Source organism: Homo sapiens, chromosome 6, assembly GCF_000001405.40.
Source record: "Homo sapiens chromosome 6, GRCh38.p14 Primary Assembly".
NCBI classification, from domain to species: Eukaryota; Metazoa; Chordata; class Mammalia; order Primates; family Hominidae; genus Homo; species Homo sapiens.
The window spans coordinates 53,385,261-53,642,100 of record NC_000006.12 but is presented as its reverse complement, the minus strand read 5'-3'; the positions used below and the strand labels follow the sequence as shown (position 1 = coordinate 53,642,100).

At 39.9% G+C, this 256,840-nt stretch overlaps 1 protein-coding gene, 3 long non-coding RNA genes and 2 pseudogenes across 7 annotated transcripts, besides 9 other annotated features; 4 read left to right on the top strand and 2 right to left on the bottom strand.

The window, feature by feature from the left end:
- Nucleotides 1-10,706: 10,706 nt before the first annotated feature.
- LINC01564 (long intergenic non-protein coding RNA 1564) lies at nt 10,707-13,721 on the bottom strand. Its single transcript, NR_125841.1, has 3 exons — nt 13,655-13,721; nt 13,410-13,526; nt 10,707-11,088 (listed from the first exon to the last, which is right to left on the bottom strand). It is a non-coding gene; the product is annotated as a long intergenic non-protein coding RNA 1564 (long non-coding RNA).
- Nucleotides 25,491-26,690: an enhancer, noted in NCBI's record as "P300/CBP strongly-dependent group 1 enhancer chr6:53480209-53481408 (GRCh37/hg19 assembly coordinates)". NCBI's record gives its function as "activates an origin of replication core promoter dependent on BRD2, BRD4, P300/CBP, MED14 and CDK7 cofactors, with strong dependence on P300/CBP, by STARR-seq in HCT116 cells {active_cell/tissue: HCT116}" and the evidence as "EXISTENCE:reporter gene assay evidence [ECO:0000049][PMID:35650434]".
- Nucleotides 68,567-69,067: an enhancer, noted in NCBI's record as "H3K4me1 hESC enhancer chr6:53437832-53438332 (GRCh37/hg19 assembly coordinates)". NCBI's record gives its function as "activates a minimal SCP1, AML or CMV promoter by ChIP-STARR-seq in naive H9 embryonic stem cells {active_cell/tissue: H9 hESC(naive)}" and the evidence as "EXISTENCE:reporter gene assay evidence [ECO:0000049][PMID:30033119]".
- On the top strand, nt 68,826-80,812 carry KILH (KRT19 interacting long noncoding RNA in hepatocellular carcinoma). Its single transcript, NR_110840.1, has 4 exons — nt 68,826-68,901; nt 72,496-72,678; nt 77,212-77,351; nt 77,681-80,812. It is a non-coding gene; the product is annotated as a KRT19 interacting long noncoding RNA in hepatocellular carcinoma (long non-coding RNA).
- Nucleotides 93,730-93,959: a silencer, noted in NCBI's record as "silent region_17292". NCBI's record gives its function as "represses an Ori minimal core promoter by ATAC-STARR-seq in GM12878 lymphoblastoid cells {active_cell/tissue: GM12878}" and the evidence as "EXISTENCE:reporter gene assay evidence [ECO:0000049][PMID:35858748]".
- Nucleotides 97,000-144,760, top strand: GCLC (glutamate-cysteine ligase catalytic subunit). 2 transcript variants are annotated; one of them, NM_001498.4, is made up of 16 exons: nt 97,000-97,605; nt 119,574-119,686; nt 121,141-121,323; nt 125,879-125,992; nt 127,604-127,662; nt 127,764-127,897; nt 132,851-132,925; nt 133,390-133,506; nt 134,483-134,621; nt 135,076-135,188; nt 136,206-136,298; nt 136,605-136,709; nt 141,588-141,669; nt 141,751-141,854; nt 141,936-142,056; nt 143,134-144,760. In NM_001498.4, the coding sequence occupies exons 1-16, from the start codon at nt 97,456-97,458 to the stop codon at nt 143,343-143,345; spliced, it is 1,914 nt and encodes a 637-aa protein (NP_001489.1). In that variant the 5' UTR covers nt 97,000-97,455; the 3' UTR covers nt 143,346-144,760. The 2 variants fall into 2 exon arrangements, with proteins under 2 accessions (NP_001489.1, NP_001184044.1); NM_001197115.2 differs by lacking the exon at nt 125,879-125,992.
- Nucleotides 97,027-97,456: a silencer, noted in NCBI's record as "silent region_17291". NCBI's record gives its function as "represses an Ori minimal core promoter by ATAC-STARR-seq in GM12878 lymphoblastoid cells {active_cell/tissue: GM12878}" and the evidence as "EXISTENCE:reporter gene assay evidence [ECO:0000049][PMID:35858748]".
- Nucleotides 97,575-98,316: an enhancer, noted in NCBI's record as "H3K27ac hESC enhancer chr6:53408583-53409324 (GRCh37/hg19 assembly coordinates)". NCBI's record gives its function as "activates a minimal SCP1, AML or CMV promoter by ChIP-STARR-seq in naive H9 embryonic stem cells {active_cell/tissue: H9 hESC(naive)}" and the evidence as "EXISTENCE:reporter gene assay evidence [ECO:0000049][PMID:30033119]".
- Nucleotides 97,677-97,736: an enhancer, noted in NCBI's record as "active region_24698". NCBI's record gives its function as "activates an Ori minimal core promoter by ATAC-STARR-seq in GM12878 lymphoblastoid cells {active_cell/tissue: GM12878}" and the evidence as "EXISTENCE:reporter gene assay evidence [ECO:0000049][PMID:35858748]".
- Nucleotides 99,255-99,892: an enhancer, noted in NCBI's record as "OCT4-NANOG-H3K27ac hESC enhancer chr6:53407007-53407644 (GRCh37/hg19 assembly coordinates)". NCBI's record gives its function as "activates a minimal SCP1, AML or CMV promoter by ChIP-STARR-seq in naive H9 embryonic stem cells {active_cell/tissue: H9 hESC(naive)}" and the evidence as "EXISTENCE:reporter gene assay evidence [ECO:0000049][PMID:30033119]".
- GCLC-AS1 (GCLC antisense RNA 1) lies at nt 135,190-210,607 on the bottom strand. Of its 3 annotated transcripts, NR_183318.1 has the most exons (5): nt 210,462-210,607; nt 187,051-187,140; nt 167,914-168,003; nt 135,667-135,947; nt 135,190-135,303 (listed from the first exon to the last, which is right to left on the bottom strand). It is a non-coding gene; the product is annotated as a GCLC antisense RNA 1 (long non-coding RNA). The 3 variants fall into 3 exon arrangements; NR_183319.1 differs by lacking the exons at nt 167,914-168,003; nt 187,051-187,140; nt 210,462-210,607 and adding an exon at nt 148,465-148,591; NR_183320.1 differs by lacking the exons at nt 167,914-168,003; nt 187,051-187,140; nt 210,462-210,607 and adding an exon at nt 147,414-147,496.
- On the top strand, nt 223,363-223,645 carry NANOGP3 (Nanog homeobox pseudogene 3; annotated as a pseudogene).
- On the top strand, nt 226,494-226,807 carry RN7SKP256 (RN7SK pseudogene 256; annotated as a pseudogene).
- Nucleotides 235,735-236,234: an enhancer, noted in NCBI's record as "H3K4me1 hESC enhancer chr6:53270665-53271164 (GRCh37/hg19 assembly coordinates)". NCBI's record gives its function as "activates a minimal SCP1, AML or CMV promoter by ChIP-STARR-seq in primed H9 embryonic stem cells {active_cell/tissue: H9 hESC(primed)}" and the evidence as "EXISTENCE:reporter gene assay evidence [ECO:0000049][PMID:30033119]".
- Nucleotides 236,235-236,736: an enhancer, noted in NCBI's record as "H3K4me1 hESC enhancer chr6:53270163-53270664 (GRCh37/hg19 assembly coordinates)". NCBI's record gives its function as "activates a minimal SCP1, AML or CMV promoter by ChIP-STARR-seq in naive and primed H9 embryonic stem cells {active_cell/tissue: H9 hESC(naive and primed)}" and the evidence as "EXISTENCE:reporter gene assay evidence [ECO:0000049][PMID:30033119]".

The following is a 256,840-nucleotide window of genomic DNA, read 5'->3' as shown; positions in this document are numbered from 1 at the left end:
CACTTGAACCCAGGAGGTGGAGGTTGCGGTGAGCGGAGATGGCACCATGGCACTCCAGCCTGAGTGACAGAACAAGATTCTGTCACACACACACACACACACACACACACACACACACACACACACACAGAGAATATGTCATGAAACTTGGCAGAAAATCAATTTAGGAGATAGTTTACCTCTTAGAAATAGAGAATAAACTTTTTGAAACATAGGAATACATCACCAATATAAATGGAAAACACAACTCCTACAGGAAGATGAATAAAGACTTGAAGAAAGAATTGCAAGGAACAACTTCTTTTTATCAGCTCTCTTGACTAAGAAGAAAGAAGCTCAAGGAGCTAAGAAAATAGAAAGACTAAAATTGGCTAAAGCAGAGTTTAAATCCAGGTTTCCCAAGTAGCCTCCTAGTAGGCCAATTAATGCCACCCCTTCCCCACAGGTCCAATACCCTATTCTCTGGGTCCTGTGCATATGTTATTCTACATGGCAAGAGGGACTTTTTGTAATTAAGGTTGTGGATCTCAAGGTGCAGAGATTATCCTGGATTAACCAGATGGGGCCAGTCTAATCACTTGAGCCCTTAAAAGCAGAGAAGTTTTTCCAGCTAAAGTCAGACGTGCAGCAGAAGAGGAAATCTAAGAGCTTTCAAGTGTGAGATGGATTTGATGTGCAATCACTGGCTCTGAGATACAGTTGCCCAGATACAAAGCTAAAAAGAGGCCTCTCAAAGCTAATAGAAGTTCCCAGGTGACAGCCAGCAAGGAAATGGATACCTCAGTCCTACAACTACAAGAAACTGGATTGTGCCCACAATTTGAGTGAATCTCCCTATAACCCATGCTGTCAACACAGATTATAGCCTGGTGAAACCTGAAGCAGAGAAACCAGTCAAGCCAACCCAGACTTCTGACCTACAGAGCTATGAGATAATAAACATGTGCTGCTATAATACACTAAACTGTGGTGATTTGTCTAGCAGCAGTAGAACACGCATGTCCCTGCTCTTCAACCGTACTCGGGAATTTAGGGTCACATGCAGTTTGATTCCATTTTCAAAGCAATGAACTTTTGCATATCCACCACCACAGATTTGCCTGTGTTCTCTCTCCTTAAAAGTTGTTTTATCTCTTTTTAGTTGGACTGCTATCATTTAATTGATGCTATATTTCCTCTTATTGAGGTTTGATAAAGTTATAATTTTTAAGATAGTATTTTTAAAATATAATGCTTTAAATACTATTTTTATAAATACATTACTTCTACTTCAGTGGACCCTACAGAATTAGATCACATAAATATTGTATTTTTAGCCAGGCATAGTGGCCCATGCCTATAAACCCAGCACTCTGGGAGGCTGAGGTGGAGGATCACTTGAGTCCAGGAGTTCAAGACTAGCCTGAGCAACATAGCAAAACCCTGTCTCTACAAAAAATTAGCCAGGCATGGTGGTGCATGCCTGTAGTCCCAGCTACTTGGGAGGCTGAGGTGGGTGAATCACCTGAACCTATGAAGCCAAGACTACAGTGAGTCCTGATTGCACAATTACACTCCAGCCTGGGCAACCCGTGAGACCTTGTCTCAAAAAAAAAAAAAAATTTGTATCTTTAGTGAAATAGAAAGTCCATCATTATTTAAATGATCATTGAACTTTGACATGACCAGGTGGAGACGTTTGAAAGAATCAAGACCATTTCTATATTCTATGAGCTGTTATTAGAAATCAATACGATAAATTAATATTTTCTTCAATACATTTTGATTGTTTTTAAAAACAATGCACATATATACATTTTTTAAAATCTTAAACAATAACAACACTGTCAACTAAACTTTGTAATATTTTTAGTAGGCTAGATTTAAATGCATATATTAATTTAGGGGAGTTGACATTTTGCAATCATTTGTTTTTTATTTTGTAATTTATTTTTAACCTTTGTTACTTCATTTAGTGTATTCTTTGCTGTTTAAGTGGTTTTGTTTTATGCAGTGAAATAAAATATTTTCCATATATATCATATATATGGAAAACTATTCTATAATTGTATTACCTAGATTTTAAAAACACTACCTTAGAAATTATAATACTATCAAGCCTCAACAACAACAAATGTAGCATCAATTAAATAACAGGAGTTCAACTTAAAAGAAACATAATGACTTTTAAGTAGAGATAATGCAGGCAAACTTCTGTGGCTGTGGATGTACAGGAGTCTAGATAGATAGATAGATAGATAGATAGATAGATAGATAGATAGATAGATAAATTTCTTGAACTTTTGTTATGTCTAGCAACCTGTGAGATGCTGGAGTTCCAAAGATGAATAGACCTTTTCTCACTGTCTCTGGGAGTAGGGGGAAGTGAAGAAGGAGAGGCTGGGGAAACAGACATGTAAACAAATTATTGCTCTATGATGTAATACCTGTAATTACAGGGATATGCACAGAGCCTCATGGGATTGCTGCAGAAAGATTCTCTCTGGAGGAGTTAAAGCAAGGGAAAAATTCTGAGTCGATTTTTTTTTTACAGATTTAGAAATTCGGGATTATTGCGGATTGTGTACTGTGTTCAGAAAGCAGTATAATAAAGTCTATACCCTTGCCTCTCGAATTTTGCCGAGAAATTTAGCAAGTGCTATGACCTAATTGCCTCTTCTGTGGCCTTTGGAAAGCAGTTTAAACTGGGAATTGGAAGACTGGAATTTTGTACCTAGATCCAACATATGCTAAACAAATGGTTTGGGCCTCAGTTTCCACATTTGTAAACATAACAATGAATCATAACCACCCTGCTTATTTCATAGGACAGTTGTAAAGATTAAACTAGATAATGTAGGTGAAAACACTCTGAAAACACCAGGGTATTCTACACATTCATCTAGGTCATGACATTTCTATCTTGAGTTGTCTGTGGCCAATATTAATTACTACTATGCATTAAAATAGGAAATTAATCAGAGTAATAAAACTATGTGATTCCTTAGAGTCCCATGGCACATTTCTTCTGAAGCTCTGCACATTTGTCCCCTCTTTGGCTTCCTGATTTCTTTGAAGAATAAGCTGGGGCATGCATTATTACTCCAGGATTGCAGGAGACTGAAGAGCGTGAAGTAAGAAGCCCAAGGTAGCATGGCTGAATGAGGATTTGAGCTCCAGTGCTTGTCTTCAGACTTCCTTTACACACATAGTACCCAGAGCACCATGTAGAAATGACAGTGGTGCTTTCTAACAAATTATTTTGAAAGCTGCCCAGAACAGATAAGGATATATTTATTCCAATCACAGATGCTCAACAGTAAAGTTCATCCTTTTCAGTATTCAACTGGGAGAAACAATCATGCCTCTAAAATTGAAAAGAAGAGAGCACTTCCTGACTGAGCACCTCTCCTCCTTGTGCCTGGGGCTTCCAACTTTCTTTCAATGGTCTGCACACCGTGGGAGCCTTCTGTTCTTCTGCTCTAGCCATTCTGGGCACACAATGAGATTCCACATCTCTACCTGTAGAAATTCCTCCCATCCCTAAGCTCAGTTCAAAATGCCATTCACCACTGATCCCAGCCACCAGAAATGTCTCCCTCACTTGAAAGTCACTCAGTTTAGACTGATGGGTAAGAGCCCAGGCCCCCAAGGCAGTCTGTGTGCATCCAAATCTCAGCCCTGCTACTATTAACAACCTCTCCACTTCTGATCCATTGTCTGTAAGTGGGATGCTGTGGTGATCATGCTAATAATACTTGGTCATTACAAGGTTATTAAAAAGATTAATAACAGGCAGCAAAAGCAAAAATAGACAAACACGATTATGTCAAACTAAAAAGCTTCTGCACAGCAAAGGAAACAATCAACAGAGTAAAGAGACAACATGCAGAATGGGAGAAAATATTTGCAAGCCATACATCTGATAAGGGGTTAATATCCAAAATATATAAGGAACTCAAACAGCTCAAAAGCAAGAATACAAATAACCCATTTTAAAAATGGGCAAAGGACCTGAATAGACATTTCTCAAAAGAAGACATACATGTGGCCAACAGACATATTAAAAAATGCTCAGCTTTACTAATCATCAGAGAAATTCCAATTCAAATCACAATGAGATATCACCTCATACTCGCTAGAATGACTACTATCGAAAGATGATAGACAAGTATTGGCAAGGATGCAGAGAAATAGGAATGCTTGCATACTGTTGGTGAAAATGTAAATTTTGAGCTTCCTCAAAAAATTAAAATAGAGTTACCATATGATCTAGCGATGCTTCTTCTGGGTATATATCCATAGGAAATGAAATCAGTATGTGGAAAGGATATCTGCACTCCCATGTTCATTGTGCCACTATTCACAATAGCCTAGACATGGAATCAACCTAAGAGCCCATCAATGGATGAAGAGATAAAGAAAATGTGATATGTGCACCCAACTGAATACTATTCAGCCTTTAAAAAGAAGGAAATCCTGTTGCAACAGCATGAATGAACCTGGAGGACATTATGTTCACTGAAATAAGACAGGCACAGAAAGACAAATACCACATCATCTCGCTTATATGTGGAATCTTAAAAAAAAGTCGAACTCGGTGTGTGATGTTCCCCTTCCTGTGTCCAAGTGTTTTCATTGTTCAATTCCCACCTATGAGTGAGAACATGCGATGTTTGGTGTTTTGTCCTTGCGATAGTTTGCTGAGAATGATGGTTTCCAGGGGCCTGTTGTGGGGTGGGGGGAGGGGAGAGGGCTAGCATTAGGAGATATACCTGATGTAAATGACGAGTTAATGGGTGCAGCACACCAACATGGCACATGTATACATATGTAACAAACCTGCACATTGTGCACATGTACCCTAGAACTTAAAGTATAATAAATAAATATATATATATACACACACACACATATATATACACATATATATATACACACACACATATACATATATACACATATATATATATAAAGTCGAACTCATAGAAGTAGAGAGAAGAATGGTGACTACCGGGGCTGGGGACTTGGTGGTGGCAGGGGAGTGGGATTTGTGGAAATGTTGGCCAAAACATACAAAATTTCATTGAAGGGATACAGTCAAGAAATCTATTGTACAACATGGTGACTACAGATAATAATAATGTATTGTTTACGCTTGAAAATCACTGAGAGTAGATTGTGTGTTCTTATCTCAAAAAAATGATAAATACATGAGGTAATGCATATGTTAATTAGCTTGATTTAATCATTCCACAACGTACACATATTTCAAAACATGTTTTTAAAATATATACAATAATATGTAATTTTTATCAATTTTTTAATGTTTAAAAATTAAAAAGATAATCATGTAAAGTACACTTGATGGCACATGGAAATATCTAATAAATATTAGCTATCAAATTTTCTTCTATTCCTATGCAGATTTTTCTTCCTGTACTTGGTAGCCAGTTCTCTAAGATCAGGAATTGGTTGCATTGCCCCTCTTATCTCCTGCATAAAAGTACATCTCACTTCTGCCATTATGAGCTCTGCAAGCTTGGCCTACCATTTAGTTTAAGTCTCAGTTTCACATCCATAAAATGGAGATAATATGAAAATTAAAGGCAATAATTTATACTAAAGCATATGGAACAGTGCTGACGAGATAGTAAGTAAGCAATGTATTTTAGCCATACTTGGTGCTTAAGAGTCTGTACTTAAAGTTATATTAAAGGATTAAGGCTCTGACATCACAGTGCTCAATGATCATGATATATAAACATCTATATCATGATCACATCATGAATCCCCTAGAGCGGGGATCCAGAGGCTGTCTGATTCGGTGCTTTTCCTGCAAGGATGATCCTGCCATCTTGGGCAAATACATAGATGCAAATTTTGCATTAGCCGAAAAGGACATAAAAAAACACCAGTTTTGGTGAGGAAAACATTACAACGTATGAGAGTTTATTTCCCAGGTAAAAAGCCAACAGGGTAACTATTAAAGACAAGATTTTGCAGCCAGAGCAGCAGGGCTCATATCTTGGCCCTCACCAGTCTTGTGATCTTGGCAAGTTTTACTTATCACATTAACTCGGGTTCCTTAGCTCTAAAGTGAGGATACCTATAGTATCTGCCTCATAGATTTGTTGTCAAAATGAAAGGAGTTATCCTTTAGCAAGCACCCAAAGGAGTGTTTGGTGCATAGGAATCACTCAATAAATGTTAGCTATTATAATTCTTCCGCCTGTGAAATTCCCTGCCTTTGGCTCTACAGTAGGCCCACTGGAACAGTCCAACACTGAAGAATGGTTTTTGCAGTGCCTGTGTGTGCTTCTGCTATACCAGGGACATGGTGCTCTTTACACCCATGTTGTCAAGTATAGATCAAATTAGGGGAGAACGCTCTAAAAGAAAACAAAGATGTCAGAGAATTGCCCCTTTGACAGGCACAGACTAAGACAATGGGAGTTCCATGAACATGAGCCATATATTCAGAAGAGTTTAGACAGAACAGTGCTTTGTTGTATTTCATGAGCTCATAGTACCCAAAGAAGCTAGTACAGTAGAACAACAGCTGATGTATCAGGTTTTTCGGTCATGTTATCAGTTACTGACAGCTTGCCAAACTGCCCCGGGCATTGACTCTGAATTCACATAACTAGAAGAGGAAAAGTATTAAAATGATCATTCTCCATTTGACTTTAAAACTCCCAGATTATCCAAATAAAAGATAAATCAAAGTGAAACCAAAGGGTAGCCTGTGTGTGGTATGGATTCCTGATGACAGTCAGGATCATTAACTTTGTTTCATTACTGAGATATCTAAGTAGTAAGGAGCAGGACATTTCATAAAAATGGCCTGAGGGGAACACGCTACAGAATGTCTTTGAGTTATTTCACTTCAGCCCCTGGGTGGTATGTTAGTTGGGTCTTTCATAAAAAGTTACCACAAAGTAGGTGGCTTGAAACAACAGAAATTTATTATTTCACAGTTCTGAAAGCTGGAAGTTTGATATCATCAAGGTTGGTCTCTTCTGGAGAGCTGTGAGGGAGAGTTGGTTCCCTGCCTCTATCTTAGCTTCTGCCAGTTACCAGCCATCTTTGGTGATCCTTAGCTTAGAGAGACAGTACTCCAATCTTTGCCTCTGTTGTCACATGGTCATCTTCTCCTTATTTGTCTCTGTGTCTTCACATGGCATTCTCCTCTGTGTATACATCTGTGTTTAAATTTCTCTTTTTTTATAAGGTTGGTAATTGTGGTGGCTGGGTGCAGTGGCTCAAGCCTGTAATCCCAGCACTTTGGGATGCTGAAGCGGGCAGATTACCTGAGGCCAGAAGCTCAAGACCAGCCTGGCCAACATGGTATAGAACTCCATCTCTACCAAAAAATAAATATATATATTAGCTGGGCGTGGTGGCATGTGTCTGTAGTCCCAGCTACTCGGGAGGCTGAGGCAAGAGAATCACTTGAACCTGGGAGGCAGAGGTTGCAGTGAGCTGAGATCGCACCATTGCACTCCTGTCTGAGCAACAAAAGCGAAACTCCATCTCAAAAAAAAAGAAAAAAATAATTGTGGTAATGAAAGTAGTTAGTAAGTAAGTAACTGAAAGTAATGGCAAAAACCACAATGACTTTTGCACCAACCTGATATAAGAACACTGGTCACACTGGATTTGGGCCCAAACTAATGACCTCAATTTAACTTGATTCCATCTGCAAAGATCCAATTTCCAAATAAGGTGACATTTGCAGGTATCAAGGGTTAGGATTTCAACATATCTCTTTGGGGGACACGATTCCACCAATAGCAGGTGGCAAATTTGCTAATTGCTAAAGAGAATTTAGAGTTGATGAGGTTCTTCCCATTGGTCTGTACATCTTCATTCCTTAGATAAGGAAGGCAAACATGTTTAACCTTTGGACTTGATTGTGGCTGGGATAATGATCTTCTAGTAGTTTTTCATTTAAGTTTTGTTTTGATATTTTTCAGGTTTTAAAAGAAATGGTATTTGCCTAGTCTTTAAATCTATTAACTCTTTATGTGCGTGTCACCCCCAAAAAAGTAAAATTACTAAGACTTTTTAGTTGGTCACTATTGCCTATGAAGTGAAAGACAAAAGAAGAGAGGCCACTGGGAGAAGTAACTGAATTCTTACCAGAGGCGCTGTGTACAAAGAAGTTCACTAGATGGGAGGGGAAAAGTAGCTAATTCCTCTTTCAAGGAAACCTGGAATAGGACATTCCAGCCCTCTCTGTATCTTTAAAGTAGGAACGAAGTTTTGGTTTCAGAATATTGGCTTCCAAAGTTGTAAAGGTAAGATATGAGAGGAAGGGCAGTGGCTTACAGATCCATGCAGGCAAATGGTTCCTCCTCTCCCCATTCTTTAGCAAAAGGCCATTAAGAAAAAAAAAGTTGGCCAGGCGCAATGACTCACACCTGTAATCCCAGCACTTTAGGAGGTCCAGGTAGGCAGATTGCTTGAGCCCAGAAGTTGGAGACCAGCCTTGGCAACTTGGTGAAACCCTGTCTCTACTAAAAATAGATAAAAGTCAGTTGGGCAAGGTGGCTCATGCCTGTAATCCCAGCACTTTGGGAGGCTGAGGCAGGGGGATCATTTGAGGTCAGGAGTTCGAGACCAGCACAGTCAACATGGTGAAAACCTGTCTCTACTAAAAATACAAAAAAAAGAAGAAAAAGCTGGGAGTGGTGGCCCATGTCTGTAATCCCAGCACTTTGGGAGGCTGAGGCAGGGGGATCATTTGAGGTCAGGAGTTCGAGACCAGCACAGTCAACATGGTGAAAACCTGTCTCTACTAAAAATACAAAAAAAAGAAAAAAAAGCTGGGAGTGGTGGCCCATGCCTGTAATCCCAGCTACTGGGTGAGGCTGAGGCAGGAGAATAAGAGAATCACTTGAACCAGGGAGACAGAGGTTGCAGTGAGCCAAGATCGCACCACTGCTCTCCAGCCTGGGCAACAGAGCAAGACTCTGTCTCAAAAAAAAAAAAAAAGAAAAAAAAAGAAAAAGAAAAGAAAGAAAGAAAAAATTAGTGGGGCTTGGTGACGGACACCTGTACTCCCAGCTAATCAGGAGGCTGAGATGGGAGGATCACCTGAGCCTGGGAAGTCAAGGTTGCAGTGAACCATGATTGTGCCACTGCACTCCAGCCTGGGTGATGGGAGTGAAACCCTGACTCCAAAAAGAAAATGTTTTTAATTGACTAAGTTAAAAAGAAAACAAAAACAAAAACAAAAAAGCCACATTGCTCATGGATAGTATGACATTTATTTTTCTGGTTGTTTGTTTATGTATTCATATCAAAAATCACCAGTTATGGAGCACATATTAAATCCTACTACTGCTTGTTTTGTGAACAAGATTTTATTGCACACAGCCACTCCTATTAGATGTTTTTGTCTATGACTGCTTCTCACTATCGTGGCAGAGTTGAGTGTTACCCAAAGGGCCTGAAGTATCTACTATCTGGCCCTTAATAGAAAAATAAAGGTCACACTTTTTTAGACATCTACATAAGGAATTAGAAACTAAAGAACACCACAACACACCAAACACCCTACACATGGATTACAGGTAGTAACTTGCAATGAATTTCTTGGTATCACCATTTCTTTGGCAAATCTATGAGCTTAGTGATAAAAACTTGGCATTAGTGCTCATTAGAAAAAGCCAAGTAGGGTTTAAACAACTGAAAATCCCTAGACTAAGAATCACAACCCCAGAACTGCTAGAAAAAGAGAGACTGAATCACAGTCTAGCAGAGCTTTCCAGGATTAAAGCAGGAGATGAAAACCCTCTCCTTACCCTTGTTTATAACCACATTTTGTGTTAGGATGAAATTTGGCACAACTTCTGCCTGCTATTATTCTTGTAATTTTCCCATCCTTTTTCTGGAACACTGAACTATGGGAGGGTACACCCAACATTGCTGGAGACACCATGCCCTTCACAGGGTCCTCCCAAAGCGCTCCAGACACCAGCACCCTGGATAAAGAACCTGCCACTTTGTCCCAGGGGCTGAGGCTTCTCTCCAGTCTCCTGCGTCTACCCCATTTTCAAGCCCTCTTGCTTTGGTCTCATGTGCCCACACTTTCAACCCAAACTGTGCCTTTCTGGCCAGTCTCTATGGATGAATACCTCAGCTGAACTGTCTACCTGGCTTTCCATAAGATCATCTTTGGTTCCAGGATCTACAATAAAAGCACCAGACCTGATCTATCCCAGTCTGCTCTGACCTCATCATTTTTCCCCTAAGGGCACAAATGTCCGGTCTGTAGCACTAAACCACAGGGACATCTACATAAAATGGTGGCTGTTTCCGTTTTGCTGAATCTGTCTTTTGATGACAATTTCTGGGTTAACTCATCTCAGAACATACCAGAGCCTGAAGGATCTGCTGATCCTTTATATCCTAGGAGAATAAATGAATTAGCAGATATACAGCTCTTAGAAGTGTGCCTGACTAGAATAAGCATCTTATATGTTAGCCATTATTTGATCAAGGTCTCAGCCAGTGATTGTAGTTTCTTAGTGCTACACGGTGTTCAGAGAGATTCTAGAACCTAGCATCTTCCTCTAAAAGCATGATTTATCTTTGGTTGCTGAAATGTTAGTTTTGTCTAGGATCTCTTTTGAGTATTTCTTAATTCCTGTTTTTAAGTAGAGAAGAAAGTCTTTGGAAATGTGATTTTAAGTAGAATGAGAAGGCAAGAATACCTGTAGTATTTGTTTGTATTTTATTTTTAAGCCACGGAAACAATTTTGTCAATAAATAGGTGATCCTTAAACCTTCAAAAGCTTCGTCTAAAACAGAAGCATTGTTTTCATTTTCTTAATAGATGTCTTTTACCATTTTGCATGCAGCCAAAAATATATTTCCCCAATACTAGCACAGAAAGAACTGCTAAAAGTGAGAGACATCCTGTTTATTCAGGGTTACTGCAGTCCCTTGGGGCGAGGACCATCTATTTTCATGTACTGCTAAACTGTCCAAGATTATGATGTGCTGGGTGTTTTTTGCTCATTTCTCATGCTTCATCTCTCTCTCTTGCTGATTTCTTGCCTTTTGAGCTCTTCAGCCAGCTGGCTGTGGTGGACAGGGCTGTAGGAAGGAGTGTAATAGAAATCAGGAAGTGAAGATGCTGATTCCCACACAACCGCCAGACTGGGAACGAGGCTGTCTTAAAGATCATTTGGGCAAAACACACGCTATACTGTCCCTGACATTATCTGTCAAGTGTCCGATCCAGAAGTAGCAAAGTGGGATGGATAATAATTAGTGGGACTATAGGGACCATAATGATAGCTTGGTGGCCACTGGGAAATTTCAGTCAGTGAGCATGGCTCCTGATATGAGATAATGTGTGATCTTTAGACTCAGGTCTCTTTTAGAATAGCTGAAGCTGGCATTGGGCCCATATATGCCTCCAGGTAAAGGACATCCCAGAGACATTTTGTCCAATACAAAGCCTGGAAGATTCCTCATATCTTGTACTAGATTTATTGTTGCCCTTGTTATATATCATAAATATCCATCTTCCGCATTAGATTCTGAGCTCCTTCAGGGTTAAAGTCATATAATTTTCATGTATAGTTCCCCAATGCCCAGCAAGCAATTTATTAATCAATCAACCAATTTTATGAAAAACAAAAAACAAAACAAACAAACAAACAAACAAACCACTGTACTTCATACCTGAATTAGACCAAACAGTTGAAACACTAATGGGACATTAGGACTCCTCCAGGGGGAATTAAAAATGGTATCTCCCTTTCCTCTGTCCCATTCTCTTGAGTCATTTGCGAATGAGCTGGGAATGTTAGTCCCCCTCTTGTCTTAAAATGGAAAGGTTCTGGATGTAGGGCCCTGGAATAGTAATTAGAACTAACTTTCCCCATCCACCCACCCACTACGTGACACAAACTGCCTTCAAACCTGGCTGGAGAGATTCACCCAAATGCTTATTGTCATCTATTGCATCATCTTCTAGGAAAGAAGAAAATTGCTTCCATATCTCCATGGCCCTAAATGGTCTTTATCTAATCTGACCAAAGTCATCTCTTGGCCTTTTGATGCCAACAGCATTGGCCATCCTTGCTGCACCCAGGGTCACCCTGACCAAACACTCTGGAAGTGTGCGTGATTCATCAGGTCCCACCTTATGGAAGTTACAACAGTAGTATGGGTAGGACAATAGGACAGAGTTACAGCAATAGCAGTGGCCAACCTGCATTGCAGAGAACCAAAACTGCAAGTTCTATTTCCATTCTCCATCCAAACAAATACTGTATTTTTTTAAAAAAAATAAATAAATCCAGATATGCCTTCCAGTTCCTTGACCTTAATCTCTCACTCTGGATCTGTTTAGATTCTATGCCCTTCATGTAGCTATTTACGACCCACTGGTTTACTATCTCGGTCTGATGTTCTAGACTCTGACATCTGGTCAAATATTTCATCAAATATTTGATACATGAATGAAGAGGAGACTTTAAGACTTTCAAAAGGATAAGAACCAGAGGCTAGGCATGGTGGCTCATACCTGTAATCCCGGCACTTTGGGAGGCCAAAGCAAGTGGATCACTTGAGGCCAGGAGTTCGAGACCAGCCTGGGCAACATGGTGAAACCTCACCATTATTAAAAATACAAAAATTAGCTGGGCACAATGGCAGGTGCCGGTAATCTCAGCTACTCAGGAGGCTGAGGCACGAGGATCACTTAAACTTAAGAGGCAGAGGCAGAGTCTGCAGTGAGCTGAGATTGCACCACTGCATTCCAGCCTGGGCAACAGAGCAAGAACCTGTCTCAAAAAAAAAGGATAAGAACCAGAGCAGCAAACTCAACCCTGATACATTGCCATGTATCTCAGAAATATCTACCTGGATGTTAAAAGGGTAAATAGAAAGAGTTCACGCTCCATATTCCCCTGGTTAAATTGAGACATTATAAGACGGATGTGGGAAATAGAAGAGAACGAATTATGAGGTGTGCTGGCCCAAAGCCACATGCCTTGTGGGGAAACAAATTCTTTGACCACCCTCAACAACAGTGACTCCCAACCTCCTTGGAATTTTGGCACCCTATCATTATGTACTTGATGATCCAGTCTTGATTTGACAACCTCCACTCCCGCACTTGGCATGAAAAAAGTTATGCAGCATAGATTTATTTCATTTTTTCCTAATGAATGTGAATGAACATGACTTTTATTGCAAGCATTTTATAGCCTTTCTTGAAACAACTTGCATCATCCTGGCTAAATGGAACACAATTTTTCAAAAAAATAAACTTGAGCAGTCGTGTAGCTAACACAACACTACAGTTAGTAAGACAGCATGACAGCAACAGCCCCAAGGAAATAGACAGCAATCCTGGTTTCAGTGAGGGAGACAATGTGAGAGAGGGAGAGCTCCCAGTATACCTGAATATGTTTTCTGCAAATAGATTCCCGAACATGTCCTCACATCCTTCCAGTAAGTTTTCCAGTAAGCCTTCCAGTGAGCATTCACTTGAGCCAGTTTCAGTTTGTTTTCCATCCCTGCAAACAAATGATCCTGGTCTAGATCATGCTGAATTGGCACTCAGAAAAAGATAAACAGAGACCAGTAAAAAGCCTTGGCAGACCCATAATCTACCTTCTCTCATCAGCCCCTCAGAGCACAATACCTTGCTGGAAGTGGAGGAGTGAGACAGAGGTTACTTCGGTGTCTGGGATCATGTATGTGCCGCCTGGTTTTCCTATAACCAGCTCTGACACTTCTGCCTAACAGAGCCATCTACCCATATCTGAAATCCCTAATTCTAAAGTAAAGATAACATTTTTCTTGGCTTCTTTGGCTGATATCTTTGGATAGAGCAAAGGAAAAAGAGAGCAACAACACGGAGAGGAAAGATGAAACAAAACATGGAGAACTGTGTAAATGTATCCCCACCAAAACAAGCACACTTCATTCTACAGAGCACACAAAGAAAAGATCCTGGAGTTAGAAAAAGACTCTGTTACAGCGGAGTAAATACTTGCTGGGCTTTTCAACAAAAATTTCTTTGCCCTACAGACAGGTCTGGCTGCCTAATTTCTGCTATTAAACAAGCTCCAACTTGATCTGGACTTCATGAGGAAATGTGAAATTTGAACCTTTTTATTTCCCCAGCTTTTTTCCGTGCTCCCACTTTATTTTGGTTACTGCCTTGACTTCCACCCCCAGGTGCTATAACTGCTTTATTTCCTCCTGCCCATAGCCTGTTCAACACATGGCGGTTGCTGGTCCATTTTCTCGAAGCACTGCTTTCTGCCATATAACCGTGGGTGGCACCAGTTTATACAGGCAGTGGCAGTGTAGGCAGGAGGCGTTGGTTTCAACAGGGTGACAGCACACAGCTAAGCAGCCAGTGCCTTCTCTGGGCCTCAATTTCCTCATGTATGAAATAGATATTTCCTCACTACTAGGGTTGTTGAGGGGATCAAATGAGAGAGCAAATGCAAAGCTCCTGGCTCAGGGGCAAGCACACAGCAGTACCCGCTAGGAGGATGCTGGCCTTCCCTCTGGAGGTGACAAAGTACCTGCTCCTGAGAGTTCAAGTAACTGGGTCCAAAAGTGCATGGAATTTGAGACAGGTTTATAAAACAGTGGGTAGAGGATGAAGGACTCATGCTCAGGAAGAACTTCTCTGCCCTCACATCCCACTATCCCAGTACATGAACAGAATGTGCTTTTAGAACCCCATCATGGGCTCAGAGGGAAACCTCTGAGAAGATTCAGGAAGCCATTCAGCCAGAAAGGCTGAAGGAAGGCAAACAGCAGAACTCAGCACTTTCAGCATAATGGTCAAAACAGAACTCTGCAGATAAACCTTAATTGTAAAACAAAATTGGTGAAAGAAAAATGGGTGAATTAATGGGGATTCTAATTTAATAAAGTTAGAATTAACTACTGTCAAGTTAAAAGGAAGTTTAAAGTCAGTCTTATTATAAATGATTAGTCCACTCAGTCCTCTGCGGGAACCAAAATTCTCCTTAACATGTTAGGGAAATTAAATTTGTTATTTAGAACCTGTGATAAATCTCTTACACTCTTTGTTGGAAAAAACTTTAAATGCATCATTTATTGAAATTAATCTTCTTTCATTAAATAACCTTTGATTCCAAGAAATAGCAAACCTTTTAACTTTTAACCTACAAGTGAAACAGCCAAATCCAGATAGTAAATTTGAGTTAATTTAGCTGATGATATGGCTGGAAATTTTATTCTCAGAGATATCTTAGAAGATACAAATCTATTATTGTTAATGTGAGAAGAGCAATGTATATGCATATTATTATGTCAATCTTATTTGGTTGTAGTTTTAAAATTTAGCTAGTTATTCTCACAGAATTTTTCATAAAGAATTAAGAAGCCTCCTAGGTTTTATTTAAAAACTTAATAACATAACTTAATAACATAAGCTACATAGAGGTGAAAAAGATAAATGAAAAACAAAAATAAGTAGCTAAACTACAACTAGGAATTAATCCAATAAAAAAAATTTTTAATATACAAAGCTATTTTGCGACCTTGGTAACACCTTTTTAACCAGGTAAGGAAAAAATAGTTTGACTTTTTATAAATATATAATATTTAACTTTTTGCTCTTTCCAGTTTAAACTTTGCCTGTTTGAAGGACATTCCAAAAATATTTCAGTACACTTCTTAAAAACCTTCTAATGCGTCTTCTTAGAATGTCATATGTTATTGCCAAATTAAATTACTGTTTTACTACCTGACAGCTTGAAAACAAGGACTATCATGTTATTAGAAAATCTTGCAAGAAAATAAATCTCAGCAATAATGTGAACTCATGGAAGTGACAGAATTTTTTAGAGACAGATATATAGATACATCTATATCAAATTTATATTTTTTTAGAGATGGAATCTTGCTATGTTGCCCAGGCTGGAGTGCAGTGGCTATTCACAGGTACAATCTAGGCGTATTACAGCCTTGAACTCCTGGCCTCAAGTGATCCTCCTGCCATAGCCTCCCAAGTAGCTGGGACTACAGACATGCCCTACTGTGCCCAGCTTTATCTATATTTTTTAAAGTGGAAAATTTCTGCTGGAATTTCTTGCAAGTTCCTGTTTACATGCCTCTAAGACTTCAAATATACCCTACCCTCCAACTTAATATACTATTCTTTTATTTAAATGATTTTCCCAGTACAGTTTTAGTTTTATTGGCTGTGTGGTTTTGGTCCCAACAAAAGCAGTTACCTTGTAAATTTCAGAAACATATATCTACTAGGTAAATTCGGCACTCACAATCTTAGATTTTCTAACCAAGTCCTGCTTTCAAATATTCAGTGTCATATTCTGTCCAACTGAATCATCAAAGTATCCCAGAAATTCCAGCATTTTGGCAAAAAACAGCACATTCTAATAAAATATATGTTAACTCAAATATACCTTCAAGACACAGACGGTGATGAATCACAAGCTGAAAAATACTTTAGTTAGAAGTAGACCTAGTATAACATTTTTTGAACCCGACATTGTACTAATTGATAAAATGATTTTTTTCCTCTAGTCTGTATAAAACTCTTGGTAAGATTTCCAGTATGTCAGCTAAAAATGTCAATGTCAACAATATTTGCCTTGGTATCCCCAACATAAGACAAAACAGTTGTTCAATGAATAGTGTTTTGAGTGCTTCTTTGTTGACTATGTACTGAACACTGTTAAGCACTAAGAACATAGTTATTAACAATCCCCATAGAGCTTTCAGCTTTTTTCATTTTTGTATCTAATTAGGGAAAATTTCCAACATCTACAAAAGTGGACAGAATGGTATCATAAAGTCTCACATACTAGTGCCCAGTTTTAATAATTGTCAACTCATCACCAATCACAACTCCACTCCATATTAATTTGAAAGCAAATCCCAGACATCCTAACATTTCATCTATAAATATCCAATATTTGATCATGGGTTTAGAGATAAGCCTATCAGTATTATGCCACCTAAAAACCCCAATAATTTCTAAATGTTATAAAATATTCAGTCAGTATTTAAATATCCCTGATTGTCTCATAAACTTTTTGAACAGTTTTTTTGTTTGTTTTGTTTTGTTTTGTTTTTTGCTCAGCTCCACACTTTGCAGTTGGTTGACATCTCTTAAGTTTCATTTAATCTATAGTTCCCCATCTGCCTTAGTTTGAGTTCCTCCAGAAATACATCTAAGACAGGATTCAAGTATAGGTAGTCAATTTGGAAAGTGCAGTGTACACCATAAAGGAGACAGCATGTGATACAAGAAAAAGCAACCCAAACCCATAGAGGTTGAGCTGTTAAGCAATTTACCAGTGGGTGACTGAAGCTTAATCCTTCGGGGAAGTTCTTGAAAAAGGGATAAACATACACCCACCTCAGAATTATGTCCCTGGGAGTTGAAGGAGCTTGGGTATGTAATCATCCACTTTATTTAATCATTGGTTAAGGGTTGCTTCTGGGGTTGTTAATTGCTTGGCACTTCTGGCGTTCTGCAGTTCAGGAGAAAAAAAAAAAAAAGCTCTTAGGCACCAAAAGGCAGCTACTGACAGTTGGGAGCAAGGCTGAGCACAGTGAAGGGCACAGAGGATATGGGTGGGCACCAAGAGCATCTGCCACTTCCTCCCCCTAGTCCCTCCTTGCCATGTATATGGTGAAGAAACTAGGTCAGTTTGCCCTGCAGAATTTCCAGAATTGTGGATTTTGCTAATTGCATCCATGTGGTGTCTATTGTTCATATGTTTGCTGTCTTCTGCATTACCTGTGCCCTCACTCCCTAATAGGTAATTTGATCACTTATAATTGGAATTTTTTGCAAGAAGACACCATTGGTGATAGTGACAGGACTTTTGTTAGCAGGCGCCCAGTTGTTTCTCTTAGTGTGATGTTAGACATTTAGCCTAAATCCACTATTTCATTCGAATGTGCAAATACTCGAATTCTCATTCCTTAATCATGTATTAGCAAGAATACTTCATAATAGAGAAACTTCCTTTGTCAACTATTTGGTTACTCTGTGGTACAGTTAGTACAGGAAAGGTAGGATTCACATTTGATCCTTTCCTTGTATTTACCAGTTCTCAAAATAATGAGCTCATTTCCCAGAACCCTCTATAGGTGACCAAGAGTTCTTTTATGAATGCATGGATTTAAACAAAGCTGCCATGTCTCAATCCCTGATTCAAATTGTCTCTTTTTTGGCCACTGAAGTTTGGCCAGATATTCAAATTGGATTCTGAGTCCTTTCTGACACGACTTTAGTGGTCAATGAAATGTTCTTGCTTTGTGGTGTGACAATGTGTTCCAAGACTGCTGTGGTTTCAATGTGTTCTCACAAAATTCATGTGTTGAAATTTAATCTCTATTGTGGTGATGTTGGGAGTTAAGACTTTTGGGGAAGTGATTCAGCCACGAGACATGGATTAGTACCTTGCAAAAAGGCTACAGGGAACTAGCTTAGGCCCTTTTTCCCCTTCTGACTTCTGCAATGTGAGGACACAGCATCCATCCTCTTCAGAGAATGCAGCAGAAAGGCGCCATCTTCGAAGCAAACGCTGGGTCCTTTCTAGACACTGAACTTGCTGGTGCCTTATTCTTGAACTTTTAGCCTCCAGAATTGTGAGAAATAAAGTTGTGATTTTTATAAATTGCCCAGTCTCAGGTACTTTGTTATAACAGCACAAAAGAACCAAGATAAAGGCCTTCTTGAATTTTTTGCTCCCCAGTCTTCAAATTAGCTGACTTTCCAAGAATATGGATTCCTTTTAGTGAAAAATTGTATTAGAAACTACAGTCTGGGTGTTATGGGAACTCATTGCTGCTGAGCTGGTCACTGTTTCTAGGCCTTTTTAGCAGGCAGAGTTAGGAAATAAGTTGTTATTTTGTTTTGTTAAGAGAAAACATATCATGAGCTCATACTGATGTTTTCAATTCAAGTTTAGGATTATAGGGTTTGCGCTTCTTCGCTTTTATATTTTTTTCTCATACTTACAACTTAGTTCTTAACAATATAAGTACTTATTTGCCATATCCTGTAATATATACCATAGTTTCAGAATAGCAGTGCCAGTATTATTATAAACAGCATGATAATTGAAAGTGGCATAAAGTGTATTTGCATTTTTTTTTATTCTTAGGGTATATCCCACTAGGTTTGTATGTTAAATCTCTGTTGTTTTTTTAAAGTTACTTAATATAGTTCCTCTCTGTGTAGTTAAGCAACTAGTTCAATACAGTAATTTTTATTTTCCTTTCAGTTTTTAGAAATTTTTTGTTAATTTGATTTGATAATTATGTAAAATCTTTGCACCATTCCAAAGTCAAACTTACAAAACAAGGTATAATCAGGAAGTTTTGTTTTTAATCCATGTTTTCTCTACTCCGTTCCCATATAGGTAAACAATTTTTAATTTTTGTTCAGTTTTGTTTGTTTTGTTATACCCTTGTTTTGTTGTTTTTGTTGTTTTGAGACAGGGTCTTGCTCTGTCACCCAGGCTGGAGTGTAGTGGCATGATCCCAGCTCACTGCAGCCATGACCTCCTGGGCTCAAGTGATTCTCCCACCTCAGCCTCCCAAATAGCTAGGACCACAGGTGCATGCCACCATGCCCAGCTAACTTTTTTTTTTTTTTTTTTTTTGTAGAGACAATGTCTCACTCTGTTGCTTAGCCTAGTCTCAAACTCCTGGGCTTAAATGATCCTCCACCTCCATCTCCCAAAGTGCTGGGATTTCAGGCATAAGCCACCACTCCTGGACTGTTGTGATTTTTAATATATGTATATTCATATTCTTGTTACCTGTTTTGGATAAATGGTAGCACATTGTATATTTACCTCCATTTTTGCTTTTTTCATATAACAATGCATTCTGCAGAGTATATAAAAATAGAAACATATTTGGAGACTCCTCATTTATAGTTGCACAGTTCTCCATTGATAGGTATGTTCTACCAACAAACATTTGGGTTATTTCCACCATTTTGTTGTTATAAAGTGTTGTTATGAATATTGTCTTATAGATTACATATAAACTTTAAAGTTTCAAAAACAAATACTCTGACTTCATTTTAGAAATTGTTAGATAACTCATGGATTGAAGACTTTGTTTAAACTTTTCTTAGTGTATGTTAGTTTTGATCATATGAATGTGGCTTCTACATGTTCTCATTTTTATTACATAGTAAAATTTTCTCTGTGTCCCAGTGGTATGATCAGCTACTGCAAATGATCCATGGTTGCATGAAAAGGTATATTCTCCACTTTTAAAATACAAAATTCAAGATCTGCCTACTCATTCAATCTTGTTTTACTTTTTAGTCTTTCCCAAATCTTGAGAAAAATATTTTAATGTCTTTTATAACAATTATATTTCTGTCAATTTTCCATTTAAAGATTGTAATACTATAGAAGCTCATGAATTTTACATCTATTTTATGGATTACATCTTTTATCAATATAAAATGATTCTTTTTTCTGTCAAATTATTTTTGTTTTGAGAGACACTAACATTATTTACCTTTACTAATATTATTACCTTTGTCTCTTTCTTTCTTTCCTTCTTCCTTCTTTCTGCCTCAACCCCAGCCCTGGCCATTATAATGTTTACCTTTATTAACCTTCACAGCAGAAGAACAGCTATCCACTTTTTTGGTTGGTAAAGGTCTTGTGTTCCCGGATCACGGAGTAGGCATAAACCTCTCTCAACTTCCAGCAAGATTTTTCATGTCAGGGACACAGCTTTTGACGGTTCCTGACAGGGATTTTTAGTCAAGCTCCATAAGATTTTCACTTAGCAATGCTTCCTCCCAGATTCTGACTGCCACTCAAACTTCATTTCCAGTGTCATGGTTATGTGGATTCATCACTTTTCAGTGTCTTCATGACTCTGTATAAAATTAGGAAAAGTTGCAATGGAGTACATTTCCATTTTAAACTGAAAGCCAACTTATCATGTTTTTGACATTCTCTGCTATTTGGTAATATGGTTTTAAAATTAACTTTGTATCACAAAACTGTATTTTAAAGAGAACTTACTAGCTGAGTGTAACACACAAAAGGAGATGATAAAATCTCCTTGTATTAGAGATGATAAAATTTACTTACAGATTTTTATTCTGTGAATGTGAATATTTCATACCTAATAAAAACACATGATTTTGTCTTTTCACTTCTGGGCACATTGAGAAGCAATATTGTTAGGTTAAGAACTTTGGATGAATTGGAGGTGTCAACAATGATAATTCAATTTCAATGAAGATTTGCAATGAAATTTGGGGAAAAAAATTCGTTATTGAGCAAACTGAGTTCTTCAAACAATACTAGTGGATCAATATACTGCTGACTTTAAAATTCAAGTCTTTTATTAACCAATAAAGGTAGTTTATTACATTTTTATTTCTTGTCATATATTTTAGTCTTCTTTAAAAAGTCTGTTTATTAATGTGCTTTAACTTATAATCTTTGAAAGACTTTTATCTTTAAAAAATTTAAAGAGATTCCTCAGACAAAATGTCCCAGTTTGCCACTCGGAAAATGTTAGCATCATTCTTTAAGACTATATGTGAAAACTCAACTATCTTGCAAATGGAAAAATTGAGTCTCCAAGTCACAAGAGTATTTTTTTTACTTTTTATTTTGAAATAATTTCAAATTTATAGAAAAGTTACAAAAATAGTAGATAGAAGCCTGTATACCCTTTACCCAGATTCATCAAATGTTAGTATTTTGCCCCATTCACTTTCTCAATCTCCTTTCATTGGCACAAGAAACTGAGGCACAGAGAAGTTAAGTAACTTTGCCAAAATCATACTACTAGAGTATGGCAAACCTGAACTTCAACCTGTCTGGCACGAGAGGCTTCCATCAGTTCCTTCTCCGCTCAAGTAAACTTCATCAACTCTTACAGGCATTCAGTCTGGTAAGTGAGTACCTGGTCTTTATGATAAGTTGTCACATGGTTATGATATTATGAAATATGTATTTGGGCTTGCTCCTGTTTCTTGACATACAGCTTCTAAAACCCTTGGGAATCTCCAAAGTGATGAGTGTCTTTGATATGCTGTGGAGATTACTGATGCCTAGGGACCCCTAAGTAGCTTCCGTATGGGGGCTGGTCACCAGAAAGACCAAGGCATGATTAGACGGTTGGGACTTAAAGTCCCACCAATCAACCTTCACCTCCAGGGAAGAAACAGGGGCTGACCAATGGCTCATGACTTAATCAATCATGCCTACATGATGAAGCCTTCATAAAAACTCAAAATGACCAGGTTCAGGAGCTTCTGGATAGCTGAACGTGTGGAAAGTCCTGGAGGGTGGCACATGCAGAGAGGGCATGGAAGCTCCATGCCCCTTCCCACATGCCTTGCCTATGCATCTCTTCCTCCTGGCTGTTCATCTGTATCTTTTTTAGTATCCTTTATAATAAACCAGTAAACAAAAATAGGTGTTCCTCTGAGTTGTGTAAGTCATCCTAGCAAATTAATTGAACCCAAGGAGACAGTAGTGGGAATCTTGACTTATAGCTGATCAGCAGAAGCAGAGGTGACAACCTGTAACTCGTGATCGGCCTCTGAAGTGGGGGCAGTCCTGTGGGGTAGAACCCTTATTCTGTGGGATCTGATGCTATCTCCAGATAGATAGTGTCAGAATTGAATTAAATTATAGTACACATAGCTGATATCTGCTAGGGAATTTATTGGTTGCTGGTGGGGAGAAATCCCTATATATTTTGGAGACTAGAGGTGAAATGCTCTGTGTTGGCTGTGTAAAAAATGGTTAGGTTTGGTTTTTCCTTAGTGAGTTTTTCCTTCTAACTTACTGGTATAGGTAACAAAACCCATAAGAAAATGTCCTCCTCTAACTTTGTAAGCCCCACATTCTACATCTGAACCAGGTAGGAAAAGGAGACCCAGAGGAGCAATAAGTTAGCAACAGACAACAGTGCCCTGAAAGCAGGAAATGGCAGTGTCTGGACAAATTGTCACGGTCATATTAAGCAAGTTAAGTATTTACTCAGCTGGCAGGAGTATTACATTTTTAATTGTTACCCACTTTAACCAATATTTAGCTAGTGTCCTCTGCATATGGAGGACCATATTAAGCATTTTGGAAAAAACCCAAATGCAAGAAAGGATCTCGGGGAGCAATATACACTCATGAAAAAAATAACCTTAAGCATATTCACCAAGAAGTATACATGTGTTGATAAATTAGTATTATACCAAAAAATTAAAAACCCCCACTGTTCACACAAACCCTGAGAAGCCATTACAGTAGGGAAAGTTTAAGAAGCTATGCTTCTCCTTGATGGTGTAAGGTTTTAAATGGGTTTAGAAAACTAAGGGGCTATGTGGAGTTAAGAGTGCCATGAATGGGGTAAAGATGCAGAGTGGGAGGAAACAAACGTATGTGGACTTAGAAGGGAGGAAATTCATAGGCTCACCTTGGAAGGCTGAAGGAGGCTGACACCATGTTGGATGATCAAAAATCAGCATTAACTCATTCACCAGATGGGTTGGAATAATGCAGATGAACTCAGGGTCACAGGTGTCAGGATGGGGAGACTGTCTCAAAGCAGGGGAGGCTTTAGGCTTGGGAGTTTTGTTTTACTTTTTGACAATGTTAACGCAACTAAGTAACTATGAAAGAGAAGTATGAAAACAGCCCACTGGCTCAAGGTCAGAAGGAAAGCGTGGGAGGCTTTAGAGAAAGTGATGTGTTCACAGGTGGTGAAGCTGAAGTCAGGTGGCAGCAAGTTCAGGTGGAAGTGGATGATGAGGAAATGGAGGTGGAAAGGTAGATTTCCCCCCACTCTATACATTTTTTTCATGGATAGATGTAGAAAATGAAATTATAATTAGACACTGAAGTGAGGTCAAGGAAGGAGTATTTTTTAAGTAAGGAGACAACACTACAGACTGGCCACAAATTCCCTGAGACTGTGTCTAACCAGAGCTGTAGATATTAATATAAAATCAGCTCTCGGCTGGGTACAGTGGCTCTTGCTTATAATTCTAACATTTTGGGAGGCTGAGGTGGGCAGATTGCTTGAGCCCAGAAGCTCTAGACCAGCCTTGGCAACATAGTGAAACCTCATCTCTACAAAAAATACAAAAAATAGCTGGGTGTGGTGGCAGGTGCCTGTAGTCCCGGCTACTCAGGAGGCTTCGGTGGGAGGATCACCTGAGCCCAGGAGGTCGAGGCTGCAGTGAGCCATGATCATGCCACTGCACTCCAACCTGGGTGGCAGAATGTCTCAAAACAAACAAACAAACAAACAAACAAAAAATCAACTTTTAAGGAGTGCTTCTATGACTTCTGTCATTAGGAAAATGTTCAGAAGTAATAGGAAGTATGAGAAACATGAACATTTGTGCAGAAAAGGAGGAATCATAGAAATAAAACTTCAGACTGTTGTGCAAACGGGCACATTGCATATGCTTAAAGTTAAAAGGGAGGAACCAGGGGAATGTGATCAGATTAAAATAGCAAAGCAATTAAAAATTTTACATACAAAGCTTAAAGGCAAACTTAAGAGATTGTAGTAACCACAGCAGGCATAATCAGCACTCAGTAGGTGTTTACTCTGTGTAGGATGATGTTACTGTAGAAGCAAAGGCCCTACTGACAGATCCAAAGCACAGGTGGAGACAGTGACTTTTTCATCACAGCTCAGAGTTTTGATAAAGAATAGAGATGGATTTATTTACTAACTCAATAAAACACTGCTAAACACTAGGGGTACAGAGATGAATTTAATATGGCTCCTCCCCTCAAGGAGCTCCTGATCCAATAGAACAAGCAGACACTAGAGTCCAATGAGACACTAGCTACCAAGAGCAAGGGCAAGAAACATTAGATGTAGGGCTCCACCCTGATATAGTTTGGATCTGTGTTCCTGTCCAAATTTTGTGTTGAATTGTAATATCCGGTGTTGGAGGTGGAGCCTGGTGGGAGGTGATTGGATCATGCGGGCAGATTTCTCATGAATGGTTTAGCAGCATCCCCTTTGTCCTGCCCTTGGAACAATGAGTTATCTGTCAGATCTGGTAGTTAAAGAGTGTGTGGCACCTCCCCCTCGCTCTCTTCCTCCTGCTACTGCCATGTGAGATACCTGCCCCTACTTTGCCTTCTTCCATGATTGGAAGCTTCCTGAGGCCACCCCAGAGTCAGAAGCCGCTATGCTTCCTGGACAGCTTGCAGAACCGTGAGTCAATTAAACCTTTTTTCTCTATAAATTACCCAGTATCAGGTATTTCTTGATAGCAATGTGAGAGTGGACTAATACTCACCCAGTAGACTTCCCGGAGCCTCCCGTCTTCTAGCCCTCTTTTATCAGGAGAGGATGCTGGATCCATCCTGCTGCTCTTTGGCATTCTGGGCACTGTGCTGCTGTGAAGATGCCTTTAACACCTCCCCACCCTAGTGAGATCATCATCATTGATTGCTGCAGTTGCATCCCTGCTGTCACCACCACTTCCACCACAGGTGACCAATCTTGCCAGATGGACCTTGCTGTTATTACCAACAACTTTGACGGGTCTATACCTCACCAATGTTGGAGCTCTCTTATTGGTGTCCACAGTGGTTGTCTGGCTCCTAAAGATTTTTTGTGTGTGTGTAATTCTCTCTCTAAAGCAACTTGAAATACCTCTACTGTGTTCAACTTTGAATGAGTTTTGTAATCACCTAGTAGATGGGATTAAGAAACATACAAACACATATTCTCACTCTTTACTCATTAACCTGAGTTTCACTGTTCTGATCCCTGAGCAACAATCCCCAACTCCTCCATGTCAAATCCAGTCCAGAGTTCTCAAGGCAGCCAGGCAGACTTGGCTTTCCCCAGGGACCCCAGGCCTATGTGCTTTGCTATTTTATTATGTAAGAAGGAAAAGCACCTAAAATGTGAGCGTTAGTGAATGAAAGGTGATTGTGTGACGATACCTCCAAACTTACACCAGCAAAAGAGAGGAAATAAAAGTTAAGTTCTCCACATGTCCTTTTTACTAGAGAATCCCAAATCACTGTGACTCAGCACCTGTACTTTGTGGTCATTTGTACCTGATACTAATTCTATTGTGACTCAGACGTTGCTCCAAACAAGTTTCCTTGTCACATCTCGCCACTGTTGTTAGGAAAACACGTTCAATGCAGGGGAACGTATTTGTTATGCTAGAAGCAAAGAGGGAGAGAGCGAGTGCACAGCAGAAGCAGGTAGTCATCCAGTAGAGATCAAAGTTCCCTTGCAAAGGGAATTTGTCATTGGTGCACACTCCCTTATTTAAGCTTTTGCTGATTCATCGTGCACTCATCAAAGCTGCACTGAGCTAATATTTAGAAATTCATTTGCTATAGAAGCAAACTCCAACATCAAATCCTTAAGTATGTGACTTGATCTATTCATACCTGGGTGTATACTAGTCCTGAGTTTAGGCACATATACCCACCTACACACAGCAGTGCTGAAAAAGCGTGACTGTAAAAAACTGGGGTGATAACTGGACAATGAAGTGAGGTCAATGAAGGGTTATTTTATATAGGAAATAACCCACAGATTGGCCACAAATCTCCTCTGCATTGACATTCATATGTATACATACACATTCTCACATGAAAACTCTTTTAAAAAAACTTTAAATTAGGGAAATTGTTGAAATTTGAACTAAGATGATAGTGAACAAGAAGCCCACAGAATATTAATAATTATCTTAATTTTCTTTCTTATTATTCAAAGTATATGCTCTAAAACTGTACTGAGGTACATCAAGTGCACAAATAGTAGTATGGAGTTGATGTTTTTTTTCCATATACATGTACCTATGTTACCACCATCTAATTCAAGATAGAGGATATCTCTGATCTCTTAGCTGGAGAAGACCGCCTCATGCCACTTTCCAGTAAATATCTCCCCATAGAGTTAATAGTATTCTGACCTCAATCACCGTAATTCATTTTGTCTGTTCTTGAAATGTATATAATTTAAATCATACAGTAAGATACATATATTTAATTTTTAAAAATACATTTAAAATGTACAAAAGCCATGCCTCACTCCTGGCTCTGATCCTCAGCCACCTGTTTTCTCTACCCAAAGGCAACCAATGATACTACCTTTCTTTTTTTTTTTTTAGATGGGGTTTCTCCCTGTTGCCCAGGCTGGAGTGCAGCGGTGCAATCATAGCTCACTGCAGCCTCACACTCCTGGGCTCAAGCCATCCTATTGCCTCAGCCTCCTGAGTAGCAGGGACTGCAGGTACACACTACCACAACCAGCTAATTTTTAACTTTTTTATTTGGACAGAGTCTCACTTTGCTGCCCAGGCTAGGTATCACCTTTTTGTTCATCTCTACAGAAATATTTACTCATATACACAAAAATGCATATGCATATACATAGTTTTCTTCTCTTGAGATCACTTTTGCAAAAATTATAACAATCAGGAAATTATTACAGTGAATGAGATCTGAACTAACCAACCCCCATCTAGCCTTTAACCTCCAAACTGGCCTTAATTATTCCTGGGCTTATGCCAAGATAACTTTGGGAGACATTTAGTTTAGAGTTTAAATGGTAATAGTGCTTCCCCAAAATTATACCACTTTGTAAAGCTAAGGAAAGCTAATCCATCCACCAGGTTATTAGGATGAGAGGAGCCTGAATTCTGCTAAGGTGTAGACTTAAACGATTACCAGCCATTAGTCTGGAGGTCTCAAAAATTGCAACTCCCCTAATTACTCCCGCCGATAACATCACTATTATAGAACCTAAGATTGGCCTTTTGAGATGTCTTTTCAGGTTTCTGCATTTCTGACGACCAATGAACCAACGTCTCCACCCAGGCCTGCCAAACCCCACTAGCCAGTCCTGTGGCCCTACCCAGAAGCAGACTCCCTGGCTCCCCAAACCACCCTTGAAAAACTCTAGCCTCCAAATTTTCAGGGAGATTGATTTGAGTAATAACTCCATCTCCCACGTGGCATGGCTGGCCTCGTGTCAATTAAATTTTATTGCAATGACTTGGCCTTGGTGGATTGATTTTGTCTGTGCAGTGGGCAGGAAGAAACTATTGGGTGGTTACACTCTCACACAAGTTTGGAACACTACTGAAAATTTAAAAAATTAGCTGGGTGGGTGTGGTGGCATGCTCCTGTAGTCCCAGCTACTTGGGAGGCAGAGGCAGGAGGATCCCTTGAGCCCAGCAGGTCGAGGCTACAGTGAGCTATGACTGTGCACTGCAATCTAGCCTGGGCAACAAAGTGAGACCCTGTCTATAAATAAATAAATTTAAATAAATGAGAAAAAAAAGGTAGTGACATACTATAGCATTTAGGAATATGTTTAGCTACAAATAACAGAAACTCAAAAACAGTGGCTTAAACAGTAAGTTTGCCCCACGAAACAAGAAGTCTGGGGCAGTCCAAGGAGGTTCAACAGGCTGCTGTTTCTGTTTTTTTACCTCCACCACCCTTAGAGTGAGGCTTTTGTCTTAATGCTTATTACTTCTTTGTTGCAAGATAGCTGCTGCATCTCCAGGTATTACATCTGTATTCAAGACAGGGAGAAGAAGAAAGCGGGAGTTGGGAAGGGGAGAGACCTGTGTTAGGAAACCAAAAGCTTTCACAGAAACCCTCTATTTCTATCTCATGGGATCATACTCCTGAATCATACGGCCCCTCCAGCTGCACAACACTGTGGTGAAGCAAATATTTTTAGTTTAGCCTTTATTTTTTAGAAAGAAAGGGGATGAGAATTGGCATGAGCAGATATAAGGATAGCCTCAGCCTCACATGATATTATGACTGTATTATTTGTTAAATATTGAGAAAGTTATGGAATACTGAAAAATTTTAGTTTTGGATAAATACCCATTCACATTAATTTTTGCTGTCCTTACTACTACTTTGAGAAAAAAGGTAAACTAAAGAACTTCTAAAATTTCTTCTCATATTGTTATTGTACACAGGTCCATCTTTTTAAATCCACAATTGCAAAATATAAAAACAAAATAAAGAAAACTATGAAAACAGAAAAGTTTATGTAACTGATTTTGTGACAAAAACCTGATGTGACCCAAGGAGAGGCTATTTGAAGTCTTCGTTCATATGATTTAGTGTAAATTGTTTATATGTTGCAGAAATATTCATGTTTGATTAAAGAGTACTGCCCCAGACCCTACTTGGGATATTACATAATAAATAGGATCTTCTAACTTTGAAAAGTTCTGAATTCTCAAACACCTCTAAACCCAATGGTTTAAATAGGGAATTGAAGAACTGTGGTTAGAAAGATGACTTCAATGTAAATATACAATTTGGCAGAAAGTTTAGGGGAATCATATAAACAACTAAATGAATGCAGGCAGAAATGAAAAAAGAAATCCTGAAACTTTAAGAATCGGGGATAATATCAGATAAGTATGTTGCTTAAATTTGACTAATTTAAACCATTTTTATAAATTAGTCACTCAGCATGAAGACATCAAAAATTCTTCCTAAATTCTAAACACTATGTACATTTGAATGCTGAGTTAGTCCCAGGATTCATCCCCAAAATATCACTGACCAGTATGATTTAATATTAGTATTTGCCCTCTCAGGGGCATCCTTGCTGCAGGATATCACAAGGGTAGAAGGTAAAGCAGCTGCACAAAACATCTTTGCTCTTGTTTGTTACTCTGAGATGATCCTCTGCCTGAAAATATCTAAGCAGATACTTTTCTCAGCTTTGCAATGCAAATGATATTTAACAGTTCCCTAGGAATGTTTTGTGTGCTTATCAAATTTCAGCTAAACACATTTATTTATATGATAAATATGATAACCAAAAGGTTCCATGTATTATCTTTTCAATATTCATGTTATACTGTACAAGCACTGTATTATACAAATACTGTATAATATAGTATTGTAAGGTACAAAAATACAATAAACTAACCATACTTCAACTCTGCGGGGTTGCTGTGGGAGAGCTCTGCAGGGTTGCTGTGCAAGCCCCAGGTAAGTGATTAAGTCAGACAATAACTACATCAGTGCTTCTCAAATTTTCATGTGCCTGCAGATTATCGGTTGGGGGCGGGGAGTTTTTAATATGCATTCTGACTTAGTAGGCCTGGTGTCGGGCCAGAGATTCTGCGTCTCTCCCAAGCTTTCAGGTGATACAGATGCTGACTGGTGGACCACATTTTGAGTAGCAAGATGCTAAAGCTTCTTACAACTCTAAACTTTCAAAATCCTTTATAAAAGGATAGCTATAATGTATATGTGAAATGGACTATGGAAACATAAAATAATAAAAGCTTACTATTGTCAGTCACTTGGGAAGTGTCACTTTTGGAAGTTAGTCACTTCCCAAGTGTACATCTCAGGATATACAAACTCTTAGGGGAACTCCATGTGATTTAGAAATCTAGCCAGCTTGCCAAGAGGATAATGAAGAATATAATTGAGGTGTGGGTGAAAACCTCCAAAGACTAGAAACCTTTGCTCTGACATGCACCCTGAACATGGTTGTCTCCAAGCCAAGATTTTATTAAAAGGTGATTAAGCCCAACCTTGAGAAAACATGTGTTTTCAAGAGACTCTTGAACTCTCAGCCTCAAGTGGAGTTAGGCAATTCTGGAGAAACCAGTTAACATCCTGGGCCTATTACTTGCAAGGAACATTTAGGCCCCCCAAACAAACAAGATGTTAGCTAAATAATAGGCCATAAATGTAGAGCAAATTGGAGAACTCCAAAATAACCAAGGACAAAAGAGAACTTCAGAGAGTCAACAATTTGTACAAGGGCTATTATCCTAGACTCAATTTGTGTTTCTTACATAGCCAAAGCAATCTTCTCCAAACAAAAATTTGTGTATGCTACCCTGCTATAAAATTATCTAAGGCTCACGACGGTACCTACAGAGAAATAGAAATACTGATTCTTCTTAATGTAGAATCCTATGAGGTTTTCCAAAAACATACAATTGTGTAACCACAATCACAATCAAGATATCGAACAGTTCTATCTATCTCAAAAATCCTCCCCTTCCTCTAAGTAGCCAATCCTTTCTGTACCACTCCCACAACCCCTGCCCCAGTCCCTGGTAACCAAACATCTGTATTCTGTTCCTATCATTATTCCTACTCTAGAAGGTCATTCCTATCATTATTCCTACTCTGGAAGGTCAAATGGAATCATATAGAGTGCTGCCTTTTGAGTCGGCTTCTCGTACTTCACACAATGCATTTGAGATTTATCAATGCTGTGGCATGCTTCAGGAGTTCGTTCCTTTTTATTACTGTAATCCATTGAGATGCCACGCTGAGCCATATTGGAGCCCGAAGCAGAAAAACAGAAAACAAAAATTGCACCCCTCTATATATGTTTTTTATGTATTTTGTGGATATTTAAACACTAAAATAATAAAAATATTGAAAAATTTTAAAAATACCTATTATTAAAACCCACAATACTATGTTCAGTGTAAAGATTTTATTTACAACAAAACAATTCATTATAATCTTACTTTCCTGGATTTAATGGAAGCAAACTCATCCATAATATTTTCAAAATCTACTTTTTTGCTTATCTTACATTATTTTATGGGGCACCACTGTGATTGCTGTTAAAAAAAATTCTCAAGGCCACTTCCAAATTTGGATAAGATTGCACCAAGTAAAATACTTGCGTCCGTTTCAGAAAATCTGAACCTTATACTGATTTTATATTACAAATCATTGAAATTGTACACTGCTTAAAACTATTTTGGATGAAATTTCTACAGACCTTAAGTTGTCAGAATGTTTAAGAGTCAAGTGGGTGACTGCCTTTTGTACATCAAATGTAATCATAGAAAATAACTTTTTTTTTGTTACAAATTCAAAATGTTCCAGCCTGGCCAATGTGGTGAAACCCTGTCTCTACCAAAAAATACAAAAATTAGTTAGGCATGGTGGCACAGGCCTGTAATCCCAGCTAACTAAGGAGGCTGAGGTGGGAGAATCACTTGAACCCAGGAGGCAGAGGCTGCAGTGAGCCAAAATCGTGCACTCCAGCCTGAGCAACAGAGTGAGACCCTGTCTCAAAAAAAAAAAAAAAATCAAAATATTAAGATGCTTTACCTGCTTTTTCACATTTTCATTTAAATGTGAAATTAAGATAGCTATAGTCTCCAGAATTTTGTTTGACGTGCACTTTTCCCGTAATAATATCTCCATGCAGTGATTTACAGATTGCCAATTTTTAAATTTTTTCTTTTTCATTCATTTACAAATTTTGGAGGTATATTCATCTCTTGCTAAGACCTTTTTATTAATCAAATATTTTTTCAAAGTATTTTTTCTTATTTATTATAAGCAAAGAGATAGGTCTTCTATTAAGCATATAACTTTATATAATTTTTTTTAAAAAATAGAGCTTTATTAATTTTTTCCACTAGCTTAAAACATTATTCCATACAGATGTTTCATTAAAATGTATAATCTATTGCACCAAGATACTTTCAATTATAGAATCATGTATTCTGTCATTTGATATTACATCTTTTAATATTTGATAAGTGTCTTTAATTTGCATACAAAATGTCTTGATTCCATTTAATCTTGATGCCCATCAGGTATCCACGATGTAATTCTTAGAACAGACATATAATATTACATCTGTCTATTGAATTCTCCAAAAAATGTATATATCCTCTGTACAATACTAAAAATGGTTATCATATTTCTATTCACAGAAGCAATGTTTTCATGTATTAAACTAAGACTATGAGCTGAGTACTTCACATGTTTGACATAATCATTTTTGGTGGAAATAATGGCCACACATCTTTGTATACACAAGCCATATTTGCTCTATTATCATTTCCCAGGCAATTAGCATTTTTATGTCAATATTATCTGTTTCCAATTCATTAATAATTTCACGAGGTAGATCATATCTAGTTTTTTCTTTCACATTTCAATAAAGTCAGTATAACTTTTTTCTGTTGATATAACATCATTCTTAATGTGAACATACTTAATAATGTTACATACTTGTTCACAATCGGCTACATCTGGTATATAATAAAAATCAAGGTATTTTGCTTCCTTTTTTTTAATTGAGACATTCTTGCTCTGTCGCCCAGGCTGGAGTGCAGTGGTGTGTTCTCAGCTCACTGCAACCTCCATCTCCAGGGTGCAAGTGATTCGCCCACCTCAGCCTCCCGAGTAGCTGGGACTACAGGTGTGTGCCACCACACCAGCTAATTTTTGTATTTTTAGTAGAGAGGGGTTTCACCACATTGGCCATGCTGGTCTCGAACTCCTGACGTCAAGTGACCCACCCGCCTCCGACTCCCAAAGTGCTGGGATTACAGGCATGAGCCACTGCGCCAGCTTGCTCACATACTTATTTCAAGCTTTTGAAATGTCTAACATTTCCCTTTCTTCACTTTTGTCTTCACAATTCAAAACAGATTCTTTAGTTAACTCTGAATTTGGTAATTGTTCTATTCTAATAATGTCAACATTAGACACGTAATCATGTTCAGTGGTTTAAGTACTGTGTTTTCCAGCCAAACTCGTAACTGCCCCACATAATTTTGATTCATTTCAGTATGGATGTTTTTTTCCTGAACATTGCACAACTTGGCCTTCTAGATGCCATATTTATAGGAAAAAAATTTTAGTACATATTTAAATTCTATTTATTTTTAATCAATACAAGGTTTCTTTCCAGGAATATAATATATAGTAAATTTATACTAAGTTATATAAATTAAGTTTTATATCTTGTAGTATCTAATGATCCAATAGGTGTTCATAAAAGTTTGTATCAAAAATATTTAAAAAAAGGCCAGGTATGGTGGATAACACCTGTAACCCCTACACTTTGGGAGGCTGAGGCGAGTGGATTGCTTGAGCTCAGGAGTTCAAAACCAGCCTGGGCAACATGGTGAAATCCCATCTCTACAAAAAATACAAAAACTAGCTGTGGGTGTGGTGGCATGCATCTGTAGTCCCAGCTACTCAGGACGCTGAGGCAGGAGGATCACCTGAGCCCAGGAAGTCAAGTCAAGGCTGCAGTGAGTCCGGCTGTCACCACTACACTCCAGCCAGAGTGACAGAGTGAGACTCTGTCAAAAAAAAAGTCTCAAAAAAATAAAATAAAACAAAATAATAAAAAAGTTTAAAACTCCCTTGTGTACTGTTGAAGGTAATAAAAAAAACTGTGCAATTACTATGGAAAACATTATGGTTGTTTCTCAAAAAATCACAAATAGAATTACTATATTATCCAGCAATTCTACTTCTGGATATTTACCCAAAAGAACTAAAAGCAGAGTCTCAAAGACAGATTTGTATATCCACATTCATAGCAGCATTGTTCATAATGCATCTAATAGGTATGCAGGGCTATCATGCTGTGGTTTTAATTTGTATTTCTCTAATGATTATGATTTATCTATGTTGTGTTTTATTCCATGTGCCAATTAAAATGAACATGGTATATGTACATGTGCTGAGAAAGAAATAACTTTAAAAATAAGTTGCAAACATCATATAGTATGATCTTTTTCATGTAAATAAATATATGTACACATAATTGAAAGTTTGGGGAAGACTACATAAGAAATTTTCTTCGAGAAAGTAACGTCAGAAAAACCCTTGCAGACATTGGCTTAGGCAAAGACTTCATGACCAAGAACCCAAAAGCAAATGCAACAAAAACAAAGATAAATAGATGGGACTTAATTAAACTAAAAAGCTTCTGCACAGCAAAAGAAATAATCATCAGAGTAAACGGACAACCCACAGAGTGGGAGAAAATCTTCACGAACTACACATCTGACAAAGGACTAATATACAGGACTAATATAAAGAATCTACAAGGATCTCAAACAAATCAGCAAGAAAAAAACAAACAATCCCATCAAAAGTGGGCTAAAGACACGAATAGACAATTCTCAAAAGAAGATATACAAATGGCCAAGAAACATATGAAAAAAATGCTCAACATTGCTAATTATCAGGGAAATGCAAATCAAAACCACAATGTGATACCACTTTATTCCTGCAAGAATGACCATGGTCAAAAAATAGTAGATGTTGGCGGGGATGTGGTGAAAACGAAATACTTCTGCACTGCTGGTGGGAATGTAAACTAGCACAACCACTATGGAAAACAGCATGGAGATTCCTTAAAGAACTAAAAGTAGAACTATTATTTGATCCAGCAATCCCACTACTGGGTATCTACCTGGAGGAAAAGAAGTCATTATACGAAAAACATACTGGTACATGCATGTTTATAGCGGTACAATTCGCAATTGCAAAAATATGGAACCAGCCCAAATGCCCATAAATCAATGAGTGGATAAAGAAAATATGGTATACATATATATATATATAAATACATATATATACCATGAAATACTACTCAGCCATAAAAAGGAATGAAATAATGGCATTCGCAGCAACCTGGATGGAATTGGAGACCATTATTCTGAGTGAAGTAACTCAGGAATGGAAAACCAAATATCATTTGTTCTCACTTATAAGTGGGAGCTCAAGCTATGAGGACGCAAAGGCATAAGAATGATACAATGGACTTTGGGGACTCGGGGGGAAAAGACAGAAGGAGGGTGAGGGACAAAAAACTACACATCACGTACGGTGTACGCTGCTTGGGTGATAGGTGTACCAAAATCTCGGAAATCACCACTAAAGAACTTGTCCATGTAAACAAACACCACTTGTTCCTCAAAAACCTATTGAAATAAAAAATTTTTTTAAAAAATGTATTCTAATGGAAAAAGAAAAAACAAAGAAAAATTTTCTTCTAGAGTAAAGAGACAACTTTCATTTAATAACTTTGGTACTGTTTGAATTTTTTTAAGTATGTGTTACTTTAATGTGCAAAAACTATTTTAAAAATTAATAAATAAAATCCATGCCTCTTATGGGAAAATAATATAAAAATCCATCCAGAAAGACAACTCAGCAGATTCCTCATCTCCAGGGCTCCGATCAGTCACATTCCTAACACAGAATTTTAGGCATGCAGAGGCACAGAGCAGGTAGACAATGGGATCTAAAGAAATCCCTGTGCTGACTGTAGATAGCTTAGCAGCCTAAGGGGAGAAACTCCTCCAAGATGTGTCAAAGCAACATCGCCAGTGCTAAGACAAGATGGGCAAAGGTAAAGGGCTCTGACAACTAAATCTGTCCCTTTTTATCCAGAAAAGTTGAAGCACATCTTTATGTGGGGGAGAAGGTTACGATGGAATAGGAGACAGAGAGGGAATACATAGAACCTCATGCAATTCTTAGATCTGCCTCCTCTCCTGTTACTCCCCCTTCTCTCACTCCACTCCAGCCATACTAGCCTCCTTACTGTTCTTTGACCACTCTAGCTTCCCTCCCTGCCTGAGGCCTTTGTATCAGCTGTTCCCTCTGCCTGGAATGGCTGAATTTCCTTACCTCCTTCAAATCCTTGCTTAATCCCTCCTTCTCAAAGAGACCTAAACACCCTGGCCACCTTCTTTAATATAATATTCTGACCATGCACCTAACCTCACACCCTGATCCCCTGCTCTAATCTGTCTTTTTCATAATGTTTATCAACTTCTGACTTTCTATATAGTTATTTATTGTGCATGTTGTGTGCCTCCCCTTGCTAAAATGTAAGCTCCACAAGGGCAGGCATGCTTGTTTGTTATAGTCAGTGATGTATCCTAAGCACCTAGAACAGTACTTGCCTGATGGTGAGTGCTCAATGAACATTTGCAGAAAAATGAATGAATGAATGCCAGGCATTCATAAGCCCACAAAAAAAATCGATGTGTCATTCTACACCTTCACTGTAGCCTAATGCTTCATGCTCCAAAAAGAAAGAAGAGGCATCATTTTCTCTGTTTCCTGTGCTCCACCTCTCGCACATTCCCCACTCTCCTAGCTGCTGTCTTTCCCCTGACTTTTTTGTCTAGTAACAAGAACTCCCTGCCTGGTGAAAGTCGGCATTTTCTTCTCAATTTACTTCTAAATATTAGTGCTTTTGTTTACCCTGTGAAGCAGATGGTAACAGTTAATGTAATAACCAGACTGTCTCCTCTCTCTTGTTTGACACAGTAGATGTCATGAGCCATATTTTCCCTTGGTTATATTTGTTAAATAGAAGACAGGAGATCTGCTATATGGTCAACATTAGGTCTGGTCACTGCTTTTATATTGTTAACACTGTGTTTCCTTTCATATATTTACATCATTTGGAAACATTTGCCCTAGTTCCAGCAATAAAGGCTAAGAGATAAGGATCCAAATGAAAGAAAGAGGATAAAAACCAGCCCATCTGTCAAATGGCGGAAAAAGGACAGAGCTACAGGTTAGATATTAACAGAATCTTACTCTAGAGTAAAATCACTAGTAAAAAAAAAAAGAAAGAAAGAAAGAAAGAAAAAGAAAATGCCAAAGCATTTAAATAATCCTATCACGTAAACTGACAACAAAAAATGGTATCTGGATTCATGTAGCAGCATTTAAAATTCAGTTGTGGCCAGGTGTGTGGCTCACCCCTGTAATCTGAATGCTTTGGCAGGTTGAGGCAGGAGGATTGCTTGAGCCCAGGAGTTCAAGACCAGCCTGGGCAACATAGTGAGACCCTGTCTCTATTTTTAAAAAATAAAGGCCAGGTGCGGTGGCTGACGCCTGTAATCCCAGCACATTGGGAAGCCAAGGTGGGCAGATCACGAGGCCAGGAGTTCGAGATCAGCCTGACCAACATGGTGAAACCCTGTCTCTACTAAAAACACAAAAATTAGCTGGGTGTGGTGGCACGTGCCAGCTACTCAGGAGGCCGAGGCAGGAGAATCGCTTGAACCGGGGAAGCAGAGGTTGCAGTGAGCTGAGATCGTGCCACTGTACTCCAGCCTGGGCAACAGAGCAAGACTCTGTCTCAAAAAAAAAAAAAAAAACACGAATTAAATTAAATTGAGTTGCATCCTGTTGAGTATTGTGGTGTTGACTTTAGGATTTGATTCAACTAAGAAATAAACCAATTCCATTTTCTGAAACCTAAAATCATAAGCTATTAAGTATGCAAAGAACACAAAAAACACAGCGTGGAGAATAATCCTGTTACACTCACTTTCAGGCCTAAAGATAAAATTTGATTTAGGGAGAACAGAGGCTGAGTGAGCTCCACAGGGTACCAAGAAGTTATTGGAAGAACTGTGTCAGCCAGTTAAAATGTGGGCAGATTGCCCAGCTAACGAGAAGGGATCATGCTTTGTTCTTCAAATCAGTAAACAAATCAAATAAAGGACAGAACAACTTAAAATTGTTTATTCCATTCCCGCATCCATTCATCCATCCACCTATCCCAACATTGGATACCTACTTAAAGGCCCACAAAATGAGTTTAAATTCATCAAAAAAGAAAAAAGAAAGAAACAACTCCTGGCACAGAGTTTCCAGCCAAGTAAGAAAGATTTGTCAGAGAAAGTTTCACTAAAATGCAGCCAGGGCTGAGAATCATTGGCTTGTTTGCAACCCCTGGGTCAAAGTGAAAGAAAGAGGGAACACATCAATTGACATTTCTGTGGCATTCTTAGTTAGTCATGTCTATTTATTTACAGAGCCTTCATACGTACTTTTTTATATTTTAACCAAATTACTATTTTTTGGCTAGTTTACAAATGTACCATTGGCAAAATAAAGGAGGTTATATCTTTCTTTCCTTTATATTTTCTTTACTGAAGCAATTAGGATCTTCAACCTTGGGTCTGAATTGCAACAATATTGGAAAAGTGAATAAACTATTCCATTTATTAAATGCCAGTTTAATAGGTCAGAAAACTTATGTTCAAAAGCTGATTCAATGTAACCTCCTGACAATTGTAGCAAAAAAAAAAAACATTTCTTTCTGGCTGGTCACAGTGCCTTATGCTTGTAATCCCAACAGTTTGGGAGGCCAAGGCCGGCAGATGACTTGAGGTCAGGAGTTCGAGACCAGCCTGGTCAACAAGGCAAAACCCCGTCTCTATTAAAAATACAAAAATTAGCCGGGCATGGTGGCACGTGCCTGTAATCCCAGCTACTCGGGTGGCTGAGACACGAGAATCACTTGAACCCAGGAGGCAGAGGTTGAAGTGAGCCAAGATTATACCATTGCACTCCAGCCTGGATGACAGAGGAAGACTCCATCTCAAAACAAAACCAAAAAAAACAAAACAAAACATTTCTTCTTTACATTTTTGGTCCTATTTAGTCTAGAAAAACTTATGGAAATTCCAATAAAGATGCATGATTCTGGGCATTTGTGACATATTAACCAACTAATTGTTAATTAATGAATTAATTAATCCAATTTAAATAATCAATTATGAAATAATTAACCATATGGACCATCAAAAATGACTCAGTCATTTTTATCTATAGGGAAGAGAGTGAGCTCAGCAAGATACTATGGCACATGTGAGAGAGATCAAACTGACAAGTGCAGTATTTGAAAAGTCTCAAAGACGCAAGAAAGTTAGTAGACAATATTTAGGCTGGTTAATTTATACATAAAACTGTATGAGGTGCTTTTCTGCTATAGAATCTACAAGCAAGTAAGGAAAGCGTTATTGCAGTGCTTTACCTAAGACTTCCCCTTATTTGTAGTTAAACTGCCTGGAACTTCCTGGAAAATAGGAACTTGATTGAATCTCTACATTTGAAATGGATGGATGAAAAAACTCATGGAGGATTTGCAATAAAATCCGAGGTCTCCTTATTATGATGGACTCTGTAGCCCTGCTGCATGACCAGGTCCTTCTCAGCTCCATCTCACTGACTAGCCTTCTGTCACACTGCCATTCTTCCCATTTCTGTACTGTATCCAATTCTAGCCTGCTTGGCAGGAGAGGAGAAAGGGGGCTTCCTGAATGCTGATCCTCCCAAATGCTGTTTCTCAATCTCAGCATCATTGCCATTTGGGGCCAAAAAATTATTTGCACAGGGGGCTGTCCTGTGCAATGTAAGAAGTTTAGCAACATCTCTGACCTCTATCTCTATCTTGTCTATCTACCACACTCTATTGGAAGCTCATTGAGGCCTGCAACTGTGGGTAGTTTATTTCTTGACAACCTATCTCTAACCCCAGACATCTTTGTTCTATTTGTGTAACTTTTGTCCAAATTTCCTGAATTACACTCAAGCTCCCTTTTCAGGACAAACTTTTCCCTAAGATCCACCCATTTTACTATGGCTCAAACACTCTCTTAATTATTTCTAGCTTTCTCTCTATGTTAAACATAGTCCATCCAATCACACAGACCAGCCCAAACCATAACAACAAATCTAACATCAAAACTACCTAAAAACTCCCATGCTGCCTCTTATCCAGTTATCAGACAAATGCTAGCCCCATGGGCCTGATTTGAGGTAGAATTCCCCTCTAGAGAGTAGGATATTGAGCGCTGAGGCAAAGTCCGAGCTGGGGTCAACTTGAGGAAAAGGCATGTAGAGTATTTGGAGAGAGAAGGAAGAATAGGGTGTATGGCTGGGGACAGTGGCTGACATCTGTAATCCCAGCACTTTGGGAGGCCAAGGCAGGTGGATCACTTAAATCCAGGAGTTCGAGACCAGACTGGGCAACATGGTGAAACCCCGTCTCTACAAAAAATACAAAAATTAGTCAGGTGTGGTGGCACTTGCACCTGTAATCCCAGCTACTTGGGAGGCTGAGATGGGAGAATCACTTGAGCTCAGGAGGTGGAGGTTGCAGTGAGCGAGGATTGTACCACTGCACTTGAAGCCTGAGTGACACAGTGAGACCTAGTCTCAAAAAAAAAAAAAAAAAAAGAATAGGGATATGATTAGAAATTGCTAAATCACAACCCCAAGTATCCATTCCCTGCTTTCTCCCCTTCTCCCATCTGTTCTAAAGGCCCCAGCCAGTAGATAATGACAATATCTATGGGAAAGTCTTAAAAACATACACCATAGCCATGAAAATAGTTAAATATAGCCATAACTATTCCTACGTGTCTAAAAAATCCAGTTCATATCAAAATTGAGGTCAACAACCTCAGACTGTCCTGACTTAATGGTTCTGGTACACAGTGTTTCAGCTAACTATTCCTTGTATTTAATTTCACTAGGTGGGGCTGATATAAGTTAGTAAAAATTTAAGGCCTTTTATTATTGAGCAAGATGTTAATGCCAGTCAAAAAGAACCTGTTGACACATCTGGCTTACTAGGCTAAAGAACAAAGAAAAGAAATCACTGTCTTGGCTTCCAGTTGACTTTTACTCTGTAGCTCCAGGGTTAGCAAATTTTTCTATAAGAAACAAGATAATAAGTATGTTTCAGCATTGAAGTCCACATATAGTCTCTGTTCCTTCTCTTTCTCCTTCTTTTTCTTCTTCCGTTTTTGTCTTAAACCTTTCAAAAATATAAAAACCATTATTAGCCCCTAGTCCCACAGGCCATGGTGTGATGACCTTGCCCCAAACTAACAACTTTCAAATATCTGAGTAATGGTCTTCAAACTGACAATTCAAACCAAAGCCCATTTATTTTATTTGGGATATTATGCTCATTGGTAAAATTTCAATTATTCCTGGATAAGATTTCTAGCACTTATGAAAACTATTAAGTTATTGTTTGAGCTTACACTTAAGCTCACTCAAGTGATTCATTGAGTTTATATTTAAGATTTATACATTTTGTGATATGAAAGTTTATATCAATTTTTAAAGTTTTAAAACATTATTAATATGTATTTATTCACTATCTCTGTCTACATTGCTTACCTTTTTATTTCTAGAATGATGCCCAGCACAGAGGTAGGGACTCATTCATTGTGTGTAATAGAAAGAAGAGAGAGATAGGAGGATAGGTGGTAGTGGAGAAGAGGCAAAGAAGAAATTACATGCAATAATCCAGGGCTGTAAACTAAGACTGGTCACAATTGAATAACAGGTTTCTCTTTTTTTAGACGACATTACACTCTTGTTGCCCAGGCTGAAGTGCAATGGCACGACCTCGGCTCACCACAACCTCTGCCTCCCGAGTTCAAGCAATTCTCCTGCCTCAGCCTCCCAAGTAGCTGGAATTACAGGCATGCACCACCATGCCCGGCTAATTTTGTATTTTTAGTAGAGACAGGGTTTCTCCATGTTGATCAGGCTGGTCTCGAACTCCCAACCTCAGGTGATCCACCCGCCTCAGCCTCCCAAAGTGCTGGGATTACAGGCGTGAGCCACCGCGCCTGGCTGAAAGACAGGTTTCTTGAAAGACATCTGTTACACAGACAAAATGAGGAACCTCTGGATGCCTGGTTCCAACAAACACATAAAATTTGTCCATGAGAATCACAGACTGGCTTTATCTATGGTTAGAAAACCTTGCAGGTCATCTAGTGTGGCACAAAGCAGTAATCCCTCACAGGTGTATCAGAAGTGTGACTTGGGAAGTTACGACCAACTAGTCTACAAAGCCAAGAGAGATTTCCAAAATTTCAATTTGGTCCCATTTCTATAGGCATTATAGCCCTATGGGGTACCATAAAATCTGACGCGCTTCAGAGTTGTGTAAAAGACATTTATTTACAAACCATAAGAGTCAAGGAAAGAGAGATAATCTGTGTAGAGAATTAGAAGTTTGTGGGGCTAAGTGGTTACCAGTCTCTGGAAATCACAAAGTTCATGGCAAAGTTGCAAGAATCAGGTTTTGTGTGTCCCATCAAGGTCGTCAGAATATAAATGCATAATGTTGTAATGGGTGTGAAAGTTCCTATAACCACAGAAGAGTGTGGTCGTCATAATTTTTTTCCATAAACAAACTTAAAGGACATGAATGAAAAGAGGAATAGTCCAATTAGCAAAAAAGAAAAAAACTAGATGTTAGGTAGACTTAAAGTCTTTACATCATTTCATTTATGAATATGCTTTCCCTTACTGTAATTCAAGGTTTTTAAATGACAAAATAAATGACAGCTATTTTCGGACGTTGGAAGCAAGGCAGCATAGAACTGTGCTCCTTCAGAGAAAGGAAGCCTATGAAGTGAGCAGCACATTTGTCCCAGGTTTGGGGGCAACTTTTTGAACAACAGAGGCCATGAAGTGGAGCCCAAACAGAGCACAGCAGTCTCCCTGAGCTGAAGAGGCAGAGACTGAAGTTCAGGGATGCAAAAAGTTTGGAATTTGCAGGGCATGGTACCAGTAAGGAGGGAGCTGCAAAGATGAGTTCCTAGAAGTCTAAGTGGGAGTTCCCTACAGATCCTTGGCTGAGGGCAGGGCTGCACATGTGCAGGGCAAAACTACACAAGCCCAGCAGAGAGAGGCTGCTGCAGAGTTGACTGCTGAAGGGAGGTAGCAGCGACAGCTGAGTGCTGGGAGACTTTGGATTTACAGCCTAGCTCGAGTGGGAGAGCTAACTAGGCACTTTGGGTACTTCCTGAGACTGTAGGAAAGTCATAGAATAAGAAGGATTGTACCCTCGAGTGTGGGGGTATTCTTTAGAGCAGAGGTTGGCAAAATTTTTCTTTCAAGTTCAGACAGTAAATATTTTAGGCTTGCAAGTAATATGATCACTTTCACAACCACTCAATTATCTCATTGAGTAACATGAAAACAGCCAGAGACAACACATAAATAAGTTAGCAGAGCTGTGTTCCCATGAAGCTTTATTTATGGATTCTAGGGTGACCTAAATGCTAGAATTGGCAGAGAAGGACATAAAAATTGCCATTGTAAATATGTTTAAGGACTCAACAGAAAAGATAAAGATAGTAAACAGGTGGGAAATCTCAGTATAGAAATAAAAATTATAAAAAATAACCAAATGGAAATTCTCTAACTGAAAGTTACATTTTCTGAAATAAAATATCCATTAAATGGCTTAACAGTAAACTAGAGATTACATAAGAAAACTCAGTGATCTTGAAGACAAATCAAAAGAAATCATCTGCTATGATCTAAATGTTTGTGTCCCTCTAAAATTTATGTGTTGAAATCTAATCCTCAATGTGCTGGTATTAAGAAGTGAGGCCTACAGAAGGTTATTAGGCCATGAAGGCTCTGCCTTCATCAGTGACATTTGTGCCTTCATAAAAGAGGCTTGAAGATGCAGCTGGAAGGCAATATCTATGAAGAATGGGGCCCTCGCCAGACACCAAATCTGCTGGCGCCTTGATCTTGGACTTCCCAGCTTCCAGACTGGGAGCAACAAATTTCCATTGTTTATAAATTACCTAGTCTAAGGTATTTTGTTAGAGTGTAGCAGCTGAAATAGACTAAAACTCATCCAATCTGAAGAACAAGAGAAAAAAATTGTTAATGAATAGAGTTTTGGGGACCTGCGCAACAATACCTAATGCTCTAACATATGTATACTAGGAGTGCCAGAAGGAGAAGAGAAAGAAAACAGAGCATAAAAAAAGATTTGAAGGAAAGAAGAATGACATTTTCCCAAATTTAGTTTTACAGCTCCAAGAAGCTCAGTGAAATCCATGCAATGTAACCCTATGAAAAACATACATAGACATTTCATAGCCAAAATGCAGAAAACCCAAGATGATGGTATAGTCTGGATATTTGTCCCTGCCCAAACCTCATGTTGAATTGTAATCCCCAGTGCTGGAGGTGGGGCCTGGTGAGAGGTGTTTGGGTCATGGGGGTGGATCCCTCATGGCTATGTGCTGTCTTTGCAATAGTGAATTCTAACAAGATCTAGTCATTTAAAAGTGTGTGGCACCTCCCCTCACCATCTTGCTCCTGCTCTGGCAATGTGATATGCCTGCTGTCCCTTCATCTTCTGCCATGATTGTAAGCTTCCTGAGGCATCTCCAGAAGCCAAGCAGATACCAACACCATGCTTCCTTTAAAGCCTGCAGAACTTTGAGCCAATTAAACCTCTTTTCTTTATAAATTACCCAGTCTCAGGTATTTCTTTATAGCAATACAAGAAAGACCTTACACAGTTGAAGAGAAAAATCTTAAGAGAAGCCAAAGGAAAAGATGCATTACATTCAGGGGAACTATAATACATACTCAGACTGACTTCTCAGTGAAAACAATGGTGAAAAGCAGTCAGAAAATGAAACTTTAAAGTGCCACAAGAGGCCAGCCATGGTGGCTCACACCTGTAATCCCAGCATTTTGGGAGGAGAGGTGGGCAGATCACGAGGTCAGGAGTTCAAGACCAGCCTGGCCAACACAGTGAAACTCCGTCTCTACTAAAAATACAAAAATTAGCCGGGTGTCGTGGCATGCGCCTGTAGTACCAGCTACTCAGGAGGCTGAGGCAGGGGAATCACTTGAACCCAGGAGGCAGAGGTTGCAGTGAGCTGAGACCATGCCATTGCACTCCAGCCTGGGTGACAGAGTGAGACTCTGTCATAAATAAATAAATAAATAAATAAATAAATAAAGTGCCACAAGAAAGAAAAATAACCTATCAACCCAAAATTGTACATTGAAAAAAATTACCCTTGCAAAAGGAGAACAAAATAAAGACATTTTCAAACAAATGAAAGATGAAAGAATTTGTTGTCAGCAGAACTGCACTATAAGAAATGCTAAAGAAATTCTCTAGGCTGAAAGAAAAATAAAAAATAAAATTGTAATTTCCCAAAATTCATGTTGAACACCCAACACCCCATACCTCAGAATGTGACTGCATTTGGAGACAGGGCCTTTAAAGAGGTGATTAAGTTAAAACAAGGCCATTAGGGCAGGTCCCTAATCCAGTCTGACTAGAGTCCTTATAAGAAGAGAAAACACAAAGACACTAGGATACACGCACCTAGAGAAAGGGCTGTATGAGTGAGGACACAGCAAAGAGGCGGCCATCTGCAAGCCAAGGAGAGGGGCCTCAGAAGAAACTAAACCTGCTGACACCTTGAGCTTGGATTTCCAGCCTTCAGACTGTGAGAAATAAGTTTCTGTTGTTTGCCACCCAGTCTGTGGGACTTTGTTACAGCAGCCCTAGCAAACTAATACAGAGAACCAGTGGTTGTCAGGTCAACTCACCAAATCAGACATTTTGTAAGAAAAAAAATCCGACTTCATTTATCATTTTGACCTGACTTTTTAATACATGTCCTCAAGCCGACCATCTCTGTATTCTAATCCTATGACTAACAGACACCAGCTTCTCCCCAGGGGAAGACAAGGAGCTGCCTCCCTCAACCCCTCCTCCAGCATCTGCTCTGCTCTCACTGGATGCTCCGTTAGGAAAAAGTCATTCTTTCACAGTAAAAATGGACAAAGAAGGAAGGTCATTAAATGAAAATTATCTCATACCTACTGCTCCAATGCTCTGTAGGAAATCAGAAAATTTGAATATGGGCTGAAAGACCCTATGTTTAATGGTACTCCATTAACAGACATGCGCCATGCTTATAATGCCTTTTCTAAAGGAAACTCCTCCAACATCAACTTTTCAAAGTGTCCCATTGTTGGTAACCTAGAGGTTTTTATGGCCCAGGACAAAACGCCATAGTAAGATTCAAAGTGAATTATTGGTGTGAGTTTTTAAAAAATGCAAAGGACAATTGAGAAAGAGAAAGTAAGAAAGGAGGACAGACTAATACTGATACCTTGACCCTAGTGTGTGCTGAGTTGACCCAGGTCGCAGAGGATCAAATGCAGAGAGGAGATACGTATAGAATTTTAGAGAATGTGGTGTATCTAGTTCTACAGTCACATTTTATAAAAGTGGAAGCTGGAGGCCAGAGAAATTAAGTAGCCATCCAAGGTCACACAGCCAATGGCAGAATTGGGCCTAAGCCCATGTCCCTAAATGCCCACTGTCCACTTCACAGTACCAAAAATGTGACAGTGAAATCAAGGATATGATAATCGTGTGCTATGAAAAGTAGCTAGATACAGTTTTCTGTGACACTGACTTGACTCCAGGAATGGAAATATTTAGCATCCAATGAATATGTGAAGAAATTGTAATGAATGACAATAATCTGATTGTACCATAATGCATTTTAATATAATGAAATAAAATGAAGTAATAATGCTTTAGAAAGAAAAGAGTTCTTTATTCAATGTTTTATTTCATCTGTTAATGGAAGGCTATCTTTGAGACTGAAAATAAGTTAAAAGTCCAATAGAGTAATAAATTAATTATAGATTATTTTTGATGTCACAGAGTAGTACCTGCAGAAGTATTGACAGAGAAGAGACCCCAGCTGGGGGCTGGTTAGAGGAAAGGAAGCACATCAAAGCTGCTTGCACCTGATTAGCACCTCAAGCTCTAAAAATGTTAAAGAACCATACAGAATGAATGGTGCTTAAAACCAGACATAGGCAAGCAGGCAAAACCACGCAGATCAAGGGGTCAGATTTGGCATAAACTTCTGGAAAAGTGGGGCAGTGATAAAGCACAGTGAGCCTAACAACCTTACTGCCTAGATAAAGATAAATTAGAAATGAGCTCTTTCTAGAATCAGCAGCTCAGTCTAAAACACTCGTTACCTGTTGTCATGAGTCTAGAGATCTTTATAAATTATTTCTTTTACAAAGGCATTTTTTATATTTGTTTATATGGTAGTATTTGTTTATATGGTAGTGAACGTGAGATTTGAAAGGAGAAATAATGATTTAAATTTACTTAGTGCTTTACACTTAAATACATTTTATAGAGAGGGCACTGGAGCTCAGAAATGTCAAGCAGTTATGTAACATGTAAAGCACCCAGAGACAAATGAGTCTGTTTAAGGTGGAATCTGAAGCAGGCAGGGTCAGGGATCATTGTTGGCACTACTGCATATAGTTGTATGAGTCTGTCTTATGGTGAGTACCTCCAAGGCAGAGCTTCAAACAATCAGTTTGGGACCCTTTGAACACCCTTAGGAAATGTGTCTTAGAACGCTCACAGGGGTGGGGAGTGGAGGGGACAGAGCATTTATCATTTATCTACTGGTCTCTTTCTCTCCCATTGGTCAAGGGTTCCCTCATAGAGCATTATTAACTCCACCCTCCTGCATCCTTCTCTCCCTGCACATCCTGCATTTTAATCTTGCACATGTGTGGATGCCAAGAAGGTTTCCATGGATTAGACCATGGAGGGATCACAAAAGTACCAAAACAAAAAGTGAGAGACCTAGAGCGGTAGGTGAGCTACTATTCAGGGGCACCTGTGTGAGGCTGATTGACATCAACATAGAGCTGATCACTGCAGCTGTGGCTGGAATAAGAAGTGAGGTCAAAATAATTGAAGTAATACACAGTCAGTGTCCACCCCCCAGGGCATGCAGTCAAGGTGATGAGCAGAGCTGGAATTCATTCTGTGCTCTGTTCTCCATGCCATGCCCCTGGTGCAGGCTGCATCTACCTGAAGGAAGTGGCTCACTTCTCTCATGTATTCAAAGATGCCATATGAGTTAGCAAAAGCCCTGGTTTTTCTTTACCAGGTGTTGTGTTTTCTTTACCAGGCTACAATCTTAATTCTAATGTTCAAAAATCTAAAACAACACCTAAACTCCAGATTTTTAAGGAAATAAAACAACTGATTGGAATGACTGAATGACACCTTGTGAGATTTATGCAGTAAATGAATATGTACACAAGATTCTAAAGGACATGGACTATGTTTTTATACCATCTCTGACTTCTCCTCCATAAAGTTCTTAGTGGGGTGAAGGAACTAGCTAGGTTCCAATTTGGTTCTCTACATGACTCATGACATGTACACTCCACTCAATCATTTAGATGTCTGCTTCTTGCTTCGAGATCCTTAGGAGTGATTTCAGAATGTTTGCTTTGCTTATTAGCTTGTTCACATGCATTCCTTTAAGACTAAGTTTTTAATCAGCTGATTAGGATGAAAGGCTTTGCCCATTATTGGCTGCAAAATCCTAGTCATGGATGTAAATTGCTGATCTCTGCCACTGAATCTGTGGGAGTTGGAGTCATGGTGTCCTTTTTGAAAATTATCATCTTGCATGCTGTGGTGACTAAGCATGTGTGTGGTTTTAAACCTATTTTAGTTGTTAGGAGTCACTTCCCACTTGAAATGAAAGCTGGAAATAAATTCTCATTTGACCGTGTTACTAAACATTCTTTTCCCCTTCTTACTTCCCACCCTCATGCCAAAAGTTGCTTAGGAATTGGGACTAGTCTGTTTCCTCACCCAATATTGTGTAAGTTGCCACATATTGTCCAAAGTGATAGAGATAATAATAGTTGAGACCAGAACTAGAATCAAGGTTTTTCTGATTCCACGTAAAATATTCTTTCAACTATACTTCTTGCTTATAGCGATGGTCAGTGAGGTACTTCATCATAATTCCAATTTTTCAACCGTTTTAAGTTTAAAATATTATTTTCTTGAAGTAATTTTTAAAGTCTAATAAAAAAAAATGGCCAGGCATGGTAGCTTACACCTATAATCCCAAGACTTTGGGAGGCCAAGGCAGGAGGATCATTTAAGCCCAGGAGGTCGAGACCTGCCTGGGCACGTGCGGTGGTACACACCTATAGTCCCAGCTACTTGGGAGGCTGAGATGGGAGGATCTCTTGAGCCCAGTAGGTTGAGGCTGCAGTGAGCAGTGAGCAGTGATCGCACCACTGCACTCCAGCCTGGGCAACAAAGTGAGACCCTGTCTCAAAAAAATAGAAGAAATTTTAAAAAAATTGCCGGGCTTGGTGGTGGGCAGGGGGGTAGGCACATGTAATCCCAGCTATTTGGAAGGCTGAGGTGGGAGGATTGCTTGAGCCCCCAAGCTTGAGACCAGCCTAGGCAACATAGCTAGATGCCATCTCAAAAAAATAATAATAATAAATAAATAAATAAAAATTTTAAAAAAACTAACCAAAATAGTAAAATGTAATCACAATTTTATAAATGCAGAAACTAAGAGGAAAACTAACATTTATTGAGCATCTACTATTTGACAGATCCAGTGAATACTTTATCTTATATAATCCTCACTACACTAGAGGGTATTCATTATTAGGTAAGAATTTTTTCTCTGCACTTTACAGAACAGAGACTAAGGCTGAGAGGAGACAAGTAATTACAGTACAGAGTAGAGTCAGAAATGCTATTCACATTTGTCTGACTCAGAAGATGATGTTATTTTCAATACTTGTTAACTTCTGAGGTAATATACCCAGCCATTTTTAAAGACTTAGTAATAATGGTAACACTTGATATTGTCATGTTACTTTTTCATTCACCAAACAAGATCACATGTATCAGTGCATTGCATAGTAAAGATATTAAACTTAAACACAAGCCCATTATTCTAAGTCCAAAGTGCCTTCCACTTCACCACTCAAAAAATCAGAATGACTAGAAAGACTCTATAGTCACAATCTGACTTGTAGGGGAAGAGTATGTGTGTGTGGTGGGGGAATGAAGAGAAGTTGGTTAATGGGTACAAACATACAGATAAATAGAAGGAATACTCTAATGTCTGATAGCAGAGTAGGGTGACCATAGTTAACAGCAATGTATTATATATTTCAAAAAAGCTAGAAAAGAGGACTTGAAGTGTTCCCAACACACAGAAATTATTAATACTATATTAGTCTGTTCTCATGCTGATAATAAAGACAAACCCAAGACTGGGTAATTTTATAAAGGAAAGAGGTTTAATTGATTCACAGTTCAGCATGCCTGGGGAGGCCTCAGGAAACTTCCAATCATGGCAGAAGTAGAAGCAAACATGTCCTTTCTCACATGGCGGCAGAAAAAGAAGAATGAGTGCCCAGCGAAGGGAGAAGCCCCTTAAAAAGCCATCAGATCTCATGAGAACGAACTTACTATCACAAGAACAGGATGGGAGAAACTGCACCTGTGATTCAATTATCTCCACCTGGTCCCTCCCACAACACTTAGGGATTATGGGAACTACAAATCAAGATGAGATTTGGATGGGGATACAGCCAAACCATATCAATACTCAAGGTGATGGATACCCTAAATACCTGACTTGATCATTGCAATTCTATGCATGTAACAAAATTTCACATGTACCCCATAAATATGTACAGGCATTATGTATCAATTTAAAAATCTGGCTTGTAAATATATTTCAATATGAAGAATTTTTACAAAGCCAGTTGTTGGTTGGTACCACTACAGCAAGTTACAGCCATTTCTTCATATAGCTCATACATAATTTTACTACTTAACAAATGTACAGTTGGGATATTTATTACCCAATTTTGAAAACCCTGAAAAGTAGCAGGGATTATTGGAAATCTACTCTTCTTAACACCATGCAAAATAGAACTTAAAATCAGAATTATGAATGCTTTAAATTTTGTTGTGATTGTCAGCAAGAAAATGTCACAAAGATGAAGTTGAATGATGCAGCAGTTCAGTTTCTTCTTGTCTTCCCTCTGTTGTGGAGTGTTTGGTCTTACTATTTAATGTTTTCCAATTTGGGGAAATATTGAAAGAGAATGAAATCTGTAGCTAAAATAGCCTATAAACATCTCCAGGATTTAATAAATTGGGCAGAGAGGTGAATCTATACGTAATAGCAGACACTTCTCTTTTACAACTTTCTCAATTACTTCTGGTTACAGTCATTCACTTAACCATTCAAAATATTAAAGTGCAGGTCGGCGCAGTGGCTCACGCCTGTAATCCCAGCACTTTGGGAGGCTGAGGCGGGTGGATCACCTGAGGTCAGGAGTTCGAGACCAGCCTGGCCAACATGATGAAACCCCGTCTCTAATAAAAAAAGAAAAAATTAGCCAGGCTTGGTGTAATGTGCTTGTAAATCCAGCTACTCGGGAGGTTGAGGCAGGAAAATCGCTTGAATCTGGGAAGCAGAGGTTGCAGTGAGCTGAGATCACGGCACTGCACTCCAGCCTGGGCAACAGAGCCCAGCTCTGTCTCAAAAAAAAAAAAAAAAGTGCCTATTATATGTGGGCCCCTACACTGGCTCACAGTGTGACAAACAGAAAGTTGTAAGTGCTGAGAAGCCCTCAGGAGAGGAGCAGTTGATACACGTGTGGATCTTTCAGTCTTCTCCCTTCAGTGAAGGCAGGGCAGAAAGGCTGGAAAAAGGGAGTTTCTAACCACCAAAGAGCATCAGTTATTGATAAACAAGTACTTGAAGGAAAAGATGTTAACCAGGAACCAGAGAAAAATGAAATTTTGCTTTGGTATGAGGCAGTGAGAGGTGTTCTAAATTAGGATTCTAAAATAAAAACTCCATAATGGGAAAATTTTACACGTGGCTTTGCCAGGTATAGATTAACTCCTGTAAGTAATAGAATAGTAATAGATCTAACTAACAGTAGGGATTTCATCATTCTCCTGAATGGAAATTCTATAATATTTGCTTATTTTAGACCCAGACTTCAACATAAAATATCTTTATATATTTTCTATACTAAAAAAAAAAAAACCCTCTTGACATCTTAGTCCCTTCAAGTAATTCCATATCTTTCTCATTTCACTCACATCTAAGCCACTTTAAAGAGTAGTCTACATTTGCTGCCCCGTTTCTCATTTTCCATTCACTCCTCACCCTACTGTGATCACACTTGCAGTACATAACACTCAATGTGCACTTTCTAAGGTAAAAATCACCATGTTTTACTTGACCTCTCCATGATTTTTTCACTGTTGGACATTCCCTCCTTAAACAACTATCCTTTGCCTTCTGGGATCCCAGTTGTCCAGGGTTCTCCTCCTGCTGTTTATTTTCATCCCTTTGTGGGCTCCTCTTTCTTGGTGTGATTTAATAATGCTAGTCCCCAGTGTTCTGTCCTTAGTGCTCCTCCCCTCTCATTATACACACTCTCCCAAGGTGAACTTCCCTGTAAGCAAGACTTTATCTGCCACCCATATGCAAATAACTTGTAATCTTCCCTGAGCTTGACCTCTCTCTTGAGTTACAGGGTCATAATTTTAACTGCCTATTAAATATCCATCTATTTGTCCCACAGGCCTCTCCAACTTAACAGGCATAAAATCAAACTCATCATCTCCCCACTCTCATATTCTGCTGCGACTCTTATTTCTCGATGTCTCATCTCTAAGTCCACTGACTACCAAGCTGTTTAAACCAAATCTTGGAGACACACCAGGTTCTTTCCTTTCACTCATTGCTCTGTGCCATTATATGAGCACAGGATCCCTCCAAAGGCAGAGCCTGACACAAAGGTTTGCTTGTACTCAGTTTATTTGGGGAAGGGATCCCAAGGAACAGATGAGGGAACTTGGGGAAAGAGCCAATCCCCGGATACATAATCAAGATAGTCACTGCTGCAGGCAACCAGGAGCTCTGAGGAGCTGTGTAAAATGCCACTGAGAATTATCCTTCTGAAGCATAGAGGAAGGAGATATGCATAATACACATTCATATTATACCCTGGCTCCCATCCCCCAGGTCAGATTGCCCCCTGGAGTGTTATTCTTTTGCACTTCAAGTGTGTGCATCTGTCACAATGTCTCAGTGGGTTTCTGAGGACACCCACACAGCAAGAACAGAGAAGTAACAGAACAGCGTGAGATATGCGGTGCATCTGAGGCATTACCAGGACGTATCTGCACCTGTTGATGCCAAGTGAAATGTAAAAGGTGCCCCATATACCCACCAATCACAAACACTTATTCATACAGTTCACACATGCTCTCGTTTGTAGCCCTCATGTGCCTCTCAAATTGTACCCTCATCTTCTGTGGGCCTGACTGCCACGCAGTACCTAGTAAACATTAAAAAACATTTGACTCTCGGCCGGGCACGGTGGCTCACACCTGTAATCCGAGCACTTTGGAAGCCGAGGTGGGAGGATCACCTGAGGTCAGGAGTTGGAGACCCACCTGACCAACATGGTGAAACCACATCTCTACTAAAAATACAAAAAAATTAGCCAGGCATGGTGGTGCATGCCTGTAGTCCCAGCTACTTGGGAGGCTGAGGCAGGAGAATTGTTTGAACCCGGGAGGTGAAGGTAGCAGTGAGCCGAGATGGCACCACTGCAATCCAGCCTGGGTGACAGAGTGAGACTCTGTCTCAAAAAAAAAAAAAAAAAAATTGACTATAGAGAAATGCCCTCAACCCATCTTTTTCCTGGGTCCAGAATATTAGCAATATCTACACATAGAGATTTTCACAAGTGGTCCTCCTGATTTTAATTATCTTTTTGAGATTAAAAAAGGAAAAATGCTAAAAATAAACATGTGCTTTTCAGAGTAAAAAAAAAATAAAACTGCAAACCATGAGGAGTCACCAAACAGTTGCGACTGTGATCTTTTATTTTACAAAATTATAATTTTTCAGTGCATGCTAGACAGTTTGGGGTGAAACATGCCAAGCAAATTTGGAGGTTAAAAACTCTGGCAGACTGGAAAAATATTTTCAAGACTATACAAAAATTTAGAAAACAAACATTTGATTTTCAACATAGACAATTCAAAACTAAAACTATAAAGAAAACAAATCATTTTTTGCTATTTACATGATTGCTACATGCTATAAGGTAGATATTAAGCTCTATAAAGTAAATGGAGAAATTGGGCTCTTGAAAGTAAATGGAGAAATTAAGCTCTAGAAATTACTATAGGTGTGGCTGGATAATATTTTTAAACACAGTTTCACATGCACCCACTCACATTTCCATGCTCTCCTTGCCCTTTCAGATTAAGTCATCCAGGGCATTGTTCTTTAAAGCTTCAGGGCAGGTAACACCTGGCAAAGTGAAAATAACAATGGAATCAAATGTTTGGCATTTCAGTTTTGAAAGGCTGGGCCTTAGCTTAGAGACACATGATTTGGGAGCGTGCATTTTCTGAAATGGAGAAGGAGAAAGATGGAGAAGGAGAAAGATGGAGAAGAAAACTGTGTGATTAGAATACTTGAGAATTGAGAAGAGTATAGTGCTGCCCTGTCCGATATGTCAGCCACTAGCCATGTGTGGCTAAGCACTTGAAAATGATTAGTCCAAGATGAGGTGGACTGAAAGTGTAAATTACACATCAGATTTCAAAGACTTAGTAAGAAAAAAAAGTAAAATCTCTCATTAATTTTTACATAATTATATAAAGAAATCATAATAATTTGGATATATTGGGTTAAATAAAATATACTGTTAAAACTAATTTCACCTGGCCTGTTTCTTTTTTTTCTCTTCTTTTCTTTTTTCAAGATGAGGTCTTGCTGTGTTGCCCAGGCTGGGACTTGAATTCCTGGGCTTAAGTGATCCTCCCCTCTCAGCCTCCCAAGTAGCTGGGACTCCAAGTGTGTGCCACTGCCCTGGCTCCTTTTTAATTTTTTTCTAATGTGGTCATTTAAGACAGCCATATTGACATAATCTAGATACATCAAAGAGAGAAAATATTTTAAAACAAAAAGTAATTACTTTGGAAGAATAAAAGCCAATTACAATTACCACAATAAAGAAAAATAACATTATTATCTAAAATATTGTTACAGTCTAAATATATAATTAGAGTGAAGAACACATACAATAATTTCATTAGTGAAATGTTCAGATTAATTTGCTACAAGAAATAGATAACTTGAAAACAACTCTGGCTGGGCACGGTGGCTTATGCCTGTAATCCCAGCATTTTGGGAGGCCGAGGTGGGAGGATCACTTGAGCTCAGGAGTTCAAGACCAACCTGTGCAACATGGTGAAACTGCATCTCCACAAAACATACAAAAATTAGCCAGGGGTGGTGGCACATACCTGTAGTCCCAGCTACTTGGGAGACTGAGGTGGGAGGATCATTTGAGCCTGGGAGATTTGGTCTTTGGAGGAGATTGCAATAAGCCAGGATCACACCATTGCATTCCAGCCTGGGCAACAGAATGAGATCCCTGTCTAAAAAAAAAAAAGAAAAGACAAAGAAAGAGAAATAAATAAATAAATAAATAAATAAATAAATAAAGAGAGAGAAAGGAAAAACAACCCTAACATTTAATTAAATTCAGCACAACTATGAGGGTGATGTGTGCCGGGGCCAGTGGTAGTTGCTGGAGCTTTAAAGTTGAGAAAATCCCATGTGGTCTGCCTCCCGGAGAAAAGCACACATTTCAGAAAACAGTGATGGAGGAAATCCCTGGAGGTGCTGGAGGGGGTGGGTTTCCAGACCTGAGACATCAGAGAAAGCTTCTCAGAAAATGGATCATGTAACCTGGACCCTGAAAGAATAATTAGAGTTAGTCAAGCCAAATAGGGGAGGGAGGGGAGAAGAGTATTCCAGACAAAAGGAACTACATATTCAAATGCTGAGAGGTGAAGAGAACACTGATGAACCAAAAGAAATTAGGTTGGCTAGATGACAAAGTTTGGAAGAAATTAGATTGGAGAGTTAGGCACATTATGAATCATTCCCCTAATTTAAATCGTGAACTGTATGGGTGTTTATACAAAGGGAAGTGGAAAGAAATTAAAGAGTTTTAACAGAAGGGACGTTCATAACCAGATTTGCATTCTAAGGTCTTTCTGACAGCTGTGTGGAAAATGGAGGGGAAGTGGCAAGGCCGGGGCAAGTGCTCCAGTTACAAAGCTGCTTCATAATCTAGGCAAGAGAAGAGGATGGCTCGGGGCTGGGTAACATGGTAATGTGGCTGTGCGGATGAGGAGAACTGGATTTAAACAAGAACTATTCATGGGGATAGAACTGGTGGGACATATGAATGAACTGGAGATGGAAGAACTCAAGGATGATGCCTGGGTTTCTCTCTTGGGTAACTAGGTAAACAGCCATGTCAGACACTGCAGATGGGATACAAAAAGAGCTGAGGGAGCAAAAAGCAGTGTGCGGGTGGGGGAAGCGGAGGTTTCAATCTTCAGTTTTGGACATACTGAGATTGAGGTAGGTGCCTGAGAGATATCCAAGAGATGTTTTTCAGTAGATGGCTGGATTTCTGATGGTCAGGAGAGTGACTTCAATTGGAGACATTGCTTTGGAAGAGATGAATACATACAAGATAATCAAAGCTATGCAAGGGAGGAGATTGCACAGGAAGAGTGTGTAGAGGAAGAAGAGGAAAAGGCCCAGGACCTAAGCTGAAGGAACATCAATATTTAAAGATGGGGAGATACAAAAGAGCCCTCAACAGACACTGTAGAATGGTCAGAGTAACAGGAAAAAGAGCAGAAGATAGTGGTATAGCAGAAGCAAAGGGAGTAACGTTCTTCAAGAAGGGAGTGATCAACAATGTCACATGCTGCTAAGAGGTTAAAATAGAAATTGAGAAGTATCCATTGGATTTAGCAATACCAGGTTCTTTGTGGCCTTGGTGAGAAGGTTTCATTAGCATGGGAGAGCAGAAACCAGATTACAATGGGTTGAGGAGTGGCAAGTGAGAGAGAGACAGCACAGAGACAACTGCTGCATCCAATGGATTTACAGCCAAGGACTATAATTATGGCTTCCTAGAATATATCCCTTGGAGCCGTTGCATAGCAGGAATGAGTGACTGAGAGATGAGTGGATGGTGGATAGAACTCAGAGTGGTAATTTTTATATTTAAAAAGTAGCCTGTTGTTGAACTGAAAAGCAGTAAATACCAACCACTCCTTAAGCAAATGCTGACTGATAGTGTACTAGGCAGAGCAAGACTAAAAGCTGGGAGAATCGGCTGATCTTTCATCCAGCTACTAACCGAAAATTTTACCCCTCGCCCAACTTCAACTTCACGCTGTGCACCAGAGATAATAAAAAATAAAGATCTCTGTCAACTAATTCATTTAAATCCTTAGGTAAAAATTCAATAGAACCGACAGCCAGCTGCAAGAAATGTTACATTTTAAGACTCTATTTTTACTTTCTGAAATCATCCTAATCCAGTAGTCACAGCAGGTTAAATTAAGTTTTAAAAAATTTTAAGATAACTAAAAATTCTATATAACAATAGAATATATATATTCTGTATAACAATGCACCCCAAAATGTAGTGACTTAAAGCATGTATTATTGTCCTTGGTTCTGTGGATTGGAAAGAATCCAACACCTACTTTCCAATGGGTAGTTCTTTCGGTCTGGGCCTGCACAGCTGCTGGCTGCTGGCTCACTCACACATCTGTATGGTAGCTGGTGGTTCAGCTGGAGTTGGATGGGCTAAGAGAGCCTCCGACTTAGGTTTGGTGGCTGGTGTTTGTTAGTTGGAGTAACAGGGATGGCATGACCCTGTGTCTCTCTTCATCCAGAGGCTCATTCACATGGTTATCTCAAGGCTCGAAGAGCAGCAAGACAGCAAGCCCCAACAATGCACAAGCACCTTTCAAGCCTCTACTTGCAGTGCATTTATTTGTTAATAATGTCCCATTGGCCAATCAAGTCACATGACCAAGCCCAAATTCACCAGGTGGAGAAATAGAATTCACCTCATGATGGGAAGACCACAAATTCACATTGCATAGGGTATCCATAAAGAGATGAGATAATTTGTGTCTAATTTTACAATCGATCACAACTATTTTTTGCTTAAAAATACTTATTAGGAACTTCCTCCTAATTTAAACTTAGTGGAACCATAAACGTAATGAGTCATACATTTGCCACATGTTCACGAAATAAGACTCTTACTTCTTTTTTGTCTTCAAAAGTGGCACTAAATCACAATAAAGGAAGGGTATTCTGAGGACTTTGAGCTCCTTAAGGGGCTGTCTCTTTTCTGTATCCCCAACACTATGGTAACTTTATTTGAATGAATGAATGATTTATTACCTGTATCAGTCCTTTCTTGCATTGCCATAAAGAAATACCTGAGACTGGGTAATTTATAAGAAAAGTGGTTTAATTGGCTCATGGCTCTGCAGGCTGTACAGGAAGCATGGCGGCGTCTGCTTCTGGGGAGGCCTCAAGGAACTTTTACTCATGGTGGAAGGCAAAGTAGGAGCAGGTATGGATTAGTGGAGAGAAATCATGGAGAAATAGTAAGAGTAAGGGAGAGGATAAATACTTAGTGACTTACATTTTGGTGGTGACTAAGACTAATAGGCATCCCAGTCTATATAAAAATATCTTGATAATAGCTTAACATTGAAGGCTTTAATGGAAGGTGAAACAGAAACTACATGAGTTTCTCTGAATGACGGGTGGAGATTGAGTGTAAGGAAGTGCTTCTTGAACCTAAGTATACCTTAGAATCTCCTGAAGAACTTTTATAAAATACAGGTATCCTGGCCTCATTCCCAACCAATTAAATCAGAATCAGTGGGAACAGACCTGAGCACTGGTAATTTTTGGCAGTTGTATTCTCTTTAAAATCCCCAGGTGCAGTCAGTACTGAGAAATATTGGTATATGGCAGTGATTCTCAGAGTTGATCCCTGGACTAGTAGTGTCACTATGAGTTGGGGACTTGTTAGGAAACACATTATCAAGGCTTGCCCCAGATTTACTGAATCAGAAACTCTGGAGGTGGAGCCCAGCAATCCCTGTTTTAACAAACTCTCTGGGTGATTATGATGCATGTTAAAGTTTAAGAACCACTGGTATATGGTGGGGGTGGGAGCACAGGGGGAGTAGCTACACTGTATCTATAAGTATCCTTCATGGTCAGCAGAAGTTTCCTTCCCATCAGCATTTTATGAGAATTCTTACTGCGTCTCACCAAATTCTTTTTACATATGATTTATAGCAGAATTAGAGGCATAAAAGACAGGGGGAAAAATAAACAACATTATCTTACTTAAAACTGAACATTTTTCATATGTTTGTAATTAACATAAAACTTGCGTGCTACAGTTCAAATTGATTTCCTTGATTTTAACCTGAAATGAAAATGGAGATCAGCCAGTTACCATTCTGTGGAGAGACAAACACACTGAACAATTGCAAAAAGGATAACAAATAGTTCATCCAGCCTGCTTTTAGAAAAATCACAGAATAAAGGTAGTGTTTCAGTTACCAACTTTCAACCCAGTAATAGGAACATATGCAATGATATTTGATCATAGTCTCTATTTTTATTTTTAAAAACAGGAAAGAAAACAGAAACAAAATTTAAAAAAGAAAGAGAACCACTCTAAAAAAAAAGTTGAGAAAAAGAAAACTAATAAGAGGAAATTCCTCAAACTAAGCAAGTTTAAATATTGGCAGTATGTGGAGTAAAACACACACAAAAATGTGGTGTATACTTCCTGAAAATGTCAGCTGTTAAATGAAAGGAATCATGTTTCTGTATTTTCTTAAATAGAACTTGGCATATTCGAGGTGGTCCATAAGTTTTAAATAATAACAATTTGCTCTCCAATCTGGCCTCATTTAGCTTCCTTTTTCACTGTAACATCTCGACATTCTTCCAGTGCTTAGTTTGTAGAATTCACTGCAAAAAAAAAAAAAAAGAAAGAAAAGAAAAGAAAAGGCTAAGAATAAACATATGTAAGAAAAAAAAGAGGCAAAATAAAAGAGCAGCTTCTTCAAGCTTGGGCTCAACTAACAAATAAATCATTTATACTTAAAAAAAAAATCTTCTCACTTCAACATACAAACTATTAATCCAGATCTCCATTATTGCTTACTTAAACTAGTAACAGGGTTTCCTTCCTCCTTTTATTGCACTCTGCTGAAAGATTAATCTTCTCACAGCAAAACTCAAAAACTTTCAGTAACCTATCCCCCACTGCTGGCCCCTGAAGTACAGACAAGATCAGGCACAGGCCACAGATGCCCTGGGGAATCAGCCCTAGAAAAAAACTGTGAGAAACTCCTGGAGACACTAAAGGCCATCATAAACTTTGGGTGGGGAGGAATGCAGAGTTAGAATAATAGGTAGAGTGCTGCTAGGTTCTGCTCTCCTTTTCTCTCCTCTTTCCTTTGGACCATTGCCTGTCCCATAACCACTGTGAGTCAGGAGGCAGCAGCAATCACCCACGCTAAAAAGGGGAGGCTGACCAGCTTCCCTGAGCACTCACTCCTCCAGTCCTCCTCATGTGTGGTAAATGGTGCATCACTTATGAGATGACTACCGGCTCCCTTTCAAAGGCTTTAGAGGAGAATCCCTAGCAGAGTAATGCCTAGTGGAGGGGCAACAGATGGCTTGTTGACTATCGTTCCAACACCTAAGGGACTCTCTGGGACTCAACTCCTTAATCTTAAAACCATAAGGAACACAGAAAGTAGGACCTGGTATTGGTATGTCACATTGGTACCTGATAACTCCAGGGGAACATCAGCTCACAGCTTAAAATACCTGAGGTTAGAACCACTGCAAAAAGAAAAACACACACTGAACATACACGATATCAAGCAGAAATACTGGAACAAACAAATTAAGAATTTAAAATAAGCACAACCACGCTGGGCACGATGGCTCATGCCTATAATTCCAGCACTTTGGGAGGCCGAGGTGGGCAGATCACTTGAGGTCAGGAGTTCAAGACCACTCAGGCCAACATGGTGAAACCCTGTCTCTACGAAAAATACAAAAAATAGTTGGGCATGGTGGTGGCCATCTGTAATCCCAGCTACTCGGGAGGCTGAGGCAGGAGAATCACTTGAACCTGGGAGGTGGAGTTTGCAGCGAGCTGAGATTGCACCACTGTACTCTAGCCTGGGTGACAGAGTGAGACTGTCTCAAACAACTGAAACAAAATAAGCACAATCAATATTGTCAAAAAGCTACTGGTAATAGGAAGCAGGAAAAAAGTCATAAAGACAGACAGACATTATACATAAAGTATAAAAAATTATGCTTCCAAGTAAGACTCCTAGATGGGATAAATAGCAAGCTGAATGCAGCCAAAGGAAAAATTGTAAAACTGAAAGAGCAGACTGAGGACATCTTTCAGAAGGCAGAAAAAAAGATAAAGAGAGAAATACAGAAATAAAAAGTTAAATACCATGGAGGATAAAAGTAGACATGCTGACATCCTGAAAACAGGAGTCCAAAGGAAGAGAACATAAAGGGAGGACAAATATTTAAGAGAATAACAAAAACAATTATCTCTAAATTAAAGATAAAAGAAGTCAGATGGAAAGGGTTGCATGCCAAATAGGAGAGATTAAGAACCTAGAAAGATTATTGCACATTTAAGAACAAAGAGAAAGAGAAAATACTAAAAGCTTCCAGGAAAAAAAGAGCATATGTCCTCCAAAGATACAAGAAGATTTGGCAGCAGATTTCTTAACAGCAACACTGGGGCCAAATATTTGGGGATTTTTCAGATATTATTCTGTTACTGATTTCTAATGTAATAACATTGTGGTCCGAAAACACACTTTATATGACTTAAACCCTTTTAAACTTATTGAGACATTTTATGGTGCACAATGTGGTTTATCTTGAACAGATACTCTACCAAAGAAGGTAGATGGATGGGAAATAAGCACATGAAAGACAGGCAACACCAATAGTCATTAGGGAAATGGAAATTAAAACCGTAATAAAATACCACCACACACTAACCATACCAACTGTTGCCAAAGCTTTAAAGGAGCTAGAACTCTAACATGCTGTTAGTTGGAATGTAAAATGACTCAACTACTTATATAGTTTCAAATCTCATGCTGAAATGTGACGCCAATGTTGGAGGTGGGGCCTAGTGGGAGGTATTTTGATCATGGAGCGGATACCTCATGAATGGTTTAGCACGATCCCGTTGGTGATGAGTGAGTTCTTTCTCTATTAGTTTGTGTAAGAGCTAGTTGTTTAAAGAAGCCTGGCATCTCTCTTGTTACTGCTTTCACCATGTGACACACCTGTTCCCCCTACACCTCATGAGTAACAGCTTCCTGAGGCCTCATCAAAAGCTGAGCAGATGCAAAGTGCCATGCTTGTACAGCCTGCAGAACTGTGAGTCAAATAAACCTCCCTTCTGCATAAATTACCCAGCCTCAAGCAAAGCGAACAGATTAATATGACTACTTTAGAAATAGTTTGGCAGTTTCCCAAAAAGGTAAATATACAGACCAGGGGCAATGGCTCATGTTTGTAATCCCAGCACTTTGGGAGGCCGAGGTGGGCGGATCACATGAGGACAGGAGTTTAAGACCAGCCTGGTCAACGTGGCGAAACCCCATCGCTACTAAAAACAAAAAAATTAGCTGGGCATGGTGGCATACGCCTGTAATCCCAGCTACTCAGGTGGCTGAGGCATGAGAATCACTTGAACCTGGGAGGTGAAGGTTGCAGTGAGCCGAGATCATGCCACTGCACTCCAGCCTCAGCAACGGACCAAGACCCTGTCTCTAAATAAATAAATAAATAAGTGAAATATACACCTTCCAGATGATCCAGAATTCGACTCCAAAGAATTACCTCAGGAGAAAAAAAAGCATATGTTCACAAAAGACTTGTATATAAATGTTCATAGCAAATTTATTTGTAATAGTCCAAACTGGAAATAATCCAAATGTCTATTACTAGGCGAATGGATAAACAAATTGTAGCACATTTATATAATGAAATACTATTCAGCAATAAAAAGAATAAACTATTGATCCATGCAACAACATAAGTGAACATCAAAATAATTATGCTATGTAGATAAAAGAGAGTACATACTGTTTTAACCATTTATAAAAAATTCTAGAAAATGCAACTAATCTATAGTGATAGAAAGAAGATGGGTCGTTGCCTGGGAACAGGGGAAACAGGCAGGCAGGCGTGGGTGAGCAGGGTTACAAAGCAACACAAGGAAGTTTGACGGTGGCGGGAGGGGGAAGGTAGAGATAAGTATGCTCATTATCTTGATTAGGGTGACGGTTTCAAGAGTGTATACCTACGTTAGAACTTTCCAAAACATACGTTCTAAATATTTGCAGTTTATTATATGTCAATTATACCTTAATAAAGCTGTTTTTTAACAAAAAACATAATAAATGAAAAATAGAATTTTTATCTGATAAAGACATATGAAATTCAGATGCTGTTTTTATTTTCAAAAATGAACAAAGAAAAGAGAGAGAAATAAAAATATATTTATAGCATAATAATCCAGAACTAAAATTCTAAATAATATCAACACAGTAGTGGAGAGGAGGAGACAAAAAGACATGAGTTGGTAGCATCAGGGTGAGTCCATACAGGAGGCAGAAACAGAGTTAGCCGGGTTCTAAAGAACCGAAAAATCTAAAAGGGAACCATTACCATCACACCAACCCTATTCTCCCCAGTAGTAGCAGTATTGTTCCAGTAGCAACAGTTGGTTCCAGTTTGCAGTATTTCCAATGTTCCCAGAACCAGCCTCAACATAACCGAAGAAGTCTTAGTTCCAACTCTTCAGGGCAACTCACCAAATTTATAGATTTTCTTTTTTTTTTTTTTTTTTTGAGACATGGTCTCACTCTGTTGCCTAGGCTGGAGTGCAGTAGTGCAATCACAGTTCGCTGCAGCTTCAACCTCTGGGGCTCAAGCAATCCTCCCACCTCAGCCTCCCAGGTAGCTGGAACCACAGGTGCGAGCCACTATGCCCAGCTGATTATTTGTATTTTTTGTAGAGACGGGATCTCCCTGTATTGCCCAGGCTGGCCTTGAGCTACTGAACTGAAGTGTCCACCTGCCTCAGTCTCCCAAAGTGCTAGGATTACAGGCATGAGCCACCATGCCCAGCCCAAATTTATACATTTTAATAATTTTAACATCCTCTGATATTTTGCAGAAATACTGAGGAAATGTGAACACCACTTATTTAAGAAATATTTTCAAAATTTTCACTACAATTTTTTTTTTGAGACAGGGTTTTGCTCTCTCACCCAGGCTGGAGAGCAGTGGTGCTATCTCAGCTCACTGCAGCCTTGACCTCCTGGGCTCCAGCAATCCTCCCACTTTAGCCTCCCAAGTGGCTGGGACTACGGGCCCACACCACCATGTCTAGCTAACTTCTCTGTATTTTCTGTAGAGATGAGGTTTCACCATCTCGCCCAGCCTGGTTTCAAAATCCTGGAATCAAGAGATCTTCCCACCTCGGCCTCCCAAAATGCTGGGATTACAGGAACGAGCCACTGTGCCCAGCCTTTACCACCTTTTTTAAGGAAGATAATAGCATTCAAGTTATGTTTCCTCCCCAAAAAGCCCGTATCTTTTAAAGATTTATACTAAAATATTTACAGATGAAATAATATAATATCTGTGATTTTCCTCAAAATAACCTGAGGGGAAGGAATGGGTGGATGGGGATAGAGATAAACCAAGATTTGGCAATAATTTATCATTATTACAATTGGATGGTAGATAATTGAGAGTTCATTATAATATTCTACTTTTTTGTGTTTGAGATTTTCCATTTTTTATTTTTACTTTTTATTATTCTTTTTTTTAGACGGAGTCTGTTTCTCTGTTGCCCAGGCTGGAGGGCAGTGAGGCGACCTCAGCCCACTGCAACCTCTGCCTCTTGGGTTCATGCGATTCTCCTGCCTCAGCCTCCTGAGTAGCTGGGACTCTAGGCGTGCCACCACGCCTGGCTAATTTTCGTTTTTTTTGTTGTTGTTGTTGTTGTTGTTGTTGTTGTTTTGAGATGGAGTATCACTCTGTCGCCCAGGCTGGAGTGCAGTGGCACGATCTCGGCTCACTGCAAGCTCCACCTCCCGGGTTCACGCCATTCTCCTGCCTCAGCCTCCCGAGTAGCTGGGACTACAGGCACCCGCCACCACGCCTGGCTAATTTTTTTTTTTTTAGTAGAGACGGGGTTTCACCATGTTAGCCAGGATGGTCTCGATCTCCTGACCTCATGATCCGCCCGCCTTGGCCTCCCAAAGTGCTGGGATTACAGGCGGAGCCATCGCACCTGGCCTAATTTGCATATTTTTAGTAGAGACAGGGTTTCACTGTGTTGGCCAGGCTGGTCTCAAACTCCTGACCTCAAGTGATCTGCCTGCCTCAGCCTCCCAAAGTGCTGGGCATGATCCACCGCGATTGGCAGAAAAATATTTTTAAAGCATGCATACAATAGTATTTATATAATAAAGACACATACAAAGAAAAGCATAAATATCAAGTGCCCAAGAATTGCTGCCATTGGTGGGTGATGGGGATGGAAATCAAAGGCAGAAATAAAAGAAAATAAAAATGAATGAATGATGGAGAAGGAGGAGCCTAACACAGACCATTGGCCAAAGTATGAAATAAACTAAGGAGTATAATTGGACCAATCTTCAACAAACAGGAAAACTGGAAAATGAAAACAGGAAAAACAAAACAGGCCACGTGCAGTGGCTCATGACTGTAATTCCAACACTTTGGGAGGCTAAGGTGGGCAGATCACTCGAGTCTAGGAGTTGGAGACCAGCCTGGCTAAAATAACGAAACCCTGTCTCTACTAAAAACAGAAAAATGAGCCAGGCGTGGTGGTGCACACCATGCCTGTAATCCCAGCTACTCAGGAGACTGAGGCACAAGAATCACTTGAACCTGGGAGGCGGAGGTTGCAGTGAGCCAAGATCACGGCACTACACTCCAGCCTGGGTGACAGAATGAGACTCTAAAAAAAAAAGTCCTATGTCAGTCCAAAGGCTGGCATTTAAGGATTTAAGGTCTCCTAAATTTGGTCTTGGCCTACCTTTTTAAGCTTATTTTTTCACCCACCTTGAAAAACTAACATCCCATCAAAATTAAATATCTATTGTTGACCATGTGTCTTAGTCTATTTCAGGCTGTTATAATAAAATACCATAACCTGGGTAGCTTATAAACAACAGAAATTTATTTATGACATTTCTACAGGCTAGGAAGTCCAAGATCAAGGCACAGCAGATTCCATGTCCGGTGAAGGCCCACTTTCTGGTTCATAGAGGGTGCCTTCTTGCTGTGTTCTTGCATCATGGAAGGGTTTAGCTAGCTCTCTGGGGTCCCTGTTGTAAAGGCACTGATTCCAATTACAAGTGCTTTACCTTCATGACCTAATCACATGCTAAAGCCCTCACCTCCTAATACCATCAGTTTAAGGGTTAGGATTTCAACATATGAATTTAGGGGGGATGTAAGCATTCCATTCATTTCACCATGTATAGCCTATTCTTCATTGATCCCATCATACAGTTTCTGATGGTTCTACTGCCCTAAACTCTGCCCATGCTCCATATCTGCATAACAACTTCTTACCCATCCTTCCAAATCTACCCCGTACACCATCTCCTCAAGATGCTTTCCCTAGTGCCCTGCTCTCTTCTCTCTCAGTGGAGAGTAATCTATGTACAAAACAAAAAACATCACACTTATCAGATTTGCTTAAGTATTTATCCTTTTATAATTGGTATTAGAATTTTTCTGTATTTGCCTTCTGCTCTAAAGATCCAGTTCTTTACAGTGTAATATCCTAGGACAGGTATCAGTTATATTCATCTCTGTATCCCATAATGCTTAGAACTGCTTCAAACACTGTAATGCAGGTGTCTCCTAGATGATAAATGGGGGAAAGACAGAGAGAAGGAAGGGAGGGAAAGAGAAAGGAAAAGAAAGTCTGAATGAATAAATTGCATTGCATTGGTTCTTTCAAGGGAGAAAACTGACCAAATTCACTTGAAAACATAAAACAAAATACCCAAATTCACTTGAAAACATAAAAAGGATTTCATAAAAGATGTCATCAAGCCGGGTGCGGTGGCTCATGCCTGTAATCCCAGCACTTTGGGAGGCTGAGGCGGGCAGATTACCTGAGTTCAGGAGTTTGAGACCAGCCTGGCCAACATGGTGAAACCCCGTCTCTACTAAAAATACAAAACTTAGCTGGGTGTGGTGGCAGGTGGCTGTAGTCCCAGCTACTCAGGAGGCTGAGGCAGGAGAATTGCTTGAGGCCAGGAGAGGGAGATTGCAGTGGCCCAAGACCATGCCACTGCACTCCAGCCTGGGCGACAGAGCAAGACTCTGTCTCAAAAAAAAAAAAAAAAAAAAAAAAAAAGATGTCATCAATTTTATAACGTTTCTTTCTCAGCTGTTTGGAGTTTCCTTTTTAAAGGCACTTAAGTGCATGCATCAAATGGTACAATAGAAACAAAAATATAAGCTAAAAGCTGAAAAATAAATTCAGGGGCCTTTTGGTAGGTCACGACCCCCCCCTTTATCCCTGCTGCAACAACAGCAGTAATGTGGAATAGGTGTTTCAACCCATTGCACATGGAGGAGTTTGTGCTTCCCCACACCTTACCCTACGTACCTCAGCTGATAGGCTCAGCAAGAGGTAAAAACAGCCATGGGACAGAAAAAAATCCAGTCCTTTTATGGGAGATGGCATAGGTGTGTTTGGAGAGAGGCAGTCCTTGGTTCAAATCCTGAGCATGGTTTTCTTAGGTCTGTGACCTTGAGCAACTCATTCAACCTCTCTGATTTTCTCTGTTGAGTTTCCTAACATCAAAATGGAGTGACACCTATTGTGGTTGCCATTGTTATTACTGACTGCCCTGCCTCATCCTTCTTTTAAATGACGTGATGCCTTTTGGGTAGAAGGGAGGCTGTTGCAGTTTTCCTGTTGAAAGGGGAGTTGCAACTGCCCTGTGATTCCATGGAGACTTGTGTGTGTGTGGAAGGCTGGAAAGCAAAGGTTGCAGTAAGTTTGTGACAGAAGCTTCCCTGAGACACCTGGAGACCCTTTGGCTTTGAGCAGAGCTGCTCCTGGACGAAGGAGAGCAAGCCTTGGGGACTAGACTGAAGTCGCCGAGAACCCGACTACTAAACAGTGCTGAGGGGACAGCCTCTGGGGACTGCATGCAGCCAGACCCCGGGATGTCTCATGTGATCCTCCTTCAGGCCACCGGAAGTGCAGTGGGCGTGGCCAGGAACAGAGCGGGAGAGCTAGCAGCAGGTACCTCCAGGGGAGGAGCGGGTTATAAACCTGGTGTAAGGCACGCCGTCCAGGACTCCCAGAAATACCGAACGAGAATCGTGAGAAAGTGGAGGATGAGGGAGAGTTCAAGGGATCACAGCCTGGGGAGAAGAACCATGGAAAGCTGGACATTAAAATTTAATAGTATTTCATTTTCTACTCCAGGTGGATGAAATCAAGGCTTGCTGCTGACAAAATATAAATCATGCCATATGATGCCAATTCTAAAATGCCATTAATTGTAAGTTGTGCCATCGATTTAAATAAGACTTTTTTGAAAAAAAAATTTACTCCTAACATTAATAATAAACAATGATCATAAAAGAAATCCTGAATTTAAACTCCAGTCAGCATCTGGCCGGCCATGGTGGCTCACGCCTGTAATCCCAGCACTTCGGGAGGCTGAGGTTGGAGGATCGCTTGAGACCAGGAGTTTGAGACCAGCCTGGGCAACATAGTGAGACCCCATCCCTATTTAAAAATTTTTTTAATTTTACATATTTTATTGTATTGTATTTGATTCTTTTACAAATTTCAGTAGGTTTTTGGGGAATAGGTGGTGGTTGGTTACATTAATAAGTTCTTTAGTGGTGATTTCTGAGATTTTGATGCACCCGTCATCCAAGCAGTGTGCACTGTACCCATTGTGTAGTCTTTTATCCCTCCCACCCCATCCCACCCTTTCCTCCAAGTCCCCAAAGTCCATTATATCATTCTTATGCCTTTGTGTCCTCATTGCTTAGCTCCCACTTATAAGTGAGAACATACGGTGTTTGGTTTTCCATTCCTGAGTTACTTCACTTAGAATAATAGTCTCCAATTCCATCCAGGCTGCTGCGAATGCCATTATTTCGTTCCTTTTTATGGCTGAGTAGTATTCCATTTTCTTAATCCACTTGTTGATTGATGGGCATTTGGGTTGGTTCCATATTTTTTGCAATTGCAAATTGTGCTGCTATAAACATGCATGTGCAAGTATCTTTTTCATATAATGACTTCTTTTCCCACCTACTAGTGGGATTGCTGGATCAAATGGCAGATCTACTTTTAGTTCAAAAAAATTTTTTTAGTTTAAAAAATAAAATTAAAATAATAACAATAATTTAAAAAGGGCCAGTTGGTGTGATGCATGCCGATAATACCAACTATTCAGGAGGATCACTTGAGGCCAGGAGTTGGAAACCAACCCAGGAAACATAAGGAGACCCCATCTCTATTAAAAAAAAAAAAAAAATCCTGGATTCAGATAGCATAAACTATAAACTGTAACAAACAAGTATCAAAACAGAGAAAATGTGATATTTGTACCATTTAATAAACTTCCCTTTTATTCAGTAAATAAAAAATAAATGGTACATTTAATGCTTTGATAATTGTGAAGATCCTTACAAACATTACTTTTACATTTTGAAATGTACATATACAATTTTACGTGAAGTTTTTGAACAGAGGTAAAGATGGAATATAAAATATTTTGATCAATATTCTTTCCCACTAATTATGATAACTTTATTTGTAATGTACACTATTTGAGAAGTAACTGTCAGTAGAAAACAAGTGAAAATTCATATCCAAAAGGTAGAAAGTACATATTTTATTTTTCTAAAAAAAAAGATTCTGTTTCATTTTGTCACCATTAAACGTTGCCAAAATGTCCATTTCCTCTATGAAAAATTAGATATGTTGTAAACCGAGTACATAAATAACATTTTATTGGACATAAAACACTATGTGGTTACATAAGCTTTAGAAATGAGGATTAGTCCATATTTGGTACAATATTAACCTTAAAACAGACACACTGAATGGTGAGAAGATAATTTTTATTGTATATATAGAAACAGTTAATTGGGAAATACAGAAAAATCCTTCACAAAACAAAAGATATTTTATCTGTAAAAATCAGTAATGCTCATGGCTTATTCCAGGTGATATGAAGATAATCAAATAGCAGTTCCTTAAATTTTATAACTAAAGCATATATAGAAGTATTCACTTATATCTACAATTTACTTTTAAAAATGGTAAGAAAACTGTGCATAAGTAATAAAAATAAATGTATTTCCTACTATTAACTACAAATTTCAAAGGCTAATAGTTGTATTATTTTAGAATTATCAATATACAAGTATTTCAGTATTCAAACACAGTTTATAAACATGTCATTTTAAACACGATTTCCTCAGAGAGGCCTTTTCTGAAAAACACACCCCTGTTATCTAAACTATATCTTCTTCCCCTTATTCTTTGTCATAGCCCTCTTTCACCGTCATGGAACCTCACAATTTTAAATTGTGCTGTAGCAGGCCGGGTCTCACTAACAGCTGAACAGGCAGGCCTCCATGACAACTGTTTCAGCACTGACTGAGTGTTAAGTTAAATATTAAAAAGTTGATAGAGGCCGGGTGCGGGCTCACACCTGTAATCCCAAAACATTGCGAGGCCGAGGCAGGCGGATCACGAGCTCAGAAGATCGAGACCATCCTGGCTATAAGGGTGAAACCCCGTCTCTACTAAAAAATAAAAAAAAAAAAATTAGCCAGGCATGATGGCGGGCGCCTGTAGTCCCAGCAATTCGGGAGGCTGAGGCAGGAGAATGGCGTGAACCCAGGAGGCGGAGCTTGCATTGAGCCGAGATCCCGCCCGTTGCACTCCAGCCTGGGGGACAGAGCGAGACTCTGCCTCAAAAAATAAATAAATAAATAAATAAATAAATAAGTTGATAGAAGGCCGGACGCAGCGGCTCATGCTTGTAATCCCACAACTTTGGGAGGCTGAAGCGGGTGGATCACTTCAGGTCAGGAGTTCGAGACCAGCCTGGCCAACATGGTAAAACCCCATCTCTATCAAAAATACAAAAATTAGCCGGGCATGGTGGCAGGTGCCTGTAATCCCAGCTACTCTGGAGGCCCAGGCGGGAGAATCACTTGACCCTGAAGGCGGAGGTTGCAGTGGGCAGAGATTGCAGTGAGCCAAGATCATGCCACTGCACTCCAGCCTGGGCGACAGAGCAAGACTTCCTCTCAAAAACAAACAAACAAACAAACAAACAACAACAACAACAAACGTAATAGAGCCAGTGTCCTTATACAAAGGCTGGAAGGTAACAAAAGCCCACTGAGAGTTTTGCCTAGACTTTTCCTGGGCCTTGAAGCATGACAAGATAACAAAGGAATTCTTAACAAGATCCGTTTAGTATTAAACAAGTTTTACTGGGGTCTGAAGGAACTCCCTAAACCTCCATGATTTAGCAAGGAGACAAGATAAGGGTAATTACCTTTGGCACCTGGACCCATCTAGATTAAGTAAATTTACTGAGGCTCCACAGGAAGGTCTTTAGGCCACAGACTTTAGCTATAGGTTAGAAGAAATTAATAACTTATGTCTTCCGATGAATGCACACTTACACGTAGACATGTAGCTTAGAAGGTATATAAGCTCTGCAAAACTGTAATTTTGAGTTGGTCTGCTGATATTTTCCCGGCCTTCTCTCTATACCCGGTTACAGAAGTAAACTCTCTTCTTTCCCAGTTCATCTGCATCTCGTTATTGGGCCGTGAGAATAAGCAGCCTGATCCTTGGTTCATTCCGGGAACAGTGCATTCATTTATGTGGCTCTTCATTTAACACTAGTCTCCTCCCACCCAACTAAGCTATAAGCTCCATGAGAAATATCCTGCCTTTTGCTTGTTATTTTGTCCCAGTACCTAGCACGGTACCAGATACCTAGTAGGCACTTAATAAATATTCATTAAATCTATTCATATTTCCCCAGTCCCCTTACTTTACTCCTTTTTCTGCATCTTTCCTTTTATTGAACCCCTACACTTCCCAGCTCCTCCATTAACCCCTGCAGAGTATTCACTGACTGCTGAAACTAGAGCATCACTGAGAAGCAAGAGATAGACTGACCTAACTAGAGGGAGAGCTGCCATCCAGGATGATGCCACCATCACAGGAGGTGAGAAGGAACACAGCATCTTCTGCAAATGCTACAGTAAATAGGGACGGGGTGCAGGTAAGATCACTGACCCCAGGTCACTGACCCCAGTATTCTCAGAGCCAACAGCTAACTTTGCAGGAGAGCCCTGAGCCAATTACTAGATATGTAAACTTTAAAAAAAATGCTTAAGTCATCAAAATTTATTTTTTTCAATGGCAAAATGAGGATATTATTGTTCACCTCATATGGCTGTAGTGAGAATTAAATAACAGGATGCTTATGAATTTGAACCCAATGATGAACACATACTAATGTCTCAATTAATGCCATAATTATTTGATCCAGATCTGCAAACATTCAAAAACAGCTTTGCATAAATAAGCCCTGAATTAAATGAATCAGCCTCCTTGATCTTTTCCAGATGAATCATTTGCCCAACTTCTTCCCATACAATGAGATATCATATCTTAAATATGCAAATCAGTAGTTTTTTGCACTAATCAAGAGAGATTGCTCTGCTCCAACTGTCCCCTCATACACTCAGCTGAAATATTAAGACACTCTGCTAGCTTTCTTACAAGATAAACATGTTGTTCATCTCGCACTATGAGCTACTGGGCCAGAGCCCCACTGGAGGCTGCTTGAAATACCTCAAATATGATTTCAGAAATAAGATGGTAAATGGGCATGTGCCTTTTATTAATAGCACCTGTGGAGAACTTTCTTCTCTAGAGAATTTTTCCAAAGCATTTTCATATATGTTGTTGTTTAAGCCTCACAATAACTGTGAGACATAGACAGAATTATTATCCTTTCCAGTTTTTCTTACTAAAAAAAAAAAAAAAATCTTGCTGGGCACAGTGGCTCATGCCTGTAATCCCAGCACTTTGGGAGGCTGAGGTGGGTGGATCACCCAAGGTCAGGAGTTCAAGACCAGCCTGGCCAACATGGTGAAACTCTGTCTACTAAAAATACAAAAATTAGCCAAGTGTGGTCGTGGGTGCCTGTAGTCCCAGCTACTCGGGAGGCTGAGGCAGGAGAATCATTTGAACCCTGGAGGCAGAGGTTGCAGTGACCTGAGATCGCACCACTGCAGTGCAGCCTGGGTGACAGAGGAAGACCCCGTCTCAAAAAAAAAAAAAAAAAAATTATTTTTTTCCCAGAACTTCGGCTAAGAGTTTCACTTATTTGCTTAAAGTCTTCACCAGCACACTAATATTTTGAAAGAAGAAATGAATGACTTAATGAATGAACTAGTAAGTAAGAAATCCAAACCCCTAATCCAGGCTGTTGGTCTTCCCTTCCCTTCCCCTCTCCCTTTCTTCATCTCTCACTGTCTCTGTCTTTCTCCTTTTTTGTTTCTGGTAATTTTTCACAATCTCTACTACAGCTTGTAGGTCCTTCTAAGCTCTGGACCTCTGGAATGCAGTTACTAATGCGATTACTAAAACTATAAGCCTCAAAAAAAAAACATAATAGCCATTGTTGTTTATTACTTCAACAGTATTCTTTCTAAGTACAGTTAAAGGAAACTTAGCTTTCTTTAATCATGCAACAACATGTTACCTGAATTGAGCTGTTAACAGACTTTAAAAGTTGAAGTAAATATTTGCAGACTTACGTTGGCCTTTCAAACCAATCACTTTATAATCATCTGAATACAGAACAGCCCTGAAGCTGTATAAACCAGCCATAACTTGAAAACTAAAACTTGGAAACCCCAAAACATATTACTGTAGTTAAAATGTAATGACTCTGAACCTCCTTTCTACATCTAGAAAATACAAGAATGGATAAAAGAGAAGAAACCCTTATTGGGGAGTCTATCTTTAAGCAGAATTTATGTTATTTTCTTATGAGGGAAAAAAACAGGATTTATAAGCAACTTTGAGTATAATATACTAATATGAATTATTTGTTTCTTACATATTTGACATCATCAAATGTACCAGATTTCTGAAAAACATGACTACTTGTACTTTTTCCTCTTGTTTTACATTCTCTATGTTTTCTACCATCCTGTGCCTGGAACTTTATATCAGCATGGTCTTCTAAAGATTATAGTGTAATACTATCAAAGGCATGTCACTCATTATTGTTTTTATCCCAAGTAAATTCTGAAAAAAATAAAAACCTTCACCACGTAACAACATGGTAAGTCAATTTAAAATATCAGTCGAATTTCTTTAACATTATGACACTATTTTGGCGTGCTGAGTAAATCTCATAAATCTCTCATAAACCCTTCAGGCTTTAGGCATTGGTTAAATACTGTGTTTCTAAGGAACTATAGATTCATAACAGAAACTAGGGATTCTCAAAGAGAACTAAAGCATCTGTCTTTCAATTATAATTCATGCTGATTAACCCACTCCATATTTAAGAAGGATGCTGTATGCCCTACTCGAAGGGAAATGGGGAAAAAAAATTCTCTACTATAACTCTCCGATTTTATCTTCAGCAGGAGCAAAGGAAAATTCTCTAAGAGCTGGCAGCTCTTTTAACCTGCAGAGTCACTGCACCTGTAGGTAAATTATTAGCAAAACTAACCAGAAGACAGTCTGACACATTCATAACAACAGGTGCTCTCTATTATTTCAAAATGGCACCTAAAGTGGTCCAATGTATTGTGTTTATTTTCTGTCTTCTCTTTCTAGAAGGAAAGCTTCATGACAGCAGAAATGCTGCCTTTCTCATTCACCCAATATCCCCAGCACCGAAAACAGGACCCATACAGAGTGGGTGCCTAGTATTTGTTAAATAAACAAACACAAATTTAATCTAACTGACAGATAATTGCCTTAGTTATATAACTGTGGCACTTTACGTATTATCCAAACTTTCAAACTAAGTTCCTTGCAACCCAGATCAACACTGGTACTAACTTGACAGCAGGTTTATGAACATATATATAATCCAAGCTATTAAACATTTAAAAACAACTGTAAAATATTTCTTTCTTTCTTTTCTTTTTTCTTTTTTTTTTTTTTTTTTGTGAGACGGAGTCTCTCGCTCTGTCGCCCCGGCTGGAGTGCAGTGGCACGATCTTGGCTCACTGCAACCTCCTCCTCCCGGGTTCAAGTAATTCTTCTGCCTCAGCCTCCTGAGAAGCTGGGATTACAGGCCTGCGCCACCATGCCCACATGCCCAGCTAGTTTTGTTTTGTTTTGCTTTGTTTTGTTTTGCTTTGTTTTGTTTTTGTATTTTCAGTAGACGGGGTTTGACCATATTCTTAGTTATTTGTTTTGCATAATGAAAAAAAGAAAATAGTGCCAGATGTAACCTCAATAATAATTTATCTTCAAGGACAAATTCTCACAGTCAAAGTTTCAGCTATTGCCATCACCATTGCAATCAAATTATGACTCAGAAAAACTACCAGATTTCCCCATCACAAATGCCTACAACTACAGGATTGTGCCCCTGACCTTACTGAACACAGCATAAGCAGTGATTAGTTCCCTGGACACGGAAATGGTTCATGATCGCTCACAAAAGTTACATTGGGTTTTCCTAGACAGGACAAAATGGCTTTGTTGTGTGTTTGAGAGACATCTCTAGACAGAGAATTTTCATTTTTGATACCATGAATTTTGGTGAATTATATTATGAAATGATACTGTTTTATTTCCATGGATTTATGTTAAGGATTGTATTTAGAGAAAAATTTCCTTTAAAAAGAAATCATCACTTGAGAGTCTTCTAGCCATGCTAACTCTCAAGTTACTTTAATCTCTCAAGCCTCTACTTCAAGTGATTGGTGATTCAACTCCTAACCAATCTGCCATTTGGTCTTACCCTGTATCTTCCTCCACCAGCACATGACATAGATATCCTTCTGAAACCCAAAAATTATGAACTAGGAAATCAAAAGGTATACAGAGAGAAATAGAAATGTATTAAAAAACCTAAAAACAGCATCAAATTTAAGAGTTTATTTTGTACAGTCTTGGTCCAGTAAATATGACTATTTTATGTTGAAAATCTCTTTTGAATTAATTATTCCATTGCTCTTGGGGCAAGGAGGGTCCAGAATTTGCAGTCAAAAGAAATGGGATTAAGTCCAGTTTCTATCATTAAATGTATCTCTAAGAACTGAATCAGTTATTAGAAGGAGTCAGGGACAAGAGTGGAATAATAAACACTGGGGACTATAAAAGGTGGGAGAATGGGGAGAGGGGTGAAGGTTTAAAAATTACCTATTGAATACAGTGTTCACTATTCAGGTGATGGGTATGCTAGAAGCCCATAGTGCAGCATATGCATGTAAGAAAGCAGCACTTGTACCCCCTAAATATACAAAAATAAATAAATAGGAAAAAAAAGTAGTGGGGCATAGAGAGAAAATTATGAAAGAGCAAATTAAATTTGTAAAAAATGTACCATAAGTTTATATGTTTATCTACTATAAGTTTATGCAAAACAAATTAAAACTGTTAAAAAGATAAGACTGTTAATGTAAAGCACGAGGTACATTGTAGGTATATGAGAAGTGTTTGTTCCATCACCTCTTATGTCTTCCTTTCTTCTGTCAAAGCACTTCCTAAACCAAAAAGGTCTACTCAGATTTCTGGTGTTACTGTTTTTATGGTTTTGTATTGTTTTCAGCAATGTGAGGAAAGTGGAATGAACTTGGACTTTGAAGGCAAACTAACCTGGAATCAAATACTGGCTCTGCTGTTTGCAAGTGTGATCTTTGGGTATGCTTCCTAATCTGTGAGCTTCAACTTCCTCCTCTGTAAACCAAGGTAATACCTTATAGTAGTCTTTCCCAAACTTTTTCATAATATTGTACACTTTGAAAATGAGAATATTTTACTGCAAAGGATGTTGCCACCTGCAGTGAGAGGTGACCAGATCAGGGAGCTCTGATCACCTGAATGAAGTCCTGCTTTGCTTTCACAAGGGCTGAGGGCAATTGGCATTTTGGCACTTGGTAACTATACAGGGCACATTAATGTTCTGGGCACACTTTTTGGGAAGCTCTGCTTTACTCAGTTTGTGGGGCGGAATAAATATAAGCTTTTCTGATCATAATAGATATTGAATAATGTCTTGATTCCCCTTTCTTCTCCAGATCAAAGACAAACAGGGAAACCTACTTGTCTGGTGCCCATCCCCTTGGCAGAACACTCCTCTGAAGGATGACAGTTTGGCTGTGCCAGGGCAGAGCTGCCGACACCAAATGAGCCTTCATAGCAACTATCTGATGAGGAACTCACTGGCCTACCTTTCCTTGACAGCTGGGGCCTGCCAGCCTTGAAGCATGACTCCACAACGCCCCTACCCAAGGCCATGGAGGTTGCTGCTGATGAGCAAGCTGTTTTATATTTAATCCAGGTTTCTGCTTGGAGAGGAAGAAGGTAGAGGAGCCAGCGAAGGTTTGTCTGAATGATACTTGCAGAAAAAACACTGGTAACAGTCACAAAACTTTGAAAATTAAAGTGCCAGCGAGGTGGCTTTTGGTGGCCAGATGAAAGCTGTTAACCCCAGCTTTTACAAATGCTGGGCTTTGAGTAAGAGGAGAGTGTCTTTCTGGAAAAGTTTGAGACCTCTTACTATTGTAGCAGCAAAAGCATCCACGGCTAGTGTTTTCCAAGCTCACTGCTACTTGTTGCAGTCTAGCAGTGTTGTGTCTCCTGAAATTCCTACCTTTCTTGATGGATGTAAAAGAAGTACCAATTTATTAAGCTCCTAGTATGTGCCAGATGCTCCATATATGTTACTTTTGATCTTCAGAACCACTCAGCAACTTACTGCTTCTCCTCACTCCCAATTACATAGATGATGAAATTGAAGCAGAGTAGTTTGTCTAGGATTACAGAGCTAGGAGGGACCAGAGTTGGGATTCTCCCTCAGTTCTAATACACAGTATGCTACATTTCCTGTCGAGTAGTAACAAAGCTTCTAAGAAATCTGAGTTTTCATTTGTTAAAACTGAATTTTTAAGAAATGTAGACAGGAGCACTAAGTACTCTATAGTTTAACGTTAATAATGGTACAAGTATATAACCAGTTTCTCATGCACTGGCATAACATACTTCAGAGGGTACACCAGGGCTGGATGAATATCTGAACCCAAAAATATCTGAGACAGGTCTCAGTTAACTTAGAAAGTTTATTTTTCCAATTTTGAGGACATGCACCCATGACACAGCCTCAGGTGGTCCTGACGACATGTGCCCAAGGTAGTTAGGGCAAAGCTTTTTTTTATACACTTTAGAGAGACAGGAGATATCAATCAATATATGTAAGATGTACATTGGTTATGTCCAGAAAGACAGGACAACTAAAGCAGGGAGGGGGCTTCCAGGTCTTATGTAGGTGAGAGATAAATGGTTGCATTCCTTTGAGTTTCTGACTAGCTTTTCCAAAGGAGGCAATCAAATATGCATTTATCTCAGTGAGCAGAGGGGTGACTTTGAATAGAATGGGAGGCAGGTTTGCCCTAAACAGTTCCCAGCTTGACTTTTCCGTTTAGCTTAGTGATGTTGGGGCCCTGAGATTTATTTTCCTTTCACACTTCTTCCATTTTCTTTTTAAAAATCTTTTGAAGAAAGCATTTTAGAAGAAAATGAGTCTCTGCTCTCATGGCTAGGATAGTTTATTCCTACAGGGGTAGGTCCCAAGTTATTAGGAAAGCTCATTTTTAGCAGATTGAGAAGTCTCATGTCCTGTGAAGAGACAATAGTAGGAGGAAGGGAGAAAAACAACAAACAAGAGAACAATCCTAGAAAATCTATATAGACCACATTACTTTGAAGTCCATACATCAGTAGGTAGGTATGAAAGTGGCTTATGTACCTAAATAGTTTGCTTTTATTTTCTTCTGAAGTTTAAGTTGTCTAGATTCAGTTTGCAGGACTTTAGAAAGTACAGCTTAGTTTTCAATTATTTCGAATTAGGAAAAATGGGGTGAGGGGAAGGAAAAGAAGGAAAAAAATTGAAAACATTATTTTGGAGACTTGTAGCCAGGAAAAATTAGAATTCAGTCTAAACTGTAGAAAATAATAAAAATAGAAAAACATTAGGCAAGACTAAAATCTAACAACAGGTGCACTATAGTTTTTGAAACGTATTTTTTCTCTCTCCAGTTTCCCATTTTCACTAAAAACAAATCATAGAAGAACCAATTTGCTTTATTATACTTGGCCAGATTATTTGTATGAAGTGAAGCAAGAATAATTATTTTTCACATAGGCTTTTAAAATTAGCTTTGATGGACTTCTTCCATAGAAGGAATCTCACATAAGCCTTTTTTAAAGCCAAGCCCAGCCACAGATTTGTACCATCAAATACCTATGAGTTGGGTGAATTATTCTCCTTTTGAGTTCCAACATAACTTAGGGCTCTTGGGCCTGTCAGAAAGTGACATTCTTTACTTACCACAGGTCAGGAACACCGTTCAGGGACTGTGCAGACAAGGTATGAGGCCAGTTTCCCCAAGGGGTTTTTATTGGCTCTATAAATCAAGTTTAATACCTTAAAGGAAAGCACACCATTCCAGCCAAAGACTCAGTAAAATAACCAGTTTCTCCAATTGTGTCCTGTTACAAATAAAAACAGATTCTTATTTCACTTATGCAAATAACTATATTGCCGTAAGTCACGAATACTTACAAGTAGTTTCCAAATTTTGGAGAAATCAGGTAGAGAGAAACAAATAAGCTCCAAATTTCGTTCATAGGAGTATACTTGTTAAAAGCTGTCAATAGCTCAAAAGAAAAGTTTCCTTGACTCTGAAAAACAAAACAAAGGATCAGCAACGTTTTGTGCAAAAAGTCAAAAAGACTACTTCAGTCTTCTACTGGTTCAGTCCATGCAGTTAATTTCTGTTCTGCTTGATATTCGTGAACATTTCAGCTCTCCGTAAGTCCTGAAAGTTTTTCCTCTTTTCTAATGTCACAATCTCCAAAGTTATCAGAAAACTGCATTCAAGAACACATGTTAAGAGTTTTATAGCTGATTATAAAACTACCTTCAAAAGAGGAACAAAACAAGACAACAATTGTCCATGGATGACAAAAAATTTTAGGGCAGCCATAGTCAAAGACACAGTTGACAAGAAAATTTGTTACCTCTGTGGCATACAATAATTTAACATAACAATTATAATTACTGATAACATACACTAAGTCATATCAGAATTTTAGGAGTTTCCTATTATTTTGGAACAGATACCAATAACACATTTATACAAATACAGCCCAAAGAAAACCAAATACCATTTCATATTTGACAGTGCTTCCTGTATAATTTTTATACCAAATAAGACAAATATGTCATTTTTGGACTTTAGGGAACATAATATTTTAAAGGATGAATTAGGTCAGATAAAGACATAATTTATAATTTGATTTTGGAAACTTTGTCAAATATCAAAGGTTGAAAACACTTGATATCACAAAATAAGATCACAGGTCATTGTAAAAAGTCATTTATTTAACCAAAGTGATAACTCAAGGATTTAAAAAAAAAAAAGGCAAAAACCTTCATTATTTTAGAGAGGAGACTTAATTTCCCAAACAAGCCCTAATAAAAACAGCATGAAGCCAATTAAATTTGCTTTCCAAAATTTTATACACAATCTATAAAATTTTAATCCTGACTATAAGATATAACTTCCATAAACCTTTTATAACTTTTATAACCTTTATTAAGGAGTCAGTCAATGCTTCCAGAAAACCTTGTTAATACTACACAGGGAACCATATGATGGTCTTGCATCAGTATGCCTTTGACATTAACGGTTAATTTATAGAGAAACAACTTATTTTCTCTATCATAATCAGTCCTTACAATCTTAAACACACACCTCTTCCACAGAATAGTCCCTGGGCCTTGAGGAGTTGATTAGCTTTAATTTCTGGCCTTGTGTTTTAGGAATCCAGTTTATTTTGATTGACTTCTTCTACCAGACCTGAAGATGAGGATTTAATTGCTGTCAGTGTTTAAGATTTAGCAAGACTTGGTGTCCTTTTTAGACCCAGGAGTCAAAGCCCTGTAACTCAATGTCACAAGTACTTTAAAAGCACATACAGAAAGATACACGGATGTAATACCTTTAATTTTTTAAAAATTTTCTTTTAACCTCAGTTTTTTTCTAAACAAACCAAAACTTAATAATAATGGCATAGGAATTATTTCAATAAAATGTAAAATCTGTTAGTCAGTTACCAAAAAGCAAAACAAAAGACCTTCTGCAGTGCACAAAATATTATGTTGGAAGAAAACATTTCCTTTAGACCTGTATTGTTAGCATCAGGCCACAACAAACAGAACTCGAGGGAAAAAAAACTTACATGAGCTGAAAATGAGATGAAAGTGAGCATTACTATTTTACACATTTTAAAAGGGGAGAGAAAACCAAAAATGGTGAGATGCAATAAAAGTTGAACTTTGGGTTAAAAAAATTAAAATGTCTTACAATTTATTAAGAGTAAATCCAGCCAGGCATGGTGGCTCATGCCTGTAATCCCAGCACTTTGGGAGGCTGAGGCAGGCAGATCACGAGGTCAGGAGTTCAAGACCAGCCTGGCCAATGTGGTGAAACCCCGTCTCTACTAAAATTACAAAAATTAGCCAGGCGTGGTGGCAGATGCCTGTAATCCCAGCTACTCGAGAGGCTGAGGCAGGAGAATTGCTTAAACCTGGGAGGCGGAGGTTGTAGTGAGCCGATAATGCGCCACTGCACTCCAGCCTGAGTGACAGAGCAAGAATCTGTCTCGGAAAAATAAAGAAAAAGAGTAAATCAATCCCCTAAGAAACTTTTATTGTTCTAATCAATTCTTTAATGTGTAAGTGTGTTTTTTTACATCAAACCCAATTTCTAGAAAGACCATTATAATTTCCCTTTAATCATATACAACTTGATCATATAAAAGTTTTGTTTTGTTTTGTTTTGTTTTGTTTTGAGACAGACTCTCACTCTGTCACCCAGGCTGGCATGCAGTGGCGCAATCTTGGCTCACTGCAACCTCCACCTCACGGGTTCAAGCAATTCTCCCTGCCTCAACCTTCTGCGTATCTGGGATTATAGGCACCTGACACCACACCTGGCTAATTTTTTTGTATTTTTTAGTAGAGATGAGGTTTTGCCATGTTGGCCAGGCTGGTCTTGAACTCCTGACCTCAGGTGATCCACCTGCCTCGGCCTCCCAAAGTGCTGGGATTACAGGTGTGAGCCACCGTGCCCGGCTGAAAGTTTTTTTTTTTAAATAAATCCTCTTATTGTGACTTACACAGATCATTCATGACATGCTTGGACTTTCTGGTTTGTCCTGAACATCCCTCTTTCTTAAACAACCCGTCATCTTATTCCAGAATAAATTTACCATACAAGATTCTTTCTCATATAAAATTATTTCTCTTTGAGCTTTCTTAGCAAAAAATACCTTTTATTTCTGCAACTTTCTTTACATCTGCCTCATTTCCTGGTTTCTTTTATCTTGTTTTATATATAACCTTAAAATAAGCTTTGAATTAGACAAAAATTGTTCACCTTTTAAAAAGGACACATTTTGTTTTTTAGAAAAAATATTTTCCTATAATATATTTTCATTGTAAAATACCCAAATAATGAAATATCCATTATTTAATTTAATGCAACCTTAGATTCTAAATTATGACAAGTTTATCTATAAGTATTTATCCCATTACATTTACCTAATTATTTTAATTGTTTACCTAGATTATTTATGAAAACTATGATAGTCATCATTTAAAGTTATGAAACTCACCATTGCAAAATTATAATTGACACAGTGAAAAAGATATGACCTAACTGACTCCCTCTTGCCGCTAACCTCCAAACTATCCTTGTTCATTCCTGGGCATAGGCCGAACTGACTGTGGGAGGAACTTAGTTTGGTTTAGCTTTGAAACAAAGATGATAACAGTCATTTCCCAAAAGAAACCTTATTGCCTGTGGACTAGACTCCCTAAGGCCACAAGATTAGAAGTTACAGTAATTTTACTAAATAATTCAAGATGTAGCTATTTTCATTAAACCAATATCAATGTCTTATTTATTAAAAATTAACACAAACAAAAATCATTCTGTTTTAGGCTGGGTTTATAGTTTTGTAACCCTATGCCAAACTTTGACACCTTACAGTATTTGGCAGGGATAAATATGAAATGACTTGATCCATAAATGCAAACGAAAATGTATGCTGGCAATTCTTAAGACATTTCTAATATTACTTTGCCAGTAATTTTAAAGCTAGCTTATTTATTAAAGATTTTACTTAAATCACATAAACTTGAAAAAGCATTTGGCTAGTCTTTTCTTTTCTCTGATAAAGCATTGGATTTAAGCACCTTTATTTTTCTGCAAGCCAATTAATTACAGCTCTTTTATATGTTTTTAGTAGTGAAACGTGTACATAACACATAGATACATAGATGTATTAGGCATACTGATAGAAGTACATCTTATAGATTCCTAAGACCTCCTTTTGTTTTCCCCTGTCTTAGACTTGCAAACTCATGATAACCTGTTTCATTAACCTGGCAGTTGTCAGCTAAATAGCCCTAAACCTGCATATTGAAGGAAACAACTCTTAGATGAAAAATCAGATAGCAAAATTTATATCTCAAGGTACAGACAGAAAAAGTCTAGTGGTGCTAGAGGGAGAATAAAGATGGATGCCAAATCAAACATAAAATTATAGAACTCTATCATGGGATTGTATGAGGAGACCAATTTTATTCATATAGGGATTATTTCTTTTTTGCCTAGATCTCTGAAATCTGGGCAGAGCCCACACTGAATCCTGGGTCTCCAAAAAGGGAGAATTATTATGAGGCTAGACCATGTAATGCTTTTGCAGTGCACTTAAAACAATTGTTTTTAAGCAAAGACATTTCAAAGTGTCTAAATTACACTCTTCCTTAAAAACTGAAGAGTAGCCTCTGTTGCAATACCTATTTTAGTCAATAAATCAGGTAACACAATACAAACGCAAGCAGTTTAAGAGCTGATACAAGTTGTCTGTTTACACTCTTGGAGTTCCATAATGAAAAATGGGTTTCTCCCCAATAGGGAGTCTGGTGCCTTCTCCATTTTCCTTAAGGAACCCCAGGCTACTATAAACTATTTTAGGCCCCTCATGCGGCAGAGGGTGCAAGAGAAAGGAGAGACAGCAGAAGTAAATGAAGAAAACAGAATTCAGCCAACTGAGAAGAAAAAATCTTTTGCTCAAAAAAAGAGAGGAAGTCCTAGGAGAAAAACAAACAAACCATGATGTCCTTTTAAATACAAACACCCACACACACACACACACACACAAATTGCTGCTATTGCAGAAGTACCAAGTATCAAACCAGAAAGGGCTTGATTTAGGAACCAAAATCAGGCTGTTGTGGTGAAAAAAAAAAGATGGCAGAACCCTTAGCTATGGAACTGCAGTGTAGGGCAACAGCCATTGCTCTTTCAGTTTGGCCTGGCAAGCAAAGAGGTGGCCTTGCTATGTAAAGAAAGCCCCTTAAGTAGTCAAAATCAAAAATATTTTTTTTTTCTTTTGCTGGCCATTTTTCTCCCTCCACCACTCCACCTTTTTTCTTTTCTCTTTTCTTTTGTGAGAATTTAGCCACTTCAGAGGCCTTATTCCTCATAATTTGGAACTTTCCTTCAGATTTGATCAAGTCAGATAGTTTGATCAAACCCAATGGGAAAAAGACTGAAACAACAACAAAAACAGAAACAAACAACAACAAAAAAGCAGTTAAGCCAAAAAACAATGGCACAACTTGTAAAATTACTGAGTGTTCTAATGGTAAGGAGAAATTAAGACCAGCTAGTTGTTCATATTAACTTTAGCCAAAACAAACCCCAATTCAGTTACTTACTTAGGGATGAGTCCCAAGCTGAAGACTGCTCTCTACCATCCTAGAAGCAGGAAAAATCTCAAATTTGGCTTCTCTTGGAAGCAAGCTGAAACTCTATAAAGGAGTTACCTATCTTCAATCTTCATGGAAGCCGGAAAAATTTGCCTTGTACTGGAAGCAAGTAAAACTCCAAAGGAAGTTGTACAACAAAATAAACTTTAGATCTCAACCACATTTTGGGAAATCAGGGATTCTCTGGAGGGGGTGCTTGCAGGCTTCAGCAAATTGTCCTATTGGTTTGAGCCATAAAGCTAGCTCGAGCTGGTACCAGGCACTGATAGGAGATTTGTCAAATGTCAGTGGCACAAACACTCAGAATCCCTTCATGGTTGCCAAAATGTGAACCCTGAATATCTGAGACAGGTGTCAGTTAATTTAGAAAGTTTATTTTGCCAAGGTTGAGGATGGGTACCCATGACACAGTCTCAGGAGGTCATGACAACATGTGCCCAAGGTGGTTGGGGCACAGCTTGTTTTTATGCATTTTAGGGAGACATGAGACATCAATCAATATATGTAAGATGTACACTGGTTCTGTCTGGTGAGGTGGGACAATTCAAGCAAGGAGGGGGCTTCCAGGTCACATGTAGGTGAAAGACAAATGATGGCATTCCTTTGAGTTTCTGATTAGCCTTTCCAAAGGAGGCAATCAGATACCCATTATCTCAGTGAGCAGAGGGATGACTTTGGATGGAATGGGAGGCAGGTTTGCCCTAAACAGTTCCCTGCTTGACTTTTCCCTTTAGCTTAGTGATTTTGGGGCCCCAAGATTCATTTTCCTTTCACAAGTAACTGGCCACAAGAGAAACAGAAACAGGATTAAGAAAGAGCCCTAACCCCTCCCATCACAGGCTCCATCAGCACATTAGAGAGGAGTACACTAGGTGACTATATATACATATTTGTGCCTGTGATAATTGCAAATAAAATGACACTAACCATTGTAAATGTTCAGTTCTTCTCAACTATTCTTTTTGACCATCTTGGAAACCCTTGCAAATATTTAAAGACAAGCATTCGTGTAATAGAGTTCATCGTAATACATTGTGAACCCCAAATATCTGAGACGGGTCACAGTCAATTTAGAAAGTTTATTTTGCCAAGGTTAAGGACATACCTGTGACACAGTCTCAGGAGGTCCTGATGACTTGTGCCCAGGGTAGTTGGGGTACAGCTTGCTTTTATTTGTTTTAGGGAGACAGGAGATATCAATCATTATGTGTAAGATGTACCTTGGTTCAGTCCAGTAAGGCACACAGGGTTGGGGGGAGCAGAGGGGGATTCCTTTGAGTCTTTGACCAGCCTTTCACCGAATACACAATTTAGTCTGGCTCAGTGAATCTGCATTTTTATATAAACAATATGGCAGAGGAAGCAATCAGATATGCATTTGTCTCAGATGAGCCTCAGAAGGATGACTTTGATTTCTGTCTATCCCTTGTCCACAAGGAAATTCCTTGTAGGCAAATTGTGAGGGAGGTATGTAGCCTTTTATCTTTGTAGCTATTTTATTTAGGAATAAAATGAGATGCAGGCAGGTTTGCCTGACATCGTTTCCAGCTTGATTTTTCCCTTGGCTTAGTGCTTTGGAGGTCTCGAGATTTATTATCCTTTCACAACATATAGAGGAGTGTCTCAAACTTGATACTACTGACATTTAGAGTAGGACAATTCTTGTTGTGGGATGTCCTGTGTATTGTAAGATAAGTTTTTAGGTGAGTTGAATTTTTTCCTTAAGGTACTTACTACATTAAAGTTTAAGTACTAAAATAAGTGGCAGGAGGTATTGTATGAGAAAAAATACTTTCGGGAAGTACAATATATTTTTTTTTTTTTTTTTGCTTTTAGGAACTGGTCTTATCGAAGCAAAATTGCTCAATTATTCAGTACAATTGCCTTTCTACATAGATGTAATTATGGCTAACACTTTTTCACATCTCATCATCCATGAATGATAGGTTATAGTGCGCCAAAGTTCAATTATTTGGTGTTATCTAATCTAGAATGAACTTTACATATATTTATGTGAACTAAGGTGAATGAAATGGAAGAAAAAAGGCAGAGACTAAGATCAGATATCTTTAAAAAGGTAAATACATGCCTTAGCAATCTTACTCACATTTTGACACTTGGCCTATTTTAGCAATATTAATCACCCATGCACAGCCATTGTCAAATCATTTATACTATATGCGACAAGCATGTTTTTCTGGCTTTGGGTTTTGTTTTTAAATACAAAGCCCCATAATTTGGAACAATAGCTGGATAATTTGGAGTGAAAAAACTGGATAAGATCTACCATCTCCAAATTTAGAATGACAGAAATTGGTTTCCAGTAAGATATGTCAACAAAAAGAGTCAAACTCTATAAAATAGTTGAAGACATTTATTTTGAGCCAAATATGAGTGGTCATGGGCTGTGACACAACCCCAGGTGATCCTGAGAACATGTGCCCAAGGTGGTCGGGCTACATATAGTTTGGTATCATACATTTTAGGTGGATGTAAGACATCAGTACATGAAAGATGGTGGTTCAGTCCAGAAACATGCCCTGAAAATGTGAGACAACTTGGGAAACATGAGACAACTCGGGGTGAGGGGGCTGTATTAGTCCATTTTCACGCTGCTGATAAACATATACCTGAGACTGGGAAGAAAAAGAGATTTAATTGAACTTACAGTTTCACATGGCTAGGGAGGCCTCAGAATCATGGTGGGAGGTGAAAGGCACTTCTTACATGGTGGCAGCCAAAGAAAACGAGGAGGAAGCAAAAGCAGAAACCCCTGATAAACCCATCACATCTCATGAGACTTATTCACCATCACGAGAATAGCATGGGAAAGACCAGCCAGCATGATTCAATTACTTCCCCCTGGGTCCCTCCCAAAACAGGTGTGAATTTTGGAAGATACAATTCAAGTTGAGATTTGGGTGGGGACACAGCCAAAACATGTCATTCCACCCCTAGCCCCTCCAAATCTCATGTCCTCACATTTCAAAACTAATCATGCCTTCCCAACAGTCCCCCAAAGTCTTAACTCATTTCAGAATTAACCCAAAAGTCCACAGTCCAAAGTCTCATCTGAGACGAGGCAAGTCCCTTCTGCTTATGAGCCTGTAAAACCGAAAGCAAGCTAGTTACTTCCTAGATAAAATGGGGGTACAGGTATTGGGTAAATACAGCCATTCCAAATGGGAGAAATTAGCCAAAACAAAGGGGTTACAGGGCCCATGCAAGTCCGAAATCCAGTGGAGCAGTCAAATTTTAAAGTTCCAAAATGATATCCTTTGACTCCAGGTCTCACATTCAGGTCATGCTGATGGAAGAGGTGGGTTCCCATGGTCTTGGGCAGCTCTGCCCCGGTGGCTTTGCAGGGTACAGCCTCCCTCCCAGCTGTTTTCACAGGCTGGCATTGAGTGTCTGCGGCTTTTCCAGGTGCATGGTGCAAGCTGTCAGTGGATCTACCATCCTGGGATCTGGAGGACGGTGGCCCTCTTCTCACAGCTCCACTAGGCAGTGCTCCATTAGGGACTCTGTGTGGGGGCTCTAAACTCCACATTTCCCTTCTGCTCTGCCCTAGCAGAGGTATTCCATGAAGCCCCTGCCTGTGCAGCAAACTTTTGCCTGGGCATCCAGGCGTTTTCATACATCTGAAATCTAGGTGGAGGTTACCAAACCTCAATTCTTGATTTCTGTGCACCTATAGGCTCAACACCACATGGAAGCTGCCAAGGCTTGGGGCTTCCACCCTCTGAAGCCACAGCCTGAGCTGTATGTTGGCCCCTTTCAATCATGGCTGGAGTGACTGGGACACAGGGCACCAAGTCCCTGGGCTGCACACAGCACGGAGACCCTGGGCCTGGCCCACAAAACCACTTTTTTCTCCTGGGCCTCCAGGCCTATGGTGGAAGGGGCTGCCATGAAGGTCTCTGACATGGCCTGGAGACATTTTCCCCATGGTCTCGGGGATTAACATTAGGCTCCTTGCTACTTATGCAAATTTCTGACACCAGCTTGAATTTCTCCCCAGAAGATGGTTTTTTCTTTTCTATCACATAGTCAACCTGCAAATTTTCCAAACTTTTATGATCTGCTTCCCTTATAAAACTTTAACAGTACCCAAGTCACTTATTGAATGCTTTGCTGCTTAGAAATTTCTTCCACCAGGTATCCTAAATCATCTTTCTCAAGTTCAAAGTTCCACAAATCTCTAGGGCAGGGGCACGATGCCACCAGTCTCTTTGCTAAAACGTAACAAGAGTCACTTTTACTCCAGTTCCCAACAAGTTTCTCATCTCCATCTGAGACCACCTCAGCATGGACATTATTGTCAGCTGTCATTATTGTCAACATGTCAGCATGTTGGGCAAAGCCATTCAACAAGTCTCTAGGAAGCTCCAAACTTTCCCACATTTTCCTGTCTTCTTCTGAGCCCTCCAAACTGTTCCAACCTCTGCCTGTTACCCAGTTCCAATGTTGATTCTACCTTTTCAGGTATCTTTTCAGCAACACACCACTCTACTGGTACCAATTTACTGTATTAGTCCATCTTCACACTGCTGATAAAAACATAACTGAGACTGGAAAAAAAAAAGAGGTTTAACTGGACTTACAGTTCCACATGGCTGGGAGGGCCTTAGAATCACGGTGGGAGGTGAAAGGCACTTCTTACAGCGTGGTAGCAAGAGAAAATGAGGAAGAAGCAAAAGGGGAAACCTCTGATAAACCCATCAGATCTTGTGAGACTTATTCACTATCGTGAGAATAGCACAGGAAAGACCAGCCCCCATGATTCAACTACCTCCTCGTGGGTCCCTCTCAAAACAGGTGGGAATTCTGGGAGATACAATTCAAGTTGAGATTTGGGTGGGGACGCAGCCAAACCGTATCAGAGGGTCAGTTCCAGGTCCCCGCTAATATTTGAATAGGTGGATTCAAAGGTTTTCTGAATGGCAATTGGTTGAGTTTACCTAAGGACCTAGAATCGATAGAAGGGAGTGTCTGGGTTAACTAAGGAGTTGTGGAGACCAAGGTTCTTATTATACAGATGAAGCCTCCAGGTAGCAGGCTTCAAAGAGAATAGACTGTAAATGTTTGTTGGGAGACTTAAAAAGGTGCCAGACTCCGTTAATTCTCTTCTGGATCAGGAAAAAGACCTGGAAAGGGAAGGGGATTCTCTACAGGATGTAGATTTTCCCCACAAGAAACAGCTTTGCAGGGCCATTTCAAAATATGTCAAAGAACTGTATTTTAAGATAAAATACTTGATTTCTTCAGGGCCTATTATCCATCATGTTGGTATTTTATTGTTCCAAAGAACCTGTTTAGTCAGTCTTCAGGTCTGTTTCAATGTTAATGCTGGTCAGCTGTGCCTGAAATCCAAAGGGAGGATGTTATAATTAGGCATGTCTGATCACCTATTCCATCATGGCCTGAAGTAGTGTTTCATATTTCAGGTTTACTTTTTTTTAATTTATTTTTTATTTTTTTTGAGACGGAGTCTCACTCTGTCACCCAGTCTGGAATGCAGTGGCGTGATTTTGGTTCATTGCAACCTCCGCCTCCCTGTTCAAGTGATTCTCCCACCTCAGCCTCCCAAGTAGCTGGGATTACTGGTGCATGCCACCACACCTGGCTAATTTTTGTATTTTAAGTAGAGACGGGGTTTCGCTGTGTTGGCCAGGCTGGTCTTGAACTCCTGACCCCAGGTGATCTGCCTGCCTTGGCCTCCCAAAGTGGTGGGATTACAGGTGTGAGTCACTGCGCCTGGCCTCAGGTTTACTTTAGAATGTTCTTGGCCTAGAGGAGTGGTCCATTCAGGTAGTTGGAGGGCTTAGAATTTTATTTTTGGTTTACGGATATTAGGGTATTGCTCATTATTTTCCATCTTTCTAGATCACCTCCCATATCAGCTGCTCAAACCTCATCTTCTACATTCCTCTTTCTTTCTTCAACCTTCACTTAGAGCTCAGGTCCTGAGATCAGACTTGAGTGAGATTTCCTTTAAACTAATGGGAGGAGGTAAGTAACTGTAACATACAAAGATGAATAATAAGTACATGAAGAGGTGGGCACCATGGCTCATGCCTGTAATCCCAGCACTTTGGGAGGCCAAGGCAGGCGGATCACCTGAGGTCAGGAGTTTGAGATCAACCTGGCCAATATGGCAAAACCCCATCTCTACCAAAAATACAAAAACTAGGGCCAGGCACAGTGGCTCACACATGTAATCCCAGCACTTTGGGAGGCCAAGGCTGGCAGATTACCTGACGTCAGGAGTTCAAGACCACCCTGGCTAACGGTGAAACCCCGTCTCTACTGAAAATACAAAAATTAGCCCGGCGTGGTGGCAGGCGCCTGTAGTCCCAGCTACTCGGGAGGCTGAGGCAGGAGAATTGCTTGAACCCAGGAGGTGGAGGTTGCAGTGAGCCAAGATCATGCCACTGCACTCCAGCCTGGGTGACAGAGCAAGACTCCCGTCTCAAAAAAAAAAAGAAAAAAGTACATGAAGAGCCATTATACTATGTTCTCTCAACTTTTGTGCTTTATTGGAAATGTCCATAATAAAAAGTTATCTTTAATTATTCTCCAGTGAGAAGAGTGAGTCTACAGGACTCAGATATCACTCGCCCTGTCCCAACACATTATCATGGCGTCTTTATCTTCTATAAGAAGACAATGAGATTTTTCTAGGAAAAAAAGCTCACCACTTCCCATGTGTTCTGGATCCCAACAAGTCAGGTCTCCTGAGACATTTTGCTTCTGAAAATATCCTTTCTTGTTCCCACATCTTCAATCTTGCCCCCTTTTGATGCCTACCCATCTTCTTTAGCACACTCAAACTTCTCCATGTTAAAAAAGTTCTTCACTTGAACTTCACAGACCTTTTGTAACTCTACATGAAAACAAGCACATTTATATTTTTCAAAAATCCATGTAAACTAAAAATTGGCTTGGAAAAGGTCAAAAGAGTTTCCTTGCTTTTTTGACAATGACAATAGCACACCTCAGCAGCATGTATTACAAATAGTACACGATACAAAAAGATTTGAACTCTTTCAACTAATTTTAGTAATAACATCAGAAAATGTTTAGGCTGGAAGGGAAACTTTATCTCCTCCAGACTCTCATTTGTACAGATGAGAGGAAAGGACTCTCCAATGATTATCACAACTTTGCTTAGATTGACCCAGCAGGTAGCCCTCTGAGATGGGGCCAAAGCCCCAGTCTTTTGGCTACTGCTCTTCCATCATAAAGCCCCCAGGGATCTTCTTGAATAAGATCAAGTCAAATTCCAAGTACAATTCAATTGTAGGGAGAAAATTCCTTCTGTATCTTTTGTTGTTTAACATGTACACTGAAGTTAAGAAATAACTAACTATTTGTTTTCACCAATTAAGAAATTTAACATTGGGAGGCCGAGGCGGGCGGATCACGAGGTCAGGAGATCGAGACCATCCCGGCTAAAACGGTAAAACCCCGTCTCTACTAAAAATACAAAAAATTAGCCGGGCATAGTGGCGGGCGCCTGTAGTCCCAGCTACTTGGGAGGCTGAGGCAGGAGAATGGCGTGAACCCGGGAGGCGGAGCTTGCAGTGAGCCGAGATCCCGCCACTGCACTCCAGCCTGGGCGACAGAGCGAGACTCCATCTCAAAAAAAAAAAAAAAAGAAAGAAATTTAACAGACAAAAAGCTTAAGGACTTCACAGGCAGATCCGCGGGTTTTGGGGAAAGGGTGTGTCAAGGGAGAAGAAAGGATGTAATGAAGGTTGGCATCAAGTCCCAGGAAGAATCACACTGAAGGCAGCCACCAGCTTCACCCAGGCTAAGTGGTGTAGTAGACAGCTTTGAAATATCACTGGAGTTCAAACCCCAGCTTAGCCACTACCTGTTACTTAGTATTACTGGATCTCAGTTGCCTCACTTATAAAATGTGGCAAAGATTAGTACTGTTTTACGGATACCAGCTCAAAGTGCCTGGCATAGAATGTGATATACTGGGACCCAAGCGACAGACCACCAAGGTCAAGGGATACTCAAGCCAAAGAGAGCGGTAAAGGCAGGGGCAGATAACCTAGAAGTGCCTTCCTCAGAGTCCCCTGGGCACTCTCTCTGTTTTCCTTATTTGATCTCGCGAAGCCGCTGACTCAAGGGAAACTGGGAATGGCGTGACCACAGAGAAAATGATGTATTTTTTGGTCCTTGGAGGCCCGAAACCCATCGTGTCTGAAACGACTGCGGCAATCCTAGCAGCAGCAGCAGCCCAGAGGTCAGGAGTGATGGACTGAGACTTTGCCCTAAGAAGCCTCCCCCAGATTGACCTCCGGCTCGGAGCCCGCACAAAGCGCTGAGTCACGGGGAGGCGGTGCCGCGCGCGGGGGAGGCGGGCCCGCGCAGTCACGTGGCGGGGGCTGTATCACAACAACTGCGCGGCGTGCGCCGCCCGCGGCCCACACCGCTTCCTCCCGCGACAGGCCGGCTCTCCGAGCATGCTCAGCTTGGCCTCACGACTGCACGGCGTCCCCCCATGCGGATCTCCACGGTCCAGGTTTTCCGGACGGCTCTGGGGGCGGGGCCTGTGTTGGTCCGCGGGGCTGCGAGGCGAGGTTGCGGTGCCAGGGCGCCGCTGGGCAGAGATGGGTTCCTGGAGAGCGGGTCTCGCGTTTTTCCGCGGAAGACACTACTGGGAATCGGCCTTTGGTCATGGTCTAGGGAAGAGCTGATTCTGCAAGATATGAGCTCCTTCTTTCCCCTTCAGCTATCGTTACAGCCCTGATGGAGCTGTCTGCTGAAAACTCACTTCCAGATGTCGAAACCTGGCCCTGGGTGCAGTCTACAGAATGAAATCGAGCAGTAGTGGACCTATGCAGGCAAAGCATTGTCAGAGGGGAGTAACTCTTGTTAAATATGACTTCAGTTGATCCGTGATGGGATTTTTGTTTTTTCTTTGTAACAGAAAAGGCTAAAGACACTGAGAGATCAAGGTTTAAATTGGGCATAACTGCCCTGTGGTGCAGCAGCGCCGGCGCCCTTTTTGGGATTGTCCAAAGCTCTGGGACCCCCGCTGGGGGAGCTGGTTCAGAATTCGGGGGGGTAGGATAGGGTGAGGGAGGTCCCTTATGTGAGTGTGAGCCGGGATCTAGGACAGAGTAACTCCAATTACAGTGTTAAACTCTTACTAGGTTCAGTGTCGCGTAGGGCTTTGGCTAGACTAGAATTTAGTCTATTATTGAACCGCCCAGGTCCATGATTCCTAACAGGTGCATGGGAAAAGTGTATGGTGTGCAGCAGGTGTATGGGAAAACTGCTTTGCAAAGTGTAAATCAAGGTCTACATCAGTACTGTTTCAATAAAGTGGAATGAGAGCCACATATGTAATCTTAAATTTTTCAGTAGCCTCCTTTAAAATTAAAAATAAAAGTGGGTGGGGGTGGTGGTAAATTAAATAACATACCACATCATATTTAACTCAAAATTTCCAAAATGCTATATCGCTATGTAATCAATATAAAACTTTTAATGAGATATTTACATCTTTTTATTCTACTGTCTTAGAATCTGGTGTGTGACTTACACTCACAACACATCTGGGCCACTAAGTTTTCATTGGAAATACTTGATCTGTAATTACATTTCATAAAATTTACAGTCAAAAATGGATTCACATTTCCAACTTGTTTCAAATTTACTTAAAAGTTTTCCAGTAACTGAATGGAATATCAGTTTTTAAATTTACATTTAAATTGATTAAATTAAAATGAAAATTTGGTTTCTCGGTCATGTTAGCCACATTTCAAATGTACATTGGCCAATGTGGCTGATGGCTGTCGTGTTGAACAATGCAGGTCTATGAGAATGTCAGATGACATTATGAGAATAACCCAATGATCCTTGGATGTCTTACCTACATGGGAAACACTGTTTCTCCCCCTCTCCCACTACCTGCTTTTCACGGAGAAGCTAACATTTATTAAGCACACACTCTATACCAAGCACTTTTCTAGAATTAAAGGTACAAAAGGCATAAGTCATCTGTGCCCCAGAGGAATTCACTATTTAGTGTGGAGCTATCTTTAAAATGACTCTATCATTAATGTACGAATGCAACCAAAACACAGAGAGGAATAACTGTGACTCAAGAGATGAACATGAGTGTGTCAGATGGAGAATTTCAAGCAGGAAAAACAACAGAGTGCCAGAACCATATACAGATCTGGTGAGGTTGGTGGGAGGGCAAAGGAGGTTGTTGAAAAGGCTGTGGAAAAATTAGAATGTGGTTTGATTTCTATCCCACCTGTGTGATGAGGATGGAAACATCTTCTCCTGAGCTTCAAACATCCCTACCACACACAGACACACACACACAGACACACAGACACACACACACACCATTGTGGAAATCCCAGCCAGACCTTGGGTATTCATGCCCCCAAGCCCTGTGAGGGGCACATCCAATATGAAGGCTGTGGGAGAAGAGAATCCTGCTATCATGTACTCACTCATTTAGCAATTAATAAGTGCTTACTAAATGTTAACTCTGTAGTGCGAGGGAAGAGGGTATGATAAATACACACTTTCTGGGTAGGTACATGTATGATCTAGTTGCCTTCACTTTTCCCCTGACAGGTCATTGCTCTGTCAACACATATTTATTAAACAATCACTTGGGGGCACGGTACCTCCTTCCTCTCCTTTCCCTCCGAGATAAGGCCAACTCTAGGTGTTCCCACTATCTTCAACCCCACCCCACGGTAGGCTCACAAGAACGTCATTTTGATCACTTAAGGGATGAATTTTAGGTTTAGATGGAGGATAAACTTTTGGAGATGGTTCCTCATATGGTCTGTCTGGAGACTTTTTGCAATAAATGGTGTCCGTGCCATCCAGAGAACATAGGTCACCAGTTAATCAAGACAGTAGGGAATAATGATTTACACATGTTGACAAATTGATTCCTCTTAATAACCAGGTCAATTTTTTGGCCAACACTATACACATGTACACTATGCACATAATTACGACATCTATAAAAGATAGAATTAATCTAATTTTATGCAGATATGGGAAGAACTCGTCCCAAGTCTCACAGTCAGTAAGTGATGGAGCCTAGAGTTGAACTGTTTCACTTCACTACCATGTTAATACTTTTCTCAACACATTCTGCCGCTCTCACTCTAAGTGTGAGGCCCTGTCCAACTAAAACATAATATGGTGAGTTCGTCATTGATTCAAATAATCAACTTTCTTCCCGAATCCCAAGTTTATCTCTTCTGATTAGGAAAAAAAATGCATTTTGATATGTCGCGTTTGCGTAAAGCGAGGCCGACCGCACGCCCCCTTCTCGCGAGCTGCTCCCCTCAACTGCGACCCAATCACCCTTGCACACGCCTCCTGAGCCCCCGCGGTTCCCACCGGGCTTCAGGCCACGCCTCCGCCGCTGCACCGCCTCCTCTCCCCGCCTTCGCCCGTAGTCTATAAAACCTGGAGCGCAGGATCGCGCCCAGGAGCGGCGAGCTAGCGGACGCAAAGACTGGGCATGCTCCGCGGCGGCGCAGGTTTTGGTCACAAGTAGGAAGAAGCCAGTGCACCAGACCGGCAAAGAGAAGCGGGAGCCGCCGCGGCAGCGCGGCCGTGGGGTCCGCCGCCGCCGCATCGGAGCGGGAGGAGGAGCAGCGGGGAGGGCGAGGCCGCCGGGCCGAGAGCCGTCCCGCCTGCTCTCGGTCTTCTGCCTTCGCCTCCGCGCGGTGCGTCGGACCCAGGGTCTGTCACCTGGGCGCCAGGGGCCGCCGCCGGGGAGCCGGAGCGGGCAGGACCCTCCCTCCGCCGACTGCGGCCCGAGAGCGCCCCCGCGGGGTGGAGCGGCAGCCGCCTTCTGCGGGCGGCTGAGTGTCCGTCTCGCGCCCGGAGCGGGCGACCGCCGTCAGCCCGGAGGAGGAGGAGGAGGAGGAGGGGGCGGCCATGGGGCTGCTGTCCCAGGGCTCGCCGCTGAGCTGGGAGGAAACCAAGCGCCATGCCGACCACGTGCGGCGGCACGGGATCCTCCAGTTCCTGCACATCTACCACGCCGTCAAGGACCGGCACAAGGACGTTCTCAAGTGGGGCGATGAGGTGAGCGCCCGCGGTCCCCGTCCCCGCCGGGCACCCGTGTCTGGCCGCCCGCGCTGCCTTTGTCTTGCCCTACGCCCCCGGCCCTATCGCGGTCCGCGTTCTCCACTGCGCCCGGGGGTCCTCGAGCGCCTCCCGGCCCCGGGAGCATCGTCCCTGCTTTCGCCTAGTCCGCGTCCAGGGCCATCCTCCTGACTAGACTCCTTTCTTGTTCATTCATTCTTTTGGGTTTTCCCCTTCATTCCATAAACACGGATTGGGCGCTGGGAGGGCGTGAGCATGAAAAAGTGACATTAGGTGCTGCGAGTCTTCAACCTAGTGTATCTGCAGACCGGCAACTACCATGATCCACCTTACAGGCTCAAAATTCGCTTTTGCGGTCAATATGAAAGAGATTTAAGTTTTCCTAGTAGGCCTGCTGCTTTTAGAAATCAGGTCTTCAGGATGTCCACTTCTGCCCTACCTCATGCAGGTGTCTTTTCCTTAAACCTCTCCAACTTCTCATCTTCCCTCCCCTCCAAAACACACACACTTCATAGCTATAAATTGAAACCAGTAAATTACGGCTCAGTTTCCTACATGGGGGAGGAACCTTCCCTTTCCTGTTTAATTCTAAGTGGGAATGCATTTAGAGTTTCAACATTAGGATTTGCTTGTGTCTTTCCATGGCCTAGGTCCAGCAACTAAACTTTACAAACCAGTGTTCTGCCTAGAGATGAAATGTCTCTAGATTCTCAGTAGGTTGAACCATTGTTTATTGGAATGATCTGGAATGCAGCAATGTTAAAACTGTTGATTTAGTGTCATCTGCCAAAACTTTTTGTGCCTTCCCTTTCTGTTTTTGAAAATTACGTGTGTATGCAGTACACATTAAATGACTTCTTGAGAAGTCCATCTCTGTTTTTGTTTTTAGCTTTTGCCTTAGATGGCTTGCCACCTGTGTAAATTGTTTATCTTTTGGCCAGTGTTGTTATCAATCTTGGCCTAAGTGCTGACGTGCTGTTACACCAGTGCAGAATATCTCCTTTCAAAAAGTTAGTTTTTTTTTTTTTTCTAAGATTGGGATTCTACCTCCTACAGCTGAAGAAATTGTGCTGTTTTAAATTAGGAAAGTATGATGACTAGTAATTCACATTTCTACAAAAAGTGGTTTGTCACACTTCTTTGAACAGAAAAAGCACAGCATGTGTTTTGGTGATGATTCTTCAGTTTTACTGTAAAGTTCATAGTTTCTTTACAGCATCTGCCATTTTGTATATTCATTTTTGTATTGTGTGTCACAGGAAAATGTAAGACGAAATTGGGCAGGGACATTATGCTTGTTCACCTCTGTTTTCCTAGAGCCCAGCCTTGTGCCTGGTGTAGTTGGCATCAGGTCCTTGTGGCATGAATGAGTGAATGAACTACTATTTCAAGTTCCCACTGTATGGTAACTAGTCATTGTAGAGCAGTTCAAAGTTTGACATTTTTTTGTGCTGCTCTTTTTTTTTGAGACAGAATCTTGCTCTGTCGCCCAGGCTGGAGTGCAATGGTGTGATCTCGGCTCACTGCAACCTCAGCCTCCCGGGTTCAAGCAATTCTCCTGCCTCAGCCTCCTGAGTAGCTGGGATTACAGGTGCCTGCCACCACGCCCAGCTAATTTTTGTATTTTTAGTAGAGATAGGGTTTCACCATGTTGGTCAGGGTGATCTCAAACTCCTGACTTTTCACCCGCCTCGGCTTCCCAAAGTGCTGGGATTACAGGCATGAGCCAATGTGCCGGGCCCTGTGCTGCTTTTGACATTTAACTAGGTCTCTCTACAAAGACAGGCAGTTCAAGTCTTTGGTAGTCATTGTCCCAGGTAGAACTACATCAACAGGAAATTTGCAGCACAGTTGGAGCTCAGCAACTCCTTCTGGAGACAACACCCCACCCCCCACCACCCCTTATCCATCTTTGTCCCATTTGGTGTATTCCTGCAAGACACTCCAGGAATCCTTAATCTTACCCTTTTAAAAAAGGCCTCTCCTGTTGGCAGGAAGAGCATTTAGAACTACCTATTTTAAGTAACTTTTGTAGTTGTTGGGTAAATTGAAGTGGGAAGAGCTGAAGAGTAGAGCCTTGAAGTACGTGTCTCTGCTTTAACAGGCTTTCATGGAGAGATTTGCAATAGGTTTACCTCCTTCCCACTCCAAAAGATCAAGGGGCTTGGAAAAGAGTGGCCATAATGCAAACTTGTATTATGCATCTATAAAGGAGAGAAAATTGGACCCAGCATTTCAGCCAGGTCATAACACTTCTTGAAAAAATTACGCTGAGCAGATCTGTGGAGAATTAGACTTTGGTATTGTATTAAGACTCTAATAATGGCTGGGCGTGGTGGCCCGTAATCCCAACACTTTGGAAGGCCCAGGCAGGAGGATTGCTTGAGCCCAGGAGTTGAAGGCCAGCCTGGGCAATATAGCGAGACCCCATCTCTACCAAAAATAAAAAATTAGTGGCATGTGCCTGTGGCCCCAACTACTCGGGAGGCTGAGATAGAAGGATCGCTTAAGCCTGGGAGTTTGAGGCTGCAGTGAGCCGTGATTGTTCAACTGCACTCTAGTCTGGGTGACAGTGAGACCCTAGCCCCCTACCCCAAAAAAAGATTTGATAACACTGCTCTTACCTTAAAATGTGTAAATGATGTTCACTGAAAACTTTCTTTAGTGACTGTTAAGACTATACCTTCACATTTCTTGTTCCAAATACTCTGTCATAAATTAAATACAAAGCTATAAATTGATTTTTTAAACCTCATTTGAAATGCTGCTTTTACCAGCATTTTACTGTTTTATGATCTATCCTTTCTGTTTCCCTAGACTATTTTGTTTTCCACAAGTTCCTTTGTTCCCCCACCGCCCCCCCACCCTACTAACATATTAATGTCTTTTGGAGTGGGGAGTAAACAAACTGAGGTGGAAAACTCATCTTAGAAGAAAAGCATAACCCGCTGCTCATTTTTTATTATTTTAAATTTGCTTCAGTTATGTCTCTGGGTGGAGTATAGAATTTTTGAGAAGAATAACATTCCTGCCCTGAAGTGTTGACAGTTGCCCGACACAAAGGAAAGAATTAAGATTGTGAAGACTGCCTAGGTGATTAAAGAAAAAGAAGCCCCACTCTACTTTTTCCTCCTGCCATGGCACTTCAGTGAAACCTTGGTCTCCCCCGCGCTTGTTCTACCTCCCGCCCTTGATCTGGGATGCAGATACTAATTCTCCATTGTGGTACCTCTCTACATTTCTTTTTTTCTTTTTTTTGAGACGGAGTCTCGCTCTTGTCACCCAGGCTGGAGTGCATGACGTGATCTCGGCTCACCGCAACCTCCGCCTCCCAGAGTTCAAGTGATTCTCCTGCCTCAGCCTCCTGAGTAGCTAGGATTATAAGGCACCCAACACCATGCCCGGCTAATTTTTGTATTTTTAGTAGAATCGGGGTTTCACCATGTTGGCCAGGCTGGTCTCGAACTCCTGACCTCAGGTGATCCACCTGCCTTGGCCTCCCAAAGTGCTGGGATTACAGGCATGAGCCAGTGTGCCTGGCCACCTCTCTACATCTCTTATATGCAGAGAGAAGGTGTGACTTTTTTTTGTGGGGTGAGGATGGGAGGGTCTCATCATGCCTAAGTATTTGCTGATGCCTGTAACCATTCCTCTAGCGGCATCATCATGTGAATCTAATCACCCTTTTGTAAGAGCATTATTTTTCAGACTGCAGGTCATGATTCAGTAGTGGGTTGACATACATTTAGAAGATTCCAACCAGGACTTTTGTGTGTGTGTGTGTGTGTGTGTGTGTGTGTGTGTGTGGCAAGACACTTAACATGAGCTCTACCTCCTTAACAGATTTTTAAGTGCACAAATATAGTATTGTTAACTACAGGGGCAATGTTTTACAGATCTCTAGAACTAGTTTATCTTGCATAATTGAAACCATGCTCACCGATTAGCAGTTCCTCAATTTTCCCCTCCACCTAGCTCCTGGCAACAATTCTGCTTTCTGATTCTATGAGTTTGACTACTTTAGTACTTGATATAAGTAGAATTAAGCAGTATTTGTCCTTCTGTGACCGATGTATTTCACTTAACATAATGTCCTCAAGGGTCATCTAAATTGTCCCATACTGTAGGATTTTCTTTTTTTTTTTCTTTTTTGAGGCTGAATAATATTCCATTGCTTGTATGTACCACATTTTCTTCATTCTTCTGTCAGTGAACGTTTAGTTGTCTCTACATCTTGGCTATTGTGAATAACTTCGATGAACATTGGAGTGCTAATATCTCTTTGCCAACAGGACTTTTTAAAATATTAAATGGAATAGGGTGAAGAATATTAATTTATCATACCATAGTAAGAATATTATGTAAAACTTCTGAGTTATCTTCTGAGGAGGTGTGTGAAGGGTAGGCTTGTGCATTGGATTGCATGTAAATTATTTCTTACTATGGTTCACAGTTGAAGAGTTTGAAGGCCACAGTCTCAGATTTATTTATTCAATGAGGTGAGCCTCGTGAAAAAGAACAGGTTAGCACTAATCTTTGCACATAGTAGGAGCTCACTGGTACACATTCTGAATAGAAGTGTGAAGACAGGTCAGAAGCCTAGTGGCTCAGATGCAAGAGAGCTTGTTTGTGTGCAGAAGCCTTGAGAAATAACTGAGAAACAGGCTGCGCAGATAAAAGTGTGTGTGGTAGATAAAAGTGGGTGTGGTGGATGGTGTGCCACGTGGAGATGAAGAATGGCCCGCAGGACAGAAAGTGGTGTTTTGGATGTGATATGTTGGGCTTTATGGGCATCATATCAAAATGCTGCTTTTTTTGCTTACTGTTGCACTTATAGAGCCATGGACTTGGATTAAAAAAAAGACAAAAATGAACTTAAAACGCGCCATAGGTATGGTTGGAAGGAGAGGCTGCCACTTTAGAAATGCTCAGCTCTACTTACTAGGATAGTGTTTGTCTCTTCACACCAGAAAGAACCTTGGATTTGGGGTTCAGTTTGTGTTCTCATCCAAGGCTGAAGTGGATTGTCTTACAGAGGTGCGTGTATGCTGGCTTTTTGGAACTCAGGTATTTTCCTGTGAGAAGCTCCAAGATCAGCCTACAGATGCCTGTTTCACCTTTAATATGACAGGTCCTAACTCTAGCCACCATTTACTGTGCTGCTTCTGTGGGAAACAGAAGTTCCAACTCTTAGGTTCCAGGGAGATACCTATTTTGCCCCAGGATGAGGAGAGGTAAGGGGGATATTCCTGGGTGCCCTGTTGCCTGCTGAGAATACAAACAAGTAAGCCCTTCTGCACAGTTCACATGCAGCTTTTCAGATATGGGTTTTGTTTGTAACTTAGATATGCACATTAAAAGACAGATCTGGGAAATCTATGATGTAAATGTAACAAATATGACTTGATTTTTTCTGATGACTCCAGTGTTAGCTGCCTGCCAGACCTTTTCAGCTACTTAGTGGCAGACATATCATCAGCATTGAAATCTGTCTGACTCCAGGTCCAGTCCTTAAACATTATACCAGGTTTTGGGTTATTTACAATCATAAATTTCATTGAATTTCTTTTTACAGATTTCAAACTGTATAGGTTGTAGAGGGTCAGAAAACAACATTTAAAACTAAACTTTTACTTCTAAGTTTGTAACCCAGTGCAGTGGCTCTTGAAGGCAAGAAGGTAAATTGTCCTCTAGTTAGCAGAAAAGTCCATGTGAACTTTGAGAGGAAAATGCAATGTATCTTTAATCTTTATGAGCATGTTCTTATGTGTAAAACAGAGATGAGATTTATTAAGGGCTGATATATCATCCATTGAGTTTGAACTTCCAATTTGCCTATGCTAGGTTCAGAATGCTGAAGTGACTATTTAGAAAATGCATAGCTGGGAGGCCGAGGCAGGCAGATCACAAGGTCAGGAGATCAAGACCATCTTGGCTAACATGGTGAAACCTTGTCTCTACTAAAAATACAAAAGAAAAAATTAGCCAGGTGTGGTGGCGAGCACCTGTAGTCCCAGCTACTCGGGAGGCTGAGGCAGGAGAATGGCGTGAACCCGGGAGGCGGATCTTGCAGTGAGCCTAGATCGCGCCACTGCACTCCAGCCTGGGCGGCAGAGCGAGACTGCATCTCAAAAAAAAAAAAAAGAAAATGCATAGCTTGCCAGGCATGGTGGCTTGTGCCTGTAATCCCAGCTACTTGGGAGGCTGAGGTGGAAGGATCACTGGAGCCCAGGAGTTCATGGCTGCAGTGAGCTGGGATCATGCCACTACTGCACTTTGGCCTGGATGACCAAGTGGGACCCCATCTCTTTAAAAAAAAAAAAAAAAAAAAAAAAAAAGGAAAGAAAAAAGAAAATGCCTAGCTTATTAATGAATAAGTGTATGATCCTATTTAAAAATACAGTCTTGAGTGATAAATTTAGAATGGACAAAAACACAATTATTTGAGTCAAATTGAAGGTTCTCTATAGCTTTGGGCAAGTTGCTTACTCTCCCAACTTCAATTTTGTCATCTATTAAATGAGGACAATACTACCTTCCTTGCAGGGTTATTGAGATTAAATGGGGTAATATTAGTGAGGTGGTTTGCAGGTGCCTAGCCTGTTAAGTAAAATCTCACAAATAGCCTAAACCATTTACTTAGAAAATTTAAAACATCCAGTATATCTTATTTAAATAGCTGTGGTCATTGAGGAATGAAACATTCCACATATGTAGGGTTTTTTGGTTTTTTTTTACAGTTAACTGAAACTTGCTTGTTCAGATACAATTATATTCCATTAACAGTAATTTTTTATTGTATTTCTTTTCTTTTTTTTAATATTATGTATTTATGTATTTATTTATTTATTTATTTATTTTGAGACAGGGTCTTTCTTGCTCTGTCACCCAGGCTAGAGTGCAGTGACACCATCACAGTGTGCTGCAGCCGCAGCCTCCCAGGCTCAAGCTGTTTAGATCGTATTTCTAAGTTGCGCTTCAAAAACGCATTGACACAGGCTCAGGCTAGGCTTCTTAAAATAAGATATAGAGCACAAATTAATTATTTCTTAATAGGCATTACAAAGATTCAGGTTCCTTCTATAGGTCATAGCGTATTCTGTAACACAAAAAGCAAAGTTGTCGCATCTCTCTATCTTTTTTAGCTGTCACTGGACATTGATTCAACAGCATTTATTGTCCGTTAACCCCTACCCACCCCCAGAAGTTCCCTTGTGCCCTTTGCACGTGTGTGCATGCGTGTATGCTAGAGAGAGAGGGGGAGAGCACTTCAGTTGATTCTGGTTTTCCTTCAGACACCACCTTTGAGAAACTGCCTTAAAGAGTGTGTGGTCATTAATTAGATGAAGGGGAGAAAGGAAGGCATTATGGTCAAAAGAACAGTGTAACAAAGGAGGAAAGGTGAGAAATACCATTGGATAGTATGTGAAGGTTATTGTGCAGTTTAGTGTTGTAAATGCAGTGAATAGGTTTAGCCAGCTTGTAGAAGTCTTTGTCTAGTTCTCAAAAAGTAGAGGTTATGTTGTACTTTAAAAGCATGAGAAAAGTAGAATCGAAAAAAAGTGTATTAGTCTTCTATACCTATCTCCTACAGAAAAAATCTTTTAAGACTTATCAGTTACTGTGACCTACCATATCATGGTTGAATTCCTCCATGTTAAGACCCTACTGTCTAGAAGTATGGTATTAGCAGATGTACTCATTGATTGGTACTGTCTGTAGTTTCATTTTGAAGCATAAACCTGAGTAACATTCAGTAAGACTCTGTATGTTCAGAAAAGATGTCACAATATTAATTGAGCCTCTAACATCACTATTTATGTTTCTGAACATTTTTACATACTGTCAAGGCATCTGAATATATTCTTAAAGTTAGAAAACTGTATATGAAGCATTACTGATATTGCTGGTATTACTGGAAAGACCATATCCTAACGAGCTTGCTAATTAGTACTCTGTTTCTACATTTCATGATATAATCAGGTGTTTTTAAAAAAACATTTTAACAGCTTTATTGAGTTATAATTAACATAAAGTTAACTGCACATATTTAAAATGTACAATTTGGTAAGTTTTGATATATGTATACATCATAAAATCACCTCTGATAATAAGTATATTCATTATCTCCAAAAATGTCATCATGCCCCTTTGGTAATTTCTTCCTCTGGCCATCCCATGCAGCTGATTTGCTTTCTGTAGTTTGCATTTTCTAGATTTTCATATTTAAGAAATCATAGTTTGCATTTGATATCTAGTTTCATATACCTAGGAAATCATCCAGCATATCCTCTTTTGGTCTGCCTTCTTAGAGTCTACATAAATATTTTGAGATCCATCCATGTTGTTACATGTGTCAGTAGTTCATTCCTTTTCGTCGCTGAGTAATATTTCATTCCATGGTTATACCAGTTTGTTTATACATTCACCATTTGTGTTGCATTCAGTTTTTCACTATTATAAAAAAATTATATGAACATTAACATACAAGTTTGTATGTATGGACTAATGCTTTTCTTCATCTTATTACCCTAGGAGTAGCGTGTTGTTAACTTTTTAAGGAAACTATAATACCAAACTTTTCCAGGGTGGTTATACCATTTTGCATTCTCACTAGCAGAGTATGCCAGTTCAGTTCATCCACATTCTTGTTAACACCGGTATGGGCAGTCTCTTTAATTTTAGCTACTCTAATAGGAGTGTGGTGGTACGTTGTTGTATTTTTAAATTGCATTTTCCTGAAGATCAGTGATGTTGAGTATCTTTTTATGTGCCGATTTGTCATGTGTGTATCTTTTTTGTGAAGTGTGTTAAAATCATTTGTCTGTTCTAAAACTATTGAGTTTTGAGCGTTCTCTATATTTTGGATGTAAGTATTATCAGACACATGCTTTGCAAACTTTGCAAATATTTCCTCTCAGTCTGTTTTCATTCTCTTTTTTTATTTTTTATTTTTTTTTGAGACAGAGTTCTCACTCTATGGCCCAGGCTGTAGTGCAGCGGTGCAATCTCAGCTAAGTGCAACCTCCACCTTCCAGGTTCAAGTGATTCTCCTGCTTCAGCCTCCCAAGTAGCTGGGATCACAGGCATGCGCCACCACGCCTGGCTAATTTTGTGTTTTTAGTAGAGGTGAGGTTTCGCCATGTTGGCCAGGCTGGTCTTGAACTCCTGAGCTCAGGCAGTCCGCCTGCCTTGGCCTCCCAGAGTGCTAGGATTACAGTCTTAAGCCACTGTGCTTGGCCTTATTTTTATTTTTAAGAGATGAGGTTCTGCTATGCTGCCTAGGCTGTCCTAGAACTCTTGGGCTCAAACAAACCTCTGCCCCAGCCTAACAAGTAGCTGGGACTTACAGGCATGTGCCACCTCACCTGGCTAATGGCATACTCTTTTGATTGCTGAATCTTTATAATAAGCCATGAGATCATGTAGTATTAGCTCTCTAGCTTTATTCTTTTTCAACTGGTTTGACTCTTCTGGATATTTTGAATTTCCACGTGAATTTTAGAACCAGATTGGCAATTTCTACTTAAAACAAAAAAACCCTGCTGGGGTTTTTTATTGGGATTGCATTGAATCTGTAGATCAGTTTGGGAAAAATTAACATCTCAACAATATTGAGTCTTCAAGTATATGAATATCTCTCCACTCTACTTACATCTTTCATTTCTCCCAGCAGTGTTTTGTAGTTTTTCGTGTATAGGTCTTTCACATCTTTTTTGTCATGTTATCCCTGAATGTTTCTCATGTTTCAGTTCTATTGTAAATGGTTTCCCCGGACCTTCAGCTCCATCTCTTCCACCCAGGGAGTCCACTGGGCTCTTCTTCACCTTCCTGCCCATGACCTGGAGCCTCTCCCCAGGCAGTAAGTGGGGGCAATTGTAGGGCCCACTGATTTTCCCCCGTTTCTCAGGGATCCTTTCTTATCTGATACGCAGTGTCTTGAAAATTATTCTTTCATATATTTTCTCTTCCTCTCTCTTTTTTTTTTTTGTTTTTTGGTTTTTCAGGTAGGAGGGTAAATTTAGCCCCTGTTACTCCATCTTGATTAGAAGTGGAAGTGTTTCCCACTTTTTCTATCCTTTTAGCTGTGTTCTCCTTTGTCTGTAAACTTTGTCCAAAGCTGGCTATCATTGTGGTTTATAAGATACTTGCCAGCACCCAAGATTTAGCCAAGTTTTTAAAAGGTCAGGATTTTCTTTGCTCTTAAGCCATAGTTTTCATCATTTAGTATCTCTGTTATCATCCTGTGACTGGATATTTGGTAAAAACACAATTAGTTTCAAAGTCGACATACATTTTATTAATGAGCTTTAGTCTGAAGATCAGAGTCGAAGACCTGGGGTCACCCCGGGTTGTGTGAGCTTAGAAAACAGAACTAAAGACTGGGCGTGATGGTTCACGCCTGTAATCCCGGCACTTTGGGAGGCCGAGGCAGGTGGATCACTTGAGGTCAGGAGTTCAAGACCAGCCTGACCAACATGGTGAAAACCCCCTCTCTACTAAAAATACAAAATTAGCTGAGAGTTGTGGCACATGCCTGTAATCCCAGCTACCAGGGAGGCTGGGGCAGGAGAATCACTTGAACCTGAGAGGCAGAGGTTGCAGTGACCTGAGATTGCGCCATTGCACTCCAGCCTGGGCGACAAGAGTGAAACTCCGTCTCAAAAAAAAAAAAAAGAAAAGAAAAACAGAACTTAAATTCTTTGGACCACAGTTTCCTCATTTGGTAAGACTAATTAAAAAACCCTATCATTTGGTGTTTTGAATTGCATGTTTATATATATAGATTCTTTTAGTTGTATTTTTTAACAATTTTTAATTGTTTCAGAATACCTTAATACTTAATACTCTGTAACTTATGAAAATCGGTAAATTCTACCAGAAGTGGTAGAATTCATTCCCCCTGCAACCTTTCAGGTTTCAGCATTTTCTTTGAGATTACATACTTTACCATCAACTGAAAAAGTAATCTTAATTAATTTCCTAGAAATTTGATGTGGGAGTTAGTAGTATTGCTGTGTGTAGGAAGAATGATGGCAGGCTTTCAAGAGGTGGGGAAGGACAAGAAGCCTCTGGATTTGCCAGTTGGGCAGGTACTGGGGGCGTCTGGCAACAACATATCTGAACATATTAAGGATTTGGGAGAATAGCAAAAGTTGGTGTCAGATCAAAATAAATGCCACAAAGCCCCCATGCATGTTTTTACATTTCATATGATGTTTGAAATCTTGATGATAGTTTTTAGAAGGAGACAGGCCTGCACTGGGACAGCATATGAGTTTGGGTCACTTTGGTAATATCTGTGTGGCTAAGTTATCACTGGTGTGTAGTGAAACTGAATGAGTGATGACTTAATCTCCACTTAATGGTTCTGTTTCTCAGACATGGTTTAAAAAGACAGAGAAGGATGTAATGAGCCTCAGACTTATAGCCAAAAGAGTTCATATTTGATATATCTTTATTGGCACTTGGAAAGTTTGGTTATTTAGATTGGTATGTTCTGAGCGAGTTTCTATGACTAAGGTTCTACTCTGATGGATGATCTCTAAAGAGCTTTCTGTATTAGATTTTTGTGTCTGTTTTATGGTTAGAGTTTAGTAGTTGAACTTATTTCCACACAATACTACGAAAGAGCCCCCAAAACAGATGTTCCTAGTTACATAAATGCTCTTACAGACCCCCTGTTGTCTTTGTCCCCCTCCCCCAAGATTCTGTTTTTAGGCCTTTGGATTCAGTTAACTCGTTTTTGAAGTGGATGGTGACTTAGCAGAATTCAGACTCTAAGGTGAGTGACTCCATGACGCTTTTCCAGGAAACTAGTAAAAATCTGGGTTGTAAGTCTGCCCCATTCAGATTAACTGCTGGAGGGGAACCAGAGCTTCACAGAGATAGAAAAGGTCATAGAAGCTGCTGTTTTCCAGCAGACTTTTCAGCAGTCCTGCCTGAGCTAAGCAGGGTAGTACCCTGGCCTGCCAGTGTGTTAAGTTGTGTCTAGGGGTTATGATCTGTTGGCTCCACTACTCAAATAGAGCAAGAACTGGGAAGTAAACAAAAACTTTATTCCTGGAAGCATATTTGAGGCCTATACGCAGATCGCTTTATACATAGTTCCTGCAGACTCGGTCATTTAGTATCTCAGCTCAGGATGTACTGCAAGAAATTGAGGCAGAAATGAGAGGGCGCAGTCGAGAGAGGAGCTGCCCAAAGCAGGTCCAGATGTGGCCTTCTGATATGCCCACAAGGGCCCTGCCCTGTTATAGCTGTAGTTAAAGAAGTGAAATTGCCAAAAACATCTGAAGCCCTAATAAAAAGTGAAAGTATGTGTAGTATCTTCCTATTGATAGCAGATAGTCAATTTTAGAAAGATTTCCACTCACGTATATGTAAACTTTTTAAAGAAAACATATGCTCTAAAGGGGTAAGTTTTGGGTAATAAGAAAATTAATTTCAATAAAATGAATGTTCTGTGTTTGATGAGTGAAAGAAAAATGATGGTCTTATACTAAGAGTTTCTGGAAGACTTTAATTTCAAAAACAGTAGTTTAGAACTGGAAGGGACATTGGGTTTTCTCTTATTTTCAGATGATTTAAAAGCCAAAGACTACAACACATTCTAAGTGGCTATCATTAGGGAAAATTAAGGCTGCTCTGGGCAGGATAAATACCTTGTACAACTTTAGGAGGCACCAGGGTGGGTAGCACCCCTTGAGGGTGGAAAGGGGAAGGAGTTACAGTGTTGGGGGTTCAGCAAAGGTCTCTGAAGGAGTGGCACTTGACTTGAAGCACACAAGAGCCAGCTCTTGAAATACTGAGGTAAAAATCTTCCAGGCAGAGGGAACAAAAGTGTCTTAAAGGCCTTGAAGTGATTGTTGTAGAGACAGAAAAGGCCAGTGTAGCTGCAACATCGTGTGGGGTGGGTTGAAATGAAGGAGGCTGAGAAGATTGGTCCTAATGCTCTTTAGGAGGGATGTTGGAGTTTCTGCTGAGTGTGAGCCATTTAAGAGTTTCAAGGAGAGTGACTTGACCTGCTTGCTGAAGGACCATGGTCTTCCTGACTGTAGGGTTAGACAGCATTCCATGCCAGTAGCTTTCACCTTTGACTAAAACAAGCGCTCTGTGAAACAACATTTCCACGAAACAGCAGTTCCCTTCCCATGAGTGACATATTCTGATATTTCTATTCTACCCTATTAACGATTATTTTTTGTTATGTTGATCACAACTCATCATGGCCCACAAAGGAGCTGTAACCAATGTTTGAGAAACACAAGACACTATTCTGTGTCAATCAGTGTATCACTGCCCTGGAGCTAGAAAATAGTAACCACTAACCCCTGAGTGGTACAGTGTACTTAATACTGTTTTAGCACTTTACATGCATTGTTTTATGTAATCCTCCCCAGCAGCCCTGTGAGGCAAGTATTACCTCCATTCTGCAAAAACTGAAGCATCGAGAAGTTACCAAGATTCAAACTGATTGACTCCAAAGCCTGCACTCTTAGCTGCTCCCCCACCTATTACCGCCCAAATAGGCAGGAGGAAAAGAGCTCTGTGACAGTTTTAATAGGCTCCAAACAGAGATGAGATTGAGGGTGGCGAGGAAGAGAAGAAAGAATAGAGAAAGGGATGGTGGTAATGCAGGAAGTAGGCTTTTTGTTTTTTAATGAAAATATGAATATGTCATCAGCCACAGATCCACGCTTAAGCATTTTTTGGTACCCCATAGCAGGTAATTCTCTTCTAGTGAAATGCCAGCACTCTTTCAAAACGACACCATTGAATATGCTTGGTAAAATTCTCGGTCTGCAGGACAAATGCTAACAAGTTTAGTAATGTGACTGCAGCCTTCCCAGCTAATCTGCTGGCAAGCGAGCCCTGTGAAAAGGCAGATGCAGGACGAGCCCTTTCTATGAAAATCAGGCTGACCTCATTTGATAGTTATGCAGCCTGTGTCGATCTCTTCCCAGGGCAGCAGGTAGCAGGCCAGAATCAGAACCCCAAGTCAGGAGCTTTAACTTATCTGAGATTTTCATCCTTTAGCATGAATTTCAAATATGGCAGGGAAGGAGATTGAATTCACAAAAACCTAAATCTTCCAAATCCCACAGGTTACAGTTACTCTGTTGGTGGGATCCACTATAACACCCAGGTACGATTCCTGAATGGGAACCTGATGCTGCCTTTGTGAGATGTGGTTATGACACAGTGTCTGCACTCAGATTCGTATGATGGTGGAATGGCATTAAACTTGGAGGTCTTGAAGCCCTGTCGTCCTGTCCCTGGAGGCATAGGTGACCCCCAGTGAGCACTAGCAGTCACTTTGGACTTAGAATTCCTGTATTTAGCATTGACTCTCACTTAGTCTCTTTAGAAAACTCTCTTTTTTCTCTCTGTTAGGTTGATTAGTCTAACTTCAGTTCCTAGGAACTAAAATCCTGAATTTCTCATAGGCAGTCTGAATTTAGGGCAGCCTAATTTATAACATGCCTTAGAAGGAAATCATGTGTGCATTCTTGCTTGCTCAGCCCAAGAAGTGTATCAGGCCCTGAGCGGGGCACCGCCCACTGGGGGATGTGTTCTCTGTCTTGTCCCCATGCTAAAGCCCTAAACTCTCCTGCACCTAGAGGGAACCGCTGCAGAAATTCTCCATGATTCTCACCCACTACAGTGCCCCAGCTCTGGCTACTGCAGGGCAGTTGATCCAAAGCAGCTTCTGTCTGGGGATCAGGATACTGTTTCTTGTCAACCACGTGGTGACTAGAACTCTAGCAGGGGAATACGTTCTTAGGAAAAAGCCAAGGAATTCATTTGTCTTTAGAACTCAGAACCTATTGTACTGAAGTACAGATGATTGGAGGTAAATAAGGACTATTCATACTTACAATGTTGTTTCTTTAAGAGAAAATGTGTTCTGGTTTAGGTTTCTAAATTACAGAGTACCTGAGTAATGCTGGTGGCCATAAGCAGACATCCCCATTGGCAACTTGATGTGCTGTCTTTTCTGAGGTTAATTTGTGTGAGATGACTGGTTAGGTTTTGCTAGATTTGGTTCAGAAATAAAGTAGGAATGCCTTAATGGTCTTTATAATTATCAGAAAATTAAAACTAACATATGCCTGAATTGTGGTAGCATGATGTTTTTAAAAAAATCAACCAATGTAAATTCAGAGGCCCAGAAAATGTCTCATGCATCCGTGGAGCATGAAAGAGCAGGTCTACATTCAAGGATTTCCTTTGTGCCAACAATAATGAATTAGTGTGTCCAGGTCAAATTAATTTTAGGATTGTGTTTTCTCTTGGGTTTTGGTCCAGTGCTGTCTAGTACAACCTCTGCAGTAAGAGAAATGTTCTACTCTATACTATCCATTAGGGAGTAGGAAACTGATTTTTTTATTTTATGTTAAGTAATTTTAAATCCACACAGCCACATGTGCTTAGTGACTAGCATAATGGACAACACAATTTTTTGTGTTCCTTTGGTGACAGGTGACATTTTCTCCCTGTATGAGAGTCCTCCCAGTTTACCCCGCAACTCTCACTGTCTTTCTCTATTTTATTAAAGTCTTGAAATTTTTCTCTTGGGACTCATATCACTAATCTAGGCAAGTTAAGAATGTTTTCTCTGTTTGGGCTGAGACAATATTGAGAAAGTTACTCCACCTAATCCTATAGGAAATTAATTGATTTTTGTGCAGTATTAAAATTGAGATTAATGTGTTATAAATAAAAAGCAGCCTGCTCTGTGCTACAGAAAACTAGATCAGGGAGAGGCCACATTTATTTTAATTTCTAAAAGTGTAAACCTTTCATAGTATCATGTGAAATTCTTTAGTATGAATAGACATTTCAAAGTAGGAGGAAAAAAACCTATTTTCTCAAAATATATGAAATGTTAGCAGAATTTGATACAGCTTTAGACAAAACTGCTAAAACATTTTCTTTTTGGAACATAGAACAATTTAATTATTACAGTATCCACAGTCATCAAATATATATATATTTAAATCATCAAATATATATGTTTAAAATATAGTTGTGTGTGTGATGTTATGTATGTATAATGTCATGTACACAAAAGCACATACAGTTTCTACTTTGTACTTACTGGTCCCCTAAAAGTGCTTGGAGATTACCATGTCAAACAGTGGTTTTCCTATTTGTGATGTCATCATTAGACATATCTAACATGGGAGTCCATCTTTAAAAATCTGAGCCATATGTAATTTTATTACATCTGTATTAGAATCTCATATTCAGTTTTCTACTTTTTAAAACACAGCTCCTCTTTTAGTCTTGTCAGTCAGGTTGTCCTATGTTACTGTGGGTGTTTAAAAATTAAGTAGCATCACTATGGCTAACACCTCTTTGGGTGCTCCAAGTTTGGGAAGTGAATGCCATCCAACTTGATGGTTGAGATTTCTTTTAAAAAAAAATTTGTCATTACCATTTTGCTGTGAGAGGAAACAGTCTTCTGGGCAGAAGGCATTGAGTCCCTAACTTTAAAACAGTTTATAACCTAGAGGGTGACTACTTGGCATGATCTCTGTGGGGTGGATGCAGTGATCTGCGTCTTTGACAGGCGAGAGGGTGATTGTGCTGCAGTCAGTGGTGCAGCTCCCCTGGGGGACGGGATCCTATGGGAGGTTGAATTTTATGTTGAAGGATCCCTAGACCCTCACCTTTGCCTAGCCAGTCCCCATGTAAGGAATCAACTTAAATTTAAATGGCACTTCCTCTGGGAAGCCTTCTGATCTTCTAGACCGGCTTAGACTGTGCTGTTACATATGCACAGCTCTCTTTGGTCATTTTGAGCACTCGTTCAGATAATTCAGCAATAGCGTGTTATTGGCTGTCAGTCCAGCCAGTGTAAGCCTGAGAACAGGAGCCACATCTGCCTGGCTCTTCACAGTATTCCCAGCACCTGCTTAGCAAAGAGCTTTGTTGAATGGATGAAAGGACAAAGGGGTTAGTGCTGGGGGTGGGGGGCAGGGAGCGTGTCCAGCAAGACAGTGTTTTTTGGCACTGAGTAGTCATCAACTCTAACTAGAGCCTTAGTCCTCAAAATGGTTGCAGGCTTGTTTAGGAGTTAGTGTAAGGAGAAAACTAAGTCTCTGAGAAGCAACAGTTGGTTCTAGCAAAAGGATCAAAACTATTGTTTGGGCCATTGCAAGAGAGCCAGCAGTGTGGAATGGAGGAGCTGGCCCTGAACCCCAGATGTCAGTAGGGGTCTGAAGACCCTGCCCTGCACGCATACTCTACCTGGACTAGGTCCTGGGGAGCCCTTCACTGTCTTGCCCTCCTTGGCCTGACCACCTGGATAGAGATCCTTCCCAGGGTGTAAGGAGGGGAAAGTCCTCATGCTGTCTCTGGGAGGAATGTAGGACCTCACAGCTCATAGTCCCTGAAGGGCTTGGTGTAGGTTTCTTCTCTTCAGAGGTCAAGCATATGATGGGTTAAATAGTTTGAGAGGGAAAATTCCTTCCTTCTCATTTACAGAGAAACTGACAAAAGAACTTTCTCCCTAAATGGGGAACTGCCTGTAACTGCTCTGAGTATTATAGAACTGTATTGTTTCCTAATTAAGCATTGTTTTTACCTCTAGGAGTAGATATTAAGAAATTAGTATTTCATAAAATACCCAGCCATTCCTCAAATTGTTTTTTTTTTTTTTTTTTTTGAGGCGGAGTCTTGCTCTGTCACCCAGGCCAGAGTGCAGTGCCGCGATCTCGGCTCACTGCAAGCTCTGCCTCCTGAGTTCACGCCATTCTCCTGCCTCAGCCTCCTTAGTAGCTGGGACTACAGGCGCCCGCCAGCATGCCTAGCTAATTTTTTGTATTTTTAGTAGAGATGGGGCTTCACCGTGTTAGCCAGGATGGTCTTGATCTCCTGACCTTGTGATCCGCCCGCCTCGGCCTCCCAAAGTGCTGGGATTACAGGCATGAGCCACCGTGCCCTGCCTGCCATTCCTCAAATTCTAAGCTCCCTGAAACTCTTACCCTTAAGGTAGAGTATCAAAAGTTTTTAAAAGCAAGAAAAGAAAATTTTTATCTTATGCTAGTGGTAAATGCCATTTAAAGACTTAAATCCTAAAAGCTTGTATTTACCCTTAAACTTCATTGTCACAGGTATTTCTCTGTCTGCTGTATATTCAGCATTGTACTGAGTACTTACATCGCCTCAGTTAAAATTCTTTGTTTTTGTTGGCCTAATTTCAGATTAACATAAAAGTACCTCACCCTTGTTTAAACCTGCATTAAATGACTTGGATTACTGTGTCTGGAGTTTTCCTAGCAACACTATTTCACACACAAAGCAAAGTACATACTAGCCTTTTGTATGTGTCTTTGTCCTTGGTTCAACAGCTCAGGGATAGTAGTGTATTAATGACTTTTATTCTGGTCTTTTATATGTGTCTTTGTCCTTGATTTGACAGCTGAGAATAGTGGTTTTTATTCTAGTAGGATAAAATTTAGCCTTTTAGCACTAGAAGTCTAAGAGATTTTAATTTTCATTTGTAAAAATAGTGCACATTTAAAATCTGAATGTCTTGCAGAGTGGTCAGGCATTTTTTTATTGGGTCTCTTCTCCCTCAATTAAAAGGATAACTGATGGGTGCCAAAAAACAGTATCCCAGAGTCACCTTCAGGGCATTGTGACCTGTGTATTGCAGAGAATAGAGGTCGGTGGGTATTTTTTTCCCCTACTTCCAAGATGATATGTTAATTGCACAAGTTTAAATTGGTCACTCTGCAACCCATTTATAATGCTCTTTGGGTATGTATGCTTTTGGAGTTGTATATATGTGTAAAGTACATAAATATATTTGATGTTGCTGCAATTCTGGGTTTACAGCCTAGATGCTATTCAAAGTTAGTAAGCTGATACAGTTTTATCCTTGGAATCAGTGTTGTGATACAGAAAGGCATCTGTTTTATTATTTTCTTTTGTATGTTGTTCCTCTTATCCTTTGGATTCAAAAATGAAGTTTAGAATGGGGATACAATCCAGAAATCATAAAATAATTTATTGGGGCTTTAGATGTTTTATATTGGAAAATCGTTGTCTTAATGTATCACTTTTTATTATCACCAATCATCTCGGTTATTGCGTCAAACCCCATTTCAGCTCTAGTTTGACTTTTAAATATGCAGTTACGATTCAGAATGCTCATATAGACAGGCTCTAATCGGAAATAAACATAAATGTGTTGAGGTGGTGGGGGTGTTTAACAAAAAGCTAAAAGTTTGAAGAACCTCTTTGAGGACTAGTGCAGAAAGTTCAAGGTGACTGCAGAGAAGGAGCACTTCAGAAGGCATTACATTTTAGTTTGAAAAACCGTCAGGAAATTCTTGAGGCTTCCAACTGATGATTATTCTATTGAAAAGTAAATTTGGTTTTCTTTCTCATTTGGTAAATATTCTGATGTTTTTCTGTTTCATTTGCTTAATGAGATCATGAAGTGATTATACTTTAATTGAGGAGAGTTTGGTTTGTTAACATTTTAAATGTCATCCGTTTGGCATTTAAAACTGATATTTAAAACTCAGAATGAGCTTTAACTTTTTGTTCTTTTGCCCTACCCATGTTTTAAACTTGTGGGCTAAGAGTGAATTTGAAAACTAAGGATTTCAATTTTTTTCAAAGTTAGGAAACTAACAATTAAAGTTATTGCAACTTAGTTTATATAATTGCTACAAGTTCTTGCTCATTTGGTAAAAAATAAATGATGCACTCAGTAAGCAAGGAAGTATCTCTTAGACTTTCTTTAGGAAGCATGTTTTCTAGTTAAGCAAATAACTTAATTCCAGTAGCAGATGCCAGGCAGATGAGTTGGAGTCTAAGTGAGTGAAGGAGGAAGTACTGAAGAAGGAACATTTCCTCCTAGCTGGGAGAGTTAGGAATGCTACACAGAGTAAGTGGGTTCCGTCCTGGGCCTGAGGGATGGGCCAGTTCATCTGTTAAAATCTATGACTGTAACTATTGTTACAGCCCAGCTTCCATGATATAATGTTAGGACCCCTTCCATGAAATGAAAGCATAATCAATTTGAGATAGTTTCATCCAGTATTATAACTTTTCCCTGCTTCATATAGGTTATAACAATTTTATAAAAAGCTTATCTTCACTTACCAAGATTGGCACCCTCTACAGCCCTAGCAGCAAGGTGTGCTGGGCCTTGAGGCCAGACGGGGCTGGCTTCAAATCTCTGCCTGACACTTGTGGCCTTGAGTAGCTTACCTCTCTGAGCCCCTTTGCCCACCTGTGAAATGGGTAATCAAGCCTGCTTTTGCATGCTGGGTTTGAAGATTAGGATTCATATATGAAAGCATATCCTTTCTCATTATGCTTATTTAAAGATTAACTTGTATCTTTTCACATACCCATTCTGAGACTCAACCAAGTTTTCTGTTTCCAGGTTTTAGCTGTTCCGGAGTCACAGATCTATAGATGGTATCTTGCAACCTGTAATTGTTGTTGCGAACAGTTCCAGATTCTGCAGCCTAGTTTTTAGTCAGCTGACACTGAGTGATTCTGCAGGTGGAGATCTCATGTTTCTGGTTCGTGTACCCAAATCAAGCAGACTTTTCCATTTCTTGAGCTAAAAGATTCTGATGAGAGCTAATAAACGTTAACTGAAAGTTTATTTTGTTGTTGTTTAAATCTGCTAGGCTATCTCCTACAGTTACTAACATTTTTTTCCTCTTTATAATCATATTACTTAGCCCTTAATGTTTCTGTGATGAGGACGGCTGACTCAAATGCCTTCCAAGACCAGGGAAATACACATAAATAAGGGAATAAACTGCAGACAGTGTGCACCCCTGAAAAGCAAACAGCCCAGTCACACAGTCACAGGCTTCGTGCTGGGCTTCTGGGTATTGTTTTAAGACTGAGAACCTAGATTTACATGTGAAATATCTGGGAAATAGTGGATATACGGTTGCCTGCCTTTTTATTTTTTCTAAACTACTATTGTAGGCCAAACCAAATACACTGTAGCCTGGTTTGCCTTGTGAGGAATCAGTTTCCTACCTCTGTAGTAATTGTATTGGTGCCATGTGCAAAGGGTACTTTCAAGGGCTTGCCTGAATAATTCTGTATCTTTTCACTTATATATGGATAATGGATGTTTTGTTTCCATCACACACAGTGATTCATAATCTTCACTGCTCACGCCAACTGTCATGATTGAAAGCTTGTAACTTCAGGAAAAACAAAAGTAGGTTCTAGTTGTATTCTGCCCAGAAGTCTGACTTTGTGTTTATGTCCTTTATTTTTACTAGAATTCCACGAGGTATTGTTAATAAATGTACTAGTGCACCCTGCATTGCAAATTTTATATGGTTTCAGAGTGGAGAAGTTGCCTTAAATTACTTGAGATAAACCAAAATTAAATTGTTGAAACCCCTCAAATAACTTCTCCACACGGTATATTTATGATTATGATTTAACTCTCCAAAAGTGGGACTGGTAGTGGGATTATGAAAGTGTAATCTACCTTACTTATTACTCTGCCAGTAAGTAAGTGTAATCTACCTTGACTGGAATGTCCAGATAACCTCTTTCTTAAACTTATAGTAAGCCAACTGAGGAAATAAATTTTAAAATGCAGCTTCTTTTTTACAACAGCAATTTACAGAATCTTTGCTTCAAAACACATCTTTTTTTTGAAGTACAGCTTGTCAAAATGGGTATCGACCTTTCCATAGGATATTAAGTAGGACAGAGGAAAGAAGGGATGGAAGTGGCACTACTGACTGATCCTTTCTACAGGTTTCCATATTATGCATATGAACACTTATGTGCTGTACTGTAAACAAATGTGACTGTCTGGAGTTACTGTGGATCCTTTACAGACTTCACGTTTCCCTGCCTTTTTCTTCTGGAGGCCACACTGAAAACAAGTCTGGAAGAATGTTAATTTTTCTCACCTTTATTTTCAATAGGTGGAATACATGTTGGTATCTTTTGATCATGAAAATAAAAAAGTCCGGTTGGTCCTGTCTGGGGAGAAAGTTCTTGAAACTCTGCAAGAGAAGGGGGAAAGGACAAACCCAAAGTAAGCTCTCATGTGCTGATTTAGTGTTTCTGAAACTGCTAAAACTTCTAGAATATAGAGTTTTTTCTCAATTATTGGAGGCAGGATAGCCTAACAGTTAAGAGTACAGGCTCTGGTTTCAGGTTGCCATAGTTTCAAATCATGGTTCCTTTACTCAATAGCTGAATAACCTTGGGCAAGTTACTTAACTTTTCTGTGCCTCAGTTCTCTCATCTGTAAAGTAAAGATCATAGCAATACCTACCTAAGGTGTTGGAATTAAATACATTAATATATGAAGCACTTTGTACAGTAAACTAAATATAAAGCCTGTTTTTTATTAAAACATTTTTGGGAAAAAATGTATTGCAGAAGCGTATAACTGGGATCACAAACCATGATGCAAGATATAAGTTGCAGATGGGCTTTGTTTGGCTTTGTTTGGCTGGCATGATTTTTTTTTGAGACGGAGTCTCACTCTGTCGTCCGGGCTGGAGTGCAGTGGCACGATCTCAGCTCACTGCAAGCTCCACCTCCTGGCTTCACGCCATTCTCCTGCCTCACCCTCCCGAGTAGCTGGGACTACAGGCGCCCGCCACCACGCCTGGCTAATTTTTTGTATTTTTAGTAGAGACGGGGGTTTCACCGTGTTAGCCAGGATGGTCTCCATTTCCTGACCTCATGATCTGCCCGCCTCAGCCTCCCAAAGTGCTGGGATTACAAGCATGAGCCACCGCACCCGGCCTGGTGTGTTTTTAAGGTATTCCTACATTTAAGTAGACAGAGACGGGGAGGGGAGGGGAATATATACTCCTCTGCTCATTTTCCACTCATTCGTTTTGGGGAAGCTGCATTTGAGTTTGGAGGGCAGCACTGAATTGAAAGAACCCTTAAGGCCTCATCTCCTTCTCTGCAGAGTAGGTTAGTTTGTCCTGGACAGTGAGTGCTCTGTGTGCATTTTCAGTTACTTATAAAGATTTTGGGTTGGGCATGGTGGCTCATGCCTGTAATCCCAGCACTTTGGGAGGCCGAGGCAGGCAGATCACTTAAGGCCAGGAGTTCAAGACCAGCCTGGCTAACACGGTGAAACCCCATCTCTACTAAAAATACAAAAATTAGCCAGGTGTGGTAGGGCACACCTGTGATCCCAGCTACACAGGAGGCTGAGGCACAAGAATCACTTGGACCTGGGAGGCAGAGGTTGCAGTAAGCCAAGATCGTGCCATTGCACTCCAGCCTGGGTGACAGAGCGAGACTCTGTCTCAAAAGAAAAAAAACATTTTGGACCCAATACTTGTTGACCCTTATGTAGTTGAATAGCTATGGAAAAGTAATAATCACTGAGAACTGTGAAGGACTTCTTAGCTTCATTTATACCTAATGGTTTCTACACTTTTAAAGCAACTTTAAAAACTTAAAAATTGAGCAGACTATAGCAAAAGAATAAGATGGAACTAAGTTATTTCTCCTCCGTAGCCATCCTACCCTTTGGAGACCAGAGTATGGGAGTTACATGATTGAAGGGACACCAGGACAGCCCTACGGAGGAACAATGTCCGAGTTCAATACAGTTGAGGCCAACATGCGAAAACGCCGGAAGGAGGCTACTTCTATATTAGAAGAAAATCAGGCTCTTTGCACAATAACTTCATTTCCCAGGTTAGTTCCTATATTAACATGCCCCAGCAGATCTCTCAGAGATACAGGTAATGAAAAGAGCAAGTCACGACCCGGGCATTCCACCTTACAATCCTCATACGTTACAGATGGTTTATCTTTTATAGACTGCACTTGATAGACTCTGTAACAGTAGAGCTGCAGACACAGTTGCATGCCAGCTTCTGTCAGCTGTGGTGGCTGCACCGTGGTGAGTGCACTCAGTGGGGGCTCAGTGGGAAAGACCAGGATACTGTGATGACAGACCAGCAGTGTGGCCGTGTCTGCCGCAGGCGAGGGTGGAGGGAGCAGCACGCCTGCCACACAGTTCTGACCCTGTAAGCAGTAGCCAAAGCTTCTGGAATGCTGTCCCCTGGTGACTGTGACAGTTGCGCCCTCATGCACTTTCAAAAAGCAGCATTTACCTGCTAGCATATGGTGGCATCAGTGGCAGATCAGAGGATCTGCAGTGCTCCCAAAGCACTATCGATACCGATGCTCTATGAACAACGTGAGTCATTAGGTCCTTGCATATTGTTCTGAAAAGAAGATTTAGGGTTTGTCATCAAATCTAGTTATGACCAAAAGTACATAAAAGTAAATAGTGAAATTATGTTCTTCGCTTAGAATGAGGTACATGAATATCATATGTATTATACATAGAACCTCTATGTAAAAATACATTTCTGCCAAAACATGAATGTGATTTATCTATGCTAGATGTCTGTCAGATGGTGACAGTATACTTAGCTCCTCAAAGTTCAAAGGAGCTCTGGGGGTTGGTATCAATGGTGGAGAACACTTTGAACTATTTTTATACCTTTTCTCTGATACGTGTCCGTCAGCCATTCAGGGTCATATCATTGGCCTCAGAGGGGCATTTAAATGGGAATTCTATTTTTTTTTTTATATCTCTACTGTAACATCTAAATAGTTGAAAACTTATTTAAGCCAGCCATCTAACATTTATAGAAGCATCTCTATTTCTGTGATACCTTCATTCTGTATGTACAGGTCACTTCTCTCTCCACCCCCAGAAGGAAAAACCCAGCTGGGTGAGGGTGGACAGATTTGTTTTGATTAGAGTGGGCACATTTCTTCGACCTAATGTTTGAAAGAGGAGGTGAAAAATCATTGGCCCTGCCATTCACTCAGACACTTGAGTGCCTGCTGCAGGCAGAATGGGCATGCTCTCATGAGTGAAGACGGACAGCTCTGTCTCTGTGGAGCTGGGGGGTTGAAGAACAATCAAATACCCATAGATTCATAAGCGTCAAAGTGGGGCTGTGCTAGCAGGAGGAGATGGGGAGCAAAGAGTACAACCTAGGTATCCAGTGGACTCTGGTGGGTGGAGGGGGAGGGGGTGGGATGTCCAAGGTTCCAGGAGGAGTGAAATAGGAATGAGGAGCGGAGGACAGTCTTAGGGAGGGGGAGCAGTGTGTGTAGAAGTCCTAGGATGAACCAAACAAGCGGGGACTTCCTGGGAACTAGAAGAAAGCAAGCTGGCCAGTGTGACTAGGAGGCTGAGGAGGAAGTGCAGGTATGGGGTAAAGGGAAGCTGGCAGGTAATTGGCAGGCCAGGTCAGGTTAACCATAAATTTTAGTTGTTCTCCTAAAAGCAGTTGAAGGCCTTGGAAAGGTTGGGTTGGGCAGATGGCATCCCCTTTTTGCTTTGCAGCCCTCACTTGGGCTGTAGTGTGAGAGTAGCTGTGGAGCTGGTGCCAGGGCTTACTAGGAGGTGAGTGAGGGAGCTCCCTGAGGGGAGACAAGGGCTGCCTGGATGCCCGTGGGTGCTGGTGATAGGAAAAGTGGGTGGTTTAAAAGATGACAGAGTCAGTGAACTGCTGGGGAGAGAAGACACATCAAGGCTTTTGCTATAGGTCATTGTCCTGAAAACCTTAAGAGTACTAGAGTAGAGGCCAAGGAGTAGGTTACAGATGTTAAATGACAACTTCTAGTGAACTGGAAAATTTAATACCTTATATGTTCATTTTTTTCCCCTTAACATTAAGAGGGTTGTACATTTCACTTAGCAAATTAAGAAAGTGGGAGGGGATTTGTAACACAAACCAGAACTGTTTTATATATTAAAGCTGAAGAATATATAGGATTGATGGGCAGTGGTGTTTCCTTCTGGGCCAGAAAATAAAGTTTTGGGTTAAGCCTAATGTGCCCTTTACCTTGAGAATGGTTCCATATGGGATAGTTGCCTTTTTAAAAAAGATTTAGTGTCTGGGCATGGTGTCTTACACCTGTAATCCCAGCACTTTGGGAGGCCGAGGCAGGCGGATCACCTGAAGTCAGGAGTTCGAGACCAGCCTGGCCAACATGGTGAAACCCCGTCTTTACAAAAAATACAAAAATTAGCCAGGTATGGTGGCATGCGCCTGTAATCCCAGCTACTCCGGAGGCTGAGGCAGGAGAACCGCTTGAACCTGGGAGGTGGAGGTTGCAGTGAGCTGAGATTGTGCCGCTCTGCTCCAGCCTGGGTGACAAAGCAAGCCTCCGTCTCAAAATAAATAAATAAATAAAAATAAAAAGATTCAGCATCTTAAGTCATTGTGAAGGGAAAGTTGAGACAGAGGAATAAGCTTTATTCTAAAAACCTGTAATTTAGAAAAAATTATATGTATAATTTTTTATACCCTGTCCATATAGGAAGGTATTTTGGGACTTGAAACAATAATTATTAGTTATTTAGTGGTTAGAAGCCTCCCTATACATCCACAATAAATGATAAAGTTTTGTTGTAGTATAGGATCAAGAGAGAAAGGAGTGCTCTGGTTCTTAAGTGTAAACAGGGTGACTTTATAAAGATGCAAAGATTTATAGTGTGGAACTCTAGTCCAAAACAGTAATCATGTGACTATTTAAAATTAAAATTATATAAAATGAAAATTGTAGTTCCTGATGTGACTGAGGAACTAGCCTCATTTCAAGGGCTCAGTAGCCACGTGGTTAGTGACTACCACATCGGTTTGGATAGTGGAGATATTAAACATTTCCATCACTCCAGAAAGTTCTGTGGGACAGCACTGCTCTAGAATGAAGCAGTGCCGTAGGTGTCCGAAGATGCAAGTTCTGATTCTACCTTCTCCCTTCCACACAAACACATTCTCATTCTCTCTTCATCCAATCTGATTCTGGTGAGCAAGGAATCCCCTCAGATTTAAGTTTATTACTCTCCCAAAGGACTATTCCTAAGGTTCTAGGCTCATAGTAAATAATGCACATAGCTTCAAGAATTCTCAAGAACCCTTGTAGCTGGGAACTGTTTTCTAGATAAGATCACTACCTTCAATTGTTTACAAGGTGGATTTGGGCAGGCAACAGATACTTTATTTTATATTAAGAAAAGGTAGGGGTTAAAAATAAGGCATTGATGGCCAGGTGAGGTGGCACGTGCTTGTAATCCCAGTACTTTAGGAGGCTGAGGCAGAAGGATTACTGGAGCCTAGGAGTTAAAGACCATTCTGGGTAGCATAGTGAGACCTCGTCCCTGGAAAAAAAAAAAAAAAAAAAAAAAAAAAACTTGGTACAGTGACTCATGCCTGTAATCCCAGCTACTCAGGAGCCTGAGGCAGGAGGATGACTTGAGCCCAGGAGTTCAAGGCTGCACTGAGCTATGATTGCACCACTGCACTCCAGCCTGGGAGACAGAGCAAGACCCTTTCTCAGAAAAAAAAAAAAAAAAAAAAAAATTTTTTTTTAAAAGATATGAGCTAGTCTTGATCCTCAAGCCAAAAGTTTCTTCCCACTAATTTAAAACTCCTCCCTTGTTTGGCTTTCGCTTAGTCTTTGTCCTCCCTCACAGCACATGTAATATTGACCTCAAATTCCTAACTTGGAAAAACTGGGGCCATCACTAAAAGTGATGTAGAATTTGAGCTTTACACTTAGGAATAAATATGGAGCTTCATTTTTCTGTGTTGAAATTAGAGCTCCTTAAGTCAAGTAAGAGAATAGGATTGGGTTTCAGACTTCAGAGGGTGATCTCAGGGGTAGATGGGGACACCTGCAGAGACACTCCCTAATCTTGAGGGACTCATGAGGTGACCTATAGAGGCAAAAAACAGGCTCCTTCCAGATTCAGAGCCTACCAGGAAGTGGGAGGCAGTGGTGCCATGCAGCAGGTCCAAAGATAATCTGAGAGTTTAGAGATGGAAAAGGAAGACACCTCATAGGCCATGTAGGGGACACCTGTCACCCATGACAGCTGATGTGACCAAGGGAAATGACTTCTGTGCTATCAGTCCTTCCTATTAGATGAAGAGATGGAGAGGACCCGAGTAAGTGCTGTGTGGTTTGTGAGTGAGTGGAGACTTGGATAAAGTTAGTAGTGGGCTGGAATTAAAAGAAGATCCTTGTGAGCAAGAAGTGTGGGGAGTGGTTGTAAAGGGGCACAGTATTTACACAACATCTGTTTTGTAAACACAAAGCCCTCTGAAAAGGGGATACTAGAAATGAGGTGTCTTTGGCAGGTGCAGTGATGGCAAGACTGCACACAATTAATTCTTGAAAACAAATCCCATCTATTTAGTTCTTCAATTTGTTGTAGATTAGGCTGTCCTGGGTTCACACTGCCCGAGGTCAAACCCAACCCAGTGGAAGGAGGAGCTTCCAAGTCCCTCTTCTTTCCAGATGAAGCAATAAACAAGCACCCTCGCTTCAGGTGAGTATGGCTTTGTGTTGAAATGCAGATGCCCTTCACTAGACCCCTGACTTCTGAGAGTATAGTATTTCTGTCTAGAAATCCTTTTTGAGCATTAACTGAGTTTTGGCTCTCTTCCTAAGTAACCAGAGAAGATAGCAGATGTGCACCTGTTCACATCTTCAGTACCCCCAGGCTTCTTGGTTGTTGATGCGTGCACCAGGCTTGATTTGTCAATTCTCCAAGTCGTCACAAAGTTATTCGCTGAGCCACTGCGAATAACTCTTTTAATAGGGAGATTATTTTCAGTCCTAGGTCTGTAAATGCCTACTGGGATTTTTTTTTTCTCTTAGTTATTTCTCCTTTTTTGTCCTCTCTAACCATCAGTATCTGTGATTTGCCCATCTTACTCTATATAACTTATAAAATAGGTGCAGTACCTGATATATATAATAGGCACTCTCTTCCATTAACTTCAAGTTCTGTTGGTTTGTTGTTCAATTCTGAGGTTTTAAGTTGCTTTAAGGCTCTCACTAGCCTGATCTTAGCTTTGTACAATGCATGCTCATCTGTCATCCTGAGCCTAGGCTCCTGATCCAGAGTGGGAACATGGAGACTTCTCAGCGTTCATTCCTTTAACAGGCCCTCACGTTTGCTATGTGCAGAGCCTTTTGGGGAAGACAGATATTTGTAGACGTAGTTTCTAACTTCATATGTTGTCATGTGTTTAAAGGAAAATAAAAATAATTCAGCTGCTCAAGAAGAGATAGATTATGACAGATGTCAAAAGATGCACCAGAAATCCTTCTTGGAGAAAGTAAGGTGCTTCTGACTGAGGGAATCAAAGCAGGCTTCACGGAAGAGGTGGCATTTAAGCTGAGTCTATAGCAGCACTGCCCATAGAAACATGTAATTGTAAATGTTCTCATAGCCACATTAAAGTAAAAACCAGATGAACATAATTTTATATTTTGTTTAACCCAAAACGTCCAAAAATGTTATCATTTGATCCATGTAATCCTTTACTCACAAGTAATTTTACATTTTTTTTGTACGGAGTCTTCAAAATCTGGTGTATATTTTACTCTCACAGCATGTGCATGTTTTCATTAGGACAAGCCATATTTCAAGTACTCAGTGGCCACTGTGTGCCTGGTAGCTTCTGGACTAAACAAGCATGAGTCTGGAGGATAATTATTAATCCTGCAGAGATGAGGGAGGGAGGAGCAAGGTATTGGGGCTCCAGAGATGCCTGGGCAAAGTGGGTACTAAAGTTTGACCAAAGTCTTTGGAGTTAATTTGGGACATGTTGCAAACAGTGAAAGCAGACCATGGCAGACTTTGAACACCTGAATTGATTTGGTAAGTTACAGGGAGCCTTGGGAGCAGGGGTTGAGCAGGAGACAGAACGGCATTCTCGAGCAGGAGCCAAAGAATTGATACTAATGCAAAATCTTTAATCACAAAGTTCCCTTGTAGTGTCTTGACACCACAGATACATTTTCTGTTGAGTTGTCTTAGATAACTAATTTGAGGTATGATTTCATTCCACTTACTTGTATGTAATCAAATTCTTCTTTTACACGATGACTCTTAGGTGACCAATTTATGACGTTTGGTTGTCTGTTTTAGTACCTTAACAAGAAATATCCGACATAGGAGAGGAGAAAAGGTTGTCATCAATGTACCAAGTAAGTCTACTGAGAGGTGGTGGGGTGGGAGAGAGACATGTTGTATTGTTGTTTAATCCTGGATTCTAAACCATTTTTATTTTTGTATTTTTATAATACAGTATTTAAGGACAAGAATACACCATCTCCATTTATAGAAACATTTACTGAGGATGATGAAGCTTCAAGGGCTTCTAAGCCGGATCATATTTACATGGATGCCATGGGATTTGGAATGGGCAATTGCTGTCTCCAGGTATAGTTTCAAATATACAGAGAGGCAAAGTGTTCCATCCATTTCTGTTTTTTAACTTCTTTATATATGCATGTTTCCTGTTCCAAAAATCACATTTTAATGAGGTTGAAATGGTAGCTGGTATGCCTTTCTGAAAAACATGAAGTTATATTAGTAAATTCATTGGAAGCTGTCTATGACTAATAGTTCTACAGACTCTGTTGTTCACCACAAAGGTATATACGGTATATATACCTTTATAACTGTAATTTCAGTTAACTTAAAATGCAATATATTCTGTCATTGTTTCCCTTCTCTTTTTATATGCCTAGTTTTTACTGCCATCTCGTGACAGGCTAGTGAGGTGGTTTAAATATTGTTCAAAACTCTGAAAATGAGCTCTGATGGAAGTATTCCAATGATTTTGTGATCCAAGGGATTTGTGCAAAGCTGTCTAGCGGTACAAAAAGAATAAATATTTAGCAGCTTGTGTTTGTCTTGCCCCTGAGTAAAGTATACAGGAGCCTGTCTCTGTTTACCCATTTAAAAATTTTCCTGGATCTGTTTAAATGATGGTGCCCCTGGCAGTGAGTGTGTCCAAGCTCACTTAGGACCAGAGTGGAAGAGCATGGAACCCATCAGGTGGCCACACAAAAGCCTGCAGTTGGCTTTTGGCTCTGTCACTACTCAGGTTTTTGGGCAACTCCCTTTACTTCTTTTGGCTCAGATTTTTCATCAGTTGAAAGAAGGGCTGATATTAAGTCCCCTTCTAGGTCTGACTCTAAGCTAATATTTATTTTATTGCCTTAACTAACAGAAGTAAAAGAGAGAGGCTGCTTGTTATTTAATGTCCAAGGAAATTTTATCCAGTTGTGATTACTTCAGCTGATTCAAAACAGCGTCCTTAGAGGCACAGGGCCGTGCAGAGCCTGGACCCATGTAAGACCCCTCTGAGCCGCCAGCCTGACTGCTCTCAGTGCAAAGACCCAGAACCCAGCCTTCCTTCACCTGAAACAGCTGCAGCGTGCACACACACTTCTTGTGCATATATCTCTGGTCTATTTATTTTCAAAACTAAGTATAATCCAAATTGAATGCTGGAATCAGATTTTTCCATTCTGAATGTGTTTAAATAACATGGCCAAGGATAATTTCTTTCTGTTTTCTTGACATTTATAGGTAGTATAAGATATGTGACTTCCAAATAAACATAAACCATCACACTTCACGAAAAAAGAGATCTTTCGACTTTTAACTGCCTGTTTCCTATCTTAATTACAAGTATTTCTAAAGAAAACCATTAAGTTCTAGAGCTTACAGTACATGGTTTTAAAATTGTATAAGTGCTGTTAAGAGTATTGATTGCCTTTTCTTGGTTTAATATTAAACCAGGGTGTTCTGCCGAAGACCGCATAGTTTCTCTGATATGGTTCCAAAGGGATATTCTTTCCACTGAAACACTGTATGTATACTAGTAAATGCTTCCTAATGGTAGATGATAAATATTTTTGTTGCTTGTAGATAGAATTTTTCCATCTAGTGTAAGCTTAGGATTGTTTTCTTTTTCCCAGTGACATGTACAGTTTCACTACTCCACTTAAAAAAAATCGTTAGCTCAGATAAAGTGTGTGGCACATGAAATGAATTTTGCCAATTCACCACCGAAATCCCTGCTTTATATCTCTTCAGTGGAACACTAAACCAACTTCTTTCCCAAGTACACTGATTTGATCTTTACAAATTATATGAATGTATTAAATTATCACATGTGCCCTGAAACTGTGTACATCTATTATGTATCATTAGAGAGATGGAAAAAAAAAAAAGAAACTGCTTAGTAAAGTAGAAAAAATAGTTTTAAAGTAATTTTGTAAGGCTAATGGAAGACTTACTGTATAAAGCAAAAAGGATTTTAACCACATTCAAATTATTGACTGTTTTGGGGCTTTTCAGGAATCACTTAAAAAGCACCAAGTTCACAGCCAGGCACGGTGGCTCATGCCTGTAATCCCAGCACTTTGGGAGGCTGAGATGGGCAGATCACTTGAGGTCAGGAGTTTGAGACAAGCCTGGTCATCATGGCAAAATCTCATCTCTACTAAAAATACAAAAATTAGACCTGGTGGCATGTGCCTGTAATCCCAGCTACTGAGGAGTCTGAGGCATGAGAAACGCTTGAACCTGGGAGGCGGAGGTTGCAGTGAGCCAAGATCGTGCCACTGCATTCCAGCCTGGGGAACAGAGCAAGTCTTTGTCTCAAAAAAAAAAAAAAAAAAAGCACTAAGTTCATGACAGGTTATGGTAGCCCCTCCCACCCCCCCCCCCAAAGTCATGTGACTTCAAATCTGGGTTGTAGATAAAGTTTAGATTAGATGTTTCAGTTTCTAACATATATGTTCCTTAGTTCCTCCCTCCACCCCCAACCCCACCCCCATCAGTTTCCTAGCAACATTGTGTGTCTCCTTCATATGATGCCTCAAAACGACACTAGAAGCCCAAATTAGTCATGTATTCATAGCTTTTTAAGGTATAAGAACTTTTTTTCCTTCCATTAAAGCCATTATCCACAGTGATGTCCTATTTAATTTGATTGCATATCAGCTGTAGACTAAGAAAGCTAATTACTAAATGCATTTAAAATAACTAAGTCACTTCACTGTTGTATACTTCTCTGGGGTTGAATTTCCCAGGATTCACCTACGAATTATGTATTGTATACTAGGCCATCTAAGAGAAGCCAGTTGAAAAACTGGAAAGAAAACCTGCTTCTCATAGTATCTTTTTAAAAACAAAAATGACACATACTCAAATACCTAAGAGCAACACAAAAAAGACCTAAAAAATCTAAGAGATGCATGTTCAAAATAATTCTTTAGTCAAAATACTTGGGAAACATGTAGTTTTTTGTTTTTTGGTTTTTTTAAAATCTCAATGCCTTGTCAGTTTGGCTTTTGGGGTCCCGGTCTTTCAGGTTTCTCACTATACCTTTGACCGCATGTCATCCTCTTTAGCACCCCCCCCCCACTTTTTTTTTTCCAAGATTCTCATTTGTTAAGCACTAACCAGGTATCAGATGCTGTCCTGCGCACTTGGGATAGAGAATGGGAAGAAAGATCCCCGCCCTTCTGGAGCTTCTACTTCAGCAAATAAGTGCATAAAGACTTTGGGTACCAGCTCCCATTTCCTCACTGCTCATGTAATTTCATGCCATATGCAAAGCGATTTCCAAGTTCCCACCTCTTTGCAGAAACTGCCCTTGGTTTGGTTATCAGTGACTTAATTGCCAACCCTTATCAATTTGTGTCTACTTTAACCTTTGAAACTCTTATTCTTTGATGCCTATGACACAGCTTTTCTCTGTGTTGAATTAATTATTAAATTAGTAATGACTAGTTAATACAGTCTCCACATTGACATGAAATGTGGTTATAATTGAGCAGGCAAACTTGAGTCTCCAATAGACATTGCTGTGGAAAACAAAGTTGAGATCTAGCTAAAACCATTGGAACTAACAGGTTGAGATTATAACAGTAAAATATTCACTTAGCTGCTGTTATTTCAAGTCTTAAACACTGAAATTATGTCGTGTACCAACACTAAATTCAAGCTGTCATTAATGAATAACAACATGAAATTCAAACTGTCATTATTGAATAACAACAGAGGAGATTAAAACTGTTCCCAACTTGCAGTTATTACAAATGTGCTAACAAACACAATTTGTGTTCCTTGCCCCTTCTACCGTCTTGGAAAAAAAAGCAGGTTTTTTTTTTTTTGGTTTCTGTTGGGTAACAAAGAATTTATGCTCACCAAGTTATATGATCTTTTCTCTGCCTAACTCTTAAGTGTCCTACCTACCATCCTTGTGCAGGCTTCCTGGGTGATCTCCCCATCTTCAGGACATTCTCTGAGCCTACTCCCCAGGTCTTTCTACAACTCGGGTTTTTCTTCTGGGCACCAGCCCTGAAGACCTAGCCACTTAGAGGGCCTCTTTTTCTGTCTGTTCTCTTGGCCTCGTAAGTCCATCATGTCATGACACCTCTTTATCTCTAACCTCTGAACACCCAAGCCAAAACCTAAGCCATCCCCTACTCTCAGTCTCCCCTTGGTCACCAGTGCCTGCTACTTTGACTTTAGTATCACTCTCCCCACATCTTTCCTCAGCCTTTTCCTTGACAGGTGCAGTATTTTAACTGCTTCCCTGTCTTTCTAGTCTTTCCCCCTTCCAAGCTCTTCACCATACTGCCACCAGTGAAGTTTGAAAACAATAGTTGGCCGGACGCGGTGGCTCACGCCTGTAATCCCAGCATTTTGGGAGGCCGAGGCAAGCAGATCATGAGGTCAGGAGATCGAGACCATCCTGGCTAACACGGTGAAACCCCATCTCTACTAAAAATACAAAAACAAAATTAGCCAGTCGTGGTGGTGGGCACCTGTAGTCCCAGCTACTCGGGAGGCTGAGGCGGAAGAATGGCGTGAACCCAGGAGGTGGAGCTTTCAGTGAGCCGAGAGCGCGCCACTGCACCCCAGCCTGGGCGACAGAGTGAGACTCCATCTCAAAAAAATAAAAGGAAGAAAGAAAGAAAACAATAGTTAACATGTCCAAATCCCTTTTGCATCCCTCACTGACTGAAGGGATAGGAAGGCAACAAGCCAGTAGAAGAGAAAATGCTTTGCTAAACATCATCGTATGTCTGTGTCTTATTTTTCTTTTTTGACTATTTAATCTTATTTCACTTAGGACCTTGGTTATTTATATTAGTTGTCTATAGGCAGTGGAACATAATTAAATACCATTTTCTAGTTAAATTCACCTAAGACAACTTTTAAACAAAACTCTTGCGTTAAATGTTGCCATTAATGAAGCGTTGTTAACTTGCCCCTCTCTGCCCAGCACCTTCCTTCTCTGACTTCACTGCTTGGGGAGCATGCTAATGATTCCTTGGTGTTAATAACTTTGCAATTCTTAAACAGGTGACATTCCAAGCCTGCAGTATATCTGAGGCCAGATACCTTTATGATCAGTTGGCTACTATCTGTCCAATTGTTGTAAGTAGAAATTACCTCTTATTTTAAATACTACTTCGTATGAAATAAGATAGCATGTGCAGAATTTACTGACAGTGTGCTATTTAAGTCCAGTTAAGACCTCAGTCAGAGATGGACTAATATAAATAGTATGTAGGTTTAGGTATAATGAACTGAGAGTCTACACTGTAGAAGTTTACTCTTGCTAGTACAACATTGATTTGTTAAATGTGAAGTTTGAATGTGGCCATTTTCCCTCCCCCATACTTCATGTCCTCACATTAGAGAGAGGATGATTTAAGTGAATCAAACCCAAGGAACTGGATTCTTCCTGGTATATTTCACTGTAAGATAGGCACAGGTACATGTGCTCTGTATGGGTTGCATAAACATGCTTTTTGATCAGAAATATAACTGCATGGAGCTTTTTTTAGCATGTAAGTGACACTTTGAATTTGCAGGAGCTGACTTTTGTTTGTTTTTAGATGGCTTTGAGTGCTGCATCTCCCTTTTACCGAGGCTATGTGTCAGACATTGATTGTCGCTGGGGAGTGATTTCTGCATCTGTAGATGATAGAACTCGGGAGGAGCGAGGACTGGAGGTGGGAATTGTTTTTCCTTAATAGCCCTTTTAAGTCAAGCAGGTAAAATGGATCTTTTGTAACTACTTGCAATTTCAGGATGTCTCCCTGCAATTTTTATCTGAAATGGGGAAAAAGATTTGGTCTAGGTGGGGAGTTAATTTTTATCGTATGTTGATGTCTGTATTTGTTTTAGCTTCATTTAAAATTAGTAGTCCGATTTTTCTATATTTTGGAAGTGCTGATGGCTGTTTTTACCAAAAGGCTTTTTGGTGCCACATGAGTGTTTTGTATATGGTGCTTTCTGCTGTGGAAAGTATAATTTGTTGTCAGAGATTCTTTTTCCATGTAAAAGGTTAGGCATTGACTAATAAGGGTGAGATGGCACCTCTTGTTTGCATGTTGAACTGTAAAGTAACCCTTGCATCTCTCCAACAAGGGGTGTGCATCAGAACCACCCATGGAAATCTTTGAAAATAGACACCCAGACCCTATCCTAGACCTACTAAATAAGAATCTCTAGGATGGGACCCGAACAAGGGTGTTTTTAAAGGAGCCCTCATAAGTGGTTTTGATATTCTCAACCAGGGCTATACTACTACTGCTCTGGTCTTCATGTAATTGTTCATAAATTGTTGAACATGCTTTCTAAGTAGAAATAAACTTTAAAGGATAATTATTTTGATAGGTTTATCTTACGTTATAGATTTATTTATTTATTTGCTTTTAACCTTAGTATTTATTTTCCCTAGCTTAATAAGAATGAAAGTGATCTGCTTTTAAAAGATAAAAGTATATTTAAATCATACCAGAAAAAAAGGGTATTTAAATTGCCTTCAGATTTTAAAAAACATAATTTTCCTTAATAATACTTTTTAGGGCTCACTAACTTTTTTTCTGTATCTTATGTTGAGGTTTTTATATAATTATCATATATAAAAATATATTCCACTCATTTTATATAGCATATTCATTTATATATATTTTTAATCTTTAGCCATTGAAGAACAATAACTATAGGATCAGTAAATCCCGATATGACTCAATAGACAGCTATTTATCTAAGTGTGGTGAGAAATATAATGACATCGACTTGACGATAGATAAAGAGATCTACGAACAGCTGTTGCAGGAAGGTGGGTTTCTACTCCATCTTTCTGGGTTTGAATGTACGCCTTTAGTTCTTCAAAGCTCTTTTACACTTTTTTGCTGACTCCTGGTCTGGTTTCTATTTTTAGTGCAAAGTCTTTAACTTCTCTCATGAGGCTACTTGTTCCTAAAGTTTCAGGTTCCAAATACTTGTGAGATTTTCTTGATTTTTAGCAAAAGGAGCTTACTTTGGAGGTCTGTGTCTAGGTCCACACCAGTGCCCCAGCAGGCATTGTGTAAGTAGTGAATAAAACGCTGACACTCCCGCAGTGTCCGCAGGATAAAATACTGGGTGAGGTGAGGATACTAATCAAACCAGCTATTTCAAGCTTCTAGACACCCTTTCTTCAAACTTCCTGAGCTATCCTGTCGTCTTTCTGGACTAAGAGGAAGTGGTATCTCTCGCTTTGCAGTGAGTTCCCATGTGATCTCTTTTTGCAGGCATTGATCATCTCCTGGCCCAGCATGTTGCTCATCTCTTTATTAGAGACCCACTGACACTGTTTGAAGAGAAAATACACCTGGATGATGCTAATGAGTCTGACCATTTTGAGGTATCTTCTCAGTTTTATTTTTATTTATTTATGTATTGACTTCTGAGAGTCTGGAATCCTCTGTTTTATATGCATTTCACTTCACAAACCAACATGGGGAGGCAGTTTTCTGTACCTGTGGAGAACACAAAAGAAATTTCATAAGACTTTCATTTACCCAGTGCAGTAAAGAACTTGGACAAATAAAAAATCGGTTTCAAGTACTCTTATTTTACGATTCTTACTGTTTATCTCACTGATTCTAATTTTTTTTTTTATTGTTCAGTATTTTCTTATTTGCCTAGTGGTGAAAAATTCAAACATACACTGCACAAAAAATAACCTGATCAGTTATTTCAGTGCTTCAGACATATCACCTTTTTTTTTTGTAGATAGACTTCTCATAGATTTATTTCTGTGTCATGTTATATGTAGACATTGACATATATACCTTTTGAAATACCATCTATATCCCCTTTCTTTCCCCCACCAAACTCACAAAAGGAGATATAAATCCTTCCAGTCTTGCCATCGGGTCCCAAGATGGTCAGGACGGAGAAAGAACTCTCTCTCAGTGTATTGAGAAACAGCTACCCTTCTTAGGCTCTTGGGTCATCGAAGCAGCAGCATTCCCAGGAGAGGAGGAAGAAAGGAAACAACTGTCATGTGACAGGGTTCTCAGATGAAAGTGTCCAGTGTCACCTGGAAAGGCAGGCTGGCTCCTAAAATTCTCAGGGATGAAGGTGGGGGCCCCGTGGCTCTTCAGATGCTGCTCTGTAGCTGGGAGATAGGGAGTAGGAGCTGGGTGAGATTAAGCTTGCAGTGATAGGGCCTCATAGCTTTTGTTAAACACTTGGCTGTTTTGTTTTCCTAAAAGAGCACACTCGAAGAAAATCTTCAATTGTACCTTTTTGTCTTTGTCAATTGAAATTTGGTATGGACAGTGAGCAGTCTTCTTCCTTAATTAAATACCAGATCATCTTAATATTTTCCTGGATGTGTGAAAAGTTGGTTTTCTTCTCTGCTTTTGTATCACAGAATATTCAGTCCACAAATTGGCAGACAATGAGATTTAAGCCCCCTCCTCCAAACTCAGACATTGGATGGAGAGTAGAATTTCGACCCATGGAGGTAAGACACATGCATCAGCAAGAACTGACTCAAAAGTACTCTTTCGCCAGCTGTTCATCACCCTTCTGATGCTGCTATGAGAAGGCTCTTATATATAAAATAAAAATTAAGTATGTGCATGGTAGCAAGTCAGTCCAAGTTAAGGAGGGTTGATTTCTGAGAATAGATGTGGGCAAAGGGCTTCCAGACCCAGATGGGGAATTAGGAGATGGCTTGGGAATGACATGATCTGAGGAAGGGCCTGGGTCAGGGAAGAGCATGTTTGTGTAGTTGGTTCATAACTTCTCTGGGCTTCTGCTTGTCTAGGTGCAATTAACAGACTTTGAGAACTCTGCCTATGTGGTGTTTGTGGTACTGCTCACCAGAGTGATCCTTTCCTACAAATTGGATTTTCTCATTCCACTGTCAAAGGTAAGGATATGTTTCTTTATGGTGATGGGTATAGATCTATCTGTAGATATATTTATTTATATATGCTATTTATTTCCCACCTAATTTCATTTGAAATTGTTTACCCTTTGCAATAAAATGTTTCTCCATCAGCCCTATTCTTTATTTTCTTTTAAACCTAAGCTTAATTTCTAGACGCTTTCCATTCAAGATGATTGATGGCTAGAAGTAGTCCTACACATTGATTTCATCCACCACAAAATCCCAGGTTGATTACAATGTTAAATTAGGATGGGGAGGGAAAGTGTAACTGCTGGAATGCCGGTAAAAGTCTCCTCAGTAGAACTGAACTTGAGATATTTCTGAAGAATTCGGATGGGATTGAACTCTCAGAAAAACAAATTGGAGTTAATCTGCCCCCCAAAAGACCAAAAAACAAGCTTTCTGGGAGGAGTTTGCCAGCAAAACAACTCCAGGTGATGAGGGAGCAGAGCTGTGGGTTGTGGAGCAGTAGCTGAGGAGGTGAACGCCTTTGGTTTCTGGGCCAGGGTTCCTCTTGGCAGAGAGTGGCTGGGAAAAACTGCTAAATAGAGAGGGCCCTGCCGCAGGGGTTCCTGGTTGAGGGTTTCGGGGCCAGAGAATGGAGAAGTAGGGTAGCCCTGTCACAGCAAACATGGAAGCAAGAATGAAACTGCTTAGCTCCAGCATCTGCCCCTGGGGCATCTCCTTCCTCCATGAGGGGTTTGCCAGACTGTGCTCATCCCCACACCCCCTGAAGGAAATCTGGCTGTCAGCCCATCCCTGCCTGCTCCTCACACCCAGACCAAAGGTCACCCACAGAACTCTGTGGGCCCACATTGCCCTCATGCCTACCTACTGGGGAGACCAAATCCATCTAAGAGAGATTCCATGTAAGCTACCAGTCTAAGCCTTTGCTTATAAATAAGAATAGATGCTTGGAAGGCAACAGAAAATTGAGAACAATTAACAGCCTTAAAGAGAAGGGCCTACTGGTCTTGCAAGGGCATACTCTGTAAAGTCAAACTTAGTTACTTCAAGGAAGTAAGCTGGGCCCAGCGCAAATCTATAATCTCTGCTCCTCAGGAGGCTGAGGCAGGAGGATTGCTTGAATCCAGGAATTCTAGTGCAGCCCCGACAACATTGCCAGATCCCATCTCTTGAAAAAAAAAAGCAACTGGAAAGAATTACTATTTTTTAAAAAATACTTTTAAACCTTTTTTAGAGACAGGGTCTCACTATGTTGCTCAGGCTGGTCTCGAACTCCTGGGCTGAAATGATCGTCCTCCTGCTGCCTCAGCCTTCCAGGTAGCTGGAATTACAGACACAAACCACCATGCTCAGCTTTGGAAAGAGTTCTTAAAGGAATTCTAATTAGTGGCCTCAGACAAATTCTAGAGAGGTTCAGTCACATCCATAAAACAAGTATTATAGATTGTGCTTATTTAATGGTGAGTATTCTCACCAGTAGAGCAGATGTTGAATATCCAAGGTAGTGATTTAAAAGACCAAATGAAGATTAATCCCAGCAGGATGGTGAAGAAATGGAAATTATGGAAATCCTGAAGCATGGAAAGCTCTGGAAAATTCAATGTTTGTGTAATAATTTAGAAGAGGAGAATAGTTTATATAGGAAAGATATACAATAATCAAAGAAATAATAGAATTTTTCCTTAATAAGTCTTCCTTAAGGATGAGACAAATATTTAACTCAAATGTAGGCATTTATTAATCTCAAAGAGAAAATTAACTGTCCGGACAGGAGAAAAAATTAGGAGACATGAAAAGGGGGGAAAATCAACTGATATTACTTTTCATTTGCAACATTAAATGCTAGATGGAAAGAAGTTTTCAGAATCTCGAGAGGTAAAGAATTAACAACCACAGAATTATCTTCTCAGCCAAATTATTCTTTAAATTTCAGGTGATTCTAACAAAACTGAATGGATCAAGTTAGGGCTAAAAGTATGCCAGAAGTCTTATCTAGTGTCTTGGTTTGTTTGGGCTGCTGTAACAAAAATACCTTACAGTGGGTGGCTTATAAACAACAGGAATGTATTGCTCACAGTTCTGGAGGCTGGGAAGTTCACGATCAAGTCACCGGCAGTTTCGGTGTGTGGTGAGAGCTTTTGCTCTCTGGTTCATACATGGTGCCTTCTTGCTGTGTTCTTACATGGTGGAAGGAGCTAACTAGCTCTTCAGATGTCTCTTCGTAATACCAGTTATGAGGGTAGGGCCTTCATGACCTCCCAAAGGAGGTCCTCCCAATTGCCTCCCAAAGGCCCTACTTTCTAATACTGTCACAATGGGCATTAGGCGTCAGTGTATGAATTTAAGGGAACACAGACATTCAGACCATAGCACCTTGTAAGGGGATATGGAAGGAGATGAATGGTAGATACTCATTAGTGCTTGACACTTAGAGAGTTATAATTTCAAAACTACCTCTTTAAGGAAAACTATTAATAGTATAGAAACAGGATTTATTACTTTTAAACTTGCTGGCGAAAGGGTGGCAAAATGAACCACAAATACATTTCAGTGCCACAAAATTGGGTGTGGGGCCAGGGGAGTGATGAAACAATAGCCCATAGAACATAAAGTGGTGAAAATAAAATGAAAACAAATTTGAATAGACTAAACTCTATCCTATTAAACAGCTGAAACAGATAATATAAAATAGCAACACAGTTTGCATAAGATGTACGTAGAACAAGGACAGATGCCGACAAGAGCTGCATAGTGACCTTTTGGAATGATAGCAGGAATGGCAAAGCAATATCAGGCAAAATGTGAGGTAGAAATTATTAAATGGGATAGAGAAAGCAGTTTTATATATTCTTCCAAGATGATGTGAAAGCTGTGGTCCTTTTTGTACCATGAAATGTAACATGAAAAGAGTTTAGTGTGATGGGTAATACATGGCTTTGATGTGAGAACTAAATGCATAAATCCCTGGTACTATTTACTAGGCTTTTAACCTGGACAAGTGACTTATTCTCAGTGCCTCAGTTTCCCACATGTATCCCAGAGGGGAATAAGTAGGCTGTTGTAAGCCCGTGTGGGGATTAATGGAGGTAAACCACTTAACAGAGTACCTTGCATGTTACTCAGTAACTGACAGGCCATATAATCAAAGGATGGGAAAGGCCATGGGGGAATTAAAGGCATGGTTAATAAGCTTGGTTGTATGCGTATATTACGTATCTCATACCACATCTTTTTTCAAATGCCATGAGTAAGATTTACAAAAATTAAAGAAAATCTTCACTTCTCAAAAGTAGACATAATACAGCATGCGTTCCCGCTAAAATTCAACGAAAGAGATACTCTGGAGAAATTTAACATTGGAAATTAAAAATGTCTTTCCAAGTAGATTTTAGATTAACCAAAACTAGAATTACAGATTGTGTAGGAAAGTGAAAGACATGCTGGCAGAGCTGATGTCTAAGGAAAAATTATAGCTTTAAATGTCTTAACAAAAAGATTTTAAATCTAAGTCATTGAGTATCTAAAGAGCAAAGTAAAATATACTTTGAAAGGAAGTCATCAAAGCACAAATTATAAGTGGTCGTTATGAACTTTTTTCAAGACTAAGGAAAAAAGAAACAAATATTAATAATGAAAGCAGATGTTCACAGCCATGGTGGAATGTATACTATTTATTTGAGTATGCTCCTAGAGTATCTAGATTCTTCAGAAGGTCCTGTGTGTCTCTTAAAAAATGAAACCATAACAATCGCACTCCCTGCATAATGAATATGGGAGGAGACTTGGTAATCAAGAGAGCTTATGTACCATCTGTCCCATGTCAGCCTGGCCCTCTAACTGGTCACTGTTGTATATATTGAGGTCCCACATAAGATTTCATTATAGAAAATAAGGGATTACTACTAAAACGTTTTTTAAATTCTGCTTTGAGAGTCTTAAAAAGTCATTGGAGATACAGAGAATTCACAAATAAAACAGTTTTCGGTTTCATGAGTGAGTCTACATGTCCGGAGGCACCAGATGGGTAAAACAGCAGTGATCTTCTGCCCTTGGGAGGGCTGTAACCTTATTCCAGATATGACAACCTATGAACTGTCTTTGCCTTTCCTCACTAAAGTGGGGAGGCAAAACCCCAATGGCGAGGCAGCAGGGGAAGAGCACTCAACTTAGAAGAACCGGGTTATAGGCCGGGCGCGGTGGCTCACGCCTGTAATCCCAGCACTTTGGGAGTCTGAAGCGGGCAGATCACTTGAGGTCAGGAGTTCGAAACCAGCCTGGCCAACATGGTGAAACCCCGTCTCTACTAAAAATACAAAAAAATTAGCCGAGTGTGGTGGTGCAGGCCTGTAATCCCAGCTGCTTGGGAGGCTGAGGCACAAAGAATTGCTTGAACCCAGGAGACAGAGGTTGGGGTGAGATGAGATTGCACCACTGCACTCCAACCTGGGCAACAGAGCGAGACTCCATCTCAAAAAAACAGAAGAAGAACTGGGTTCTAGTCCTGCCTTCTGCCTTCGTTACCCTGGGACTCCTGGTGAGACACTGCTATATAAAGGGAACCAGCCACCTGCCCTCCCAACACTGTATATCTGTTGCAAGGCTCAGTCACAGAGGTGCTTTGAAATGCAGACGTTCCACATGAATATAAGTTTTGGGTTTTAAGTTTCTCTTAAAATTCCCTGATTGGTTGAAAAATCACATACCAATCCATGATTGAGTGATACAGTCCTCACATAAATAAAAAGCCTGTTCCTCCCACTGGGAAGCATTTGAGCAGAAAGTAGAATCCCTAAGGGAATGAGTCCTAATTGCAAAGGTGAGGAAGGTGCTGCAACTTGTATGTCTGATCAAGAATATTTTGACTTAGTCGTGATTCTTTTTTTCCCTTAGGTTGATGAGAACATGAAGGTAGCACAGAAAAGAGATGCTGTCTTGCAGGGAATGTTTTATTTCAGGAAAGATATTTGCAAAGGTATTACATTATCTTAGATTTCTAATGTCAGCTTATGCTGCAACAAGCTGCTAAAGCTCCCCTGACCCTCTTCTCCGGCAGGTGGCAATGCAGTGGTGGATGGTTGTGGCAAGGCCCAGAACAGCACGGAGCTCGCTGCAGAGGAGTACACCCTCATGAGCATAGACACCATCATCAATGGGAAGGTAGGAGGGTGGCCCTGTACAGTACCCCTCACTGTGCACATCCCCCGGCAGGGAGTTCATAAAGTGTCCTGCTTCTTGTAGGAAGGTGTGTTTCCTGGACTGATCCCAATTCTGAACTCTTACCTTGAAAACATGGAAGTGGATGTGGACACCAGATGTAGTATTCTGAACTACCTAAAGCTAATTAAGAAGAGAGCATCTGGTATGATATCTATTTTTCTTAATCTCATAATATAGACAGCATGGTATAATCTTAGAATGTTCAATTTCTTAAAGTAGTCTTTTAAAATAATGCTGTATTCATGCACAGTTTCACATTTTTATATTTCTGCAATTGTATTCACCTTATAATCTTTGACACTCATAATTTAGATTAGTAGTGCTTTTTTTCTTATCAGTTCATAAAATAGGGGTGCATCTGAAAATCACTGGCATCTTAGATGATGAAATGGCATCTGGATTGCTTACTTATCATTTACGTCCAACTGTGTTGATCTTACATCATCATGGGCCCTTTTATAGGGCTAAGGAACTCTGTAAGTTAAATAAGCTGAACAGTTCTTTAGCCTGCCTTTGTACATACAGTGAGGCTCCTGAGAATCCCCTTTCTTTGTTAGTTTTGAGGAGGTTACATTTACAATACAGTACAGTAACCAAGTACTGCTAACACAGTACTTGGCACAAGGGAGCTGTCAGCTGTTAATAAAGTGACAGCAATAATGGTAATGGCATCTGTATTTAACTCAAGGCTTCTGTAAACTTTCTGGAGTCACAAAGGATAGCCGTAGAACCCTACCTCACCCCTCAAATGGTATACTGCCAATTTCCCACTTCATTCACTCTACTTACTGTTCTTTATTCTCTCCACCTCTTTGATCAAAGATCGCTCAAGGACCCTACAGTCCTCTGAGGCAGTCTCATGACACTGGCATTTGTAGTCCTAGCCCTCTGGCCAAATGGGAGGGCACATGTTCTTGTACACATGTGCTGGCTCCTGTTCCTTAAGAGCTGGCAGTGTCAGCATATGGGTGGCATCTAACAGGTACCATAGAAACTGGATGTATGTGTTCTCATTGCCTGCCTGCAACCTAGAATTCCTGCCCAGGAGGAGTTCTTCAAACGCTATGAAAGATGTTCCCACCCCCTGCCATGCAGCTACACTAAAAGGACATATTGATTTCTCTCCAGAATTGTGTTTATGCTGACCACTAAATATCAACTTATTAAAAAAAAAACTTACGTGGTTTTAATTTTTTTTTCGCTCCCCCCTCGCCCACAGGAGAACTAATGACAGTTGCCAGATGGATGAGGGAGTTTATCGCAAACCATCCTGACTACAAGCAAGACAGTGTCATAACTGATGAAATGAATTATAGCCTTATTTTGAAGTGTAACCAAATTGCAAATGAATTATGTGAATGCCCAGAGTTACTTGGATCAGCATTTAGGAAAGTAAAATATAGTGGAAGTAAAACTGACTCATCCAACTAGACATTCTACAGAAAGAAAAATGCATTATTGACGAACTGGCTACAGTACCATGCCTCTCAGCCAGCCCGTGTGTATAATATGAAGACCAAATGATAGAACTGTACTGTTTTCTGGGCCAGTGAGCCAGAAATTGATTAAGGCTTTCTTTGGTAGGTAAATCTAGAGTTTATACAGTGTACATGTACATAGTAAAGTATTTTTGATTAACAATGTATTTTAATAACATATCTAAAGTCATCATGAACTGGCTTGTACATTTTTAAATTCTTACTCTGGAGCAACCTACTGTCTAAGCAGTTTTGTAAATGTACTGGTAATTGTACAATACTTGCATTCCAGAGTTAAAATGTTTACTGTAAATTTTTGTTCTTTTAAAGACTACCTGGGACCTGATTTATTGAAATTTTTCTCTTTAAAAACATTTTCTCTCGTTAATTTTCCTTTGTCATTTCCTTTGTTGTCTACATTAAATCACTTGAATCCATTGAAAGTGCTTCAAGGGTAATCTTGGGTTTCTAGCACCTTATCTATGATGTTTCTTTTGCAATTGGAATAATCACTTGGTCACCTTGCCCCAAGCTTTCCCCTCTGAATAAATACCCATTGAACTCTGATGGCTGTTATCAAAGGAACTTTTCTTTGTTTAAATTTGCTGATGCAGGAATTAAGTTTAAACACAACTCTATAGAAAGAAAGGAGATTATTACCCAGAATTCACATGTAGTGATTATTAAGGACAATTTTTTTTTTTAACTAAAAAAGTTGGCGGCAGGGGTGGGGGGTGGCAATCATTTTTCTTCCTATACATACAAAGGATATTGTCAAAAATGGCGTTCTTCTCTTGTGGCCTGTTATTCTGATTGCTGCTGTATACAGTTTTGTCACTCTTTAGTTTTTAGTTAAGCATACTGATAGACTTTCCTCTAAAAGCCATTCACTCCAGATTTTACCTGGGGAATATTCTACATACTGCTTACTTTCTCTATAAAACTCATCAATAAATCATGAAAGGCACTGAGTTTTGTAAATCAGGACCCTAAATGTTTAATTGTAAATAAGTTTCAGATAATTATTATAGCTTTGCGTTGAAGTTTGTTGTTTTTTTTCTCAACTAGTTAAGTCAACTGCTTCTGAAATAACTCTGTATTGTAGATTATGCAGATCTTTACAGGCATAAATATTTAAACTGTAATATGCTAACTTGAAGAGATTGCAATAAAGCTGCTTCAGCTAACCCTGTTTATGTTTAAATACTAGGGTTTGTTCTATATTTTATACATGCATTTTGGATGATTAAAGAATGCCTGGTTTTCGTTTGCAATTTGCTTGTGTAAATCAGGTTGTAAAAAGGCAGATAAATTGAAATGTTTGTGGTATGAGGAAATAAAAGAATGGAATTAGCTTTCATTCAGAAACCTTTGAGTGTGTGTGAGTTCCACAGCTAAACAAATAGTAGAAGAGTTTGGTTTTTGTAATTAACCCAAATACCATGAAATTATTTTTTCATCATTGCGACCTCAGATGTTTCTAGAAAGAAGCATAGTGATGAAGACAAACAGATGCCGTATCTCCCCTAGTAGCTATCAACCCCGGTGGGGAGAAAGAACTTGAAGTGTGACTGAATTGACTGCTGTGCCACTGGAAGATTTTTTTTTTCTTTTTTACTCCCAACTGCTGTTGTGCTGGGTCAGTGGGTACATGGTGAATGAATGTTGAGTAACCTGGGTGCTGTGCACACTGCAGTCTAAGCAGGAGATACTTTTCTAAGCAGGAGATACTTAGACTGTGAGTCAGCAAGTCCTGCAGAGAGCTGTTTTCGACTCCTGTCTTTGGATCAGTATTCACCCACACACACACAGAGTTCGTGAAATAATGTTCATCTGAGAAACACACTTTTCTCAGAGCTCTAATTTCTTTATTTGAATGTTCCTAGGGCAGTGCTTATCAAACTGTAGTCTACATACAAATCTCTTTGGGGTGTCATTCTGGCTTGGTAAGTCTGGGGTGGGGCCCACATTTCTTAACAAGCTCCCAGGTGATGCTGATGCTGTGGATTTGCTGGCCCCATGAATAATAAGGACTTTCTCTACCTGAGTTATGGACACATCAATATCAAGTCTCAAATAACACTTGCTTTTAAGTCTAATGTGATATGTCTACATTTTCTCTTATTAAAGACCAGATAGTGGTCTTCTTTCTCCAGGACAGAGAATGTAAGCCTCACAGCTCTCATGAGCTTTACCATCTGAACACAGCTAAGAATTTGGGATTTTAGGAACAGAACTGTAAATCTTAAAACAAGCAAAAAGTGCTTTCTCCTTGGTAGAAATACCTGTGGCCAAGCCCAGACCTTCAGATCCTAACTTGGGATACAACTGATTGTTACTTAACCTGCTGCTAACCTAAAGACTAGTTTTCTGCTCATCTAGTCCCCTGTGTGAATAAGAGGTTTCCTCCTGGTCCCAGGATGCCTCTGCTGCTCAGCTCATCTCTGAGGCTGTCTGTGAGCCTTCAGTTCAGAAATTGAGGGAAAATCCATTGCCTTGGATGTCTCCTTCCAAATCACCACCCAAAACAAAAATTAGGAGACGTAGAAATCCAGGATGTGTTGTGGGTTAGGCCATATTCTGAGGAGTTGGAAGGTTTCTTGGGGACCTGAAGTCTCGTGAAGAGAAAATGTGGAAATAAGTGTCCTTCAAGCCATTGTAGTGCTTGACATGGGGGAAAGAGGCCAGGGGGAGGGGGACCTGTGGTGCCAGGGCCTTTCAGAGCTTGGCTAGATGAGGGGGTCCTTCTCAGAACTGTAAATAAGCTGCTCAGTTGCATGATTTTCAGAGGCCCTGCTAATGAGCTTTTTGTTTGGGTTAAGCCTCCCCTGCTTTCCCTGAAGATAAGCCACTGAGTTCTATCAGCTGCTGTCTTCTCTCCATTATGCTTTCGTATAAATATTTAACATTTCCTATAAACAATTCTGGAAGTACATGCCAAGTGATACTTATGGAAGTGTAAGAAGATGTTTCAGTTCAGGCTGCTATAACTACCACAGACTGAGTGACTTACACAACTGACATTTGTTACTGTTAGGGAGGCTGGAAGTGCAAGAGCAAGGCACTGGCGGATTCAGCTCCTGGTGAGCGCTCTTCATGGTTTGCAGATGGTTGTCTTGCTGCGTCCCATGTGTTGGAGAGATCATTTCTCTTGTATCTCTCCTTATCTAAGGACACTAATCCCATTCATGAGGGTTCCACCCTATGACCTAATTACCTCCCAATGGCCCCAACTCCAAATACCCTCATACTAGGGGTTAGGCTTCAACACAGGGATCTGGGGGAGACATTCAGTCCATAACAGAAGGGAATGGGAAAGGACTACTGTAAGTGAAGAGGCCTTGGTGGGCAACCTTGGCTGGGAAACATATATTCCTCACTATTGTGCTTTCCTGGTAAGCAGAGGCTGAGATAAGCTAGATAATCCCTAAAGCAAGCCCCTTTTCATTCTCAATATTCTATAAAATGAAACATTACAAATCTAAGTATGGAAGATGCATTAAAGAGAACCGTGAGCTGGGTGCAGCCTGGGCAACATAATGAGACCCCCATGTTTACAAAACAAAATTAGCTGGATGTGGTGGTGTGCACCTGCAGTCCTAGCTACTCAGGAGACTGAGGTGGGAGGATCACTTGAGCCCAGGAAATCGAGGCTGCAGTGAGCTGTGATCATGCCACTGGACTCCAGCCTGTTACCTCTGGATGGAAATGAACAAGTACCAAAGAGACAAACTTCTAGGTTGCTAGACATGTTTTATATCTCAATCTGGGTGACGATTCATGGATATCAAGATGTTTAAAAATGACTGGCTGTACACTTAAGATGAGGGCAGTTTACACATTTTGGGTTTGTTATGCCTCAAACAGAAGCAAAATGTGGGTTAAACTGGTTCAGAAAGGAGGAAGGAGAAAAGAAACTTTTCTGAGCAAAAACTAGTGTATTAGTCCGTTTTCACACTGCTGATAAAGACATACCTGAGACTGGGTAATTTATAAAGAAAAAGGGGTTTAATGGACTCACAGTTCCACGCAGCTGGGGAGACTTCACAATCATGGCAGAAGGCAAAAGGCACGTCATTCATGGCAGCAGGCGAAGAGAATGAGAATCAAGCCAAAGGGGAAACCCCTTATAAAATCATTAGATCTCGTGAGACTTACTAACATGAGAACAGTATGGGGGAAACCGCCCCCCATGATTCAATTATCTCCCACCAGGTCCCACCCACAATACGTGGGAATTATGGGAGCTACAATTCAAGATGAGATTTGGGTGAAGACACAGCCAAACTGTATCATAGCGTGGCGAATGTGTTGAAAAACTGCATTTTTATGCCCTTTTAATACATTACACTTTCATCATGGCAAATGAAAGCAGTTTAAAAGCCAACATCTCAATCAAAAGTGATTCATTCTGAAGTTCCTAGGAAGTTTATCAGCATTGTGTTGGGACAGGATACAAGTACTTCTAGCATAAAAGCAAAAGTATAGAACTGAGTTCCAATCTTAATATTTATACATACTAGCTGGGTGACTTTAGACTTTGTCTATATATCATCTGTGAAATAGACATGAGAACACTTCGCCGATTTGCTATGTGGTGGAAATAAGGCAATGTACATAAAAGCAAAGGACATAAACTGTTCAGGCAAGCCATGTTTGCTCCCTACTCTGCCCCTGGAGAGTGTGACAACACTATTATATTAAAGACGACACAACCTGCATCTACTTTCTACCAGTATATAACACACATTTTCTTAATAGTCTCCTTTGAAATAATTTAGCCTTCCAAGAATGCAATGAAGTCAGCAGAGAAAAACAATCATACTGATGACTTAGGATCTAAAATTTCTAGAAAATGAAACATGAGAAGCTCTTCATATGTTTTTATCACCTCTCAAACAGTCCTGGTGAGTTTCCCAGAACCTTTTTTGGCTTTGTCCAAAATAAAGCCATGTGTTTTGAATACTATTGGTCTTTCTGCAAAGTAGAGACGCTTGGCATATTCAGAAATTTTGGATGCAAGTGACAGAAAACCCCCACACCCACCAGCTTTAGAAAAAAAGAAAACCTACCAGCTAATATCACAGAAACGTCCAAGAGGTGGCACTAGCTTCAGGCACAGGTTATTGGCTCAAATGCTCTCAAGTCCCGTCTCCCGATTCCTGGCTTACACCTTCCACTATAACGGTTTCACTCTCAGGCAGGCTTTCTCCATAGAGCACACTCCCCCAGTGCCCAGCCCTATCCAGCAGCTCCAGCAACGCCAGGCATGCATTACAGTAGCTGGGCAACCCCAGTGGAAAAGAGCCTCTCATTTGCCACAAGTGTATAGGAAAGTCTGGGTCTGTCTGAGTTTGTGCAGAATCATGATGTGATTCTCTAATGAGTCAGGAGACTGGGGTTCTAGTTCTGACTCTACAACTAGTGTTTGTATGATATTAAGCAAGTCATTTCCTTTCTTTGGACCTCAATTGTCTCATCTATAAAACAGAGGAATAAAATCTCAATGCCATCTTGAGTCAGTTTTAGAGCTAACAACATTTCTTAAGTTATCCACACTAAAAACTGTTTCCTCTGGAAGTTTGATAATAGTGCCCTCTAGCGATCTTTTCAGTAGGTGCCTTTTTATTTCATTTGGTGTACAAATATTCCTCAATTCACAGAGACATTCAGAGCGCATTTGCTATAAAACGAAATTCCACATCGAAATATATTTTTCCATTCTCATTTTAAAATAGAAATATGCTTGTGCTCCAAAATAAGTAGCTAAAACTGTGGATTTCACATTTATTACTGTTTTAGCTGCATCTTGGTCGTTCGGTTATATTGTACTTTCATTGTTGTTCTTCGTACGTGTTTTCTACTATCCCTTGTGATTTCTTCTTTGGCCATGGGTTACTTAGTAGAATGTGGCTTCATTTCAAAACCTTTGGGAATTTTCTAGATGTCTTTTTTATTATTGATGTCTAGTATAGTTTCATTTTGATCATAGAATATTCTGTTATTTCAATGTGTTGAATGTTTGACCTTTTAATAGCCCAGGGTACAGTCTTTCTTGATGAATATTCCATGTACACTTCAGAATAATATATAATTGGTGTGTATAGTGTGTAGTTTTCTTTAGTAGTTGAATTTTTGATAATGTTCTTCAAATCATCTGTATCCTTGCTGCTTTTCTTTGCCTACTTTTTTTTCAATTACTGAGAGTGGAATGTTAAAATCCCAAAATTTGATTGTGGATTTGTCTGTTTCTCTATAGTTTTGTCAGTTTTTGCCTCATACACTATGAAGCTCTGTTAGGTATCTTCACACTTAGGAATTGTATGTCTTCTTGATGAATTGATCCTTCTATCATAATAAAGTATCCCTTTTTAATCTCTAGGAATACTCTTGTTTTGAACTTTACTTTGTCTGATATTAATACTCCATGTCAACTTTCTTACAATTAGTGCTTACATAATAAATATTTTCTATCTTTTTACTTGCAAACTAGCTATGATTTTAGAATTAAAGTGTTTCCCTTTAAACAGCTTCTAGTTGGGTCTTTCTTTTTTTATCCTTTTTAATGGAAGTGCTTAGTTCATTAACATTTACTGTAATAATTGATATGGTTGAGTTTAAGTCTACCATCTTGTTAGTTTCCTATTTGTTTCTAATGTTCTCTTTCCTTTAATGCACTTTTCCTGTCATCTTTTGGTATCCTATTTTATGTCCTCTATTAATAATATCTTGTATTTAAAAATGATTTCTCCAAACAACCCCATCAAAAACTGTGCAAAGGATATGAAGAGACACTTCTCAAAAGAAGACATTTATGGGGCCAAAAAACATGGGGAAAAAGCTCATCATTACTGGTCAATACAGAAATGCAAGTCAAAACCAAAATGAGATAGCATCTCACACCAGTTAAAATGGTGATCATTAAAAAGTCAGGAAACAACAGATGCTGGAGAGGATGTGGAGAAATAGGAATGCTTTTACACTGTTGGTGGGAGTGCAAATTAGTTCAACCATTGTGGAACACAGTGTGGTGATTCCTCAAGGATCTAGAACCAGAAATACCATTTGACGCAGTGATCCCATTACTAGATATATACCCAAAGGATCGTAAATCATTCTACTATAAAGACTCATGCACACGTATGTTTATTGCAGCACTATTCACAATAGCAAAGACTTGGAACCAACCCAAATGCCCATCAGTGGTAGACTGGATAAAGAAAATGTGGCACATATACACCATGGAATACTATGCAGCCATAAAAAAGGATGAGTTCATGTCCTTTGCAGGGACATGGATGAAGCTGGAAACCACCATTCTCAGCAAACTAACACAAGAACAGAAAACGAAACACCACATGTTCTCACTCATAAATGGGAGTTGAACAGTGAGAATACATGGACACAGGGAGGGGAACATCACACACTGGGGCCTGTCAGGGGGTGGGTGGGCTAGGGGAGGGATAGCATTAGGAGAAATACCTAATGTAGGTGATGGGTTGATGGGTGCAGCAAACCACCATGGCACGTGTATACCTATGTAACAAACCTGCACGTTCTGCACATGTATTCCAGAACTTAAAGTATAATAAATAAATAAATAAATAAGGTATCTCTTTGCATATTTTTAAATGATTATAATATTCATCTCTAACTTACTACAATTAAGCATAGACTAACACTAAATCAGTTCATATACAAGGAAACACCATAGAGGAGTACACGTTCACCCACCACCTCCCATTCTCTGCGCTACTGTTGTCATATATTTTACTACCACATTTTTTTTTAATTTTATTATTATTATACTTTAAGTTTTAGGGTACATGTGCACAACGTGCAGGTTTGTTACATATGTATACATGTGCCATGTTGGTGTGTTGCACCCATTACCTCGTCATTTAGCATTAGGTATATCTCCTAATGCTATCCCTCCCCCGTCCCCTCACCCCACAACAGGCCCCAGTGTGTGATATTCCCCTTCCTGTGTCCATGTGTTCTCATTGTTCAATTCCCACCTATAAGTGAGAACATGCGGTGTTTGGTTTTTTGTCCTTGGGATAGTTTGCTGAGAATGATGATTTCCAGCTTCATCCATGTCCCTACAAAGGACATGAACTCATCATTTTTTATGGCTGCATAGTATTCCATGGTGTATATGTGCCACATTTTCTTAATCCAGTCTATCATTGTTGGACATTTGGGTTGATTCCAAGTGTTTGCTATTGTGAATAGTGCTGCAATAAACATACATGTGCATGTGTCTTTATAGCAGCACGGTTTATAATCCTTTGGGTGTATACCCAGTAATGGGATGGCTGGGTCAAATGGTATTTCTACTTCTAGATCCCTGAGGAATCGCCACACTGACTTCCACATGGTTGAACTAGTTTACAGTCCCACCAACAGTGTAAAAGTCTTCCTATTTCTCCACATCCTCTCCAGCACCTGTTGTTTCCTGACTTTTTAATGACTGCCATTCTAACTGGTGTGAGATGGTATCTCATTGCGGTTTTGATTTGCATTTCTCTAATGGCCAGTGATGATGAGCATTTTTTCATGTGTTTTTTGGCTGCATAAATGTCTTCTTTTGAGAAGTATCTGTTCATATCCTTCGCCCACTTTTTGATGGGGTTGTTTGTTTTTTTTCTTGTAAATTTGTTTGAGTTCATTGTAGATTCTGGATATTAGCCCTTTGTCAAGTGAGTAGGTTGCAAAAATTTTCTCCCATTCTGTAGGTTGCCTGTTCACTCTGATGGTAGTTTCTTTTGCTGTGCAGAAGCTCTTTAGTTTAATTAGATCCCATTTGTCAATTTTGTCTTTTGTTGCCATTACTTTTGGTGTTTTGGTCATGAAGTCCTTGCCCATGCCTATGTCCTGAATGGTATTGCCTAGGTTTTCTTCTAGGGTTTTTATGGTTTTAGGTCTAACATGTAAGTCTTTAATCCATCTTGAATTAATTTTTGTATAAGGTGTAAGGAAGGGATCCAGTTTCAGCTTTCTACATGTGGCTAGCCAGTTTTCCCAGCACCATTTATTAAATAGGGAATTCTTTCCCCATTTCTTGTTGTTGTCACGTTTGTCAAAGATCAGATAGTTGTAGATATGTGGCATTATTTCTGAGGGCTCTGTTCTGTTCCATTGGTCTATATCTCTGTTTTGGTACCCGTACCATGCTGTTTTGGTTACTGTAGCCTTGTAGTATAGTTTGAAGTCAGGTAGCATGATGCCTCCAGCTTTGTTCTTTTGGCTTAGGATTGACTTAGAAATGTGGGCTCTTTTTTGGTTCCATATGAACTTTAAAGTAGTTTTTTCTAATTCCGTGAAGAAAGTCATTGGTAGCTTGATGGGGATGGCATTGAAACTGTAAATTACCTTGGGCAGTATGGCCATTTTCACGATATTGATTCTTCCTACCCATGAGCATGGAATGTTCTTCCATTTGTTTGTATCCTCTTTTATTTCATTGAGCAGTGGTTTGTAGTTCTCCTTGAAGAGGTCCTTCACATCCCTTGTAAGTTGGATTCCTAGGTATTTTATTCTCTTTGAAGCAATTGTGAATGGGAATTCACTCATGATTTGGCTGTTTGTCTGTTATTGGTGTATAAGAATGCTTGTGATTCTTGCACATTGATTTTGTATCCTGAGACTTTGCTGAAGTTGCTTATCAACTTAAGGAGATTTTGGGCTGAAACGATGGGGTTTTCTAGATATACAATCATGTCATCCGCAAACAAGGACAATTTGACTTCCTCTTTTCCTAATTGAATGCCCTTTATTTCCTTCTCCTGCCTGATTACCCCTGCCAGAGCTTCCAACACTATGTTGCATAGGAGTGGTGAGAGAGGGCATCCCTGTCTTGTGCCAGTTTTCAAAGGGAATGCTTCCAGTTTTTGTCCATTCACTATGATATTGGCTGTGGGTTTGTCATAGGTAGCTCTTATTATTTTGAGATACGTCCCATCAATACCTGATTTATTGAGAGTTTTTAGCATGAAGCGTTGTTGAATTTTGTCAAAGGCCTTTTCTGCATCTATTGAGATAATCATGTGGTTTTTGTCTTTGGTTCTGTTTATATGCTGGATTACATTTATTGATTTGCATATATTGAACCAGCCTTGCATCCCAGGGATGAAGCCCACTTGATCATGCTGGATAAGCTTTTTGATGTGCTGCTGGATTCGGTTTGCCAGTATTTTATTGAGGATTTTTGCATCAATGTTCATCAAGGATATTGATCTAAAATTCTCTTTGTTTGTTGTGTCTCTGCCAGCCTTTGGTATCAGGATGATGCTGGCCTCATAAAATGAGTTAGGGAGGATTCCCTCTTTTTCTATTGATTGGAATAGTTTCAGAAGGAATGGTACCAGTTCCTCCTTGTACCTCTGGTAGAATTTGGCTGTGAATCCATCTGGTCCTGGACTTTTTTTGGTTGGTAAGCTATTAATTATTGCCTCAATTTCAGAGCCTGTTATTGGTCTATTCAGAGATTCAACTTCTTCCTGGTTTAGTCTTGGGAGGGTGTATGTGTCAAGGAATTTATCCATTTCTTCTAGATTTTCTAGTTTATTTGCATAGAGGTGTTTATAGTATCCTCTGATGGTAGTTTGTATTTCTGTGGGATCGGTGGTCATAGCCCCTTTGTCATTTTTTATTGCGTCTATTTGATTCTTCTCTCTTTTCTTCTTTATTAGTTTTGCTAGCGGTCTATCAATTTTGTTGATCTTTTCAAAAAAACCAGCTCCTGGATTCACTGATTTTTTGAAGGGTTTTTTATGTCTCTATTTACTTCAGTTCTGCTCTGATCTTAGTTATTTCTTGCCTTCTGCTAGCTTTTGAATGTGTTTGCTTTTGCTTCTCTAGTTCTTTTAATTGTGATGTTAGGGTGTGAATTTTAGATCTTTCCTGCTTTCTTTTGTGGGCATTTAGTGCTATAAATTTCCCTCTACACACTGCTTGGAATGTGTCCCAGAGATTCTGGTATGTTGTGTCTTTGTTCTCATTGGTTTCAAAGAACATCTTTATTTCTGCCTTCATTTCGTTATGTACCCAGTAGTCATTCAGGAGCAGGTTGTTCAGTTTCCATGTAGTTGAGCGGTTTTGAGTGAGTTTCTGAATCCTGAGTTCTAGTTTGATTGCACTGTGGTCTGAGAGACAGTTTGTTATAATTTCTGTTCTTTTACATTTGCTGAGGAGAGCTTTACTTCCAACTATGTACCACGTATGTTATGCTGCTCACAATCCAGTGTTGATGTGTACTTTAAAAGTAAAATATGTCAAGGCTTTATATCTAAAATATGGGAAGAACTCTCAAAACTCAACAGAGAAAAGCAAACAATCTAATCATAAAACGGGCAAAAGTCATAAAAGAACTATTTCACCAAAGAGGTGAGGCAGATGGCAAATAAGCACGTGAAAAGATGTTTGACATCATTAGCCACTAGGGAAATGCAAATTAAAACCACAATGAGTATTACTACTTGCCTATTTAAAGAGTTAAAATAAAAAACTAGTGATAATACCAAATGCTGGGAAGGACACAGGACACCTGATTACTCGTGTGTTGCTGGTGGGGATATAAAATAGTACAGCCACTCTAAGAAACAGTTAGGCAATTTCTTATAAAACTAAATGTGTGATTACCATTCGACCCAGCAGTTGCACTCTTAGGCATTTATCCCAGAGAAATGAAAGCTTATATTTACACAAAAGCTGTATACAAATGTTCACAACAGCTTTATTCCTACTAGCCCAACACAGGAAACAACCCAGATGTCCTTCAAGAAGTGAATGGCTGAGCAAATTGCAGTACATCTATCTCATCTAATACTACTCACCTATCTCATCGAATACTACTCAGCAACAAAAGGGAATAAACTAGTGATATCGGCAGCAATCTGGATGAGTCTCCAGTGAATTATAATCAAGAAAAAAAAAAGCCCAATACAAATTGGTTGCTAGAGTTTCAGGATGGGGCAGGGGGATACAGGAGAGAGGTTGGTGTGGTTATAAAAGGCCAGTTCAAGGGATCCTCATGAAAGATAGAACTGTTTGGTGTCTTGACTGTCAAGTGGAAACATGAACCTACAATGGTGATAAAATTGTATAGAACTAAATACACACACACACACACAAATGCATACAAGTAAAACAGGAGAAACTGAATAAGATGGGTCGATCTTGTCAATGCCAATATCTTGGTTGTGATACTGTACTACAGTTCTTCAAACTGTTTCCACTGGAAAAAAATTGGGTGAAGAGTACATGGGATCATTCTGTATTATTTCTTATAACTGTATATAAACCTAGAATTACCTCAAAATTAAAAGTTTAATTTTAAAAAGGTAATTATACAGGCACGAGAACGTATAAAGAGGTACAAATGTTCCCACCATTAAAGAGTTTATCATGGAGGCAGGGTTAGGAAGCCAGTGGTTTTAGAGATGGCAAAGTTTTGTTGATCACATTCAGGAGACGGTGTAATTGTACCAGATGAAGTCTGTACTCATATAATCATACCAGTGGACATTTATTGCACAAATCTAAATGCTTTCCATGTGGCATCTCAGTCTTTACTAGAACCCCTGCAGTAGGATATTATGATTGCCATTTTGCCAGTAATGAAACTAAAGCATAATCAGGTTAAGCAACTTGCCCATTTTTTTTTTCAATCCAAGACAATCCTGATTTGGCTAATCTTGACTGATATTTTGGTGCTTATATATAAAGAGCTCTGGATTATTTGTCAAAAGTCTTGAGGGGGTGGGCACAGTGGCTCATGCCTGTAATCCCAGCACCTTAGGAGACCAAGGCGGGAGGATCACTTGAAGCCAGAAGTTTCAGACCAGCTTGGGCAATATAGTGAGATTCCTGTCTCTGCCCAAAAAAATAAAAATTAGCTGGGCACAGTGGTGTGTGAGTGTAGTCCCAGCTACTCAGGAGGCTGAGGCGGAAGGATTGTTTGAACCCAGGGCTTCAAGGTTACAGTGAGCTACAAATGTGCCATCGCACTCCAGCCCGGGCAATAGAGTTAGATCCTGTCTCAAAAAAAAAAAAAAAAGAAAAGAAAAGAAAACAAAAGTCTTGGGTTCTAGTCCCACTTTACTGCTGATTAACATTTTAACTTGAAGAGTGATTCAATCACTCGGTTGCCCCACTTGAAAAAAAAAAAAAGCTGGAGTACATATCTAGAATCCTTACCACACGAACATTCTATATTTTTGGTTCTTTGACTCTAAAATGGTCAGCTTAAAAGAGTGTTTTCCATCCCTCTTTTGGCTGTTAGAGCCATCCCTGGTGACTTTACCCCTTTCCCCTGAACCTTTCATATGTTTATTGAGCATCCACTCCAGTTGTGCACTGGTGTTTGTTTTCACGGGGTTACTGGTACCCTCCACCCTCACCCCTCTTTCTCCCTGCAGAAAGCTTTTCTAATACTTTCAGCCGTGGTCAATTTCAGGTGATAGCAATGGTAATCATTTATTGAGTACTTACCAAATGCTAGAGACTGACACAGGCTATGTCATTTTTTCAATACCAAGCCCTGTGAAATGGGTACTATCAGACCATTTTTACACCTGTGGCTTAGAAGACTTAAATGTCTAGTGTAAGGGCGGTTGTAGTGGTAGGCAGAGGCAGGTCTCAAACCCTCGCCTACCTAACTCAGACACACTTGGCAATACTATATATCTCTTTAAGCCTTTCAGAGGATATGTTTTAGGAGGTGGATTGTTCCATTTTATATATATATGAACATGATAGACAGACAGATAGATAGATAAATAGATAGAGATAATTTTAAACGTGCTCACTTTCATTTATGAAAATTTACATTTGATAACTAAAAGAGCCTTGCAATTCCAGCATCTCCCTCATGGTGGCAGTAGAAGACTAAGTCATGTACACGCAGCCTCCAGCACCAACAACTAACCCAGAAGAAACCTCCTTAATAAATCAGCTTTTGGTCAAGATTGGTGTTACGTAAAATGCAAAATTAGGACCCTCGGAAGGGGAAAAAAAGAGTCTCAAGTATCTAGGTTATTGACCCCAGAAACAAAAGAAATTTGACAAACTTGCAAAACAGAGACAACAACTTCCTATGGGGGAAAAAAAAACAAAGCAACTACTTGTTGCTGCCCACCCGTTTAGTAACTGGCCTTGGTAGTCTTCCAGCAGCAAGCACAATAGCCTTGTCCACAGATGCTTTTCCCATTTCCTCGGTCCCCTTGAAACCAAGCTTTTGAGAACAAATAGTTTATTTCTCCTTTCTTAATTTGCTCTGAAGGTTTTTAACACAGCGATAACTGGCATATAGAAATTTCACATATTTTTCTTGATCACTATGGCCTATCAACCCCCGCCTGATGATTAAATGAAGGACGATGTATCCAAGGTTCTTAAAGAACTTGGTTGCAACGAATGAACACAAAAAACACCAGACAATAAACATGTATTGAATTATATCTGGGTACAGTAGACACCATTGGGCAGACTTCAGAATTAGCCCCCGGAAGTTTTGCTTTTGCTTGACTCTTGGTCATAGCTGATTGGACTAGAAGTGAACACCTGACTCAGGAGGAGGAAGTTCATTGGCTGACCAGGAGCCAATTAGGGTCTCTCTCTTGAGAACTCTGACTAAGAGACAGAGATGCAGGTTATTTAGTCCAGTTGCGGGTGTAGCATTAGACAGATATAAAACCCAAGAACTCTTGGTACTGAGGCCTGGTTGTTCAACTTTCCTCGGATTTTAGGGGGTGACCAGGATCCCTCCCAGCAAAGTATCATTTTTGTTTAAGCTTAATTTCAGTGGGTTATGTTACATGCATTCTCCATCAAAGACTCCAAGCCCTGTGCAAAGTGCAGTGAGGGCATACAAAGAATTTATGACATTTCCCTGCTCTCCTGGGTATGGGTAATTTTCCTTGCTGTAGAGAGAACAGGGTCTCTGGAATTCAACCCACCTTTGTGACCCTGTGAATGTTCCTTTTTTTCTCTCTCAGAGATTCAACTTTGTTCTCAGTAACATGGAAATGATAGCATCTGCCTAACAGTCATTTTGAACAGGAAGCGTCCCTCTGGCCGGGTGCCTCGTGCATGGCAGATTATCAGTAAATGTCAGCCTCTGCACTGCTTTGCAAGTAGGTCCTTTGGCCGCTCTCAAATGCAAGTCACACAAAGATTGTGGGAGTTTTTTTTTTTTTTTTTTAAATAGAAAATACATCATTCCTATAGAGAAAAAAATACAGTCACATTTAATAATGGCTGTTTAGACAGGGACAGGTTCTCTCGAGCCTCTGGAGGTGGTGGAAAGTGGAGGTGGGTCACTGATCCCAAGAAATAAGCTACAGGACTGAGGCCAGTTTCTGGAGAGGGGATGGTCACTCCTATATTTAAGCCAATAGTGAAGGTTAAGTAGGAGAGTCCAGAGGGACCCTTGAGCCCACTTGCTTGACAATATTGGTGCAGGACAAGTCTAACCCTCCTAACTGGGCAGCTGCCCCCTCCCAATAGTGGTCTCTCTTATGGAGAAAATTTTTACCCGATCAACTTATTCTCGTGAAGCACAAGGGCCTGATATGAACACCCCTTCTGTAGGCATTTTCAAAGAACTTAGTGAGGGTAACAGAAAGAAAAACCTCTATGCATCGAACTTCAGGCACCATCGGAGAAATGTCTTTTCTTAGATTGGCTTTCAAAGTATCTTTAAATCACCCTATTACAAATGGGGTATTAAATAGCCTGCTCTGCCTAGAGAAAAGGTTCCCAAGATTCCTTGTAGCTGCTGGGAAGTTACTGAAATCCTCAGTGACGTGTTTTGAAAAAGTGTTGACAATACAGCGGAAAGTTGCATCTGGCAGCTAACAAATATTTCTTGAGGGTCCACTCGATGCCAGGGATTGTTGCCCTGAAAATGCAAGGCTACCAAAACAAGCAGTTCAGGCCCTCAAGAACCCTGAATGTTCATGAGTACCCACCAAGTGTCACATAGAGCTTATGTCTCAGATGTTTTTCACAGTCCACCCCCCCAGGATGCATTTCCAAATTCTGTGGAGAGCCTAGAACTGTTTCCTCAAAGCCCTTTAGAGCAGTGAGGCACCAATATCTCTCTTTATTACTCCTTTTTCTTTTCTTTCTTTCTTTTTTTGTTTTTGTTTTTTGTTTTGTTTTGTTTTTTTAGAGATGGAGTCTCACTGTATTGCTTAGGCTAGTCTCAAACTCCTGGGCTTAAGCAATCCTCCCATCTCAGCCTCCTGAGCAACTGGGACTACAGGAGAGCACCACCATGCCCAGCTTTATTACTTCTTTTTAAAAAATAAAACTTTTTTTTAAAAGCAGAGAACGTGCTCATTCATTCTGCAGCTGGATCTTGAATAACTTTTCCACTTTGAGAGTTCTGACCCCAAAAACATTGCTGTCACTTTCCAGGTGTTCTATCCTTCCTTGGACCCCATAGCCTGGCTGCCCAGGTCAGACAAGTATGGAACATTTGTTTGTGAGGACAGAGACAGCCACTGGCAACATACCGAGGTATTACAGAGACTTGCTGTGAAGCAAGGCCAACAAAACATCACTTACACAATCAAATAACAAAGAGGGGCATCTTTTTCAAAATTAAAGGTCTATGTGTAAATAAATTCTTTCTGAAAAATAAACAAGATATGAGATAAGGATCCAGGTTTGCTTTGGTATCACTATGGTTACTAGAATGATGTTCAAGACATTTTCACCATGTTCTCCTCCTTTTGAATGCACGCCACAAGTAAAGCATGCCTGAGTTTGGTCTAGAGAGCCTAGGGTGCATTCTCTTTCATGGATGTAGAAGGGATGCAGTTAGCACATTGCTAGTCTTAAAAACAAACAAAAATCCTAGGGAAGATCCTCTCCTTTACTGGCTCAAAAAAGCCCCTGGTAAGAAAAAGTTGTTATACTATTAATGACATGACTGTTTGGTATTGTAAATATCACTCTCAATCAACCAGTATTAGTGAGCACTTCTGAGCACACTCACCATAAGAAGTCATTTACCCGATGGTTATTGAAACTGTTCCATATGAAATTTTGAATTAGTTGCTCAATGTTCTCATTTTTGCCACAGTGTTTTTCTTGACCTAGAGACATACTCAGTTCTATTCCTCATAAGAACAAACTCTTAACTTTGTTCCTGTAACCTAGACTGAGGACTCAGAACTGACCTCGTTTCACTGCTGCATAATACCATATTTCCTGTTTGACAAAGATCCTACCTTGAGCTTGCAAAGACTCCCTGCTTCTTAAAACTGAAACTGGACCCCTTCCTTACACTTTATACAAAAATTAATTCAAGATAGATTAAAGACTTAAATGTAAGACCTAAAACCATAAAAACCCTGGAAGAAAACCTAGGCAATACCATTCAGGACATAGGCATGGGCAAAGACTTCATGACTAAAACACCAAAAGCAACGGCAACAAAAGCCAAAATTGATAAATGAGATCTAATTAAACTAAAGAGCTTCTGCACAGCAAAAGAAACTATCATCACAGTGAACAGGCAACCTACAGAATGGGAGAAAATTTTTGCAACCTACTCACTTGACAAAGGGCTAGTATCTAGAATCTACAAAGAACTGAAACAAATTTACAAGAAAAAAACCCCATCAAAAAGTGTGCAAAGGATATGAACAGACACTTCTCAAAAGAAGACATTTATGCAGCCAACGAACATATGAAAAAAAGCTCATCATCACTGGTCATTAGAGAAATGCAAATCAAAACCACAATGAGATACCATCTCACGCCAGTTAGAATGGTGATCATTAAAGTCAGGACACCACAGATGCTGGAGAGGATATGGAGAAATAGGACTGCTTTTACACTGTTGGTGGGGGTGTAAATTAGTTCAACCATGTGGAAGACAGTGTGGCGATTCCTCAAGGATCTAGAACGAGAAATACCATTTGACCCAGCGATCCCATTACTGGGTATATACCCCAAGGATTATAAATCATTCTACTATAAAGACACATGCACACATGTTTATTGCGGCACTATTCACAATAGCAAAGACATGGAACAAACCCAAATGCCCATCAACGATAGACTGGATAAAGAAAATGTGGCACATATACACCATGGAATACTATGCAACCATAAAAAGGATGAGTTCATGTCCTTTGCAGGGACATGGATAAAGCTGGAAACCATCATTCTCAGCAAACTAACACAAGAACAGAAAACCAAACACCACATGTTCTCACTCATAAGTGGGAGCTGAACAATGAGAATACATGGACACAGGGAGGGGAACATCACACACTGGGGCCTGTCAGGGGTTGGGCGGACCAGGGGAGGGATAGTATTAGGAGAAATACCTAATGTAGGTGATGGGTTGATGGGTGCAGCAAACTACCATGGCACGTGTATACCTATGTAACAAACCTGCACGTTCTGCACATGTACCCCAGAACTTAAAGTATAGTAAAAAAAGACTCCCTGCTTCTTAGTCATTTTCCCTGATAAACATATAAAATGATTGATCATGAATAGAGAGAAAAAGGCACAAATAAGGACAGGAGGCAGTAGAACATAGAGCTCAAGGAACAAGGTCTCTGGCATCTGATTGCTTGACTTTAACTATGTGACCTTGGGGAAGTTACCTAACCTGCTTATGCCTTAGTTTCTTCGTATGCAAAGTAGGGATGGTAATAATAGCACTTACAGAGTTGTGAGGATAAAAGAACTAGTACAAGTCAAGCATTTAAGATAGTGCTTATAGAATAGTAAGCACTCAATAAATGCTAGCTATTTTTCTAGCTGAGTGCAGTTTTAAAAAATTATCCTTAAAAAAAATTCAAAAGACTACTGTAAACTTTAAGTTGATATAAAACTCATAGCAAAACATCATCAAGAAAATGGAAAGCTAAGCCGGGCACGATGGCTCATGCCTGTAATCCCAGCACTTTGAGAGGTCGAAGCAGGAGGATCACTTGAGGTCAGGAGTTCAAGACCAGCCTGGCCAACGTGGTGAAACCCCGTCTCTACTAAAAATACAAAAATTAGCTGGATGTGGTGGCGAGTGCCTGTAATCCCAGCTACTCAGGAGGCTGAGGCAGAGAATCACTTGAACCCAGGAGGTGGAGGTCACAGTGAGCCGAGATCATGCCACTGCACTCCAGCCCGGGCCACAGAGTGAGATTCGACCCGCCCCCACCCACCCCCAAAAAAAATTAAAATGGAAAGCTGAATAGCTAGCTGGGGAAAATATGTGACACAATATAACAAAAGGTGAATGTCCTTAATATATAAAGAGTTGGTAAACATTGACAATTAAAGATATTAAGACTGCCTAGAAAAGGCAAAGGATATGAAAAAAAATTCACAAAAAAGGGAAAGCTTGAAAAGCCGTCTTGTGTTAATGGATTGGAAAACTTAATACCGTTATGATTGAGTACTACTGAAAGTGATCTACAGATTTAATGCAGACTTAAACGAAATGTGACATATACATTTCACACCAGTCAGAATGGCTGTCATTAAAAAGTCAAAAAACAACAGATGCTGCCAAGGTTGTGGAGAAAAGGGAATTCTTACACACTGCTGATGGGAAAGTAAATTAGTTCAGCCTTGTGGAAGGCAGCTTGGTGATTCTCAAAGAATTTAGAACTACCATTCAACCCAGCAATCCCATTATTGGGTATATACACAAAGGAATAAAAATCATTCTAGGATAAAGACACGTGCGTGTGTATGTTCATTGCAGCACTATTTACAATAGCAAAGACATGGAACCAACCTAAATGCCCATCAATGGTAGGTTGGATGAAGAAAATATGGTACATATACATTATGGAATACCACACAGCCATGGAAAAGAACAAGATCATGTCCTCTGCAGCAACAGGGATGGAGTTGGGGGCCATTATCCTGAGCAAACTAGTGCAGAAACAGAAAACCAAACACCACATCTTCTCACTTATAAGTGGAAGCTAAGCATTGAGTACACAAGGACATAAAGAAGTAAACAACAGACACCAGCACCTACTTGAGGGTGAAGGGTGGGAGGAGGGTGAGGATTGAGAAGCTACCTGCCTATCAGGTACTATGCTTATTACCTAGGTGGCAAAATACTCTGTACACCAAACCCCTGTGACACACAATTTACCTAAGTAACAAACCTGCACGTGTACCCCTGGACTGAAAATAAAGGTTAACAAAATAAAAACAAATAAAGATTTAACAAAACCAAAGGTGGGAAAATGTGGTTGGTATATACATGCAATAAAATATTTAGCCTTTAAAAAAAGGAAATTCTGACACATGCTACAACATAAATGGACCTTGAGGACATGCTAAGTTCAATAAACCAGTCACAAAAGGACAAGTATTGTATTTTTCTAATCATATGGGGTGTTTAGAGTAGTCAAATTCAGAGACAGAAGGTAAATCATGATTGCTGGGAACTATAAGGAGAGGGAATGGGATATTGTTGTTTAATGAATGTATAGTTTCAATTTGCAAGATGAAATGGGTTCTGGAGATTGGTTGAACATGGATTTACTTAACTACAGAACTGTACACTTAAAAAATGGTTAACTGGTAAATTTTATGCTATATGTATTTTAACCACAATTAAAATTTTAAAAATAAAAATTAAGAAAAAAGGGAAGGCTAGGCCGGGCATGGTGGCTCACGCCAGTAATCCCAGCACTTTGGGAGGCCAAGGCGGGTGGATCACCTGAGGTCATGAGATTGAGAGCATCCTGGCCAACATAGTGAAACCCCGCCTCTACTAAAAATACAAAAATCAGCTGGATGTGGTGGCACGTGTCTGTAATCCCAGCTACTTGGGAGGCTGAGGCAGGAGAATTGCTTGAACTTGGGAAGCGGAGGTTGCAGCGAGCTGAGATTGCACCACTGCACTCCAGCCTGGGCGACAGAGAAAGAATTCATCTGAAAAAAAAAAAAAGAAAAGAAAAGAAAAAGGGAAAGCTAATGAATGAATAGAAAAATAAACAAACCTACTTGTAATCAAGGAAATGAAACGGGAAATGGAATTAATTTTTGCTAACAAAATTGGTAGAGTCGGGTTTTTTTAAGAGTATAATACACAACACTGGCAGAGATAAAGCAAAATGGGCACTTTCCCACACTTCGATAACACTAACCTAAGAGCTTTAAAATATTCATATTTTTACTGAGATAGTCTATTTCTAGGAATCTATCATAAGAAGATGATCAGAAATGCAAAGTGCATATTATATATATATATTCATGTATATCAGTATAACAATATCTCTTCATAGTGCTACTTATAATTTTAAAAAATTAGACAACCCAAAGTAAGTCTACTGATACAGAAACAGTTATAAATGTTATGTTTTGGAATGAATGGTATGTAGCATTTGCAACTGCTAGAAAAGGTATTTATGAATAATTTTTAATGACATGATAAAATAATCATCATGTGGTTTTAGTACATGACACAGATCATGGAGCCTGATATGCAATAAAATAACAACTATGCAACAAATACAAGTAAGCATACTAAAAAGAATGGAAGCAATTTGAAATATGCACAGTGATTTCCTTTAGCTGGTCAGATTTTGGATGGTTTTAATTGTTTCTTTATACTTTTCTGTCATTTTCATTCTTTTACGTAAAGTGGATCTAGGAACACTGCAAGGCCTCCATGGAAGATGCTGTCTTTACTTTCAATCTCATGCCAGATCTGTTAGCCAATGGCTCTCAACTAATGGACATTAGGGTTAACATCAATTAACTCTTCTTCAATTCTCAAATTTATGTTTGTTTGTGTTCTAGACTCCAGTCATAAAAGATAGCCTTAAAATATTACTACATGTCAATGATGTGAGATTGAGGAAAAAATATATAAAAATAAATTAAAAATAAAAAATAATAACATTACCAAGTTTTTAGTTACTAGCTTTTTGTTGCTCTGTGGTAGTAAAATACATATACAAGAGTATTATTATAACTTTTCAGTGACTAATGGCATTATTTTTTGTTTGTTTGTTTGTTTGTTTGTTTGAGATGGAGTCTCGCTCTGTTGCCCAGGCTGGAGTGCAGTGGCGCGATCTCGGCTCACTGCAAGCTCCACCTCCCGGGTTCACGCCATTAAGGGCAATTTTATATATATATGTGCTCCTAACAATACCACTACAATTTTTATAGTCTTAAAATTTGCCATAAGCCAGCTTCTTTCAACTTTGTTCTACAGAGCACCTTTCTAAAAGGTGTTACCAGGTAAGCCAAGTTTGAGAAAACCTGCTCTTTTTTTTTTGTTTCCCAAACTTATTTGACCATGGACCACTTTTATCAAGCAGTGTCTTTTAAAAACATCCCATGAAACTGTGTTTCCTAGGAACCCATTTGTGAATGCTGCAGTAATATGTATGGTAACAGAATGCTAGTGAATAGGAGAATGTATTTTCTGGAAAATGTAGGATTTTTGTTTCTACTGTAATCATACCTAAAATACTTTATAGATGGGTTCAAGAATGTTATGGACTGAACTGTGTCTCCCTCAAAATTCATTTTTGAACTCTCTTAACTCCCAGTATCTCAGAATGTGACTTTCTTTGGAGATAAGGAATTTAAAGTGGTAACTAAGTTAAAAATGAGGCCATCAGAGTGGGCCCTAATACAACATGATTGGTGTCTTTATAAGAATAAGAAATTTGAACACAGACTCACAGAGAAGAAAGATTATGTGAAACCACAGGGAGAAGATGGCCATCTACAAGCCAAGGAGAGAGGCCTTGGGAGAAACCAATCCAGCTGACACTTTGATCTAGGGTTCCTTGTCTCCAGAATTGTGAGCAAATAAATTTCTATTGTTTAAGCCACCCAATCTGTGGTGCTTTGTTATGGCAGCTCTAGAAAACTCATGTAAATGGTGTACAAACACAAACATCCCTGTACAGGCCAGGTGGGAGGGCCCTGATAGGAGTATTTGACTGTCAATATTGTTTAGAATTCTGGGAGCATGGTGTTAATAACAAAGACTGATTTTTCAGTTGGTTTTATTATTGCTTTTAAATTTTCCACAGACAGTGTGTCTCCTTGCTGCCACCTTCACCAATCCTCTTGGCACACCATTAATGTCAATCAGTGTTGTTGGTTGAATTGTATCCCCACAAAAGACATGTTGAAGTCCTAACCCCCAGTACCTGTGAACTTGACCTTATTTGGAAAAAGGCTTTTGCAGATGTAATCAAGTCAAGATGAGGTCTTATTGGATCATGGTGGGCCCTAAATCCACTGATCAATGTCCTTATAAAAAGAGATATTTGGAGACACACAGACACACAGGGACAAAGGCCGTGTGAAGATGGAGGCAGAGATTGGAGTTACACTGCTGCAAATCCAGGAACGCCAAGGATTGCCAGCAACCACCAGAAACTAGAAGAAGCAAGAAATAATTTTTCCATAGAGCCTTCAGAGGGAGCATGGCCCTGCTGACACCTTGATTTTGGACTTCTAGCTGCTGGCACTGTGAGAGAATAAATTTCTGTTGTTTTAAATTGCCCAGCTTATTATATTATACTTCATTACAGCCAATCCAGGAAACTAACACAATCAGGAAAAGCTGAAACTTATTGATTACTGACTTAAACAGTCCTCTTCCTATTTAAAGTCTATTCACCGTTTGGGATACTAATTACAGACTTACCTATTTCTCCTATTCTGAGCCCCCAGTTGATTGGTCACTCAGAAATGATTGAAGGGAGGTAGAGCAAGATGGCTGGATAGAAGCTGCCACCAATTGTCCTCTCCACAGGGACACCAAATTGAACACATATCCACATAAAAACACCTTCATAAGAACCAAAATTTAGGTGAGAGATTACAGTACCTGGGTTGAACTTCGTATAACTGAAAGAGGCACCCAGTGCTGCCCTGTCACAGCAGAAAGCAACACCAGGCAGAACTCAGCCAGTGCCCATGGAGGGAGCATCTAGACTAGCCTTAGCCAGAGGAGAATCAGCCATCCTAGCAGTCGAAACCTGAGTTCCAGCAAGCCTTGATGCTGTGAGTTAAAATGCTCTGGGGTTCTAAATAAACCTGAAAAACAGCCTAGGCCACAAGAACTGCAATTCCTGGGCAAGTCAAGGTGCTATGATAGGCTCAGAGCCAGTGGATTTGCGGAGCATGTAACGTAGTGAGACACCAGCCAGGGTATCCAAGGGAGTGCTTGAGCTGCCCCTCTCTGAACCCCGGGCAGAGCAGCTCACAGCTTCAGAAGAGACTCCTTCCTTCTGCTTAAGAAGAGAAGGAAGACTAAATAGGACTTTGTCTTGCAACTTGCATACCAACTCAACCACAGCAGTATAGAGTACTAGGCAGAGTCCTGAGGCTCCCATTCCAGGCCCTAGTACCCAGACATTTCTAGATACAGCTTGGGCAAGAAGGGATCCTATTGCCTTGAAGGGAAGCAGCTAGTCCTGGCAAGATTTATCACCTGCTGAACAAAGAGCCCTTGGGTGCTGAATAGTCAGCAACAGTACCCAGGCAGTACTCACCATGAGCGTTGGGTGAGACTCAGAGCTGCGCTTACTTCAGATGAGACTTGGCACATTCCCAGGTGTGGTGATTATGAGGGACTGCTTCTGCTTGAGAAAAGGAGAGATAAAAGTAAAGGGGATTTTGTCTTGCAGCCTAGGTACCACATCAGCTACAGTGGGGTAGAGGATCAAGTGGACTTTTGGTGTCCCTGATTCCAGGCCTTGGCTCTTGGATGACATTTCTAGACCTGCCCTGGGGCAGAGGAAAGCCCACTTCCCTGAAAAGAGAGTCCCAGGCCTGGAAGCACTCACGACAAACTGACTGAGGACTCCTTGGGCCTTGAGTGAACATCGGTGGTAGCCAGGCAGTACTCGCCACAAGCCTGGGGTGGTAGTGGCCATGGAGGGAGACTGCTCTGGTTGTGGAAAAGGGAGAGAAGAGTGAGAAGAACTTTGTTTTCCTGCTTGGGTGCCAGCTCAGCTGCAGTGGAAGAGAGTACCAGTTAGATTTCTATGGCTTCTAACTCCAGTTCCTGGCTCCCAAACAGCATCTATGGACCCACCCAGGACTGGGGAACTCATAACCCTGAACAGAAAGACACAAGCCTGACTGGCTTAATCATCTGCTGATTGTAGAGCCCTTGGGCCTTTGAGCAAACATAGGCGGTAGCCAGACAGTGGTTACTGCGGACCTTCCGCAAGACCCATTGCTGTGCTAGTTCTAAGTCTAACACAGAGCAGTGCCAGTGATGGTGGCCTCAGAGGTGTTTGTGTCAGGCCTCCCCCCAGAACAGGCAGCTTTGCAGAGAATGAGAGAGAGAGAGAGAGATGCTGTTCGTTGGGGAGAAAGTAAAGGAAGAGAACAAAAATTTATCTGCCTCATAATCCAGGGGATTCTTATGGATCTTATCCAAGACCACCTAGGTGGTGCCTCTGTGAGTCTACAAGAGACACACCGTTGCTGAGCTTGGGGGGCCCACAAATGCAGATACTGGTGCAATGATCAAAAACTTAGATAACAACACCAAGTCCCTTCAAATACCTGAAACTCTTTCCTAAAAAGGACAAGTACAAACAAGCCCAGACTGTGAAGACTATGGTAAATACCTAACTCTTCAATGACCAGACACTGATGAATATCAACAAGCATCAAGACCATCCAGAAAAACATAATTTCACCAAACAAACAAAATAAGGCACCAGGGACCAATCATAGAGAGATAGGGATATGTGACCTTTCAGATAGAGAACTCAAAATAGCTGTTTTGAAGAAACTCACTGAAACTCAAGATAACACAGAGAAGGGATTTAGAATCCTATCGCGTAAATGTAACAAAAGGAGTGAAATATTTAAAAAAGAAACAAGCAAAAATTCTAGAGTTGAAAAGTGCGATTGACATACCAAAGAATGAATCAGGGTGATAACAGCAGAATTGATCAAGCAGAAGAAAGAATTAGTGAGCTTGAAGATAGGCTATTTGAAAATACACAGTCAGAGGAGACAAAAGAAAATGAATAAAAAAGAATGAAGCACATCTACATGATCTAGAAAATAATCTGAAAAGGGCAAATCTAACCGTGATTGGCCTTAAAGAAGAAGTAGAGAGAGAGATAGGGGTAGAAAGTTTATTCAAAGGGAATAATAACAGAGAACTTCCCAAACCTAGAGAAAGATATCCCTATTCAGGTACAAGAATGTTATAGAATAGCAAGCAGAATTAAAACAAATTAGACTGCCTCAAGACATTTAATAGTCAATCTCCCAAAGGTTGAGGATAAAGAAAGGATCTGCAAGCAACAAGAGAAAAGAAACAAATAACCTACAATAAAGCTCTAATATATCTGACAGCAGACTTCTCAGCAGAAACCTTACAGGCCAGGAGAGAGTAGCGTGATGTATTTCAAGTGCTGAAGAAAAAGAAATTTTATCCTGGACTAGTATATCCAGTGACAGTATCCTTCAAACACGAAGGAGAAAGAAAGACTTTCTTAGACAAACAAAAGCTGAGGGATTTCATTAACTCCAGACCTGTCCTACAAAAAATGCTAAAGAGAGTTATTCAATTTGAAAGAATATAAAATTAATGAGCAACAAGAAATCATTTGAAGGTACAAAACTCACTGGTAATAGTAAGCACACAGAAAAACACAGAATATTGTAACACTGTAGCTGTGGTGTGTAAACTCCTCAGATCTTGAGTAGAAAGACTAAAAGATGAACCAATAAAAAATAGTGACTACAACAACTATTTGAGACACAGAGAGTATAATAAGACATAAATCAACAGAAAGTTAAAAAGCGGGGGGATGCAGTTAAAATGTAGAGCATTCGTTAGTTTTCTCTTTGCTCGTTTGTTTCTCTGCTTGTTTCTCTTTGCTTGTGTATTAGTTTTCTTTGCTTGCTTGTTATTTTGTTTACACAATCAGTGCTAAGTTGTTACCGGTTTAAAATAATGGATTATATTATTTGCAAGTCTCACGGTAACCTCAAATCAAAAATCATACAACAGATACACAAAAAATAAATAGCAAGAAATTAAAACATACCAACAGAGAAGGTCACCTTGACTGGAAAGGAAGACAGGAAGGAAGGAAAGAAGGAAGAGAAGACCACAAAACAACCGGAAAACAAATAGCAAAATGGCAAGAGCAAGTCCTTACTGATCAATAATACCATTTAATGTAAATGGACTAAACTCTCCAATCACAGAGTGGCTGAATGGATTTAAAACAAACAAACAACAACAACAACAAAAACAAGAGCCAATGATCTGTGGCCTACAAGAAACACACTTTACCTATAAAGACACACAGAAACTGAAAATTGAGGAATGGAAACAGATATTTCATTCAGATGGAAACCAACAAAAGAGCAGAAATAGCTATACCTATATCAGATAAAATAGAATTCAAGACAAAACTATAAAAAGAGGCAAAGAATGTCATTATATAATGATAAAGGGCTCAAGTCAGCAAGAGGATATAAACATATGAACAGGATATATTTATATGTAAATATAATATAAATATATATCTATATTATAATTATAAATATGAAGATATGATATACACTTATAAATATGAAATGTCCCCTTATCATTGTATTGGGGTCTATGTTTATATCCTCTTGCTGACTTGAACCTTTTAACGTTATATAATGAGCTGCAAATATATGTTGTAAATATGTGTGCACCCACACTGGAGCACCCAGATATACAAAGCAAATATTAAAGCTAAAGAGAGACATAGACCCCAATACAATGATACCAGGACACTTCAACACCCTACTTTCAGCATTGGACACATCATCCAGACAGAAAATTGACAAAGAAACATTGGACTTAACCTGCGCTACAGACCAAATGAACCTAATAGATATTTACAGAACATTTTATGCAATAGCTGCAGAATATGCATTCTTCTCTTCAGCCCATGGATCATTCTCAAGAATAGACCTTATGATAGGCCACAAAAGAAGTCTTTAAAGATTCAAAAAAATGAAATTATATCAAATATCATCTCTGACCACAGTGAAATAAAACTAGAAATCAATAACAAGAGAAATTTGGAAACTACAAAAAAAAACCATGAAAATTAAACAATGTGCTCCTGAATGATCAGTGAGTCAATGAAGAAATGAAGAAGGAAATTTAAAAATTTCTTGAAACAAATGAACATGGAAACACAACCTAACAGAACCTATGGGATACAGTGAAAGCAGTACTAAGAGGAAAGTGTACAGCTATAAGCATCTATATCAAAAAAAGTAGAAGAACTTCACATAAACAAACTAACAATGCATCTTAAAGAACTATGAAAGCCAGAGTAAACCAAACCCAAAATCAGTAGAAGAAAAGAAATAATAAAGATCAGAGCAGAAATAAATGAAATTTAAACAAAGAAAACAATACAAAAATCAATGAAATGAAAAGTTGGGTTTTTGAAAAGATAAACAAAATAGACAAAGCTTTAGCCATACTAAGAAAGAAAGAGAGAATACCCAAATAAATAATACTGAAGATGAAAAAGGATACATTATAACTGATACTGTAGAACTTCAAAAGATTATCAGAGGCTATTAGGAACAACTATAAGCCAGTACATTGGAAAATCTAGAAGAAATGGATAAATTCCTAGACATAAAAAACCTACCAAGATTGAACAATGAAGAAATCCAAAACCTGCACAGACCAATAAAAAGTAATGAGATCAAAACTGAAACAAGAAAAATCTCCAGTAAAGAAAAGCCCAGGACCTGATGGCTTCACTGCTGAGTTGTACCAAATATTTAAAGAACAACTAATGTCAATCCTACTGAAACTACTCCAAAAAATAGGAGAGAAGGGAAAACTTCCTAACTCATTCTATGAGGCCAGTATTACCCTGATACTAAAACCAAAGACACACAAAAAATCAAACTAAAGTCCAATTTCCCTGATGAACATTAATGCAAAAATCCTCAACCAAATACTAGCAAACCAAATTCAACAACAGATTAAAAACATCATTTATCATGGCCAAGTGGGATTTATCCCAGAGATGCAAGGATGGCTCAACATGCACAAATCAATCAATGTGATACATCATACCAATAGAATGAAGGACAAAAACCACATGATCATTTCAACTGATACTAAAAAAGCATTTGATAAAATTCAACATCCCTTCATGATTAAAAAAAAAATCACTAAAAAACTGGGTGTTCATGGAACATACCACAACACAGTAAAAGCTATATATGACAGACCCACAATTATTATCATACTAAACACAAAAAAACTGAATGCCTTTCCTCTGAGATCTGGAACAAGATAAGGATGCTTACTTTCACCACTGTTATTCAACATAGTACTGGAAGTCCTAGCTAAAGCAATCAAACAAAAGAATGAAATAAAAGGTCATCCAAATTGGAAAGGAAGAAGTCAAATTATCCTTGTTTGCAGACGATATGATCTTATATTTCAAAAAAACTAAAGATTCCATAAAAAGTATATTAGAATTGGTAAACAAATTCAGTGAAGTTGCAGGATACAAAATCAACATGCATAAATCAGTAGATTTTTTTTTTTGAAAAGGAGTCTCACTCTGTCACCCAGGCTGGAGTGCAGTGGTGTGATCTCAGCTTACTGCAACCTCCACCTCATGGGTTCAAGCTATTCTCATGTGCCAGCCTCCTGAGTAGTTAGGATTACAGGTGTGCACAACCACGCCTGGCTAATTTTTGTATTTTTTGTAGAGACAGGGTTTTGCCATGTTAGCCAGGCTGATCTCGAACGCTTGGTCTCAAATGACCCTCCCACCTTGGCCTCCCAAAGTTCTGGGATTACAGGGTGAGCCACTGAGCCCAGCCAATCAGTAGTATTTCTACATGTCAACAGCAAACATTCTGAAAGGGAAATCACGAAAATAATCTTATTTACAGTAGCTACAAATAATATAAAATAGGTAGGAATAAACTTAACCAAAGAACTAAAAGATCTCTACAATGGAAACTATAAAACATTGATTCAAGAAATTGAAGAGGACATAAAAAACTGGAAAAATCAACGTTAAAATGTCCATCCTAGCCAATGCAATCTACAGATTCAATGCAATCCCTATCAAAATACCAATGATATTCTTCACAGAAATAGAAAAAAAATCCTAAAATTGACATGGAACCCCAAAAGACCCAGAATAGCCAAAGCTATCCTGAGCAAAAAGAACAAAGCTAGAGGACTCACATTACCTGACTTCAAATTATAGTACAGAGATATAGTAACCAAAACGCATGGTACTGGCATAAAAACAGACCAACAGACCAATGAAACAGAGTGGAGAACCCAGAAACAAATCCATACACCTAGAGTAAACTCATTTTTGACAAAAGTCACAGGAACACAGTTTGCTCAAAGGACAGTCTCTTCAATAAATGCTGCTAGGAAAACTGGATATCCATATGCAGAAGAATGAAACTAGATCCCTATCTCTTACTACATACAAAAATCAAATCAAAATGAATTAATGACTTAAACCTAAGACCTCAAACTATGAAACTACTACAAGAAAACATTGGGGAAACTCTCCAGGACATTAATCTGGGCAAAGATTTCTTGAGTAATACCCCACAAGCACAGGCAATCAAAGCAAAAATGGACCATTGGGATCACATCAAGTTTAAAACCTTCTGCACAGCAAAGGAAACAATCAACAAAGTGAAGAGACAACCCACAGAATGGGTGAAAATATTTGCAAACTATCCATCTGACCAGGGATTAATAACCAGTCTTATAATGAACTCAAACAACTCAATAGGGAAAAAAAATCTAATAATCCAATTTAAAAATGGGAAAAAGATCTGAATAGACATTTTTCAAAAGAAGACATACAAATGGCAAACAGGCATATGAAAAGGTGCTCAACATCATTGGTCATCAGAGCAATGCAAATGAAAACTACAATGAGATATTAGCTCACCCCAGTAAGAATGACTTTTATTCAAAAGACAGACAATAATGAATGCTGGAGAACACGTGGAAAAAAGGCCACCTTCATGCACTGTTGGTGGAAATGTAAGTTAGTACAACCACTATGGAGAAGAGTTTGGAGGTTCCTCAAAAAAAAATCTAAAAATAGAGCTACCAGATAATCCAGTAACTCCATGGCTAGATATATACTCAAAAGAAAGAAAATCACTATGTCCAAGAGATATCTGCACTCCCATGTTTGTTGCAGCACTATTCACAATAGCTAAGACTTGAAACAACCTAAGTGTCCATCAACAGATGAATGGATAAAGAAAATGTGGTACTTGTACACAATGGAGTACTTATCAGCCATAAAAAAGAATGAGATCCAGTCATTTGCAACAACATGGGTGGAACTGGAAGACATTATGTTAAGAATAAACCAAGCACAGAAAGACAAACTTCACATGTTCTTGCTTATTTGTGGGAACTAAAAATTAAAACAATTGAACTCACAGAGATAGAGTAGAAGGCTGGTTACCAGAGGCTGGGAATGGAGGGGCAGTGGTGGAAATAGGGATGGTTAATGGGTACAAAAATATAGTTAGATCGAATGAGTAAGATCTAGTATGTGATAGCACAACAGGATGACTACAGTCAACAGTAATTTATTGCACATTTAAAAATAACTAAAAGAGTATAATTGGATTGTTTATAATGCAAAGAAAGGATAAATGCGTGGGGTAATGGATACCTCATACACCCTGATGTGGTCATTACACATTATATACCTGTATCAAAATATTCTGTGTACCACATAAATATATACACCTACTATGTACCCACAAAAATTAAAAATTAAAAATAAGTTTTTAAAACATTAAACATAAGCTTTTTTTAAAAAAAATGATTGACATCTCCTGAATTCCCCAAATAATCTAGCCAGCTACCAGACCCTTCTATTGCTCTAGATCAGGGGTGTCCAATCTTTTGGCTTCCCTGGGCCACACTGGAAGCATTGTCTTAGGCCATACATAAAATATAACACTAATGATAGCTGATGAGCTAAAAAAAAATATTTTGCAAAAAAAATTTCATAATGTTTTAAGAAAGTTTATGAATTTGTTGGGCTACATTCAAAGCTGTCCTGGGCTGCATGCAGCCTGCAGGCTGGGGGTTGGACAAGCTTGCTGTAGAATGTTCTGTGGTGACTCATTATTAAGGTACACCAGGGGAGGGGAAGGATTTTTCCCAACGTCTTTTGATTCTGTTCTTACTCTTTAAAATATTTGAAATATGAAACAACAGAAATATGTTTACTGCTATAACCATGGCACCTTGAACAATGCCCAGCCTATAGGAGGCACTCAATAAATTTTGGTCAAAGAATGAAGGAACACATAATTCTCACAGTGTAAGGCAAGCACTATCCAATCACACCCCTTTCTCATCACTCCAGAAACTTCTTTCAGTCAGACCAATCTTCCAAAATCACTTTCTTTCTCTGTAGATAAAGAGAACAGAGGCAGTGTTCCAGTCGCCTCTCTCAGGAGTAAGGCAGATCTCTTCCTGTCTCATGCCACACCTCAGCCCTTTAGAAACAAGGTCCCTGAAGCAGAAACTTTCAAACGTTCTATATGAAGGCCCCTTCCAACATGCTGTGTTATGGCGTAACACATCCAGCCTCATCAGCTAACACCCTTGCTGGGACCAAAGCAAAGTCCTGGGCTGCAAGTGGATGTGGGAGTTAGTAAACAGCAGCCTCAACTGTTGCACAATTTTGCCAAGGGCCATATTAGTTCAGAACATAGAATTCCCTGTTCCATGCTTAGGAGGTCACTCTGAGATGCCTGGCCTGTTTTGTTTCACGGTGTGCTGATGGGTAAGCAGTGATCAGATACTTAACAGAGATAAGATTGAATTGGGCCTGCAGGAACAGGCCCTTCTCAGAGAGAAGGGAGCATTTGTCAGAGACTCTGTCCCATGTGTCCCAGCCTTGCTCACGGCAAGGAGCTTCACGCTTTGTGGCGATTTCACTCTTTTGTCCCTACTTCCTTGTGCAAACTGCCCATTTGTTCATGAGCCTCCTTCTCTTCCTTCAACCTTCCCAATCCAGGAGCACAGGCGTCCACTTTTGCGTGTAATTGATCCCATCTTCAGGAGCAGTAGCTTCCTGAGCCTTCTGCTTCTGAGCCCAGGAAAGAGAATATAATGGCTGCAGAAGAAAGCATGGGTCTGGACTAACTCTTCTCTCTGTCAATGATAGTGTGTCTCTGAACTGACCTCTCCTCCCACAACCTGCTGGCACACTGGGCTCACCTCCCACCCAGGAGAACCCAGCGGGGCTGGTCTGATGGTGAGTTGTGCATTGGGCACATTTTAGCCTGGCCTCGAACTACGCACAGGCTCACCACCTCTTAGCCTTGATTCCACTGATATCAACTCTCAGAAACTCAACGGAAGACGCAAAGCCAGCCACTCCTTCGTACCATAGCACATGCTGTTTCCTCAGCCTAGAATTTTTCTTCCTCCTTATCTGGGGGATGACTCTTCTCATTTTTCAAAACTGAGATAAGTATCTCTTAAAGTCCAGAATCTTTACTTTCACTTGCAAATGTCACAGTGTCCTGGCCAGAGCTACCCCTCTGACCTAATTTCCCAATACCCTCTCATCTCACTGCTCAGGTCACACTGGGCTCCTTGCCATCCCTTGAGCTTCCAAGCACACCCTGCCCATGGCCTTTCCCCTTGTGATTTCCTCATCCTGGAGTGCTCTTCTCCCCACTCTTCACGTGACTCACCCCTCTTTTCATTCCTTTTCCTACATAAATGCCACCATCTCAGGAAGCCTTCACTGATCCCTGATTAAAATAGTGTGAGCCCACTCCTACACACGCACTGTCTCTCTACACCCCCACCTCCTCTATCTTCTTTCATTGCGCACACCATGATCTGATTTTATGTTAGATATTTATATGTAATGTTCACTCTCTGCCTCCCCAGTGGGATGTAAGTCCTGTGGCTGCAGGAGATTTTGTGTTCATCACAACATCGTAAGCCCCTGGAACAATTCCTGGCAGACAGCACTCCCTAGTAAATAGCGGCTGAGTAAATGTTGCTTCAACTTGATTTCTAACTTGGTATTCTATTGCCTCTAGGCAGTTCTGTGAATAAACAGAAAACTCTAGGTAAGGTTCATGTAGATTTGACTCAAATGATATGTGCATGTCTATATGTGTGAGTGTGCATGCGTGTGTGTGTATGTATAAATGTGTATATATGCACATGTGCATGTATTTGTATGTGTGTATACAGAGTTGTCCCTCAGTATTCATTGGGGATTGGCTCCAGGATCATCTGCAGATACCAAAATCCACAGATGTTCAAGTCCCTGGTATAAAATGGTGTAGTATTTGCATATAAGCTTTGCACATCCTCCTATATACTTTAATTCATCTCTAGATTACTTATAATGCCTAATGCAATGTACCATGTCATTTCTACCATGCTATTTATATTATTTTGTGTTTTCCTTCTGTATTAAGCCAAGTTAACAAATATTTAGCAGGAAGATATTTCTAGGAAGCTTAGTTTAACTAAATGAGGTTTTCCAACTCACTCATCATATTTTGTCCTAAATTTCATATTGGTGTTTTGTCTCTTCTGGAACTGTAAGCTTTCTGGAGACACTGACAGGTCTGATTCACTTTATTGTGCACCACAGTAATTAGATAAAGAGACGAAGCAACATCTCATTGTGTCTTAAATACTTCAGGCCTGGCGTGGTGGCTCGCGCCTATAATTCTAGCACTTTGGGAGGCCAAAGTGGGAGGACCATTTGAGGTTGGGAGTTCAATAACAGCCTGCCAACATGGTGAAACCCTATCTCTACTAAAAATACAAAAATTAGCCGGGCGTGGTGGTGCGTGCCTATAGTTCCAGCTACTCAGGAGGCTGAGGCAGGAGAATCGCTTGAACCCAGGAGGCAGAGGATGCAGTGAGCTGAGATCACACCACTGCACTCCAGCCTGGGCAACAGAGTGAGAGTTGGTCTCAAAAAACGAAAACAAAAACAAAAAAAAACAAAAAACAACAAATGCTTCTGCTGATATCCCTCTGCTATCCATGATGAAGTCTCGTAGCTCTCACCATGCTGCTTCTATGCTCATTGTCTCCATTCTCTAGCCTTCGTGAAGAAGTGTGGCTCTTCTCTGAGATTAGACCCTTTACCTGAGCGCCTGCCTTAGGCCTTTTCCCACCAACCAGTCTTTTCAAGGACTCTTCCTTTCAAGACCCCTCCCCTCTGTAATCCCAGACCCTGAAACCCCTTTGCTTCACCCTACTCCTTTCTCTTTCTCCCTTTTTATTTTTTTATTTTTATTTTTATTGTTTTTGAGACAGAGTCTCACTCTGTCACCCAGGCTGGAGTGCAATGGCGCGATCTCGGCTCACTGCAACCTTTGCCTCCTGGGTTCAAGCGATCCTCCCACCTCAGCCTCCAGAATAGCTGGGACTATAGGCATGTGCCACCACACTTGGCTAATTTTTTTGTGTGTGTTTTTAGTAGAGATGGGGTTTCACTATGTTGGCCAGGCTGGTCTCGAACTCCTGACCTCGTGATCTGCCTGCCTTGGCCTCCCAAAGTGCTGGGATTACAGGTGTGAGCCACTATGTCTGGCCTACTTTCTCTCTCTTTTATGCCATTTTCTTATTTCCTTTTACTGCTTTTTGAAAGAATGTACTATATACTTATTTAGTCATTTAACTAATGGCAGAGTCGGTTACATGGGCATGTGGCCAGGTGCAGGGCTCTGTGATCAGAAGGAGGCCCAGGTTTGGGATTTAATAATCTGCTGTTGCTGTCTTAGAGTTCCTAATAATTTCGTTTTTGTTTATTTCTTTGTTTGTTTGTTTTACCAGAGACAAGTTCTGGCTATGCTGCCCAGGCTGGTCTCAAACTCCTGAGCTCAAGTGATCTGCTGGCCTCAGCCTCCCAAAGTTCTGGGATTACAGGCATAAGCCACCGACCTGGACAATAATTTCACTTTGAAATGACTTGGGAGTCATGATGCAGGGAGAGCTGAAGTCATGAGAATGCAGGTCTGTGAGGAGAAATCTAGAGACAAACAGGAGAACCAAGCAATCAATCTGGGAACTTTTTCAATCAATGGAGGAGATAGGAACCAGCAAAGAAGCTCTGAGCTGGCCTTCGAGTAAAGAAGGACAGTTGAAGTGTTAAAGATTAGTGGAAACAAAGATTCCAAAAAGCAGGGATGGGGACCGTGTTAAATGCTGTGGAAGCTCCAGAAAGATGCTGGGAAGAGAGGTTTGGATACAGATGGGAGGTTCTTGATGAGACTGTTTGCATTTACGCCTGTTGTCCCAGGATAATTATTAGTAGCATCTTTTTTTCACCCTCAGAAGCATCCCCATTTGGCCACCCTAGATATTGGTAAACTTTGAAAGACAGTGTCAGTTGAGCGGTTGGAAGTAAAAGCCAGACTTCCCCGAGTTAAGGAGAAAGATGAAAAAGTGGAGGCAGGGCCCTGTCCTTCTTCACAGCTCAGGGGTCCCCAATGGAATCGTTTGAGAGTGAATAGAACAGAGGAATAGGACAATGACTAGCTTTATGAAGAGGCGTCTGCTCTTCCATTTACTTGTTTTTGTTTCAATGAAGGTAAAGATAAAAATAGAGAGGTTATCTGCCCTTATACTAAGAAGAATAAGCGCAGTATGTTCTCCTGCTACGTGCTGTGTTCTTTGTTGGAATGAATGTGTGAAGTTCCAACATGAAGTCTGCAGGAGCTTTGGCTGCTCTTCTCCAGCTGCAAGACAGTTCGGAGAGCAGGCGGCAGGCAGCAGCCCCACCCTAGTGAGAGTTTAAAGCACTTTCCCCTTTCTATTGTTTGACAGGGAGGGGTGGAGTTCAGAGCAATCAAAAGGACGCTGCAATGGTTTTGCATTGTAATTTTATTACTTAATATATTATAAAATTTAGTTAATTCTAATTAGTTTGTGTGTGTGTGTGTGTGTGTGTTCATCTCCTTATTTTCTGGAGTGTGAAATGGTAAGAGCATTTTTAAAGCCAGGGCTTATTTACTAAAATGAACCCTTTTTTCCTTTCTCTGAGATGCATGAAACCAACAGAGAAAATGTATTTGAAGAGGGGGTTTTTAGGGTTGAGTAAATTAGAAGAGGATGTCATTTTAAGGAAGAGAAAACATGTTAGTGAGAGGAAGCTGCTTCATTTGTTTAAAATGTACACACAGATGGGAAAGTTATACAAATGATTATTCAAATAAAAGATAAAAAGGACATTAGAAGCTTGATATATCACTTATGCGAATCCAGTGCTTTTCTGTAGAAAAATTACCTCCCTGATCCTTTTCTTCTGTGGGATCTAGTGGTCTGGCTCATAAGATGTGAGGGAGAAGCAAGTGTAGGACAGGCTTTGGAACCACCTGCTTTCAGCCATAAGGGGCTTCCTTAAGGGGCACAGCAACTACATGTCTCTAATGAGTGACAATCCCATGGTGGAAGAAGTGAATACTAGTAATGAAAGTTGTGGCAGTTCTCTCAGGAGAGTGTCAAAAAATTGCATTCACTTTCATAGTCTACCCCCCCAGCATACTTCAAATGAATATAGTGTATTTCCCCATCTTTGCCTTTTGCAACATATTTCCCAATTAGGGTTACCAAATTTAGCAAAGAAAAATGCAGGGTATCCAGTTAGAGTTTTAGAAAAACAAGAGAAAGGTTTTTTTTTTCATTTTTCAACTTTTAATTTTTGTGGGTTCATAGTAGGTGTATATATTTATGGAATGTATAAGATATTTTGATATAGGCATACAATGCATAATAATCATATCAGGGCAAGTAGAGTATCCATCACCCTATGCATTTATCCTTTCTTTGTGTTACAAACAATCTAATAATATTCTTCTAGTGATTTTTAAATGTGCAATAAATTATTGTTGACTGTAGTCATCCTATATGTCTGTTTATATGCCTGTACCATGCTGCTTTGGTTACTATATCTCTGTAGTGTAATTTGAAGTCAGGTAATGTGATTCCTCCAGTTTCATTCTTTTTGCTCAGGATAGCTTTGGCTATTTGGGGTCTTTTGTGGTTCTATATCAATTTTAGGATTTTTTTTTCTATTCCTGTGAAGAATGTCATTAGTATTTTGATAGAGGTTATACTGAATGTGTAGGTTGCTTTGGGTAGTATGGACATTTTATTTTTATTTTTATTTTATTTAAACAGAGTCTTGCTCTGTCACCCAGGCTGGAGTGCAGTGGAGCAGCAATCTCAGCTCACTGCAACCCCCGCCTTCGGGATTCAAGAAATTCTCATGGCTTAGTCTCCTGAGTAGCTGGAGACTATAGGCATGTGCCACCATGCCTGGCTAATTTTGTACTTTTTTATAGTAGAGACAGAGTTTTCGCATGTTGGCCAGGCTGGCCTCAAACTCTTGGCCTCAAGCGATCCTCCTACCTAGGCCTCCCAAAATGCTGGTATTACAGGCATGAGCCACCATGCCCAGCCCTTGCATGGACATTTTAACAATACTGATTCTTCCAAGCCATGAACACCAAATATCTTTTCATTTTTTGTGTCTTCTTCAGTTTCTTGCATCAGTGTTTTATAGTTTTCATTGCAGAGATCTTTGACTTCTTTTGTTAAGTTTATCCCTAGGTATTTTATATTATTTGTAGCTACTATAAATAAGATTACTTTCTTGATTTCTTTTTCAGATTGTTTACTGTTGGCATATAGACATGCTACTGATTTATGTATGTTGATTTTGTATCCTCCAACCTTACTGAATTTGTTTATCAGTTCTAACAGTTTTTGCGTGGAGTTTTTAGGTTTTCCCAAATATGAGATCCTATCACCTGCAAAGAAGGATAATTTGCCTTTTTCCTTTCCAATTTGGATACCTTTATTTCTTTCTCTAGTCTGATTACTCCAGCTAGGACTTCCAGTACTATGTTGAATAACGGTGGTGAAAATGAGCATCCTTGTCATATTTCAGGTCTTAAAGGAAAGGCTGTAAGTTTTTCCCCGTTCAGCATGATATTAGCTGTGGGTCTGTCATATATGGCTCTTACTGTGTTGTAGTATGTTCCTTGAATACCTAGTTTTCTGAGGGTTTTTATTATGAAAGGATGTTGAATTTTATCAAATGTTTTTTCAGCATCAATTGAAATGATCATTTTTGTCCTTCATTCTAATGATAGGATATATATCACATTGATTAATTTGCATATGTTGAAACATCCTTGTATTTCTGGAATAAATCCCACTTGGTCATGATGAATTATCTTTTTAATGTATATTTGAATTTGGTTTGCTAGTATTTGGTTGAGGGTTTTTGCATTAATGTTCATTAGGGATATTGACCTATAGGTTGCTTTTTTTTTTCAGTGTGTTTGTCTGGTTTTGGTATCAGGGAAATATTAACATTGTAAAATGAATTTGAAAGTACTGCAATCTCTCATCTGAATTTTGGTTCTTATGAAGGTGCTTTTTATGTGGATATGTGTTCAATTTGGTATTCCTGTGGGGAGGACAATTGGTGGCAGCTCCTATCCAACCATCTTGCTCTACCTTCCTTCAATAACTTCTGACTTGCCAATCCACTGGGGGCTCAGAGTAAGAGAAATAGGTAAGTTTGTAACTGGTATCCCAAAAGGTGAATAGACTTTGAAATAGGAAGAGGACTGTTTAAGCCAGTAATCAATAAGTTTCAGCTTTTCCTGGTTGTGTTAGTTTCCTGGATCTGCTGTAATGAAATATAATATAATAAGCTGGGTAGCCTAAAGCAACAGAAATTTATTCTCTCACAGTTCCAGCAGTTAGAAGTCCAAAATCAAGGTGTTAGCAGGGCCATGCTCCTGCTGAATGCTCTATGGAAAAATTCTTCCTTGCTCCTTCTAGTTTCTGGTGGTTGCTGGCAATCCTTGGCATTCCTTGACTTGTGGCAGTGTAAGAAGGGTTGATAAATGGGCAGACAGGCTTCTCAGGAAAGGTGTGTTTCACCAAGTTGTGCACTTTCAAAGGAGAAGTGAGTAAACAGAGCTCTATGCAGAGGAAATCACAATAGCAAAAGCACAGTGTGGGGCCAGAGAGAGAGGTAGAGTGGAATGGGGTAGATATCTGTTCCTGGGTCAGAAAATTGTCAAGGTACATGGTGGGGATGATGGGAGGTACATTTAAAGGCTTAGGTTAACGCTACATTAGGGTAGGCCTTAAGGGGAAGCTGAAAATCTTTTCTCCTCTATATGACCAACTTCAGGTGCCCAGCCAATGCTTGCTTCTGTGCCTTTGTGCCTTGGCTTGGTTTCCTTCTCTTAGACAAATAGGGAGCCAGGCTGGGATGGAGGAGGCATCCAGGAGGCCTGATGCCTTTGTCTCTTTGCCCACGGTCTCTACAGAAGGATGACCTAACCGATGCTAGAAAGGAAGAGAAGTAGGTAGAGCCAGAGAGGAAATGAAAGAACCATTTAAGGAGCCCCTTGTAATGCACTTCTTGTTCATGCATTATCTCATTTCATCCTCACATTAACTTTAGAAGGTAGGTATTGTATTGTTCCCATGTTCCAGCTGATGACACTGGGGTTCACTCAGGTCACATGGATAGGTAGAGTCAGGATGTGAATCCACATCTAACTCAAAGTGGGGAAAAATGATGAGACAAAGAGTAAGATTTCTGAAAGAGACTAAGTACGAGGGTGGTAGGAAAGGCAATGATTCAGGTGCATGAAATCCTGGAGAACAGTTTTGTTCCTAACCAGCTTTAGTGCTATGTGAAGGCAATGTATGAAAGGCCTGTTAAGGCTAACCTGATAGAAATACTGTGCAATAGACTTACGTTTTACTTAAGGCAGTAAACCTAAACAGATCTCTTATCTCCCCTTACCTGCCCCACTTTGCTCTTTTTCTCTTGTGCACTAAAGATGAATGAATAATAATAGCTCTTCAAAGTATGCTGGGTGGAACCTTTTCTATTTCCCATGAAAATTAATTCTTTATTGAGTTTCTGCTCATATGTTTGAGAGAGAAATCTTCACTCCCCCCACCAAACACACACACACACATACTGCTCGCTACTGTTGATTAAGCAATAGCTATGTGCCAGGCAAATTTTCACATATTCCATTACTAGTTCAGGTGCAAATGTAGGCTATGACACTCTTAGGTACTGTGAGGATGAAATGCTGAGTTCATTGTCCAATAGAAAGGACTGTAAAATTATGCCTGTTTTCACCACAGACCTTTGGCCTCAGAGACTTAATTGCAGTGTTCAAGTCATCCCAGTTCCTCCTCATATAATTGAGAGATATTAAAAGCCTAACCTGTTTTTTGTCAGTTTTGATTACAGTTATTCAAAAGAGTGGCAGAAAGCAGCTCATCTTATATTGATTATAAGGCCCATTTCCACCCTTAACACAACTATTGAAATCATTTTCTACACTTGATAAACGATGCTAAGTGAAATATCATCTCTTCTGAGCTCTCCTCAGATTGCCTTTGTGGAAGGAAGATTTGTCCCAGATATTATGGAGCATTTGCTCATTTACCATGGTGTGTGAATCTGTCCTCACAGGAGATCAATTCACTTCTAAATGATCATGAGAAGGCATTCAACACGAGAGTTGGCTTACTTTATTACACTTTTAACCTCTCAAGTAAGCTGGTTATACCTGAGAAGCCCTTTGTTCCTTCCACAGTTGTACTCACTGAGCACCTCACCCTAACTGGAGAGGTCAGAATGCATTCTTGGAGTCATCCCAGTTGTGGGCAAGGGAATGGGGCTGAAATCAAGAACACAGGCAGAGAATAATTGGTCAGAAAGGACCAGACACAGGGCTGAATTCAGAGAGCTTCAGTGAGAGGTAAGAGGCAGGGAGATTACATTTAGTGTGGACCTTTCATGTGCCACAAACTGTGCTAGCTATTTTGCTTCTCTTATTTTATTCAATAACAACACTAAATAGTAAGATTTGAGATCCCCATTTTGCACAAATGGGGGTAATGTTTATGGAAATAGTGGAAGATTAGTATAGATCAGAGAAGTTAGTATTGTGCCAAGAAGAAGTGTGATGATGGAGAGTCTTAGGTTATGATCTCATTAGGTCTCAAGGACAGGACACACCTGATGAACTCATGCTGGGGAGCAGAACTTAGTGCCCTGTAGGGCTGAAGTAGAGACAGATGAACTTTTATTAAGGTGGTGCAAAAGTAATTGTGGTTTTTGCCCTTGCTTTTAAAGGCAAAAACTGCAATTACTTTTGCACCAATCTAATAGTTTTACATAAAGTGGGACATGAGGCAGAGATCCATGGTAGGCTGAAGGGAAGAGGAGGATTGAGGGCCAGGGAATCTGGCATACCACCACAGAGAGCTGACATCTTCCAGGCTTTGAACAAATCATTTATGATCATGGAAATTCCCTGAGTTAGGATTCATATAACTGGCCACAGTGCAGGAATCATCTTTCCAACACTTCTTGGCTATGTCCAGGGTCAATACCAAACTTATTGGTCAGGACATACTATTATATACATACATACAACATACTATGACATACAAAACAGGTCATGTAACCAGGTACTTAGTTATCACTCAGTGAGGAACCAAGCTGGAATTTGGGATAAGAATAAAATTGAAGAGGTTCACCAGAAGAACTGAAAATGAAGTCAGGTAAAACTCCTCCAACCCGCATCTTTTGAAGGGGCTCAAAAAAGAGAAGAGCAACAGTTATTTGCTATCCAACATGAATGCTCATGGCAGCATTATTCACAATAGCTAAAAGTTGAAACAACCCAAATGACCACTGATGGATGAATGAACAAAGAAAATGTGGTATATCCATATAATGGAATATTATTCAGCCATAAAAAGGAGTGAAATACTGATACATACTGCAGCATGGGTGAACCTTAAAAGCCTAATGCCACATGTTTATGATTCCATTTATAAGAAATATCCAAAATAGGTGAACAGAAAGCAGATTGATGGTTTCTAGGGGCTGGAGGAAGGAGGGAATAGGGAGTAAAACAACAGCATTAACAGGTACAAAATCTTATTTTGGAGTAAAAAAATGTTTTGGAACTAGATAAAGGCAGTGGTTGCACAACATTGTGAATGCACTAATGCCAGTGAATTGTTCACCTTAAAATGGCTCATTTTGTTTTATAAATTTCACCTCAATAATAAAAAAGTTATTTGCAATGAAAATTGCAGTATATGTTAAGTAACTCTACAATCCCACATTTATTTACTTCTGAACTCATTATGGTGAGGCCAGTACCCCTTTAAATGGCATCCACTTGGCCACATAGACAGAGTGACCACTCACTCTGAAGCAGACGCCAAGACACAAGGCCTATTCCCCTGGAGGCAAGCTGATTCTTGATTATTCCTGGTAACAGGGAACATGACTAGACATAAAAAATTGAAATCCATAATTAACCTAAAACTCCCTTTCAGGTGACTTTCTGCATCCTTCTCAAAACTGCGATTAAACAGAAACATAAAATGGTTATATTCTCCATATTCACTTCCCTTTGTACCACCCACTCTTTTTCACAGCGTCCACCCACAGAAGAAAAGAAATACATACAATTTGCACCAATATGCATCTGTGAAACCCAAAAAGGCCAGACAATTGGGAACACCATTTATGTTCACTCCGCCTCACCTCAGACTCTGCTCCTCCTTCAGTAAGTCATTCTTCAATAAGTCCAGGGTTGAGCTTGGCATCTAAGCATTCTGGATCTGGTCCAGTGGTCTGGGGAGGGCCATAATGGAAGTGTTAACCCTATACTCTCAATGTTTAATGATTGACTGTGTAATTTCATGTACAATAACCTGGACTGCAGGGTTAGACTTCAAGGGATCTCAAGACCCGACATCAAATATGTCCCAAAGTTACTGAACACTGACTGGCTAGAAAGATATGTGGTAAGCAGAGAGGTCAGATCAAGGTACCCAAACTTTTACAAAAAAAGCCTGGAGAATGGAAAGTTCATGGGAACATCCTACCTATGTCACCTTAAAGATCTGAAGCTGTCCCTCACTTCAGGCCAGAAGTGGCTTTCCTGCATGAACCATTAACTCTGCAAAGGAAGGTGTATGTGTGTGTGTGTGTGTGTGTGAAACTTTATAAATGAAAAAATCTATAAAAATGAGAATTCAATATCTATTGTGTATGGATAACTCTATATCTACTGATATTTTGTCTTATATCCTTCAACCTAAGATTTTCAATTACTAGAAATAATACTTATGTTTTTCTGTGGCACACAACAGATAAATTTTAAACTGTTTCCTTGAGTATCTGTTGACTTCTGTGCTCATAATTCCCCTTATTCCTTTGTCCAAAGAGTAATAAGATTGCATGCCAATCTCAGCAGCTAGAAATCGTTAGTGTGTGCTTGGAGTCTCACCCTTCTAACTGCCCTTCTGTTGAAGAAGAACCCACCTAAAGGGTTATGTAAGTCAATCGAGAAATGGATGCAGCTGCCTGACTTACCTACCAAGCTCTCTTGGCTTGATCTATAAAGACTTATTAGGAGTTATAGGAAAGCTAATTCACAATTCACAATTTTTGCTTAGCTTCTTTATGTGCTTCAAAAAACAGTGGGAGTGACCGGGCACGGTGGCTCACACCTCTAATCCCAACACTGTGGGAGCCCAAGGTGGGCAGATCACCTGAGGTCAGGAGTTCGAGACCAGCCTGGCCAACATGGTGAAACCCTGTCTCTACTAAAAATACATAAATAAGCTGGGAGTGATGGCACACACTTGTAATCGCAGCTGCTCAGGAGGCTGAGGCAGGAAAATTGCTTGAACCCGAGAGGCGGAGGTTGCAGTGAGCCGAGCCTGCGCCATTGCACTCCAGCCTGGGTAACAGAGCGAGACTCTGTCTCAGGAAAAAAAAAAAAAAAAAGAAGCAGTGGGAGGGGGCAAATTTTCTGAATGTATTTTCCTCTTGTAAGCACTGGTTTTTTTTTTTTTTTTTTTTTTTTTTGAGACACAGTCTCACTCTGTTGCCCAGGCTGGAGTGCGGTGGCGTGATCTTGGCTCACTGCAACCTCCGCCTCCCGGGCTCAAGTGATTCTCCTGCCTCAGCCCCCCAAGTAGCTCGGATTACAAGCATACACCACCACACCCAGCTAATTTTTGTATTTTTTTAGTAGAGATGAGGTTTAGCTGTGTTGGTCAGGCTGATCTTGAACTCACAGCCTCAGGTAATCCACTTGCCTCAGCCTCCCAAAGTGATGGGATTACAGGCGTGAGCCACCCCTCCTGCAAACCCTTTTAATGGCCATTACTACTAGAGCTGGAATTCATCACTCCACCAAGGAAGCTGAAAAAGGCTCGAAGTTTCAATACTATTAAGACAGATGGTAGATTAAGAAACTGCGAGTCTTAGTAGTTATCAAGGAGAGAACTGGTATCTGAGTTCTGAGCAACCCGAGGTCCTCAGGGTTTTCATCCTTAGCTATATTAGAAAGTTGAGGGCAGAGCTAACCTGCTTCAAATGCCTGTAGTCTCAAGACACTGCCCATGAAATGCTGGCCATTAGGCCTTCCCTATTTAGGGCCTGCTGGAGTAGTTTCAACTTTTACTACATGGTTAAATTGTCCACCAACGACAAACATCCCACCAATCCTTTAAAAATATGTACCCAATCAACAACCACATGCTTTCATTGCAAAGATCACATTGGTGTTAAACAAAACCTGCTGTTACAATTAAGTTGTAGTGTCCAACTTACATTGAAGGCCTAGGCACTACCACTTTAGAGAAGAGTCTGTAACCAAACTGACATTTGCTTAGTGGCCTCCAGCCCCAAAAGGAGAATGTCCCAGGGACACCTTCCAATACAGACCAACAAAGAATTTTCCTAATTTGTGAATTTATTTATATAAACAAAATTTTGAAAGATGTAAGTTAAATTACATTTATGTGAAATTGCGATGATCACAGAAAAACTATACCATTGGATCACTGTACAAAAAATAGATCTGAACATTTTATTTTTGTGTGTATCTCTCCACGGAAAAAGAAGAGTGAAGACATATTTCTTTGCTTTGGAAATAGAAAAAGTATTCTATATTCTTTCCTTACAGAGCTTGCTTTTATTTCTAAATCAATAAGCATATAAATAGAAAAAAAGAATATTTTACCCAGGAAACTGTGAGTCATATTGAATTGAATTGATGGGAGAGTGGCCATATAATCCTCAAACTTTTGACTCTCCCCACCACCCTGACCCCTTGCCAGGATGGCACTGGAAGTAAATCCAGTTCCAATGAAAATAAAAGCCTCATCTATTCTTAGTCTTTTAAGGGGACAGCATTGTTGACACTCAGAGACCTTCATGCAGCAACTTAGAGGAAATAGCTGTTCCATGTTTATGAAAGCATGGAAGCAAAGGTTTAAACCAAAAAGTTCTGCATCTTTTCTTTAGGCTGGTAAGCCTCCAGCCTCCGTGATGCTTTTATGAATGGTTGAGTTGCAGAGTGGGATGATATTACTCACTAATTTTTTGAGGCCTACTTAGTAATGAGATTACTAGTAGATATAACCCATGATCTCCAGGAAAGCTCATAGACAGGTACAGTAAAGACAGGTACAAGTAAAGACAGGTACAGTAAAGTAAAGCTTTACTGTATCTGTCTGTGAGTTTTCCTTGAGATTATGGATTACTAGTACAAGTAAGATACAATAAATATAATAAAGATAGTGCCACAATTACTAGTACAAGTAAGATATGATAAATATAATAAAAAGATAGTGCGACAATTCAAAATGGACCATAAACTTAAATGTAAAACGTAAAACTGTAAAACTTCTTAAAGATCACATAGGCAATAAATCTAGATAAATTTATTCTTATCTAAATAAATATTTACATATTTACCTAAATAAATCTAGGAGACCTTTGGTTTAGCAATGACTTTTTAGATATAGCACTAAAAGCATGATCTATAGAAGAAAAAATTGATAAGCTAGACTTCATTAAAATTAAAAACTGCTCTGCAGAAGTCACTGTTAAGAGAACGAAAAGACAAGCCACAGACTGGGAGAAAATATTTGCAAAAACATATCTCTGATGAAGGACTTGTTTTCAAAATATACAAAGAACAATTAAAACTCAACAATAAGAAAACAACCCAATTAAAAAGTGGGCCAAAGATCTGAACAGATACCACCGAAAAAGATATACAGATGGCAAATAAGCACACGAAAATTGCTCCACATCATATGTCATTAGGGAATTGCAAATTAGAATAAAATGAGATACCACAGCATGCCTATTAGAATGGCTAAAGTCCAAAAGGCTGACAACACCAAATGCTGGCAAGGATGTGGAGAAACAGGTACTTTCATTCATTGCTGGTGGAATGCAAAATGATACATGCACTTTGGAAGGTATTTTTGCAGTTTCTTACAAAGCTAAACATCATCTGACCTTATGATTCAGCAATCTCACTCCTTGGTATTTACCTAAAGGATTTTAAAACTATGTCCACACAAAAATTTGCACATGGGTGTTTATAGCGGCTTCATTTATAAAACTTGAAGGCAACCAAGATATTCTTCAGTGAATGGATAAACTGTGGTACATCCAGACAATAGAATATTATTCAGCCCTAAAAAGAAACAAGCTATCAAGCCATGAAAAGACAAGAAGGAAAGTTAAATGCATATTGCTAAGTGAAAGAAGCCAATCTGAAAGGCTCCATACTGTATAATTTGAACTATATAACATTCTGGAAAAGATAAAACTGTGGAGACAGTAAAAACATCAGTGCCTGCCAAGAGTTCAGGAGGGTGGGGAGATGGATGAATATGCAGAATGCAGGACATTTTTAGGACAGTGAAACTGTATGATAATGGTGGATATAGGACATCGTGAATTTGTCAAAACCCATAGAACTATACAATAGAAAGAATGAACCCTAATGTAAACCATGGACTTTTGGCTCATAGTATGAACCAATAGTGGTTAACTGGTTGTAATTCTTTGATAAACTAGTTGTAATTAATACACCACACTACTGCAAGATGTTAATAGGAGAAATTAAGCAGAGGGAGGTGGTGAGGAGAGGAAGTATATGGAACTCTCGGTACTTTCTATGCAGTTTTTCTGTAAACCTAAATGTGCTCTTAAAAATATATGTGTGTGTGTTTGTGTGTGTGTATATATATACATGTGTGTGTGTGTGTATGTGGCTCCACAGAGGAGCTAGACTAAATCTGTCTCTGGGGAAGTCAGGGAAGGCTTCCTGGAGGAGGCAAACCCTGCAGTGAGTTCTAAAGAGGAGGAAGAGGAGGAAACATAGAGAAAAGGGGACTATGGGAATACAGGTTATTACAAGTGTAAAAGGCTGAATAATGGCTTCCCAAAGATATCAAGTCTTTAAAAAATTATTTTTTTTTTAGAGACAGGGTCTCACTATGTTACCCAGGCTGGTCTTGAACTCCTGGGCTCAAGTGATCCTCCTGCCTTGGCTTCCCAAAGAGCTGTGATTATAGGCATGAGCCACCACACCCACACCCCAGAGATACCAAGTCTTAATCCATGGAACCCGCAAATGTTGTAATATAAGGAAAAACATCTTTGTATAAGAGGCACAATTAAGTTAAGGATCTTGAGATGAGATTATTTTGGTCTATCCAGGTGAGCTTTAAATCTAATCACAAGTGTCCTTAAAGAGAGAAGCAGAGGGAAATTAGACACGTGGAGGAGAAGGTGATGTGGAAATGGAGGCAGAGATTGGCATGATGCAACCACAAGCCAAGGAATGCTGGCTGCCACCAGAAGCCTCTGGAGGGAGGGTAGCTCTGCTGATACCTTGATTTCAGCCAAGTGAAAATGACATTGAACTTCGGGCTGCCAGAACTGTGAAAGGTAAATATCTGCTGTTTATAAGCCACCAAGTTTGTGATAATTTATGGCAGTCACAGGAAACTAATACAACAAGCAAATGCAATAATATATTTCTAGAGCACGTATTGCATGTCAGATGCTTTTTTTTTTCTTTTTTTGAGACAGAGTCTCACTCTGTCACCCAGGCTGGGGTGCAGTGGCATGACCTCGGCTCACTGCAACTTCTGCCTCCCGGGTTCAAGCAATTCTCCTGTCTCAGCCTCCTGAGTAGCTGGGATTACAAGCGCCCACCACCACTCCCAGCTAATTTTTGTATTTTTAGTAGAGATGGGGTTTCGCCATGTTGGTCAGGCTAGTCTTGAACTCCTGACCTCAAGTGATCCACCCGCCTTGGCTTCCCAAAGTGCTGGGATTACAGGTGTTAGCCACCGCACCCGGTCTGCCAGATGCTATTCTAAGTGCTCCGCATGTAGTGATTCATTTAATTCTTGTAACAACAAATGAAGTAGATACTGTTATTATCCTCATCCTCATTCTGTATATGGAAAAACCAAGGCTCAGAGAAGTTAGGTAATTTGACTCAGGTCACCACTGCTAGTAAATGCTATAGGTGGCATTCAAGGCCAGGCAGACCAGCTGCAGAATCCTTGTGCTTAACCACCGGGTAACACTGGCTTTGGACAGGAAGCAGCTGTAGTATGTGTAGGGGATACACATGAGGTTTGGGAGTGAAGCAGTGAGCAGCAAGAACAGGCTACAAGGGTCAGCAGGAGCAGACCATGGGATCTCACTGTCATCTAAAGATCCAGCTTGAGAGTGCTGCATCAGAATCACCCCCAAGAAATTATACACACCTAGACTGCTGAGCCCCACCCTGTTTCAGATTCAGTGAGGCTGAGGTGTGGCCTGAGAATTTGCATTTCTATCAATTGCCAGGTGATGCTGCTACTGCTGGTCCAGGGACCACACTTTGAGAACCACCATTCTTATTGTTGTTCTAGGTGATGAAAAGCTATTCAAGAGTTTCAAGCTGAGAATTAACACTGTTGGAACTACACTTTAATAAATTACCTAAAGGCTATGTGGGAAACATGCAAAGGTGTCAGAAGCAAAAGCTCAATATTTAAAATAGGAAAAAAGTATAGCTGTTCTGTTTCCAGAAGGAAGTAACAAGGAATTACTATTATATGGTAATTCAGCTTGTAGACTCTAGCATCTGTGAGACCTTAGGTAAATTACTAAACTTCTCCAAGCCTCAGCTGTCTCATCTATAAAGTGGAATTAGAATCATGAGGGTGAAATAAGCTAAAGAAAGTATAACACTTGCCATATAGTAAGCACCCATTATATAGAAGATGTTTTTATGTTTATTATTATATTATTAGGAGGGGCAGGGCAGAAGCTCCACCCTCCAGGATGGAATACTTGATCTCTGAGGCTTTTTTTTTTTTCATCTTAACACATGTATTTCAACATAACTATGCTTACAGGAATGTACTCATATTGGTTAGCAAAGTGTATATTAATTTGACTTATCCAAAGCAATTTGGACCAAAAAGTTGTACATGCATTTTGGGAGGCTGAGGTGGGAGGATTGCTTGAGCTCAGGGGTTTGATGCCAGACTGGGCAACATCATAAGACCCCGTCTCTACAAAAAGTTAAAAAAAATTTTAAAAATCATCTGGGCATGGTGGTGTGCACCTGTAGTCCCAGCAGCTCAGAAGGCTGGGCTGAGGATTGCCTGAGCTCAGAGTTTAAGGCTGCAGTGAGCTGTGATTACATCACTATACTCCGGCTGAGTGACAGAGCAAGACCCTGTCTCAGGAAAAAAAAAAAATTGTACATGGTTTAAATTTTAAACAGAAAAAAACCACAAGACTCACAATCTGGATTTTTTTTTCTTTTTGTCTATTACAAATGTATGAAGGATCCTCCCTCAAATGCTGTAAGGCAGGCAGCAAAAACATGGAGAAATTTGCATTTAGTTTACTTTAGAAAAATAACATGTGATGCACTGTAAAAGGCTAAAAATTGGAGCAGGAAAGCATCTTTGTCATATTTTAATGCCAGATTACACAAATCTAATAATTATAGTGTAGCCTTAGGGTGGAGGAGGGTATGTACACCTGTGAGACAAGTGCAGTAGCTGTGTACATCAAGTTCATGTGGTATATAGCTTCTAAATCTATACTCTCTAAGAGTCAACTATTCCCTAAGTCTCAGATAACACTATCGGTCTGAAGGACATTTTGAAAAACACTGGATTCGATCATTTTCTAAACATCAAGTTCTAAAATTATATGGTTTTAAGTGAACATTTTTCCTGACAAGTGAATTAGACTGATTTTTGCCAGATTTATAGAGGCAGGCATTGAATAATGTGCCTGGTCTTTCAAGGTGCTGGAAACGTTTTCTATGTTAGGCCATTAATCTTGATCACATTTCAATGAGACATGGAAAAAGTAGGTCTCGTCCGCCTTAAGTTTTAGATGAATAAGGCACTGAAAGTCTACACCCAAGGTCGCTGAAGAAATCTGTTTCAGAGCTGCCACTAGATTCTGTGCCTCTGGAGATCTCTTCCAAAGGACTTCCTGTTAGATTGTGCTGATACCCTTAAATAAGAGAATTCATGTGGAGTTTCAATCAGGAGGAATCTGGTCAACCAGAGTATCACAAGACTCGGCAAATGTTTATATTAAAAAACAAGCTAGGGGATAATCAGCTTTTTTCTTGTTTGCCAATATACCGAGAAAAAAAGAATCTTATTTTTGTTTTACTTTACAGTTCCTTAAAAGACATTGAGTATTTTTTCATATAGTTATGGGCCATTTTAATTGTGTCATTTGAATTGCCTATTTGAATCCTTTGTCTGTTTTTCTACACTTCTGTCTTCTTATTAAGGACATTAGTTCTGTGTTATATATTTTTGGAAAGTTTTTCCCATAGCCTGTTGCTGATATGAATGTGTTGTACACTTTAATGTCCAGAGAGAATGTAGTTTCTTCATTTTGTCCCTTGTCCATCATCTTCATGAGGCCTACCTGCTGAAGAGAAAACTAACTAAATGTCAAGCCAATTTACCCCTTAGCCTGATTTAACAATTTAAACAGGCCTTTTAGGTAATGCTCATTTTTAGGGGATAATTGTTTAGTCAATCTTGTATGCACCCCACCACCACTTTCTCCACTTTCACCACTGCTTCTCCCAAGATCAGATTTGGTAGATGAAAGAGGTGGGCTAATGTGAGCTCAGGAGACAGAGTGAAGGAGTGCTCAGGAATGTGCACAGTGCTCCAGGTCCTCACTAGCACCATCTGTAAAACAGCTGTCCTGGTGCTCACTGGGTGACCGTTGGCTCCATCCAAGCCACATGTATTCAGTAAGCATCTACCACTGGCATTCTGCAGCTGGTGACACCAAAGTCTATTTCTTCTCAGCCTGGTAAGAACCATAGCAGCCTCCCCACTCCCTTGGCTTCCTCTGGTCTTTGCTGGATTGCAGACTCCACTGAGCATCTGCCACATATTTCCTCTTTATAAATTTTCTTTATAAATTACCCAACCTCAAGTATTTCCTTATTGCAACACAAACACATATATATATATTTATATACACATAAACACACATATATACAAATATAGGAATACATCCATACAAATATATATGGCCCTCCGGCCTAGGTGACCAACACTTAAGTGTTTGGTGCAGGGCCAACCCACCCACTTTATAACAGGCTCCGATGGCTCTTAACTTGGTGTATCCACTTGGAGAAGCACAGGAATTCAGAAATACAATGACCTCTACCCAATCTGTCCCTCTCCTAACGTTGCTGCACACCACCATGTTAGGTGTGCAGCCCGGGCACACAACCCGGGCACAGCCATGTCCTCCACAACCCATGTAGGAAGTAAAGCAAGAGCTCTTCTGCCCTTATTCTCCTCAATTGATCTGACATGTCTTCCTCTCTTAGGACATGTGTCCAGTGATTTACTCTTCTACTATGTTGCCCAGTTCTTCTTCCCACAGTCTCCCAGGACTGGAAAGAGTGAATTTACCCTGGTTCTCCTTCTGTCTGGCTGGGAGTTCTCTAAGGTAACATGCTATCATCTGTCTCTGATTCCTGTCCCTTGGTATCCTTGTTCCTTGTGGCAAAATCCTATCCTGAATGTCAGTTGCTGATTATTAATGCTGTCTTGGCAGAAACAATATGCTTCTACTGTTTTCTTTGAGTTCTTACCATTTTTTATGTTTAGCTCTTTAAGCCATATGAACTTTTGTATATTGTATGAATCAAGGATATAACTTTCTATTTTTCTCCATGGATAGCTACTTGCCACTGTACCGTTTACTGAATCCAAACCCCACTGATTTTTATCACAGATGAATTTTCCATTAATACATTGATCTGTTTCTAGATTTGTTCCTCTAGCTCTGCAATATCATGGTAAGTAATTGTAGGGAATGTTCTGAGTCATTTTTCCTAAGTTGGGTTTTGTCCTTTGCCTGCTATATTCCTTTTCACCATATATATTTGTATGGATGTATTCCTATATTTGTATATACATGTGTGTGTATACATGTATGTATGTATATGTATGTCTGTTTTGTGTTGCTATAAAGGAATACTTGAGGCTGGGTAATTTATAAAGAAAAGAGGTTTATTTGACTCATAGTTCTGTAGGCTATACAAGAAGCATGGCTCTGGCATCTGCATCTGGTGAGGACCTCAGGCTGCGTCCATTCGTGGTGGAAAGCAAAGGGCAGCCAATGTTTGCAGAGATCACATGGCAAGAGAAGAAGCAAAGAGAGATGGGGAGAGGTGCCATGCTCTCTTTAACAACCATCTCTTGTGGGAACCAATATTGTAAGAACTCACTCAATCATTCCCCTGCTGCCAGAGAAATCATTAACCTGTTCATGAGGGGTCCACCCCCATGACCAAAACACCTACCATTAGGTCCCACCTCCAACACTGGGGATCTAATTTCAACATGAGATCTGGAGGGGAAAAACATCCAAACTATAGTAATGTATACACATATAGATGTAAGTGTGTGTGTCTATATGTCTTGCAAAATTTCCATGTATTTTCTTTCATTTTGCTAATGCTTGGAAGCTCTGCTAGATAATTCCATTTGTTCTTACATAATATATGTGATTTCTTTATGTTCTTTTCACTATATTTAACAGTATTTTGCTTCCCTGAATCTACATATTGATAGCCCACTCTCATTTTCTATCATCTAAAGAATGATATTTGGGGTAGTGAAGGACAATTGTTCTCACCTGAGATTTTTTTACAGTTGTTATAGTATCTGGGTTCCACCTCCTCTTCTGGGATATAGGTGACTGTCCTATTACAAGACTCTTTCACCTGCAGAGTGGGAAGGAGTGAAACAGCCTATTCCCATTGGCTTCACTTTAAAGTGAGTGGATGAGAGCCTGGGGTACCCTGAATGCCAGAATGAGAAGGACTTTATCGGGAATATCAAGTCCACACTAGCTGCCCCAGTTTATCCCCGTTGATTTGTTCTATTACTTAAGGAAAAATCCTTCCAGTCCACTTTTGACCAAGGAATGAATACCCAGTTGCTGTTGAGGTTGATGAAGGAGAAAGGGTAGGTATGTGGAGCCACATAATCTGTATCTGAATCTTCAATCAGTCCCATTGATTTCCACCCCACCTGTCAACTCAGACTTTTGAATCTGGAAGTTCTATGTAGTCTGCTGGGTAGATCAACTGCCTCTTGTATTTATGTTAGTGTTAATTTCCTTGACTCATCTTTATTATTAAATATTTGCTTTCTGGGTGTGCCCTATCTTGTTGTGGGCTTATACTTTTTAAAAAAATTTTGTTTATCATCATTTTAATGGGAGTCTCAGTAGGAAGAGTAGATAAATGTTTGTGCTTAATTAACCACCTGAATTGAAAGCATTTCCCTCTGGTTTACACATTTGATAATTCTTCAGAACTGTGGGTCTGTTCACGGTGTTCTTTTGGTTTCCGGCATTTGATGGAGATATCTATAGACATTGTAGATGTAGATATAGATACACTTTCCCCTGTGACTTCATAGAATGAACCCAAGGGGAAACTCATGTACGTTCAATCTGTGTCTTTTTTTTTTTTTTTTTTTTTTTTAGATGGAGTTTCACTCTTTTTGCCCAGGCTGGAGTGCAATGGCGCAATCTCGGCTCACCGCAACCTCCGCCTCCCGGCTTCAAGTGATTCTCCTGCTCAGACTCCCAAATATCTGGGATTACAGGCATGCGCCACCATGCCTGGCTAATTCTGTGTTTTTAGTAGAGATGGGGTTTCTCCATATTGGTCAGGCTGGTCTCGAACTCCCAACCTCAGGTGATCCGCCTGCTCGGCCTCCCAAAGTGCTGGGATTACAGGCGTGAGCCACCATGCCCAGCCTCAATCTGTGTCTTAATCCAGCCTCTCTAGCTATCTTTCATTAAGAAGCAACCCCCTCAGGATCTGTATTTCCGTGATTATGTTTTAGGGACTAATTGAGCCTGCGACACACCTTCTTTCTTGACCTCAAGCTGGATTTCAATACCAATGATCTCAAGAACTGACTATTGGAAGGAGACTCCCTGACACCTCTGACCACCCCGGGAATCATGTAGCTTGCAGCCTGTCACCACAAGCCTCCTGGTGGGAGTCAGGAGTGTATGGTATGAATACCAACACCTGCTGGAGATGGCACATATGCTTAAAGCTAACTTTCCCCATCAAACTTTCCTCCTCCACCAACAACATCACTGAAAGGACAGAATCCCATATCCTAGATGCTCCTTTGACACAAAAACCTGGAGAAATCACTGGGAGTAGTTCCTTCTTTCCTCTTGTTCAAACACTCACTCATCCCAAACCAAGTCTTCACCTTGAACCCAAATGCTAAATCAGGTTCCTTCTAATCTGGCAGTGTCTCTACCACATGCGCTAAATTCCAATAGAAGTATAGCCTGTTTTTGAAAGTAGGGTAAAAATAGATCCTATTTTTAGGATAAAAATAAATCAGGGTAAAAATATTTAAAAGCAATCTTTCTAATTACCATATTTTATAAAAGACACAGAGCAAGTGTGAAGATGCTTGTTTGTGAAGTGATGTGCAGCTATTGATGAGGGGCAGGGCAGACCCCTTGCCCTTGCCTGGGCTCCAGGTCCACAGTATAGGGGTAAGAGCTCGAGCTCTGGGGTCAGACTGTAAGAATCTTGATCTGCTTCTTATTGTCTGGTTTTAGACAAGTCACTTAACTTCACTAAGCCTAAGCCTTAGTTTCTTCATTTGCGAAATGGAAGTAATAACAGTAACTGTCATTAAATTCTCACTCCACTCCTTACCCAAGAATTTATTTCAAATGGACAAAGCTGAATGTTTACCCAAAACAACTATAAAACCAGCAAAGTAACTACAGGTGAACATTTTAAATTCTTGAGAAAAGGAGGACACTAAGCATTTCAGCTATTGATTAAGCAAAAACTTCATGGCTCAAAACAACCACCATATTTGTAACCACGATTCTGCAACTGGACTGGCCTCTAGTGGGAAGCACTTTGCTGGTGTTGCCAGTGGTCACTCAACTCAGGTGTGGAAATCTCAATGGTTTCATTCACATGTCTGGTGCCTCCACGAGGAGGGCTGGAAAAGCTGCGACCTAGTCAGATATGCCCCTCTTTCTCTCATAGCATGGAGTCTCAACATGTCTGGACCTCTTTAGATGTTGGCTCAAGTCTCGGTGATAGAGCATTCCAAGAGGAGACGTTTCAAGGTGTAAGTTTCAGTGTGTAAGTTTCAACGTGTAAGTGCTTATCAAGCTTTTTCCTTGCATCATGCTTTGCTAATTTCTCTTTGGCCAAAGAAAGCTTCATGGCCAAGTTGCAGTGGGAGGGGACCACAAAAGGGCATGGATGCTTGGAGGCATGATTCATTGGGAAACATTAATGTAACATTCTTCTACACTAAGGCAAGAAATGAAATAGAAAACCATTTTTTAAAAAAAAAAACATGTATTTGACCACATGCATTTAAAAATTTGTCTTTGGAAAAACATCATTATTTAAATTGAATGAAGGAAATATATACATCTTTCATATGCAAAAAGTCTTACAAATTAATAAGAAAGCATTCAGTCAGAAAATGGGCAAAAGGCAAGAACAATTTCCAAAAGAAGAAAAATGAATTGCCAATAAGCATACAAAAATGTTTCAACCTAACTAGTAATCAAAGAAGTGTACATTTAAAATAATTATATTATTCCATTCCCACATTTCATTGGCAAAGATAATGTGGTAGATTATATTTTTTACCAGTTATTCACTGCCTCTTCCTTTTCAAGGATTATAACTCTCTGCTTCACTGAAATCAGCCTTTGCAGTATGACTTGCTCTGACCAGTGAAATGTAAGCAAGTGTGATATGTGTCATTTCTGAGCAGAGAATTTTTAAGAGTCATTCTGGAGTTTCATTATCCCTCTGCTTCCTTTGGCATCAGACTGAGATGGGGCTGCTCCTTTAGTCTGAGCCCTGAGATCAATGGCACATGGAGAAGAGCTTAAGTCAATCTGCAGCTAACATATGTGAAAAGGAAAAAAATGTTGGTTGTAAGCCACTGCCATTTGCCAGGTCATTAGTTACTGCAGCATAATCTCACAAACACTGACTGACACAAATTACAGCGTTGGCAAGTTCATGAGGAAATGAGTATTCTTGTGACTGTTGGATGGAATAAAATTGGTCTAACCTTTCTAGAGGGCAATTTTTCAAGTGTATCACAGTTACAGTAATTGTAACTTTTGACTCAGTAATATATCTCCTGGAAATTTATTCTAAGACCATACACATAGAAGTACACAAGATATATGCAAAAAGATTCTCACTGCAGCCTTAGTTATTGTGGAAAATAACCTAAATTATTTCTTCAGTACATATCTTATTTGCCTCCACAGGTTTTCTTAGCTGTCTCATTGACCCTGGTTTGCTTTGTTTTACCTAAGCACTTGCTATGACTGACCTGCTAGGTGTAGACCTATAAAAATCTACCTCCTGGGGCCGTCAGCTACACATTTACAGTCTCTGGTCCTTCCTGTCACTTCCAAATTTAGATAGAGAATCTCATTTCAGGACATGGGATGTGGTTTGGCAAGTGACTCCCAAAGATGCTGAGTGATGTGAGGGAGTAAACTTCCTCATGAGACAAAATTTGACCAGTGGAAGAAAGAAGTCAAAAGGAGGCAGCAGATAAATACCTTCCCCTTCTTTCCTTTAAAAGACTGTTCCAAGATAGGATTTCTCCATACGGCCTTTCTGAGCACATAGTGCCTGATCCAGGAAGTGCCCCCGCTAACAGACTTTGCCTCTGAGAGTGTCATCAGGAAGCAAAACACATTGCATGGTGTTGCTCCTTCTCTGCCACTATTCCCTGTATCTTTTCCTCCACTCTTGCTGCCCTAGAATTGCATGTCCCAGTTAAAATCTGGGCTTATACAAGTTGGTTTTGAAAGTTGGTTTTAAAAATCAATTATGCCAACAGCAGCAATTTAAAATGGTGATGTACACCTATATTCACTAACTAGGAAAGAGCTGCGAGTCATAACTTTGGAGGTAAGTTACACTTGATTGCTTCTAGAAGGTAAGAGTTTGAATAGTTTTCATTCTTCTTTTAGTCAGTATGCATTTATTGTTGCACGTTCTCCAGTGAATATGTATTATAGTTATAAACAGAATAGTTTTTTAAGAGCACAAACAGTTCTTACACTAAAATGTTGCCAAAGTTTTGACGCTATATAATTTATTCTAATGAAGAAATTTTAATAAATAAATATATCAATGCTATGTCTACATGGAAGTAATTTTTACATGTGTAAATAGATCCATACATAGTGTACAAAGTACATAAGCCATTTTTGAGGGAACTTTTATCAAATTAATTTCTTTTATATTAGACTGTCTACTGACAAACTGCTTTACTCAGCTTCCAGTTTCAGAAACAACATTTAATAATTGCTTATTCACAAAGAACAGCAGTCCCTTTATTCACTCAAAAATTTTTGGCTTACAGCCTTGTAGGCAGAGTTCACTGCACTATTTATAACTGTCCACACAAATTGGTCATAAAAGGATGGTATTTGGGGTTAGGTCATTCAGTTCCCTGCAGAACTCAGTAATAAACCTAGTAGCTACACTTAGAAATGCTACTTTATTATTTATATTTAGAGTTTTTTTCTATTTAAAGTACAACAGTTTATTTAAATCAGCAACTTATATTTGAGTAAAGCTTTTTTTTCTGTTTCCAGCAGGTAGTTTACTTAATATTCATGTGCAATATGAAATAGAAAGATTCCTGTTCTTGGAAGAAAAATCTATTAGAATCAATTTTCCCTAGTCGCTGATATATATGGAGTTTCCGTGCTTGGGCAAGTCCTTGAAAACAAATGCAGAAACAAACTTTTAAATCCTTTATAAACCCCCATCATGTGGGAATGATAATATATAATTACCTCACTTGTTAAATAGCTCTATCTGTTCCTCAAAGGTTTATTTAAATATTGTTCTTTCATGAAAGGATGTTTTAAAACAAAAATAGGGGGAAGGAGGGGAAATAGAAGTGCTCAATAAACAGGTTTATTAAGGGAAATTAAAAATCTTCGTGGTTTCATATATTCTACTGTGGACTATGAATGATGGACTTCGGTCTCGAGGTTGAATTTGGTTTTTAATAGATGTAAATTCAAATATTTGGATTTTCTGGATCTAAAGCCAAAAACTTAAACAAATGAACATTTTAAAGTAATATTTGATTATTCTCTGAAAGAAAAGTAATTCTGCCTGTCTAATCCAGTAATTTACATAATTTAGTGATTTGCTTGTCGATAATGAACAAATTGCCCTTGCCCTAGTATATTACTGTAATGGTTCATTTTCATTAAGACGTCTGTGGCTGGGCACGGTGGCACATACCTGCAATCCCAGTACTTCAAGAGGCTGAGGCGGATGGATCGCTTGAGCTCAAGAGTTTAAGACCAGCCTGGACAATATGGCGAAATCCTGTCTCTAGAAAATACAAAAAATTATCTGGGCCTGGTGGCACGTGCCTGTAGTCCCAGCTACCCAGAAGGCTAAGTGGGAAGATCACTTGAGCCCGGGAGGTGGAGGTTGCAGTGAGCCAAGGTCGCGCCACTGCACTCCAGCCTGAGCAACAGAGTGAGACCCTGTCTCAAAAAAAAAGACGTCTGCCAACTTTTCAAAAAAGGGGTAAAGCTTTTTTTCAAGTGTGCAACCTAAACAGAAAAATGCGGAGTCAAATTAAAAAACACACTAAAAAAGAAAGGCTTGCCAAATTCTAGATTCAAATGAATTGGGAAATAGATGAGTCGATGGTTCATTACAGATGTGGTACCAATGTACAGAAGTAGTCTGAAAAAGATAATTATGAAATAAGCCACAATTGACTCTGAAAGGCCACTTAGGGTAGAGCAGAGAGGATGAAATGATCATTAAAATCAATGGTTAAGGCAAAAAACATCATCTTCTAACACACATTTCCTACACCTGGTGCTGTATGTAGTCAGAAGGGGTATGTGGATAACAATGTGAAATATGGAATAAAGAAAATAATCAATATTTCAAGCCTAATACCAATGAAATCACTGGTGTTCCCTCACTCTCCCAGGAACTGGGTTCCAGAGTTTCTTACACATTCTTCTTGCAGTACTAAGTGCTCTGAAGCTCAGGGTTGTTGATGCGTGCTCCATACGGCCTGTTCTCTTCTCTGTCTCCCAGGCTCTGCCCATTACCCAGTAGTGATAAAACTAAGAAAAAGTTTTCCATCCCTTCATGGCCTCTGCAGCCCTCACTTCTTGTGATTGGAGTCAATCTTCCTGTTAACTTTGTGACATATTCTTCCTCATGTCATTACTGTCATAAGTCTAGTCACTTCTAAGGATATTCTACTGCCCTCCTGAGAAAAAGAAAATTTTCTCCACAAGGATTTCAACACTTTTGTAAGGCCTCAGGCAAAAACTTGGCCCCATTTTGCTTGTTGCACCTGGTGCCACTAGATAGCGCTCTCATTTTATTCTTCCCAGTCTACCATCGTCACCAGTTTACATGATGCTTAGTCATACATCTGTCCATGGATACATAATAGCATTTTTCAGTGACCACCAGAGTCAGTAACTGTGCTCAGTCCTGGAAATTTAATGTCGAGCAAAGTCAAAACCAACCTCAGACCTTTTGGAACTTCCTTTCTAGGGAGAGGGGAGATATGGATCCAATAACCACCAAATGCATAATTAGAAACTATGTTAAGTGTTGTGAAGGAAAGGCTCAGAAAGCTGTTAGAGCATATATGAGGATACTCATCCATCCTGGCAGAAATGAGGGGTTTGTTCCAGGGAAGGCTTCCCTAAGCAAGTAACATTCATGCTGATATCTGAGTTTTCTATGCAAAAAGAAGAAAGAAGGTTTCAGGCAGAAGCAAGAATATGTGTTAACTCCATGACACATTCAGTAATGAAAGAAGGTTAGTGTGTAGGAGCTAAATACATCTGGAAACGTTGGGAGGTACTGAAAATCTACACATTCTGGCCAGGAAGTTAAGAAACAAAGCTGTTCAGCACCCTCCTGATTTTCTCAAATATCTCAGTCCTGAAACTGTCAACTTTCTCCATTCTAAGAGGCCCAACTAGGGGAGTCCTTGCTAAGCAGAACCCCCACCACTCCAGACAGATAGTATTGTGACCACGAAATCAGCTTCCTTCTGGTAGAGTACATCATGTGCAACTTTAAAGTTGCAATGTGTAATCAGAAAGGATTCTGACAGCAAAGGGTGGTGCAGTATCCCAGACTGGCAAGATCAAAGAGCTGTTACTATTCCTAGCCTAAAAGAGAATGGAGGGGGAAAAAAAAGCAGTTTTTAGAACTGGTATAGGTTAACTGTATGGAGAGGGCACTCGACAAGAGACACCACGTTTGATAAAAGAATCAGCCAATCTGTGATGGCCTCTTAGGGAGGCAACTGGGAAGAGAAAGAAACCAATCTGTCCTCCCACTCTCCAATCTCTTGTCACTGTTGGAACCCAACTGGAAGCCAGAGAGCAAGGACACCCACATGGGTCATTTTCCCAAGACATATAGCAGAATGTAAAATGGTGAACGGGCATACCCGATGGTAGTCAGGAGAGTTAAAGCATAGTGCCCAGTTTCAAATCTTAGAGGTGCCACTGAGAAGGGGCGTGGTCTTAGGAAGGTTAACTCATCTCTCCATGCTTCAATTTCCTCATCTTTAGAATGGAAATAATGCCAATAATACATTGGTTTGTTTTAGAGATTCATAAAGTGCTTAGAGTAGTGCCTGGCACATGGCTAGTGCTTACAAATATTCTTAATTTTTCTCTTAATTCATTTTACAGAAGAAACTGCAATTTAAAGAAGATAAATGACTTATTCAAGATCCCATTGCCAGAAGGGGCATAATCAAACCCAGAATCCAGGCCTTCTGGTTCTTGTCTTAGCACTGTTCTCTTCCCCAAGCTGTCTCTTCCACGCCCTTCTCCAGAATCACCACCATAATTATTACTGAACTGACTAATTCAGTGAGCACATTCTAAATTTCTTTCTGTTTGTTGGTTTATGGAATATTCACACTTTAAAAAATTTATTTTTTAAATAGGAAACTATTCCTCCTATTCTCTATAGCTTAATGCAAATAGAAACCTGAGCCCCTTCCTCACCCAGTTAACTTGGAATTATAGACCCTATCATGGTAAATGTGAGGTTGATGACAACGGGGCCTTTTTGGACTTCTCAGTGGAAAACTCTCAGCTGTACAGTCAACTTGGGAGCCTCTTAGGTTTTCTCATATACTCAAAGAAGAACTGAGGGATGACAGGTTAGATTTAACTAACTGAAATGCCTCAGAACAATTAATAACCCAAATAATTGGAATGGGTGGAACCAACCATCTTCTCGGTCTTAGGAAACATCCTACTAGAAGTTCCAGATCTGAGACAAGTATTCACAAGCTCACCCAGTGTTTATGTCAGTGGCCCTACCACACGATGAGACAACCAGGAATGAGATCTTAACTTTATCTTTGCCTCTGCTCTGTTGCTTGTTCCCCAAGTTCACCAGGTCACTAAGTCCTATATGTGTAAAGTAGCCAAGTAATTTATCATCTAAGTTAGGATGCTGTTGAGATAAGGGGGTAGTATTAACTATTACACTGGGAAAACAGGCACAAGCATGAACTCTCCTGGGCAAATTGGGACATATAATCATCCCAATCTTAGAGCACTTTGACTCCTATCACATCCTCCCTCATGACGTACATGCTACTGTAAGAAAAAGTCTAGTTATATCCTTATATCTAACTGTACAGAATAGACTTATTGTTGTAATCATTATATAAAAACAATGTATTAAGACTTACATGTTTACCATTTTCTCAGCCTTTTTTTTTTTTTTTTTTTTTTTTTTTTTAGATGGAGTCTCACTCTGTGGCCCAGGCTGGACTGCAGTGGTGTAATCTCGGCTCACTGCAACCTCCGCCTCCTGGGCTCAAGTGATTCTCCTGCCCCAGCCTCCTGAGTAGCTGGGATTACAGGTGCACACCACCACATCTGGCTAATTTTTGTATTTTTAGTAGAGAAAGGGTTTCACTATCTTGGCCAGGCTGGTCTCAAACTCCTGACCTCAGGTTATCTGCCCACCTCAGCCTCCCAAAGTGCTGGCATTACAGGTGTGAGCCACTGCGCCCAGCCAAACAAAGACTTTACTGTTGAAATCTATTGTTATTTTATTTATTTATTTATTTAAAGCTGAGTTTCCACAAGAAGATCAAGTTATTTTGTGTCTGAACAAGTAATCTTTCAATCTCAAACTTTGCTGTTAAATCTTAAATGCAGATTGATAATGAGACTTGAAGAGTCAATAAATCCTGGCATAAGTCTCCAGTCTATGACTAAGGGGTAATAACAATACAAAATAATACATACTTGGGCTTGGGAGAGAAAGTATCTAGATTGTCAAAGCCTCCTCTTCTATGCACCCCATAATCCTTCTGTTGCCCTTTTACCCGTCTCAACTCTAATATTAGTATTCATTCTCTCTGATTCAAAGAATTTATCTTTGTGGGGCCAGGCGCGGTGGCTCACGCCTATAATCCCAGCACTTTGGGAGGCCGAGGCGGGCGGATCACAAGGTCAGGAGATCGAGACCATCCTGGCTAACAAGGTGAAACACCATCTCTACTAAAAATACAAAAAATTAACTGGGAGTGGTGGCAGACACCTAATAGTCCCAGCTACTGGGGAGGCTGAGGCAGGAGAATGGCGTGAACCCAGGAGGCGGAGCTTGCAGTGAGCTGAGATCACGCCAGTGCACTCCAGCCTGGGAGACAGAGCGAGACTCCATCTCAAAAAAAAAGAATTTATCTTTGTGGTAGTGCCATAGCCTTCGGGTAGAGAGAGCTGATGAAATTTAACTTCTGATTATCTCAGGAAGCTGAGCTAAGTCAGTAATGAATGTGTACTTTGTAATTTTGTCTATTTGAACATTCACAACCTGCTGTTAGCCTTTTAAAAATCTCAGAAGTTTTAGGTTGAATAATATAAAACAAAAGCATCATAAAATTCACTAGAGAGAAAAAAATTGATTTTTTAACTAAGACTTTAAAAAGTAAATAGTGTATGTTCAAAGGAAGATTAGCGAATTGCTACAGTCACAGCTCAGTAACATTGGACTTGAACATCTATTGATAGTAAGTACTACGTTTAGCATTCATATGAAGATTATGTCTATAGACCTCAACAGTTTCATGATGCTGCCAAATAAAAATATTTTAATTTGCCTTTCAATTTTCCACACTTAATAGAGTCACATGCTATAACATTCCTTATAGATCAAGGATGCAAACATTTTCAGGGTTTAAGCTACAGGATTAGGAGGATTAAGCTAAGGATTAGGAAGAAAGATCATTACAATTCTCTGTCCTGTATGGGTTAACAATAAGCCTCAGCCTTTTTCTAACAATATTTGCTTTAGATAGAGATAATAGGTAGTCAAATAAATAAGTACTTCGAGGGCAGTACTTTGTGCCCAGTACGCTATCAGGAACCATGGACATTCGGAAAGAAGTCAAAGATGTCATCCCTGCATTTAGGAAATGCACACACTTGTTGGAGAGTAAGAATGTATATTTCTGTATCTACACAGCATTAAAAAGATCCACAGTGGGAGAGAGGAATATGGAAGCAAAATATTGGACAGAATGTGTTATTGACATAGATTCAACTATCTGTACCATAGACTTTAGAAAGGGGAAGCTAACTTTAGGCAGAAGTTAGTCACATAAGGCTTCATGGAGGAGGGGGGAGCCTTCAGACGAAAGTGGAATTTCTGGAGTTATATTAGAAAAGGGAAAGTGTTCCAGGGAGAGAATGGCACAAGCAAAGACACTAAAATAGTCCCTCCTTTATTAATCCATTCAGCAACCATTTAATGAGCACTTAGCTCATATGAAGACCAGTAACCAATATCTTCAAAGATGAAATGAAAGATGAAATCATGCTTCCTATCTTTATGGGAAAGGCTTAGGAGGAACTTCAATCTTATAATCCAGTACTATTCTGTAATCAGCTTTTGATGAGTATTTATTAAAAGAATGAGGCTTATCCTACTTTCCCAATGCATCTTCTTTCTTTCACATAATACCATCTATCCAGCTGACTCACATTCTTCTCTCTTTCATAAGATTGTTTCCCACTTGCTGCTCTCACTGCCCACAGTCATCAGCAACGTCAGCAGTTCACAGGGTGGGTGGGTGGGGGTTTCCAGAAACCCAGCTGGGATGTGTGGGTTAATAAAATCTGGAAGCAAGAGCTACCCGAGGACAGGCTAAGGAGTGATCATAGTTAGGAGCAGCCCAATAGCACTGTCATCTGGCAGCTGAGACAACAAATCATGGGAGAAAACAGGGATCATGACCTGCCGGCTGCTGTCAGCTGAAGCAAAGTGTAGGCAAATAGATCATATGCCATCCCCTGCCCTGAATCCTGAAGAGTTTCAGGTTCACATTCATTCTAAATGCAAGGCCAGCTCCAGAGAATATTGCAAAATGGGTTCTTAGTCATCAATGCCCTATTAACCTCTTGTTTGCTTCCCCTTTAGAGGCTCTTTTACTGTCCAATTGTGTATTTCATTTTTTCTTTTTCTTTTCTTTTTCCTTTTTTTTTTTTAAATGGGGCTTTGCTCTGTTGACTAGGGTGGAGCACAGTGGTGCGATCATGGTTCACAGTATCCTCGACCTCCCAGGCTCAAGCAGTCCTCCCACCTCAGCCTCCTGAGTAGCTGTGACCACAGACACAAGCCACCATGCCTGGCTAATTTATTAATGTTTTTTTGGTAGACGTGGGGTCTCACTATGTTACCCAAGCTGGTCTTGAACTCCTGGGCTCAAGAGATCCTCTCACCTCGGCTCCCCAAAGTGCTGGGAGCATAGGCATGAGCCACAGCGCCTGGCCTCAATTGTCTGTTTCTTTAGACCAGCAATGAGTTTTCCAAAGCTTTGTTTCCAAGGTAGATAGGCCTTTTCTTTGCCCACACAGAGGCAGCCGATCATTTCTAGAGAAAATAATGCAATTAGAACGGTTGGTTTATGCCATGATCTGAATGTTCGTGTCCCCCAACTTAAATTTGAATGCTGAGATCCTGACCCCCCGGGTGATAGAATTAAGAGATGGGGACTTTAGGGGGTGATTAGGTCGTAAGTGTGGAGCCCTCAAGAATGAGATTCATGCCCTTATGAAAGAGGCTCCCGCGAGTTCCCTTAACCCTCCTGCCAGGTGAAGACACAGGAAGCAGACAGCTGTCTATGAACAAGGAAGCAGGTTCTCACCAGACACCAAATCTGCTGACAGCTTGATCTTGCACTTCCAGCCTTCTGAACTGTGAGCAACAAATATTGATTGTTTACGCCATCAGTCTATGGTGTTTTGTTATAGCAGAAATGGACTTTGCTGCCTTGTATCCATCAACACCCTCTACTACAACAGGAAAATAGAAGTCATCTTTCTTTCCACCATGAAATTTAAACATATCTGCATACATGTTCATTGTCTTAGTCCATTTTGTGCTAGTATAATAGCACAGACCTATAAAGAACAGAACTTATAAAGAACAGAAATCTATTTCTTACCATTCTGAAGGCTGAGAAGTCCAAGATCAAGGCACCAGCATCTGGTGAGGGCTGCTCTTGGCTTCCACAATGGCATTTTGAACACTGTGTCATCCAAAGAAGAGAAACACTGTGTCCTCACATGGCAGAAGACAGAAGGGACAGAGGACCAAACTCCTTCATAAAGGGCTTTTATAACAACATTAATCCATTCATGAAGGTGGAGCCCTTATGACCTAAATACCCCAAAGGCCGCAACTCCCAACAGTGTTGCACTGGGATTAAGTGTCAGCATTCAAATATATTCTAAAACCCTCATTTATAAAGCCTTCTCTTTTACTTAACAAAGATAAAGGTGAAATCTTCCAGTCAATGGTGAGAAGACAGTTATTTTATAAATGATTTTGGGAAACCAGGTAGCCATCTAAAAATAAAACTAAAATTGTCTTAACCCCTCCCACTTGCACCAGGAAAATATACAATTGAATCAAAGATTTCAGAGTAAATAATGAAATTATAAATCAGTTCTAAGAAATCTCGAGAGAATTCTTCGAGAGTTGGAAAAACCTCTCTATGACACAAAACTCAAGAACCATAAACAAAAAGATTTATAAATTTGACAATACGAAAATCAACCATTTCTACAAGGCCGAAGCTACCATAAACAAATTTCAAAGACAAACAGCAAACTGGGAAAATATATATGCAAGATATATTGGAAGCAAAGGGCTACTTTTCCTTATATAAAGAAAGCATGTATAACGTGTTAAAAAAAATCAATAACTCAATTTTTTTAAAGGTACAACAATCCTCCCAATGACTCTTAACCAATAAAACATGTTTAATCTCACTCATAGCTAAAGAATGCAAATTAAAATAATACTGAGCTACCAATTTTCACTTGTGAAATTAGGAAAGGTCAAAAATTTGATAATCTTCTGTGCTGATGAGGTTGTGGGGAAAGAGGCATTTTCATATTGCTGATGGGAATGTAATAGGTACAACTTCTATGAAGAGGAATTTAGCATTATTTACCAAAATCACAACTACTCCTACCCTCTGATCCAGAAAATTCTACATCTAAAAATTTATCTTACAGATTACATGTACACACACTTCCAAAATGTATAAGGTTATTCGTTGCAGCTCAGAAATGAAAAATATTAGCAATAAACATGATCTCTCTCAATAAGAGATAAATCAACAATGGCACACCCCACAAAGAAGTAAGACCTCTGCTCCTTCTCCACACAGCCTGTAAATATCAGCTGTCCTCCACACTCAGTCCTAGACCTTCTTCCATTCCTACTCTTGGTGGTCTCATCCATTGCCAGGGCTTTAAATATCTTCACAGAAATTATCTCATTCCAGAAACCTTATAATAATCTTTTTTGTCTTCCTATCCCTCGTTCTCTTCACTAAATGCTATTAAACTACCTCAAAATTACATTTTAATAGTAAAACAGCTTTATTCATGTATAACTGAAATAAACTGTACATAATTGTAGTACATTATTTGATAAGCTTTGACACAAGTATACATTCAAAACTACCACCATAATCAAGATAATAAACATCTCCATCATCCCCGAAAGTTTCCTAATGCTCCTTTGTAATCCCTCTGGCCCACCTCTCCCTACTCCCCAAACTAGCCACTGATATGCTTTCCATCATGACAGCTTAGTGTGTATTTTCTAGAATTTTATATAAATAGAATCTTACAGTATAAACTCTTCTTTTCATTCTTCTTTCACTTACCATAATTATTTTCAGATTCATCTATGTTTTGTATATTATTAGTTCATTCCTTTTGTGACTGAGTAGTATTCCATTGCATGGAAATATCATAATTTGTTTAAATTCACCTATTGATAAACATTTGAATTCCTTTCATGTTTTCTCTATTATAAGTCAAACTGGTATGGATGCAAACATATATTTAATACATCCAGTTTCCTACATTTAAAAAAGTTCTATGTTTCTTCCTCCTGTTTTTAACACCTTTGCTAACCAACCACCATCTGTGAGTAGGTGTTAAGGGTTTCTTGACTGATCTTCTACTTTCTATTCTTCATTCTACCCTACAACCATAGCTATCATTTTTTTAAAAAACATTAATGTTTGTCCTTTTTTGTTTAAAGTTCTTTAGTAACCACCACTTCCTCTACCTTGCCCCAGCCCAGTACTCTAAGGATGTAATCCAAACTTCATAGTCTAAAATGCCTTTTATATTATCTGGCCTCCCTCACTTTACCTAGCACTGCTGTCTTTCAAGCTTGTGCTTCCTGACCCACATAATCCTTTTCTCATTGCCTCAAAAGCTCCACTATTTTTTTTCTACTCCAGGTATCCGTCACATGCTGTTCCTTCTTGGAATTCTCTTCCCCAGTTCATCTACTATCTTGCAACTTCTCCCATTCCTTAAGTTTCCAAGAAATCAGTAATGGATTACAAACATCTATCCAAATTTTCTGCCACTGTTGAAGAGGTAAGAGATGAGTTGACTCATTCAAGAAATGGAGCAAGGAGGCTGATCTAAGGAAGAAAAAAAATGAGCAAAGCCAAAAACTATGAACCCATGGTGATAATATCCACCGTATTGAGAGGCCAGTCCAGGAGGCTCATCAGTCTTTTCATAGCTAAAGACCACAGAAGTAATCAAAAGTAAAATATGTATGACAAAAAACCATTGAGTTGATAAAAGACAGCCTTGAGCAAACATTAAAATATGAAATGGAAAAAAGATGAAAATTACTAGACAGATGACTACTAATATGGAATCTAGACAAAGGCGATCTAATATAAAAATAATGGGTATTCTTAAATTTTAAAAAGCAAATAGTGAAAGAAAATGTACTTAAAGATTTAATAACAAAAAGAGAACACAAAGCACTAGAAAAAATTTCCCAGGAAAATCTGATAAAGAATATTTAATGCTTACACATATCTTGAAATAAACTAAAAGCTTTAAGGACATCCATGTAGAAAAAGAAAAGCTCCTCTAAGTGTAAGGGCTGTGAGGGAGGTGCAGATGAGCCTGACCTCCAAAACCTCAGCAGCAGCATTCAATGCCAGAAGACAATGGAGCTCTGCTTACAAAGTTCTGAGGAAAGGAAAGGGTAACTTTGTGTCCATCTAATTGTGCTTGAAACATAAAGGCAGGAAACAAACTTTAAAATAAGCAGCAATTCATGAAATTTAGTGCTCATGAATTATTTTTGAAAAAGCCATCCAACAACAAAACCCAGCAAGCCAATTGTTAAGTGAAAAATTAAAAACCCGGAAGTGGAAGGTTGGTCATTAAACACATTCAATGGCTTAAAGAAAAAGCAAAGCTGAGAATTATGGCTACAGGACAGAGTAAATTTATGAATCTTGATAATGAAAAAATAATAATACACTTAACAGAAATATGGTGTTGTAGGGGTAGGTTAGAAAGATGGTGCCATGTTGCTTACCTTCAGTGCAGGCAGATCCATAGATACTGCTTGAATTGAAGCATTTTGGTGATTGGGTTTTTTTTTTTTAAGTAAAAAAATCTTTTGAAATTTTAGAGTTATCTTCTAGGAAAATAAAATTGCTTGATGTGAAGAAACTTATTAATCTGAGATTGAGCAATTCTACCAATTTCACTAGCTTTTCTCCAGTTTAGTTCAAGTAAAGACAAATTTAATGCTTTTTGTTTTTTAAAAAAAGCATTTACAGTAGGTCCCATTTTTGTAGAATTATGTCTATGTGTGAATATGGGTACATACATAGAGAGATCACTAGGAACTAGGATGATGTTGCCAAATGTTATGACAATTATTTCTGGGTAGTTGATAGTGGGGGTTTTGCTTGTTGGTTTTGTTTTTTAACTTTCTTCTATATACTCTTCCGTAGCCCTTTTTGTGATAAGCATGTATCAGTTTTATAAAACCAATACGTTTTGAATAGGTCCCTGACATCTGAGCTATTGCAGGGTATGGCTGAGGAGAGGGAATTTTACCAGAAGGCCCATTAACCATGGGTCTCATACTCATAAAGACCATAAACTTAGATTTTTTATGTCCTCTCCAAATGAGTTCATACATGCTGTAATTGAAATATACTAATAGGATTAAACACTTAAATTATAGGGAGTTTTCTTCTTTTTAAAATTATAGCTGGAACTTCAAGATGTCCATTCTTCTTGAGAAGCCCTGCATATATTATTCAAAATTAAATAAATAATGATTTAATACATTGGGAAGGATATGGCTCAGAGGAAGGATCCTAGAGGCTTCCTTCCCCTTCCTAGATCATGCCCAGTTTAGAACTTTCTACCAGGTGAACACGTAGCCCTGACACTTCCACCTACAGCTGCAAGCATTGAACAAAAGGCAACTAATTTTTATGCGCCATTTCTGGAACTAGCCCTAGTCATCCAACACACAGATCTCTTTGAATTATAATGCTCAGAGATTTTTACTTGCTTATATTTGGCTCACTTTGGTCTGCCTTCTCTCTGATCTGATGACTCAGTTCCTAATCTCACTACTGAGTTTAGCAAATACTGCTTTTCTCACAACTAGATTCATAATTAGATTATCCATTTGTCTTTGGCTACCTGAACTCACATCATAACTGTGGGTTTCAATTCCCACCTCTCCCCTGCCTCACTGCTTCTTTTTTTTTTTTAATTGTACTTTAAGTTTTAGGGTACATGTGCACAATGTGCAGGTTAGTTATAGGTGGGAATTGAACAATGAGATCACTGCTTCTTAACATCTGGCTTGCTGCTAACCATATCTCATTCACCTGTAGTCATATGATACCGGAAAAGAAACCAAGAAAACAGTACGACTCGCTTGCTCATTAAAACTTCTGTGGCAATGAAGGGTGAAAAGGATTCATAAGAGTGATGAGAAATTCTGGCGGGACCAATATCCAGAATGATGAAATTGAGCTCCTCATGGAAAGATAGTCCTGGAACTCACAGGCTCTCATGCCCCTGAGATGTGGTAGAAATAGCCTTTAACTTGGAGTTAGAAGACCTTGGTTCTAATCCTAGCTCTGTGCTGGCAGAACTGCCCTACAAGTGAGATGAAAGGATGCTAAACAGTAACTCGAATCCTCACAAAGAAATAAAAAGCAGCAATAAGGGTAACTACACAGGTGACTTATAAAAGCATAAATGTGTGTTTGCTTGTAATTTTTCTGATTTAAGACAACTGCATAAAGTAATACTTATAAAACTATTGATGGATTTATAACATATAAAGATGTAATTGGGCAATAATAGCATAATGGACTAGGGAGGAAAATGAGTAATAATGGGATAGAAAAAAAGAGAGAAAACAAATAAATAAAATTAAATTCTAGCTCTACAAATTATGAGTTGCGTAACCTCGAGCAATTTTTTACCCAACTTGAGTCTCAATGTTCTGCATACATAAGGTATAATATTTATCTTATCGTTAAGTAAGATGACATTTATTTTAAAAGGTTGTTGAGAGAATAAAGTGAAAACAGTGTTTCACAAATATTTTGTACAATGATTTGCACAGGCACTCAATAAATGCTGGAACTACTGGGTAATGTATACTTGGTGGTTCAGTACATGACTTTCTCTACTTTTCTGCACATTAACATTTTTATAGTAAAAGAAAATTTAATTTAATTTAAAATTTAATTCCAGCCTCCTTCCTTTTATGTGGGTTTCTGTCACCAGGCTGGAGTGCAGTGGCGCAATCTTGGCTCACTGCAACCTTCGCCTCCTGGGTTCAAGTGATTCTCCTGCCTCAGCCTCCTGAGTAGCTGGGACTACAGGCGCCCACCACCACGCCGGCTAATTTTTTGTATTTTTAGTAGAGACGGAGTTTCACTCTGTTGGCCAGGATGGTCTCTATCTCTTGACCTCATGATCCGCCCTCCTTGGCCTCCCAAAGTGCTGGAATTACAGGCATGAGCCACTGCGCCAGGCCAAAATATATCTTAAAGAGTTAATCATTTGAACACACATAGGAAATTGGGAGAGGTAAGGACTTGAAATCGCTGTTGCTAGCATTTTTAACTTTGTCCCAGATCTTAATGATTAAACAATGTCCGTGGGAAATTTGAATGTAAATAATGTGGGGCTGGGCCTGGCACGGCGGCTCACACCTCTCATCCCAGCTCTTTGGGAGGATGAGGCGGGCGGATCACCTGAGGTCAGGAGTTCAACTTCTTTGAACCATTTGTTGAAGAGACTGTCCTTTCTCCCACTGAGTGATCTTGGCACCCCTGTTGAAGATCATTTGGCTGCATATGTGAGGGTTTGTTTCTGAGCTGTCTATTCTATTCCATTGATCTTTATGGGCGCAGTTAACTTTAAGAAAGGAAGACTATGTATGTGTACCTATCTTAATCATATTAGCCACTTAAGAGCAGTGAGTTTTCTTTGGCTGGTCACAGAAGGAAAAACAGAGATTTAAAGTATGAGCAAAATTTGACAAAGGCGTGTTGCTGAAATGGAGGGACCGTGTGGCTAGGACCTGAGGGCAGCCTCTAGCAGTTGGGAGTGTCCCCAGACTACAGCTGACAACAACAAGGAAATGTATTCTGCCAACAATTTAAGTGAGTTTGGAAGTGGCTCTTTCCCTAGTTGAACCTCCTGATGATGGCACAGCTATACAACATCTTAATTTAAGCCTTATGAGACCTTGAGTAGAGGACCCAGTTAAAACCAGACTCCCAACACAAAAACTGTGAGATAATAAATTTGTGTTATTTTGAGCTGCTAAGGTTGTGGTATTTGTTACACAGCAATAGAAAACTAATATACCCTGGTTATACCTTCTTCCTCTGATTAGGTCATTAACGGCCCTAGAGTTGGGGGCCATTAGCTCACTGAACTCCATGGCTCTTTTATTCTTACCAAAGTTTAGACTGGCTGGAATATTTTTTTCTTTATTTTCTCTTATCTTATTTACTTATCTTTAGGAAAGAATTTTAAATTAATCTAAGTTTAGAAATAGGTAATACCTATCCATGGTTCATAGTCAAAATATGTTGCAAGAGATATAGTGAAGACTCTCTCTGCAACTATTCTTCCTCATCTGTCTTGTTCTCACCTGCCACCTCCTCCCCCCCTCACCAGATAACCACTGAGAACAGTTTCCTGATATTCTTCTCAAGTTACTTTTAAATGCACATATGTGACAAAGACTGTTAATTACTTCCCATTTTCATTCTTCTCTTCTTAAATAGTGTTAGAATTTTTAGCTGGACACCTGGCTGCCAGGAATTAAAAATATGTTCCCCAGGCTCCCTTATAGTTAGATGTGACCAGATGGGATACAGACAAACAGGCTATGAGGCAACTTCCAGGAACCTTCCTTGGGACATGCCCTTTGCCCCTTCTTCTCCATTCCATCCTGCTTCCTGAAGAGTGGATGTAACATTACATTGGAGGACAAGAACCTGCCCTAAGGAAGGAGGGCTGGTGAACTAGAAAGAAACTGACTCCCTGAGCGTGTTATGGAGCACAGCACTTGCCCTCAGCCTTGGACTGCCAGCTCCAGACATTTACAGAGAGAAATAGCCTGTAATCGCAGCACTTTAGGAGGCCAAAGTGGGCAGATCACTTGAGCTCAGGAGTTCAAGACCAGCCTGGGCAATATGGCGAGACCCCGTCTCTACAAAAAAAATACAAAAATTAGCCATGTATGGTGGCACTTGCCTGTAGTCCCAGCTACTCAGAAAGATGAGGTGAGAGGATCACTGGAGCCCAGGAGGCAGAAGTTGCAGTGAGCCAAGATCACACCACTGTACTCCAGCCTGGGCAACAGAGCAAGATCCTGAGAAGAAAAAAAGAAAGAAAGAAATGAAGGAAGGAAGGAAGGAGAAGAAAGAAAGAAAGAAAGAGAGAGAGAGAGAAAGAGAGGAAGGAAGGAAGGAAGGGAGAAAAGAAAGAAAGAAAGAAAGAGAGAGAAAGAGAGGAAGGAAGGAAGGAAGGGAGAAAAGAAAGAAAGATCTTTTAAAAGCCACTGTTCTTTTTGGATATTATCATTTAATGCTAAGCCTAATTCCTACCTAACACAATATTTAAGAAAATAAGATATATTCTCCTTACTCCTTCTCTTACAAATAATAGAGTATTACAGATTTCATATTACACTGCTCTGCATATTGCCTCTTTGACTTAAGATATCTTACAGATCTTTCCATTTTGACTATCAGGGATGATAGGAAGCAGATGGCACACTAGAAACAGCTGATTAAAGGGAGTTTAATAACAGACTATTTATGAAGATTTTGGCAAGGTTAGGAGAAACCGATAAAGGATGATGATGCACCCCAGGGCTAGCCATAGGAAGCCACCAGCACCCTTACACCTGAAATTTTAAGTCGATGGACTGTTTACCAGAACCCAGAGAGATCTTTTGCTTCAGGACAGGGTGATCCAATAGGAATGGTGCTACTGAGAGAAAAACACAGCCACTGCCAAACTTCACCTCAGCAGAGAGGGAGCTTGTGCAATGTCTTAACCTCTCTTTCTTCCTACTTTCCAGTCTCTTCCTGGTGCCTCCTATTGGCTGAATCCAACCAAAAGCTGGAGAGCAAGGGGGCTTGGTTGATGCGGTCCACAAAGGTCAGCCTCCTGGGGCCCAGAGCAGGATGGAGAAAGGTGCAGCCTGCATATAGAGTGAAAAGTAGAAAATACCCAGGACTGTCCACCTGCTTACTTCTTAACATCTGCTTTTATCCTTTATTTAGATGAGAAATTTGTATCCCCAACACAGGGAACATACAAAATCCCATCAGCTACATATCACTGTAGGGTAATGTCATTCAGGCATATTCCAAAACCATTAAACTTTAGCCACTACATTGCTTTTTGTTTAAAAGAGCAGGAACATCTACAAATTCAATGCAATTTCTATCAAAATTCCAACTGCCTTTTTTGCAAAACTGGACAAGCTGATCCTAAAATTCATGTAGAAATAAAAAAAAAACAGAAGTAGCCAAATAGTAATAGTAATTCTTAGAAAGTAAAACAAAGTTGGAGAACTCACGTTTCCCAAATTTAAAACTTACTGCAAAGCAACAGTAATCAAGACATTGTGGTACTGGCATAAGGATAGACATCAATGGAATTGAATTGAGAGTCCAGAAATAAACTCATACATTTATATTTAACTGACTCTCAGCAAGGGTCCCAAGACCATTGAATAGGGAAAGAAGAATTATCTTTTGAACATATAGTGCTGGGACTACTGGATATCCACATTAAAAGAATGAATTTGTACCCCTATCTCACAGCATATGCAAGAATTAACTCAAAATAGATCAAAGACCTAAATCAAAAGCAAAAACTATAAAACTCTTAAAAAAAACTTAAGTGTAAATCTTTATGACTTTGGATTAAGCAATGGTTTCTTAGATATGATACTAAAAGTACAAGCAACCAAAGAAGAAATAGACAAATTGGCTGGAATTTATCAAAATTTAAAACTTCTGAGTATCAAAGGACACCATCAAGAAAGTGAAAAAACAACCAACAGAATAGAAGACAAATATTTGCAAATCATGTCTCTGCTAAGGGTCTAGTGTATCCAAAATTCATGACAAAAAAACCTCTTACAATGCAATATTTAAAAGACAACCCACCAGGCATGGTGGCTTATGCCTGTAATCCTAGCACTTTGGGAGGCTAAGGCACGCAGATCACCTGAGGTCAGGAGTTTGAGACCAGCCTGGCCAACATGGTGAAACCCCATCTCTACTAAAAATAGTAGGATGTGGTGGTGGGTGCCTGTAATCCCAGCTATTCAAGAATCTGAGACAGGAGAATCACTTGAACTCAAGAGGCAGAGGTTGCAGTAAGCCGAGATCATGCCATTGCACTCCAGCCTGGGTGACAGAGCGAGACTCTGTCTCAAAAAAAAAAAAAAAAAAAAAAAGACAACCCAATTAAAAAGTGGGCAAAGGATTTGACAGGAATTCTTCAAAGAAGACATACAAATGGCCAAAAGACTCATGAAAAGATGTTCCACATCATTAGTCGTTAGGAAAATGCAAATCAAAACCACAATGAGAAGTCACTTCATACCCACTGGGATGGCTATAATAAAAATAATAATAATTTTTGATGACAAGTATGTGGAGAAAATGGAACCCTCGTATATTGTTGGTGGGAATGTAAAGTGGTGTAGAACTGTGGAAAACTGTTTGGGAGTTCCTCAAAACGCTAAACATATTACTACTTAATACATGACCCAGAAATTTTACTTCTAGGTATATAATCAAAAGAAAAGAAAACATATGTCAACAGAAACTTGTACATGTACAAGAAGTTTTTCTACAAGTTTTTGTACATGGTTTTGTACAGGTTTTTGTACAAAGTTTTGTACAAGTTTTTGTAGGACAAGTCTAACTTGTACATGAATGTTTATAGCAGCATTATTTATAATAGGAAAAAGTAGAAGCAACCCTAATGTTTATCAGTTGGTAAATTGATAAACGAGATATGGTATATTCATACAAGGGAATATTAGCCATAAGAAGGCATGAAGTACTAATACATGCTACAATACGGATAAACCTTGAAAACATTGTTCTAAAGTACAGCAGACACAAAAGGCCACATATTGTATGATTCCATTTATATGAAATGTCCAGAATAGGCAAATCCATACAGACAAAAAGTAGATTAGTGATTAATCCATTAGCCAATAGATGGGGGAAGAGGTGATAGAGAATAACTGCTGACAGAGGTTTCTTCTTGAGATGATGGAAATGTGCAGGAATTAGATGGTGGTGCTATGAATATAGAAAAAAACATTAAATTATGTACTTTCAAATGGTGAACTGTATGTTATATAAATTATATTTTATTAAAACATTGCAAAAAAAATTAACAGAGAAGGGGGTAGGGGAGACAATTAACACAAAACAGCTGCTACATTCCTTAATTCTCTAACCAGTTACAAATTCTAATTTGAGAATCATGACTTTTTTCTTCCACTACCCATTCCACGTTCCCCTTATCCTCTGCTAAAACCTTAGCTGGATGGGGTTCTTTACCTGATAGGGTGACCCAAACCCCCTTCCTGTCATACCTCAGTCTTTGGGGCGTTTACTGATTGCTATAGTGAATCCCCTGGGTTTCAAACACCTTACCTGGTAAGGTAACAACTCATTTTCTCATTATTAATTGGTTTCTATCATGCGTCCGTAAGAGTCACCCCTTTAGCTCCCTCTAGGTTAAGTAGCACAAGAGCCAAAAACGGCCAAACAGCGGGGCTCAATTTTCCATTTAACAGGACTGCCTGACTGTTAAGCATGGAAAAGCATTCCTTCCTTGGGCACTTGGACCCCCAAACCCACCAAATCCATGGTTATGAAGATTAAAGGGAGAAGTTCTGGAAGTGTATTGAAAGGAATAATAATGAAAGGGGCCCTTCCTACCTTACCTTTTTGTTCTCGAACCCTTGGATCCTGACTATAAGGCAGTCACCACTGTAGAATTAAGGCGTGTATGTACTGCATCCTCTAGAACAGCACCTCAAATTTTAGTAGGTCTTTCCATCATTCTTTCAAGCTAGCTACTTCTGAGGGATGAGACATGCAGTTAGACCAACATGTTCTGAGAGCGTAAGCCCATTGTTGCACATCTTGGCCATGAAATGTGCCTCTGGTCAAGGCAAATGCTGAGTGGGACACCACAATAAAAGATAAACCTTTAAGTCAACAAATGCTGGAAGAAGCGTCATAAGAACAGAAAGTAAATCCATAATCTGAATATGTGTGTATTCATTAAGAACCAGTTGATGCCACCTCCATGATAAGAGGATTCTGATGTAATCAACCTGACGTAGGGGCCTGGGTGATCCCTCCAGGGAATAATGCAACATTACAAGATCACCTTTGGCCTCTGCTATTGGTAGGTTAAGCACTCAAGCTGTGGTGGCCAGATCACCTGAGTGAGGGGACGTCCACGGCCTCCATCCCCGTTGCCATGGTCGCATGGCACCCTTTCCCACTGGGCAAGCACCAGAATAACTGGAAAGAGAAGCTAACTGACATGCATGATGGGGATTGTCTTGTCCATCTGATTACTGGGAAACTCCTCTGCAGTGCTTGACCTTTGGTGAGCACTCACAGGGATCAAAAAACACACTCTGTGCCCATTCAATCTACATACCTCTCCCCCAGGTTTCTTTGCTCCTAGTCTTCCAGTCTCATTCTTTCTCTGAAAAGTGGGCCAGTACATTAGCCATTACCCAAAAATTAGCACTGATCCATACATCAGGCCATTTCTTTTTCCATGCAAAGTGGACAACTAAATGTGCCACCTGAAGTTTTGTCCTTTGGGAAAATATCCCTTCACTACACTTTCTTGGCCATCTGTAAGTGAGGCTGAAATGCAACAGCCATCTGCATCTGCTGGTGCCTGCACACCAAAAAGGCCCATATATAACCAGGCGTGCAGCTTTTTTTCCTCTGTTAACTGTTCATAAGGAATACCAGCTGGACTGAACTGATTGCCTCCCATTACAGAGGCAACTCACTTCATCCCAACTTCTTGATACTTTTACTTCAGGAGGTCATATTTCTCTCAGATCTTCCAGAAAAAAAGTCCTAAAGCCTTAGACTTTTTTTTAATAGTCCAGCTCTTTAATAGTCCAGCTCATCTTTCTGAGTAGCTGGGACTACAGGCAAGTGCCACCATACATGGCTAATTTTTGTATTTTTTTTGTAGAGACGGGGTCTCGCCATATTGCCCAGGCTGGTCTTGAACTCCTGAGCTCAAGTGATCTGCCCACTTTGGCCTCCTAAAGTGCTGCGATTACAGGCTATTTCTCTCTGTAAATGTCTGGAGCTGGCAGTCCAAGGCTGAGGGCAAGTGCTGTGCTCCATAACACGCTCAGGGAGTCAGTCTTTAATAGTCCAGTTTTCCTCCTCTTTCCCAATAATAACAGAAATATCTCAGCCTCCAGCAGATGCAAGAACTTTCCAATATCCTGAGCCTTAGCTACAAACAGGTTAAGACCTGGTTCCAGAACCAGAGAATGAAATCTAAGAGGTGTCAGGAAAACAACCAGCCAAAGGGTAGCAATGGTGTGACTCAGAAGGCCTCAGCACCTACTTACCTCTACTATTCCTACTGATGCTTGGTGAACACGACTGAGAACCTTCCAATGTGGAGCAACAAGATCTGGAGCAATCCAACATGTAGCAACCAGACCTGGAATCCAGTCATAAATAAATAACAGAATACTGGTCATGGGTGAGGAGAGGCAATGCTAACTGGAGCCAGTAAATTTGCTACATCCAGACTGTCAGCTGAGATGGCATTACCTCCTGAATAGATTTGAAATAATCTACAGTCATTCTCCAAATCTTGTGGCTGTCACGTTATCCAAACAGATGAGTTAAAGGAGGACATGATAGAAATCACCCACTACATATTTTTTTGTCTTTGATTGAGTCATTGATCTTTGTAATTCCCCCAGGAGTATGGTGTTGATTTTGGTTTCCTATCTTGGCTTGGAGGTCAGGATGGGGGCAGTTCCAGGAGCTTGTATTTAACCCATCCAACATAATAGCATCCCTCCATGGGTCAGGGAGCCGTTATAGGGGTTCATTGATTTACTGAGTATACCTGTTACCACTCTACAATCTGAGACAAGAGAAACTAGCACAGGGATCTTACTAGACCCGCTCTATGATGGACTTAAAACAAGACTTCATCTATCACCCAACTTCCATACATCCTTTATTTGCAGGTGGACAATAACAGTATTTGGGTCTCTAGACCTTAACATCATTTTTTTTAAATTTTTTATTTATTTGTGAGAGGATTTCACTCTGTTGTCCCAGCTGGAGTGCAGTGGCATGAGCATAGCTCACTGTAACCTCAAACTCCTGTGCTCAGGTAGTCCTCTAGCCTCGGCCTACCAAAGTCCTGGGATTACATGCATGAGGTACTGCACACAGCTAACGTAACTTTAGAGCCAATATCTAGTAATTCCAGGAGAGTATGGGTATAAACTTTTTCCATTGTATAGTCACCCTGGTAAAGGATTTTAAGTTCCTCTACGGAAGGTTTGTTGTCCCATTGCAGAGTCCTTCCTCAATAGGCCCTTCCTCCTCCTCAATCAAGGGGCTCCCAAGCCAATGTACTGTCTTAGATCTGGGAAATGCACAAGAGACCAGGTCAGATTTTTGCCTACCTTTCCTAGAGTTTTTCCTACTTATCAGATCAAGCAGTACCTTAAAAATCTGCCTATTTCTTATTTCTAAGGACCCCATGATCAATAGGCCACCTTCACAGATTCCTGCAGGTCAAAACTTCTTATTTCTACTCAGGAGTCCTTGTGGCTTATTAGAGAAATGCACTCTCCTTGTCTTGCTGCCGCCTGGCTTCCACCACTCCAGGATTCTATTATTGCCACTGAAATCAAATCAGGAAACTAACTCCACTGCAGAGTCTCCTACCTTCATTCCAGCCCAGAGAAAACAGTCACAGAACTTTTCAAGGATGCTGGTGCTCTTTTCCTTTCACTAATGTATTTCCTAATGTCTTAGGATGAAAGACCTCCAGACCTCCCTGATGTACTGGTATCAGGTGGCTTAGCAGCTTGCATGCAGTCTATCTCAGCATTTCTCTCTTCCTAAGGCTTTGGTCTGCTACCTATACAGTATTCCAAGGACATTCCAGTATATCAACCTCAGTGATTGCATGTCACCATTGAGCCCAGACTTGAAGAGGTGAGGTAGGGTTGCAGATATTGCCAGAACCCTGCCCAATAGGAGCTGTGGCCTTTGGGAAAGAAACAAAGCCAGCACCAGTCTGAGGCTTAGGCGAGAAAGAGCCAGGGAACTCCCTGCCTTACCAATGGAAGGCAGAGGAAAATGGAGCCCAGTTGATTCATTCGTTAGTGGGTAGCCTTCTAGCAAACAAAATAAGGCAGAGATGGCAAACAGTGAATTTGGAGGGAAAAACAACAATATCCAACATACATGTCAATGTATAAAAAATTTCCCTTTTCTCCCAGCTGCATAGAATTGTATTGTATGGACATACTATGATTGACATGTAACCAGTCCTCTGCTGATGGATATTGAGGTTGTTTCCAATCTCGTCATTATGAATAGCACTGTAATGAATAAACTTGCACATGTGATTGCTTTTATCGTGGTAAAATATATATATAATAAAATGTGCATTTTAATCATGTTTAAGTGTGCATTCAGTGGTTAAGTACATTCACATTGTCATGCAACCACCACCCCATCCATCTTCAGACTCTTTTTCACCCCAAGATGAAAGTGTATGCCAATTATACAATACCTCCCCATTTTTCCTCCCTACAGCTCCTCGCAGTGAGAATCCTACTTTCTGCCTCTATGAATTTAACTACTCTAGATACTTCATATAAGTGAGAGAATACAATATTTTTGTTTGTGTTGGCTTATTACACTTAGTCACTTATTTATAAACCATTTATAGCTTATTTCACTCAGTCAAAATTTATCCATGTTGTACTATGTATCAAAATTTCATTCCTTTTCAAAGTTGAGTAATATTCCTGTGTATGTATGCATTCAGGGTATTTTCCTATATGTTAACATACTGTATAATAGAAATGGAATTACTAGATTCAAGGACACATATATCTGTAATTTCTATGTCTATCACCATATTGCATACCTTCCCATCCCATTGAAGGATAAGGACTAGTTTACACTCATATTAGCAAAGCGTAAGAGTATCTAATTCCACCGGACATGGTGGCTCATACCTGTAATCCCAACTACTTGGGAGGCTGAGGTGGGAGGATTGCTTGAGGCCAGGAGTTCAAAAGGGCTGGTACAATGTGCTTGACCCTCACTGGGGTCCCCGACTTTCTGCCTGGGGGCCTGTCAATAGGTAGCCAGTCAGTGCCTTCTCAGTAGCCGCTGGGGTAGGATCCCTCTTTTAGATGACCGAGTTATTCTGTTCCTCTCTTCCTAAGGTCCTTTGTCTTGATTTTCATTTCTGACCAGAAAAACACATGGCAACCCAGTTTATTGATGCTAAAGCTGACATCAGCCTTCAGGTGAGGGAAGGAGTGTGATTTGACAGCAGCATCTGTCATTCCATTGATCACCAGAATTGATACTGCCCATCTGGCTGATGAGGTGCTATCATCTTTCTCATCACCACTCATCATCTTTCTGAAGCTGTACATTCAGTTGAAGAGGAGTTAACCTTGACAGGATAACCACATCTTAACTGCGATCACAGACAGCCCTGGTAGAGCAGTAATTTCATATCCCATGTTTCCAAAACTTTCTTGATAATAAGAATTACTTGGGATGTTTGTTAAAAATCCAGCTTGCCAGGCCACCTTCCAGGAGATTCTGCATTAGTCGGTCACAGAGGGTAAACAATGTGTTCAAGTCATGCAACTGGCTAATGGCAGAGCCAGGCCCATGTGATTCCAAAATCCCTCTCTTACACTACTTACAAACTACATATTTTGGGCAAGTAATTTAGTAATAATAACTGCCATTTACAGAGGACTTTACAGTTTATGAAACAATTGTATACACATCACTGTTTAAATCTTGTGACCCTATGAAGTTGATGGAATTGCTCCCATTTTGTAAAGGCTCCAAAAAGTCCAGTGGTTTGCTTAAGGCAGGGGTCACATATTCAAATACCTATAGAGATCAGTCCATTTCATCCATTTTCAATCGTTGATTCACTCATTTATCTATTCAACAATTAAGCATTCATTCATTCATCCATCTAAAAGGTATTTATTGATGGCTAGGGACACAACAGTGAATGGAATAAAATCTCTTTGCACTCGTGGAGTTTACATTCCAGAAAGGAAGACAAACAGTAAGTGCATAAGGAAGAAATAGATAAGATAACTTTAGATTGTGATAAGTGCTCTGAAAGCAATCAAACAGGCCTTCTGAGTAGAGAAGGGGGCTGCCTTGCTTGAGGGTTGTCCAGCATGGTAGCCATTCACCTACATCTGTCTATGGAGCATTTGAAATGTGGCCGGTCCAAGAGAAGATGTGTTGTTAAGCATAAAATACACGTTGGAGGCCAGGCGTGGTGGCCTGTAATCCCAGCACTTTGGGAGGTCAAGGCGGGTGGATCACCTAAGGTCAGGAGTTCAAGACCAGCCCGACAAATATGGTGAAACCCTGTCTCTACTAAAAATACAAAAATTATCCAGGTGTGTTGGCATGCACCTGTATTCCCAGCTACTCAGGAGGCTGAGACAGGAGAATTACTTGAACTCAGGAGGTGGAGGTTGCAGTGAGCTGAGATTGCACCACTGCACCCAAGCCTGAGTGATACAGTGAAACTCCATCTCAAAAAAACAAAACAAAACAAACAAACAAAAAAAAAACCGTGTTGGATTTTGAAGATTTTTCAAGATTTAGTATACAAAAACAAGAATGTAAGATATCCCAATTATAACTTTTTTATTGATTACGTGTTGAAATAACATTTTAGACATAATGGATTAAATAAAATGGATAAATAAAATCAATTTTTCATGTTTCCTTTTGCCTTTTCTTAATGTGGCTACCAGAAAATTTAAACCTTCATAGTGGCTCACATTTGTGATTCATATGATATGGTTTTTGGGTGGCACTTATCTAGGGTGAGCAAGGAGAGCTTCTCAGAAGAGGTGACATTTGAGTTGAGACCTGAATGATGAGATGGATGTTAACTATAAGAAGATCTGAGAGAAGAGTTCTCCAGGAAGAAGGAATCACAGGGGAAATTGGCCTAATAATAATTGTGAATCATGGTTCATGAGACAATAGGGAATAGTGGAGCCTCCAGAGAACTACAGAGTGCATCCCACTAAAATTATTTAAATTCGAAATGTGTCAACACTACAAAAGACAACAAAGTGAGGGCCTGTGTTGTTTTTGACCTTGAGCAGGAGTTTGTCAGCCTGGTCTTAGGTTACCTGTCCCCAACCCTTGCAAGGAGTAGAAGTCCTAGACCAGTGAAAGCCAAGTCAGCTTCATCAACTTGGCTGAGCAGCCCAGGCAACATGTGTCCCTGCCAAGTCGCCCTCACAACAAATCACATAGCCAGAAAATATGTGGATAATTTTTGTTCTGATTCCAAATCACTTGTTCTTTCCACTTATCCTGTTTTGAACAATAGCCCCCTGTGAGAACCTGATGAAAACTATGAATAAATCCTCCACCCGTTACCACTACCACCACAATATACTCACAAGCCTACTGTACATAATTCCACGGGGCTCAGAGGTCCCCGTCCAAACCCTGTCCAAGCATCCCAGAATAATAAGCTCTGCAGTATAGTTCATTGGCTCCCCTCTATGCACCAAAACCATAACATGGAGAGAATAAGATCAGTTTTCTTTATGTCATTGAAATTCTGTGAAGATGAAAGGAGATGGCATTGGTGAAACTGCTATATGAATGGAGGGCATTACTGTTAAATTCAGACAGGGTTTAAGGGCCTATAATGTCAGTGCTCATGCCTTAGAGGGAATCGTTTTAACTGAAGACCTAATCAGAGATTTACCAAGAAACCAAACAGCCCAAGTAGTTTTCAAGTGATATAAGAAATGTTTGAAAACCTATTCTAGAAAAGTGTTTCTCAATATTGGCTGCATGTTGGATTTACATAGAGAACTTTTTAAAATTCAGATGAAATAGCACAACCCCAACTCAGGGGATTGGGCAATATCTAGAAAATTTGCACAAGACTTTTGACCTAGCAATCCCACTTCCAGAACTCAATATCAGAGATACGATGGTACATTTCCCAAGGGAAGTGAGCACAAGGCTATTTATTGCTGTGCTATTTCCAACAGTAAATGCCCAGAAACAACCCAAGTATCCAGAGAGGAAAGAATTAATTTGCCCAAGACAAACCCTGTGCAGGCTAGTCTCCCAGAAAAGGAAAGGGCCTCTTGTGAAGCTCCCTGGAAACCACTGTGACCCTGTGCTTAAGACAATCAATTCTGGTTGACTTAGATTCCAGAATCTCCCTCACCCCCATGATGCTAGTGCTGGGGCTGGAAGTCCTTCAGTCCTGAAAATGCACATGGAAAATCTTGCCACTCATATGCTACCTAATAAAAGAGCTGAAATTGTTAGGCTTGGACGCCAGCCCTCTGATTGCACTATGAGAGGGGGTGGTGATTCTCCCAACCTGGAAACTGATCTGACAGGATAGGACCAGAGACCAGGTGATACCACCCCACATTGCTGTGGCACCCAGGTGTGATCATGGGGGATGGGCCAATACTTCATCTTAAATGCCTCACAACACAAGGATGAGGATGTCTTGTGTTTAGTTCTGTCTAGGATGGACAATGGGACACCAACCCTGTGTCCATGAATGTTTTCTCATGGATCTTGTGCTAGTAAGCCTGACATAACTCTACGTAGCCAATTTATCCATTTTTGCACTCAACTAGTGCAGTGAGCTGGGCATCTGGCCAAGCAGCCACCATACGTTTCTGGAAGGAAATCGCCACAGTTTGAATGTGTCCCCTGCAAAGTTTGTGTTTTGGAAACTTAATCCCCAATGCAACAGTGTTGAGAGGTGGGAGCTTTAAGAGGTTATTAGGGTCATGAGGGCTCTACCCTCATGAACGGACTATTGTTATTGTGGGAGAGGGTTCCTAATAAAAGAATAAATTCAGCTCCCCTTCCCCTCTTCCTTCTCTCCCTCTCACCTTTCTGCCTTCCACCATAGGATGACACAACAAGAAGGCCCTGGCCAATTGCAGTCTTCTCTATCTTGGACATTCCAGCCTCCACAACTATAAGAAGGAAATAAACCTCTGTTCTTTATAAGTTATCCAGTCTCAGTATCCTAATAGAGCAGCACAAAATGGATTAAAGTAGTAATCAACAGATCAGAGATCAAAGTCCAACTAGGTAGCAGGACAAATCCTCTTGGAGCAACATGGCCAGCTGTTGGGATAGTTAATCACTAATTGCTCATGGAAATCCCATAAAGTCTTCAGCAGCAAGAGACCCAGGGAGTAAGGCCTCCTGGAATAGAATTCCTTTGTTGTTATTAATGACCTGGCAGGAGTTTCCCAGGAAGGGGTAGCTTCATTGACGAGAAGGCTGAACCGGCACCCATGATAACAGTACAACCTCCTTGTGATGACTAAAGAATTTTCACTTCAGCCTGACCACTTGCTACTCAAGATACAGGAATGTTAGAGGCAGGCAAAGAACATCCTAAAGACTGAGATAAGGCAGATCCCAAAATTTTTACTACTTTTAGAATAAAATTGTAAAATAGGTAAGATGAAACAAATGAAGCTAAACATATTTTACTTAGATCCATTATCTCATTAAAAGTTACAAAATGGCTATAATCGAATTATTTTATTCCTTTTTCATTTATTAGTTAGAATTTTTCTATAAAGAACTTTTCTTCATCCACTCCTTGTATATCTTGAGGTACAGTTCATACGAGAAAGACAGAGAAATTCTAGGCTTATCTCCTTTCCTGCTCCAGACTTGGACTGTTCATTTCTCCAAGGAGCTTGGGGATTTTTTTGGTGAGAAGCAATGTTTAGAGACTACAGTCTGGGCTTAAAGGTGCCATTGCTCCCAAATTGATTATTTTGTATAAGCCTTTTCTGTGAACAGTTAAGAAATATGAAGTTTTTTAGAGGAGAAAATGCAGACAGTCCCCGACTTGGTTCTCAGCTTTACAATGGTGCAAATGCTATACGCATTCAGTAGGAACTGTCTTTGAATTTTGAATTTTGATCTTTTTCCTGCGAGCAATATGTAGTACAATTCTCACTCGCAATGCTGGGTGGCGGCAGTGAGCCACAGCTCCCAGCCAACCACATGGTCACAGGGGTAAACAGCCGATACTCTACAGTGTACTACTGTGTTGCCAGCATTTTTTGAATATTGAGTCTTGTGTTTCCACATCTTACCATGTCTACAAAATGCCCATCCGTGTTCTCCTGCTTCTGATAAGAAGAGGAAGGCAAATTACTTCTGAGTTTCTCAAGATAAAACTCAAGAGTAATTGCCCAGCATGAACGTGACAAGCCAGTAATAGCCACTGCATTTGAATTAGGACTTTCACATCCACAATCTCAACCATCTCAAAGGATAAGAAGTGAATCAGTGATGCAGTGAAATCATCCATATTGGTTAAATTCACTGTTGTTAGGAAGAAAAGAGCTGCGCCAACTGATGATATGAAAAAATACTTGTCACATGGATGGAAGACCAGATACAGAAGTATCAGATATAGTTTAAGTACCACTTAAACCGCAGACAATCCAGGCTAAGGCAAGAATTTTTTTATTTATTTATTTTTTTTTGAGACAGAGTCTTGCTCTGTCACCAGGCTGGAGTGAAGTGGCGCGATCTCAGCTCACTGCAACCTCTGCCTCCCAGGTTCAAGCCATTCTCCTGCCTCAGCCTCCCGAGTAGCTAGGATTACAGGTGCCCACCACCATGCCCAGCTAATTTTTGTATTTTTAGCAGACATGGGATTTCACCATTTTAGCCAGGATGGTCTCGATCTCCTGACCTCGTGATCCACCCGCCTCAGCTTCCCAAAGTGCTGGGATTACAGGGGTGAGCCACCGCACCCGGCCTCTACTCTTTTTTATACACTAAAAAACATTCTGATGATCCCACCTATATGCAAATATTTATAGCAAGTCATGGGCTGTTCCAGTGCTTCAAATGGCTCATAATTTTCATAATGTGAAGATCAGCAGTGAGGCAGCAAATGCCATATTGAATGTCTTAAAGCTTTAAAAAAGAAAAGAAAAGAAAAAAAGAGCTGCATAGGATAATTGTGGATGAGAAATATTTACCAGAACAAATGTTTAATGCCAATGAAACAAACTTTTTCTGAAGTTTGTTTCAGAAACAGAATGTTTGTATGCTGGAGCATACATACATTCATCGCACATCCAAGACAATGCCAAGATTCAAGGCATACAAAGACCATGTAATGCTGCTTTTGCCTGGAAATGTTTCAGAGTTCAAATTAAAGCATTTTCTAATCTACAACTTGGAGAACCCTATAGCATTCAAGAATGTGAACAGGCAAATACTTCCATTTCTTCTCATCATTAAAGAAAGCCTGGATGACCGGTTTTCTTTAAAAAAAAAAAAAAAAAAAAAAAAAAAAAAAAAAACTTGTGAAGAAGAGAAAAATGAGTAAGGAGGAATCTCTAGATTAAAAGAAATGTAAGAGGCGTGTTAACGAAATGCAGTGTATGGATACTACTTAGACCTAATTCAAATAAAACGGCAGCAAAAACTTTTCATAAGATAATTGAAGTCTGGGTGCGGTGGCTCGCACCTGTAATCCCAACACTTTGGGAGGCTGAGGCAGGCGGATCATTTGAGGTCAGGAGTTGGAGACCAGCCTGGCCAACATGGTGAAACTCCATCTCTACTAAAAATACAAAAATTAGCCAGGTGTGATGGCACACCCCTGTAATCCCAGCTACTCAGGAGGCTGAGGCAGGAAAATCACTTGAACCCAGGAGGCAGAGGTTGCAATGAGCAGAGATCACACCACTGCACTCCAGCTGGGCCACAGAGCAAGACTTGGTCTCAAAAAAAAAAAAAAAAAAAAAGACTATTGAGGAAATTTGACAACTGGCAGGTTATTGATGATGTAAGCAATTTTATTTATTGTTTTAGGTATGATCAAGATATTGTGTTTTGAAAACAATTTCTAAAGCTATATATCAAAGAAATAAAAAATGAGATTATATACTTTTTAAATTATTTTATTCCATAAAATAATTTAATAGTTGGAGTGAGGGAGGGAAGTTATAAAAGAAATAAGATTGGTCATGATTTGATAATTGTTTCATCTGGGTGACATGTACATGGGGGAGAGGCCATCATTATACTGTTTTATCTTTATATACACTTGAATTTTAGTAAAAAGGTCTTTAAAAACTTCTAGTGTTGAAACTCTACTCCAGGGATTTGGATTTAATAGGTCTAGCGTGGGGCCCAGGCACTAGGATGTTTTTAAAGTTCCAGGTGATTCTAGAGTGCAGCTGGCATTGAGAACTGCTATTCCAAGCTGAATTTCTTAAGAACAAGAGCTGTATCTTGGTCATTTTTACATCTCAAGCACATTCAACAGTACTAGGCACATAGTAAGGTCCCAGTAAAGTTGAATGTTTAATGAAATTGTAAGGACAGAACTCCAGGACAATGAGAAAAAGACTGAAGAAAAATTATGGCCTCAAATGAAGACCAGGTTAAACAAATTGAGAATCTGTGGCCTGCCTGAAGGCTCTCTGCACCACCTTCTCTCCCCTCTCTCTGTGCTGCCCAATCTCCTCCTTCAATCAAGGGAGAAATTGTCTTTATTTTAGGTCTACTTTATTCACCCTCCAGACAGGCTGGATAAATTCTAATAAACAAGTTTCAGGGGCAAAAAGCATCAGAAATAAGTCTGTTATATGAAAAAAGGTCTTAAGACATCTTTTCTATTTTTAACTTACTGTCTTCCTAGAGTCCAAGGTACCAGAATCAACGAAATTCACTGTTAACTAGCCAACAGATCTGTCATTTTTGCAGGAGTAGACTGAAGAGCAAGAATTATGGAGCTAGGCTTTAAACCCACAGAAGCCTTTCCAGAGAACTGGCATTTCTTTCACTTTGCACCTGTCCATCCAGGGCTGCATCTGCTACCACTTGGCACCTTAGGGGGACAGCCAGATGCAGGTGACTAATGACTGCTGGCAGGGACATCTGAAGCCAGGTCCCTTCCTTTTCAGATAGTTTTTTTTTCCAGCTGCCTGCTGGACATCCCACAACCATTTCAGACTCATCCAAAAGTGACTTCATCATTTTTTCCACCAAATCTGCACATCTTCTCACATTATCTAGCTCTAAGATGGCACCTCCACACACCCAACCCAGAAAACCATGTTACCCTCACTCCTCTCCCTTCCTCAAAACAAGACACTGAATCAATTGTCAGGTCCTGCTGGTTTTATTGCCTGTATATTTCCCAACTCCATGCCCACTTCTATTTTAGTTCAGGTTTTATTCTACATCTATTTGCAGATGTTTCTGCAAATCTGTCCTCCACATTATTACCAGAATAATCTACCTAAAATGATAACGTGTCCGTGTTACTTCCTTGCATAGATCCTTCAGTGGAACTCCTGTATTCTCCAGATTAAGTATAAACTTCTTAACGCAAGGCTCTCTGTGATCTGGTCTTTGCCTACTTACACAGTCTCATCTCTCACCACTTCTACTAGGCACTTTACATGCCAGAATATAAAAATATTTGCAGATCCTCATACACATCATGTTGTTCCTTGCTCTTGTGGTTTTGATAGAATGGTTCCTCAGCCTGTAATGTCCTTCCCCTCTGATCTCTCTTCCTCTCCTCAATCTTCACGACCTCACCCACACCTTCCTCCTCCCGTAAATCCCAGCCCAGCCACCTTATAGAAAGTCTTTGCTCATCAGAACACACACACATAGATATACATATATATCACCCAAGCTGGGTCCTGTGTCCTTCCAGATGTTTCCATAATACGCTGGGCATATTTCTATCACTGCAATTATGATAATTCAATTGATTCTCCAGTCATTTGTTTGTACATCTACCCTTTGCATTAGATGAGGAGCCCTTTGAGGGCCAGGGCTGTGTCTTAGTGCTCCTGATATCTCCAGGGCCTGCCCCACTTCTTGGCATCCAACAAGCACCACATTTTTGTTCTGAATGAATGAAGGTGGGTAGGATTAGGGCAAAGTATGCATGCCAGTGAGGAAAGTATTGCAACTGAATGATGAAACCCTGGATTAATGCAGGAGAAACAGGAAAGGAGACAAAGAGAAAAGACTAGGTGAATTTAGGAATCAACTCAATAGACTCTGTAGCAGAGGAAGAGATCAAATGGTGTCTTTCATTGGTGGCTGGGGAGATGGAAATACGGAAAGAGATGGATTTTGGGGGAGTGGGGACAAAACAGTGAGCTCTGTTTTGAACATGTTTAATCTGAGATATCTGAGAAACAGCTAGTCTGAGAGATGGGAGTTGTCAATATTGAATGGTATTGAAGCCGTGAACATGAATTAGTTTGCCCAGAAAAAGTATAAAGACTGAGGATAAAAGACCATCAGTTGTTTTTGATCTTCATTTTAAATCTTCTGTTCTCCCCACTTTTAATGTTCTCCTTGATATTCATTTTAATCTGATTTCATTTGTACCAAAACTGATGTGTACTAGAAGGAAGAAGAATTCAGTGTGATTTGCCTATCTGTATTCACCAGGGATAGTTTAACAAAGGGACATCTCCTGAGACAAATGTTTCAAGAATGAGATCAGACAGCAGAACTTTGTGTTTGCAAAGGAAGACAGGTAGTCCTTTACAGACATTATCTTGGATGGCTGATATTAAGAGTCCTGAAATTAAAAACAATAATTATTCGGGGACAGGAGCCAAGAAGGCCGAATAGGAACAGCTCCAGTCTACAGCTCCCAGTGTGAGCGACGCAGAAGATGGGTGATTTCTGCATTTCCATCTGAGATACCGGGTTCATCTCACTAGGGAGTGCCAGACAGTGGGCGCAGGCCAGTGGGTGCAGCACACTGTGCACGAGCCCAAGCAGGGCGAGGCATTTCCTCACTCGGGAAGCGCAAGGGGTCAGGGAGTTCCCTTTCCTAGTCAAAGAAAGGGGTGACAGACGGCACCTGGAAAATCGGGTCACTCCCACCCCAATACTGCGCTTTTCCAACGGGCTTAAAAAACGGCACACTAGGAGATTATATCCCACACCTGGCTCAGAGGGTCCTACGCCCACGGAGTCTCCCTGATTGCTAGCACAGCAGTCTGAGATCAAACTGCAAGGCAGCAGCGAGGCTGGGGGAGGGGAGCCCACCATTGCCCAGGCTTGCTTAGGTAAACAAAGCAGCCCAGAAGCTCCAACTGGGTGGAGCCCACCACAGCTCAAGGAGGCCTGCCTGCCTCTATAGGCTCCACCTCTGGGGGCAGGGCACAGACAAACAAAAAGACAGCAGTAACCTCTGCAGACTTAAATGTCCCTGTCTGACAGCTTTGAAGAGAGCAGTGGTTCTCCCAGCACGCAGCTGGAGATCTGAGAATGGGCAGACTGCCTCCTCTAGTGGGTCCCTGACGCCTGACCCCCGAGCAGCCTAACTAGGAGGTACCCCCCAGTAGGGGCAGACTGACACCTCACACGGCCGGGTACTCCTCTGAGACAAAACTTCCAGAGGAACGATCAGACAGCAGCATTCGCGGTTCACGAAAATCCGCTGTTCTGCAGCCACCGCTGCTGGTACCCAGGCAAACAGGGTCTGGAGTGGACCTCTAGCAAACTTCAACAGACCTGCAGCTGAGGGTCCTGTCTGTTAGAAGGAAAACTAACAAACAGAAAGGACATCCACACCAAAAACCCATCTGTACATCACCATCATCAAAGACCAAAAGTAGATAAAACCACAAAGATGGGGAAAAAACAGAGCAGAAAAACTGGAAGCTCTAAAAAGCAGAGCGCCCCTCCTCCTCCAAAGGAACACAGCTCCTCACCAGCAACGGAACAAAGCTGGACGGAGAATGACTTTGACGAGTTGAGAGAAGAAGGTTTCAGATGATCAAACTACTCCGAGCTACAGGAGGAAAGTCAAACCAAAGGCAAAGAAGTTGAAAACTTTGAAAAAAATTTAGACGAATGTATAACTAGAATAACCAATACAGAGCAGTGCTTAAAGGAGCTGAGGGAGCTGAAAGCCAAGGCTCGAGAACTACGTGAAGAATGCAGAAGCCTCAGGAACCGATGCGATCAACTGGAAGAAAGGGTATCAGTGATGGAAGATGAAATGAATGAAATGAAGCGAGAAGGGAAGTTTAGAGAAAAAAGAATAAAAAGAAATGAACAAAGCCTCCAAGAAATATGGGACTATGTGAAAAGACCAAATCTACGTCTGATTGGTGTACCTGAAAGTGATGGGGAGAATGGAACCAAGTTGGAAAACACTCTGCAGGATACTATCCAAGAGAACTTCCCCAATCTAGCAAGGCAGGCCAACATTCAGATTCAGGAAATACAGAGAATGCCACAAAGATACTCCTCGAGAAGAGCAACTCCAAGACACATAATTGTCAGATTCACCAAAGTTGAAATGAAGGAAAAAATGTTAAGGGCAGGCAGAGAGAAAGGTCGGGTTACCCACAAAGGGAAGCCCATCAGACTAACAGCGGATCTCTCGGCAGAAACTCTACAAGCCAGAAGAGAGTGGGGGCCAATATTCAACATTCTTAAAGAAAAGAATTTTCAACCCAGAATTTCCTATCCAGTCAAACTAAGCTTCATAAGTGAAGGAGAGATAAAATCCTTTACAGACAAGCAAATGCTGAGAGATTTTGTCACCACCAGGCCTGCCCTACAAGAGTTCCTGAAGGAAGCACTAAACATGGAAAGGAACAACCGGTACCAGCCACTGCAAAATCATGCCAGATTGTAAAGACCATTGAGACTAGGAAGAAACTGCATCAACTAACGAGCAAAATAACCAGTTAACATCACAATGACAGGATCAAATTCGCACATAACAATATTGACTTTAAATGTAAATGGACTAAATGCTCCAATTAAAAGACACAGACTGGAAAACTGGATAAAGAGTCAAGACCCATCAGTGTGCTGTATTCAGGAAACCCATCTCACGTGCAGAGACACACATAGGCTCAAAATAAAAGGATGGAGGAAGATCTACAAAGCAAATGGAAAACAAAAAAAGGTAGGGGTTGCAATCCTAGTCTCTGATAAAACAGACTTTAAACCAACAAAGATCAAAAGAGACAAAGAAGGCCATTACATAATGGTAAAGGGATCCATTCAACAAGAACAGCTAACTATCCTAAATATATATGCACCCAAAACAGGAGCACCCAGATTCATAAAGCAAGTCCTGAGTGACCTACAAAGAGACTTAGACTCCCACACAATAATAATGGGAGACTTTAACGCCCCAGTGTCAACATTAGACAGATCAATGAGACAGAAAGTTAACAAGGATACCCAGGAATTGAACTCAGCTCTGCACCAAGCGGACCTAATAGACATCTACAGAACTCTCCAGCCCAAATCAACAGAATATACATTCTTTTCAGCACCACACCACACCTATTCCAAAATTGACCACATAGTTGGAAGTAAAGCTCTCCTCAGCAAACGTAAAAGATCAGAAATTATAACAAACTGTCTCTCACACCACAGTGCAATCAAACTAGAACTCAGGATTCAGAAACTCACTCAAAACCGCTCAACTACATGGAAACTGAACAACCTGCTCCTGAATGACTACTGGGTACATAACGAAATGAAGGCAGAAATAAAGATGTTCTTTGAAACCAATGAGAACAAAGAAACATCATACCAGAATCTCTGAGACACACTTAAAGCAGTGTGTAGAGGGAAATTTATAGCACTAAATGCCCACAAGAGAAAGCAGGAAACATCTAAAATTGGCACCCTAACATCACAATTAAAAGATCTAGAGAAGCAAGAGCAAACACATTCAAAAGCTAGCAGAAGGCAAGAAATAACTAAGAGCAGAGCAGAACTGAAGGAGATAGAGGCACAAAAACCCCTTCAAAAAATCAATGAAACCAGCAGCTGGTTGTTTGAGAAGATCAACAAAATTGATAGACCACTAGCAAGACTAATAAAGAAGAAAAGAGGGAAGAATCAAATAGATGCAATAAAAAATGATAAAGGGGATATCACCACCGATCCCACAAAAACAGAAACTACCATCAGAGAATACTGTAAACACCTCTATGCAAATAAACTAGAAAATCTAGAAGAAATGGATAAATTCCTGAACACATACACCCTCCCAAGACTAAACCAGGAAGAAGTTGAAACCCTGAATAGACCAATTACAGGCTCGGAAATTGAGGCAATAATTAATATCCTACCAACCAAAAAAAGTCCAGGACCAGACGGATTCCAGCTGAATTCTACCAAAGGTAGAAGGAGGGGCTCGTACCATTCCTTCTGAAACTATTCCAATCAGCAGAAAGAGAGAGAATCCTCCCAAACTCATTTCATGAGGCCAGCATCATCTTTACACCAAAGCCTGGCAGAGACACAACAAAAAAAGAGAATTTTAGACCAATAGACCAATATCCCTGATGAACATTGATGCAAAAATCCTCTATAAAATACTGGGAAACTGAATCCAGCAGCACATCAGAAAGCCTATCCACCATGATCAAGTGGGCTTCATACCTGGGATGCATGGCTGGTTCAACATATGCAAATCAAAAAATGTAATCCAGCATATAAACAGAACCAAAGACAAAAACCACATGATTATCTCAATAGTTCCAGAAAAGGCCTTTGACAAAATTCAACAGCCCTTCATGCTAAAAACTCTCAATAAATTAGGTATTGATGGGACGTATCTCAAAATAGTAAGAGCTATCTATGACAAACCCACAGCCAATATTATACTGAATGCGCAAAAACTGGAAGCATTCCCTTTGAAAAGTGGCACAAGACAGGGATGCCCTCTCTCACCACTCCTATTCAACATAGTGTTGGAAATTCTGGCCAGGGCAATTAGGCAGGAGAAGGAAATAAAGGGTATTCAATTAGGAAAAGAGGAAGTCAAATTGTCCCTGTTTGCAGATGACATGATTGTATATTTAGAAAACCCCATTGTCTCAGCCCAAAATCTCCTTAAGCTGATAAGCAACTTCAGCAAAGTCTCAGGATACAAAATCAATGTACAAAAATCACAAGCATTCTTATAAACCAATAACAGACAAACAGAGAGCCAAATCATGAGTGAACTCCCATTCACAATTGCTTCAAAGAGAATAAAATACCTAGGAATCCAACTTACAAGGGATGTGAAGGACCTCTTCAAGGAGAACTACAAACCACTGCTCAAGGAAATAAAAGAGGATACAAAGAAATGGAAGAACATTCCATGCTCATGGGTAGGAAGAATCAATATCGTGAAAACGGCCATACTGCCCAAAGTAATTTATTGATTCAATGCCATCCCTATCAAGCTACCAATGACTTTCTTCACAGAATTGGAAAAAACTACTTTAAAGTTCATATGGAACCAAAAAAGAGCCCACATCACCAAGTCAATCCTAAGCCAAAAGAACAAAGCTGGAGGCATCATGCTACCTGACTTCAAACTATACTACAAGGCTACAGTAACCAAAACAGCATGGTACTGGTACCAAAACAGAGATATAGACCAATGGAACAGAACAGAGCCCTCAGAAATAATGCCACATATCTACAACTATCTGATCTTTGACAAACCTGAGAAAAACAAGAAATGGGGAAAGGATTCCCTATTTAATAAATGGTGCTGGGAAAGCTGGCTAGCCATATGTAGAAAGCTGAAACTGGATCCCTTCCTTACACCTTATACAAAAATTAATTCAAGATGGATTAAAGACTTACATGTTAGACCTAAAACCATAAAAACCCTAGAAGAAAACCTAGGCAATACCATTCAGGACATAGGCATGGGCAAGGACTTCATGTCTAAAACACCAAAAGCAATGGCAACAAAAGCCAAAATTGACAAATGGGATCTAATTAAACTAAAGAGCTTCTGCACAGCAAAAGAAACTACCATCAGAGTGAACAGGCAACCTACAGAATGGGAGAAAATTTTTGCAACCTACTCATCTGACAAAGGGCTAATACCCAGAATCTACAATGAACTCAAAGAAATTTACAAGAAAAAAACAAACAACCCCATCAAAAAGTGGGCAAAGTGGGCAAAGGATATGAACAGACACTCTCAAAAGAAGACATTCATACAGCCAAAAAACACATGAAAAAAAGCTCATCATCACTGGCCATCAGAGAAATGCAAATCAAAACCACAATGAGATACCATCTCACTCCAGTTAGAATGGTGATCATTAAAAAGTCAGGAAACAACAGGTGCTGGAGGGGATGTGGAGAAATAGGAACACTTTTACACTGTTGGTGGGACTGTAAACTAGTTCAACCATTGTGGATGTCACTGTGGCGATTCCTCAAGGATCTAGAACTAGAAATACCATTTCACCCAGCGATCCCATTACTGGGTATATACCCAAAGGATTATAAATCATGGTGCTGTAAAGACACATGCACACATATGTTTATTGCAGCACTATTCACAATAGCAAAGACTTGGAACCAAGCCAAATGTCCAACAATGATAGACTGGATTAAGAAAATGTGGCACATATACACCATGGAATACTATGCAGCCATAAAAAACGATGAGTCCATGTCCTTTGTAGGGACATGGATGAAGCTGGGAACCATCATTCTCAGCAAACTATCGCAAGGACAAAAAACCAAACACCGCATGTTCTCAGTCGTAGGTGGGAATTGAACAATGAGAACACATGGACACAGGAAGGGGAACATCACACACCGGGGACTGTTGTGGGGTGGGGGGAAGGGGGAGGGATAGCATTAGGAGATATACCTAATGCTAAATGACGAGTTAATGGGTGCAGCACACCAACATGGCACATGTATACATATGTAACAAACCTGCACGTTATGCACATGTACCCTAAAACTTAAAGTATAATAAAAAAAGAAAAGAAAAGAAAAAGCAGGAACTGGGAGATTGAGCCCACAAAACACTCTCATCCCCTAAAAGAAGTTCAGTGCTCATCAGCTGCTTCATTCTGTACTTCCACAATCTTTTCCCCATCTGTTTTCCCAACAGCTTAATATAGACATCTTTAAATATTTCCAAGGAGGGTGAATTGTTGCTTTGAAGTCTATCAAGACTTCATGCTTTTTTGTAGATATTGATAAACTGAGTCTAAAAGTTATATAGAAATGCAAAGGACCTAGAATAGCCAAAACAAAATCAAGTTAAAGGAATTGCACTACCTGACTTTAAGACTTACCACAAAGCTACAGTTAGTATATTATTGGCAAAGGGATAAACAGTACATCCAATAGGACAGAATAGAGCCTAGATGTAGAGCTACACGTATGCCGGAGTCGAATGATTTTTAAAAAGATATTAAGACACTCAATGGAGAAAGGAAAATCTTTTCAATATATGGTACTGAAATAAGTATCAAAATTAGGGCCCTGGTGGCGGTCGGGGGGAGAACTTTACCTCTATATTAAGCCACATGCAAAAATTAATTCTGGATGTATCATAAACGTAAATATAAGAGCTAAAACTATAAAGCTTCTAGAAGATAATATTTTAAAAATCTTCACAACCTTGTGTAGGCAATGGTTTCTTTAGAGAGAATGCAAGTATTAACCATAAAGGGAAATAATAAATTGTGACTTCATCAAAATTTAAAACTTTTATTCATCAAAAGACACTATTAAGATTAATAGACAAGTCAAAGTTCAGGAGAAAGTATTTACAACATATAAATCTGACAAAGGACTTTTGACTGGAATATATAAAGAACCCCTATAATGCAGCAATAAAAAGACAGCTCAGCTTTTAAATGAGCAAATATTTGAAAGGGCACTTCACAAAAGAAGATACATGAAAACCAGTGAGCACATGGAAAAGTGCTTAAGAGTATTAGTCACTGGGGAAAGGTAAATTAAAACTGCAGTAAGATGTCATTGCAAACTCACTAGAACGGTTAAAACATAAAAGATTAAAAACACCAATGTTCAGGAGGATGTGGAGCAAACAGAAATTTTGCCATTACTGGTGGAAATGTAAACTGTTTGGCACATTCTTAAAGAGTTAAAGGTATATCTGTCCTATGACCCAACAATTCTAATCCTAGTTTCCGAAGAAATGAAAACATTCATTCATTTCAAAAGAAATGAAAACATTCATTCATTTCAAAAGAAATGAAAACATTTGTCCAAATAAGCTCTGCATGAGAACGCTCATAGCAGTCTTACTCATCAGAGCCAAAGACTGGAAACAGCCCAGGTGTCCATGAATAGAATAAACTGTGGTATTTTCATACAATGCAATACTATTCAATAATGAAAAGAGACAAACTACTGATACATGTAAAAATCTGAATGAATCTCCGAAATTTTATACTGAGTGAAAAAAGTCAGATACAAAACAGTAATACTGTGTGATTTCAGATATATGAAGTTCTATAGCAGAAAAAAAACATCATGATGAAATCAGAATAGTGGTGGCTTCCAGAAGTGACAGGGATTGACTGGGAAGGGCGTGAGAGAACTTCTTAGTTGATGAAATACATCCGTATCTTGAGAGGGGTGTGAGCTGTATGGACATGTGCATTTGTTAACACTGGTTTAACTACACACCTAAGATCTCTTTATTTCACTGTCTTTAAATTATATCTTAATTTTTTAAAAAACACTCATTTCCTACAAACCACAATATCACACATTATCTACTTCTTTTATCCTTATGTTTTCATTAAAAAGTACATTAAGCCTTGAAGTTTATCCCATACTTATCTACCTCCTCTTTTGGCCTTTTGGACCATGGAAAGAGTTAACGATGAACATCGTATGAGAAAAGAGGGTCACTATGTCACTAGTCATAAATAACAGCCAACCAGAATACCAAGTAAATAAGTCAAATGACCAATTTCAAATAGAGGCAGAAAATCAAAAGGGAACCTACTACATTTACAAAGTGCAAATAATAAAGGCTAATGGACTATTATATAACTATTTTTAAATGATAAAGCTAAATATTTGGAAGAAACAGTCTCTTTTTTTCATTCTAAGGAAACAATGTATTAAATGACAAGTCAATCTGAATCACTACTTCTATGCTTCATTAGGAGCCAGTTAATTTAATGTACAAGATATTTAAACAAAAATTCAATGTACAACATCAATTTTTGTTTATCCTGAGAGACCACATATGTATAAGGTACATAGTTTTTTGTTTAGATTTTAGCAGCATATAGTATGGAAGGTGCACCTAGTTTTTGGTGGATGGAATTTAGCAGCCTTGTCAGTGGGCAGAGTATTTAAAAGTATTCCTTAACTCGTTTCCTTGTAATGTTCCTTTCCTTTTATCAGGATCTTCTATTGAGACCACAGTGGATATTTTCCCAGTTGTTCTTGATTTTCATAACCCACTGTGGCATGGATTCTCTTCTTGCTCAAACTTGAGCCAGGATCCTTTGAGCCTTCCTCTTGACTAAGGCCCAACTTTGACCTATAAAGACTTGAACAAACACTAACATAGCTTCTAACAGCTCCAGCTTTCCTTAAAGTGCCTGCTGAGAAAACTCAAGATTTGCGAAAAATCTACTGTTTGTTCCAGTCAACACCTGAAGATAGGGCCTCTGTCCACCAGTCATTGTGGGAGGGTAGGGACCTAACTTCAGTAAGCACCAGTTAGAAAACCCAGATGAATTTCACGTGGACAACCTCCCTTTCCTGCTTTTTGTAAGTTTCTCCACTTCCCACATTCTACTGACCCCCTGCTCACTCACTCCCTATTTCCTTATTCTCCATTTAAATTACCCAGTCACCTCTGGACAAATCAAAGTTCAGTTCAATTCACACTGTACTGTTATTCCTATTGCAATAGTATATTACTGATTAAAATCTGTCTTTACCACTTTAACTAGTATTTAGCTTTGTTTATCTTTGACACATTTAGTAGTCACCAAAAAGGAATTGAGCAGAGCGGAGCCTGCAAGAGGCTTACAATCAAATCACAGGGCACACATACAGTAAATATAAACACCTACTACAGCATACAAACAAGAGGTAGGCAAGAGATTTTGAAAGTCTTTTGGAAAGGAGAAATTTTGAGAAAACAACAAGAGGGCACATACAGTTTAGAAAAGAGCAAAAGGTCACATCCAACTAGTCTCAGCCTTATCAGCAATGGAAACCAATGGTGTGCATAGGTATGGTTTGAGCAGCAGACAAGTTTAGTGAGAGTGACAGGGTGACAGCTATAAAGAAAAGAGGGAATAGTGGGAGCACACCCAAGGCTGTGAGAAAGTCTGTAACCCAGGGAATGCCAGAACATCCCTTAAGGATTGCCATCCTAAACTGCAACGGCCTCTTTCCCAACATGGCCATGAAAAGTCTTTGCCCAGTCCACTGGAGGATTATGTGCAAACTGGGAAAGGCCTTTCGGATTCAGGCAGAGACTTTTCAGAGTAAATTCTGAGAAGGGAGCCAGGGGATGAGGACAAGGGAGTTCAGGAAAAAATGAATTAGCAGATCTGGGCATTTCAAAGTGCAGCTTTTGTTTTGGGGTCCTAGAAATGTGTTAGGGATTCTTGTGACCTGATGGCATAGTTAGTACTCATCTTACTTGAAAACATTCCTAGCACTTTCACTAGTCCCCAAGTTCTTCCAATCAGTTTACTTCTGAATTATCTCTACAACCATCTCTTCATTTTCAGGGAGCTCTCTAATTTAGATCTTCACTAGCTCACTCTGTAACCATCAACTGCAGAAGTTTCCTAAGCATTTCACTCTTTCTAGCTGTCCTCCCACTCCATCCCAATATGTCATTCACCTTGCTGTCAGAATCATCTAAGACACAGATCTGATCTTGTCACATCCCTAATAAAACACCTTCAGTGTCTCCCTGTTACTCAGCTGATACAGTCCAAACCATCAGCACAGTTACACTCTGGCCCAACACCTCCTTGCCTCTCTGGCCAGCCCTCCTCATCCTTTCACATCCCCTATATCCCTCACCCCCTGTCTTCTAGGTGCAGGACAGTTGCCATTTTTCAAAAATGCCAAATATTTTCATTGGCCATGCCTTTACTTTCATAGTTCCCTCTGCCTTTAACGCCTTCATCCTCACACCCCTACCTCTAACCAGCACTATTTACAGACTCCTCGACACCAGCTTAAATGTCCCTTCCTCCATGAAACCATCTCAAGTCCTCCAGACAAAATGAGATTCCTCTGGTCTGTTCCCAAATCCCTTGGCTTTGCAATTCTCCCTTTATAGTAATTTTTATTGCTTCTGTCTTTATTTAACTTTGTAAATATATCCTTTGTTTAAATAGTATTTTACAAGATTATAAAATTTTTGAAGGTAGAAATAGAGTCACACACACAATTCGACACAGAGATATGTGGCCTCAAATTATCATTTTCTCAAGTGTCTTAATCTTCTCTTTCCATCTAGGTTGTCAATTTCTTGAGAAGTTAAATACTTTTATTCTTCCCTACCCTCGTTTCTGCAACCATCACTATTGTGCTGAGCCTAAATTGTCATAGCATCTATAAAAGGATGGATTAGATCACCTACTGGGTCCCATATCTAGGTCTACCATTTGGTAATTCTAACAGCAAACAGCTGGGACCCAAGAAATACTTCATACTGGTTTCACAAGGGCTGCTTAAACAGTATTTAGACTTAGGAATTGAGTAGCAATTCCCTTTTTTAATAGAAAAGCGGAATAGAAGCAATGAAGATCCTCCATCCTTTATGCTTATATTTATTGACCATCTACTGTGAACTTGACACTGATCTAGGCACAGGGTATACAGTAGAGAACAAAATCACACCACGGCCCTGCTGTCATGGAGCTTACAATCCAGGTGGGAAGACAGATGATAAATGAAGATGTAGACGGCATGATCAGGTAAACCAGTGTAGAAGACAATGACTACATTGCCACTGCTACTATTAACAACAGTAGCAAGAATAATACGAAGCTGAGTAAAGAGCTAGAGTAATGAAGGGCAATGCTATTTTAGAAATAGCCATCAGGGGAGGTCACGCTAAAGGGATACTATCATGGCAGGTACAGCTGCCTGCCAGGCAGTCTCCAAGGTCATCCTCATCATGATCTTAGGAAGACATCAGAGCCCAGTGTTTTGCCAAGGACAGTATGCTTGATTAACCAATGAAGGAAAAGAGCTTCAGAAGATAAGCAAAAGAAATAGATAAATGTGCAAACAAATTATGATATAGCTACAGAACAGAATGTTATGTAGTCACCAAAAATGATATTTTACTTTGCTCTTGTTTTTTTCTAGAGACAAGGTCCTGCTCTGTCACCCAGACTGGAATGCAGTGGTGTGATCATAGCTCACTGTAACTCCAAAGTCCTGGGTCTGCAGGGATTCTGCCACCTCAGCCTCCCAATTAGCTAGGACTACCCACCATGTCCAGCTAGTTTTTAAAACTTTTTGTAGAGATGGGGTCTCACTGTGTTGCCTAGGCTGGTCTCCAACTCCTGGCCTCAAGCAATTGTCCCACCTCAGCCTCCCAAAGTGCTGGGATTATAAGAGTTAGCTGCTGCCCCCACCAAAATGGGAAAATGCTGACTCAATAAAATATTGAGTGACAAACTATACATATATATGATCTCATCTAAATTTAAAGTATATCTTTATGTGTACAAAAAGTACACTAGAGGGAACATCATGAAACATTTTAAAGCTTTTTTTTTTTTTTTTTTTTTGAGATGGAGTCTCGCTCCTTCACACAGGCTGGAGTGCAATGCCATGATCTCTTCTCACTGCAGCGTCCACCTCCTGGCTTCAAGCAATTCTTCTGCCTCAGCCTCCCCAGTAGCTGGGATTACAGGCACGTGCCACCATGCCTGGCTAATTTTTTTATATTTTTAGTAGAGACGGGGTTTCACCATGCTGGTCAGGCTGGTCTCAAACTCCTGACCTCAAGTGATCCGCCCACCTCGGCCTCCCAAAGTACTAGGATTACAGGCATGAGCCACTGCACCCGGCCAGGCTTTCTTATTTTTCCCAGTTTTACTGAGGTATAATTGGCATACAAAAAACAAGGAATATAATTAAAGTCTTCATGTTTGGACATATGTATACACGTAAGTTACCATTACCAAAATCAAGGTAATAAATATACCCATCACCTCCAAAAGTTTCCTTTTTATATATATATATAGTTTTTGGCTTTTATTTGTTTGTTTGGGGTGTGTGTGTTAAGATTTAACATGAGATCTACCCTCTTAACAAATTTGCACAATATTGTGTTGTTAACTGTAGGCACTAAGTTACACAGTAGATCCCTGGAACTTACTCATCTTGTATATCTATAACTTTATACACAATGAACAACAACTCCACATATCCCCCTCCTCACATCCCCTGGTAATCACTATTCTATTGTCTGTTTCTTTAGATTTGACTGTTTCAGATGCTTTAATAAGAGGACTCATGCAGTATTTGTCCTCCTGTGCCTGGTTTACTTCACTTACCATAATGTCTTCCAGTTACATTCATGTTGTCACAAATAGTAAGATTTCTTTCTTTTTAAATGCTGAACAATATTCCATTGTATGTATGTGCCATATTTTCTTTATCCATCCATTGATGGACATTTGTGTGTTTCCATATTTTGACTATTGTGAGTAATGCTGCAATGACTATGGGAATGCAAATGTTGCTTTGAAATCCTGATTTCAGTTCTTTTGGATATATATCCAGAAGTGGGATTGCTGGACCAAAAGGAAATTCAATTTTTAATTTTTTGAGAAACACTGTGATTTTATGAGAGAGAGAGAGAGAGAGAGAGAGACAGAGAGAGAGAGAGGTTTTCATCCATAGTTCCCAGCTCATAACTTTCACAGCCCTTATTATAATATCAGAGTGCTTTAGGCCTCAGAAAACAGAATCTCTCTCTCTCTCTCTCTCTCTCTCTCTCTCTCTCTGTCTCTGAATTTCTCCAGAACCTCCTTTACCTGCCCAAAGCAGGACTCTAATCTTCACTGCCTTTCTGATCGTGAATCATAATAACCTCATTCCAGAAGGGATCCTGCCCCCTACCCTGGTGGAAAAAATGCTGCAAAGAAGCCAAGAAGAATCTAAACAGACAAGCCTTGCTGGGTTTCCTCACTCAAACTAACACCAGATCACATCCTTTTTTCCAGTCACATTTTGGCACCATTGTCCATGCTTCAATTATGCGTATCCAATTAAGACTCCATTAAAGGCTCAAGAGGATAGGGTTTGGAGAAATTCTGGATAGCTGAACACGTGGAGGTTTGTGGAGAGTGGTGCACCCAGGGAGGGCATGGAAGCTCCACGCCCTTTCCTCATACGTCGGCTTACACATCTCTTTATCTGTATCCTTTGTAATATCCTTTATAATAAGCCAGCAAATCTACGTGTTTCCCTGAGTTCTGTAAGCCACTCTAGCAAATTAATAAAACCCAGAGAGGAAGTCCTGGGAGCCCCAACTTGAAGCCAGTCAGTCAGAAGTTCTGGAGGCACAGACTTGCGACTGGTGTCTGAAGGGGAGGGAACCTTGGGGATGGAGCCATCCACCTGCAGGATCTGATGTTATCTCCAGGTAGGTAGTGTCAGGTTTGAATTGGAGGACACCCAGCTGGTGTCTGCTGCAGAATTGATTGCTTGCTTGGTGTCTGGGAATAAACCCCCATGTATTTGGTCACAGAAGTCTTCTGTGTTGATTGTTGTGGTATAAGAACAGAAAAATACAGAGTTTGAGTTGGTTTTTCCACAAATAAACTTCCATACTGTTTTCCGCATTAGCTGCACCATTTTACACCCCCACCAATAATGCATAGGGTTTCAATTTCTCCATAGCCTCACCAACACTTGCTACCTTTTGTGTCTTTCTTTTTACTGTAGCCACCCTAACAAGTGTGAGGTGATATCTCATTGTGGTTTTGATTTGCATTTTCCTAATGATTGTTGATGCTGAACATCTTTTCATATACCTGTTAGCCATTTGTGTATCTTCAATGGAGAACATCACAAAATATTAATAGTCGTCTCTAGTTAGTAGAATCTCAGGTGGATTTTATTCTCCCCCTTAGACTTTTAAAGATATTTTAAGAGTTTCTATTTTAAGTATGTTTCAGTTATACTTTTTCATTTTGCTTCTTATTTTCATTTTTAAAATAATATGTGTGCATTAAAAATAACTCAAATTGTATAGATGTCCATAAGGTAAAAAGATCTCCTCTACCCTTGTCCCCTGGTTTCCTCAGACCTTTCATGCTAATGATATTTTCCAACATGTTTTTCTGTACCCTTAGATAATTTTTTTAATGCATGTACAAGCATATATAATATTATCTTTTCCCTCCACAATTAGAATCATTACGTAATCTGATTTTTTTAAATGTATTTTAAAAAGACAACTATATTCCTGTGTCAGAACATAAATACCTCATTCTTTTTCAACCACTAGGTAGAATGTTCTTGTTTGGATATTCTATAATTGATTTAAAAAGATTGTTTCCAACTTTTTGCTATTGCAAACAGGGCTGCAAACAGCAGCTCTACAAGCCTCTCTACAGCCAGCAGAGTTGGCGGATGTGCTGGACATCAGAAAGGAAACCAGTTCATTAGCTGCATGCTGACCTACATTCACTGAGGCCAAATACTCCTAACTGAAAGTGTCTTTATAGCTTGGCTTCTCCACTGATTTCTAGGTTAAGAGATTATTTCTCAGGCCAGGCACGGTGGTTCATGCCTTTAATCCCAGCACTTTAGGAGGGTGAGGCGGGTGAATCACCTGAGGTCAGGAGTTCTAGACCAGCCTGAGCAACATGGTGAAACTCCATCTCTACTAAAAATTAAAAAATTAGCCAGGCCTGGTGGTGCATGCCTGTAATCCCAGCTACTCAGGAGGCTGAGAAGGAGAATCACTTGAACCTGGAAGGCAGAGGTTGCAGTGAGCTGAGATCACGCCTTTGCACTCCAGTCTGGGTGACAGAGTGAGACTCCGTCTCAAAAAAATAAAAAGAGAGAGACAGATTATTTCTCAGAGCCCTTCAGCTACAGAGCCATTTCTGAGATAGGCCAGAGGGTTCGCTATTTTCAGGAGCAACACGTGCATGCCCAAGACAGGTGTATTCTAGCCTGCATTGGAAACAGACCTCGTTTGCCTTCTTGGAGCCTCTTAATAGCCTCCTTCTTTCTCTAGGTTGAAACCAACCACCAGGTTGGCCTCCACTTTCAGACTTGAAAAGTCACACCCTGGGGCATGGGATTTGGCTTCTTGAGGAGCCACTGAAGAGCCAGATGACACAAACCAGAAGTGTGGGGGAGTCCTGGCAGAGTAAACCTTCACCGATGAGAAATGAGAAATGAGAGACAAAGGACAGCTGGGAAGGAAATTCTCTTGGATTTTGAAAATTCTTGAAAATTTGGGAGAAAATTCCTGATTTTCTCTCTTTTGTGGACTACTTGGAGATGCAATTCTTCCTTCTAACTCCTTCAGAGAAATCTTGCATGCTGGGTGAAAGTGCTTGCCCAGGCACCTGCTGAGTCTCTGCATTTTGTTGTAAAGCAGTAGCCAGTGAGGAAACACTGCTTTGCGTCACAATATTTTTTGCCTTATTTCTTTTCATTGCTCACCCTCAAATCCTTAGACTTGGACATTCCAAAGAAAGTATTAGCACTTGGTTCTTGCCTCAGGCTCTGCCTTCTAGAAAACCTGGGTTCAGACATACTTTAACAGGAAAAATACCAGGTGCGATGATGTGCGCCTGCAGTCCCAACTACAGGGGGCTAAGGAAGGAGGACCACTTGAGCCTGTGAATAGCCAGTGCACTCCAGCCTGTCTTTAAAAACAAAAAACTGCCCTGTAAGTTGTTTCTTAGGAAGAATGCTCAGAAATAGAGAAAGTCTTGTGTATGTGTATGTGTATGTGTATGTATGTGTGTTTGTGACAGATTTTTATGCCTTTTTTTCATTAAAATGTAATAAATGAGGCTGGGCGCGGTGGCTTATGCCTGTAATCCCAGCACTTTTGAAGCCTGAGGCAGGCAGATCACCAGGCTGTGCAACATGATGAAACCCTGTCTCTACTAAAAATACAAAAATCAGCCAGGTGTAGTAGTGCACTCCTATGGTCCCAGCTACTCCGAAGGCTGAGGCAGGAGAGTCATTGAGCCCAGGAGGCAGAGGTTGCAGTGGGCCGAGATCACACCATTGCAGCCTGGGTGACGGGAATAAAACCCTGTCTAAAAACAAATGAACAAACAAATAAACAAAAACCCTAATAAATGCCATTTGTGATCGTTCAAGCAATAAAAAAATCAATGCTACAAAAATAACCCCTTGTACATACATATATACATTATCTTATGAATGTATATGTGTAGTTATATACCTATTTAAATTTGCACACTTAGAGAATTATCTGGAAGATGAATTTCTAAAAGTGAAAATATGAGGTCAATTTTATTTTGATAGGTATTGCCAAATTGGCCTTTAAATTTTTCACATAATTAACCTTTTGCCACAGAGGGCATGGTTCCCGAATCCCTTATTAAACTTTTTAATCAGTTGGGTGGTTTTGAAATTTCCTATTGGCATTTCTATTAGCATCTATTAATGTGTAGGTTTAGAACTGACGTTGTAACAATTGCAAAGGACAGAGGGTGCGCGTTTGGATATCTTTGGCAGAATTTTCAGGTTTTCTTCATATAAGGCAGGTGTACTTCTTACTATTGCAGTTAGTTCTGTGGTTAGAAAAAAGGGATCATTTCTTCCATTACACTGTCTAGGTTTTTTTTTTCTATTTTTTTAATTATACTTTAAGTTCTAGGGTACATGTGCACAACGTGCAGGTTTGTTACATATGTATACATGTGCCATATTGGTTTGCTGCACCCATTAACTCGTCATTTACATTAGGTATTTCTCCTAATGCTATCCCTCCCCAATCCCCCCACCCCACAACAGGCCCTCGTGTTTGATGTTCCCCATCCTGTGTCCAAGTGTTCTCATTGTTCAATTCCCACATATGAGTGAGAACAGGTGGTGTTTGTTTTTCTGTCCTTGCAATCGTTTGCTCAGAATGATGGTTTCTAGCTTCATCCATGTCCCTACAAAGGATATGAACTCATCCTTTTTTATGGTTGCATAGTATTCCATGGTGTATATGTGCCACATTTTCTTAATCCAGTCTATCATTGTTGGACATTTGGCTTGGTTCCAAGTCTTTGCTATTGTGAATAGTGCCGCAATAAACATACATGTGCTTGTGTCTTTACAGTAGCATGATTTATAATCCTTTAGGTATATACCCAGTAATGGGATCACTGGGTGAAATGGTATTTCTAGTTCTAGATCCTTGAGGAATCACCACGTTGTCTTCCACAATGATTGAACTAGTTTACAGTCCCACCAACAGTGTAAAAGTGTTCCTATTTCTCCACATCCTCTCCAGCATCTGTTGTTTCATGAATTTTTAATGATCGCCATTCTAACCGGCATGAGATGGTATCTCATTGTGGTTTTGATTTGCATTTCTCTGATGACCAGTGACGATGAGCATTTTTTCATGTGTCTGTTGGCTGCATAAATGTCTTCTTTTGAATAGTGTCTGTTCATATCCTTTGCCCACTTTTTAATGGGGCTGTTTGATTTTTTTCTTGTACATTTGTTTAAGCTCTTTGTGGATTCTGGATATTAGCCCTTTGTCAGATGGGTAGATTGCAAAAATTTTCTCCCATTCTGTAGGTTGCCTGTTCACTCTGATGGTAGTTTCTTTTGCTGTGCAGAAGCTCTTTAGTTTAATTAGATCCCATTTGTCAATTTTGGCTTTTGTTGCCATTGCTTTTGGTGTTTTAGTCATGAAGTCCTTGCCCATGCCTATGTCCTGAATGGTATTGCCTAGGTTTTCTTCTAGAGTTTTCATGGTTTTAGGTCTAACATTTAAGTCTTTAATCCATCTTGAATTAATTTTTGTATAAGGTGTAAGAAGGGGATTCAGTTTCAGCTTTCTACATATGGCTAGCCAGTTTTCCCAGCACCATTTATTAAATAGGCAATCCTTTCCCCATTTCTTGTTTTTGTCAGATTTGTCAAAGATCAGATGGTTGTAGATGTGTGGTGTTATTTCTGAGCCTCTATTCCATTGGTCTATATCTCTGTTTTGGTACCAGTACCATGCTGTTTTGGTTACTGTAGCCTTGTAGTATAGTTTGAAATCAGGTAGTGTGATGCCTCCAGCTTTGTTCTTTTTGCTTAGGATTGTCTTGGCAATGCAGGCTCTTTTTTGGTTCCATATGAACTTTAAAGTAGTTTTTTCCAGTTCTGTGAAGAAAGTCATTGGCAGCTTGATGGGGATGGCATTGAATCGATAAATTACCTTGGGCAGTATGGCCATTTTCACAATACTGATTCTTCCTATCCATAAGCGTGGAATGTTCTTCCATTTGTTTGTGTCCTCTTTTATTTCATTGAGCAGAAATGTTTTGTAATTCTCCTTGAAGAGGTCCTTCACCTCCCTTGTAAGTTGGATTCCTAGGTATTTTATTCTCTTTGTAGCAATTGTGAATGGGAATTCACTCATGATTCGGCTCTCTGTCTGTTATTGGTGTATAAGAATGCTTGTGATTTTTGTACATTGATTTTGTATCCTGAGACTTTGCTGAAGTTGCTTATCACTTAAGGAGATTTTGGGCTGCGATGATGGGGTTTTCTAAATATACAATCATGTCATCTGCAAACAGGGACAATTTGACTTCCTCTTTTCCTATTTGAATACCCTTTATTTCTTTCTCCTGCCTGATTGCCCTGGCCACAACTTCCAACACTACGTTGAATAGGAGTGGTGAGAGAGGGCATCCCTGTCTTGTGCCAGTTTTCTAAGGGAATGCTTCCAGTTTTTGCGCATTCAGTATGATACTGGCTGTGGGCTTGTCATAAATGGTTCTTATTATTTTGAAATACGTTCCATCAATACCTAGTTTATTGAGAGTTTTTAGCATGAAGTGCTGTTGAATTTTGTCAAAGGCCATTTCTGCATCTATTGAGATAATCATGTGGTTTTTGTCTTTGGTTCTGTTTATGTGAGGGATTACGTTTATTGATTTGCATATGTTGAACCAGCCTTGCATCCCAGGGATGAAGCCAACTTGATTGTGGTGGATAAGCTTTTTGATGTGCTGCTGGATTCGGTTTTCCAGTATTTTATTGAGGATTTTCTCTTCGATGTTCATCAGGGATATTGGTCTAAAATTCTCTTTTTTTGTTGTGTCTCTGCCAGGCTTTGGTATCAGGATGATCCTGGTCTCATAAAATGAGTTAGGGAGGATTCCCTCTTTTTCTATTGATTGGAATAGTTTCAGAAGGAATGTTACCAGCTCCTCCTTGTACCTCTGGTGGAATTCAGCTGTGAATCCGTCTGGTCCTGGACTTTTTTTGGTTGGTAGGCTATTAATTATTGCCTCAATCTCAGAGCCTGTTATTGTTCTGTTCATCGATTAAACTTCTTCCTGGTTTAGTCTTGGGAGGGAGTATGTGTCGAGGAATTTATCCATTTCTTCTAGATTTTCTAGTTTATTTGCATAGAGGTGTTTGTAGTATTCTGTGATGGTAGTTTCTATTTCTATGGGATCGGTGGTGATATCCCCTTTATCATTTTTTATTGAGTCTATTTGATTCTTCTCTCTTTTCTTCTTTATTAGTCTTGCTAGCAGTCTATCAATTCTGTTGATCTTTTCAAAAAACCAGCTCCTGGATTCATTGATTTTTTGAAGGGTTTTTTTGTGTTTCTGTCTCCTTCAGTTCTGCTCTTAGTTATTTCTTGCCTTCTGCTAGCTTTTGAATTTGTTTGCTCTTGCTTCTCTAGTACTTTTAATTGTGATGTTAGGGTGTCAATTTTAGATCTTTCCTGCTTTCTCTTGTGGGCATTTAGTGCTATAAATTTCCCTCTACACACTGCTTTAAATGTGTCCCAGAGATGGCCGGGCACGGTGGCTCACGCCTGTAATCCCAGTACTTTTGGAGGCCGAGGCGGGTGGATCACGAGGTCAGGAGATCGAGACCATCCTGGCTAACATGGTGAAACCCCGTCTGTACTAAAAATACAAGCAATTAGCCGGGCGTGGTGGCAGGTGCCTGTAGTCCCAGCTACTTCGGAGGCTGAGGCAGGGGAATGGTGTGAACCTGGGAGGCAGAGGTTGCAGTGAGCCAAGATCGTGCCACTGCACTCCAGCCTGGGCGACAGAGCGAGACTCCGTCTCAAAAAAAAAAAAAAAAAAAAATGTGTCCCAGAGATCCCAGTACATTGTGTCTTTGTTTTCATTGGTTTCAAAGAACATCTTTATTTCTGCCTTTATTTTGTTATTTACCCAGTAGTCATTCAGGAGCAGGTTGTTCAGTTTCCATGTAGTTGAGCGGTTTTGAGTGAGTTTCTTAATCCTGAGTTCTAATTTGATTGCACTGTGGTCTGAGACATAGTTTATTGTGATTTCTGTTCTTTTACATTTGCTGAGGGGTGCTTTACTTCCAACTATGTGGTCAATTTTGGAATAAGTGGGATATGCTGCTGAGAAGAATGTATATTCTGTTTATTTGAGGTGGAGAGTTCTGTAGATGTCTATTAGGTCTGCTTGGTGCAGAGCTGAGTTCAAGTCCTGGATATCTTTGTTAACCTTCTGTCTCTTCGATCTGTCTAATGTTGATAGTGGGGTGTTAAAGTCTCCCATTATTATTGT

Coding starts and splice junctions, on each gene's coding strand:
- GCLC (NM_001498.4), top strand. CDS start 97,456: ATGGGGCTGCTGTCCCAGGGCTCGCCGCTGAGCTGGGAGGAAACCAAG. Junction 133,507..134,482: donor GGGAGGAGCGAGGACTGGAG/GTGGGAATTGTT, acceptor TTTAATCTTTAG/CCATTGAAGAACAATAACTA. Junction 134,622..135,075: donor CGAACAGCTGTTGCAGGAAG/GTGGGTTTCTAC, acceptor CTCTTTTTGCAG/GCATTGATCATCTCCTGGCC.